The 234,291-nt window shown below is 45.1% G+C and overlaps 2 protein-coding genes across 2 annotated transcripts; one reads left to right on the top strand and one right to left on the bottom strand.

Annotated features, from left to right (window-relative positions):
• The first annotated feature begins 11,654 nt into the window (after positions 1-11,654).
• Positions 11,655-93,881, top strand: LCT (lactase). Its single transcript, XM_033947261.1, has 15 exons — positions 11,655-11,733; positions 24,292-24,397; positions 34,965-35,043; positions 37,687-38,392; positions 43,878-44,523; positions 52,139-53,689; positions 55,781-56,049; positions 58,188-58,478; positions 68,006-68,204; positions 68,717-68,919; positions 73,265-73,374; positions 76,802-76,936; positions 78,136-78,356; positions 80,760-80,996; positions 92,224-93,881. The coding sequence occupies exons 1-15, from the start codon at positions 11,719-11,721 to the stop codon at positions 92,517-92,519; spliced, it is 5,064 nt and encodes a 1,687-aa protein (XP_033803152.1). The 5' UTR covers positions 11,655-11,718; the 3' UTR covers positions 92,520-93,881.
• A 426-nt stretch (positions 93,882-94,307) lies between these two features.
• On the bottom strand, positions 94,308-233,154 carry UBXN4 (UBX domain protein 4). The gene is made up of 13 exons (XM_033944932.1): positions 232,920-233,154; positions 184,203-184,305; positions 179,927-179,955; positions 175,018-175,136; positions 174,044-174,218; positions 173,783-173,879; positions 167,770-167,824; positions 153,317-153,481; positions 146,243-146,370; positions 139,275-139,377; positions 114,185-114,316; positions 112,803-113,002; positions 94,308-95,004 (listed from the first exon to the last, which is right to left on the bottom strand). The coding sequence occupies exons 1-13, from the start codon at positions 232,999-233,001 to the stop codon at positions 94,869-94,871; spliced, it is 1,524 nt and encodes a 507-aa protein (XP_033800823.1). The 5' UTR covers positions 233,002-233,154; the 3' UTR covers positions 94,308-94,868.
• Between the last annotated feature and the right edge of the window lie 1,137 nt (positions 233,155-234,291).

A 234,291-nucleotide genomic window follows, 5' to 3' on the forward strand; every position in this document is an offset into this window, starting at 1 on the left:
TCCAATAATTCTCCTCTTTCTTCTTCTTTTCCCCATGTGCACCATCTCTTTTCCTCTCAGACACCTATGCCCAACATTCCCCCTTTCTATTTCCTCCCCCACCTCAGCATCTCTTTCCCACCCTTCCTCTGTCATTCCATCCTTTGTCCCAAGTTCATGCCCCCTCTCTCCCTCCATTCTGTATCCCAAGTTTGCCCTCTCTCACTCCCTTCTGTGCCCCCAATCCATGGGGTGCACCCATCTCCTGGCCTCCTCTTCCTTCTTTTCAGGCAGCCACACGTGTTTCATCACGAAGCTGTTTCAACATGCTGCCCATGGTTGACGTAGGAGGCCTCCAATATCAGAAGGAAGCCTTCTGAGTCAGCTGTGGGCAGTATGTTAGAACAGCTTCCTACAGCTTTGTGAAGAAACATGTGCAGCTGCCTGAAAGGAAGGAAGAGGAGGCCAGGAGATAGGTACACCCTGCGGGACCTGCAGTCAGGTGGTCATAGAGCTGCACGTGGCTCGTAAGACGCAGGTTGTCGACCCTGGTTTAGGAGAAGGAAGGGGTAAGGATAAGAAAATGACTATAGTGAAAATAGGTATGTCTTTAGTTTCTTCCAGAATTCAAGGTAGTTGTTGTGTTGTCTTAAGCTTAATGGCAGTTTGTTCCAAATGAGAGGTCCTTGGCAGTCGAAGGTAGCTTCAAATGTCTTCATTCGCCATAGTTGTTGAGAAGATGAGGAAGATAGTTTGTAGTGTTGCATAGTATGTCAATTTGGAACTTTAATGCCAGCAGTTAGTCTTTCTGAGTTCTCACCATAGATTGCTTTGTGGACCATGAAAGCTATCTTGAACTGGATCCCTTTTTTCATTGGCAGCAAATGTAGTTGCTCTAATAGTGGACTTGCCCTCTCATATTGGTTCCTTTTTAGAATTAGTTTTGTAGCTGGGTTATGTAGTAGTTGCAGTATCTTGCATTCCTTTTCTGTAATGCCACAATATAGTAAGTTGCAATAGTCTACGTATGGTATTGGGATAGATTGTGCTACTGTCGTGAAGCTGGTTTCAGTCAAGACTGGTCTTATTGTCCTCAGTTCTCTCATCTTAAAGAATAATTTTTTCACTAGTGTTGTACTGTGTGTCTTGAAGGTTAAGTTCGAGTCTAGTTTGACTCCCAGAACTTTGGAGGTATTTTTTATCTTTGGCCTCTCACTATTAGACAGTTCTAAGTCTGTGCTTGGTAACGAGTTGTAGTCTCCGAACCATAATATTCATGTCAGATTTGTTTAGTTTAGGAAGTTCCCCATCGTCCAAGTACTTAGGTCATTTATGGTATTTTTCAGTTATGTTATGGTACTATTGAAGGATTCTTTGGCTGGGCAGAGAATGAAGATATCTGCATAAGAGAAGATATGATAGTGGGTCAAGGAAAGGTTATTCCCCAGTGCTCTTAAATTGTGCAAGCAAGTCAGGAAAGATGGCAGCCAACTTTCAGCCACTCTTGGATCTTTTCAAGTAGACTTAATTTGAGCTTATCATTTTGCTCTTTATTGACCATCATCACTATGTTATTGTGAACTGTTTTAACCTTTGTAACCTGATAATAGATAGATATGAATCAACGATGCTGTGCATTCCAGAAAATAAATGAAAATTTTTTTGCAAAGCTGATAAGATAATCAGTTATTCTCACGGATCATTAAATCAGCTGCTACCCTCTCGTACCCCTCAGTAACCACAAGTAACCCTCTCTGCTTGCAGCTGGAAGAAGAAATTCAAAGCACATGAAATATAATGGGATATTTCCATAGCACTTGTCAAAATAGAAAATAGTAGGAAATGTTACAGAAGCAACGGCAATGATTAATTGTGCTACTGTGCATGCACAAAGCATAGATTTTGCATTTAACCATTTGCAGCAATTCATCTTTTTAAAATATAGTACCCCAAGGATACCTATTCCACTTTGAATCACAAAACAGGGGAAGATTTTCTTCTGCCTGAAAGCCAAACTGTCTTTCATATGACCTTTTTCCAATAAATTGACTATCTCAAGTTGCTAAGATGAAGCAGCCAGATAATACAATGCTCTTTCCCTGCTTACTAATGTTTATATTCTGCCTATTTTATTTATTAAAATATTAAGAAACCACCTTAATGATGGACAAATCAAACAATAAGACTCTGTCCCCCTCTTTTACTAACCCATAGTGTGGGTTTTAGCAGCGGTAACTGCTCCAACACTCATAGGAATTCTATGAGCATCAGAGCAGTTACCATCGCTGCCGGCTCTATAACCCATACTACGCATTAGTAAAAGGGGGGGGTATGGAGGATGACATTCCAATTTTTACATTTATGTTCAAATCTGTTTTATTATTATGAATACAAAACAACAAATAACAAAGACAGCAAAGTCAAAGGAAGGATCTTCCAACAATACAGAAGTTATCGTGTTGTTTTGGTGAAACAAGAGTGGAAAGCCCCCACCTCCCACCATCCCCCGAACCCCACCCAAGCAACAATAACCACCTGTACAGCCCCCCCCCCTAGTCCTACGAAGCAAACAGAAGTCAAGCAACAAAACACCAAAATGCCAAAGGCCTGTGCTCTGGTGGCCCATTGCAGTCACAAGAGGAAAGCCCTCCCCCCCCAACAAACAAATCAACAAAACAAAGGGAAAGAGAGAAAAAAAAAAAAAGGAAGTGCCTGTGGTGACCGATCCTGGGAGTGAGCGCGATGAACCTCAACAAGGCTAAGCAAGAGGATTCAAAAGAAGACCGCGACCTCTAGGAGACAAGGAGTCCAAACAGACTCCCTACACAAGCATAAAGCGACGTCGGCGACGAGGGCGACCAACTGCCTCTCGGACCTCCCACCAATTTTTACATTTAAAGGCCATTTTAGATAAAACACAGAAATCGGAACCAAGACATCCAGGTTGGGAGATGTGTAACTCCAGAAGTATTTTAGACCAGGATTGTCCAGTGCAGGAATATGTACGGGATGGAGTGAATTTATGGGCTACGTGTGGCAAAAGCAATCATTTTACAACTGTTAGCACATAAAACAGACACAGTGCATCAACATACACATGAAAGTAGAGATAGTCAAGACAAGAACGGTATTTGAATTCAAGAAAGCATGGGAGAAGTATGTGGGGGATCTCTTAGAGCAGGCAGAGGTAGAGGATAGTATGATGGGCCTTATGGCTTTGACGGCCATAATTTGTGTAAGGTCAGTGGCATAGCAAGAGAGAGCCGATCTTTTACAAAAATTTGGAATGAACTTCCTTCAGAAGTTAGACTTTTCCCTTTCCTATCAACCATTTGGAAGACCTTGAAAGCTTATCTGTTTCAGAAATTCCTAACTGATTCTTCTATTTTAAACTAGTGATTATAAATGATGAAGCTTGTAATGTAATACTCTTTCCATGTCCTACAATTATTCCTATTGTAGGGATGAATCACTATATAAAACCATGGATTGGATTGGGTGGGGACAGATCACCCCGGGCACCATCTTGGCAGGGGGCATTGGTGCTTATTCTCCTCTCCACCCCACACATACTTCTTGAAATGTTTGCTGGCGTGAGCAGCATCTTCCACCTCCTGCTTGCATGGTCTCGGCTCCCTACTGATGTCGTGAGACCTGGATGTGACATCACAAGGGAACCAAAGCCGGCTTGAGCAGGAGGTAAAAGATGCTGCTCACACTGGCAAACATTTCAAAAGCTGTGAAAGCAGGTTTAGCGACAATTGCTGACTTTGGTGCCACCTATCTCTCCTTAGTTCTCAGACCTTTACGAGAATAAACCAACCAATCCTTTAGACACGGCCATAGAGCCATGGTAGTCATTCCTGCACAATGCATTTAGATCAGTGGTTCATCTTAAGAAGAGCAAACCAAGATGATAAAGGGGATAGAACTCATCTCGTATGAGGAAAGGCTAAAGAGGTTAGGACTCTTCAGCTTGGAAAAGAGACGGCTGAGGGGAGATATGACTGAAATCTACAAAATCCTGAGTGGTGTAGAACGGGTACAAGTGGATCGATTTTTTACTGCATCAAGATTTACAAAGACTAGGGGACTTTAAAAGTTACAGGGAAATACTTTTAAAACCAATAGGCGGAAATATTTTTTCGCTCAGAGAATAATTAAGCTCTGGAACGCATTGCCAGGGGATGTGGTAAGAGCGCTTAATGTAGCTGCTTTTAAAAAAGGTTTGGACAAGTTCCTGGAGGAAAAGTCCATATCTGCTTTTGAGACAGACATGGGGGAAGCCACTGCTTGCCCTGGATCGGTGGCATGGAATGCTGCTACTATTTGGATTTTTGCCAAGTACTTGTGACTTGGATTGGCCTCCGTGAAGACAGGATACTGGACTAGATGGACCATTGGTCTGATCCAGTAAGGCTATTCTTATGTTCTTATAACTTAATCTGGTTTCCCCTTTTCTCTGACTGTAATGTGACCTTCTGGCATGAGCATAAGTAGTCTCACTTTCTAATGTAACCCAGTAGGGAAATAGGTAACCAATACAAGGCAGGGTCTTCTTCATGAGAAAATAATAAACAGTTACCAATAGAGATGTGACACCCACTCCCCACCCCCCTAAAGAATGCCTCGCAGGAGGAGCAGGAGATTCTTCAGGGAGTCACTGAGTGTGTGTGTATGTCAGTGAGTATGACTGTGTGAGAGAGTGTGTGTGAGTGTGAGAGTGAGTGTGAGTGTGAGTGTGGTGTATATGTGTAGAAAATATCAGTGGATGGAGTTGGAGTTAGAGGTCTGCACGGGAACGGGGATCGCGGGAATCCCGCGGTTCCCTTGGGGGTCCCGCGGGAATCCCCCCTAATCCACGGGGACCTCCCTCTAGCCAACGGGACTCCCACGGGGATGGAAGGCTTTGGAAGCAGGGTTCGTCCATATAATATAATGGACACGTCAGCCTTAGTAAAAGAGGGGGGTTTATAAGTTAACTAGCTGATGACCCGGCGTTGCACGGGTATTTAATTATAGCAATAACACAGTAAATGGATTCAAATAAAGATACTTTATAGTGGTGAACGAAATTATATTTTTACAGCTTTATAAAAAGTACAATAATCAAATTATAATGCGAAATATTTGACAAAATGAATGCAATACAACAAACACAAAACTTGATTATAAACAACATTTTTAGTTTCACCTCCAGGAGCAAGAACATATACATTATTGGGTGAACCCACCCTTCCCACGTGTGCAGGTGGGCCGCAAGACCCCCAGAACATATCACCCCAGGTAGTGAGGGATCTGCATACCAAGTTTCGTTCAAATCGGTCAAGCCGTTTTTGCGTGATCGCGGCACATACACACACACACACACATACACACATACATACCTCCGATTTTATATATATAGATTACCTGAACAGAAAACAAAAAAAAGGTTCCACCAAAGAGATTCCACAAGGAAAAGAGCAGCGCAAACACAAAAGAAAGTAGAATTGATGATCCTGTCAGAAGTAATTGCTGCTTTTTATGGGGATGGGCGGGGATGGAGATAATTCCTTGCGGGGATGGGTGGGGACGGAGAGGATCCTGGCGGGAACGGGTGGGGATGGAAAGGATCCTGGCGGGTACGGGCGGGGATGGGTGGGATTTCTGTCCCCGCGCAACTCTCTATTGTGACCCAAGTAGGAGGAGGGAAAGTATATAAGAGGTTTGTGCTAGGGTTTGAGCAGGGTTTTTGGTTTTCCTGATCTCAGGCTACAGCCCTAGCACTTTCCTTTTATATGCCCTGGTCGCAGGTGCCTGACCCAAAGAGCTAGCTCGTGCCCAAAGACTGTGTGAGAGATACCGGGGTTACTGGGAAATCATGGAGTCTGCATATTCATTGGTACTGTTTTTGAGTATTACCTAAGTGTACTTTTGAAAAAAATTGTACAGGACAAGCGCTGGTTGAAGCATCATTTGTTACATTTTGCATACTATCTACCCTGACTGGTGTGACAGCAGCTATTTTGAGCTGATGGATTTTGCAGCTTTTGTTTTTTTGTGAGGTTTATTCTTATATTGTAATTGTATTTGTATTTCATCTATGTTTTGATAGTTCTCTGCTCTTGATAAGGGCAGATTACAAATAATAAATTTTAATCAATTGTTTTGATCTACCTATGTGTATTTCCTCAGGTGGGACATTGTCTATTGCAATTGGATTGGATGACCATTTTGGTGGGCCAGCATCTGAATCACCTCTACAAGCTATTTTTATGGTAGGTTACATTGTCATGTCTGTAAGGTTTTTTGACAGGTCAGCTTCATCCTGCTCCTTTGGGATTCTAGTTCAATCGAAACTGGACTCTACTGTATTTTGCATTACTGTATTGTTTTATTTGCCGATGTTCTGTTTTTGCATACTTTATATTTTGTGTTTTTGGTCTACATATTTTGCTCCATTTTAATTTTTTTAAAAAAATTTTTGCATTGCAACTTGATCTAGTGGTGCACTTGGCGGGGTAACCCGGGGCAGAGTACCCCTCATCTGGCTGGAGTACCTCCTGCACGCAGCCATCGGCTCCCCAGAACAGAAAGTTGACATCAGAGGGGGCGCACCCAGGGCAGACTGACCCCCACCCCCCGGTATGCCACTGACCTGACCTGTATGACCACTGGATGAAAAAGTGGAATATAAATCTTAAATTAAATTATTAGGCTACAGTGCCACGAATCTCCATTTGCTGACCAACTCACTTGGCCCACATTTCTTAACGACCACAAACTGGATCCTTCTAGAATCTAGTTAGTCCAAAACCCGGCTGCTAGATTACTGATTGGTACTTCTAGGAGGGAACATAAATCCCCAGTTTTGAAAGCATTGCATTGGTTGCTGGTTAAGGTCTGGACTGAATACAAAATATTGACTGTGGTTCAGCAGCTGTTGTACCATGATGCTCCAGCCCCTATATCGTCCTAATCGGAGTTTAAGATCAGAGTCAGGAATGATGCTCTCTATAGCAGAATATCACAGGGTGCAGTATCAAAGTACCAAAGTGGGTTCTTTTTTATGTGTAGCACCTTTATGGTGGAATGAGCTTCCGGGATGGCTACTTCTAAGTGTAGTTTTAAGAGACTATTGAAAAAAATATCGGCTTCTGCGAGCGTTTTGAGAGTTTGTGATTCTGTATTGAGTAGGGTTACCATATGGCTCCAGAAAAAGGAGGACATATTCAGTGGCAAAGCGAGGGTGACCGGCGCCCGGGGTGTGGCGCCCCTCTCCCGCCCTCTTCCCCTGCGTGAACAAAGTGCCCACTCTCCTTTCCCTTACCTTTTAAACTTTGGCGCAAGCAGCAACAAACTTTCTGCCCACGTCGACTTCAGAGCTCTCTCTGACATCACTTCCTTCCGGAAGACTGCGCCCGGGGCGGACCGCCCCCCTCGCACCCCCCTTACAATGCCACTGGATGGATTGAGACTATTGAAAGCAATGGAAGTAAGGAGATTGAGACATCTGAGAAAAGAGGGCATTTTTATAGCATATCATCCCTTTAAAACATGACAACTCCAGAATGGGGCCGGCCATCCCAAGCTACTGTGGTTGGGACAGAGTACTGATCCCTATTCTAGTAGCATACACTATTACTGTTATAGTATTTTACTAACCTGCAGAATCAAGTACAGTACTCCCCCGATATTCATAGGGGTTCCGTTACATGAACCCCCGCGAATCTTGAAAAACCGCAAATATGGTTTTTCATGGGGGAGACTGGAGAGGGCAGCAGGAGAGACAGGAGAGAGCAGCCGGAGCACCAGTAAGTGAAGGAAATCACTCGCTGTATGCTCCGACCGCCTCTTCCTGTACTAAAGTCGGGCCTTACCAATCAGGAGTTGCCTGTCAAAGCAGCTCCTGATTGGTGAGGCTCGACTTTAGTACAGGAAGAGGCGGTTGGAGCATACAGCGAGCGATTTCCTTCTCTCGCCGGCACTCCAGGTGCCCTCTCCTGCCTCTCCAGCTGTCCTCTCCTGGTCTGTGGTTCACGGTCGGAAAATACCATGAGTGGCCGGGACCGCGAATTCGCGGGGCAGCACTGTACAGCACATCAAAACAGTATACCAAATTCATAAAGTAAACTTTACTGTGCATTAAAAAGGGAGGTTTTTATTCTTCAGTACATCAAGTTTCAAGTTTAATTCAAACTTAATATACCACCTTGGAGACAGTTATCCTATCTCAAAGTGGTTTACAATCAAAAATGACAAAAAAGGAAACGCAAGGAAAAGAATGACAATAACTCTATATAACAAAATTGTAATTTTTTTTTTTGTTCCTGAGTAATAAGTGTTCTTTCCCAATTGCCTATGCTACAAAAGTATAGAAAATAGGTATCATTCCCCTCAAACTTTGTTTTTGTGACCAAGACATTGATATTTTGAAATTTACCTTGTTTGCACATGGTAGGCACCTGCTGCGTTAATTATGGTCATATGCCTTTGTAAAAGGGCTACTTAGAATAACTTCAAGAACTTTCTAGAACTTTCCATCAATATATAGATATCACTATGTAACACAATTTTTGTTCCTGGGCAGTAATTATAATTTCCTAATTGCTCATGCCTAAGAAGTATGGAAAATGTATTTATTTACATAAAACTTAGCTTTTGTGACCAGATAATCTGGCTATTCTTATGTTCTTATAAAGTCCATAGTCTATTATTGAGAAAGCCATGGGGAAGCCACTGCTTGCCCTGGATCGGTAGCATGGAATGTTTTTACTCTTTGGGGTTCTAGAATCTTGTCACTCTCTGGGATTCCGGAATCTTGCTATTCTTTGAGATTCTGTATGGAATGTTGCTACTCCTTGGGTTTGGGCCAGGTACTAGTAACCTGGATTGGCCACCATGAGAATAGGCTACTGGGCTTGATGGACAATTGGTCTGACCCAGTAAGGCTATTCTTATGTTCTTATAGTCAAATTTTGCAATTTACCAATTTAAAACATGAAAACACAGAATTTTCATCTTTTCATTCTTATAGACATAAAAAAGCAACATATGAATCACAATTAACAACATGTATTTATATTGAAGTTATGCAAAGATAACCACAGAAGATTTAGAAGTGAATAGTTTTATGAGATTTGTGATTATATTGTAAGTCTCTTTCACAAATCATCCCCCAGATGTAGTCTGTCATCATGGTCTTGTTATATTATCCTTGGTAGTGGTGTTCAAAATCTAGTCTAACCTGGTGGAAGTGCTTACCTCTCTCCCCTGAATCTGCTCTCATGTTCTCCTTGAACACCTCAAGATGAGCATCAAGGACATGGACTTTGAGAGATATCCTACAGCCCATTTTACTGTAATTCTTCACCAGTTCTCAAACAACTCCATGTAGTTTTCGGCCTTGTGATTGCCCAGGAAGCTAAAAACCACTGCAAAAAAGCTGTTTCGTGCCACTTTCATCTTCCTTGTTAGCTTCTTGGGAAATTCCTTGCACTCTAGTGTAATTTTTTGAGTTTTGTGCTTTGTGTTTTTGTATTGTCTAATCTATTTTGGGTCCCGGGTTATGGCCTTGGAGGCAGTGTGAAGTAAATTAACAAGAAAGCAGCCAGGGATGGTATGGAAAAGACATAATATAAGAATAAGCTTATTACAAATTACATTACATTACATTACATTAGTGATTTCTATTCCGCTTGTACCTTGCGGTTCAAAGCGGATTACATAAGAAGAAGCTGGACATTTCCAGGAGGGTACATGACATTTAGGGTAAGACATAGTAACAGAATGAGTATAGTCTTAGTAACATTGGATGCATAGAGCATATATTAGTTGCATATATTAGCATATATTAGTTGCAAAACATCCTCAGTGTGTGGGTGTCTATGTCCTGCCTGAATGAATGAGGTTAGGGGTCAGAATGTGTATGTGTCAAAGAGCAGAATGAATGAATGTCCTGGTGTGTCTGAATGATAGCTGTAGAAGTGTGAAAGGCTGAAGGAAGAAGAGAGAAGAGGGGACAGGGGTTTAAATCCTGTCTTTATAGATTTCAGTTTGCTCTAAAAATAGTATCTTCCAGTATCTGGCTGTATTCTTTTTGTTTGTCCAAGCACCAAGCCCAAAAGACTTTTGTTGGCCTTAAGTACTGGTCTTAACATATTTTCCAGTATCTCTCTGTGTCACAATTTGGTATTTGTTTGAAACAATGGCCCTCTATTGACAGGGAGCACCTGACTTTATTATCTTTTGAACATCCAGTGGCATTCTGAGTAAAAAAAATATTTTGTTAGACTGAATGGACAGAAGACATTCAGTCTATCTTCACTAACATTCCCAGGGTTAGCAAGAGTCATATTGTTTTAATATCCCAGAATCCTTTGCTTGTACTCTGGACCTGTCAGCACACGAATGCTGACATCTAGGATCTTCTTTATCTGTGCTCCAATGAAGATACCGGCTTTGGCCTTTGCCTCAGACAGATTAGGAAAGATGTCTTAAAGGTACTTGAAGGCTGCTAATTCCTTATCTAGAGCTCTGAAAAATTGTTTCATTAGGCCCAATTTGATGTGCAGTGGTGGCAAGATCTGAGGCAACATAAATTTTCCAAAGGAAGATAATAATAAAGGTCTGATTGACTCATTTGACCAGAGAACTAGATTGAGGACATATGTTGGTGTCCTCAATCTCAATATGGATGTTGGGACCTTCCACAGCAGTCTCACAAGACTGCCATGGGAAGTCTCAGCAGCTGTTTTAAAGTAGTGGCTGCAATGGCAATGGGCAGAGCAGTGGATAGGAAAGAATGGGGTTCTTTTCTGTCCTCATAGAGGCCATTAGACCACCAGGGCTTGTTAAAGTAGGCCTAAGGAGAGCCTAATGATTCATAGAATGGAATGGGGGTGGAATCTTCTGCCATGGGGTGGGGGTGAGGGGGGAACAGACATGAATTTTCATTTTTGGCTTCAGTTCTGGATGAAACTGAGCCACAGATTTCAACTGCGGAATCAGTTTTGGCCAGAACCAAAACCATCAGTTTTGGTTGTCCTCTAGTTCTGTTTCCCAGCAGGCATTTTTCTGAAATATGGGCCATGCTGGGTCCTTCAGCAAACTTTGCTTCCTCAGTCCTAAGACTCTGCCTGTTTGTCTCATCCAGGATCTACTACACTTCATATTTGGTGTTGCCTGGTTTTGCTGCTGTTTTTTTTCTGGCCTGCTTGCTATGCATAGAAAAAGATCAACAGACAGTATGTGATAGGTGGTTCCTTTCTTTCGAACCAGCTTGTAATTCTATACTTCCTTCATCGGAGCCGTTCAGAATGGATCAGGCACATGCTAACCTGAGGAATGGGGTTATAGCCTTCAAAAGCTTGTCACAAATATATGAAGTGTAATAAAGAGGCATCTTCTACAACTTTATGGTTGACCTTTATTTCTAGGGTAAGAGCCACAAATTGATGGTATTTTCCCTCAAACCATGTCAGATATTTTCAATCACATATCTATCGTCCTTATCCGTGTCAGTGACGAGAAGAGCTATGTCAGATTTCTGTGCCACGCCAGTCTGTCTGCTGCCCAAAACTCCTTATATGCTTCCAGCCCTGTTATCCTTTGATTGTTACTTTTAAGAAAGTAAAAGTTTGAAAAGGTAGCAAAAGAAACTTACATTGTCTGTTTGCATGTTTCCAGGAATCGGTAGATTTTTTAGCACTCAACCTGCATTACAACTGTAAAAACGAAGATGGATTTCAAAGAAAGATGAAGATATTGCAGGTACTCTACTGACTGTGCACTGTTCTATTATGAGTTTTATTAGTTGTGAATTAAAATTTAAATTATGGTATTATATTATAATAGTAGGTGAATACATAGGAAAGGTACAATTGATAAAATGATACCATGGATGTAGAAAGCAATAAAGATCCAAATATTAAACATTTGATACATTACTTGCCATAAATACATTCGAACCACACCAGAGGAAATGGGTTCATAGATAAAACCGCCGAAGACAAAGGCGCGCGCCGACAACTGAGCGCAAGACGGAAGCGTGCGCCAAAGAAAAAGAGTGTTTTTAGAGGCTCCGACGGGGGGTTTTGTTGGGGAACCCCCCCACATTTTACTTAATACAGATCGCGGCGGCGTTGTGGGGGGTTTGGGGGGTTGTAACCCCCCTCATTATACTGGAAACTTAACTGTGTCCCTGTTTTTTAGGGAAAAAGTGAAGTTTTCAGTAAAATGTGGGGGGTTACAACCCCCCAAACCCCCCACAATGCCCCCACAACGCGGCGCGATCTGTATAAAGTAAAGTGGGGGGTTCCTCCCCCACACCCCCCGTCGGAGCCCTTTAAAACAGTCATTTTCTTTGGCGCGCGGCTCCACGTTGCGCTCAGTTGTCTGCGCGCGCCTTTGTCCCGGAGCGCTTTTGACCTGACACCGAGGAAATGTGCTCATTGGCAGACTGGATGGATCATGAGGGTCTTTTTTTCTGCCATCATCTACTGCCTGTGTGTTCTTACGTTCTCTGATGAACAATAAACATTTCCTGGGGGGGCAAATGCATTTGTTACACTCATTGTAGCCAAACATGACCACAACACTTGCATAACTATATAAGACCACAGAGCAGAACTATTAGCAAATTCTGGTAACTTTATTATAAAACTCACTGTCGCACATATGGTAACTTCAACAACTCCACTTAAGGCCTGGATCTAGAAACCAAGAAACAGTGACAAAGTAACTGAAGTGTTGCCTGATAAGCAGCTTTGATTGTATTGTAAAGGAAAGTGTGGTGTACTGGTTGGAGCTACAGCCTCAGCACCCTGAGGTTTCGGGTTCAAATCCTATGCTGCTCCTTGTGACCGTGGGCAAGTCACTTAATCTTCCACTGCCCCAGGTACATTAGATAGATTGTGAACCCACCAGGATTGGTAGGGAAAATGCTTGAAGTACCTGTATGCAGACTGCTTTGAGTAAGGTTATAAAATTACACAAAGGCAGTGTACAAGTCCCAATCCATTTACATTTTGAAACAGCTTTTGTTGGGCAACATGGTATATCAAATTGAATAAATCCAAACCAGTCCGATATATTTACAATTAATAGGATCAGCTGGTCTTCCTTCAAAGTGTGCTGGGAGAGGGACATGCCTAAGAATATTGATATGGTTTCTGCAGCGGTGTACCTAGCATATGTGACACCCGGGGCCCATCATTTTTTGACACCCCCCCCCCCATCTACATCAAAAATATGATTTTTAGTAACAATCCACATATCGCGCAACAAGAGTGTACCTAGGAAAAGGCAGCATCTTAAACACTGCAGTGAGCACTAGAACACCAACACATACATTGTAAAACTAAACAAGCCAGATCCCGCACAGTCAATTGATCCTGTAGTCAATGCCAACTGAAAACTATGTCCTTTTCATATACACAGAACAGAGATACACCCTCACCCAATATGGAATAATCATAAGCTAAAAATAGAAATATGTAAACAAAAGTTAAACTGAACCGCCAAGAAACCAGACTCTGCATACAATGCAACACCACAAAAACAGAGACACATGTCCTCTAATACTGTGCAAAACATAAAGACAGTAGATGTAAATTTGAAAAAACTGATACATAACAATCACCACTTTACAAATTAACAAATAAAAATAAAACAAATAATGAGAAATAAGAAGATACCATTTTATTGGACTAATCCATTTTTCAATTAGCTTTCAGAGGCCAAATCTTTTTTCAGAACAGTACAGTATACTGCTGTTATGGTATCCTGTCCTGAGGAAAGAGGTTTAGTCCAAAAAATTACCTTATTTCCATTTCCTATTTATAAACTTTTATCAATACAGTTACAATACAACTTGATTCTAAGTAAAGCAACAAAAAAATCTTTCTACCTTTTGTCATTTCTGCTTTAACCATCTTCTCTTTGCTCTCTTCTTTCTATACAGCGTTTGTCCTCTCTCCCTTCCATGCAACATCTGCCCTCTCTTTGCCCCTTCCACCCAGCTTCTGCCCTCTCTCTACCCCTTCCATCTACTGCCCACACTCTCTCTGCCCCTTCCATCTACTGTCCACCCTCTCTCTCTTTTCCATATGGCATCTTCCCTCTTTCTATATCCCTTCAATAAACTGTATATCTGGGTCCCTTCTCTCCTTTGCACATGATTCATTTCAGCTTCACCCCCTCTCCATTTTTCTGTCTCCACTCCCTCCCCTATGCTTTGGCATCTCTCTCTTTCTCTTCTCCTTTCCTTCTTCCTTCCCACTCCACACAATGGTGTGGTATCTCTATTTCCTTCCCTTTCCTCATGCCATGGCATCTCTTCCTCCCCCTCCATGGTCTGGTATCTCCTTTCCTTTTTTCCTTTTCCTCCCTTCCATGGACTTGGCATCTCTGGTTCCTCTCCTTTGTCTTCCTTCCCTCTCTCTCCCCAATTGGGTGCTGCAGCAGCAGCATTTCTCTCCTCCCTTCCCTGTGCAGCAGCAGCATTTCTCCTCCCCCTTGCCTATGCAGCATTTCTTCTCCTCCTTGCCTGTGCAGTAGTAGCATTTCTCTCCCCCTTGCCTGTGCAGCATTTCTCCCCCCTTCCCTGTGCAGCAGCAGCATTTCTCCCTCCCCTTGCCTTTGCAGCATTTCTCCCCCCTTGCCTGTGCAGTATTTCTACCCTCCCCCCCTTCCCTGTGCAGCATTTCTATCCTCTTCCCCTTTCCTGCCCAGCATTTCTACCCTTCCCTGCCCAGCATGTCTGGCCGGTTCCCCTGCTGAAAGCCGCGGGCATCTACACCTCACTGATCCGTGGCTGTGTTGGAAGCCTTCTCTCTGATATCAGAGAGAATGCTTCCGACGCAGCCATGGATCGCGTGAGAAGCAGACGCCCGTGGCTTTCAGCAGGGGAGCCGGCCAGAAGCTGAGCAACGCCAGTGAGCACCCGCGGACACCCCTGTTTACTACCACTGCTGCTGGTTAAGGAAAAGGCAGCAGCGGCAGAATAGGGAGGGTGGCCAGCTGTGCACCCCCTTGGGGTGTGCACCCGGGGCGGACCATCCCCCCCACCCTTGGTACGCCACTGGGTTTCTGACGAATGTGTTTCCCAGCCTGCTGGATTCTCCTTCCCCTTGGATCATGAACCAGGAGCTCAGATGTAAGATAAAGGACTGTGCCACTGATCAAAGGCACCTCTCATCACTCAGATGAAGAATCTGGTTTTGCTCCACTGTCCAAGCCTGCAGAATTATTTGCTCAACTGTGGGAGACAGTTCTTGCACTGATCTTGAGATTATATTTATTTTATTATTTATAGACCACTTATAGCCTAAGGGCTCCTTTTACAAAGCAATGCTAGGGCATTAACGCGCGGAATAGCGAGTGCGCTAGCCGCTACTGCCTCCTTTTGAGCAAGCGGTAGATTTTTGGCTAGCGCGCACTATAGCATGTGCTAATCCGGTGCATGCGCACCTTTGTAAAAGGAGCCCTAAGTTTACATTTAGGTACTCAAGTCTATCTCCCTATCTGTCCTGGTGGGCTCACAGTCTGACTAACGTACCTGGGATTAATGGAGTGTTAAGTGACTTGCCCAGGGTCACAAGGAGCAGCGCTAGGCTTGAACCTGCAACCTCAGATTGCTGAGGCTGTAGCCCTAACCACTAGGCCACTCACTCCTCCATGAGACCAGCCTGCCTGCTTTCTGTATTTCATCATCAAATGCACACAAACGGCAACACTTAGTTCAAATAAAATACAATTTTAAAACCTTAAGAATCATCAAGCAAAATCATAAGGAAAAAAAAATAGCTCTTCAAGGCCTTTCTAAACAAGAGAAATGATATATTCTCGTAGTTTATTCTACCCCACAGCAGCAGCCTGCCTTAAGGACTTCTTCCTCCATCTCTTTTTTCCCCCAAACAAATTTATCTGAGATGATAAATAAGTTTCTCTGTGAGGAATATAAACCCCCCCCCCCCCCTGGAGTATAAATCTGTATGAGGGCGCATAATAGCAGGGAAACTCAAAACTCTAACATTGTAAAAGTAAAAAGCAATGTCTTAAAAATATCCCACTTCCTTATAGGCAGCCAATGTAACTGATCCAGAGATCTGTTAAGTAGACTATAAGCTCTTCTGAGCAGGGACCGTGTCTTGAATGTTCTAATGTACAGCACTGCGTACATCTAGCAGCACTAAAGAAATGATGACGATTAGATGCATTTGTTCTCAGCTTGGAAAAGAGACAGCTGAGGGGAGATATAACTGAACGGGTACAAGTGGATCGATTTTTCACTCCGTCAAAAATTACAAAGATTAGGGGACACTCGATGAAAATACTTTTATGTTTAAATATGTTTATTAAGATTTTACAATAAAGAACAGCAAAAATATGAGCAACGTAACCGTACCAACACTCCCCCTCCCCCCCCCACCTCCCACCTCCCACCCTCCCACCCCCAATCCCCAATACACAAATGCGAAACAAAGCAAAACAACCATCTTCCAGAGAAAGATATATCATGGGTTTAGCAAATTACTTCGAGCTCTATGTGATAAAGTAAGCCAAAATGGCTCCCAAATGGAGCAGTAAGTGCGTCCCCTAGGAGAGTCCAGCGTGTGTATAAACAAGCGCTCCATAGATGCCTGCTGAAGCATAAGAATCCGCCAGTGGGATAAGGTTGGTGATTCAGGTACAATCCAGCAATGTAGAATAGTTTTTTTTCCAAGCAACAAGGCCCTCTCCAAAAAACCCCGAAATCCTTTAGGAGATGATCTAGGTAAATGGTCTAAAGTGAAGAGCAGTTCGGGGCCCTGGAGGTAAGTATGATGCCACATGTTGGTGATATGACGTTGTAGTTGAGTCCAAAAGCCCTGAATTCGAGGGCAAGTCCAGTATTGATGTCCTAAAGATGCCTGAGGTTGGTGGCATTTGAGACAAGTATCTGTAGAGCATAGTTTAACTTTATGAAGATAAACCGGAGACCGGTGAAGTCGAAGAAAAAATTTATAGTTCATCTCAATCAAAGCAACAGATGTTGTGAGAACCAATATTCTTTTGAGACCAGTTTGTATTTGTAGTCCAGTAATCGCACAAGATAAATCTCGAGACCAAAGAGCAGCATAATGATCATAAGAGATAGGTCCCAGGCTCTCCCGAAGATATCGAATATGGTACCGCAATGGAATCTGGTCTTGAGCTGACAAACATAAGGCTTCCGATAGAGCCTCTCTACTATGGTTGGTAAGACCTGTCCTCTGAAGAGACCGCACATAGGAAACCATCTGAGAATACGCTAACCAATCTCCAGGCTTCCATTGATAATCCGCTTGCATCACTGGAAATGATGGCACAACACCCTGCGAAGTAACCACCTGAAAAATGTATTGAAGATTAGTAGTTCTCCATATGGAAAGAGGGTATCTAGAAGTTCCCGGAGGAAAGTCCTTATTGTCTAGAAAAGGCAGGTAAGCCGTAGCAGTAGTTGGTATATTCAAAGACTTGCATAACCTCCTCCACACCTGGCGAAGAGGAATAATAAACATACCCCCACCATACCCACTCGGAAGGTGACGAGTATGAAGCAAATAACTGAAGTGGTATGGGTCACAAAGCGTGAGCTCCGTAGCAGTCGCAGAAAAGTAGCGAGTGCCCCGGAACCAGTCATTTAAGTGACGCATTTGACACGCTTGCGAAATCAAGCGCAAGTTCTGCAATCCCAAACCCCCTTGTGATTTGGGAAGCATCAAGACACGTAATGCCAGTCTTGCGCGCTTCCCATTCCACAAGAAAGATGTCAGGCTCTTGTTCACTAATTTATCATGTTTAATAGACAACAAGATCGGAAGCATTTGAAGCACATAAAGCCACTGAGGCACCAAAACCATATTATACAGAGCAATTCTGCCCATCAGAGACAACGGAAATTCCCTCCAAAGTTGCAATTTTTGCTGTGTAAGAGTCAGGAGGGGCAAGACATTCAGTGTGTACAGTCTAGTGAGGTCCATAGGTATCTTAATCCCCAAGTAGGTCAAATGGTCAGTCGCCCACCGTAGGGGAAAGTCTCCCATCCAGGTGCCAGGGACCTCCCCAGACAAAGGCAAAACTATTGATTTTTGGGTATTTAGAATCAGCCCCGAATATAAACTAAACTCATCTAAGATGGCTAAGGCCCTGGTCAAGGACGACTGAGGAGAAGATAAAGTCAACATAATATCATCCGCAAAGGCTAAGACGCGTAACTGAGAGTTCCCCTCCGGGAGGCCACTCAATTCATCATCGTTCAGTAAAGTACGTAAAAATGGATCTAAATACAGCAAAAACAAGAGGGGAGATAGAGGGCTCCCTTGACGCGTACCTCGAAGTATGGGAAAGGACTCCGTCTTAGTGCCATTGACCAAGACGCTCGCCGTTGGAGACGAGTATAACAATCGTATCATTTGTTGGAACCAACCCGTTATCCCCATATGGGTGAGAACCGCGAACAGGTAATGCCAGTTGACCTGGTCGAAAGCCTTGGCGGCGTCTAGGCTAACCAGGATACCGGCAGTGTGTGTAGCTTGGGATCTATGAATAGCCGTCAACAGCCGTCTAACATTCAAAACCGAGTGCCGGTGTTTCACAAAACCCACCTGTTCCGGAGTAATTAGCTGAGGAAGGAAGGTCGCCAACCGATTAGCTAACACTTTGTCTAGAATTTTTATATCCACGTTTATGAGGGATATTGGGCGATAAGATTCTACTTCAAACTCCGGCTTACCGGGTTTCGGAATTAATGTAACATAAGCGTGATTGGAACCCACCGGAAATGCACCCTCAGCCAACGCCTGTGTGTAGTATGCCTCCAATGGGCCACAGATGTGTGGAAACAGAGCCTTGTAGAACTCCGGGGAAAACCCGTCCGGACCTGGGGCCGTGCGGTTCCTCAGCTGTTTAACAGCTGATTGCAATTCTTTCCCCTGTATGGGCCTATTCAGTGCTGCACGCATAGGAGAGGACAGACGCGGCATACCTGCGTCCTCCAAATAGTCCTGCGCCTCAGGCCCCCCCCTCTCCCTCAACAGAAGAGTAGAATTGTTTATAATGACGATAAAAGCAATCAGCTATATCCCCCGTTTTGGTAACCTTTGTGCCATCTGGCAAATGCAAACAGGGGATATAGCGATTAGAACGTTTAGGTTTGGTCAGGGCAGCCAGCAATCTACCAGGCTTATTCCCATGTTTATAATAACTAAATTTGGTGTAGTACAATGATTTCTTTGCGCGGTCATGTAACATCGTATTGAGAGCATTTTGTGCGGATGCTAACTGCTCACCAGAACTAAGCGTAGGTCGACGTAAATGTTGCCGCTTAAGTGTCACACATTCCCGCTCCAGTCGTACTATACCCTGTGCTATTCTTTTCCTGTGGGCAACCACATAGGCAATAACATCCCCCCGGAGAACCGACTTAGCCGCCTCCCAGAATAAGAGTGGCGTCTCTCGATGTTGCGCGTTAAAACAAAGATAGTCTTCCCATTTTCCAGTAATATAGTTAACAAAGTCCGGGTTATCTATTAAATAAGATGGGAAACGCCAACCCCCAAACCAAGGAGAGTCCCCCAAGAGGACATCAATCCACACTGGGCAATGATCCGAAACCGAAAGAGGGCCAATTTCTGAGGCATCAATCAATGAAAAGGAACCCCGAGAAATCAAAATATAATCAAGTCTAGAATAAGTCCGATGAGCTCTGGACTGATGGGTGAAATCCCTCTCTTGAGGATGGAGTAGCCTCCATGGGTCGAGCAACTCCAACGCTTCACATATGTAAGGAATGCCTCTACCCATGGCGGTTCTCTGTATCGATCCCGGGCCTGACCTGTCCTGAGCATTATCCAGTACCTGATTAAAGTCTCCCAGGACCAGCAAAGGATGGGTTTGGTCCCTTTTACCTATTCGAACCAGGGTCTTAAAAAATTTGTGGTCGTATTGGTTCGGACCATATACCATTAATACATTAAACACTTGTTCAGACATAGTCACTCTGCAGTAAAGAATCCGACCCAAAGTATCTGCAAAAAGCTGTTCAATCTTCCCCGGAAATCCCTTCCGAACCAATAGCACCACCCCTGCATGTTTAGTGGAGGAGGACGAGTGAAAGATCTGGCCAACCCATCCCTTCAACAGTTTGGCATGTTCTGTGCTAGACAATCTGGTCTCTTGCAAACAAGCAAGATCCGCCCTGTGGTGCTGTAATCTACTCAGGATCTTGGTACGTTTCACAGGGGACGTAATACCTCCCACGTTCCAAGATAGCAACCGGAATGTCTTACCACACACCAGGGCCACAGAAGCAAACCTGCCACCAATACAATTCCCGTGGGCCCCCGGGTGCCCAGCCTTCACCCAGGAGACAACCGGAAACAATGAACCATGTTAACCCATAGGAAAAAGCAAACAGTCTAAATAAACATCCTCTGGAAGTTAAAACAAAAGCATCTGTGTCCAAAGCCCCCATTCCCTTACCCACCCCCCCTCCCCTCCCACCCTTCCCCCTTCCCCCCAGCATCCCTATATCCCCCCTTACCATCCCCGAAAACCCAAAGTCCTTCCAGCACCCGAAGGAACACTGGAGGATAGAGCACGGTTCTTGTGCCATCGGAACCTGTCCCTCTTTTAAACCAAAACATATTGTACAGTGCAGGAATAATAGTCAGCACTCCAAGTAACCCTGAAAACAGCAAACATGAATAACATACAAAAGGAAATATTGCTCAGGTGGGAGGAGGTGTAGTAGAGCCCAAGCGGTTGACAAAATCCCCAGCCAATGTGTCCGAGTCAAATACATGCCATTTACCATCGAGGTATATTTTCAAAATTGCAGGATACAAGAACAGAAAACGGCATTTAAGATCCGCCAGTTTCTTGCAGATAGGATAGAAAGTTTTTCTCCGTTCAGTCAGGGCCGATGAGTAATCTTGACCAATCCGTATTGGAGCAGAGTCATAATGTAAGGTCTCCCGTTTCAAGCGAAATTCTCGCAAAATCTCAACTTTGTGCCGGTAATTATGCAGTTTCCCTATCACCACCCTGGGCCGCTGATCATTTCCAGCGCGAGGCCCGACTCTGTGGACGCGCTCGAAGCGAGCCGGGCCTAACGCTGCAGGCATAGGCAGTTCACTGGCTAACCAGGATTCCACAACAGATAGCAGCACTGAGTCAGAGACAGTCTCCGGGAAACCCATAAAACGCAAGTTACCCCTTCGGGACCTGTTTTCCAGGTCCTCAAGTTTATCCTGGTGTTGGCGTAATTGCGATTTCATGAGAGCCATTTCCGTGTCCACCCCTCGTGCCCCATCCTCTACTGTGGATACACGCTCCTCCAGAGCCGTAACTCGAGCTGAGTGATCTTCCAGGAGGGACTCCAGCTTGGTAAGTTGAGCAGACAGTTGCTCCATACAAGGTGTGAGGGCCTGGGCAATAAGCTGTTTGAGATCCGCGAGCGTCTCTGTAGAAAATTGCTTGAGCGCGCCACCCGAGGGTTCCGCCATCTTCTCCTCTGCCGGCCTGTTTTTGTCTTTTTCTTTATCTTTCTTTGCCGATTTGGACGACATTGCTTTGGGAGATTTCGCCAAAAATTTGTCCATAGACTGTCCCACCGATTCCTGTCAAAAATCGGCGTGGGTAATCGCTAATTCTCCTGCTATAAAGATTTCAGAGGGGCCAGGCTCCGGAGCAGGCAATGCAAGCTGCTTGCCCGTTCACAGCATCACGTGCTCTCTCCCTGAAAATACTTTTAAAAGCAATAGGAGGAAATATTTTTTCATTCAGAGAATAGTTAAGCACTGGAACGTATTGCCAGAGGTTGTAGTAAGAGCGGATAGCATAGCTTGTTTTAAGAAAGGTTTGGACAAGTTCCTGGAGGAAAAGTCCATAGTCTGTTATTGAGAAAGACATGGGGGAAGCCATTGCTTGCCCTGGATCGGTAGCTACTCTTTGGGTTTGGGCTAGATTCTAGTGAGCTGAATTGGCCATCGTGAGAAACGGCTACTGGGCTTGATGGACCTTTGGTCTGACCCAGTAAGGCTATTCTTATGTTCTCCTTCTGCTCGTTTCTCCAGATTTAGGATTACCATATGGCTCCATAAAAAAGGAGACTGGATTGAGATATTTTCAGTGGAAGTAAAACCCGGGCATCTCAATCAGTCCTCCTGTTTCTGGAGTCACATGGTAACCCTATCCAGATTCCATATAGGGACCCCAAATTGTGCGCTCAACAAAATTAGCTAATAAGCCAATTAGTGCCAATAGTTGGGTGCTAATTGGCACCCAGCACCAATCTGAATTTCCATGCGCGTCTTGCTACACGCCATTGTATAATAATATGTGCCCAAATCCTAGGCACGTAACTCAAAAGGGGGCCTGACCATGGGAAGTACAATTCTGGAGGCCGCACCTTCAAAAAGATATAAAAAGGATGGAGTCGGTCCAGAGGAAGACTACTAAAATGGTATGCGGTCTTCGTCATAAGGCGTATGGGGACAGCCTTAAAGATCTCAATCTGTATACTTTGGAGGAAAAGCGGGAGAGGGGAGATATGATAGTCATTTAAGTACAGTGGTACTTTGGTTTACGAGCATAATTCGTTCCAGAAGCATGCTTGTAAACCAAAATACTCGAATATCAAAGCGAGTTTCCCCACAGGAAATAATGGAAACTCGCTTTGATATGTCCCCCCCCAAGGCCAGCGGCGCTGCTCCCCCCCCCCCCAAGAACCGGCATTACTCCCCCCGCTCATGAAGGCCCCCCTCGCATGATCCACCATTCCCCCCGCTCGTTTCGCCCCCCCCCAACGATCTGGCGGAGCCCCTCCGTTCACGTCGCGCCCCCTCCCCACCGTGATCCGGCATCCCCCAGGCATCCACCCACCCACCTGATCACATCTGCGCATGCTGAGGGCCTTCGGGTTCCCATTCTCTCTGAGATTCTCGGATCTCCAAGAATCTCAGAGAGAATGGGAACCCGAAGGCTTTGAGCATGCGCAGATGCTCAAGGCCCAGCGCGAAGGAGGCAGATCTTCGGGCACTGGCACCGACATGTCCTGTGCTTTGGTGCCGGTGCCGGTGCCAAACGGGAGTAAGAAATGTGATCGGGTGGGTTGGTGAATGCCTGGGGGATGCCGGATCGCGGCGGGGAGGGGGTGCGATGCAAGCGGAGGGTGCCGGATCGTGGGGGGAGGGTGCCGGATCGCGGGGAGGTGCTCGTAAATCGAGGCACACTCAGTTTCCGAGGTGCCGATTTTGCGAATGTTTTGCTCGTCTTGCAAAACAACTCGCAAACCGGTGCACTTGCAAACCGAGGTACCCCTGTACCTACATAATATAAATGTGCATGAGTCGAGTCTCTTTCATTTGAAAGGAAAATCTGCAATGAGAGGGCATAGGATGAAGTTAAAAGGTGATAGGCTCAGGAGTAATCTAAGAAAATACTTAGGTGGTGGAGACAGAGACTGTCTGTTTTAAAGGCAGCTTGGGATAGTCATGTGGGACCTCTTAAAGAGAGGAGGAGATAATGGTTGCTGTGGATGGGCAGACTGGATGGGCCATTTGGCCTTCTAGGTTTCTATTAGAATAATCTAAAGCAGGGGTTCTCAATCCAGTCCTCAGGACCTACCCAGTCAGTCAAGTTTTCAGGATACCCACAGATAAATTTGCAAACACCTTTTCCTCTCTATGCAGATTTATCTCATGCATATTCACTGTGGGTATCCTGAAAACCTAACTGGCTTGGTGTGTCCTGTGGAATGGGTTGAGAGCCACTAATCTAAAGAACAGAGAGGGAGTGCCTACACCTCTGATCTAAATAAATTTGCATCTAAATAGGGCCTCCGTTTCCTTACAAGATGCAATTTATAATACTCTTGTATTAATATCTGTGCTTTAGAACAGTACACCAGGCCAATCGGGTTTTCAGGCTAGCCCTAATGAATATGCATGAGAGAGATTTGCATATGATGGAAGTGATAGGCATGCAAATTTTGCTTCATGCATATTCATTAGGGCTAGCCTGAAAACCCAATTGGCCTGGTGTTCCTCCAGGACAGGGTTGGGAACCACTGCTTTAGAAGCCAAAGTGGAATCTCATATCAAAATATAGTACAAAGAAATAGTGATAGTGAAAGTGAAAGTGAAAATGAAGCAAAAAAAATGGCCCACTATTTAAGATTTGGGAAAACTTTGTAAATGTATGTCGGGGGAAAAAAAACAACTATAAAAAATAGCTGTTGATATTTGTTGGTGAGGTATAAATTTGCTCTGTCTTTATCGTAATGCCATATGTTTTTTTTAATAGGATGTCAACAAAAACCTTAAAGTTTTGGTCTTCAGTTTAAACCTCGAGAACTGTGCCTCCTCTGTGACAGAAAACAGATATATTCCAATATATCATGTTATTTCAGGTATGTGAAGTATTGGGAACATGAATGTGCCCGTGAAGTGAAATGTCAACCTAACCAGCAAACGCTGGAGGAACTACTTGTACTGGACAAAGTGGGGCATGAAGGTTTCGTTATTAGGAAGCGTTTAGTGCTCATTTTCCTTCAGCAACACGTTTACCAGGTGTGGGGGTCCCATTTTAGAAAGAACAAATATGTGAGGACAGGAACATCTACACAAGGAGGCTGTTAAAAGCAGAGATGAACGTGAAAATCAATCTAAAATATTTATTCATCCAATTTTCTATACCGTTCTCTCAGGGGAGCTCAAAACGGTTTACATTAACTTATTCAGGTACTCAAGCATTTTTCCCTGTCTGTCCTCGTAGCCTCACAATCTAGCTAATGTATCTAAACCCCACCCCCTCCCCAACAATGTGGGAGGAAAAATTTTGACAGCAGTGGCATCCACATGTAAATATTTCAAAATGGCAGATTACGCTTATAAGGCTAGATTCAGTAAATGGTGCTCAAAAATTAAAAAAATCGTTGCCAAACAATGGCGTGGCGAGGGTGAATGGTGCCCGGGGCAGCAGCGCCCCTCCCTCGCCCTCTTCTCTGCCCCCTGCTCCTTGCCAACCCCCCTCTGCCATGCGTGTGCTCCCCCTTCCCTTCCCCCTTCGCTTTTTAATTTTCCAGGTGCGAGCAGCCTCACGAACTTGCTGCCCATTTTGTGTCGGCTACCCCCTCTGACGCCACTTCCTAGGTGCGAGGCACAGAAGTGATGTCGGAGAAAGGCTTCGCCGACGTGGGCAGCAAGTTCATAATGCTGCTCGCAGAGGGACAATTAAAGAGGGATGAGGGAAGGGAAGGGACGCATGCATGTGGCGGGGGGGGATGGAGAAAAGGATTGGTGCTGGCGCTGTTAACAAGATTGCGCCCGGAACAGACCCCCCCCACTCCCCTTACTGCACCACTGATGCCAAACTGTGTTCTACAAAGGGCATTCCAAGATGGGGACCCGTTATAAACTAGTGCGTAATGCCGGAATCCATACCCAATTTTAAGCCCAAGCGTAAAGTAAAACTGGTTTTGGGCCCTTTTGACGTCTTGCTTCTGTTATAATGCTTTACCACAGCACATGGCACTGGGTGCCATATACAGAATTCCCTAGAAATTGTGCCTATGTTTAACAGGGTACTAGCGTGTGCAAATCATCAGATCTTCTACCATCCTCGCTACGCTCATGTTAGCCCTCTCCTTAAATCACTTCACTAGCTTCCTATCCACCTTCCTATTACTAATCTACAAGTATATTCATTCTGCTGCTCCTCAATATCTCTCCTTGCTTCTTTCTCCTTCTATACCTCCCAGAGAACTGCGTTCCTCAGATAAGCTGCTCTTAGCTTTACCCTTCTCCTCCACTGCCAATTCCAGACTTCGTTCCTTTCATCTAGCTGCCCCGTATGCCTGGAATAAACTACCTGAGTTTGTCCGCCACGCCCCTTTATCCAATCCAGGTGGTGGTGGTCTAAGGGCCAGATTCGCTAAACTCCCCTACTAATCCGATCTGGGTCCGATCCGTGGCCGGGGGGGGGGGGGGCTGATTCACGACGCGTCCTCATGCAAATGGGGACGATCGGAATCACGCCTCCAACCGACTGCACGGATCGCTGAATAGCGATCTTGACGCATGCGCAGGCCATCTGTAGATGGTCTGCGCATGCTTACAGAGCAGCGACCTTTTTTTTTTTTTAACTTTATTAAAACTTTGCGAGCCCGTGGTTATAACCCATGGGTTAAAACCATGGGCTCGTACTATGGGGAAGGCAAGGAGAAGCAGGGCAGCGATCAGGGCAGCAGCAGGGTGGCGAGACGGGGCAGAGAGCAGGAGATGCAGTCAGAAAGGATGTGAGCGATTGGTCCCCAGCAGTTGCTTGTTTCTTGATCGGCCAGCCCAGTCGGTGTTCTACTTTTTTGCTAGTGACTCGCTGCCTGCCTACTTTACATGCCGTTTCCTTTTTTTTGCCTTCCCTCCACTCAAGGGCACTCAGCGCAAAAAGATGTTTGATAACCTTCTGGTGACGCAAGCAGCAAAACTTAACCACTCCATCTCCAACTTGTTGACGGCAACGGGTGACTTCAAAACTTTTCGAAAATAAATCAAAACCCTACTTTTCAAAAAATGTATCCAGATATCTTAACCCAACCCTTCCCCCCCTCCTAGATAAATTCTCCCTCAAAACCTCCACTTAAATAATCTCTTCCTCCCCAAAACACCAGCCAAGTATTCAGATCCCTGAAATATAACGTAATCTTATTTGTACTCTAACTGTAATCTATTTGTTATATCACACAGTAACATACAGTCAATTTAATATCCAATTTGCAAGTTCTTCCAGAATTAATCCAGGTACCTCTCCTCCCTTGTAACCAAAAAAACCCCAAAAACCCCAAAACTGTTGTAACTTCACTGGAAATGTCCAGTTAGCTCTTTTGTAATCCGCCTTGAACTGCAAGGTATAGGCGGAATAGAAGTCCCTAATGTAATGTAAAGTAATGTAATGTTTCCCCTCATTTGCCTGCGCGGATCGGATCGGAGGATGATCGGCCACGAGGTTAGTGAATTGGGGTGGAGGAAAATCGGGTCGCAAAGTGGTTGGGATGCGATCGGTGTCCTTAGAGAATCTAGCCCCAAGTTATTTGAGGCCCTTTGGAAACTTAATATTAAGGCAGGCGGTTTTCAGTTTCAAGTTACCCAGAATAAGAAACTGAAATGAAAGTTGTATCATGAATCCTTTTCATATTCTGTGAGGGAATTAGCTAAATAGTAAGTTGTGGTGTAGCCTTCAATCCATAACCTTAGTCCCCACTGCCCTAGCCAGCAGATTAACCATTCCCCCTAATGTCTGTTTAGATTGTAAGCTCCTTCAGCAGAGACTGTCTCGTTTGTGACTGTGCACAGCACGGCGTGCATCTGGTAGCGCTATAGAAATATTTCAGAATAGTAGTAAGATTGGTATACATGTAGACATGGCAACAGGAATTATGTGCACATGCAAACATATGGTGAAATCCATGCAAGTTTTGGAACGGATTCCCAATTGTGGTTAAAGGGGGTTGTTACAGTCTCTTCCTCTGTAAACCGCTCCGAACTGCTTGTGGTATTGCGGTATATAAGAATAAAGTTATTATTATTATTACTGCGCCTGCCATAGGCTTTCTTTCACCAAATAAGTGACCACAAATTAGAAACAGAACTATGCAGACAAAACTGAACTGGAAACTCCAAGGAAGAGCCTGTATGTAGTGCAGCACCAGAGTAGCAGAAACACAGGAGAGTCTGGCGTAGTGGTTGGAGCTGCAGCCTGAGCACCCTGAGGTTGTGGGTTTAAATCCCACTCTGCTCCTTGTGACCCTGGGCAAATCACTTAATCCTCCACTGCCCTAGGTACATTAGATAGATTGTAAGCCCACCTGGGCAGGTAGGGAAAACGCTTGAGTACCTGATTTGTAACCCATTCTGATCCTCATTGGGAGGATGGGCTAAAAAATTAACCCCCTTTTTTTTACTAAGGTGAGCTAACTGATTAGCATGCGCTAAATGCTAACGCGTCCATAGACTAACATGCATGCGTTAGCGTTTAGCACGCGCTAATTGGTTAGTGCACCTTAGTAAAAGAGGGCCTAAATAAATAAGAAATGCATTTCTTTCTATACTGTGAAAAAAACAGCAAGATCCCAGCAGTAAAGTACCTTCACATTCTCAAAGCTGATATCATATTCCACACACTGGCTCAGGAGTGAAGTTCATTACTCTTATGGTATGCACTGAGACCAAACATTTTAAATACCTTGTTCTTTCGTTGGGTTGATTTTATGGGCGCCGACATAATAACACCTCCCCACAAAAACAAAAAAATAACGGGGTTCAATTGCCCCAGTAGTCAACTGGATGACTGCCTGAGGCCTAACACTTTACAGCATCCCAGTCAAGTGATTGTTTTTGCAGGGAAGTGGCTCTGCTTGCATTTGAACAACTTATTATTTAGCTAATTCCCTCATAGAATATTAAAAGGATTCATGATACAACTTTCATTTCAGTTTCATATTCTGGGCAACATGAAACTGAAAACTGCCTGACTTAAAATTAAGTTTCAAAGGGGCCTCAAATCACTTAGACCCTTAGACCACCACCACCTGGATTGGACAATTTACCCTGCTAGCACTTCAGTTTCTTTCACGTGTTCTTTTGTCAAATATATTTTATTGCTTTTTATGACAAAAGAAAAATACAAACACACAAGAATGCAATGTGTACAACAAAGCATCCCAACACATCCCAACTTCACCATATACCAGAGCTGCCCCCCCCACCCCCCCCCACCCCCAGTCCCCAATCTCTATACAGGAAAACACAAAATCCAGTCCAGTGCAGTCCCATCATAAGAACTCAAACATTCAATAAATGGCTACGTGCCCTAGGTTTCACAACGTGGAGGGCTATGTACGTCAACGCCCACAGTCTGGGAAATAAGATCCTAGACTTGGAAACAGAAATGAGGGATGCTGACCTGGATGTAGTGGCGATATCTGAGACCTGGCTCACAGACTCCCACGGGTAGGACATGGTCATACCAGGTTACAACTTGCTTCGCAGGGACAGGGAGGGTAAAATGGGAGGTGGTGTAGCATTATATACTAAAGATGACATTAAGGTCACCAGAATCACGGATGTACAGTACACTGGGGAATCCCTTTGGGTAAATTTGGCCAGAGGGAAGGACAAATGCCTGTATCTTGGCGTAGTATACAGACCCCCAAGACATCAAGATGACCTAGATAAGGAATTAATTGGAGATATAGAGAATATCACCTTGCGGGGTGACACAGTATTGGTAGGTGACTTCAACATGCCTGATGTGGATTGGGTCACACTTTCCTCTGCTTCCGGCAACAGCAGGAAGCTATTAAACTCTTTGAATGGAGCAAGACTCAGGCAACTGGTATCTGAACCAACAAGGGATCAGGCAATACTGGACCTAGTACTTACCAATGGGGAAAGTATCACAGAGGTCTCGGTGGGTGAAACTTTGGCCTCCAGTGACCACAATATGATATGGTTCAATCTCAGGAAAGGTTTCACAAAATCTACCTCAATGACCAAGGTTCTCAAATTCAAAGACACAAACTTCCAAGACATGGGAGACTTCGTTCACCAGGCGCTACAAAGCCAAACAGACACTGACAGCGTGGAAGAAATGTGGTCAACTCTGAAAGCCACCATACAGGAAGCAACAACCCGCTATGTTAAATCAGTAAGCAAACGGAACAGGAACAACAAGCCACAGTGGTTCTCTACGGAGATCTCGGACATCATCAAAGAGAAGAAAAAAGCATTCATCTCTTACAAACAATCAGGGACACAGGACTCTAGAGTAAAATATCTGGCCAAGTCAAGGGCCGTCAAAGCAGCAGTTAGGGAGGCCAAATTCCGCATGGAGGAGTCCCTAGCAAAGAACATCCAGAAAGGAGATAAATCTTTTTTTAGGTATATCAGTGACAGAAATAAGAACTCGGGAGGGATAGTACGTCTCAGAAAACCAGACGGAGACTATGTAGAAACGGACTCGGAAAAAGCCCAACTGTTAAATGAATACTTCTGCTCAGTCTTCACCCACGAGGCGCCGGGAATCGGCCCTCAGCCACAAACAAGGGTTAAATCAGTTGACCCGTTTAGTAATTTCAAGTTTACACCCAGCAGCGTCTATTGCGAGCTGTCAAAAATCAAGGTCAACAAGGCAATGGGGCCTGACAACCTACACCCTAGGGTGCTCAGGGAGTTGGGTGATGTCCTAGCGGAACCGCTGTCCGCGCTCTTCAATCTCTCCCTTAGTACAGGTAACATCCCGATGGACTGGAAGACAGCTAACGTCATCCCACTCCACAAGAAAGGCTCCAAGATGGAGATGGCAAATTACAGACCAGTGAGTCTCACATCGATAGTGAGCAAACTAATGGAAACCCTAATCAAACACCAATTGGATAGAATCATGGTAGAGGAGAAACTACGGGATCCCCGCCAACATGGATTTACTAAGGGGAGATCCTGCCAATCCAACCTTATCAGCTTCTTTGACTGGGTGACGAGGAAGCTGGATGCTGGTGAGTCCCTGGACATTGTCTACCTAGATTTCAGCAAGGCATTTGATAGCGTACCACACCGCAGGTTGCTAAGCAAGATGAGTTCTTTAGGTTTGGGCGACACATTGACAAATTGGGTTGGGAACTGGCTTGGAGGTAGGCTTCAGAGGGTGGTGGTGAATGGCACCCCCTCCGAAATGTCGGAGGTGATAAGTGGAGTGCCACAGGGCTCCGTCCTGGGCCCGATCTTGTTCAACATCTACATAAGAGACTTGACAGAAGGGCTCCGAGGAAGAATAACATTATTCGCCGATGATGCCAAGCTAAGCAATGTAGTGAACAAGAGCACAACAGACAACAATTCGATGGTAGATGATATGATGCATGATCTACTTCTACTGGAGCGCTGGTCTAGGTCCTGGCAACTCAGTTTCAATGCCAAAAAATGCAAAGTCATGCACCTGGGAAGCCGAAATCCATGCAAGATTTACACCCTAAATGGCGAGATCTTGACAAAAACTGAAGCAGAAAGAGACTTAGGGGTGATTGTCAGGGATGACATGAAGTCTGCAAACCAAGTTGAACAAGCTTCATCCAAAGCAAGGCAAATCATAGGTTGCATACGCAGGAGTTTCGTCAGCCGTAAACCTGAAGTCATTATGCCACTATATAGATCCATGGTGAGACCGCACCTGGAGTACTGTGTGCAATTTTGGAAGCCACATTACCGCAAGGATGTACTGAGACTGGAATCGGTCCAGAGAATGGCCACCAGGATGGTCTCGGGACTCAAGGAGCTCCCATACGAGGAGCGGTTAGGGAAGTTGCAGCTCTACACACTCGAGGAACGTAGAGAGAGGGGAGATATGATCGAGACTTTCAAGTACCTCACGGGTCGCATCGAAGTGGAAGAGGATATATTCTTTTTCAAGGGTCCCGCGGCAACAAGGGGACATCAGTGGAAAATCAGGGGCGGGAAACTGCACGGTGACACTAGGAAGTTCTTCTTCACCGAAAGGGTGGTTGATCGCTGGAATAGTCTTCCACTTCAGGTTATTGAGGCCAGAAGCGTGCCAGATTTTAAGGCCAAATGGGACAAACATGTGGGATCTATCTGCAAAGATAGATAGGGAGGGTCATTGGAGTGGGCAGACTTGATGGGCCGTGGCCCTTATCTGCCGTCTATTTCTATGTTTCTATTTCTATGTTTCTTTAATGTATTCTTCATATTTTCACTTGTTTTCTTCTTCTTTTTTTCCTTATTAATTTTCTGTCTCCTCTGATTTTTATGAGGCCAATATTTAGCCAGCTGCACTGAGCATTTTTAAACACTGACTACTGTGGGCAGAATTAGGTCCTAATAGTCAATGTCAGGCCATGTCCAACCATCAGCAATGAATATACAGAACTGACCAGCCTGCCTGTTGCCACTGGGATTTATGCAGGTCCCAGCCAATATTCAAGGCAAAACCCTCATAATGATATTCGATATGCAGCCCCTCTTCATCTCTCTCTTCTTTCCATGATGGGCAAAGGCTCAAACCTATCATTTCAGTCCATGGAGGTCAAGTGGTCTTCAGGACAGTGGCAAAGCCAGACAGCCAATTTTTGGCAGACCTGAGCCCAAAGTGGGCAGACATCTCTTTCTCTCTCTCTCTCTTTCCCTCCCTTCCCCTCAGCCTGTGCAACAGATTCTCTCTCTCCCTCCCTTCCCACTCCCTCAGTAAATGCAGCAGATTCTCTCTCTCTTCCCACCTCCCCAGCCCGTTCTTCAGTTTGCCGATGGCTGACCGAGAAGCTTTCCCTCTGATGCAAAATGCAAACGCGTCAGAAGGAAGGCTTCTGGGTCAACCACTGGCAACATGTACAAACTGCTGCCGGTGACCTGTAGCTACTGGGTGGCCAGGCCTGAAACCACACTGAATAGGCAAGGCCTACACAGGCCCGCTCATGGCATAGCCCCTGATTCAGGGCAGAAGTGATTCCCAGGCCAACTTCAGCATCAAAATGGTTTCTGGGATATCTAGTGCCACTAGAGTTCACAGCAGCCTTTTTAATGCTGGAATTGGCCTGGCAGGAGTGAACTGGCCGTTGCTCCTACCTGAAGGCCACTTGACCACCAGGAACAGTAGGCCTTGGAGAGCCAGTTAACAGTGGGAAGCAGGGGCCTACAAGGGGGCCTTGTTCATTAGGGTAGGTTGGGAAGAAGGTGGTGCTTTGTTCTTTGGGGGAGAGGGCAGAAGGAGGGCCACTGTTCTTCAGGTAGGAGGGAGGGCACAAGCTGCTGCCAGCCAATATTCAGTGCTAGCACCTGCATAGCTAACCAAAGTAAGGATTGCTATTTATAGGGTTACCAGACGTTTGGATTCCCCAGACGGCTTTTCAAAATACAGCACGTTGTCCGGGTTTTGAAAAGCTTCTGGCAACGAGTGACTTCGGGAGGGCATTCGCACATGCAACATGTGTTGCATTCGTGCATGCAAAACAGTGACATCATGCACATGCGTGTGACATCATTGCGTCACACCAGCGCATGTGCGAATGCCATCCGACGTTGCTCATGTAGGTTGAGAGGGGACAGGATATGGGGGCAGGGATGGGGGTGGGCCTGGGGGCGAAATGAGCCATGGCCAGCCAGAATGGAGCAGGTCTGGGGGGCGGAGCCATGGGTCCAGATTTTCCATTTGGTAAATCTGGTAACCCTAGCTATTTATGCAGTCCTAGAAGCCAGGTCAGCTATGTGGGTACCGCACTGAATATATCCAGCACAGGCCTAACTTCCGGCTCCTTCCTAATTCCACTCCTGTAACGTCCCTCTCCCGTTTACTTTCCACATGGCCTGTTAAGTGATTCTGAATATCAGCAGCTGGCCAGCTGAGCATGATTTATGTAGGTGGGAATCTATCCTGCCTGCTTAAATCTCTTTTGAATATATCGAACTAGATATTTCCTTTTTTCGTATCCATTCTATTCTCTGGTACATATCTGTATAACTTTACACCTGCTATTTCATCAGCCTGACTTAGATAATTTGTTACAGATAATGTTGAATATCAACCCTACTTGGACAAGGTTTTGTCATGCCCCAGAAATATCCCTGGTAACGTCTTTTCTTAACCAGCCAAATTCTGTGCAGCTGACAACTTAGCAAGACAACACTTAACTGCTTGGCAGTGGAAGTACTCAATCTTGGGCTCTGTCAGCATGACATACGCTATGGGATTCATAATCAAAAAAACATAAAGATGTCCAAAAACCGTCATAAGTTAGGATGTCCAAGTGCCGATTTTCAAAGCCTACTTTCTGGACATCTAGTGAGGCGTTTTGCCCGCTGTGCATCTAGAGGTCTAGGGGGCATCTTGGGAGGCAGGTTAAAGGCGGGTTTTGTGTGAGCTTTGGGCAAGTTAGACTTTGGCATCTTGTAGCGAATCGAACCTTTCCCAGGACATTCTAGATGGAACTTAGACATTATGGGCTAAACCTGTTTTAGTAGTGTCTTAAGTGCCACAAAGGTACCCAAACTTACCAGATGACCACTAGAGGCATTAAGTAATGACCCCTCCCCCATACTCCCCCACTGGTCACTAACCCCCCAAAGATCTGAATGAAACAGTTCATACCTGTCTCTAGAACAGCAGCACTTGGTAAGGGATAGCCTAGTACAGCAGCACACAGGTGTCTTAAGTGGCCAGGTGGGTGGGCTAGTGAACCATAGAGAGGTGGTGCCAGACCCTTAAGGTACTCTAACCACAACATCTATGGTGTTAAGTATGAGCCCACCAAAACCCTACTATACTGACATATAGGTGCCATCTACAGCCATAAGGGCTATTGGGGTGGTAGACAGGTGGGTATAGTAGATTTGGAGAAAGTTTTGGAGGCTCACCAAAAATTATAAGGAGTATATGGTGAGATGTATATTTGGCATCCTTTATGTGAATTTCATAGTAGTGCCCTCTAATATGCCCTACTGCTCTGTTGGAATGTCTATGTGGACAGACCATTACAATGCTGGCCTCTCCCGCATCCAAATGGTCTGGGTTTGAACTTGGACATTTCTTGGGCATAAAGTTAGACGTCCAAGTAGGCAATTTAAAAAAAACAAGATTTTTGGACATCTAATGGTTCGCCTTTTGAAAATGGACATTTCTGAGCCTTCGATTTTTGACATCTTGCGGGAAATGCCCAAATCGTACTTGGATGTCATTTTCAAAAATGGCCCTCCATGAATATTGGACTTCTTAATCGTCTACTTTATGGATACCTGCTAGTAATGAAGAACATCTTTTAAAGTTACGAATCTCCTACAATATGCATTGGGACCTGCAAGTCCCAATATGTGATCAGCCAGGACGGATTTCAATATTTAATTATTTTAAATTTCTACCCCACTCTATCTACCATTCTGTTGACGTTCCTGTTTATTTTCTCATTTTTTGTCTTACAGCCATAATGAAGTACAATCTTTCACCTATGGGATATGATGTTAATGAATTCTTAAATGATTTGCCTACCAACAAAAAAAGGTACTGCACTGTACATATATATAAATATATATGCATACATACAGTATATATGTGTGTGTGTGTGCGCGCGCGTTACATTTGTTTCTTGCAACAGAGGCATTGGAGATGAAAATTTCTGGTTTTCAAACTTGTGAACAATAGCACCCATCCTTAAGGCTTCAACCCTAGCATGGCCAGTAGGAAAAAGGAGGTATTGATGCCCCGGTATAAGACTCTGGCGAGACCTCATTTAGAATATTGAGTACAATTCTAGAGACTGCACCTTTATAAAGATATAAAAAGGATGGAGTCGGTTCAGAAGAAGGCTACTAAAATGGTGCATGGTCTTCTGTAAAAAAGTATTTCCTTTGATTACTCCTGATCACCTCTTAACTTCACCCTGTGCTCTCTCATTCTTGAGCTTCCTTTCAAATGAGAGACTCGACTTATGTGCATTTATGCCACTTTGGTTTTTAAATGTCTCTATTATATTTCCCCTCTCTCACCTTTCCTCCAAAGGATGCATATTGAGATATTTAAGTCTACCCCATATGCCTTATGATGTAGACCACTGACCATTTTAGTAGCCTTCCTCTGGACTGACTCCATTTTGAAAGTATGGTTTCCATTCAGAGGTCTCATTTAGAGGTCTTTATAGACTAGATCACAGTTCTTCAACCGCCGGTCCGTGGACCGGTATCGGTCCGCAGAAAATTTCTGCCGGTCCGCACAGGGCCAGCGAGATCAAGTCGGCAGTTAAATTTCCTGCCGATTGCGGTTCCTCCCAACTGCGGTTCCTGCTGACTAATGTTCCTCCCAGCCTCAGGCGAACAAGACAGGCTGCCGACGTCGGGGCCTTCCCTCTGTGAGTCTCGCCTGTTCGGAAACAGGAAGTTGAAACAAAATAGGCGGGACTCAGAGAGTGAAGGTCCCGACGTCGGCAGCCTGTCTTGATTGCCACCCCTGCTGAATTGCTGAAGAGGGCTGCGGGGAAGTTGTGAGTAGAACGGAGAGAGCTGCAGATTCAGGTGGAGGTGGAGGGAGATGGTCAGCGTGTGCGAGCAAGATCCTGGGGAGCCTTCACAGTGGCTGTCTCCCCTCCCACCAGCTCTCCTATTTGCCAGGGCAGTGATTTACCGGCAACTTCCTGCAGGCAAGTACTGAGAGCTGCTGGAAGGGGAGACAGCCACTGTAGGAGGCAGGGAAGCTGCTGGATAAAGGGAGAGCTGTTACTGGACTTGGAGAGAGTTAGAAGGAGAGATGCTGCTGGGAGGGGAGGAGGGAAAGGGATGGGAAGAGAGTTAATGTTGGATAGAGGGAGGAGGGAAGGGAGAAGAAGGAGAGATGCTGCTGGAAGGGGAGGAGGGAAAGGGATGGGAAGAGAGTTAATGTTGGATAGAGAGAGGAGGGATGGGAGAAGAAGGAGAGATGCTGCTGGAAGGGGAGGAGGGAAAGGGATGGGAAGAGAGTTAATGTTGGATAGAGGGAGGAGGGAAGGGAGAAAGAAAAAAGGAAGGAAACAGCTGGCAGGGAGATTACAGGAGGGGAAGGGGGTCAGGGTGGAATGGAGAGATCAGATGAGGGAAAGGTGAGAGAGAGGAATGAGAAAGTAGAGAGACATTGATGCTGGAAAGGGAGTCAGCAGAGAAATGAGAGAGGGATAAAGATGCTAGATCTGGTGTAGGAGAGATAAAAATGAAGAAGGCAGTGAAGCTGGAATGAATGATGTAAAAAGGAGAGAGGAGGAATAGGCTGGATGGACAGGGAAGAGGGGCATAGAAAGAAGTCAGATACATATGGAAGGGGGAGAGGGCAGACATTAGATGGAACGGGCAGATGCTGGAAGGAAAAGAGTGAAAAGAAGATGAAAGCAGAAACCAGAGACAACAAAAGGTAGAAAAAAATAATTTTATTTCTATTTTGACATTAGAATATATCAGATTTGAAATATATATCCTGCTAGAGACATAACCGGGGACTGCAGTATTCTGTTAGCATGATATTTCTATGTAGCATTCTATAATAACTTGGTTTGTTCAGTTTTCTTGATAGTAGAGGGGATATATGTGAAGGGGAGGGGAGACAGGGGTTTTGTTGGTCCGTGCTCTATATATTTGTATTTATAAAATCACAATTGTTCAGAATATTGTTTCTTTTTATACTTTAATAAAATACGTTCAATATAAAATCATAATTGCGGCTTGTGCAGATGGGATCAGATGGTTTGCGGGGACCGAGCCCGCGGAGATGGGGCGTAAACGGGGTTTTTAAATTTTAGTCCTAGTAGTTTGCCGGTCCACAAAATAATTCTTTTATTTCTGCCGGTCCACGGGTATAAAAAGGTTGAAGAACACTGGACTAGATAATAAGACTATTTAAATGATGTGCGTGCAAAATTATTTTGTGCACAACTGAGAAGGGAATGTGGCTATGGGAGGAGCTTGAGTAGGTCAACGGTGTGTACTAAACATGCATGCAGTATACCTGGTGTAATTCCTTGTGCCCGAAGTTGGGCACAGATCCCAGTGCTATGTGGTATTTTATAAGAAGTGCCCAACTCGGAGTGCCAATGATAGAATAGTGTAATTTTGAGCATGATATACTGAATCTAGTTTTAAATGTATAAAAAAATTATACTACCATTATTTTGCGTTTATATTGTAGTCTTGACATACACTCAGAATATCGAGGCAGCGAAGATGACCAACAAGAATACATTCCAGTTGCCCTTTCATCGTATCAAACTGTGTGGGGAAAATTTTCCAACCAGACAGAAACACAAAGAGATTCTTTCTTGAATGACTCCTTTCCTGGCGGTTTTCTCTGGGGCACGGCTACAGCAGCCTTCCAAGTTGAAGGGGGATGGGCAGAAGATGGAAAAGGAGAAACTATTTGGGACAGGTTTGGGCATCAAGGCAACGCCGTCATGAATACAACCACAGATGTTGCATGTGATAGCTACCACAAAATTGACTATGATGTTTACGTGCTGAGGGGGCTGCAGTCCAACATATACAAGTTCTCCATATCCTGGGCCAGAATTTTTCCAACCGGCTACAAGGACAGCCAGAACCTTCGTGGAATAAATTACTACAAGAAGTTGATAAGCAGCTTGAGAGAGTCAAATATTGAACCAATGGTGACATTATTCCACTGGGACCTCCCACAAGCACTGCAGGATCTCGGAGGATGGAGCAATGACAGCATTATAGAAGCTTTTGCGGCCTATGCGGATTTCTGCTTTGCCACCTTTGGAGATCAGGTTAAGTTATGGCTCACCTTCCATGAGCCGTGGGTGGTGAGTTATGCTGGATATGGCACTGGGCAGCATGCCCCAGGAATCTCAGACCCGGGAGAGGCATCTTTCATGGTATGTACCCTCAGAATGCTAATTCTTCATACTACAAACATGGGCTACACTTATGTTTAGGCTTTGGAATTAATGAAAACAAGGTGCTAGAACTACAAAGGATTCTTATTTTACTGCCAAAATGAAATTAACCTAAATTTAGAGAGAAAAAAAATCTAGATTCTTCTACACTTTTTATATTGTAAATTTTTGCACATTTCAGATATAGCAAAGAAAAATGACGGATAAATTTTCTGTATTATTTAATTTTACATTATTATCAACATTAAGGACTCCTTTTACTAAGGTGCGCTAGCGTTTTTAGTGCACGCAGGATTTTAGTGCGCGCTAAACCCACGCTACGCTTCTAGAACTAACGCCAACTCAATGCTGGTGTTAAGGTCTAGCGCGCGGGGCAATTTTGCGCACGCTATTCCGCGCGTTAAGGCCCTAACGCACCTTTGTAAAAGGAGCTCTAAATATAGCTTTTTTTTTTTTATTTATGAAGACTTTGAAAGATGGAGAAGTAGTAGATTGGACTTTGCTGGACCTATATTTTGGGGATATTCGTGACTAGATATTTACTTAATATAGGTGGTCTTTAGTTATACGAATTGCGCTTTATTCATTTTTATACTTAAACAGTTGGTTAATGCTCTTCGTAATTAACGTAGGAGACAGCGAGTTGCTTAATGAAATCCAGGAGCAAACATGACCATTTTCAAAACAGGAATACTGTTATTTTTTTATGGCTTCAAAAATGGCCATTTCTTAGATGTTTTTGTTCTCAGTGCATCAAATAACTAAATCAATAAAGCTATCATGTTCAAAACATTTTTGGAAAAAAAATAAAAGGAAATAAACATTTAAAAAAAGAAAGCATCCTAAAGAAAAATGCAAACAAGCCATTGGGATGTAAGAGGGGGCCAACATTTCTGGTAGACAGACCACACAGACATCCCAGCAGAACAGTGGGGCACCTTATGAGGCACTGTTTATGTTTATCTTTATTAAAATCTTTCTATACCGCACATATAGCCAAAAAAGGATCAAAGCGGTTTACAGTATAACTTACACCCCCTTTTACAAAACCGCACTAGCTTTTTTTAGCGCCGGGAGCCATGCTAAATGCTGTGCGCTGCTCCCGATGCTTATAGGAACTCTATGAGCATCAGGAGTGGTGCGGCTTCCGGCGCTAAAAACTGCTAGCACAGTTTAATAAAAGGGGGGCCTTAATCACATGAAAAGAACTCAATTTAAAATAGAAAAGAAATAAGAAAAAGTAAAAGAACAACATTTCTAATGTAGTACTCCCCTGAAATTCACGGGGGTTCTGTTCTAGGAACCCCCATGAATTAAAAAAAAAACTGCAGGTTTTTCACCTATCAATTAGCAGGGGAGGCAAGAGAGGGCAGCTGGAGCGCCGGCGGGTGAAGAAAATCACTAGCGGTCTGCTCCGACCGCCTCTTCCTATAGTAAAGTTGGACCACACCAATCAGGAGCTACTTTGACAAACAGCTCCTGATTGGTGTAGCCTGACTTTACTACAGGAAGAGGTGGTCGGTGCAGATCGTGAATGACCGAGTTTGCGATTCGCGAACCACAAATTCGTGGGGGAACACTATACATCATATCTTATAGCATTCAAATTAACAAATAAAATTAAAAATGATTAATACAAATTAAATTGTAAATGCTGACGGCAGTCCCGAAATTCATTTTATCCATTTAAAAAGGCCATTTGAAAAAAATATTCCTTTAGATGTTTTTTAAAATTTGGAAAGGATTCTTCCGTCCTCAATTCCACTGCAGTGAACACCACATAAAAAGGCCCAGGTACACAGCTCAGAGCAAAGAACAGGAGAACCAAATCCACAAAACTCAAAGACACAAGATACGGAGTGGAAATGTCCTATAATAATCGACGAGTTCAATTTGTTCTTAAAAATTCTTTATTCATCAAAAACTCAATGACTCATTGAGTTTTTGATGAATAAAGGATTTTTAAGAACAAATTGAACTCATCGATCATTATAGGACATTTCCACTCTGTATCTTGCGCAAGGTATACATCTCACCATAACCCCCTTACACTGTATGGGAAGCCCTCCAAAATGCACCCAAAACCTACTGTACCCCACTGTACACATTGGTGTAGTAAGGGGGGCAGGGGGGGGAACAGTCTGATAGGGGTGCCAGCACCTGTCTTCTTGCCTCCCCGCTCCTTCCCGTCCTCCCCCACCCACTACCGCAAGCATGCCCCCCCTTTCATTCCTTTGAACCTCTTTAATGTTCAGAGCACGAGCAGCAATCCCAACCTGATGCTCGCGCCACTCTTGGCTCTTCCTGTGACATCACTTCCTGGACCCGCACCTAGGAAGTGACGTTAGAGAAAGAGTAGACGCTGGTGCAAGCAGCAGGTTGGGGTTGCTGCTTACGCCTCGAACGTTAAAGAGGTACTGGGCAAAGGGCACAGGCGAGTGTGGCAAGAAGGGGCGGGGAAGGAGCGGATGGGGGTAGGGGCGGAGAAGAGGGCGGGGAAGGGGCACCACCGTCCGGGTACCTCTCACCCTTCCTACGCCACTGACTGTACTTCACAATAGCCCTTATGCCTGTAGATCAGGGGTAGGGAACCCCGGTCCTCGAGAGCCGTATTCCAGTCGGGTTTTCAGAATTTCCCCAATGAATATGCATGAGATCTGTTTGCATGCACTGCTTTCAATGCATATTCATTGGGGAAATCCTGAAAACCCGGCTGGAATACGGCTCTCGAGGACCGGAGTTCCCTACCCCTGCTGTAGATGTTACCCATAATTAGGCTTAGTAGATTACAGGTGGGTTTTAAAGGGTTCACATTAGAGAATGACACAGAGATAAATTTTTCCCTGTCCCCATAGGAATTAAATTGCCCCATCCTCGCGATTTTTGTTGCTGTCCCTTTCCCTTCCCCATTCCTGTAAGCTCTGCCTTAGCTGCTCAAGCCTCGTACACTTATGATTTTAAAGTGTTTGAGGCTTGTGCAGATGAAGACGGAGCTTAGGCATTGGTGGAATGAGGCATTATGACATCACCATCTGAGCTCTAGAATGTTGCTACTTATGATTTTAAAGTGTTTGAGGCTTGTGCAGATGAGGACGGAGCTTAGGCATTGGTGGAATGAGGCATTATGACATCACAATCTGAGCTCTAGAATGTTGATACTTATGATTTTAAAGTGTTTGAGGCTTGTGCAGAATGAGGACGGAGCTTGCAAGAATGGGGCAGGGACAGGAAAAGAACTTGACAGGACAGGAAAATGAGTTCTCATGGTGATGGGAAAAAATTTGACCCTGTGTCATTCTCTAGTTCACATGTACCACTACAAGTGCACTAGTTAGGCAGGGATATGGGCCTGGATCTCCGCCTCTTTAGTCCACTGCACTGACCAATAGGCTATTCTAGGGGCTTGGTTGCTGCTCTAATAGGACTGGCCATAACATCTGAAGCTGCCATACAGGTTGGTATGTACTTTTTCCTTCATATCTTTTGGGGCTGGGGGTGGGAGGAGGTCAGTGAACACTGGGAAAGTAAGGTGGGGGTCATGCCTTAATCCCTCCAGTGGTCATCTGGTCAGTTTGGCCATCTTTGTCGCACTTATTCATTATTGAAACAGACCTAGCCTCAAACATCTAATTTTTGCCCTGGATATTTTCTACATCCCTCCTGCCGGTGATCTTCGGGGGATGGAGGCAGGAGGAATTGGGCACTCCTCCTGCCACGGATATTCGCGGGGAGGGAGGGCTTTGGGGTTCTGGCAGGAGGGACTGGGCATCCCTCCTGCTGGCTGACTTCGCGGCTGGGGGGGCTTCCTGCTGCGGCCGCTGCGCTGATCGCAGCAGGGAGATACCCTTGCCGCGATCAGCTCAGCGGCAATGCAGTTCTCTAAACAGCGTCTGTGACATGGACGCCGGTTAGAGAATCGGGTTGGTTAGGCGGGGTTAAGCAATTCTATATAGGACGTCCGTGTGCGATTCTCAAAAACCGCTTAGGCGGCTGCTGAGACTGGACATCCTATACAGAATCCGGCCCTTAGTGTTCCAGCCCATGGTAAAAACTTTTATTGCAGCTTTGTAAAAAAGGAAGTAGGGGGGTTAACTATTTTGTTGATGGAAAAACATTTCCCATCTCTCTTTTTTTTGTTTTGTTTTCTCAGTTATATGTATATGATAGCTATTTGCTTTTTAGACGATAGTTCTAATCAAGCATTTATGAATATGAGATCATTCTTTGGAATTATTCTCACCCTGAGGTTGTGGGTTCAAGCCCATGCTGCTCCTCGTGACCCTGGGCAAGTCACTTAATCCCCCCATTGCCCCAGGTACGTTAGATAGATTGTGAGCCCGCCGGGACAGAGAGGGAAAACTGCTTGAGTACCTGAATAAATGCATGTAAACCGTTCTGAGCTCCCCCGGGAGAACGGTATAGAAAATTGAATAAATAAATAAAAATAAAAATAGAGATCTAAACCTTCTGCAAGATTTTCTACTGTTTAGAAAATTAAGTATATGGGATTGCTAAGGATGCTTTCAAAGTTGTGTCTTGAGTGTTAAAATAATAATAATAATAACTTTATTTTTCTATACCGCCATAGTCAAGCGACTTCTAGGCGGTTCACATTGAAAGAAGGCTGGACAGTCAGCGAGATTACAAGAAGCCTATAAAAGAAAAGATACATATTAATTGGGGTTCCATGGGTAAAGAATACATGAAAATTGGAGCTTCCTGAGAGATTGAAATAGCATTTACAGAGGGGAGTATCATAGTGAGAGAGGGGGGTCTGTTTTAGTCAATGAATTTGTCGAATAGGGCGGTTTTAATAGATTTTCGGAATGCATTGTAAGTCAGTTTGGGTTCATTTATGCAGTTTCTCAGCCAGACTTATATAGTTTTATAGTTGTGATTTTAATATGTGCAGGTGACTCTGTGAAGGGCCATAAATTACAAATTACTTGGGAGCCTCTCTGGGCCTCTTTGACCGGGTATGCTCGTAGTAATGTATTGAATGTTTGATTGTGTGGTTCCTTTTAGTATGGTGTGTGCTAAGTACTCTTTTACTGCTTTATGCCTTTCATTATTCTTTTTTTTTATTTTTATTTTTTTATTTTATTTTGTTCTTTTTGGGTGGGGGGGAGGGTTTTATGGTATCAAAATGTGGTCTCTGTTATTTTTTGTGTCTGGTGGTTTTTTGATTGTGCTTTGGACCAATAAAAAAGTTTTTGCAATAATATGTGCAGGTATCTTATTGATCTTCTATACTATGAATGAAGGGTCATTATAATTAGGTTTGTTTAACTAAGCTGTTTGGTATTTTATATTGAATGTTATTGTTTCATGGGGTTTTTTTTAATGTTCATTGTACTGTTTTCAGGAAGATGTGGCAATTTGCAAAACTGAACCACTAAATAACTAAGCAAGTCAGAAACTGAACATTTAAAATTGATATTTTTCATTTTTTTTTATCCTTAAGGTGGCTCACAATATAATCAGGGCACATGCTGAAGCCTGGCATCTGTATGATAGCAAGTATCGTGCTCAACAGTCGGGTAAGGTGGGAATTGCTTTGAATTCTGACTGGGCTGAGCCTCAGACACCCACCAGGCTTGAGGACGTAAACGCTGCGGAACGCTATATGCACTTCATGTTAGGCTGGTTTGCGCACCCCATTTTTGTCAATGGAGATTACCCTGAAATAATGAAAAGTCAAATCACGCAGAAGAACCATGGATGTTCTAGCGCAGTTGCTAAGCTCCCAACATTTACAGAGTCGGAGAAATCACGTATCAGAGGGACTGCAGATTTTTTTGGCCTCTCGCATTATACTACCAAATTGCTAAGTACGGCAGCTAACGAGAGCTGTAGTTCAGGATACGACAGTATCGGAAACTTTTCTCAACATGTTCATCCGTCTTGGCCTGAAACTAACTCCTCGTGGATCAGAGTGGTACCCTGGGGTTTAAGGAGGTTATTGAATTTTGTGTCCGCGGAATATACAAAATCTACCAAGCTGATCTATATAACAGGAAATGGAATGCCAACAGAATACGGAGGAGATTATATTAATGACTCAAAGAGAATTGACTACATTAATTCCTACGCCAATGAGGCACTCAAAGGTATGGTGAAATATATTTTATTGAGCAATCAAGAAAACAACAAGGGAACACAAAATTACAAAACCAGCTCAAAAGTTTGGAATATCCCCCCAAAGAACCACCCCCCCCAAACCCCAACCAAAACACCCTCCCCCCCATGCCCACCCCTGGGTCTTCCTTCCAAACACAAGTGACAAAGAATCAGAATAGCAAACTATACATGAAAAGTCACGAAAAGGTAAATGGCACTCAAAGGTATAACCTTACTCTTTTCTTCAACATTTGTGTGATGGATTTTTTCCTACGATTTTATTCTGCTAATATTTAAGGGTCCTTTTATTAAGGCGCGCTAACCGATTTAGTAAATGCTAAAGCGCCCATAGAATATAATGGATGCCTTAGCATTTAGCGTGAGCAGACTGCTAGGCACGATGGACCACTGGTCTGATCTAGCAGTGGCAAATCTTATGTTCTAGATCGTCTAGCGTGCCTTAATGAAAGGACTCCTTAGTGGGATCATGAAAAGACAATCCTGTAATCTCTAGGTGCCCACATTTAGGCGCATGTTACACACCTGTTGAGATTACTAGAACATTCAGCAACTACCTGCTGAACTTACATCGCATGAATTTGCAAGGGGGTGTACACAGGGGAGGAACATGGACGAGACATAGGTGGATAACTTATAGTTCTATGGCTGGCGTACCCGCAGGAACCTTACGGGGCTGATTCGATACATGGCGCCTAAATCAGCCAGCACCTAAATAAATGGCAGCTCACGGCGCCTATGTAAAAACTTAGGCATCTGAAATGCAGGCGAGGGTTTTAAAGGCCTATATTTCAGGCACCTACGTTTTTGGAGAATTGCGCTTAGTGGTGCCTAAGGCCCTCTTTTACAAAGGCGCGCTAAATCAACGTGTGTGCTAACCGCTAATGCGTCCAAAGGATAACATGCACGCGTTAGCGTTTGGTGCGCGCTAAGAAGCTTAGCACACCTTTGTAAAAGAGGGGGTAAGTCACACCCCACCCCTAGAAACGGATAGGTGCTTATCGTCCAATTCAGTTTTTTGTTTTAGCAATTATTGAACCTATTAAGGGTATTTTGCCAATTAAGTTAGGCACCTTTTATAGAATCAGGTCCTCGATATTAGGCCTGCTGATACTGGGTTAATGCATGTATTTTATTTTACGACGGAACCTAGGCGCCTAGATTCCTTTATTGAAAGGCTTTGTCCACATGGCTTTGGGTCACCTAAATGGAGGCATCCAGTTATACAACTGCCCCCCCCCCCCACGACTGCATAAAGATACCCATATAAATTATATTGATATCTTTATATGAATAATCAGGGAGCTTAGTTAAACCACTGAATATGTAGTTCTAAACTTATGCTCTATTTCTGTGGCCCAGTTACTGGAATAAATTTATTTGGCTAACAGCTGAACATCACCACTTTCTTGATAAATTTAAAACCCCTTGGTTCTTCTGAAATTATACAATATATTTTGACTGAATATTGACTTATAGTGCCAGCGTGTATCCAATTATAAATGCAAGGGTGGGGGGGTTACATGTGCTGGCTCCTAGTTGTGCAAGTAACTTCCAGAACACTATTAGTTACACGTGTCCTTGTTATGTTTATGGAACCGCACTTATGCCAGGCCTATGGCTGTTAGAACTGCAGGCACGTAAATGTGAGGTGCGTCATTACCAGGTGATGTTAGTATTCTATAATGGAATCCGGGGACCCAAATGCCATTAGAGATTAGGCTCTCAACAACAGCATTGGACACCGAAATGGAAACTCTCACTTGGAAAATGGTCCCCTGAATGCATTCGTACAGTGTGGCTGAGAATTCTTTACAGACCATTTCTATGCAGTCTGGATGGCACCAGGGTAGAGTAAGGGTGGAATATGGACATACTGTTTGGATTCTGTATATACTGCCCAAGTTGCACAAGCAACCTAACTGAGTAACAAGTAACTAGTAAGAATTGACTCCAATTAGGATTCCTGTGTGCGTTGTGCTAGGTGCTGTTCTAAATACATCTGAACGCAAAAGGGGGCATGGGTGAGTCGGAGGCATTTATTAAAGTTGCATGCAGTTTTTCTGAATTCCAGGGTTCAGTGACATAACGAGGGTGGGTGGCACCCCCGCGCTGTCCTCCCCCTCCCTCCCCCCCCCGCTGTGTTGTCCCTTCCCACCCTATACCTCTAAATCTTCACCAGCACAAGCAGCTTCTCTGCCTTTAAAGACTTCATTGTTTTTTCGCTGAATGTCCAGCTCTTCTTTATTGTAAACCGCCTCGAACTACTTTGGCTTTGGCGGTATATAAACAATAAATTATTATTATTATTATTATTATGCTCACACTGGCTTTCCCTCTGATGTCACTTCCTGGCCCTGCGACCCAAAAATGATTTCAGAGGGAGCCAAGCCTGCGCAAGCAACAGGCTAGAGTAGTTGCTTACACTGGTGAAGATTTTAAAGAGCTACAGGGGCAAGGAAGGGAAGGTGTGAGTGTGGCATGGGGGGGACGACTGAGAGGCAGCACCCAGGGTGGTCTGCTTCCCCCCCCTACTAAGCCACTGACAGGGATACATGCCTTACATAGATACCAGGATAACACACCAGTTTTCAGCTGGTATAAATCCTAGCATCCCAAAGTTTGGTATGGAAATCTGCTCTAAGCGCTATTCTATAAGTAGCACACAACTCAGAGCGCCCCATATAGATTTATTCCAACACCCAAATTTGAGCTCCATTTACTGAATCTTGTCCATATTGCCTAACTATACAGAGATTCACTGCTATTCAGTCACTATCCATATAGTTAAGCGGCAAAAAAGCTACCATAAGTCAAATCTTTTAGCTATACGTATAGCGGGTGAACATTGCCGGCTATTCATATGATGTGGCATTCGCTGCTCAGTATGTTCCAACATCACCACTTCTATAGATTACATCATTGAATAGTCATGAAATATTTAAATGCATTCAGGGCAGTTTTGTAAATTGGCACCTTAGTTTTACTCCAGGGCTGTGCGTTTAATGTCAGTTCTATAACTGCATCTTGGTGCCAAGATTCTGTTATTATTTAAATATTGGTTATTATAGAGATCCAAAAGCAAGCAAGAACAACGCACATCTGTGCATTATTTGTGCAAAACACATATAAAACAGTACGCCATCAAAAGCAGATGAGTCTAAACAAGATGATAACTGTAGGCATTTATCTTCCCATCTCTCCATCTAATTCCCCCCTCCCTCCACACCCTAATACTCCCAACCAGACCCCTCCTCCCCCTGTCCAAAAAATGGTATATCAGTCTGCCTTACATATTCAAAATCCTACTGCACGCCAGGTGGGCCAGGGAACTCCAAAATAGTTCCCAAATTCGCTGGAACACTAAACCTATTGGTGAATCTAGTGAAGCCAGCCTCAGTTTTTCCAGAGCCAATACAGAGATCGCCAAGCTTCCATTATGGAATGTTAGCAAAATGTTGGCATTGGTTCATCCATGTTTACGTACCCCATCTTATGCCTATGTACACCAACTTATAGGGCTCCTTTTATTAAGCTGTGCTAATGGTTTTAGCACGCGCTAGACGCTAACGCCTCCATTGAGCTGGCGTTAGTTTTTCCATGTAGCGCGGGGGTTAGCACGCGCTAATCTGCAGCATTTGCTAAAAAGTAAAAGGAGCCCATAGCATTCTATAAACTATGCAGTTAGACTCTATGGCACTTACATGCTATTCTATAAATAGGCACCAAACTGTCAATTAATGGTGTCTTTGACAAATGTAAGTGGCACATACCCCTAGGCACCAGTCTAGAGAATTCCCCTCATAGCTGGTGTTTAAAAAAAAAAATGCTGACCATAGAGATTAAATATTCATCCAAATTATTTCTGTAGTTCTTTTTTTCTTAATCTTTATTCATTTTAAAGCTAAAAATAAGTGCAACATATTACACAGACATTTTACACTTTAACAGCACTTAAATTCAATCAAATTATATTTCATAACAAATATTACATTACATTACATTAGTGATTTCTATCCCGCCAATACCTTGCAGTTCAAGGCAGATTACATAAAAGTTTTCAGAGATTACATAAAAGTTTACAGAAATAGCATAAGAGATGTCAAAAGAGTTACATAAGAATTACCAAAGAGTTGTCGAGATCTTAAGGTGATAAATGTTGGGTAATAAGAATTTTCTAAACTTTCTACAAAAAAAGAATTAATATTTTTCAAACAATGCTTTAATTTAAATATTGATTAAAAACATCACAATCAATATAGCATACAAACTCATAAACACAGGATGCCTAGAATTCTCCAGCAGTGCTCCTAAGTTGAAATAAGCAGTCATCTAAAATTTCTAACAGTCCATCACAATGAAGGAGTACTTATCTCTAAAAAGTTCTTATCCAAAATTCTTATTTTCTGACGTCATCAGATCATCCTGGGCTCAGCTGCATCTTCCAAAGTGCTCAGTGCTCTCTCACACAATTGCAAATGAAAAAAACCACAAGTGAAAAAAGTTCATTCAAAAAAGCTCAATTTTAAAACAGTCATAATCCAAAATCATCAATCCAACGCCTCTTAGTCATAAATCCAGGAAGTCAATACAATTCAGAAACCTCAAAACTTCCTCAACACAGTAAGCAGTCTCCGGTAGTTCTTTGACATCATACGTGTTTCCCTTCCAGCTTTTTCAAGAGGAAGATATATGTAACACTTTAGTAAACAACAGACAGCCTCACATTGGGACAGAGTCCCCTGCAGAACTCCACGGCGGCACAGCCATCTCTAAATATTATAGGGTAATAAGAATTACCAAAGAGTTGTCGAGATCCTAAGGTGGTAAGTGTTGGGTAAATAGAGGCATTTTAGCATTAGTTGGTTAGTTAGAAGCATATTAGAGTATAATAAGGGTATAGAGTGGGTAGGTGGGGTTTGGGTGGGAACAGGTGTCCTTCCCCCTCTCCCCACCCCCCCCCCCCCCGTTCTATATACCCAACAATTGCACTCAACCATAATTAAATTAAAAGTATTTCCCTACCCTGGACTTGTATGTTCAAAGGGCAAAATCCATAATCACTCCTTACAGAATTTTGTCAATGGCTCCCAAACATCCTTTAATTTCCTATAATGTCCCTATAAAGATTCCCACCAGAAATTATAATTTAACCGGTCCCAGTTTTTCCAGTTCTGTAGTTAGTTTCTCAGAAATTATATTTGAGAGCTACTGACAGGAAATGAAGGGACCTTACATGGGGAAGCAAATCTCCCAGAACACACTGGGGTACTTTTACTAAGATGTGGTAAACAGGAACGCATGCTTACCACAGGTTAAAATCTAGTACCACGGGGCGTGCTTAGGCATCTTGTGGCAGTTTTAGAATCGGCATGTGCTACCCACACACTAAGATATAGTTTGGGTTTTTTTTGCACAGGGAGTGGGCTCGGAGGCGGAGAGTGGGCATGCCCTGCAGCTATATCACCACATGCAAACCTAGTAGAGTGTAGTTAGCATGGTAATTAATTTTGAAAATGCAGCCATTTTATAGCCACACTAAAAGTAGCCTCAGCATATGGGAAACCCATGAGCAAATGACAGTGCAGGGCACATTTTAGTGCAGCTTAGTAAAAGGGTTCCATGGTTTCCTGCTCAGTCAGATCAAAGGCTACATTGTTATGCCACTTCAAATATGCAGCAAATGCTATTGCAGTTTTCTGTACAACCACTGGGTGGTAGTATATCACAAACAAAGGTCTGGGTGTACTGTGCAAACAGAAGAAATTAGAATATTGTAGGTACAGCTCAATTATAGCTACAGTACAATCAGTTCGATATTTTGGAACCCATCTCTTTAAACTTGCTTTTCCTTGACTGTTTTACTTCCCCGCAGCTACTTTATTATATGTGTAAACCGCAGAGAAACCCTATTGTTGTGGTACCTTGCAGTATATAGCAAGTTAATAGATGATAATGATGATGAAGCTGCTGTTGGTATATGCTTTTTATAAGATAAACCTATTGGACTAGATTCTGTTAATGGCACCCAAATGTGGATGCTGAAAAAATGAGTGCTAAGCACTGTTCTATAAATGGTACTCTGAGTTAAACCAAAAAGAAGAGAGAGAAGACATGCCTTATTAAGAACACAAGAATAGCCTTACGGGTCAGATCATTGGCCCATCAAGCCCAGTAGCCCGTTCTCACGGTGGATAATGCATGCGTGAGGATTTGTACAACTAAAACCTAAATTTGGCAAAGATCTACCATATTCTATAACGCTGCATGCAAATTCCAGGAATGCCCATTCTCCATTAATGCCTCTCCAGTGGTCATGCTCCTTTTCAGATCCTCATGGAAAAATTTACATACACATCATTATAGAGTCCAGACCAAAAAGATGTGTGTGTAAACTCTAACTGTTGTCAATTGGCACCAATAAGCCTGAAACATACACAGCATGCTTTTAAATGTTGAAAGACCACAGAATTCAAGTACGGGCCTCTTATGCTTGTTAAATAGTCAACAATATATCAGAGTACTAAAAATTGAAAGCTTGCTGTCTGTTGGAAGGCGCCAACGCTGTATATGTTTCAGGCTAATTTCTCTTTCAACCATAGAACCGTAACAGAACTGTGTAGGGTCCTACTTACATCTCATCTTCAAATCACTGCCACAGAGTACTTTTGCAGTTGACTTTCTGCACCTCAGCACCATTTTGGGAAACACTGTATAGGCATTATTGCCTTATAGGCCAGCATTGCTTTGGGACTCCTTGGTTGCATCCCGATACTAACTCTGGCAATTTGCCATATGGACCATCATTTATCAGAGACTATGTGGTATTTGTTGTATTGTTTTAATATTTTATGATTGATCTTTAAATAAAGCTGGTAGCATTCATTTCATCAACTTCACTTTTTCTTTCATCTGCGTGTGTAGGAAGGTTTTCATATTCTTAGTACACATACAAAGTATTAGAAAGACACTAAAGCCAAATTATCCTCCATCATAAGGGGCAAGGACAAAGGACTTTGTGAATATGTTTGGGATTTTCTTATGCTGCTTCTCCTGCTGCAAGCTCTTTCAAAGACTGGCCATTTTAATAACAAATAGCAACATGCATTCACCAGCAGACATGCTAATGTAGTCTAATAAATTTCAGTGGGCCGGTCCAGGGCATTGAGAGATGTGCAAGGTATGATATTGGTGTCACTTCGTAGGTACTAAATGCTCTAAAACAGTAATTTGTAGTGGAGAATAGCACGGGGACAAATTTTTTCCCATGCCTGCAGGAACTCATTTTCATATCCCGTCCCGTTGAGTTCTTTTCCCGTCTCTGTCCTCATCTGCACAAGCCTCAAACACTTTCAAAATCATAAGTGTTTGAGGTTTGTGCAATTAAGGCTGAACTTACAGGAATGGGGGAGGGACGGGGACAGTGACAAAACTTGCAGGGACAGGACAGGGAAACAGAGTTCCTGTGGAGATGGGGAAAGATATGTCACCATATCATTCTCTAATTTGTAGTCATTACAATTTACACATGATACCTTAAAAATCGCATCTTAAAGTTTCCTATGTGTCTCTTTTATCTTCTAACAGCTGTCAAAGAAGATGGTGTATCGGTTCAGTCATATATAGTGTGGTCTCTTCTGGATGGCTTTGAGGGCCCAGAGGGTTACAGTGAAAGATTTGGTCTGCATTATGTGAATTTTGAAGATGCTAACAGAGAAAGAACACCCAAAGAATCAGCATATTTCCTTTCCAGCCTAATTAAAAACAATGGCTTTGTAAAAACAAAATCATTGGTTGACCCTCAAACACACAAAAGCTTCACCCCCAAGCTGCCAGGTTTGCCAGCATCGGAAGTTCCCTCAAAGGCAAAGATTGTTTGGGAAAAGTTTTCCATACAAACTAATTTTGAGAGAGATATGTATTACTACGGCACATTCCCTAAAAATTTTCAATGGGGCGTGTCCACCTCTGCCTATCAAATTGAAGGAGGTTGGAATGCAGATGGAAAAGGGCCCAGTACTTGGGATACATTTACTCATGTACCCGGAAACATTGATAACAATGACACTGGAGATATTGCTTGTGACAGTTACAACAAAGTAGAAGCCGATCTTTACATGTTGAGAGCATTAAGGGTAACAAGCTATAGGTTCTCATTGTCATGGCCTCGAATTTTTCCAAATGGAAGAAATGATACCATCAATGCTAAAGGAGTTGATTATTATAACAGGCTTATTGATGGCTTAGTTGCGAACAACATTAGGCCAATGGTAACTCTTCACCACTGGGATCTACCCCAAGCACTCCAAGATTTAGGTGGTTGGGAAAATGATTCATTGACTGAAATCTTTAATAGTTATGCAGATTTCTGTTTCCAAACATTTGGTGACAGGGTAAAATTCTGGATGACTTTTAACCAGCCCCATAGTATTGCAACAGCTGGATATGGTTTAGGACTATTTCCACCCAATGTGAAAGATCCTGGTTTGGCCCCTTACAGAATTGCTCACAGACTCTTAAAAACTCATGCCAAGGTCTATCATACATATGATCAAAAGTATCGAAACAGACAAAGAGGAGTAATCTCCTTAAGCCTCAATACGGAATGGGTTGAACCAAAGACACTTGAAGACCATAGAGATATAGAAGCAGCTGATCGTTTCCTGCAGTTTTCATTAGGTTGGTTTGCACACCCTATTTTCAAAAATGGTGATTACCCTGAGGCTATGAAAGTGCAGCTGGGATTCAAAAGTGACCTAGATGGATCTCCATCCTCCAGACTCCCCAGTTTTACAGAGGAAGAGAAAGCGTACATCAGAGGCACTGCCGATGTCTTTTGCATCAACACGTACACCACCAAAATTGTAAAGCACAAGACCACCAAGTTAAAACCAGCCTCTTTCCTAGAAGATAGGGATCTAGTGGAAGAGGTTAACCAAAATTTCCCAGTAACGGCGATTGCAGGCCAAAGAGCTGCAGCATGGGGCCTGAGGCGACTACTAAACTGGGTGAAAGAGGAATATGGTAATGTTTCTATTTATGTTACTGAGAACGGGGTTGCCACAGACAATCAACCCGACTATGAAGACATCAGCAGAATATTTTACTACAAAACCTACATTGATGAAGCTCTGAAAGGTAATAAGCTAAAACAGCACTATGTAAAGCATGTTACTTTTATTTATCTATACATACTTTTCAGGTGTATGTTTATTTAGAGATATAGAGGGGCATAATTAAAACTTTAAAACATCCAAAAACCTGCTTAAGTCAGCACTTGGACATCCTAATAGCAGGGACGTCCAAATGCCGATAATCAAAACAAATTTGCTGGATGTTCAGAAGCATTTTTAAGCTGCTGTGCATCCAGAGCTCAAAGGAGCATGGTTGGGAGGTGTATTAAGGGTGGGAATTGGGCAGGCTATCACCTGGACGTCCTGAAGCAATAATCAAAGCTTTTCCAGTACATTCTATGTAGAACTTACATGCCGGGACTTAGACCAAAGTTAAACAGGTCTAAGTGCCCCAAAGGTGACCAAACTGACAAGATGACCGCTGGAGGGTTTAAGGCATGACCCCCTCCCTTTTACTCCCCCAGTGGTGAGAATGACGGGCCTTCCCCTCTCAATGCATCTCTTCTCTCCTTTCCCCACCCATAATCCAGCATATCTCCCTCTCTCGCCTCTCTCTTGTTCCCTTTTGCCCAGTTCCAATATCTCTCCCTCCTTCTGTTATCTAGCATCCCTCTCCTCTGCTGTTGGTTCAACATCTCCCACTCTTTATTCACTCCATCCCCTCATCAACAGGGGCAACATCTCCCTCCCTGGTTCTAACATTTCTCCCTCTCTCCTACTGTCCAGTATCTCTCTTTCTCTCCTTCCCCTCCACCCTGGGGTTCCAACATCTCTCCCTCCCACCCTCCCATGTCTGTCCCTATTCAAATCCAGGACAAAAGCCCACTTTTTTTGAAGATGCTTTTAACCCTTAACCCATATTTGTCAGTTTAATATCCATTCTGCCATAAAAAATTTAATCTATTTGTCCTGTTTGACATGAATGGATTGTAAGTTTTATTGATCAGGGATTGTCTCTCACCTATTTGTGCACTATGTATATTTAGAAGCAGGGCATTTTTGTGCTGGTATGTGCCAGTATGATGTACTGGCACCTTTTACCCACCAAATTTCACCTCTTTGCTGGTATCAGCAGTCAAAGTGAACTATCTGGGCTGTCCTGGAGCCTTTCCTCTGCAGCTGTCCCTCCCTTACATAAACAGGACGTTGTATCAGAGGGGGGGGGGGGGGGGGAAGACAGCTGCAAAAGAAAGGCTTTGGGTTGGCCCAAGGCAAAGAAGTGAGGTTTGACCACCAGGGGAGGGAGCCGGAGCTGGGGCTGCGGTCAGTTGAGGCTCTGGATCCTTGGGGGAGACTAAGGTGCTGGAGTAACGGGGCACTCAGGGAAAAAGAGGGTGAGGCGCTAAAGTCACTGGGGGGAGATTCCAAGCAGAAGATGGACTCTGAATCCATAAGGGGGGCTCAAGGCAGAAGAAAGTGAGATGCTGGAGTCGAGGGGGAGCTCAGGGCAGAGGAGCGTGAGGTGCTAGAATCATGGGAAACTGCAGGTAGAAGAAGGGGAAGGCTGTAGGGCTGAGGGAAGAAGAGGTAAAGTGGTTAACTTGGGGTGGAGCTGAGGGAAGGTGAGGGAGAGGTGCTGCCTCATGGTGGGGTATACTATTTTCAGGGATGCCATTTTGTATGCTTCATGGCTGGTAAAATAGGTGTGGCTACTGTAGGGCCAGAGCTATAGATAGTGAGCCATCCTTAAGGTTGCCTCTATATGAGTACTGGTACTTTTATTCCTACCAAAAAAAAACAGTCATCTAGTGCTGGAGAAATACGTAATAGCAGTAGGAGTAGTAATACAAAAGCAGATTTTCAACTGTTCTGTCACATTTTTTTCTCTGAAATTCTACGACAAAAGGTTCCACGTAAGAATACAGTTTTAATACATTTTTTTGCACCAATGAAAAGTCAAATTTTTGCCATTTAAAAACGTCGATGTACTAATGTGTGTTGACCGAGACTCTGCTTTCAAAAAGAAAAGCTTTTACCTGAAATAACCAAGTTTAGCTATATAGGTTCTGCTGGACAGGCAACATCAGAGCATCAGACAGTTAGTTATTCTTGTAAGTCTTCTCTAACGGTATATTGGCACCTCTTTTATTTTCAGCTTATAATCTGGACGGTGTTAACCTTCAAGGATACACAGCGTGGTCTGTAATGGACACTTTTGAGTGGAATAGCGGTTACAGTTACAGGTTTGGGTTGCATCATGTGGATTTTGGAAACCCCAGCAGGCCGAGGACCCCCAAATTCTCCGCTATGTACTTTGCCGACGTCATACGGAACAACGGCATCCCATTACAAAAGGAAGAAGAGTTTTTGTACGGAGAGTTCCGCAAAGATTTTGCATGGAGTGTAGCGACTGCCGCTTACCAGGTCAGGAAATATTTCGTGGCTTTGCTTGGTTCGGCGGTTCTTAAACCTATCCTGGGGGAGCCCCAGCCAGTTGGGTTTTCAAAATAGGTGTCAGGTCAAAAGCGCGCCGGGACAAAAGCGCGCCCAGACAATTGAGCGCAGCGCACACCGCCGCACCGCTCTAAATTACTGTTTTTAGCGCTCCGACGGGGGTGTGTGGGGGGGAACCCCCCCACTTTACTTAATAGACATCGCGCCACTTTGTGGGGGCGTTGTGAGGGGTTGTAACCCCCCACATTTTACTGAAAACTTCACTTTTTCCCTGTTTTTAGGGAAAAAGTTCAGTTTACAGTAAAATGTGGAGGGTTACAACCCCCCCAAACCCCCCATAACGCCGGCGCGATGTCTATTAAGTAAACTGGGGGGGTTCCCCAACAAAGCCCCCCATCGGAGCCCCTAAAAACTGTAATTTAGAGTGGCATGGCGGCGCGCGCTGTGCTCAATTGTCGGCGCGCGCTTTTGTCTTTCACACTGTTGTCTATGAACCTCAAAATATCCCTAATGAATATAGGAGGACACTTAAGTCACTGCTCATGTATCCACTCCAAAAAAAAACACAAGCCCTCTTTGAAATACACTTCTCCCTCCATATTTGCGGTTTCAGCGTTTGCAATTTCGATTATTCACGTTTTTTAGTGTGCTGGCTCCTCCCCCCCGAATTACATCAGCTTGCATAGAGAAATCGCCGATTCCAATATTTACAGAGAAAAATCGCCGATTCCCAGCAAATTCTTCACTGTGTTTTATCCTCTCCTTCAGGAACAGGCCAGGTCTCCCACCATGTTAATTGCCGTTTCACCATATTCACGATGGTTTTCTAATAGAAAACAGCGAATAACATATGAAAAAGTTATTTGTGGTTTTTCTGTATTCGCAGTTCTGTTAATCCCCTATCACGGCGAATATGGAAGGAGAAGTGTATATCATTACATTACATTAGTGATTTCTATTCCGACATTACCTTGCGGTTCAAGGCGGATTACATCCAAACTAAAACAAAAATTACATTCAAAATTTGAAGGAATAGAATAAGCGATGACATAGAATTTTTAAGGTAATATATGTTGGGTAATGAGTTACCAAAGGGAAGTGGAGGTCTTTAGGAGATAAGAATAGGGTGAAATTATGGGTTTTAGATAACGTTTGGTAGATAAAAGAGTATTAGAGAGATCTAAGGGTAAATAGAGTGTTGGATATTGGGTTGGGATTGGTTTTATATATATATTTTGAAAAACTAATTTTTGAATAATATGATGTGCTCAGATCCATAACCAATAGACCACAGGATAGGCAAGGGTTACCATGGGACCATCATAGCCACATCAAGGTCCCTACCGTGCACGCGTGGGTGTCAATGTCTATTTCTCGACTGCTTTTGAATGATCAGTGGGGTAGCATGGGCATATGGGTCGCTGGTTCAGGCTTTGTGAAGCGAAATTCAGTATCTTCTGGAGTGCTTGTGGCTCTCTGAACGACTGGCTCTTTCCTATTTGGACTGTAGTTGTTTTCCTCTCTTCGGTGATTGGAAACCGCCTCGACTTGTTCTGCAACTGAGGCGGCAAAACAAATACTAATAAACCACGACAGCCACTTCATCCCACATCTCTGGAATAAACTCCCCCCCCAACTCAGGCAACAGAACTCTTTATTGACATTCCGTAAAATGGTAAAGACCCTCCTCTTCAACTAAAGATCTCCCTCAGTCTACACCCCCCCTTAAACCCCACCTCTCTCTTCTCTCCCCTTTAACTTCTCCTAAATTTCAGTATAGTCCTCTCTTAGTCTGTACTCTGATAAATTGTCTGTACTCTGAAAAATTGTTTGTACCCTGATAAATATTGCACAATTTTGTATGTCCAAGCACCTAAACCTATTGTACATCTTATTTGCCTAATTACTTCTACTGTGTATGTTTACTTGTAGACCGTTCTGAGCTACTGGGAGAACGGGATATAAATCTAAATAAATAAATAAATAAATAAATAAATAAATAAATAAAACCACACCTGAAATAGTGAAATTAGGCTGCATTACTATGAAAGGTGAAAACTTAAAAAAAAAAAAGGTATTGTCTCTTTCCACTTGCTCGTGAAATTTAGATTGAAGGAGCCTGGAGGGCTGATGGAAAAGGACTCAGCATCTGGGACCAGTTTGCTCACTCAGTCTTGAGGATCTCAAATAGTGAAAACGGAGATGTTGCTTGTGATAGCTATAACAAGATCGAGGAGGATGTGGCTATGCTCAAAAACCTGAAGATGCCTTACTATCGTTTTTCAATCTCTTGGACTCGTATTCTTCCTGATGGGACTCTAAAATCTGTAAATGAAGTTGGATTAAGTTACTACATACGACTCATTGATGCTCTCCTTGAGGCAGGCGTAAAACCTCAGGTAAATATTGCATGCAGGCTGTTATACTATCCTACTAAAGAATGTTTCTTTAGATCAGTGGTTCCCAAACCTGTCCTGGGGGACCCCCAGCCAGTCAGGTTTTCAAGATATCCCTAATGAATATGCATGAGAGAGATTTGCATATAATGGAAGTGACAGGTATGCAAATCTCTCTCATGCATATTCATTAGGGATATCTTGAAAATCTGACTGGCTAGAGGTCCCCCAGGACAGGTTTGGGAACCACTGCTTTAGATTTACCTCATGCCTTTTCACTAGTAATTAACGGTGAGTTATATTCAAGTACGCTAGGTATCAGCGGAACAGACAGACTTCCATTTTGGGTGGGCCGATTGCCAAAATGGTTGGACACAAATATCCTTTTGAAAACTGATCATATGCCAAATTCTAGTGCAGGGGTGGGCAACTCCAGTCCTCAAGGGCCGGAATCCAGTCGAGTTTTCAGGATTTCCCCAATGAATGTGCATGCAAATAGATCTCATGCATATTCATTGGGGAAATCCTGAAAACCCGACTGGATTCCGGCCCTCAAGGACCGGAGTTGCCCACCCCTGTTCTAGTGTCAGGCAGCTCATTAAAACTGCCACCAAATTTATATAGATTTATTTTGTCTGTCCACTGTATAGTTTATTGTCCTTAGTAATTTCATCGCCTTATGACAGGGGTGTCAAAGTCCCTCCTCGAGGGCCGCAATCCAGTCAGGTTTTCAGGATTTCCCCGATGAATATGCATAAGATCTATTTGCATGCACGGCTTTCATTGTATGCTAATAGATCTCATGCATATTCATTGGGGAAATCCTGAAAACTCGACTGGATTGCGGCCCTTGAGGACCGACTTTGACAACTGTGCCTTATGAGGAACAAGATTAGCCCCAACAATGTGAACTAGAATAATGAAATATGAGAAACTTGTTTTGTTTTTTGCTTCTTTACTTTTCCTTTTTATGCCTTGGTTTTGTTATGTTATGTAACAAATGGAAATATCAATTAGAAAACAAACAAAACCTGCCACCAAATTCTGAGCTGCAAAGGAGAAAGAAAGTTCAGGGTTTTGCAATCTCCACCAGCTACAGGAAAAAGTGCGCCACTGATGGGTGGGCCGGACCTCTTAGTGGGTTGGCTGTGGAGCAGCTGAGACTACATCACTGGTAGATATTTCCCTATCCTCAAAAGGCTTGCAGTCTGACTTGTACCTGAAGCAAGGGAGAATGAAGTGATTTGCCTAAGGGCAGTAGAATCAGAGGCATAGCCACAGGTGGGCCTGGGTGTGCTAAGGCTCCTCCAACCGGGAATCCAGATCTAATGGTGGAGAGTGCCAAAAAAACAATCTCCCGTCTGCCTAAAACAGGATATTATATAATCTCCGATGATGTCATACTTAAAATAGTATGCAACCCTCATTCAGAGAGCTGTTATGAACTCTAAAGGTTTCTAGAAGGTGCTGGAACTCAAGGGCTAGATTACTAACTGCCTTGGGGTTCATATTTCATCCACCTGTAACAACACAAAGGCAGCCCTCTAACAAGCTGCACACCTCAACTGACAATCACAGAAGTAGCCCTCTGCAGGCTGCACACATTGCAGATTGCAAATATGACACTTAACCTCTTCACTTAACCCCACATTGAATTTACAGGCAGCCCTAGAACAGGAACTGCTAATAACATAACTTCCTAATAACTGCTGGGAAAATTCATGCACTAACCCTCACTTCTCCTGGTGTATGAATTTACCCCAGGCTAGATGAAATTAACCAAATATTATTACAAAATATAATAATGCAGTAGATAAAGGCAGATCTTGACCAATCAGGTCTGCTCACTTTTTCTGGTCTATAGTGCGAAGGATATATTCTAGTTGCTAACCATAGAAGCTTGATCATTTGTAGGATATTGCAGCTTGTCCAAATCACTGTTTGTTGTCTACCTTTTTTGGTTTTCTGTTTGCAACCATTGTTTGCCTTTGGAGCATCAGGGTAGGTTATTTTTTTTGTAATTGTAATGTTTGCTTGTGGAGTTAGGGACGGGACTGATGAGAGCTGGAGGCGCAATAAATCCACTCAGCACTCTTGTTTGCTCAGATAACTCAGTCCAGGCCAGATGTTGCAGCACTGAACCGAAAAGTTTACATAAATCTAATCTAATCTAATCTAGTCTTCGATTTATATACCGGGTCATCTCCCAACAGAGCTCAACTCGGTTCACATGTAATTAAGATTAGAGTACATAAGAAGTGCATGAGAGAAGTAAGAGCTGTATTGTTATCATTTCGTTGGTACAATAGTTAAGCCGTTTAAATATTGTGTGAACAGCAGAGTTTTCAGGCCTTTACGAAATTGTTGTAGCTGGCCGGTCAGTCTAATAGAGTCAGGAAGTCCATTCCAAATCTCTACTAGCTTGAAGACCAGAGATTGACTAAGGGCTCCTTTTACGAAGCCACGTTAGTGGTTTAATGCACGCTAATTCGCCAGCCACACTAGCCGCTACTGCCTCCTCTTGAGCAGGCGGTAGTTTTTCGGCTAGCATGGGGGTTAGTGCGTGATAAAAAGTTGTTGTGCGATAAAGCTGCTAACGCGACTTCGTAATGAAGTAAAGGCTGCTTTGTTTACCTCATTGGAATAACTACAAGACGGCATTGTATCTTCCAAAACAGACAATATTCGTTTATTGTTAGTATAAAAACTTACAGTATTACAGCAGCAAAGGCATATCAGAAAAAAATATTGTCAGTTCAGAATATGCAATGGAGAGAAGAATTTGCACCCATATGCTTAGCAGGGGGCTAGCAGTTCCCCGTAGCATAAGTAAGTGAATCTCTCTGGCTCTACCTAAAATACACGTGATTTTTATACAGAGCAATTCTTCCTTTGTTCCAAGAAAGTCCATCCCCGAATTCTGGTTATGTAATTCCCTATTGATACATAAAATAATGTATATCTAACTCCTCCTCTCAGTCCACGCCTCTCTCTCACCTCCACCCCCCTCCCTCCCCAGTAAGGGGAGGGGGCTAGCAGAAACAGAGAACTCTTGGTGAACTTTCTTTCTCCCAGCGCTAAGATCTTTATCACTTTGTAGATGCTAATTAGTCTGTGCATTTTCGGGATGGTGTTTTTGTATGCTGAAAGTTGGCAAAGGTAACCTTTCAACAATCCAGCTGCTTGGTTCCCATAACTTGGTTCAGAGACAGGGAGCAAATGTTTTGGTACCAAGTTCTTTCATCTCGCTACACCCACATGAGCAGGGATCCTAGCTCATTATAAAGGTTTTATGGCTTTCCAGGGTGCCTGGCATATGAAGTCATACAGCACTGATAACAGTTCAGCAGAACCTTGGATAGATATCCTCCCAGCAGGGAATGGAAACAAAAACATTGTTAGCATTGCAAAGGCTGCAGATGTTTACAGACAGCAAGGTACAGGCTGGGCCTGGCTATGAGAAAATATAGGTCTGTAGTGTCCAGCATACACAAGTGAGAATATAGGTCTGTAGTGTCCAGTTGAATCATCTGTATGTCCAGGTTATCCAATGTCAGTAAAAGGAGCCCTAGGCTTCCCAGCAGAATTAAATCCTCTTAAAGGAGGGGAAAGATAAAATGGAATGAGGCAGAAAAAAAACAAGGAATAAATGCTCAGCATTAACTATGTACAGTCAGTATGGTTATGTTTATTAGAAACTGCCTTATCTGAAGGAACAGGTCAAGGCAAGGTCAAGGTCAATACAACAAAATATATTTTAAAAAGTCATGAAAAGGAACTCCATAAAATCAATAGGACAGGAACCAATCTAAACAAGAGCAATCGCACTAAACAAAGCCACATTACAACACACAGGCCACCTCAAATTCCAGTAGTAGAATAAAGTTGCTCAAACACTGTTGGCCTGAAATTCAGAATGATCTAAGCAGACAGGAGAGGCTTCTGTCCAAATAAGTCTCTTAGGGCCGGCTAACCGCTGATATTCATAAGAACATAAGACTAACCTTACTGGGTCAGCCCAATGGTCCTTCAAGCCCAGTAGCCCGTTCTCACGGTGGCCAGCCAGGTCCCTAGTACCTGGCCAAAATACCAGGGAGTAGCAACATTCCATACAGAATTTCAAAGAATATCAAGATTCCGGAATCCCAGAAAGTAACAAAATTCTAGAACCCCAAAGAGTAGCAACATTCCATGCTACCGATCCAGGGCAAGCAGAGGCTTCCCCCATGTCTTAATAACAGACTATGGATTTGTCCTCCAGGAATTTGTCCAAACCTTTCTTAAAACCAGCTACACTATACACTTTTACCACAACCTCTGGCAATGCGTTCCAGAACTTAACTATTCTCTGAGTGAAAAAATATTTCCTCCATGCAATGCCACTGACTATCAGCATGGACCTCCTGTTCATTATCCAGGTAGGGCTGAGGCAATCTCAGGGTAAAGTCTGGGTGAAGCTAGCACTTATCCAGTGCCAAAGCCAAATAGCTAACGGGGCATGTAGGAATGCATAAAAAGTAATAATAATAATAATTTTATTCTTATATACTGCCAAAGCCATAATAGTTCGAGGCGGTTTACAATAAGAAGACCTGGACAATCAGCAAAGATATGCACAATGTAAAGTCATCGAATACATGTAAGCAGAATACAGAGATAAGGCTTAAGAGTTCTTAGGTTACAAGTCGGTTAGAGTATAAAGAGATAGGGCTATAATAATAATAATAATAATAATTTTATTCTTATATACCGCCATACCGAAAATGTTCTAGCCGGTTCACAACAAGGTGAGCTAATACATTGGATACAGATAAAATACAAATTAGAATAATGGACTTAAAAACAGATAAAGACAGAAAGCATTTACAATATAATGCAGAAAATACCGGCATGGCAGGGAAAGAAGTAATACATAGAACAGATAAATTCCATCAAGTTGAATATAAGGAACTTGATTGAAAAAATGAGTTCTTAGGTTACAAATCGGTTAAACAAGTTTGTTTTTCTAGTTTTCTAAAACGTAGATAGGATAAGGAGTGTGTAATAATGTTACCCAGCCAATTGTTCAGTTGACCTGCTTGGAAAGCAAGTGTTCTGTCCAGGTATCTTTTGTATCGGCAGGCCTTTATTGTTGGATGGGTAAACATAGGAACTCTGCGTGTAGGCCTAATAGAACAATCTAAGTTAAAATGAGAAACCAAGTACATAGGGGCCGAACCGAGAATAGAGAATAGTAGTCCCAGTGGCATACCTAGGGTATGTGGCACCCGGGGCCCATCATTTTTTGACACCCCCCCCCCCCCCCATGTAAAAAAATATTTTTTGTAATGACCATGAAACGGAATAAATGGTCAGAATAGAAACAGGCAGTGAAAATTTTCTTATATTCCAAACATAACATAACATAAATTATGTCTGAATTGTCATGACATCAGAAGTACATATGGAGTAGTTGCAGGTGATGCTTGGGACAGTTCTGATTGTGTTAGTTCGGTTTTATGTGTTTTTTGAATAGAAGGGTTTTTATTTCTTTTTGAAGGTTTTGCAGTCTGTGGTCGATGTCAATTGGTTGTAGAGTTGGGGGTCGAGTGTTGCAGCTCGAATGGCTAGGAGGTTGTCGAACAGTTTTTTTCCTTTTGACGTTTTTGGTTGGAGGGTGTGTGAATGGTGCGTGAGTTCTCCTATGTCTGTTTGAAGTGGATTGAATTATTTAGCTGAAGAAATTAGCTACCCCCTCATCCCACACACATTAATTCTCTTCCATTTTTGTTCCCATTATAAAACACACTGCTAAGTTCCCAGAAAAAAAATACATTAAAATAAGAGGTGAAAACAAAGGCCCCTACAGATGAGAACATAACATAAGAATAGCCTAACTGGGTCAGACCAATGGTCCATCATGCCCAGTAGCCCATTCTCATGGTAGCCAATCCAGAACACTAATACCTGGTCAAAACCCAAAGAGTAGCAACATTCCATGCTATCGATCCAGGGCAAGCAGACACTTCCCCCATGTCTTAATAACAGATTATGGACTTTTCCTCCAGGAATTTGTCCAAATCTTTCTTAAAACCAGCTACACTATCTGCTTTTACCATAACTTCTGGCCACTTCATTTTTAAGTTTAGATCTTTCCTTTCAAACAGAGACCTTGCTAGATGTCAAATACAGCATAAGGTAACTTCACATGGACTTAGCTGTGCAGGAAATGTGAATCTCCTCATACACCCACCATATAGTGCAAAAATGTGCAAAGGTCTGTTTTTTTCTTTCGATCACTACATAGCCTAATGCCACACAAGCAGCGCTGTTACAAACATATTCTGTAGGTTAATGCTAAGGATAACAAAGTTTCCTTCCTTGGACCAGAAGGAGATACTGATAAACCACTGGAAGAGATCCCAAAACAACACCCAAAGACCCACTCAGTGTGTGAACCAGTTGAGTGGAGTGGACTAACTGGGGGGTGGAAATGGGCCCGGAGTTTGCTCAGCAGAATTCCCAGACCACCTCTTCCTCTCAACACATTGACACGCTGCCACCACCACCACTAGGAACACCTCACTGGGTAGGCCAGCTATGCTATAAACTTTATAAAACACGTTATTATATTTTCTTATAAAGCACATATTTTAACTGAACTCTCTGACATCCTCAGCCTTTCTAGTCACAAAAATAGAAGGACGAAAAGTTCCCATTTCCTGCTGTCTCATGTCCCCGGCCTATACAATATTTTTTTTCTGCAGACCCTTCAAAAGTCTGACCAAATCCTCGTTTCACTTGCATTATAAAGTACTGAGGATGCAATCTCTACCCAATCCCAGGTCCTAAAGTCTAAGACAGTAGCGCAAACTAATGCTGCCAGATTCAGGAAAAAAATTTTTGATTCGATTCAGCCTATTGAATTGGTTTTTCAATTCGATTTTCCTGCCCAGTTGGGTGATTTTTTTCAAAACTCCTGGTGGGTTTTATAGCTTTTTCACGCCCTTTGGCTTCTCCTAACCACACTGGCGCTATGGTGTAAATAAAATAAAGAAACAAAAAGGACTTTTCCTCTCTCTGTTAAATCCTAGCTCACGTTTGCAGTCCAACACCAGCTCTGTCAGGATACACATTTCAAATCTGACATATTATAATCACAAAACAGAAAATAAAATTAATTTTTCTACCTTTTGTTGTCTGGTTATATTTCAAATCTTGTTGGTCCAAGGCTCTGGTTTTCTTCTGATAACTTGCTTGCCAGGGTCTCCTTCTTTCTTCTTTCTGCATGCTAACCATCCATCTGCCAACTCTGTCCTTCCTTTCCATTTCCCTTCCCTCCCCAGGAAGTCTGGTATCTTTCCTTTTTTTCATCTCCCTCCACAGATCCACCTTTTCTTAACTACCCTTTCATCCGGCATCTCTCCTTCCTTCCCCACCACCCCAGAGTCCACCATCTCTCCCTTTCTTTTCCCAATTACCCTCCTATCCAGTATCTCTATCACTCCTCCACACCATCCCTTGTGTCCAATTTCCCTCCCTTTCTGTTCCTTCCCTCCCTAAATCCCATGGTCCATCATCTCTCTCCCTCTCCTCTATTTTCAGACCCATTATTTCTTCGTCCCCCCCCCCCAAAGTTTGGCATATGCACGTCTCTTTGAACACCCCCTTCCCGCCGTGTACTTCTAAACCAGGGTCCCCCCAAAGGCCTGTTCCCCCTTAAAGGCCTGCACCCCCCTTGAAGGCCTGTCCCACCCCCTTGTAGGCCTGTCCCCCCCCCTTGAAGGCCTGCCTGCCTGTATCCCCCTTATAGGCCTGTCCCCCTTGTAGGCCTGCCTGCCTGTCCCCCCCTTGAAGGCCTGTCCCCCCCCTTGAAGGTCTGCACCCCCCAAAGGCCTGCACCCCCCCCGAAGGCCTGCACCTCCCCTAAAGGCCTGCACCTCCCTTGTAGGCCTGTTCCACCCCCTTGTAGGCCTGTCCCCCCCTTGAAGGCCTGTCCCCCCCTTGAAGGCCTGCACCCCCTTGAAGGTCTGCACCCCCCGAAGTCCTGCACCCCCCGAAGGCCTGCACCCCCCTGAAGGCCTGCACCCCCCCCTGAAGGCCTGTCCCACCCCCTTGTAGGCCTGTCCCACCCCCTTGTAGGCCTGTCCCTCCCTTGAAGGCTGCCTGCCCTCCCTTGAAGGCCTGCCTGCCCCCCCCTTGAAGGCCTGCCTCCCCCCTTGAAGGCCTGCCTGTCCCCCCCCCTTGAAGGCCTATCGCCCCTTGAAGGCCTGCCTGCCTGTCACCCCCCTCCCCCTTGAAAGCCTGCCTGCCTGCCCGCCTGCCCCACCTCGAAGGACCGCTCGCCCCCCCTGGCCTCCCCGCACTACCTATGCTCCCGGCCTTGCAGTTCAGTCCCCCCCCACCACCCCCGAAGGACCGTTCGCCCCACTGACCTTCCTGCACCACCTATGAAGCAGCCGCAGCAGGATCGCGACGCGATCCCTGCACTGCTTAGGCGCTGCTTCCTGCGCCGCGGTCCCGCTCCTCCTCTGACATCAGAGGAGGGGCGGGACCGCGGCGCAGGAAGCAGCGCCCAAGCAGTTCAGGGATCGCTGACGCTGCGGGCTGCTTCACAGGTGGTGCAGGAAGGTCAGTGGGGCGAGCGGTCCTTCGGGGGTGGGAGGGACTGAACGGCAAGGCCGGGAGCACCCCCTCAGGGCTGGCACCCGGGGCGGACCGCCCCTCCCGTCCCCCCTTGGTACGCCACTGAGTAGTCCTATCTTTGTCTGGTTAGCTATCGGGTCACCAGCACTAAATAATGGTTAGTGACCAGATAACTTTTGGATGACAATCTGAAATGTCCCATTATCCCCCTTCCTTCTAACACCCCCCACATGATTAAAGCCCCCCCCATCCAACTTCCCTCTCCAAGAGCAAAAGCACCCTGATCTTATCCCCCTTTCTCCGCAATGAGAAAAGGGCATCCTGATTCACTCTCCCTCCTCAAGAGCATTGAGAAGGTCAGAGAGTGGAGACACCAAAACTTCCCCGAGTTCATTCAATACCCTAGAATGCATCCTATCCAGTCCCATTGCTTTGTCTACCTTTAGTTTAGCAAGCTTCTCATGAACCCAGTCCTTTGAAAATCATTCAAGGTCCATCCATTCCTAATGCTTGTCTTCTGCAGTCCTAGTTCTGGGTCTTCATCTCTGAATGCACAGAAATATTTGTTAAGCAATTCCGTTTATTTCCAAATATGGAAATTGTTTACCCATTGACCTCAGATGACAGCATAATATAACACAAAATCAATTTCTAGACTGCATAACCTTTAAGTTCTATGTGGTTTACAAAAGATTAGCTAAGAATACATAATTAGAGATAGTTAGGAATCTAAGAACGCAAGAACTTTGAAAATAAATAAGTCTTCAACTGTCTCCTAAAATGCAAATATGAGACAGACATCAAAAGCAAAAGTTAAACTCTTATCCCAAATTGCATTGTTGCACCACCTAGAGCAGTCGTAAAAAAAAAGAATCTGACATATGCAACTCTTTCTCTCTTGGTAGGTAACGATATATCACTGGGACCTTCCTCAAGCTTTGCAGGACATTGGAGGATGGGAGAATGAGACCATAGTGCAGAGATTTAAAGAATATGCTGACTTGCTCTTCACGAGATTGGGAGACAAAGTGAAGTTTTGGATAACTCTTAATGAACCATACATTATAGCAAATTTGGGATATGGCTATGGTACATCGGCACCAGGTAGGTACATTGTATTAAGCTACATCTTAGATTGCAAGTATTATATCCTAGGTACTCTGTAAATTATCTGAAGCCCTCTTCCCCTTCAATTCATATGGAATTTGGATTTTATCAGAAGTAATTTTCCTATTCCAACTCTAAAAAGGCTTATGTGACCTGAATAGATCTCAGAGACAAAGTGAAATCAAGCTACCTTGGATTTGTGAAAAACAAATCTCCTTTTTGCATAGCAGTTATTATTGGTGCTAGCTCTGTGGCTGCAATGGATACTTGAGCGTACCAGATTATCAGATCTGCTGTTCATGTCACCTTTTCAACCTCCTGCACCCAGAGAAGCTGAGATTCAAGAGGAGACATAGGAGGCACCCACAGAACTGATGCCTATGGCAAATATAATGGCCCAAATAGTTAATTGATGATTTTGATTCAAATGTTGAATGACACATGGAGAGTTGCTAGTAAACTGACCATCATGTCTAATATGGTATGTGCTTCTATGTTTTTACTTTAAGGAATCTCCTCAAGACCAGGTCAGGCCCCCTATAATGCGGGCCACAATTTATTAAAGGCCCATGCCGAAGCCTGGCACTTGTACAATGATACCTACAGAGCAAAACAGGGGGGACAAATCTCCATTACTATCAATTCTGATTGGGCAGAACCAAGAAATCCTTACAAGCAGGAGGATATCGATGCTGCCAGAAGATATGTGCAGGTAATCGATGCCATGTGCAAAATCGTGCTCCGATATCCATTACCTATCATCCTGTCACCTTTATAATAGGCAGTACTTTTTTTTTCCTAGGTGCCAGTTCTCATACAGAGCTGATCTTAGGGGACAGGGTGACTATCCATAGCTCCACCCTCACAGCAATCACACCCCCTGTACCATCACACATTGAAAAGGGCTATATACTACATCAAATAAAAACTTTGCATGCTGGATATACTCAGCAAGATTGTTTTTTCAGTTCAATCATGTAGCCTGGAAAATAAAGGCCCCCGACCCAGTACATTGGACCATCAAGGTGCTAAATAAACCCATATTCAGCATCCACAGAAGCCTTCCTCACACAGCAGTGGGTACAGAGCAAACTAGGACATTTACCCCAAGAGTTAGCCATACATAATACCTGCCTCATTCTAGTGTCATCTCAATAACAGCAACATCAACCCTCTCCAACACTAGGCTGCTTGTGAAGTATTACAGAGCCCTGCAGAATAAACCTACCATTCCATAAGGATGTCAACTTCCAAAACTCACACAGAGACCTACCAAGGAAAAGGCAGCATCATAAATATTGCAATGAGCTCTAGAACATTAATACCTCTATTAGAAAAAGCGGTCATGGATTAGATATAGAAACATAGAAACATAGAAAAATGACGGCAGAAAAGGGCCATAGCCCATCGAGTCTGCCCATACCAATGACCCACTCCCTGATTCTTACTCTTCTAGAAATCCCACATGAATATCCCATTTTTTCTTGAAATCTAATACGCTGCTGGCCTCAATCACCCGCTGAGGCAGCTCGTTCCAATGATCGACCACCCTTTCGGTGAAGAAGTACTTCCTAGTATCACCCCGAAATTTCTCACCCCTGATTTTCAGCGAGTGTCCTCTGGTTACCGAGGGCCCTGTAAGACTGAAGATATCGTCTTTCACCTCTATACGCCCAGTAATATACTTAAAGGTCTCAATCATGTCCCCTCTCTCTCTTCGCTCCTCCAGCGAGTACATCCGCAGTTTTTTTAACCTTTCTTCATACGTGAGATCCCTGAGCCCCAAGACCATCCTGGTAGCCATTCGCTGAACCGACTCAATTCTCAACACATCTTTTCGGTAGTGTGGTCTCCAGAATTGAACACAATATTCGAGATGAGGTCTCACCATGGATCTGTACAGTGGCATTATGACTTCAGGTTTTCTGCTGACAAAACCCCTACGGATACAGCCCATCATTTGTCTTGCCTTGGACGAGGCCTTCTCTACTTGATTGGCAGCCTTCATATCGTCGCTAATGATCACTCCTAAATCACGTTCCACCTTGGTCCTGGACAAGGTTTCACCATTTAGTGTGTAAGTTCTGTGTGGATTTTTTTTGCCTAGGTGCATTACTTTACATTTTTTAGCATTGAAGCCTAGCTGCCAAGTTGATGACCACTGTTCAAGCTGTCTTAGGTCCTGCGTCATAAAGTCAGGCACACTGTTTTTGCCAACTATGTTGCATAGTTTGGCATCGTCTGCAAACAGTGATACTTTTCCTCTCAGTCCTTGGGTTAAATCTCCTATGAATAAATTGAATAGAATCGGCCCTAAGACGGAGCCTTGAGGTACTCCACTCATCACTGCTGACGTTTTCGAGGGGGTACCGTTTACCATCACCCTTTGAAGCCTACCATCTAGCCAATCCCTTACCCATGTAGTGAATGTATCCCCTAATCCCATCGATTTTAGTTTGTTCAACAGCCTGCGGTGTGGGACGCTATCAAAAGCTTTGCTGAAGTCCAAATATATCACGTCAAGGGACTCACCGGCATCCAGATGACTGGTCACCCAATCAAAGAAGTCAATCAGATTAGATTGGCAGGACCTTCCCCTGGTAAATCCGTGTTGATGTGGATCACGTAAATTTTCTTCGTCTAGAATTTTGTCAAGTTCCTGTTTGATCATTGTTTCCATGAGTTTGCACACTATGGATGTAAGACTCACCGGTCTGTAATTTCCTGTCTCTGTTCTGCAGCCCTTTTTATGGAGTGGAATTACGTTAGCTGTTTTCCAGTCTAGGGGTACTTTTCCCGTGCGCATGGAAAGATTGAAGAGTACGGATAGTGGTTCAGCCAGGACTTCACTCAGTTCTCTGAGTACCCTGGGGTGTAGATTGTCTGGCCCCATGGCTTTGTCTACTTTGAGTCTTGAAAGTTCGTGGTAGACGCTACTAGGTGTAAACTCGTAATCACGAAACAGGTCGTTTTGGCTGTCTCTTATTTGTAGTTGTGGACCATCTCCCGGTGCTTCACAGGTGAATACTGAGCAGAAGTATTCGTTTAGCAGTTCTGCCTTGGTAGTATCAGATTCTGCGTAGTTTCCATCTGATTGCCTAAGGCGTTCTATTCCATTTTTGTTTCTCTTCTTTCTTTCTTTCTGTGGGTACAATAAAAGCATTTTTAATTTTTTTAAATGTATTTATATACCAGTTATAGCCCAAGTCAGGGCAGGATTAATTCATCGAGGGCCCCTAGGCACACAAGTACACTGGGACCCCCCTGCCCCGCCCCACCCCACCATGCCCCCAGGCGTCAGAGGGAAGCTTTGGGCACCGCTTGCACAATTACAGTTCCCGTTGCCTTTCTTACCTGCATTGCTTCCTTGTCTTACTTTCCGTCTATTGGGGTGGGGGCCGTGTTGCAAATCAGGGGGGAGGGGGGCCTGCGTTGCCGATCGATGCTGGAGGGGTCCATCACCGTTTGGAAAAAAACAATGTTGATGCCCTCCTTCATCAGGCCCCCCTGACCATTTCGGGCCCTAGGCACGTGCCTACTTGGCCTATTGGTTAATCCTGCCCTGGCCTAAGTTGTTTACTTTCAGGTACTCAAGCATTTTTTCCTATTTGTCCCGGTGAGCTCACAGTCTTATCTAATGTACGTAGGGCAATGGGGGATTAAGTGACTTGCCCAGGGTCACAAGGAGCAGTATGGGGTTCGATCCCACAACCTCAGGGTGCTGAGTCTGTAGCTCTAACCACTGCATCACACACTCCCCAGTTACCAGCCAGACTAATACAGATCTCTACTCAACACCTGCCCTTAGTCACACATGCAGAATGCAGATAAACCTTCTTCAAATATAGGATGTGACCACAAACCAAAGTACTAACCTAGACAAAAAAAAATTAACCTAAAACCCAAGACGTCAGACCTTACATGCAGTACAGTACCAGAAAATAGAAAGCGGTGCATTTCTTCCTGTACTGTGCAAAATATAAAGATATCAGTTACGAATTCTCAAAACTGGCATTTTCTCTCACCCCACTAAGGGATCTGGCCAATCAGAATCTTAATCCACTCCCAGTGCATCCCAGAATGCACTGGGAGAGAGGCCTAAGACTCTGGTTGGCCCAGGTGCCTAAGGTGCATCCCAGGATGCACCGGGAAGGCCTGCCATTCTGTGGAGGCAGGACTGCCAGCAGGAGGAAGTGGGCATCCCTCTTGCTGGCCATCAGAGAAAGGTACGGGGTGCATACAGGGGTTGGCAGGGGGATCTTGGGAGGCATTCAGGGGATGATGGGGCCAGCAGCAGGAGGGAGTGGACATCCCTCCTGCCTGGAGATGTCTCAAGGTGGCAGCAGGAGGGAGTGGGTATCCCTCCAGCCCAGGGATGTCTTTGGGGGTGGCGGCAGGAAGGAGTGGGCATCCCTCCTGCTGAGTGATGTTTCAGTTGTAGCAGGAGGAATTGGGCACTCTTCCTGCCTTGGACAGTTGGGCGGGGCTTCAGGGGTTCCAGTGGCAGGGAGTAGGCATCCCTCCTGCTGGCCAAGTTCGCGGGGGGAGACGAGTTCCCTGCTGTGGCCACGGCTGCTAAATTAATCAGCTCAGCGGTAACGCGATTCTCTAACTGGCGCCTGTGACATGGACGCTGGTCAGAGAATTGGGGTGGTTAGGTGGGGGTTAGGCGTTTGTCTGTTAGGACAGACGTGTTTCTATATAGGACGCCCAGGTGCGATTCTCAAAAGCTGCTTAGGCGGCTGCTTGGGTATCTTATACAGCATCCGGACCTTAATGTGTACTAAGCTTTCGTAAAAGGGCTCCTAAGGTACACAATAGTTTGAAAGGATTCAACAACTGAAAGTTCCAAGGTGGATGAGTTGACCCAATCTGATTGGTTCAGCCTTTGAGGGAGCACAACTCTCTGTAGGATGTAGTTGCTACTTCAGAAGGTTTAAAGAGGTCTAAGGAAGTCATCAGCGGCTGATAAGTACAAAATGTAGAAATAAAACCTGGTGTTGTGACACTGTATGAATTAAAATTATATACGACGTTCTTGTTCATTAATCAAATAGTTTTATGGCGGTTGGTTTGCACATCCTGTTTTCAAAAATGGTGACTACAATGAGGTCATGAAAACAAGAATACGAGAGAGAAGCCTGGCCCAAGGACTACCCAAATCCCGGTAAAAATTTGTTACATCTTAAATATTTCAATTTCTATCTAATGTCCCATTCCTTTTAACATATATCGGTAGAACAATAATAAATTGTCAATTTAATTTAGAGGTGACTAGCAATGATCCTCAAGGGCTCTCACCAGGTGTAATTTGTAAAATGTTCAAAATATGCAAACTAATCTGGTATATATAGATGTTCAAAAGTTTGTTAGTTCGTTATGCAGTTGTAAAAGTAAATACAGCCATGCTTGGCAAGGATTACTTTTTCATTAAGAGGATGGTAACAGGCTTTATCCAAAGGGGTTTTTTTTTTAAATTTTAGGAGCTCTAGCCATGTTTTGGATATCTGAGATTGGTAGAAAAGACCTGATGCGGTGATAAACTCTGGTGAACTTTTGAAAAATACTAAAAAAAAAAGTTCCCATGAACTGATTGAACACCTTGTACTTTAAAAATCAGTGTTTAAGTATGACGCCTAGTGACGTCTAAGTCTGCTTAGGCACCATTAGATATGATTCTACAAATGGTGTCTAGTGGTTGATTGACAACCTACAATGTAGGTACACTTAGACGCTGTTTATAGAATCTGGATCTTAACGGCCATATTTTATAAATAACACTGCTAGGCACCCTAATTGTGGCCGCCTAGTGACACCTAAGCTTGGGACCCACCATGAACTTAATTTTTTAATTGGCTTTATTGGCGTGGTAATTGACCGTGCTGGTTATAATTCAATAAAAATAAATAAATAAGCAATTTAATTGTTTTGTGACAAACTCTTAGGATACCTAGTGATGTCTAAGTGGAGGTCCCCTCCCAAGCCTAACGACACCGAATGATGCCTAGATTGAAAAGTAGGTGTGGTTATGGGCAGAGAATAGGTGTGGCTGAGTTAGCCTTCTGACATAGGCACTGTCAAATTAGGCGAGTGAAAAGCTGCCGTAATGGAGCGGTGCCTATGTCTAGGACACCTAGCGATGCCTAAGTCCATTTAGGCACGATTCTATAAATGTTGCCTAGCGGGTGATTGACAACTGTGCCGAGCGGCATCTTTAATTATAGAATTGGCCCTATATGTGCATGTTTCGGTAAATATGCCTGCATCAGAGATAAAACAAACTTAAAAATAATAATTTTCTAAAAGCTAGATAGGATGAGGTTTTAGAAAATTAGTAAAAACAAAACTGTTCAACTGATGTGTCACCTAGAATTTGTTGTTCATTATCTCTCATATTCTGTATACTGAATTCATTGCTTCTACACTGTAACTATGTCGCTGACTGTCCAGCCTTTCTTATTTGTTCTTGCATTCAATGTACAGTGGTACCTTGGATTACGAGCATAATCCGTTCCAGGAGCATGCTCGTAATCCAAAATGCTCGTATATCAAAGCAAGTTTCCCCATAGGAAGTAAGGGAAACTTGCTTTGATATGTTCCCCCCCCCCTCCACAAGGCCAGCAGCGCTGCTCCCCCCCCCCCCGAGAAACAGCATTGCTCCCCCCGAAGGCCCCCCCCGTGAATCGGCACCCTCCCCCCCCGCTATCTGGCACCCCCCCGCTGCCATCGGGCCCCCCCTTCGCCATCGGGCCCCCCCCCCGATGCGACCTGAGGTCCCCCCAACCCACCCGAACCCTCTTCTTACTTTTCTGTAGCCTCCCCAGCGGCACCGGCACTAGCATGTCCTGTGTGTAGTGCCGGTGCTGAAGATATGCTTCCTGTGCTGGGCCTTGAGAGTTCACGTTCGACGTGAGAGTTCACAGGAAGCACATCTTCAGGCACCGGCACCACGCACAGGACATGCTGGTGCCAGTGCCGCTGCGGAGGCTACAGAAAAGTAAGAAGAGGGTTTGGGTGGGTTGGGGGGACCTCAGGTCGCGGCGGGGGGGGGGTGCCCGATGGCGGTGGGGGGGTGCCGGATCGCAGGGGGGTGCTCGCAAATCGAAGCACGCTCGGTTTCCGAGGCGCCGATTTTGCAAATGTTTTGCTCGTCTTGCAAAACACTCGCAAACCGGTGCACTCGTAAACCGAGGTACCACTGTACTTGTATTCATTAATTCTATATTGTAACTATATCGCTGACTGTCCAGCTCCTCTTATTGTAAACCGCCTTGAACTACCATGGCTTTGGCGGTATATAAGAAATAAATTATTATTATTATTATAAGAACTAAACCAAACAAGTCAGAAAATATACAAATCATATGTCCAAGAGTACCAATTTCTGATTGGCAAGACCAGCACAAGTTCGTAGTCGATTTCGGCAATTTGCTGAGTTTGTATGGCGTCCAAAAGGCCCTGTGTAAAAGAAAGAATGCCGATTGGGATATGCTGGCAGAATGAAGAGAATGCGTGGATTCGTAGCAAATCTGTTGCCATTCCTTTCTTCCAATTGTCTTACCCGTATCTAATGACCAGATTTCTCTTAAAGTCGAGGAGCTTTGAAACTTAGTATCAATAAGGTACCGGTACCAAAAAGCAGCTTTGCCCCTCATCCTGGCCTCTACTATATAATTCAAGGCCGCCATCGTTGATTGGGAATCCTGTATCTTTGACACATCTATAGCAGCTTTTATAGAATGGCATAACTGGAGCCATCGAAAGTATTGAGCTCCAGGAAGACGGAATTGCTCTTGTAGTTTATCAAAAGGAATCCATTTATTGTCACAGTAAAGTTGGCCCAGACGCCATATACCTGAAATTTGCCATAAGGACCAGTTTACAGGTTTCCCTTGGATAGTTATATTGGCGTTATTCCAAAGGCAGATGTGTGAAGAATCTTTCCATCTAATAGTCGCAGCTCCATCAGCCTCCTTGAAAACTAGTTTAGCAGAGTTAGTGGGTTCTCTGCGTTTATCTGCTCTCCGTTCACGAGCAAAACTGGCTGAGCGTGTATCAGTTATGTCTAAAGCAGTATTTTCCAAATTAGACCATGTACGGAAGTGGGGAGTCTGAAGGTTGGAAAACCAGGAGGCATTACTTCTTAGGATAAACGCAGTGTGGTATTCGAAGAAGCTAGGATATATTATACTCCTTTGCAGTTCAGTATACATATGTGCATGGACACACAGTACATGTATTTTTTATTCACTGTTATTATAAAACTAATAAAAATATTAAACTTGAGAAAATATACAAATCTACAAATCAATTAATAGAAGGAAATAGGATTATTTCACATTTTTTCTTATTTTTTTATTTTTTTCATATAAATGTATAGTTACGTTTTGGGTTCAGTGAAGACTGTTACTACTTGTTAATTTTTTTTATTGCCTTTTTAAGTTTGTTACCTTTTGATACAAGTGTATTTGCTGAAACATGGCTCTGTTGGGTTTTACTTGAATTGCATTTTGTATCCTCTGACTTATTTTAATTTAAAGTTCTTGCCAGTTTGACAGCCTTTTCTCCTTCCCCTTTCTTTGTTGTAACTTTAGACTGCCTGAATTTACAGAGAGTGAAAAGCTGAGAATAAAAGGCACATTTGACTACTTTGGCTTCAATCATTATACTACGATATTGGCCTCCAAGCTCAATTTTCCTCGTGGGGTTCAATCCTTTGATGCTGACAGGTAAGACTAGTTCAGCTGTTCTGTCAGCACGTACCTGCCCTTTCTTGAGATGCCCAGGGATTTTCTAATAATACATGTTCATTTAATCTTTCCTGTTATCTCTTTCTATAACACCCTATCTCTGGTCATCACTTGCCTTTCCCTCCATTCTATGTTAAGGAGATCTCCCTGCTGATACCTGGAGAAGCTTGACTGCCTGGAGAAAGGCAATTTTTTTTTTTTTTTTTACTAGCTGAGGAATATACAGTAAATAAAATCCACTCAAAAGGATAAAAAATATATAACACTACAGTGCTAGAGATAAACTGGGTATATTCAGTTAAGTGATCAAATAAATCATAAATAGGTCACAGGGAGCTATAAACATTTCAAGCCAATAAGGCTAAACAAATTTGCTTATATCACTTCACATTACTTATAATCTCAATGTGATTGAAAAAAACACTCACACATTGTAGTGAATGTTTGAAAATAGTATAAGGATCTGTAATGCTTATTGGTGCCATCTATTGGGGTGTGTGGAAGTATAGAACTTTGGTTTTAATTGTGTTTAATTTTAGTTTGTAGGTAGTCGCCCAGATTTGGATTCTTTCAATATTATGTGAGACTTTGTTGATGATGTCCAGATGATTGTTGGTTATGGGAATAAGGAGAAAGATGCCATCTGCGTAGGATAATATACTCTATTCAATTTTTTAAAAACCCAGAAAATAAAATGTGTATGTTTCCAGAAAAAAAAGTACCCACACTTGTGCTTGCCCTCTTCTAGTCTGTGGACAGTGGTTTCAAAGGCGGGACTCGGGGGCCACATGCGGCCCGCCACGTGCTATTTTGAGGCCCTCGGTATGTTTATCATAATCACAAAAGTAAAATAAGAGTTTCTTGCTCAGTATAATTGACAATATTATTATTAAGACTTAGCCAAAAGGAAAGATTTATAAACTATAAAGAGTTTTTTTCCTCATGCAAAATTGTCATTTCTTTAATAAGACATTAACTATTTTTTTCTGAGGCTCTCCAAGTGCCTACAAATCCAAAAGGCCCTGCAAAGGGTTTGAATTTGAGACCACTGTCTGTGGATTACAATGGCAACCCAATTATTTAATATTCTATGTAGCTCTTAAGCATTTTAGTTGTGAATGGAAGGGGAGATGATCAATATAGCACATACAATGATAATTTTTTTCTGATATTTTCAGGGGAGTGGCTTCTGTGACAGACCGCAGTTGGCTGGGCTCAGGCTCCATTTGGTTAAAAGTGACTCCTTTTGGCTTTAGAAGAATATTGAATTGGATAAAGGAAGAATACAATAACCCTCCTATTTATGTAACAGAGAATGGTATTTCCGAACGTGGAACAGAACTCAATGATCCTTGGAGAACACATTACTATCGCAGTTATATTGATGAAGCATTAAAAGGTATGAAATTCTGTCAATGAAGGATAATTTTTTTAAATTGTATAGATAGGATTAAAAATACTGCCCAAATATTGAAAAATAAATGAGGAGAATCTAGAATAAGGGTCTAATTTTTCTATACAGACTTTAAAAGGTAAAATTACATGACACTTAGAGATTATAGGGCTCATAAAAGTTTAAAATGTCCAAAAACCAGCCTGTTAGCACTTGGACTTCCTCATAGCAGGGACGTCCAAGTGCCAATCATCAAAATCAACTTTCTGGACTTACAGCAGCACTTCTAAGCTGCTGTGCGTCCAAAGAGCAAAAGGGTGTGTTATGGGCAGGAATCAAAACTTTCCTAGAGTGAACTTAGACGCTGGCAGTTAGACTTTTTTGAGTTGTGTCTAAGTTCCACAAAGGTGCCCAAACTGACAAGATCACTGGAGGATTTAAGGCATGACCTCCCGCCCCTTACTCCCTCAGTGGTCACAACCCCCTCCCATCACCCAGAGTGAACCCCCCCCCCTAGGCTTCCCATCGGTTTTCGGGGGATTCCTGGCAGTTCAGCTGATGGGGATTTCCCCTGCCAGGATTAGCTGAGCCACGGAGCCCTACACCCCTTCCCCTGACATCCCATCTCCCTGATATCCTGTACCTCCCCTATTTCCGCCCCCCACATCCACCCAACACTTCTGTACCTCCCCTATTTCTGCCCCCCCCACATCCACCCAACACTCCTGCCCCCCCCACATCCCCCCAACACTCCTGCCCCCCCCCCCCCCGGTACATTTGGAAGAGCAAACTGCAGGAGGGAAGCTCATCTTGGGATGCAGTGGGAGAGGCCAAAGATACTGATTAGCTAAAAATGGTGATTGGGCACCCCTCCTGCCATTTTTGGGGTTCATGGGGGGATAGTGGCTCGGGGATGCCTGGCACAGGGTGGGGCCATGGCATGGGGGCGGGCTTTTTTCTTTTTAATGGGACAGAATGTGTGTAACACACATCTGTGCCATTAAAAAAAGAAGCCATAACAACAGTAACACTGTCCCTGCTCTTAGGGCTCTGCGCATGTGTCAATCGCACAGAGCGATTGATCGGTCACATTTGGGTGCACATCATTTGCGTGCAAACTAGAAAGTCAGTATCTTTAGTGTATCTAGCCCTAACTTTCCACACTTACTTAGCAGGTAAGCAAACTGAAAAATCACTCCTAAAAACAAGACAAGCAATTAAAAATGGCCAGGAGCCTCTGTCCTTGCCATTTTAGTTGCTTTGAATATCAACTCTGCAGATTTCAGGATTACTAAAAAAGAACATAAGTATTGCCACTGCTGGGTTAGACCAGTGGCCCATTGCGCCTAGCAGTCCGCTCCCGCGGCAGCCCCTAAGTCAAAGACCAGTGCCCTGAGACAACTCTACCTGCATACGTTCCTGTTCAACAGGAACTTGTCTAACTTTGTCTTGAATCCCTGGAGGGGATAAATTTTATATAGCCCAAAGCCCATCTTTTCTATTTTACATTATTTTACATACTTAGGAGGATGTGAAGGCATAAGCAAATTTTATTTTAAAATTACAATTTATAATGCATCTCTCACAATCAGAAAGGGAATGGACTCTGATCTACTGCCTTTCTGTGGTAACATAGAAACATGAGGGCAGATAAAGGCCAAATGGCCCATCCAGTCTGCCCATCTGCAGTAACCATTATCTCGTCCTCTCTCTAAGAGATCCCACACCTTCTTGAATTCAGACACAGTCTCTGTTTCTATCACTTCTTCCGGGAGACTGTTCCACGCATCTACCACCCTTTCAGTAAAAAAGTATTTCCTTAGATTACTCCTAAGCCTATCACCTCTTAACTTCATCCTATGCCCTCTCATGCCAGAGCTTCCTTTCAAATGACTTTCCTTAAAAGTATTTTGTTCCCCATCTTGAGCTGTGATTTAAAAAATAAATAAATTATATACAGATACTTATTTTGTACCTGGGACACTAGAAGCCCAGTCACAAGGAGCTACAATGGGAATCAAATCTGATTTCCATGGTTTTCAGGCCTCTGCACTAACCATTAGGTCCATCCAAGCCTCTGCTTACAACTGAATATGGAATTGGGGTTAGATAAAAGCCAATCAATGGTAGATATAAAAGATATCCAAAATGGCAGTTTTACCCCAATGATCTTATGGACAAGCTTTGAATATCACATAAATTCAATTTTCAAGTGCATAGATTTGTCCATCACACCATGAATGTTATCATAATTCAAAACTGAAATAAAACTCATAACTTACAGCATTAAAACTATTTGCTCAACAATGCAAGGATGGTTGTTAGTGAGATAAATCTAGCATTTGTTAAAGAAAAAATATAGTATTTGCAATTGTTTAGTAACGTGTAGATAATTTTTGAATTTAACAGCGGTGAAATATGATGGTGTGGATGTGCGAGGCTATACAGCTTGGTCACTGATGGACAATTTTGAATGGGCACCAGGATATGCAGAAAGATTTGGCTTGTATCACACAAACTACTCAGACCCATCTCTCGCTCGCATTCCCAAAGAATCTTCAAAATTTTACACAACTGTCATTCAGTGCAACGGTTTTCCTGACCCAGCAGCTGGCCCACATCCCTGCCTTCAGCTACAACCAGAAAGTATGTATAGTATAAAATACAACTCTCTCATATCTGCCAAACACATAATAAATGCATTATTGATCACTAGATTCTGCAGTCATGTATGAAACTACATTACAAAAATATATTACTTGTAGATATATTTAATGCTAATTGAACAGTATATACTGAGATCTCTCGTTATGTAGCAAGATTCAAGGTGGCTAAGATGGATCCACTAATCAACTAATTAATACCTCTGAGGCAGTTAATGTAGGACTATTTGCTTACTTTGTTATTGCTTCCTCTTTCAATATACAGTATGACTATTTCATGGTATGTTCACTGAGCTGATCCTTTTGGGATATGAGGGTTGTCTGTTATGTAATCTGGTACTGTGGTGTTTGAACCTTGAAAAAAAATTGTTGGACTAGATAGTCAAAGGATGTGTGCTTCTAATTTTGAGAGTTACGGTCCTAAATTGTTTTTGGCTTTTTTTTTTTTTTAGACTTATTAGGGCTGAGTTCCTAAATTTATACTTCAACTTTTACTAAACTCTTAAATTTAGAAGCATAAAAAATGGGTGTCAACAAGAACAGATTAAGGGCCTCTTACAAAGCCATGGTAGCGATGCTACCACGGTAAATGCATCCAAGCCCATTGGGATTGAATGGGCTTCAGTGCGAACAACGTCAAGAGAGGAATAGAAAGCACAGTTACTTACCGTAACAGGTGTTATCCAGGGACAGCATGCATATATTCTCACATGTGGGTGACGTCATCTACGGAGCCCCAGCGCGGACAGCTTTTCAAGCAAACTTGATTGAAGTTTCAAGTTTGCACACTGCACCACGCATGTGCTAGCCTTCCTGCCCACTAGAGGGCGCATCTCCACCTCGTGGTCCTCAGTTCCATATCAAGCAAAGAAGCCATCCCCGGGGAGGTGGGCGGGTTGTGAGAATATATGCCTGCTGTCCCTGGATAACACCTGTTACGGTAAGTAACTGTGCTTTATCCCAGGACAAGCAGGCATGATATTCTCACATGTGGGTGACCTCCAAGCCAACCAAAAATGGGCAGGTGGGAGGATGGCAATTTAGGAAAACAGATTACGTAACACCGACTGGCCAAAGCGGCCGTCGTTCCTGGACAAAGTGTCCAGACAATAGTGGGAGGTGAACGTATGAACCGAAGACCAAGTGGCAGCTTTACATATGTCCTCCACAGGAGTAGAACGGAGGAACGCAACAGAAGCTGCCATCGCCCGGACCTTATGCCCCGTGACTCGACCCGGAAGCGTAAGACCAGCCTGAGCGTAGCAAAAAGAAATACAAGCGGCCAGCCAGTTTGACAAGGTGCGCTTGGAAACAAGGTGTCCTAGACGATTAGGATCAAAGGACAAAAACAATTGAGCAACCTTCCGGTGAGATTTGGTGCGTTGGAGATAAAAGGCCAACGCCCTCTTACAGTCAAGCGTGTGAAGTGCCGCCTCACCTGGATGAGAGTGGGGCTTCGGGAAGAACACCGGAAGAACAATAGACTGATTGAGGTGGAAATCAGAAACAATCTTAGGTAAAAATTTAGGATGGGTGCGTAGAACCACCTTGTCATGATGAAACACAGTAAAAGGCGGGTCCGCAACCAGAGCCTGCAGCTCACTAATCCTACGAGCGGACGTGAGCGCAATCAAAAAGATCACCTTCCAAGTGAAAAACTTAAGAAGGGACTTGTCAATAGGCTCAAAAGGAGGTTTCATCAGCTGAGCCAAGACCACATTAAGATCCCAAACCACAGGAGGGGGCTTCAGAGGAGGATTAACATTCACTAGGCCCCTCATGAACCGAACCACCAGAGGATGAAGAGAGAGGGATCGCCCCTCTAGTCGCCGGTGGAAAGCAGCAATCGCACTAAGATGCACCCTAATAGAAGACGTCTTCAGCCCAGACTTGGACAAATGCAACAAATATTCCAGAACCGAGGACACCTGAACCGAACTCGGATCCAGACTGTGCGAGGAACACCAGGATGAAAATCTGGTCCACTTCTGGGAGTAACAAAGCCGAGTCGAGACCTTGCGCGAGGCTTCCAACACCTCCCTGACCGCCGAAGTCAGGGGGAAAGGAACCAAGCCGTCAGATGTAAGGACTGAAGATTGGGATGCAGCAGCGAACCCCGACTCTGAGACAGCAGAGAGGGAAAAACAGGCAGAAGTAGAGGTTCCCTGACACTGAGTTGAAGGAGCAGGGAAAACCAGTGCTGACGAGGCCAACGAGGCGCAATGAGAATCATAGTGGCTCTGGACGATTTCAGATGAACCAGGGTCCTCAAGATCAGAGGGAAAGGAGGAAACGCATAGAGAAACCTCTCTCCCCAGTCGAGAAGAAAGGCATCGGCCTCGAGACGGTCCGGGGAGTACATCCGTGAACAAAACAGGGGCAGTTTGTGAGTCTCTGGAGAAACAAACAGATCCACCTGAGGAGTCCCCCAGCGGTCGAAGACTTCGCGCAGCACTCGGGAGTTGAGCGACCACTCGTGCGGCTGAAGGAGACGACTGAGTTTGTCGGCCAGACAATTGTCCTTTCCCTGAATATAAACCGCCCGCAGGAAGATGTTCTGGGAGACCGCCCATTCCCAAAGGCGCAGTGCTTCCTGACATAGGGTCCAAGAGCCCGTCCCCCCTTGCTTGTTTACATAATACATCGCCACCTGGTTGTCTGTCCGCACGAGCACTACTTGATCGTGCAGTAGGTGGCAGAAAGCTCGAGCAGCCAGAAAAATGGCACGAAGCTCCAACACATTGATGTGACAAAGACGGTCCTCGGCCGACCATAGACCCTGCGTTCGCAGATCGTCGAGATGTGCCCCCCACGCGTACTCCGAGGAGTCCGTGGTCAGGACCTTGCGACACGGAGGCACGAGAAACAGCAAACCCCCTGAAAGACTGGAAGAGTTGGTCCACCAACGGAGCGAGTGTCTCAAAGAAGGAGTCACTTATCGGACAAGAGACTGGGTCTCGATCCTGCCGCCATTGAGAGGCCAGAGTCCACTGAGGAAGCCTCAGATGCAAGCGGGCGAAGGGAGTGACGTGGACCGTCGATGCCATGTGGCCCAGAAGGATTATCATCCGCTGAGCCGACACCACGGATCGCCTCAAAACTTGGCGACTTAACCGCAGCAAGGCCTCCCGCCGAGGAGGAGGGAGGAAAGAGCGGAGGCGAACCGTGTCCAGCACGGCTCCTATAAACTGGAGAGACTGAGCCGGGCACAACTGAGACTTGGGAAAGTTCACTTCGAACCCTAGACGTTGAAGTAAGATGATAGTCTGTTGGGTCGCTAAGATAACTCCCTCCTTGGTCGGGGCCTTGATCAGCCAATCGTCCAGGTAGGGAAAGACCTGTAGCCCCCGAGAGCGCAGGGCCGCCGCGACTACCACCATACACTTCGTGAATACCCGAGGGGACGATGCCATACCAAAGGGAAGGACCCGATACTGAAGGTGCAAATCCCCCACTTGGAACCGTAAGAACTTGCGGAAAGCGGGATGCACCGGAACATGGGTATATGCTTCCTTCAAGTCCAGGGAGCACATCCAATCCCCTTCCTCCAACAGGGGGTACAAAACCGGAAGCGATAACATACGGAACTTCTCCCGGACCAGGAACCTGTTGAGCTTCCGGAGGTCCAAAATGGGGCACAAATCCCCGGTCTTTTTCGGGACCAAAAAGTAACGGGAGTAAAAACCCCGACCCCGCTGGTCGAGAGGGACAAGCTCCACTGCCCGTAGGCTCAACAAGGCCCTGGCCTCGGCCAGGAGAAGGGCCAACTGGCTCCGATTGGACGGACAAGCGCTGGGTGGCATGTCTGGAGGCTGCGCTAAGAAGTTGAGCGAATAGCCCTCGGAGATGGTCCGGAGCACCCATGCGTCGGATGTAATCTCGGTCCAAGCCCCGTAAAAGGACCTGAGTCGACCCCCGATGGGGAGGGGGTCCGGCGATACTGCGGAGGGGGCCCGCCCCCAACCGCACATCCCGTCAAAAGGACGGCGCCGGCTTGGACGCTCCCTGCGCTGGGGGTTTTGACTGACCTCCCCTACCCTGTTGGGGTGTGCGTCGGGGCGGAGGTCTCGAGAAGGCCGGCGTAGATTTCTGCGGGTATCTTCTCGGGGGTTGCCGAAAAGGTTTTTGCGGCGGGGCCCTAGGTTTAGGGCGGACCAGGGAGGCAAGAGAGCGCTCCTGCTCCGACAGACGTTTGGTCGCCGCCTCCAAGGAGTCGTCAAACAACTCAGAACCCACGCAGGGCAAATTCGCCAAACGCTCCTGCAGGTTGGGGTCCATCTCGAGGGTACGGAGCCACGCCAGCCGGCGCATAGCCACCGCACACGCCGATACCCTCGAGGCGAGTTCAAAGGCGTCGTACACAGCATGGAATAGGTACAGGCGTAGTTGAGAGAGATTTGACATAAAGGTGACGAACCTTTCCCTATGGGAATCAGGTATGACGTCCCGATAACTGGGGAGGTCCTTCACCATGTTACGCAAGTACGAAGAAAATGCAAAGGCGTAATTTAGGACCCTCGTCGCCATCAGAGAGTTAGCGTAGAGGCGACGACCAAATTTGTCGAGGGTCCGCCCTTCCCTCCCAGGCGGGACCGCTGCAGACACCCTGGAAGGTTGCGTCCTCTTGAGCGCCGACTCCACCAGGAGCGATTGGTGAGAGAGTTGTGCCCTCTCGAACCCCTTAGGAGGAATGGTCCGGTATTTCAACTCCATCTTAGACGGCACCACCGTGACCGTAAGAGGGGCTTCCAAATTTCTGAGGAAGGTCTGATGAAGGACCTTATTCAGCGGAAGGCGAGGGGATTCCCTTGGGGGAGTAGGAAGATCCTGCTCCTCCAAAAACTCTTTGGTGTAATGGGAACCTGCCAACAAGTCCAAGCCCAAAGCACCCGCCATATCCTGCACAAACCTGGAGAATGACGAAGGTCTGGCAGGCGGAGAAGGGGTCCGAGATCTCCCCGCCGAGCAGAAGGGAGAGGCCTCGCGGGAGTACCTCGGCTCTCTACCCAACCCCGATGCCCATGAGGCTCGCTCCCGGGACCTCGAGGGGGTCGGGGACCGGTCATGCCTGTAGGAACCCTTGGGGGAACCCCCGGGGTACGAGGTACCGAGGCCCGTCCCTTCCGCCCCGGCGAGGAGGCACGGGAACTCTCTCTGACAGGGGAGCGAAAAAGACTAGGGTTATCCAGGCGGAGCTCCGAGACCTGTAAGGTCTCGCCCCCGAGCGGCGACGAGCGACCGCGCCTCCGAGGCGAGGCCCGAGATCGCTTGGCCTTCCTTGGACGGCGCCTCGCCCGAGGCCTGCTCGAAGGCGAGGAGCCTCGCGAGGACCTCGAGGAAGAAGTGGACGAGATCCTCCGCACCCGGCGCATCTTGTCACGGGGCCGCACGCTACGCTCAGGCTGGGCCACCGATGCCGGGTCCGAGGGCAAAGCCGGGGTCGAGGTAGTACGAGCCTCGGGGCCCGAAGCCACAGTACCCGAGACCAAGGTCGCCAACTGTGGGGTAGCCGAGACCGATGCAGTCGAGGCCGAAGCCTGCTGCAGGTGCTCAATGGCCCCGGACAGCTCCGAGGCGATCAAAGCCCGGAGCAAGTCCTGGAAAGCCGGGATCCCCATCGTAGGCGGCAGCACCGAGTCCGGTCGATGCTCCCTGGAGGGCGACCTCGGTCTTGAGTATTCCCTCGGGGCAATCGATGTGGACACCTTAGGCTGGGCGGAGGAAGACCCTCCCGCCGTCGAGGAGCCCGAGGATGGCTTCTTGGTCGATCCCGGAGCTGAGGAGGGAAGTGAAGACTTACCTGAGGCAGGCTTGGACGAGGCAACAGGCTTCGATGGGACCGAAGGAAGTGGCGAAGTCGAGGGGCCCGAGGCCGAGGTCAAGGCCGGGGCCGAAGCCGAGGCCGAACTCGAGGCCTTCCCGGCCGGGGAATCAACGGCGAAAAGTTCCGCCATGCGGGCCCGGCGGCGTTTGAGAGCCCTTTTCTAAAAAGTGGCACACCGGGAACAAGAGTCAGTCGGGTGCTGAGGGCCCAAGCACCGCAAACAGCACCGGTGATGGTCTGTGATGGACAAGAGTCGGTCGCACCGACTGCACTTTTTAAAGCCCGTCACAGGACGGGACATGGGCCCAAAAAGCGGCCGGGAACAGACGAGGTCCCACGGCCGTGGCTACCGGGATCCCCCGGAGCGACGGAAGAAAAACAAAATTTTTTTTTTTTTTTTTTGACGAAAACGGAAAGAAATCAACAAAAGAACAAAGAAAAACGCAGCGACCGCGTCGAAAACAGGACACAGCCGCGGCGACAGAAGGCAAATTGAAGAGCACAATTTTCCACAGGGCTTCTGGCTCCGCGGATGAAATTGAACTGAGGACCACGAGGTGGAGATGCGCCTTCTAGTGGGCAGGAAGGCTAGCACATGCGTGGTGCAGTGTGCAAACTTGAAACTTCAATCAAGTTTGCTTGAAAAGCTGTCCGCGCTGGGGCTCCGTAGATGACGTCACCCACATGTGAGAATATCATGCCTGCTTGTCCTGGGATAACAGGCTTTAAACTAAGAAGAAGGGGAAAGCCGACAGTCGACCAAGCGTCGATGATTCGGAAGACGGTATCCCGTGAAGATACCGAGGGGAAAAAAGGCTGGGAAGAAACAATGGACAAATCACAGGAGTTGACAAACCCAGAAGAGGAGGTTATAAGGATTGTAACAACAGAGAAGAAACTAAAGATCGAAGCACAGGGAAAGGAAATAAAGACAAGGATATACAAGGATCTAAATTGCATATATACAAATGCAAGGAGCCTAAGAAACAAAATGGGGGAATTAGAAGCCATGGCCAATGCAGAGGACATAGACATCATTGGAGTCTCTGAAACATGGTGGAATGAAGAAAACAAATGGGATACAGCACTGCCGGGGTACAAGCTCTATCGCCAGGACAGGTCAGGACAAAAAGGAGGTGGAATAGCCCTTTACATAAAAGAAAGCATACAATCGACAAAAATGGACACAGCAGAAACGACCAACAAGCTAGAATCGCTATGGGTTAAAATACCTGGAAGGAAAGGGCCTGAAATAAAGATGGGCTTATACTATCGTCCGCCCGGGCAATCAGGAGATATTGATGAAGAAATGGAAGCCGAGATGAAGCGAGAATCCAAAAGCGGTAACGTGGTTATTATGGGAGACTTCAACTACCCCGGAATAGACTGAAGTCTTGGAAGCTCAAATTGCACTAGGGAGACAGAATTCTTAGAGGTTATACAAGATTGTTTCATGGAGCAGCTTGTCAGAGAACCGACGAGAGGAAATGCCACTCTGGATCTAATCCTAAATGGGTTAAGGGGACCTGCTAAAGAAGTAGAGGTAGTGGGACCGTTGGGAAACAGCGATCATAATGTGATCAAGTTCAAGGTTGAGGTAGGAATACCGAAAGGAAAGAGAACCATAGCGACAACTTTAAACTTCAGGAAAGGAAACTACGAAGCAATGAGGGAAATGGTAAGGAAGAAACTTAGGAACACTTCAAAAAAATGGCAAAAGGTAGAACTTGCCTGGTCTTTTCTCAAGAACACGGTGAGCGAGGCGCAAAATCTATATATCCCCAGATTCAGAAAGGGGTGCAAAAAGAGTCGAAATCAGTGAAGGAAGCAATAGGCAATAAGAAAAATTCATTCAGGAAATGGAAAAAGGACAAAACTGAGGGGAAACTGGAAAGAGAACAGGAAGTATCAAAAAGAATGTCACCGAGTGGTTCGAAAAGCCAAAAGAGAGTATGAAGAGAGGCTAGCCAGGGAAGCAAAAAATTTCAAACCGTTCTTTAGATATGTTAAAGGGAAGCAACCGGCTAGGGAGGATGTGGGACCGCTGGACGATGGTGACAAGAAGGGAGTGGTGAAGGAGGAGAAAGAAGTGGCAGAAAGACTTAACGCGTTCTTTTCATCTGTATTTACAAACGAAGACACATCCAACATTCCGGAACCTGAACAATTCTTCAATGGAAATCAGGCAGAAAAATTAACAACCATGGAAGTGAGCCTTGAAGATGTACACAGGCAGATAGATAAATTAAAAACAGACAAATCCCCTGGTCCGGACGGAATCCATCCAAGGGTTCTGAAGGAATTAAAGGAGGAGATAGCGGAACTACTGCAGCAAATTTGCAATCTATCCCTGAAAACAGGCGTGATCCAGGAGGACTGGAAGATAGCCAATGTTACGCCCATCTTTAAAAAGGGATCAAAAGGTGACCCAGGAAATTACAGACCGGTGAGTCTGACCTCGGTACCAGGGAAAATGGCAGAAACACTGATAAAAGAAAAAATTGATGAACATTTTGAAAAAAACGAACTTCTGATAACCAGCCAACACGGTTTCTGCAAGGGAAGATCTTGCCTAACTAACTTATTGCACTTCTTCGAAGGAATTAACAAACGGATGGACAATGGAGACCCCATAGACATCATATATCTTGATTTCCAAAAAGCCTTTGACAAGGTGCCCCATGAACGCCTACTCCGGAAACTGAAGAACCATGGGGTGGAAGGAGATGTACATAGATGGATCAGAAGCTGGTTGGCGGGTAGGAGACAGAGGGTGGGAGTGAAGGGCCACTACTCGGACTGGAGAAAGGTCACGAGTGGGGTCCCGCAGGGCCCAGTACTAGGGCCGCTGCTATTTAATGTATTCATAAATGATCTGGAAACAGGGACGAAGTGTGAGATAATAAAATTTGCAGATGACACTAAACTATTTAGTAGAGCTCGGACTAAAGACTGTGAAAAACTGCAAAGGGACTTGAACAAACTAGGGGAATGGGCAACGAGATGGCAGATGAAGTTTAATGTTGAGAAATGTAAAGTATTACATGTGGGAAACAGAAACCCGAGGTACAACTATACGATGGGAGGGATGTTTTTAAATGAGAGTACCCAAGAAAGGGACCTGGGGGTGATGGTGGACTTGACAATGAAGCCGTCGGCACAGTGCGCAGCGGCTAAGAAGGCAAATAGAATGCTAGGCATCATCAAAAAGGGTATTACAACCAGAACGAAAGAAGTTATCTTGCCATTGTATCGAGCGATGGTGCGTCCGCATCTGGAGTACTGCGTCCAATATTGGTCGCCGTACCTTAAGAAGGATATGGCGATACTCGAGAGGGTTCAGAGGAGAGCGACACGTCTGATAAAAGGGATGGAAAACCTTTCATACGCTGAGAGATTGGAAAAACTGGGACTTTTTTTCCTGGAGAAGAGAAGACTTAGAGGGGATATGATAGAGACTTACAAGATCATGAAGGGCATAGAGAGAGTAGAGAGGGACAGATTCTTCACACTTTCAAAAAATAAAAGAACAAGAGGGCATTCAGAAAAGTTGAAAGGGGACAGATTCAGAACAAATGCTAGGAAGTTCTTCTTTACCCAGCGTGTGGTGGACACCTGGAATGCGCTTCCAGAGGGCGTGATAGGGCAGAGTACGGTACTGGGGTTCAAGAGGGAATTGGACAACTTTCTGCTGGAAAAGGGAATAGAGGGGTATAGATAGAGGATTACTGCACAGGGAATAGAGGGGTATAGATAGAGGATTACTGCACAGGTCCTAGACCTGTTGGGCCACCGCGTGAGCGGACTGCTGGGCACGATGGACCTCAGGTCTGACCCAGTAGAGGCATTTCTTATGTTCTTAGTGCATTTACCGCAGCAGCATCGCTACCACAGCTTAAAAGTCCCTAAGGATAGAAAAACAAAGTTCTGGTTTTCAGCTCTATTTGGCTGCTATCAGGAGTTTATGGCTTCAAAAAGATTGTTAAGCACTGGCATAAGGCTTAAGCAACCCTAGTTACTGTAATTACTGTCCTGGATAATCAGGTCTCTCTGTCTACTATGACTATGGGGCTTAATTGGCTAGTGCTTTTTTCCTGGATATCCTGGATGTTCTAACAGTAAGGGCTTTGGCCAAGAAACAGAACCAAAAGTCAAGTCAGACAAGACCAGAGTTGGTCACTACCCTGTTAGTAATGCTGGACAATGGAATCCTCCTGTTCTGAAATTGGTTCAGCCCTGGATTAACCATTAAGCAAAATAAGCACATTCTTATGGCACCAAGGGAAAGGGGGTACCACAGGGTTTTGCTTTTTTTTTTAACCCTATCATGCCCTTAACTCTTTCACTATTGTCTGCCTCACCTATTACCAACAGGAATCTCAGTGTTTTTCTAGTTATTATATGATATTTTGTTTCTTACAATAATGCATTTCTCAGCAATTGAGTCTTATCATCTTGTCAGTTAAGCAAGGGAAGGGCCAAGGGGCACCATTGTTGGGCTATGCTTAGGGCATCAGTTGGCTTTAATCCAACCCTGAATTGGCTGGACCTTTTACTGAACTCTAACACTTTAGTCTGACATTATTGGTCACTGGGTAGAGTAAAACCCTTATTGTTCTAATAAATGATTTCACTTATTTTCCCAGCTATAAGTGATATCACTACAAAGTTCAACTTATGTGGTTTATGATAGGGTCTTAAGAATTAATAGCATGCATCCCTACTAATAACAAGAGGAAAAAAACTGAGGCTGAAGTAGTAGCTATGTCACAAAAAAAGTGCTAAGAAAGATAGGGACCAGAAAGAACTAATTAACATGGCTAGTGTCTGGTTTCACAAAAATGCTCTGATGACTATTTCAATCATGCTAGTAGTATATCTGTTTATCATCATAGTTAAAATCTGATTCATTCTGAGATGTACCTTCCCAGATATCTCTGAAAGACATTTCACATTAGCATCAGAACCTTACCCCACTCTAAGACAGCCCAGCCTTGTGCAATGGTTCTTCCCAAGAACATTAAGGCAAGACTATAGACAAGTTTGTCCACGTACATAATTTGCTCTAAAGAGCAGCTGAGGACCATTTACTTAAATTGTAGGATGCAAATAAGACTTCTGATGCATGTCTAGGAGCCAAACAGCCATATTAAATCATCTGGGTGTCCAGTTGTTCTCCTTGGTCATCTCCACTGTTTGCTGTGTCACCTGCCATCTAGACTATCTTTTGATAACTTAATACAGTTTGGTACTTTTCCATAAAATGGCACCTGCAAACTTAAGTAATGACTGTTCTTAGCATAAAACAAGCTACAGCAAACTTTTAAACATATTTTTTCTTGGATTAAGAAAACCAAAATCTTATGTTGATGTCTTACTTTTCCAGATAGTACCATACTTCCAACTGCCCACACCTCATCTACGCCTGCCCAAACCTCATCTACGCCTGCTCAAACCTCATCTACGCCTGCCCAAACCTCATCTACGCCTGCCCAAACCTCATCTACGCCTGCCCATGACAGCAATGGGAGTGTGCAGTTTTTGGGTCTACAATTATCCCCGTCGAATGCAGAGACTGCGCTGTATGTGCTATTTTCTTTAGGAATCTGTTTTGTATTAGCAGTTGGTCTCTTTTTGTGGCGATATATCAAATTATCTAAAAAATTAAGAGGATGCAATTAAACATTTGTTATTAACATGTATGTATCCATTGGTATCTGACTTCCTATAATGCTAAATTGAAAGAAAGATTAGGTTCTTACCTTGATAATCTTCCTTGTACATACACATGTCTAGAAGTCCTGAATGCTAGGGCTATGCATCTGAACCTGAAAGTTGCTTGCAGAATGCTGTCATTCATCTTCCTTCCTAGGGAGCTGCTCCTGCCCCCTCAGTTTGTAAAAAAGCATTCAAGCAGCACTGTAATGGAAGAAATAACTGGAAGGAGGGAAACGGGGAAATAAAATCCTAGATACTACAATTCTGTTTTCCTCTGTAACAAACATAAATTATTATTATAACATTCAGGTAACTGATCAAAACAGATTTAAAAAACTGTGCGCAACCAGAACTAATATCAAATAGAGCTCGTAGCTACTTGCATGTCCTGCTATCAAGCAGAGACTTTGACCAAACTTTACTTTCTTGAGTGTTTTGAGAGACAGAGAATTCTCCAAATCCATACTGATTTTAAAGGCGGCAGGTGAAGCCCATTTTCAGGGCAGGGCTTCAGGACTACTAGACATATCTTCAAGAAAGAAGATTTCCAAGGAAGAACCTAATCTTTCTTTTTAGTGTAATATGTCTAAAAGTCCTGAACGCTAGGAACATACCAAAGCAGTCTCGAGACTAGGGCAGGCCCACTGAGCCTGCCTTTAATATGGAGGACCCGAAAGCAGCGTCTTTCCTGACTGCTACGTCTATTCTATAGAACCTGGTAAAGGTATGAAGGATAGACTATGAAGATGCTCTACAGATTTCCTCAGATGAAACCTCCCAAGTCTCTGCCCATGAGGTAGCAACTCCTTTGATGGTGTGGATCTTCAATGGAATCAGTGGCTGCTAACAAGTGGGAACGTCTGGGAACCAAGCCTCCAACCAAATATTAAGAAAACCCTCTGTAAAAAACATAACTGCAAAGCAGAGCAAAAACACTTCTGAGCAACTTGCTTACAGAAAAAAAACCAACTGAGGGGGCAGGACCAGCTCCCTGGGAAGGAGGCAGAGTTGAAAGATGACTGACAGCATTCTGAAAGCAACTTGCAGGATCAGATGCATAGCTCTAGCATTCAGGACTACTTGATACATTGCAATAGAAACCTGCGTTACTGTAACAATTAAAGTTTGATGCACTATTTTATTTAAAAAAAAAAAAAAAAAATTCTAGAAACTCTTCTTTGTGGCTGTATAACCAACTTATTAAAAAAAATAAAATTACACTTCCTGATCAAAGTCAAGGATGTAAAATGCAAATGAAACAAGTACTGTAAGACTTTTTTGTTTACATAATCTGTGATATTTTATGACTGATATTTTAACACTTACTAGGCCCTCATTCAACAGATTTAGAAATTGATTATTTTAACAAAATTGGATGGAACAGTTGTGCAAGTCTTTCTTGCCCAGAATCAATGACTAGCACAAAGCTTCCCATGCTTAAATCCTAGATTGCTCATATCAAAATTGTAGTTGGTTTACCAAGTCAAATATTAGCAATTAAAATATTAAGTGCATTGGTTATTTCATTATGAATCACCAAAACTAATTACAAATTATTATTTTGCATAATAAATTGCTTGAAAACAAAAATATACCAAGAAAAGCAAAATAAAAACTGAAAAAGAACCTTGGCTAGAAATATTTGGTTTTCTCAGCACACTAGTGATAAACCCATTTTTCTTTCTATTACACTTGTTGTTTATAGAATTAAGGGGGTTTCCATAAGTCAAGAAATGAAGTCAAAACAAAAGATTTGTTGAAAAATTTTTTATTGAGAGCTTTTAAGACCAAGGAATGAAAACCTACAAGGTGTTGCTTGTAGCTGCAGAAGCAATGAGAAGAAACAAAAGTTTATTATATAAATTAGTTTTCAGATTTGCTAACAATAGTGTTCCTGATCCTCAAAAAGAGATAAAAATTCTTAACCTCTGGTTGCCCAAAAGCAACAAGTTTTCAGTAAGCCCAGGCCCCTGATTTATGTAGCAAAACATTCAAACTGAAAAAAAAAAAAGACAGTACGGCTACTGAATATATGAGATGATGAACTGAGAGACTCCCAGGAGGTGAAACAACTCTTTAATCCCAAGCATTCATAGTACAGTTACTGGTACCGTATCATGCCATAATAATTAGATATAGCAGATCATGTTTTGACCTTCTCTGGGGCTGGATTCTCATACCACAACAGAATTAAATGACATTGATAGATCAGGGCACAAGATGCAAGACTTGCTCCTCCCACCCTATCCTGCAGAAATTTAGTTGAATTAAATCAATTAAGAAAGTTATTGCACATCCACTACTTGAGAGAAGCTACATTTGCTGAGTAGAGTTCCCATTCCAAGTGTTATTTTCATCGTCATCATCCTGAGTCCTCAATCTATAAATTTTGCCTTCTTTTTTGAACTCCTCTCCACGATTCTCTGACATTCGCTTCTTGACTGTTTCCCTGCATATATAAATAAAAGTTCAGGTGAAAAATTACTATTGTGCATCTCTTACCTTTCTTCTATGCAGTCATTTTTGTAATTACTATAAAAAGTATCAACACCAAGAAAGATTCCCACAAACTAAAATAACCTACTTTGTACAGCTCTAGGGTTGAAAGCACAGGGTTGAAAAACTTTAACCTTCATTCCTCCTTTTCAGAGGTAGATTTTGTATTTCCTAGAAGATACTAGAGCATATACTATATAGCTACAATCTAAAAACTTAAGGGTTGACTGAAAATATACAACACAAGCAATGCAAGGTCCACTACACCAAACAAAATGTGTCATGCAAAAATCCATCTTTCCATAACTTGTATATTTAAAGAGGGAGGGGAGGGAAGAGAGTGGAAGAGGGTGGCCATGGAAGGGTAGGGGATGATGGTACCCGTGAATGGAGGGGTTAGGAAGGGACAGAAACTAGACAGATTTGAAAATGAGGAAGAAAAATGGAAGAAAAGTTGATTGTGAAAAATGAATATAGGGCAGGAAGTGAAGAGACGAGAAAAAAAAAGAAAAAGAAAGCGTGGATAGGAGGCTGTGGAAATAGAGTTCTAAGCCCAGAAATACAGAATGAGATGATCAGAAAGAAAATCACCAGATATCAAGGATAAGATAAATGATTTTATTTTTCATTTAGTAAAGGGGGGGGGGGGGGGTTAATGGGATTTGATATATACCATTTTTCTCTGGGACAATCAAATTGAAATGTGTCAGTTTAGCAAAACTTAACCACTCCATCTCCAACCTGTTGACGGCAACGGGCAACTTCAAAACTTTTTGAAAAAAAATCAAAACTCTACTTTTCAAAAAATTTATCCAGATATCTTAACCCAACCCTTCCCCCTCCTCCTAGATAAATTCTCCCCCAAAACCTCCACTTAAATAATCTCTTCCTCCCAAAACACCAACCAAGTATTCAGATCCCTGAAATGTAATGTAATCTTATTTGTATTCTAACTGTAATCTATTTGTTATATCACACAGTAACGTACAGTCAATTTAACATCCAATTTGCAAGTTCTTCCGGAATTAATCCAGCTACTTCTCCTCCCTTGTAACCAAAAAAAACCCCCAACCAATACTGCTGTAACTTCACTGGAAATGTCCAGTTAGCTCTTTTGTAATCCGCCTTGAACTGCAAAGTATAGGCGGAATAGAAGTCCCTAATGTAATGTAAAATATACATCTGTTGTATATAAATTGCACTACACTTCTCCCTCCGTATTCGCTATGATAGGGGATTAACAGAACCGCAAATACTATGTTAATATCTTCCGAAGTATTAATTTGAAAAAATTCAATTATTTTTAATTTAAATTCTTCCAAGAAAATTTGAATCCACAATCAATGTATTATCGAATCTCCATACAGACCTGCTATAATCTTGCTCATCAAACTGAAATTCAATCCATACACCACCATGATCAGATAAAATGATAGGATCTATGGTGGCTTTTGTTACTTGTACCATTTGATTTGAGACAAAAATATAATCTATTCTTGAAAAGGATTTATGAACTTGTGAGCAAAATGAAAATTCCCGATCATCAAAATGAAGTATCCGCCATATATCTTTCAAATCACAAGAATTCACCAAATTATCTAATCCTAACGACTTCATAATCCTACATGGTTTTTTGTCCATTATTGTATCCATAACAACATTAAAATCTCCTGCCACTACTAAATTAGAAGCAGCCAGTGGTAATAGTAACTGTTGTAACTTCTTAAAAAATTCAATTTGATTCGTATTCGGGGTATACATATTAAACAATTCCAGGGTATTATTTCCCATGCTTCATTTCCACATTATGGGATGCATTTAAAGCTATATTAGAAAACAAATTAAAAAACAATTTTCTAGTTTGGAAGAAGAAATTAAATATTTGGAAGCTAAATTACCGTATTTTCACGCATATAACGCGTGCGTTATACGCGTTTTTACCTACCGCGCATACCCCTCGCGCGTTATACGCGTGAGCGCGGTATACAAAATTTTTTTTACATAGTTCCCACCCCGCCCGACGCCCGATTCACCCCCCCCAGCAGGACCGCTCGCACCCCCACCCCGAACGACCGCTCGCACGCGCTCCCACCCGCACCCGCATCCACGATCGGAGCAAGAGGGAGCCCAAGCCCTCTTGCCCGGCCGACTCCCCAACTCCCCGACAATATCGGGCCAGGAGGGAGCCCAAACCCTCCTGGCCACGGCGACCCCCTACCCCCACCCCGCACTACATTACGGGCAGGAGGGATCCCAGGCCCTCCTGCCCTCGACGCACACCCCCCTCCCTCCAACGACCGCCCCCTCCCCCAAGAACCTCCGACCGCCCCCCCGGCCGACCCGCGACCCCCCTGGCCGACCCCCACCCCCCTTCCCCGTACCTTTGGTAGTTGGCCGGACAGACGGGAGCCAAACCCGCCTGTCCAGCAGGCAGCCAACGACGGAATGAGGCCGGATTGGCCCATCCGTCCCAAAGCTCCGCCTACTGGTGGGGCCTAAGGCGCGTGGGCCAATCAGAATAGGCCCTGGAGCCTTAGGTCCCACCTGGGGGCGCGGCCTGAGGCACATGGGCCAACCATGTGCCTCAGGCCGCGCCCCCAGGTGGGACCTAAGGCTCCAGGGCCTATTCTGATTGACCCACGCGCCTTAGGCCCCACCAGTAGGCGGAGCTTTGGGCCGGACGGGCCACTCCGGCCTCATTCCGTCGTTGGCTGCCTGCTGGACAGGCGGGTTTGGCTCCCGTCTGTCCGGCCAACTACCAAAGGTACGGGGAAGGGGGGTGGGGGTCGGCCAGGGGGGGCGCGGGTCGGCTGGGGGGGCGGTCGGAGGTTCTTGGGGGAGGGGGCGGTCGTTGGAGGGAGGGGGGTTTGCGTCGAGGGCAGGAGGGCCTGGGATCCCTCCTGCCCGTAATGTAGTGCGGGGTGGGGGTAGGGGGTCACCGTGGCCAGGAGGGTTTGGGCTCCCTTCTGGCCCGATATTGTCGGGGAGTCGGCGGTCCTTCGGGGTGGGGGTGCGAGTGGTCCTGCCGGGGGGGGGGGGATGTATCAGATGTCGGGGGGGGGGGCATCAGGCTTTCAGGATGGGGACAGACCTTCAAGGGGGACAGGCAGACCTTCAAGGGGGGACAGGACTTCAAGGGGGACAGGCAGACCGAAGGGAGTGAAAAAGCTATAAAATAAACCCACTAGCGTGTCAATGTGTTGAGAGGAAGAGGTGGTCTGGGAAATTCTGCTGAGAAAACTCCGGGTCCATTTCCACCCCCCAGTTACCCTAGTCCACTCCACTCAACTGGTTCACATACTGAGTGGGTCTTTGGGTGTTGTTCCTGGGATCTCTTTCAGTGGTTTGTCAGTATCTCCTTGTGGTCCAAGGAAGGAAACTTTGTTAACCTTAGCATTGACCTTCAGAATATATTTGTAACAGCGCTGCTTGTGTGGCATTACCGTAGACTATGTAGTGATGGAAAGAAAAAAACAGACCTTTGCACATTTTTGCACTAGGTATATGGTATAGGTATATAGGTATAGGTATTCCTGCACAGCTAAGTCCTTGTGAAGTTACGGTACCTTGTTCTTTCTGTATTTGACATCTAGCAAGGTCTCTGTTTGGAAGGAATGATTTAAGTTATGGTAAAAGCAGATAGCGTTGCTGGTTTTAAAAAGGTTTGGACAAATTCCTGGAGGAAAAGTCCATAGTCTGTTATTAAGACATGGGGGAAGCGTCTGCTTGCCCTGGATCGGTAGCATGGAATGTTGTTATTCTTTGGGTTTTGACCAGGTATTTAGTGACTTGGATTGGCTACCATGAGAATGGGCTACAGGGCATGATGGACCATTGGACTGACCCAGTTAGGCTATTCTTATGTTCTCATCTGTAGGGGCCTTTGTTTTCACTTCTTATTTTAATGTATTTTTTCTGGAAACTTATCAGTGTTTTTTATAATGGGAACAAAAATGGAAGAGAATTACCGTAATGTGTGTGGAATGGGGGGGGGGGTGTTTAACTACCATAATTTCTTCAGCTAAATACCGGTAATTCAATCCACCTCAACCAGACATAGGAGAACTCACGCACCATTGACACAACCTCCAACCAAACACGTGAAAAGAAAAAAACTGTTCATTCTTATAATCAACCTTATAACTTTTAATCTAGAGTTAGTGAGTATGAATTCAGCAACAAGAACAGAAACATGTTAATTCTTATAAACTATAACATTAACCGGTAGATCAAACGAAGTATGGAGGACAAAATAATCTAAATACAGTTACCGTAATTACGGTAAAGTTGTAAATAAACAAAGTTTACAGGTTTATTCAGTCATCATCATCACAGTCATCTGAATCCTTGAATCCATCAAAATCCGAATTGTCATCATCGTCATTAAATAAACTGAGCACGGCCTGCAGACGATCCTCGTTTATTTCCGAAGTGATATCGTCATCATCGTCATCATCATCATCGCTGATATCCATGTTGTTGCCTCCTTCCGCTGCACTGGTAGTACCCGTAGTGTCATTGGTTTCATAAACAATGCCCGCTTTTCTAAATCCGTTTCGAATGGTATCTGGTGTTATTTTGTCCCATGCTGAAGCCACCCACTTGCAGACTTCTGTGAAAGTTGCCCGCTTCTGCCGCCCCGCGGGTGTGTACTCGTGCGTGCCGCTCTGCATCCACTCCTCCCACTCCTTTCTAATAAAAGTCTTGAATGGATGATTCACTGCGATGTCAAGTGGTTGCAGCTTACACGTCAGGCCTCCAGGTATCACAGCGATGTGGGCACGAGTAGAATTAATGTAGGCCTGAACATTTTTTTCTTTGTGGGCAGCCATGGCATCCAAAATTAACAAGGATTTTTTTGCAAAGAATCTACCCGGTCTTGCCCTAAAGCATTTATCTACCCACAATCTCATTACGTCGCAGTCCATCCATCCCTTCTTGTTGCAGTGCACAACCACACTGGTGGGCAGCTTTTCACGGGGCATAGTGACCCTTTTGAAAATGAGCATGGGCTTTAACTTAACCCCGCTAGCTGAGCAACCAAGAACGACTGTAAAACACGTTCTTTCATGCCCAGTTGTGGTGATGGCAACAGATTTAGTACCTGTGGGGGCTATGGTTCTTGTTGCTGGAATGTCGAATGCCATTGGAATTTCATCCATGTTGATGACGTCCTTTGCAGTGATGCCAAGTTCAGATATTTCTTTGGCGACAAAGTCACGGAAATCAATCAATTTTTGCTGCCAGTCATCTGGAAGTCGCTGGCCAACAGTTGTTCTCAATCTAACTGATAGTCCGTTCCTTTTCATAAATTTTGAGATCCATGTGAAGCCAGCTTTGAAGTCGGGTATTCCTCTTCCATTGGCAAGTAGTTTTGCCTTCATCTGAATCGCAACAGTAGAGACTGATTGATTTTGCTCCCTTCTCGCCAGAATCCACTGCTTCAAGTCATCCTCCAGCTGAGGCCATTTTGGTTTGGCCCCACGACGTGCCCGTTTGCGCGGATTGCATTTCTCCAGTTCCTTCTTATCTTTTCTCCATTCACGCACCGATGTTTCTCCAACATCGAACTCTCTCGCTGCGGCCCGGTTGCCTATTTCCTCAGCTTTCGCAACGACTTGAAGCTTAAAATCCACTGTATATGACTTTCGTCTTATTCCTGCCATTATGGCGGTACATTTAAATTTAATTGATAAACTCTACTACCGGGTAAATAAATGCAGAATACCAATCTGAAGAGATCAAATTAAAATGTGGGCTCTACATGCAGCATTAATCTTTTATAGGCTTACCCAAAGGCTGAGATGCTGTTGTATAGTCAAAATAGTATTCACTGGGCAAATTACAAGGCCAGATAGAGGGGGGCCACAGCCACGTGGTGAAAAGCACACCACCAGAAAAACAGCCTTGGTGAAAACTAAGCGGCAAGCATGCTCAGACCATTGCGCATGCTTACAGAGCTGGGAGCAGGGCAGGGCGGGCGAAAGGAGAGTCGGGACAGCGTACGGAGAGGCGGGGCAGTGCACGGAAAGTCAGGGCGGGTGAACGGAGAGTCGGGACAGCGCACGGAGAGTCGGGGCAGTGCACGGAAAGTCAGGGAGGGTGAACGGAGAGTCGGGACAGCGCACGGAGAGTCGGGGCAGTGCACGGAAAGTCAGGGCGGGTGAACGGAGAGACGGGACAGCGCACGGAGAGTCGGGGCAGTGCACGGAAAGTCAGGGCGGGTGAACGGAGAGACGGGACAGCGCACGGAGAGTCGGGGCAGTGCACGGAAAGTCAGGGCGGGTGAACGGAGAGACGGGACAGCGCACGGAGAGTCGGGGCAGTGCACGGAAAGTCAGGGCGGGTGAACGGAGAGTCGGGACAGCGCACGGAGAGGCGGGGCAGTGCACGGAAAGTCAGGGAGGGTGAACGGAGAGTCGGGACAGCGCACGGAGAGTCGGGGCAGTGCACGGAAAGTCAGGGAGGGTGAACGGAGAGTCGGGACAGCGCACGGAGAGTCGGGGAGGGCGAAAGGAGAGTCGGGGTGGCCAGAGGAGAATTGGGGCGGTATACCCGTGAGCGCGGTATACAAAAGTTTTTGTACATAAAATCGTGGTTTCTGCGCGCTATACCCGTGTGCGCGTTTTACACGGGTGCGCGTTATCTGCGTGAAAATACGGTAGTTGATAAGTGGGAGCAAAGTACCCTACAGGCTTTATTAAAAGCAAAAGGTAAATATAATGAGATATCTTCAAAATTGGTAAGGAAGGATTTGTTTTCTCATCAAACTTTGTATTATGGAAGCTCAAATAAGGCAGGAAGATTATTGGCAAATTATCTTAAAGCAAAGAAAAGAAGAACAAAAATTATTGCTATAAAGGATGAGAAAGGAGATACACATACTAAAATTGAAAATATTTAAAATCAATTTCTAAAATTTTATAAAGACCTATATTCTTTTTTTTCCCATTATATTTTTATTTTCAAATTTCATAAAAAGTGTACAGAATAATAAAATACATTTGATATATGCATGGTATCACTTTTATATCTAATACAATGTATGTCTGAATTTGATTTTCCCCTACACCCTCCCCCCACCCCTTCACCACTTTAATATAATATTTTCAAATTTTATAAAAGTATATAACATATTAGGATACAATTGATAATTATTCAATAACATATTTATATCTAAAATAATATATTCTGGATAAATTTTATTCATTTTCCCTCCCCCCACCCTTCTATTATCTCTTAATCATTTGTTACATTTTGTATCATATATTATAATATATTATATATAAATTGTTTTCCTTACCCCCCCTATATGTGTGTCATAAGAAAATCTCTAAAAGAAGAAAGGAAGAAAAAGTATTCTATTATTTAATCATTACAGTATTTTGTCAATGGCCCCCATATTTTTATAAAATTATTATATGTCCCCTTTTGTATTGATATTGTTCTTTCCATTTTAAAAACATGGCATATTGTATTCCACCAAAATGTGTAGTTTAGGTTGTTATAATTTTTCCAATTGTTAGTTATATGTTGAATGGCAACCCCTGTCATAATTAATAAAAGTTTATTATTTTCTGGTGAAATTTGACTTTTTTTTCTCATCATTGTTCCAAATAAAATTGTATCATATGATATTGCAATATGATTTTCCATTAATTTATTAATTTGTGGCCAAATTGAATTCCAAAATATTTTAATATAAGGACAGTAGTATAATAAATGATCTAATGTTCCTGGTTCTAAATTACAGTGCCAGCATCTATTAGACTTAGAACTGTCTAGTTTTTGTAAACGAGTAGGGGTCCAAAAAGCTCTATGTAATAAAAAGAACCATGTTTGTCTCATAGATGCTGACACTGTACATCCCATTCTCCAAGACCAAATTAGTGGCCATTGAGATGCATTAATTTGATGTCCAATCTCAATGCTCCAAATGTCTCTTAGACCATTTTTTGGTTTTTTAATTAAATATCCAGATATTAATTTATACCACAATGCGGCTTGATGTCCTAGGAAGTCTGCTTTAAAGCATAAGAACTTTAAACTATATTGATTGTTTAATGATTTCCATTCAGGGAACCCAACCTGAATGGCCTGCTTCAATTGCAACCATTTAAAACTTTGTGTTTTATTAAGACCAAATCTATGTTGCAATTGTGAAAAATCCAGCAGTTTACCTTCTGAAATAATATCATCTAGAGATCTAATTCCTGCATTAATCCAGTTCTTCCAAAGGATTTGGGCTCCGCCTACTTTGATCTTGGAGTTTATCCATATGGATTGATTAGTTGATTTATATATTGGGATGGATGTTAATTTATCAATAAATCTCAATGTTTTCCAAGTATCCATTATTATTTTATTTTCTCTGTATCTTTTAGGTATATTAATACTTGGTAAATGAACTAAATTTAGGGGAAACATAAGGCGCCATTCCAAATATAACCAATCTGGTGCATTATCTATAAGTTCTGGGAGGATCCAATACATACCCTGACGTAGAATATAGGCTTGATGGTACCTATAGAAATTTGGAAAATTTACCCCTCCCTCCTTAATTGATTTTTGTAAGGTTACTAAAGCTATTCTAGGTGTTTTACCAAGCCAAAGAAATTTTGTTAAAATTTTATTAAGTTTCTTATAAAAGGACCCCTGAAAATAAATAGGTATCATACTCATTTGGTAGCAAACCACAGGCAACATCATCATTTTAATAGTTTGAACTCTGCCCCACCAAGATATATGTAATGGGTTCCATTGTTCACATAACTCCGTTACTTTTTTTAATACATATTTTTCATTTTCTTTTACAGTATCTTCAATTGTTTTTTTAACTTGAATGCCTAGATATTTAAATCCTTCTTCTTTCCATATGAATGGAAAAGTATCAAATAATCCTTTTACACAGTAAACATTCAAGGGTATAATTTCAGATTTATTCCAATTAATTTTATAACCTGAAAATTTGCCAAACTTATCAATTAATTCCAATAAAGAAGATAAGGTAGACTCTGGATTTCTCAAATAAAGTAAAATATCATCAGCATAAGCCGAAATTTTATATTCCATATCTGAATATGGAATTCCTTGTATCTCCCTCGTTTGCTGTATTGCTAACAATAAGGGTTCTAATACAACATCAAATAACAAAGGAGATAAAGGACAACCTTGTCTAACTCCCCTCTGCAATTGAAAACCATCAGATATCTTATTATTAATATTTAATCTTGCAATCGGGAAGCTATACAATGTTTTTACCATTTGTATAAATCCAGAACCTATACCAAACCATTCTAAAGCCTGATACATAAAGTTCCATTCTACCCTATCAAATGCTTTCTCGGCATCTAAAGAAACTGTAAATGCCGGTTCATCCATTTTTTTTGATAAGTTTAGCATGTGAAATAATAGTCTAGAGTTATTGGAGGAATGTCTTTTAGCAACGAAACCCGTTTGATGCATATCTATAATATGTGGGAGAGCTTTGGCTAATCTCAAAGCCAAAATTTTCGCCAAAAGTTTATTATCAACGTTTATCAAAGATATAGGCCTGTAGTTTGAAACCAAAGTAGGATCTTTATTTGGCTTAGGTAAAACAATTATTATTGATTCAGCCATAGTACCTTTTATATTACCTTTTATAAGTTGTGTCTGATATAATTTTAATAAATGTGGGGAGAGGATATTTTGAAATGTTTTATAAAATTCTACTGTGTAACCATCACCACCTGGAGCGGATCCAACTCTAAGAGATCTCAATGCTGTTTCTAATTCTTTTAATGATATAGGTTCTTCTAAACTTCGTTTTATATGATCAGGAATTTTAGGTCCATTTATTAAATCTAAAAATTTTTTTCCATCTTTTTGTTTCCCCAAATAAGGTTCGGAAGAATATAGATCCTTATAAAAATTTAAAAATTGTTTTAATATTATATTTGTTTGATTTGTTATTATACCATTATCATCTTTTATTCCATTAATATTAGTTCTTCTTTTTTTTGCCTTAAGATAATTTGCTAATAATTTTCCCGCCTTATTAGAATTTCCATAATACACCGTTTGTTTGGAAAACAAATCTTTTCTTATCATTTTTGAAGTTAATTCATTATATTTACCTTTTACTTTCAAAAGAGCTTGCAAAACTTCATATTCCCATTTACTTATCAATTTAGCTTCTAATATTTTTATTTCTTTTTCTAATTCTATATATTGTTTTTTAATTTGTTTCCTAATAAAAGCTGAATATGATATGATATTACCCCTCATAGTTGCTTTAAATGCATCCCATACATTCTCTATAGATGTATCTTCCACTAAATTTATTTGAAAAAATTCATTAATTTGTGTTTTAAAATTTTCTAAAAATTTGTCATCCACAAGCAATGCATTATCAAATCTCCAAAGAGGTCTATTATTTTCTAATTGATCTAATTGTAATTCTATCCATATTCCCGCATGATCCGAAATGATAATAGGATCAATGGAGGCTTTAATCACTTGTTGCACTTTATTTGTTGAAACAAAAATATAATCTATTCTTGAAAATGATTTATGAACCTGTGAACAAAATGAATATTCCCGATCATTAAAATGAAGAATACGCCATATATCTTTCAAATCACATGATTGAACCAAATTATCTAGACCTAAAGATTTAATATTTTTACCTGGTTTTTTATCCAATAATGGATCCATTACAGCATTAAAATCTCCAGCCACCACTAAATTAGAGGCAGCCAGTGGTAATAACATATTTTGTAGCTTTTTGAAAAATTCTGATTGATTCGAATTAGGGGCATATATATTAAATAACGTCAGGGTATCATTTCCCATACCTATATCGATATGTATCCATCTTCCATGTGGATCTGAATTTTTTACTTTTATATTGGCCATACATTTTTTATTTATAAGGATTGCAACCCCTGCTTTTTTACCCACTGCTGGAGCAAAAAAACATTCTTTTATCCATCCACCTGATAATTTCTGTGATTCCTTCTTATTAAGATGGGTCTCTTGCAGACAGTAAATATCTGCTTTTTGTTTTTTTAAAAATGTTAATATTTTTTCCCTTTTAATTACGTGATTCAGGCCATTGACATTAATAGAATATATTTTAAGAGACATTATATATTTTAATACTTTTCATTATCTTATTCCTCCCTTCCTCCTTCATATTTAATATCCAAAAAATTTTCTTCATGACACACATATTTAACCCTAATGTATCTCCCTTAATTATTCTAATAAATATTCTACTTATCCCTCCCTTTCCCACCCAATACATTGGCTGCTTAAGGATACACATTGGAGTTGTAATCCCAACAATCTCCCCATTCCAGGCAATCAATATTCAATTGTTTAAACAAATTTCCCTTCTATCTATCTATATTGATCTTTTATATTTATTTAAATATTTTCCATAACATTTTATCAATGTATCATTTTCCATTTAACAATATATTAATTTGTATTTCCTTAGTATTATGATTTCAACATATATTTATTTTAAACATATATGCAGTGTATTATTTAATAATTTTCCTGTATTCTGTTCTTTCTTTCATATAATTATTATTGTCTTTTCTTTGTATTGTTTTCTTCCATTTCTTCAAATATTTCGATATGTTATATTTTCTGTTTTTTCATAAATTCTTCAAAACCATCTTAGTATATTATGTTAATATATCATAGGTTCTGGTTTAGAGAGAAACTCTTTTAGTTTTTCGGGATCCTCAAAATATAATGACTTGTCTCCAGATGACACTCTCATTTTCGCCGGGTAGTATAGACCATATTTAAATCCTTTTTCTTTAAGTAGAGGTCTCATGTCTAGAAGTCTTTTCCTTTTAGTTGCTGTGTTTTTGGCGAAGTCTGGTAAAAACCATAATCTTGAACCTTTATAATTTAAGTTTTTATCTTTTTTTGCGGCATTTAGTATCTCTAGTGCTTGTTGGTATCTCAACATTTTGAAAATGATTGGTCTTGGTCTGTTTTTATTTTCTAAATTTTTAATTGGGATTCTATGCGCCCTTTCAATTTCAATTGGTTGTTTCAAGTCTAATTGTAGAATTTTTGGAATTAAATTTTCAAGGAAAAGGATAGTATTTTTTCCCTCTAGATTTTCTTGTATTCCAAAGAGTTTGATGTTCTTTCTTCTTCCTCTATTCTCGTAATCCTCCAGTTGATCTTTTAATTTATTTAATTCCAGGCTGTCGTCTTTACATCTTTTTGATTCACATTCTATAGTTTCCATTTTTGATTCTAGTTCAGTTGTTCTTTTGTTGTTAACTTCCATTTGTCTATGTATATTTAAAATTTCTTCTTTCATTTCAGACATATTAGTGATAGTTTCTTTAAGCATTTGTTTGATTTGTTTTAATTCTTCCATGACTTCAGCTTTGCTTAATATGTCTGGTTCATCAATAGGAAGTGGTATCTTGCTAGGTGTTATTTGATCTTGTTTCTGTCTTTTTGCAGATGTTCCAGCCTCATTTTTGTTTTGTCTTGTGCTTGCCATATTGTTGTTTTTTAATCCCTTTTCTTCCAAATTTATTTTTATCTTTTAAAGTAAAAATTTTCTTTTCCTTTTTTGCCTTTTTTTTCCCTTTCCTTTTCTCTTTCTCAGTTATCTGTCTCAATCTTATATACTCCTTTTTTAGTGTCTTTATCTCTTTAATATTGGTAAAAAGGTTTCTTTTAAGCCCCTTCACTGTTTCAATGAAAGAGGGGGATATTCAATCCAACAGAATTTCCTTCCTTAAATTTTTCGCAGACTTGTCGGGTTCTTCCACAGATTTAATTCAACGAGCGTCTCTCAACTGCCTCAATGTCTTGCCACATCAGCTTTTTTCCAAAAGTTCCTTTATCCCCTTCCTCTGTCTCCTCTCATACAAGCCCAATCGCAGCTTTATAATGGAAAAGCAATTTCAATTCAGTTTTTTGTTTATTTAGTAAGTTTATATTCTTTCTCTGTCTTCAGCGTCTCAGTGTTCAATCACTGAGAGAAAACGCCTATATTCCTTTCACTCAGTTTTCTTCAATCAATCCCCCTTTTCAGCGTCGTCACCGAAGGGCTTTCACATATATTGTCAGCTCTTTTCCCCTCTAGTTCCGTTCAGCTTTACTCTCTCCCAATATCTATTCGTTTTAGCACAGAGGGAAAAAATTTTTTATCAGCCTTTTTCAGCGCTGGCAGGATAAGGCTGTATTAAACTGTCGCAGTTTCACAATCAACCGTCAGCAGCCTCACAATCCTCCTGCAGCTCCCCTCTCACAAGCCCAATCGCAGCTGTGAAAGAGGAGAGCGAAATTCACTCAAGTAATCAATTATTTCAATTAATTTTGAGTTATTTTAAATTGTCTCAATTGATAAATGAATCCTCCTTTTTTTTTTTTTTTTTTTGTCATCCACCTCAATGCCGATCCAGCACTAAGGGAAAACAAACAAGTATATTAGCCTCAGACAAAAGATCAATCAATCACTCAGGGCTCAGTCTCTTCACCGAACTGGAAATGGCTGCCTCAAACCGTCACATTTAAGAATTCTACTGACAACGTCCATACATCAGGAGTCAATCTTATTCAGCAATTTATATTTCCTTAGCCCCTCTTCTTCTTAATGTCAGTTATCTTTTTTAGTGCCTCGTCGTTTCAGTACCAAAGAAAGAAATCAGCAATCTTTGTCTCTGTTTTTTTTTTTTTTTTCCTCTACAAACACGCTCTCAGCCTCAGTGTAGGAAGACAACTTGCAATCCTTTATTCTCTTCACTTAAGTTCAATCACGGCAACACAAATCTCTTTCAGATCAATTCTCTCGGTTCTGTCAGTTACTCACCCCCGGTGCCTTGCCGTTTCAGTATTGAGAAATCCGACAAATTTTTTTTTTCTTTGATTTCACTTTCACGGGTCTTCTCACAACTTCGAAGAATGAAAAATCAAATCTGTCAGTTCTCAAATACTTCTCACTGCTTGTCACTCTCAATACTATGTAGATTTTCCGTTATTAGATTTTTTTTTTCCTGTCAGTTATTAGCCCGATGCTGTGCCAATCTAACACTGAGAGAAAAAAAACCGGCAAACTCACTTCGGCTCTCTCCTCTCAGAATCTGCACCGATTTCAGTCGAGAATGTCAATTTCAGTTACCACATTTTCAATTTTCATTAGATTTGGTTTTTTTTTTCTTTTCCAGCAGTAAAGGGATTAATTATCTTTAAATCATTGCCTGTTTGAAGAGGAGCGTTTCGATCACACCTCCATCCTGTGTTCGCGTTAAGCCACGCCCCTAAAGACCTATATTCTTATGAAGATAGAGGAAAAGATGGTTTAGAATTTCTGAATCTATTAGTTGGGCCGAAAATTCCTGAGCATATAAAAAAAAGTTTAGAAGAGCCTATATCATTAAAAGAAATAGAAACAGCGTTGAAATCTCATAGAGTTGGATCCGCTCCAGGTGGTGATGGCTTCACTGTAGAATTTTACAAATCATTTCAAATTACCCTATTACCCATTTATTACATTTATATCAGTATCAACTAACTAAGGGTTGCATCACAGGTACTATGGCAGAATCATTAACAGTCATTAACAATCAATAAAGATTTAACTTTGGTTTCAAACTACAGGCCTATTTCACTAATTAATGTCGATGGAAAACTTTTAGCTAGAACATTGGCTTTACGTTTGGCTAAGGCTCTCCCTTTTATTATTGATATGCACCAAACTGGATTTGTTGCTAAGAGACATTCATCTAATAATACCAGATTGGCTTTTCATACGTTAAATTTAACAAAAGCCATGAATGAACCAGCTTTCTCTGTGTCTTTGGATGCAGAGAAAGCTTTTGATCGGGTGGAATGGACCTTTATGTATCAAGCATTAGAATGGTTTGGTATAGGTTCTGGATTTATACAAATGATTCAAACATTGTATAGCTCCTCAACCACAAGATTGTATATTAATAATAATTTATCAGAGCGTTTTAACTTGCAGAGGGGGGTTAGACAAGGCTGTCCATTATCTCCTTTGCTCTTTGATATTGCTTTAGAACCCTTGTTATTAGTTATTCAACAAGCAAAGGGGATACAGGGTATTCTTTGCACAGACTGGGAATATAAAGTCTCTGCATATGCAGATGATATACTGCTTTATTTGAGAAACCCAGGGACTTCCATTCCATGCTTGCTTGAGTTGATAGAGAAATTTGGAAAATTTTCAGGATATAAGATAAATTGGAGTAAATCATAAATTCTGCCACTTAACGTACGTTGTACTAAAGGACTATGACTCTTTTTTCTTTGTATGGAAGGAAGAAAAGAGAATGAAAAACTTTTATTAAAGAAAGTAACAGAAATTTGTGAGCAATGGAATCCTTTACATCTTTCTTGGTGGGGGAGAGTTCAAACTATTAAAATGATGATATTGCCTGTGGTTTGTTACCAAATGAGTATGATACCAGTTTTTTTTCAAGGGTCCTTTTATAAAAAATTAAATGATGATGACATCATCAGAGACGCGGCAGAGCAAATCAGGGCAGTAGAAGGGCCCGAAGCAGCGTGTGAAGACTGTTGCACACGCTGCTGGAATTGCCACCGGGCGGCGGGGTCAGTTAAAGAGCCCGGGCGGAAAGTTGCTGGGCTCCTCGGTGGGGGCGCTGAGCGGCCGCGATCCCTCTCCTCTGATACCCCGCCCGCTGGAGATCGGCGGCTTGCTGCCCAACTGGTGGAGGCGATTGGCGCCGCAGCTCTGTCCCGGTGGCCTCTGAGCGGCGGCGCTGGGCGCGTGAGGAGCCTGCTGCCCGAAGAGGAGGAGCGGCGTGTCTGAAGAGGCTGAGCTGCGTCATAGACCTCAGCTGGCTGCAGCGGTGGTAAGCCCGATGCGTGATAAGCGCGCATGCGCACTCTCATGTCCGCGACGGATCAGGGAACACGACTTTAGAGTGCACATGCGCGACTAACATTTTATTATTATAGATGACAGGAGTCGCCATTCAACATATCACAAGTAATTGGAAAAACTGCAGTAGATTAAATTATACCTTCTGGTGGAATTCGTTATGTCACATTTATAAAATGGAAAGCATAATTGCTATTCAAAAAGGGAATTATAATAAATTAAAAAAGATCTGGGGGCCATTGACAACTTACTGTAATGAATAGATACCATTTTCTATTGAAAGTTTATTTGCAAATGGGGGGAGGAGGGTGGTTTAAAGTTTACTGTAGGTTTAATCAATAGAAAAGAATATTTATATTTGTATATTTTTGATTCAATTGTTAAAGGAAAGGGTGGGTGGGAAGGGAATAAATTTATATATTTGATGTTATACAAGAAAGAAATTCAAGTGATGTATTTAATTTCAAATGTTTTATTATTTGTACACTTGATGTATGATTACAAAATGAAGAATTTTTTTTAAAAAGCGGCAAATACTGAAAAACCGCAAATAACTTTTTGATATGTTTTTTGCTGTTTTCTATTTAAAACCATCGTGAATATGGTGAAACCGCAAATAACATGGTGGGAGACCTGGCCTGTTTCTGAAGGAGAAGCAAAACACGGTGAACAAAGTGCTTGGAATCAGCGATTTCTCTTATGTAAGCTGATGTAATTTGGGGGGGGGAGAGGAGCCGGCAAACTAAAAACCATGAATAATCGAAACTGCGAATACGGAGGGAGAAGTGTATACAATAGGAAAAGTGAGGGGGCACTTTATGCAATTAAAAATTTTAATTGATGTACAGATCTATTTAGAAACATAATGTCAGATAAAGGACAAATGGCCCATCCGCAGTAACCATTAACCATTAACCATCCCTTTCTCTGAGAGATCCTACGTGCCTATCCCACGCCTTCTTTAATTCTGGATGTACCTAGATCCACTCAGCTGTGTCGAAAGGAATTTCTTAAATTGAAAAACAGGAAATCTGTAATAGGAGATACGTTCTTCCTGCAGTTTCCCTGTAAATGCTTGTATTTGTTAATTCTATTTGATAGGTTTACTTTGATCCTACCCAGTTAGAAAGATTACTGATTGAAAAAGAAAGTTTTGGTGAAGGATGAGTTATGGGGCATTAGCTTGATATGCAGAAAAATAGTAGATTTAGTGTTATTAACTAAATTCTGTTTTCTTGTTGGTTTCATTTGAATATGTATAGCAGCCTCTCATTAATGTGGACTGATATTTCTTGTATTTCATTTTTTAATGAAATCTGTATTTAAAATTATTGAAATAAAAAAGAAAACTTCAAAGTGGGCAAAACATTAGGGGAAATATACTAGGAAGGATACTTGTAAAGAGGGCAAATATTTAAAGTGAACACACACACACAAAAACCCCCCATGAGGGAGGATACCCAAAAACACAAGAACAAACGCACTAAAGAGAACCACAATGAAACATGTCCTCACATTATCATGGATAAGAAAATACTGAGTTCTACGTTCGTGAGTCAGGTGAGAAGGCACCCATGCAGCTCAAGCTCTTAAAAAAAAAAAAAATAGTAAGCTGGGCTCTGTGGATGACATCACCCAAATATGAGAATGTCTGTTAGGTTGTTTTGTGTGCAGAGGTTGCATGTTTCTAACTTTACAACTCAATTATAGCAGAGACAGGGAGCGACACACACACACACAGAAGACTTCATGACTCAAAGGTCCTTAACAGAGAAAGTTTAGTATTCCAATACCAACAAATCCTCTATGGTGAGTATTAATACAAAGTGCTAGAACTTGTAACAGCTGTTTACCTCTTTGGTTCTGAAGCACTGGATGCCGATGTTTGAGGATTTTCTTGCTTATGTGTTTTGGTTTGTGTAGGACGAGGACTGCCAAATAAGAAGTTGCTAAGGAACCTCCAAACTGCTAAGAAGGGATAGAATATTGTGCCCAACAGTGCCAAAAGCCCTCCTTCTGAGGATTGTACTATAGTCATAGACGGTCTTCCTGCCTAGTTGCAAATAAATGACTGGTTAATATACATAAACATACACATTACATCAATTCAATTCAATACATATATTACCTCTGTTAAACATTTTCAGCAAAACCATAAATAAATGAAACATAACAATGCTGTACTTGCATGCAAAGCCTTTACCCTAAAGCACAACAGTGGCAGCAAACAAGTTTTTTTAAATCCAGTAAACCATCACCGATATGAATTACCACCATAAAACGGCCAAGGGGAGCTACACTAGGGTCCAAAAACTAGTGATTTGGGGATTTTAGAAGTGGAGGAACCTGACTCTAACCACAGTCAGCCTATCGCTCACTGTGCATGCTGTGAACTGGCAGCTGCAAGTGCTGAAGCTGCAAACTGCTTACAGGGAGAACCTCTGCCTCAACAAGCCTGGAATCTGGACTACTTGTGCCTTCAGACTACTTCTCGGGCCTAACGAACTGGCCAGAGATCTCAACCACCAACAGACCTTGCACACAAAAGCAGTCAGACCCAATCCTGGAAAAACCACCAAGAAGCCACTCAGCCAGCACTCAAGCCCACTGATGACAAACCTGGGACGCTGCTCCCAAGAGAACAGTTCCCAAGCCCCCAAACTGGTAGTGCAGGCTGTCCAAATAGGTGCACTTTCTTTTATATTGAGGTACACAACACTGATGTTGTAATGAAGAGCAGTATACTAATACACATAAACAAACAAACACTGCAAAGCAATCTGCTCCTTGGAAGCAGACCCTTGATCTCAGAGTCTGTGCTCTCCCACAGCCAGAGATGTACCAGATTGGGATCCTCTGCAGCACCGAAAAGCCTTGCAAACAGTCCAAAAAACCAAATATAATTGAAAAATAAACGAGCAGAAAATACCGGCTCCTACCATCTCGCTATAGAGAAACTGAGGAACTGGGAAGACAGCCCAGAGGGATGGGAGGCATAACAAAAAGAATGCTAATGAGGCTCTCTACAAAGTTTCTCCTGAGAAGGGATCGACTACCCACAGATTCAGGAATAGAGTCTGTCACACTAGAACTTACATTTTACAAAGTAACTTGTCCTAGAGAGCAGAAGGTAATAATATTCACTTCTAAGTCATACCTTCATTGTTTACATTAAATATTAAAAGCTCAGTATCTAACACCCATTCTAACTAAGTACAAAATCAAATGTACTTACTGGCAACAGTACTATTGATGCACTTGGTGCAAGCTCTAAGGACTGTAATGTCATCCCGTAGTCATCCTCAGTAAACTCTCTTCTGGGGAACATCGTGGCCAGTGTAAAGTTGCCATAAGTGTTACCAACTGTCTGTAGAAATATAAAACCAAATGCATTTTTTTAACTACACCATTTAGGATTTACTTATAAAAAAAATAAAATAAAAGTGTTTTACTTTCTCTTGTTATTTGTGAACAATTTGGGTAAGCATAAATTATTTTTTGTTTTGTTTTTATACATGCTCTAACAAAGTTTCTGTCATAGAGAATATTTAACTACATCTGCATTAACTTGTATAAATGTGCCAGTCTTGTTGAAAATTTATTTTTATTTTGTTTTTTAGTTCGTCTTCCCCAGGAGCCCAGAATGGGTTACAGCGTTACATTCACAGTGTTTTCAAAGCATATGAATAAAGGAACATTCACATTATATTGGCATAGTAACATAACATAGTAGATGATGGCAGATAAAGACCCAAATGGTCCATCCAGTCTGTCCAACCTGATTCAATTTAATTTTTTTTCTTCTTAGCTATTTCTGGGCAAGAATCCAAAGCTCTACTTGGTACTGTGCTTGGGTTCCAACTGCCGAAGTCTCCGTCAAATCTCACTCCAGCCCATCTACACCCTCCCAGCCATTGAAGCCCTCCCCTGCCCATCCTTCACCAAACGGCCATACACCGACACAGACCGTGCAAGTCTGCCCAGTAACTGGCCTAGTTCAATATTTAATATTATTTTCTGATTCTAAATCTTCTGTGTTCATCCCACGCTTCTTTGAACTCAGTCACAGTTTTACTCTCCACCACCTCTCTCGGGAGCGCATTCCAGGCATCCACCACCCTCTCTGTAAAATAGAATTTCCTAACATTGCTCTTGAATCTACCACCCCTCAACCTCAAATTATGTCCTCTGGTTTTACCATTTTCCTTTCTCTGGAAAGATTTTGTTCTACGTTAATACCCTTCAAGTATTTGAACATCTGAATCATATCTCCCCTGTCCCTCCTTTCCTCTAGGGCACACATGGGCAAACTATGGCACGCGGGCCATATTCAGCTCGTTCAGTGTTTTAATACGGCCTGTGGTGTATGTTATGTGACAGCAAATAGATGAGTAGATTCTTTTTTTTTTGTTTTTATTGCATTTTATCTTTTGTTTTTACTGCATTTTATTGTTTGTAATTTTGACTGATTTTGAATGTGTGTATTGTTCCCCACCTAGATTTGTAGACAGACAGGTTATAAATAATTTTAAATAAATAAATAAATAATGAAGTAATTCCAACTGACCATTCATGATTGATTATGCAGACTGGCGAATTAAAAGACAGTTGTGCCTTCCCATCCAATACCCTTAGTAAGCCAAGACAATAAAACAAACTGATTCATAATTTTAACATACATCAAACCCATACTCCAAAAGGAAAAATTTCTTTTAGACACAGCAGATGAATCCAGAGACCAATGAGATAGCACACATCTACCAGCAGGCGGAGATAGAGAAACTGATTAACAGGTGGTCCTATTGGCTGGCACTCCTCCTGTATCTTCAGTATAGCTCCTTGCCCAAGCATCCGTAACCATCAATAGGCATAGCATGTAAAAAACTTCTCTCTCATAACAAATCTCAAAAGGCAATAATACAGAATACAACCATCAATAAAGCACAGTTACTTACCGTAATAGGTATTATCGAGGGACAGCAGGCAGATATTCTCTACATGTGGGTGACGTCACCGACGGAGCCCCCTAGCGGACGTTTTCGCAAGCAGACTTGCTCGAAGACCTTCAAGCTTGCGATTGGCATGCACGCGTGCCCCTCTAGCCCGACCTAGGGCATGTGTCTCCTCAGAGTGGCCTCAGTTCAGATAGCCAGCAAAAAAGCCAACCACGGGGTGGTGGGTGGGTTGCGAGAATATTTGCCTGCTGTCCCTGGATAACACCTGTTAAGGTAAGTAATTGTGCTTTATCCCAGGACAAGCAGGCAGCATATTCTCAACATAGTAACATATAGTAACATAGTAGATGACGGCAGATAAAGACCTGAATGGTCCATCCAGTCTGCCCAATCTGATTCAATTTAAATTTTTTTCTTCTTAGCTATTTCTGGGCAAGAATCCAAAGCTCTACCCGGTACTGTGCTTGGGTTCCTACTGCCGAAATCTCCAAACATGTGGGAGATCTCCAAGCTAACCAGAATGGGATGGAGGGCGAGTTGGCAATTTAGGAGAACAGATTTTGCAAAACAGACTGGCCAAAGCGGTCATCACGCCTGGAGAAAGCATCCAGACAGTAGTGCGAGGTAAACGTATGAACCGAGGACCAAGTGGCAGCCTTACAGATTTCCTTAATCGGAGTCGAGTGGAGGAAAGCAACAGACGCCGCCATCGCTCTGAACTTGTGGCCTGTGACTCGACCCGGCAGGGAGAGACCAGCCTGAGCGTAACAGGAAGAGATACAAGCGGCCAACCAGTTAGAAATGGTCCGCTTAGAAACAGAGCGACCCAAGTGATTTGGATCGAAAGAGAGGAACAGCTGGGGAGCAGAACAATGAGGAGCGGTACACTTCAAGTAGAAGGCCAGTGCACGCTTACAATCAAGAGAATGCAGAGCCATTTCTCCAGGGTGAGAATGGGGCTTCGGAAAAAACACAGGAAGAACAATGGATTGGTTGATGTGAAACTCAGAAACAACCTTAGGCAAGAACTTAGGATGGGTACGGAGAACCACCTTATCATTATGGAAGACAGTGAAAGGTGGGTCCGCAACCAAGGCTTGAAGCTCACTGACCCAACGGGCAGATGTGAGAGCAATCAGAAACACAACCTTCCAGATAAGATACTTCAAGTAAGCCCGCGCTAGCGGCTCGAATGGGGGTTTCATCAAGCCAGTAAGGACTACGTTAAGATCTCAAACAACAGGAGGAGGTTTAAGGGATGGATGAACATAGAAAAGGCCTTTCATGAAGCGGGAAATCACAGGATGAACACAGATAGGCTTCCTGTCAATCGGCTGATGAAAAGCAGCAATGGCACTAAGGTGGACTCGAACCGAAGAGGACTTGAGTCCAGCACCAGACAAGTGTAACAGATAATACAGAACAGCAGATAAGGGGGCTGACATCGGCTCCTGCTGTCGAGTAGCACACAAGGAAGAAAATTGGGTCCACTTCTGATAGTAACATTGGCGAGTGGACTCCTTCCGAGACGCCTCCAGGACATCCAGCACAGGCTGAGAGAACTGGAACGAGGGCATTAAGTCTTGAGGAACCAAACCGTTAAGTGCAGAGACTGAAGGTTGGGATGAAGAAGAGAACCTCGACTCTGCGTAAGCAGAGAAGGAAAAACAGGCAGAAGAGGCGGCTCCCTGGAACTGAGATGCAACAGAAGGGAGAACCACAGCTGTCGAGGCCACCGAGGAGCTATCAGAATCAGAGGGAATGGAGGGAACGCATACAGAAACAGGTTCGTCCAGTCCAGCAGGAAAGCATCCGCCTCGAGTCTGAAAGGAGTGTAAACCCTGGAGCAGAAGCGGGGCAACTTGTGATTGAAGGGGGATGCGAACAGGAGACATCTGGAGTCGCCGAACGAGCAAACACTTGACACAGGGTCAAGGAATGGATGGACCACTCGTGAGGCTGCAGAAGATGACTAAACCTGTCCACCAGACAATTGTGCTGGCCCTGAATGTAGACCGCTCGAAGGAATATGTTGCAGCGAATGGCCCAATCCCAGAGCCACATCATCTCTTGGTACAGGGACAGGGACCCCGTGCCCCCTTGTTGATATAATACATGGTGACCTGGTTGTCCGTGCGGATCAGCACCACTTGGTCGCGAAGCAGGTAACAAAAAGCCTTCAGGGCGAGGAAAATCGCTCGAAGCTCCAGCAGATTGATGTGACAAAGGCAGTTGGCACTGGACCAAAGACCCTGAGTGCGAAGACCCTCCAGATGTGCCTCCCAAGCATAGGCCGACAAATCCGTTGTGAGGATCTTCTGCGGAGGAGGAGCATGAAACAGAAAACCTCTGGAGAGATTGGAAGAGAGCATCCACCAACGGAGAGACTGCTTCAACAAAGGAGTCACGAGAATGAGTCGAGAGACAGGGTCCTGATCCTGGTTCCATTGAGACGCTAGAGTCCATTGAGGAATGCGTAGGTGAAGTCTGACAAAAGGAGTCATGTGAACTGTGGATGCCATGTGCCCTAGGAGGACCATCAGGAGCCAAGCCGGGGCCGAAGACAGATGGGTCACCCTCTGGCATAAACGAACAAGGGCCTCTTGACGAGGCCGAGGCAAGAAGGAACGGAGACGAACCATGTCCAGGACTGCTCCGATAAATTCCAGAGACTGGGATGGACAGAGGTGGGACTTGGGGAAGTTCACCTCGAAGCCGAGACTCTGAAAGATCAAGATGGTCCGATTCTGGGCCTTAGCTTGTCGCTGCTGTTGCGGCCGTTTCGAAGGAGGCCAAGAGAATGCAGGAGTAGATTTCTGCGGATACCTCTGGAGAGGAATTTTGTATTGCCGAGCCGGAGGGGGTCTTCGGCTTAAGTTTCACCAGAGAAGCGAAGGACCGTTCGTGTTCCGAGAGACGCTTGGTGAGCTGCCTCTATGGAATCCTCAAATAGCTCATTACCCACGCAAGGGAGATTGGCAAGACGATCCTGGAGATTCGGATCAATGTTCATAATCTTGAGCCAAGCGAGGCAACGCATGGCGATTGCAAACGCCATTACCCTCGAGGACAACTCGAAGGCATCATAGGCCACCTGAAACATATAGAGGTGGAGCTGGGAGAGGGTCTCCTCGAGGAGATGAAATTCCTGACGCCGAGAATCCGGCACCTCCTCCCGGAACGAGCGGAGGGCGTCCACACAGAACCGGAGATAGGATGTGAAGATAAAGTTATAGTTGAGGACATGGTTCGCCATCATTGAGTTTTGATAAAGACAGTGACCAGTGACAGTGATCGTACGACCCTCCCTGCCCAGAGGGACGGCAGCGTAAACCTTCGAGAGGTTGGACTCAACCACCAAGGATTGGTGAGAAAGCTGAGAACTCTCAAACCCCTTAACCGGGATCGTCTGGTAACGGGATTCCAACTTGGAGGGAATGGCTGTGACTGCGTAGGGGGTCTCCAGGTTCCAGAGAAATGTTTGCCGGAGAACCTGGTGCAATGGCAAGCGCAGCGCCTCACGGGGCTGATGATCAACACCCATTTCCGCCAGGAATTTCTGGGTATAACGGGACTCAGACTGGAGGTCCAGGTTCAAGGTCCTACCCATGTCAGAGATGAAACAAGTAAAGGAGGAGTTTAGAGAAGAAGACTCATCCCCCTGAGGAGACCCCGAGCAAGATCTGGGGGCAGCCGAGAAAGAGGGAGAAATTTCCCTCGAATAGTAAGCCAGGGCCTTGGAGTCCCGCGAATGGGAGATAGAAGAAGCTCGACTAAAGTGTCTGGGGGGTGTCGAGGAACGACCCCGTGCAAGGTGGATCGGTGAGGACCCCGGAGTCTGAGGAATCAGCTGGCGGAGCCTCGGAGAAGACGGGGCAAAGGAAAATTCCTCCATTAGTTTCGAAGAAGACCCCTTAGAGGCTGGCAGCTGCCTCGATGGGGAACACAAACTAGTGTCCAACTTGAGGACAAGAGTGTATCTGGAAGGCTTTGCGGTCGGAGACCTGCCCCGAAGGAGCGGAGCAGACCAGAGATTTTAGGAGGGGCAAGTAGCGGGCGAAAAGCGGCCCCCTGGCCTGGATCCTTGAAAAGTCACAGGTGATTCGGAGGATGAAGAATCGCTCGAGGGAACCCGACGAGTCTTGCGGGCATGGCCCCGAGACACGAAAGAAGGACGCTCAGGATGGTCAGACCGAGGCTGGTCGAGACCGAGGTCAGAGACATCGAGGTCGGGACCAGTTGGCTCACCACCAAGGAAAGCTGCGTGGTAAGTATAGCCTTAAGTATGTCCTCGAACATAGGCACCGAGACCAAAGGCTGTTGGATCGTATGTGCAGCAGTGCGCTCCTTCGGGGGCAATCTCAAGGAAGAGTATTCCCTACGTGAGGAGGCACGCTTAGAATGATGTCTCGAAGATCCCGACGAGGCGGCACTGACATGAGACAGGCTTCTTTGCCGGCACACCTGAGGAGGAAAGAGGAGACTTACCCGAGACAGGAGTAGCAGGAGGAGCCGAGGCCGGAGCCTTTGCGGCGAGGGGGACTTCGAAGCTGAGGACTTTGAGGCCGAGGCACCCAACGAGGGCGCCGAGACTGAGCTTGAGGCCTGCCCTGCAGGATCCATGGGGCCAAATAGTTGAAGAATCTTGGCCACCGTCTGACGAAGAACCCGCGGTTGCAAAGTCGCACAACATGGACATGACTCAGCACGGTGCTCTGCACTCAGGCACTCCACACACCAACGATGAGGGTCAGTGATGGAGATAACCCAGTTGCACTGAGTACAGTTTTTAAACCTGGAACGAGGCTGGGACATAAGAAAAAGGACGGCCGCGGCCCCGCGAGGCGGCCAGAACAAGACCGGTGAACCCGGTCAAAAATATACGAACGGAAAAAAGACAAAAAAAAATAAAGACGCGGGTACAGCGACTTAACTAAAAGTAACCAAATAAGCCGTGGTGCAAGAGGGACAACTAGATCGCGTGAAGCAAGGGAGCAGTGCTTCTGGCTCTGCGGAAAACATAGAACTGAGGCCACGCTGAGAAGACCCATGCCCTAGGTCGGGCAGGAAGGGCATGCGCGCATTCGCGGGCCAATCGCAAGCTTGAAGGTCTTCAAGCAAGTCTGCTTGCAAAAACGTCCACTAGAGGGCTCCGTCGGTGATGTCACCCACATATTGAGAATATCCTGCCTGCTTGTCCAGGGATAATAACAAACTCTGAAAGTTGCAAAAGAAAAAACCAACAGACAATATCCAGAAAGGGTGGGGATCTGGATTCATCTGCTGCGTCTAAAGGAAAGAAAATTAACACGTAAGAACATAATTTTTCCTTCCTTAGCAACAGCAGCAGATGAATCCAGAGACCAATGGAATGTAACAAAGCAATCCTCAATCTGGGTGGGAAGCAAACGCCGCCTCCGCAACAACCGAAGCACTAAACACATCTACCCCATGCGCCCCCACATCCAACCGGTAATGCTGAGATAAAGCACTCTCGGAAGACCAAGTAGCCGTGAGACAAAACTCCTCCAAGGAAAAAACCTCTGGACCGAGTCCAAGAAGTAGCCATCGCTCTGATGGAATGGTCATGAAGTTCTTCCGCCAACCGCTTCCCTGCCATCAAGCAAGCGTAAAGAATGTCCTCCTGGACCCATCGAGCGATGGAGGCTTTGGATGCCGCCATACGTTTGAGGCGTCCCTTGAAGAATACAAAAAGGTGATCTAAACAACTAAAAGTCGTTAGAAACCTAGCTTGCGGAGAACGCTACGCACGTGCAAAAAATGCAGTGAATAAAAGCATGTCTCCCCATTTCTCCTCCCAGGAAGAAGGAAGGAAAAGTGAGTGTCATAAAAGAAAGGATGACACCTCCTTAGAAAGAAATTGTGGTACCATCCGAACTGACATCCCAGATTTTGTAAATCAGAAATAGGAATCCCCGCCGAACAAGGCCGGCAACTCAGAAAACCGCCGAGCTGAAGCCATTGCCACAAGAAATCCCGTGCTCAACGGCACAACCTTTTAGAGTCTCAAAAGACAAGGATGAAATGAAGCCTTTGGTAAACTGCGAAGAAGTATCTTAAGACTGTACTCCGGACAGGGCTTTCTAAGAGGTGTATGAATATACCGTACTCCGTTTAGGAACTGAACTACATGAAGCTGAGAAGTAAGCGAAGAGCAATATACCTAGCCCTTGTAACAAGCTAAGAATGGCACTTGAAGCTGAAGGGAATTGAAAGCTAAGCCCTTGGCAATACACTTGTGCCAAAAAAGAACTCTGAAAGGGTGCAAATGTTGAGAAGTACCCAAGAAAGGAAAGGAAAAAAGCCTCCAAAAGGAAGCAGAAGCCACAGGTGAAGACGTCTATTTCGCCTGAATAAGAGAAGAAACAACCTGCTTCGCATAACCGTTACACATCAGCCATGACTTTTCAAAAGCTAGGTCGTAATACCACAGTAGTACGAATATCCATGTTGATCGGACCCAAGGTGAGCAAATCCGGAGATACCAGGAAACTCAACAGTCCGGCTGTCGAAAGATTCATCAGATCCGGATAGCAAGGATGGCGCAGCCAATACAGAGATTCTACAAATACTGTGCCCTGAAAGCGAGCTTGACTTGGCAAATCCAAGCCATCATCAGCCAGAGGAAAACACTGAAAAAAGAGAAGCCAGAGGCGAGAAAGAAGCCACGCTGCAACCCCCTCTGACTCCCACTCCCTGTGTCCGCCGAAGAAGCTAGGAAGCTTAGAATTTCAAGACAAGGCCATGAGGTCTAGTTCCAGGAGATCTCACTTCCATAAAAAGAGCTGGAATGCCTGAGCCAAAATTCTCAATATCCAGGATGTAGAAGATTTCACTATTACTAACATTTACACTTTCTAGAGCGTACACAGGGCTGTACACTGTAACATACAATAAATGGGCCATGCTCAGATTTTGCAGAGAGAAAGTCTATCCAAACTCTTTTCCTGACCCGTAAAATGATCTGCCAACAGAAGAGGAAGATGAGGGCCCATCCATTGAAGTAGAACCACAACTTTACCCGCCAAATGATTACATCACCTACTGCCCAGGCTGTAGAGAAATACCCCCATCATAATACTGACTGAAAAGACCTTCAGCGTCATTCCAGAACAATGGTCTGAAGCTCCAGAAACGGTAGCCTGACCATGTTCCAGAGTAGAAGAATGAACAAGTACTGAGTTGCCTTTTAAGACCAGAGTCCTGGAGCTGAGGATGGAAGGCACCAAGCCCCCCAACCCGACAGCCCGGGATGTTTGGTGACCATGAGCTAGTCCAGCAAAGACCGAGGCATGCCTTTGAAAAGAGAAATCTCGCTGAGCCACCAAATTATACAGAGCGATGCTTGAGGAGCCTACCAAATAATTGGAGCCCCGAGATACCGGGAACCACTGGAACAAAAGCAACTGCTGTAGCGTTATAATGGCAAAGCAAGCTGAAGTTCCCAGTGGAGTCAGCAACATGAATCCTAGAACCTGTACAGAATCCCATACTCTTTGTCATGGTGACCAAAGAAGAATGCAAACCTGAGACTGTGACCCATCGCCCTAGTCTCTGGGAAGAAACACATTTCTCTCCTATATTAATAAAAACATCTCCCCGATATATCTATAAATAGTACAGAAGAAAAGAGCGCTGTGCAAATTTGAAGATTCACGTCCAAAGAACTGAGGAAAAGAAACCACCCTTTTCGTGTCAGTCAAATGGTCCGTCTGGAAGACATCCGAATCAAGCAGTCAGTCAAGAAGAAAGTAGGTGAATCGCCTGGTAGTGCCAAAACGGTACCACTGCCCACATTTTCTAAAATGTTCATGAAGCCTTGGGTAGGCGAAATGGCATGTGCCAAAACCGAAAGCACTGCTCCAAGAGAGGCAAGCAAACCTAATGCCGATTCTAAGTCCATAGTGAAAATGTAAATATTCTCCCAGTTTTTCTGCAGAAATGTGTAACCCTGAGATGGGATCCAGCCTGCTTAATGCCCCCGTCTTGGGCACCATGCAGTAAGTGGAACAATGTCCCCTTAGTTCCTGAAGAACTACAAGAATTGCCCTGAGGACCAGTAACACTTAAAAGGGAAACACAAAACATAGAGAATCCAAGAACGAACCGGAAACCTGAGGAGGATGCAAAGTTGCAAGCATCCTGAAAAATGTTCACAGTCCCCTGACCTGACATTATAGCATCTTCCCCCTCATGAGAAAGCCTGAAGAGTCATTGGAAGAAGTCAAGATCCCCTCAGAATGAAGTGCAGAAGGTCAGGGAATGGCAGGATGAGAACTGTAGGATCTGTAAGAACAAAGAAACTCTCCTAGGAAAAATCAAGTTTCGCAAAGTAAAGAGGAGTATACTGGAACCATGAAAACAGTACTAACTCCATGCAACATGAGCGAAATACGTATGTCCTTTAAAGTGAATACGTACTAGATGCAATCAAGATGCTGCATCTACCGCCCCGTGGAAAACAGCATCCTAACAGGTATAAGAAAAAGCTCACATCGCTAATGGGATCATCAGGGATGAGGCTAACAGCCACATAGTGCGTGCTCCTCCGCAGGTTTGATAGAATAGGTAATGGACTCCTGGTTAGAAGGAGCTGTACAGCCCTTCTTGTCTAGTCAGGGGGTCCATCTAGCATGTGCCATGAGAAAATGGCAACAGGAGAAACCAGCATGATAAGCATGGAAATCTGAAATCCAGGCCCCCTCAGAAAAAGCAGGAAGATGCGAAGTATCATTAATCCCATAGAGACAGCCCGAACTTGGAAACTGTTTGTACTACCTTTAGGCATATATATCCTATGCCACTACTAGACACATGCAGCGCAGCACAGAGGCCCAAATAAGAAGGACAGTTACCAACAGACAAAGGCTCAGTCTGCAGGGACCCCAAGAGAGACAGTGAGATACTCGTGTGAAATACAGGGCACTATTTTACTGTTGATCTCACTGTGCCGTGATTTGCCGTATGTTGACCCAGTCCGGAGACAAACCATGACTGGATGACCTAACACAGGTCAGAGTCTCTCTGGTAATCCCCTTGAGTGCTAACCACAGAGTCCAATTAAACTAGCAGCTTCCTTCAAGTGAATACAGCAGGAACACAGACACAGACTTATTAAATCTGCCCAAGCTTGTCCCAAAGCTCGTGAAACACATACAACTTGTCTGAATCGGAAATAAGAGAAGCCGCTGCAAACCCTGACCAAAGTCAGCTGGAAATAAACTACTGGAACGCTGCAGCTCTCCCGCCATCGCCGGAGACCCAAGTGCGCCGACACATGGCCGCTGCATCAACGCTCCTAGAAACAAAGTCCCGCAAGCCCCGCAAAATTTACTCTGCTGCAGCCTGCATAGAAAGAAAATCAGACTCGGGAAATAACTAGAAGAACGGTATGGTGCGTCCCACAGCGCCGGAAAGCACAGTTACTTACCGTAACAGGTGTTATCCAGGGACAGCAGGCAGCTATTCTCCATATGGGTGTCGTCATCCGACAGAGCCTCGATGCGGACGCCTCACAAGCAGACTTGCTTGAAGAAACTAGAAGTTTCGAGTCACCCGCACCGCGCATGTGCGAGTGCCTTCCTGCCCAGTACACAGGGCGCGTCTCCTCAGTTCAGATAGCTAGCAGAGAAGCCAACCAGGGGAGGTGGGTGGGTTGTGAGAATAGCTGCCTGCTGTCCCTGGATAACACCTGTTACGGTAAGTAACTGTGCTTTATCCCAGGACAAGCAGGCAGGTATTCTCACATATGGGCGACCTCCAAGCTAACCAGAATGGGATGGTGGGAGAGCTGGCAACTTAGGAGAATAAATTTTGTAATACTGTTTGGCCAAACCATCCATCCCGTCTGGAGAAAGCATCCAGACAATAGTGAGAAGTGAAGGTATGAACCGAGGACCAAGTAGCAGCCTTGCAAATCTCCTCAATCGGTGTCGATCTGAGGAAAGCTACAGAAGCTGCCATTGCTCTGACTTTATGAGCTGTGACTTTACTGTGAAGTGGTAATCCAGCCTGGGCATAGGAGAAAGAGATACAAGCCGCCATCCAATTGGAGATGGTACATTTAGAAATTGTATGTCCCAACTTATTTGGATCGAAAGAGACAAAAAGTTGAGGAGCAGTTCTGTGTGGTTTGGTGCGTTCCAAGTAGAAGGCCAAAGCACGTTTACAGTCCAGAGTATGAAGAGCTGATTCTCCAGGGTGAGAATGAGGCTTTGGAAAAAACACTGGAAGTACGATAGATTGGTTGAGATGAAATTCTGAGACCACTTTAGGCAGGAATTTCGGATGAGTACGAAGAACCACCTTGTCATGATGGAACACAGTGAATGGTGGATCAGTAACCAAAGCTTGCAGCTCACTGACTCGTCGAGCAGAAGAGAGGGCAATGAGAAACACTACTTTCCAAGTGAGATACTTCAAAAGAGCCTTATCAATTGGTTCAAAAGGAGGTTTCATGATTGAGAAAGGACAACATTGAGGTCTCAAACCACAGGAGGAGGTTTGAGAGGAGGTTTGACATTGAAAAGTCCTTTCATGAATCTGGAAACCACCGGATGAGCAGAAAGAGGTTTCCCTTCAATAGGCTGATGAAAAGCTGCAATTGCACTGAGATGGACTTGAATGGATGTAGATTTGAGTCCAGAGTTGGATAGGTGCAAAAGATAGTCCAGCAGCAGGCAGATATTCTTGACTGATGGGTGACGGCACCGACGGAGCCCCGGTACGGACAATTTTAGAGTGATTGCACTCTAAGAACTTAGAAAGTTCTAGTTAGGCTGCACCGCGCGTGCGCGAGTGCCTTCCCGCCCGACGAAGGCGCGCGGTCCCCAGTTAGGATAAGCCAGCTAAGAAGCCAACCCGGGGAAGTGGGAGGGACGCAAGAATATCTGCCTGCTGTCCCTGGATAACACCTGTTACGGTAAGTAACTGTGCTTTATCCCAGGACAAGCAGGCAGCATATTCTTGACTGATGGGTGACCTCCAAGCTAACAAAAAGAGGGATGGAGGGAAGGTTGGCCATTAGGAAAACAAATTTTGTAAAACAGATTGGCCGAAGTGTCCATCCCATCTGGAGAATGCATCCAGACAATAGTGAGATGTAAAAGTATGAACTGAGGACCAAGTAGCAGCCTTGCAGATTTCCTCAATGGAAGTGGAACGGAGGAAAGCTACAGACGCTGCCATAGCTCTAATCTTGTGGCCTATGACAGAACCTTCCAGTGTAAGGCCCGACTGAGCATAACAGAATGAAACGCAAGCACAAGCCAATTGGACAGGGTGCGTTTAGATACAGGATGACCCAACTTGTTAGGATCAAAGGACAAAAACAGTTGAGGAGATGATCTGTGAGGTTTGGTGCGTTCAAGATAGTAAGCCAGAGCACGTTTACAGTCCAAGGTATGCAAAGCCTGTTCACCTGGATTAGAATGAGGCTTCGGAAAAAATACAGGTAGGACAATGGATTGATTAAGATGAAAGTCAGACACAATCTTAAGGAGAAATTTTGGATGTGTACGGAGGACCACCTTATCATGGTGAAAAACAGTGAAAGGTGGATCGGCCACTAGTGCATGCAGCTCACTGACCCTCCTGGCAGAAGTGAGAGCTATAAGGAAGACCACTTTCCAAGTAAGAAATTTGAAATGCGCTGTGGCCAAAGGTTTGAAAGGAGGCTTCATTAAAGCAGAAAGAACTACATTGAGATCCCAGACTACAGGAGGGGACCTAAGAGGTGGTTTCACATTGAAAAGGCCCCTCATGAACCTAGAAACCAAAGGATGAGCTGAGAGGGGTTTTCCATGGACCGGCTCATGAAAAGCAGCAATTGCACTAAGATGAACTCTGATAGAAGTAGATTTAAGGCCAGAGTCAGACAAGGAAAGAAGATAGTCCAACACCAGTCCCACTGCTAGAGACATGGGATTATGGTGATGTAAGAGGCACCAGGAAGAAAACCGAGACCACTTCTGTTGATAACACTGAAGAGTGGCCGGTTTCCTGGAAGCATCAATGATAGAACGGACAGGCTGAGAAAGGAGTGAATGAGCCGAAGTCAGCCCGAGAGAAACCAAGCTGTCATGTGCAGAGACTGCAGGTTGGGATGCAGAAGGGACTGTTGATGCTGAGTAAGCAGAGAAGGAAACAGTGGAAGAGGTATGGGTTCCCTGGAACTGAGTTGAAGTAGAAGGGAGAACCAATGTTGCCTGGGCCACCGTGGAGCGATGAGAATCATGGTGGCCCGTTCCCTCTTGAGCTTGAACAATGTCCGCAGCATGAGCGGTAGAGGGGGAAATGCATATAGGAAGAGACTGGTCCAATCCAGGAGAAATGCATCGGGCGCCAGACGGTGAGGAGAGTAGAGTCTGGAGCAAAACAGGGGCAGCTGATGGTTGTGGGGAGCTGCAAAAAGGTCCACTTGAGGAATGCCCCATTGAGCGAAAATGGACTGAAGAGTCGTGGGATCGAGAGACCATTCGTGAGGTTGAAGAATTCTGCTGAGATTGTCTGCTAAGGAATTCTGTTCCCCTTGAATGTAGACAGCCTTCAGGAATAAGTGACGAGCTATCGCCCAAGACCAAATCCTTTGGGCTTCCTGACACAACAGGCAGGAGCCCGTCCCTCCCTGTTTGTTGATGTAGTACATTGCAACTTGATTGTCTGTGCAAATGAGTAGTACTTGAGGAAAGAGAAGATGTTGAAATGCCTTGAGGGCATAAAACATCGCTCGGAGTTCCAGGAAATTGATGTGGTGTTTCTTTTCCTGGGTAGTCCAAAACCCCTGAGTTTGGAACTCGTTCAAGTGAGCTCCCCAGGCATAGGGGGAGGAATCCGTGGTGATGACTAGTTGATGAGGAGGTAGATGGAACAGCAGACCTCTGGATAGATTTGAAGATGTCAACCACCAAAGAAGCGACTGTCGAAGAGACGAGGTCACAGATATGTGTTGTGAACAAGGATCCGTCGCTTGGGACCACTGGGTCGCTAAGATCCATTGAGGAGTACGCAGGTGGAGACGTGCGAAGGGTGTGACATGTACTGTGGAGGCCATGTGTCCCAAGAGCACCATCATGTGATTTGCAGAGATGGAAGTTTGCTGAAACACCTGCTGACAGAGATAAAGGATGGTGTGAAGGCGGTTTGGTGGAAGAAATGCCCTCATCCGAATAGTGTCCAGAATGGCTCCAATGAATTGAAGTCGCTGAGTTGGAATGAGGTGTGACTTGGGTAGATTGATTTCGAACCCCAACAGTCGAAGGAAGTGAATGGTTTGATTGGTGGCAAGCTGAACCGCCTGAGGAGAATGAGCCTTGATCAGCCAGTCGTCCAGATAAGGGAAGACTTGAAAGTTGTGAGAGCGGAGATAGGCCGCAACCACAATCAGACATTTGGTGAACACCCTGGGAGAGGAGGCCAGGCCGAAGGGTAACACCTTGTACTGATAATGATGTTGGTTGATGAGAAAGCGTAGATATTGCCTGGATGTCAGATGGATAGGAATGTGTGTGTATGCCTCCTTGAGATCGAGGGAGCATAGCCAGTCGCCCTGAGAGAGAAGAGGGTGTAGGGTGGCAAGAGATAGCATTTTGAACTTCTCCTTGACCAAACATTTGTTGAGATCTCTGAGATCTAATATTGGTCTGAGGTCTCCGGTCTTTTTGGGTACTAGAAAGTACCGGGAGTAAAATCCCTGGCCTCGCTGATCTTGAGGAACTTCTTCGATGGCATTGAGAAGAAGGAGGGATTGAACCTCTTGAGCGAGAAGGAGGGACTGAGATTTGTTGGAAGCAGACTCTTTTGGTAGGCCTAAGGGCGGAGGAGTCTGGAAGTTGAGGGAGTAGCCGTGGGCTATGATCGAGAGCACCCACTGGTCGGTGGTGATTACTTCCCATCGAGAGTGAAAAACGTGAAGTCGACCTCCTATGGGCTGTGGAAGAGGACAGGAGGGAGGAAGACTGGCAATGCCCTGGAGAAGGGAGTCAAAAGGGCTGCATTGGCTTAGTTTGAGGGGCAGGCTTCACGGTAGGCGGCTGTTGCTGACGAGCCTGTTGGTGCTGTTGGCGTTGCCTCCGAGGTTGAGGAGAATGAGGCTGAACCGGCCGAGCAGAAAACCTCCTCTGATACGATGGTTGTTGTCTAAATGGACGAGGAGGAGGAGGCTTCTTCTTATTTTTCAACAAGGTGTCCAACCGTGTCTCATGGGCAGAAAGCTTTTGCGTGGTGGTATCCATGGACTCCCCAAACAGCTCATCCCCTAGGCAGGGCGCATTGGCAAGCCGGTCCTGGTGGTTCACATCCAGGTCTGAGACTCGAAGCCATGCCAATCGTCTCATCGCTACAGACATAGCAGTGGCCCGTGATGTCAGTTCAAAAGTATCATAAATTGAACGGACCATAAACTTCCTGAGTTGCAACAGGCTGGAGGTGCATTGTTGAAATGCAGGAAGTTTTCGGTCCGGAATATACTTTTGAAAAGAGGCTACCTGTTGGATGAGATGTTTCAGGTAAAAAGAGAAGTGAAACGCGTAATTACCTGAACGGTTGGCCAACATCGCATTTTGGTAAAGACGTTTCCCAAATTTATCCATGGCCTTGCCCTCTCTGCCAGGAGGGACAGAGGCATATACACTAGCTCCCGTAGATTTCTTCAGGGTCGACTCCACCAGCAGAGACTCATGGGGAAGTTGGTGTTTGTCAAACCCTGGAATAGGAATCACTTTATAAAGTGATTCCAGTTTCCTAAGGGCTCCTGGAATAGTTAGAGGAGTTTCCAAATTCTTGTAAAAAGATTCCCTCAAGATGTCATGGAGGGGTAACTTCAAAAACTCTTTGGGAGGTTGGTCAAAATCCAAAGCATCGAGAAATGCCTTGGATTTTTTTAGAGTCAGACTCTAGAGGGATTGAAAGGGTGTCTGACATCTCCTTTAGGAACTTGGTGAAGGAGTGCTCTGGCTTACTAGCAGGATCTGCACCGATGGATCATCCTCATCAGACAAATAATCTTCCTCGGTACCGAGGGGATCGTCAGAGTCATCCCACAAGTCAGGGCCCCGTACCGATTGAAGACGGCCCTGAGAAAGGGGAGTGGAGGATTCGGTATGCTTGGTCTTGCATACCGATTTCCCTGAACGTGTCGATACCGTACCTGGTGACTGTACAGCGGTACGGGTGTCAGAGAACAGTACCGGATCAGAAGCCGAGTAAGCAGTACGCCGAAGAGACTTCGGCTCTGCTGACAGAACAGGCATAGATATAGATTTTTGCAGTGCCGATAACGTCGATGCCGATAATAGAGGCTGGTCGACAATCGGCACCGAAGGCTCAGTAGGTACCGACACTGGAAGGTTCGGAGTCAGCAGAGCCGGGAGCAATTGTTGCAGTTGCTCCTTAAGTTGGACCTGTAGGATGGAGGCAATACGCTCATCCAGAGTCGGTCCCGATGGCACCGGTACCGCTTTTTTCTTTCTCGGTACCTGCGGTGCAGCTCAACGCTCAGGCGAAGTCGATGCCAATGAAGAGGCAGTAACTTCAATGGGAGCGGAGCGCTTACGGGGCCGGCGCGCAGTCTGCAGGACTTGGCTCACTGCATGCTCGACTGGCGGCCTGAGAACAGTAGGGGAAGGCTTCTTAGCCGGCTTACCTACGGGGTGCGACACCGGTGATGGATCTTGCGGTGCCGACACTACCGGTGTCGACTTGGAGGAAGTTGCAGGAGTCGATACCGGTGGAACTTCCATAGCGGTACCGAAAAGGATCCGCTGCTGTATTTGACGATTTTATAAAGTTCTCTTTTGAAGAGAACTACAGCGGGTGCACGTTTCTGCCCTATGGTCCGGACCCAGACACTGCAGGTACCACTTGTGCGGGTCGGATAATGATATAGGGCGCGCACACCGCTGACACTTTTTAAAACCTGGTGAAGGGGGCATGAAGGGAAAAACGGCCGTAGCAAAATCGAAGCCCGAGGCTTCGATGGTGCCAACAGGCCCCGCTGGGGCCGACCGAAAAAAATCGAAAAAAATTGATTTTTTTTTTTTTTGAACACAAACGAAATAAAATAAGAAAGAGAACAATTCTCGAAGAAAAATAACGCGCAAGCAGGAAGGCGAGTAACAATGAAAAAAATTTCCAACAGCCGTTGGAAACACGCGTCTTCTTAGCTCCGCGGAAACTAAAAAACTGGGGACCGCGTGCCTTCGTCGGGCGGGAAGGCACTTGCGCACGCGCGGTGCGTCCTAACTAGAACTTTCTAAGTTCTTAGAGTGCAATCACTCTAAAATTGTCCGTACTGGGGCTCCGTTGGTGCCGTCACCCATCAGTCAAGAATATGCCGCCTGCTTGTCCTGGGATAACAGATGATAAGGAGGAATGTTGAGGCTCCTTATGATAAGAGGAACACCATGTAGAAAATCTAGTCCATTTTTGGTGATAGCATTGTCTAGTTGTAAGCTTTCTAGAAGCTTCTAAAACATCTCTGACTGATTGAGAAAACTGAAGAGGGGCTATGTTGAGAGGTACCAGGCTGTCAGGTGTAGAGACTGCAGGTTGGGATGAAGCAGAGATCCTTGACTCTGTGCAGAGAAGGAAAAACTGGTAGAAGGTATGGCTCCCTGCTCCTGAGCTGAAGTAGAAGGGAGTACCATGGTTGTCTCGGCCACCGAGGAGCGATTAGAATCATGGTGGCATGATCGTTCTTCAATTTGACTAGTCTTGAGAATGAGAGGGAATGGAGGAAATGCACAGAAGAAAAGATTCGTCCGTTCCAGAAGAAAAGCATCTGCCTCGAGGCAGTGAGGAGAGTATATCCTGGAGCAGAACTAAGGCAGTTTGTAGATTTGGGGAGCTGCAAAGAGGTCTATCTGAAGCGTGCCCCACTGTGAGAAAATGTGATGAAGAGAGTCCATTTGTGAGGTTGCAGAAGACGACTCAAGTTGTCCTCCAAGCAATTCTGAGCCCCTTGAATGTAGACAGCTTTGAGGAAGGTGTTGTGACGGATTGCCCAGTCCCAAACTTCCAGAGCTTCTTGACAAAGGGAGGCAGACCCCGTCCCTCCCTGTTTGTTGACATAATACACGGCGACTTGGTTGTCCGTGCGGACGAGGACTACTGTGTCGTGAAGGAGATGTTGAAAAGCATGGAGAGCTTTGAGGATTGCTCTGAGTTCCAACTGATTGATATGACACTGACGATCTGTACTGGTCCAGAGGCCTTGAGTACGGAGACTATCGAGATGAGCGCTCCAAGCGTAGGTCGACGAGACTTTCGTGAGGACCTTCTGATGAAGGGGCATTTGAAAAAGCAAGCCTCTGGAAAGATTGGAAGAGAGCATCCACCAATGGAGAGCCTTGTTCAAAGAAGGAGTGACTGTGTCGAGAAAGAGGATCACAAACCTGCGTCCATTGAGATGCCAGGGTCCACTGAGGAATATTGAGGTGAAATCTGGCAAAAGGAGTCACGTGTACTGTGGAGGCCATGTGACCCAGATGCATCATCATGTGTCTCGCCAAGATGGAAGAGCGAGAAGATACTGTGTGACAGAGGTGAAGCAGACCTTCCAGACATTGTTGTGGAAGGAATGCTCTGAGTTGGACAGTGTCCAGAACAGCTCCAATGAATTGCAGATTCTGAGAGGGTTGAAGTTGAGATTTGGGAAAGTTGATTTTGAATCCCAAACTTTATAGGAACCAGGTAGTCCTTTGGGTCACTACAATAACCCCTTGAGATGTGGAATCTTTGATGAGCCAGTCGCCGAGGTAGGGAAATACCTGAAGACCATAATTTCTTAGAGCTCTGCTACCACAACCAGGCACTTGGTGAACACTCTGGGAGACGAGGCCAGGCCGAAGGGTAGTACTTTGTATTGAAAATGCAGATTCCCCACCCAAAATCTGAGGTATTGACGGGAGGCTGGATGAATGGGAATATGAGTATAGGCCTTCTTGAGATCCAGAGAGCATAACCAATCGTTCTGCTCGAGAAGGGGATAGAGAGATGCCAGGGACAACATTCGAAACTTTTCTTTGACCAAAAACTTGTTGAGAGCCCTGAGATCCAAAATGGGTTGCAGATCGCCCGTCTTCTTTGATACAAGAAAGTAACGGGAGTAAAACCCCTTGCTCTGCTGTTCCAAGGAAACTGGTTCGATGGCATGGAGACGAAGCAGAGCGTGAGCTTCCTAAAAAGAAGGGCGGTCTGGGATGGATTGGAAGGATACTCTCTTGGAGGAAGCTCTGGTGGAACCTGAGTGAAATGAAGAGAGTATCCTTCCCTTATGATGGTAAGTACCCAGAGGTCGGATGTAATTATCGTCCATCTGTTGTAAAAATAACGGAGACGACCTCCTATTGGTGGAAAAGGAGTCAGAGACAGAACGAGGGAGGTTATGCTCTGTTGTAAACAGTCAAAAAGGCTGAGAAGCCTTAGGTGCAGCAGAAGGTTGAGGCTTCTGAGGTGGCTGTTTCTTCAAAGGAGAGCGAGTGTAAGGCGCCGGTTTTGGAGGAAAACATTACATTACATTACTGGCTTATATTCCGCCTGTACCTTTCAGTTCTAAGCGGATTACATCAGAACGATAACTGAACATTTCCAGGAAGAGAAATACAAATTACAATTAAGGCGTAAGGACTAAAGCAATTTTGATGAGTGGGTTCTAAGAGGGGGATTGAGGGGAAAAGGAAGGGATTAGGACATTTGGGTGAATTTCTTGAATAGTAGGGTCTTGATTTCTTTGCGGAAAGCCTTGAGGTAAGTTGATGCTGTCAGTAGGTTGGTGATGGAGGGGTCCAATTTAGCTGCATGTGTTGCAAGTAAGTTGTCATACATCTTTTTGCGTTTAGTTCCTTTAAAAGGGGGGAAGGAGAAAGGGGATTGGGTTCTCCTCTATCTGGTTGAGAGGTTCCTGTTTAGACGGTTGTTTAGGTGGGTGGGTGCCGTTCCGTTTAAGGTTTTGAATAACATACAGTATAGTTTGAATTGGATGCGGGCTTGTATTGGAAGCCAGTGTGAGTCTAGGAAGGCGTTGGTGATGTGGTCAAATTTTCCAAGGGAATAGATCATTCTGAGGGCAGTGTTCTGCACGGTCTGTAGTTGTTTTATTAGGTAGGTAGGACAAGAAAGGTAGAGGATATTGCAGTAATCCAATATACTTAGGACTAGGTATTGAACTATGAGTCTGAATTGTTCTTTTTCAAAGAATTTTCTGATTTTGCGAAGGTTGCGCATGGTGAAGAAAGCTTTTTGTGTGATTTTGTTGATTTGCACCTGAAGAGTGCAACCTCTGTCTACTGTTACTCCAAGGAGTTTGAGAGTGGGTTGTAGGGGATATTTGGTGGTTTTTATTTCTAGCTCAGTTATAGAAGGGGTTTTGTCCTTTTCAAGCAGTAGAAATATAGTTTTATCAGGGTTGAGCTTCAGTTTATGTTCTGTCATCCATTTTTCCACTGCTTCTAGAGTTTTTTCCAGGATGCCTGATTTGGTGGGGTCTTGTGTGTCAAAGGGGAGGAGTATGGTGATATCGTCTGCATAGCTGAATGAAGTTACTTTGAGTTTGTCTAACAGGGTACCGAGGGAGGAAATGTAAAGATTGAAGAGCATGGGTGACAGTGGGGAACCTTGGGGTACTCCGCAGGGGTTGGTCCAAGGCTCCGATATAAAATCCTCTGGTAGATAACAGGAGGGAGTGCAGGCCTAGAAGGAGCTGGCTTAGGCTTAGGTCTGACTATGGAGGCAAAAGATTTGGCATGATCAGACAACTTCTTGGTGGCTGCCTCAATGGACTCATCGAAAAGGTCATTGCCCTCACAAGGGATGTTGGCTAGACGGTCTTGAAGATTAGAGTTCATGTCAATGATGCGAAGCCAGGCTAGACGATGCATGGCCACAGAGCAAGCTGCTGCTCGGGCAGAGAGCTCAAAGGCATCATAAGAGGATTGCAGAAGATGGATACGTATCTGAGAGAAAGAAGCAATGACTTCTTGGAACTCAAAATGCATGGTAGCATCCAAGTAATTCAAAAATTTTGGCAAAAGAGACAAAAGAAATTTAAAATAAGTGATGAAATGAAAATTATAATTATAATTAAGGACTCTAGAAGACATCATTGCATTCTGGTAGATACGACATGGCCACCAGGATGATTTTGGGGCTCAAAGGTTTCTCATAAGTGGACAGGCTTTACAAATTGCGGCTATACTCTCTCGAAGAGCGCAGGGAGAGGGGAGACATGAATGAGACATTTAAATACATCACTGGTCGCATAGATGTGGAAGATGACATGTTCCTTCTCAATGGTCCCTCAGCCACAAGAGGACATCCATTGAAAATCAGGGGTGGGAAATTTCATGGGAATACCAGGAAGTACTTTTTCACAGAAAGAGTGGTGGACCATTGGAGCAGGTGATCGTGGCCAGCAGCATATAAGATTTTAAGAAGAAATGGGATGTCCACGTCGGATCTCTATGAGGGTAGTGTAGAGGTGATGCCACCTGTGAGTGACCCCATGGAGGGTAGTTTGGGGAGGGTTAATAGAGTGGGCAGACTTGATGGGCTATGGCCCTTTTCTGCATCATCTTCTATGTTTCTATGACATCCAAATTTGTCCATAGTTTTTCCTTCCCGGCCAGGAGGAACTGGCATAAACTCTGGAAAAATGGGATCTCTTTAAAGAGGATTCCACCAGCAGGGATTGATGAGACAACTGGGAATTGTCAAAGCCTTTATGATGGACCGTTTTATATCTGGAGTCCAATTTGTCTGGAACTGCTGGAATGGAAAAAGTTTACATCTAGTAAAAAGTTTGCATCTAGTAAAAGTTTGGTCCAAAAGCTTATGAAGTGGAAGCTTAAGGGATTCAGCCGGAGGTTGAGGAAGATGCATGACCTCGAGGTATTCTTTAGAATATTTAGAGCCAGTGTCCAATGGAACGCTCAAGTCCACAGCCATCTGTCTCAAAAAAAGAGGAGAAAGATAACTGATCTGCAGATGCACGGCTTCAAGAAGGACTCGAGGTCGTCGAGGCAGCTGGAGTCGAAGAAGTAGAAGCCTCAGCTGGAAACCATGGTGCAAAGGAATCCAGAGACTTGGACGAGGCACTGGAAATCGGAATATCCTCGAGGGCCGGCATCGGAGACCTGGAATGAGGAGTTGGTGGTCTTGTCGAGGCTGGAGGGGATCGAGGCATGCCTCGAGTGGTGTCTCAAACTGGATATCGAGGACCGAGCAGAGGTCGCCTTGGAAGCAGAAGACTGAAGATCTATAGGCGTGGAAGAGGAGCCTCGAAGCACTTTGGAAGACTGACTAGCCTTTGTAGAGTGTGAGGTATCCTGTCGACACACTCGCACAGAATCTGCTCCATGCGTTTCGTGCTTGGAAGCCAGATCAGACACTCGCAGAGATTCCGCTCCCTGCATCGAGTGTGGAGGATCAGATCGAGGCAAAGGTGGCTTGACCTCACGGGAGACTGCTGCATGCCCAGGCTGAAGAAGAGTGAGCAGAGTGGGTCCCATGTTAGTAAGGACCTTAATAATCTGCTCCTCCAAAGAGGTCTGGGACGAAGCCGGGAAGGAGGGTACCGCGTCTGAAACCAGCCCACCTGCCTTGGCTGAAGGGTCCCGCACAGTGGTGTGAGAGTGTTTCGATTTGGGAGGCTTCAACACTTTAATCACCACTGGCGGAACCGAGTGCTGAGCTATCTGACCTGAGGAGACAGGAGAAGATATCGCAGCAGAGGGTGTCGAAGCAAGAGCCGCTCCAAACGACGAAGGTCTGATGAGGCTTGAGGTGAAAGCATTAGAGGCAGAGGCCGAAGACACCTTCGATGTCGAGGGATTAGTAGACTCCACCTCGAAAAGGCTATCCACCAAGATGCAACGACGCTTGAAAGCACGAGGCTTAAGTGTTTGGCAAGGCAGGCACGAGGTAGGATGATACTTCGGCCCAAGGCACTTGAGGCAGCGTCTGTGAGGGTCCGTGAGAGATATCATGCACTTGCAACACCGTTTGAAACCGGTAACAGGCTGGGGCACAGACAAAAATACAGCCGACGCAAAGTCGAAGCCCAAGGGCTGCGGCTGAGCGGCCCGTACCGGATGAACGAACGGAAGCAAAAAAAATTTTTTTTTTTTTTTAATGAAAGAAAAATAAGAACACAGCGATTCGTGACAAAAATAAACACAAACCGCAGTGAGAGAAGGCACGAACGACGAAGTTACCGGAGAGAGCCAAAGACGGACTTCTCGGCTCCGCGGAAAACTAAGAACTGAGGAGACGCACCCTGTGTACTGGGCGGGAAGGCACTCGCGCATGTGCGGTGCAGGCAACTCAAAACTTCTAGTTTCTTCAAGCAAGTCTGCTTGTGAGGTGTCCGCATCGAGGCTCCGTCGGATGACGTCACCCATATGTGAGAATACCTGCCTGCTTGTCCTGGGATAAAAAACATGTTCCATCTCATGTGCGCACCTGCGCAATCAGCTGCACATGGCCACGACAAACACCGACGAAAGAGAGCCTCATAATAAACAGGACTACTACTGCTGCACTGAAACCCAACGAGGAGAACAAGTGCGAGCATGAAATCGCACCGCTACTGCCGCGCTGTAACCAACAAGGAAACCAAGCGCGTGCATGCAAAGGGCGGGAGAATCCCGGCTCCCTCAACGGATTTCTAGTCATAAAATTTAGCCTCAATAAAATATCCATTCCTTAAACGTACATTGACCGAACACACAGTACTAAGACTCTCAAACAGAACCTGAAGTTCAAGCAACAATAAAAAACACATACATACTCACAAGCTTGTTGTTAGGGCCGGTTGAAGCCAATAAGAGCTGGTTGTGCAGCACTAACAGGGCAGAATGTAGCAACTGTGGTCTCCCTTTTTTTGTTTTTGTTTTAAACAGAGAAGGGAAAGAAGAAAAAAAAAAATCGAGACCCAGTCAGACACTCTAGCAATGGAGGGAGGGTGAGGCAGGGACCTGGGGGGGCCCAGGTGTATCCCCTAAAGCCAGCACCGTTCAGCCGGAAACCCCTGTCTCACTGAAGAGGAACCTCAACAGGAGAATAAAATTGCCATCTCACTGAAGAGAAACTTCAACAGGAGAAATAGAATGGCAGTCTCACTAAAGAGAAACCTCAACAGGAGAAAATAATTTTCCAGTCACAGCCAGAATTCAGGAGCTATTTGAATAGCGACCATCACCTGCTGGGAGATAGAGCATACTGAAGATACAGGAGGAGTGCCAGCCAATAGGACCACCTGTTAATCAGTTTCTCTGTCTCCGCCTGCTGGTAGATGTGTGCTATCCCATGGGTCTCTGGATTCATCTGCTGCTGTAGCTAAGGAAACATGCATACCTTTGCAGCAAACTGTCTAGCTTCTTCTAATAGCGACTCCGACGGAAATTGGTTTGTAAAAGATGATCCATCTGGAAGGCGGAACTGAATTCTGGCTATTGCACTGCAAAAACAATTCATATTTTATGTCACAGTCTCCAACACTGAAAGGCAATGATCTATATTATAAGGTAGTGTTTGTGGTTTCATGGGATTAAGGGTCAATGGCTTCTCCACCATTTTTAATAACATGCTTCTGAATCACTATCAACAACTGAGATTCTGGGGTCAGTGGTACTACAGGTGTTTTAGAAGATACTCCTAGGAATATTTGTTAAACAACTTCATAAAATAATGCCTGTCTAATTGCACAAGCCAACAGCCAACATAGGATGACAGCGAGTTCCAATATATCACCATGAAATGCCATATAGCTGAAAACACAGTATGGCAGCATTTCATCCATGGTTCTGGACTCTATGCATCTCTTGGGAAACATGATCTGTATTGTATCTATATTCTGTGCTCTGCTTACACCTTGGGAGTACAGGGACTGCAACTCAATCTGAAGGCAATGCAGAGCCAGACAGGAGTTCACATAAACACTATGATAGGGAGGGAGAGGGGGTGGGCTTCTTACCAGCCGCTATGTAAGCAGAGGAAATGGCCATATGGATCCATCTGGAAATAGTGGCCTTGGAAACTAGCCTACCTGCCAGTACAAAGAGATGGTCGGAGAGATGAAACTCATTTGTAATCTCCAGGTACTGCAACAGGATCTTGTGCACATCCAGAGCAGTGGTCTCAAACTCAAACCCTTTGCAGGGCCACATTTCAGATTTGTAGGTACTTGAGGGCCGCAGAAAAAATAGTTAATGTCTTATTAAAGAAATGGCATCTTTGCATGAGGTAAGTACAGTGGTGCCTCACACAACGGACGCCTCGCACAGCGCACGCTGCGCACAACGAACTTTATGTCTTGATTCGTACAACGAACTTCGTTTCACACAACGAAGTCGCCCGAGCTGCATCCTTCCGCGCAGGCACTGCGCTTAACTGCCCTCTCTCCGCCTGGCTCCCTCTTGCCCCCCCCGACTCCCCGACACGATCGGGGCAAAAAGGAGCCCAAGCCCTCTTGCCCCGCCGATTCCCCAACTCCCCGACAATATCGGGCCAGGAGGGAGCCCAAGTCCTCCTGGCCACGGCGACCCCCTAACCCCACCCTGCACTACATTACGGGCAGGAGGGATCCCAGGCCCTCCTGCCCTCGACGCAAACCCCCCTCCCCCCAACGACCGCCCCCCCAGCCGACCCGCGACCCCCCTGGCCGACCCCCACGACACCCCCAACCCCCTTCCCCGTACCTTTCTGTAGTTGGCCGGACAGACGGGAGCCAAACCCGCCTGTCCGGCAGGCAGCCAACGACGGAATGAGGCCGGATTGGCCCATCCGTCCCAAAGCTCCGCCTACTGGTGGGGCCTAAGGCGCCTGGGCCAATCAGAATAGGCCCGGGAGCCTTAGGTCCCTCCTGGGGGCGGGGCCTGAGGCACATGGGTCCAACCCGACCATGTGCCTCAGGCCCTGCCCCCAGGAGGGACCTAAGGCTCCCGGGCCTATTCTGATTGGCCCAGGCGCCTTAGGCCCCACCAGTAGGCGGAGCTTTGGGACGGATGGGCCAATCCGGCCTCATTCCGTCGTTGGCTGCCTGCCGGACAGGCGGGTTTGGCTCCCGTCTGTCCGGCCAACTACAGAAAGGTACGGGGAAGGGGGTTGGGGGTGTCGTGGGGGTCGGCCAGGGGGGTCGCGGGTCGGCTGGGGGGGCGGTCGGAGGTTCTTGGGGGGGGCGGTCGTTGGGGGGAGGGGGGGTTTGCGTCGAGGGCAGGAGGGCCTGGGATCCCTCCTGCCCGTAATGTAGTGCAGGGTGGGGTTAGGGGGTCGCCGTGGCCAGGACTTGGGCTCCCTCCTGGCCCGATATTGTCGGGGAGTTGGGGAATCGGCGGGGCAAGAGGGCTTGGGCTCCCTTTTGCCCCGATCGTGTCGGGGAGTCGGGGGGGCAAGAGGGCTTGAGCTCCCTCTTGCCCCGATCGTGTCGGGGAGTCGGGGGGGCAAGAGGGCTTGAGCTCCCTCTTGCCCCGATCGTGTCGGGGAGTCGGGGGGGCAAGAGGGCTTGAGCTCCCTCTTGCCCCGATCGTGTCGGGGAGTCGGGGGGGGCAAGAGGGCTTGAGCTCCCTCTTGCCCCGATCGTGTCGGGTGTGCCAGGGACCACACGGAGTCACCCACCGTACCACCCGATTCGGGTAAGCGCAGGTATCGGTGGGTGGCTTATTTGCGGGGGGGGGTGCCTTATTTTACATTTTTTTCTAAAAAGGGGGGGCTGTCTTATTTGATGGCCCTGCCTTATCATCGGGGAAACACGGTAGAAAAAAAAAAAAAAAATGAACAGTTAAGTCCCAGTTTTTGCCGCTGAGACTCTGCCCTCTCTCACTGTAAAATTAGACTCTACTTAGTCTGTCTTTAAATTTAAAAAATGTGTGTTGTTTTAAAAAACAATTATGTTTTTAGATGTATCTAAATAAAAATAATAACCAAAAATTTATCTTTTTTTAATGTCATCTTAGCATATTTTATGCTACAGAACGAATTATTTTTTTTAACATGTATTGTTATGGGAAAACGCGTTTCACATAACGAACTTTTCGCATAACAAACTTGCTCCTGGAACGAATTAAGTTCGTTGTGTGAGGCACCACTGTACTTACAAATCCAAAATGTGGATTATCTGAAATTATCAGAAGCAATTAAGGAAATATTTATAAACTATAGTTCAGAAATCTTTCCTTAATTGCTTCTAATAATTTCAGCTATACATAGCTGAAAGCAGTGCAATATGCAGAAAGTGAAAATCTATCAAATTATCAACTGCAAGAAACAAGATTTTGGACCAACTATTTTGGAACCCTCTGTATTATAAAGAATGATTCTTTATGGAAAACTTGTGCCTAAAGTGTCCGGTGGTCGTGTCCGCAACCACCTTCAGCTCTCACCTCCTCCAGCACCGGACACACGCACAAGCTGCACTGCCTCCAATGGTTACCTTACATTCTGGAATATTGCCCACATCACTGCTGTAACCGCACGCAAGTGCTTTCCTGCATCTGTTCATGAGGTGGAGTAGAGAGGACAATTGTGTACAGACGCAGGAAAGCGCTTGCGTGAGGTTACAGCAGTGAGGCAGGCAACGTTCCAGAACGTGACCGCCAGACACTTAAGGCACAAGTTTTCCATAATGAATCATTCTTTATAATACTGAGGGCCTCAAAATAGTACCTGGCGAGCTGCGAGTTTGAGACCACTGAACCAGAGGAAGCAAAAAGCAGAAAGTTGGACTTCCTGGTTAACGAGGAAAGAAGAGACCACTTTCAGAAGAAAGAACAGTGCACAGCACCACGCCAGAATCCGTAATATGCATAAAAGGATCCGGCAGCAAAGACCCTGAAGCTCAGAATCCCTGCGGGTGGAGGTAATGGCCATCAGAAAAACAGTCTTGATTGTAAGATCTATTAAGGAAGCTTGCTCCAGAGGCTCATATGGCGGAAGAGCCAGAAACCGGAGAATTAGTTTGAGATTCCAAGTAGGGCAGGGGAGTTGCAGTGGGGGTGAAGCCTCAGAGCACCCGGCAGAAAACAAATGACATCTGGATGAGTGGCCAGGGAGTCCTTCAGGGATTTAAGGCCCAGCCAAGAGAGACCAGCAATCTAGACTTGGAGAGAAGCCACAGCTAGGCCCTTTGTCAGGCTATACTGAAGGAACTCCAGAATCCATGGAGCCAACGAGATATATGATCTTCGTACTTCTGGATGCACCACGTCTGATAACATCTCCAAGCCTTAACATAGGTAGCCCCTTGGACTTCTTACTGTGGAGAAAAATGGTAACAATGGCTGATGAATAACCACTGCTAACTAAGGCCCTGCACTCAAAAATGGTCCAGATCTGATCCTGCTGCAGCTGAACCAGGTCGGCATACCATGGGCACCTTGGCTAGTTGAGTGCAACAAGGATCACCCGATGTGGGTTGCTATCCTTCTCAACAGACACTCAATCATGGGCCATGGAGGAAGACATACAGGGCTGGGCTGAATAAGAGCATTCAAGCCCGCAGCCAGGGCTGAACTAGAGCATCTAAGCCTTCGCCACTGGCCTCACGTTGACTGAAGAACTGAGTCGCTTTCTTGTTGGCTGCTGATGCCCTGAGGTCGAACGTGGGACGCCCCCAGCATTCCACTATGCAGTAGAACGCTCTTTGGAACAGAGACAACTCCCCAGGGACTCAGTCTGATGACTGAGATAATCTGTGTGGATATTGTCCACTGCAGCCACATGCGCAGCTGAAAGCATCACGAGGTGTCTTTCCACCCACCGGAAGAGAAGCTGGGCCTCCATGCTCAGGGTCGATGTAAGCCACTGCTGTGTGTGGCATTGTCCAAGAAGACACAGATGGCTCAATGCCAGAGATGATCTTAGAAGTGGAGGAGAACCAGTCGAATCGAACAAAGCTCCAGGTGACTGATCAACCACTTCCTCTCGGAGAGGGCCCACCTGCTGGGAACAGGACACACCCAAGGAGACAGCACCCCAGTCTCAGACTGGCATCTGTCATCAGGAAAATCCACTCAGAAATCTGGAGGGGAAGACCCCTCAACAGAGAGAGAGGGTGTAGCCACCAGGCTAAACTGCTCCGAACCACCATCGTCCACATTAGTGGGGCATGCAGAGCGTCCCTATGCAGACTCCAGCACAAAAAGATGCTGCACATGGTCTGGAGGTGAGAGAGGGATAAATGCTGGACCATGGTAGGAGGAACAAATGGACAGCGATAGAAGAATTTACGGAAGATAGGAAAGCAGAAAAAAGAAACTGGGACCAACTTGATGGAAAAATAAGTCTCCAGACAACAAAGGTAAAAAACGAAATTTACTGACTAAAATATGTTAGCTTTGGGAAATGTATATAGCAGATGTCTTTGTATTGTGTTCAAAAGAAAAGGAAATGCATTTCTGGTTTTATTTTTACAGTGCTGAAGTATTTGCTGACCCTTGCTGTGGCTGGTGGGGATCCCCAAGCACCGCCAGCAGAGGACCTCCTCTAGAGACAGCCAGAATTCCCCTCCACCAAGTGCAGCAGTCGCTGGCAGCATCCATAAGCCACTGAAGTGCCAGCATCTGTGACTCAGGGACGCTATTGCTGCCTGCCAAACTTGGCAAAAGGACCCCTGGCCAACTGCGGAGGAAGTCCTTAGCTGACAGCTTGGGGGTCCTCATCAGCTAAGTATTTCTATTTTATATTTTCATTAGAGGCTCTGGTAGAAACCCATTTACAAAGTATATATTCTTCCCAATTAATATTTCCAAATTAATAAAGTGTCTTTTGCTTATTTGTAAATGGGTCTCTACCAGAGTCTTTAATTCAGTAGCATAATTAAATGAAATAACTACTTCTAAAGTTTATATGGATGGGAGGGATAGATTTGATTCAATATTGAATATCTTGCTCCGGAATGGGCTCTATGGATGCAATGACCAGCAACCTGCAGACCATGGCTTCCACCCGAACCTTTTCTGGCCTTCCTGCAGGCAATGAAATTCTAGCTTGTAGTAGTCCCGGAGGACCTCCAGGACCCAACAGTCTGAGGTGATGGTCTGCCATTCCACCAGGAAGGCTGAGAGCCACTCTCCAATCTGCGAGGGGGGTTGGGAGGAGCGGCCCAAGGCCTAGTGTCAGAATTGCTTCTTAGTGGGTGCCACTGAACAACTCCCCGTGGACGGCTGATGTCAGAAGCCTCCGATCCTCAACCTGGCAGCCTGAGAAGAGTGCTGTCCAGAGGAGGCACCAAAGTACTGATGGGAATGCTTGAAGGGACAAAATGTAGGGGGCCCCAAACCCTTGGAGGGTCAAGGCCTGTTGACAGGCAAAGATTTGGTCCTGAACACTAGCCATGAGGTCATCCAGACCTTTGCCAAACAGGAGTTGTCCCTAGAAAGACAACCTACTCAATGTTGCCTTTGAGGACAAGTCGCCAGGCCACTGCCGGATCCACAGCATCCTACGCACTGAAATGGAATGGGCCAAAAGCTTGAAGACCTTCAACATGTCATACAGGGCATCCGCCATGTAGTCCACCCCCGAAACCAGGAAGTCGAGATTCCAGATCACGATAGTGTCAGGATCATGGTGTAGCTTAGAATGGCAAGCCCTGGCCACAAAGGAGGAGGCCATCGCCACCTTAATTCCTACAGCTGCCAAGTAAAAAGGCGCTAGGAGATAAAATCCATTCTACTGTCCTGAACATCCTTCAGGACCTCCCCTCCCCCCATCACTGGGGAGAGAACTACATTTAGCAACCTGTCTGTGCCACCGAAGAATCCAACTTCAGGGACGCAAAGCACTGGTTAAAAGCATCTGCCGAGACATGGCTCCCATTGCATTTTAAGGAGCCTCAGGTGTCTCCCAAATGTCTGTATCTTAACTAAGTCAGGATGATCAGGAAAGGTAGTGGACTGCAGCCTACGATCACTCATGAGGGAACATTCTGCAGACAGGCCGCCCAGCCTTCACCTTCAACTCCTGGAGGGACTCAAGGATCAAATCCACCAAATGGATGGGCTTAAAAAAATCTCTGTCCCGCAGAATCCTCCCCCAAATCTGGGGGTCCACCCAGATCTTGGTCCTGAGATCTGCATGGGCCCAACCCCCAACTCTCCCTCCCCGGAATCAATCAACTACAGTCCACAGGTAATGATTTAATTTAACATGATGGCATTACTAAGAGCTCCTGGGGGTAAAACAATGGATTATCTGCATGAGACTACATCTTTTTAATATCTATATTAATACCATTACATTTTGTAAAAAGCTACAATCCTTTTTAGGGCTTGTTTAAAAAACAACAACCAAAAAACCAACAAAAAACAACCAGAATACTACTGTACCTTCTTTCCTTCAGAGCTGCTTCTTTCCTGGCTTCAATCTCAGCTTGTTGTGCCTGCAAAGCTGCTGCTTTTAAAGCTTCAGCTTCTTCCTGTGATTTTGCAAATCGAGCAGCTCTCTCAGCACGATCCTTTGAATATAATCACATAATAAGCATTACAGGTTTTTAGTGCTTATGCTACAAAAGCAATGTTACTTACCGTAACAGTTGTTATCCAGGGACAGCAGGCAGCTATTCTCACTAGTGGGTGATGTCATCCGACAGAGCCCCGATACGGACGTCTCGCAAGCATGTCTTGCTTGAAGAAACTCAGAAGTTTCGAGATGCCCGCACCGCGCATGCGCCAGTGCCTTCCCGACCGATGGTCCGGGCGTGTCTCCTCAGTTCAGGTAGCTAGCAGAGAAGCCAACCCAGGGGAGGTGGGTGGGATGTGAGAATAGCTGCCTGCTGTCCCTGGATAACAACTGTTACGGTAAGTAACATTGCTTTATCCCAGGACAAGCAGGCAGGTATTCTCACTAGTGGGTGACCTCCAAGCTAACCTCAATGGGATGGTGGGAGAGTTGGCAACTTAGGAGAATAAATTTTGTAACACAGTTTGGCCAAACTGTCCATCCCTTCTGGAGAAAGTATCCAGACAATAATGAGAGGTGAACGTATGAACTGAGGACCAAGTGGCAGCCCTACAAATCTCCTCAATTGGTGTCGATCTGAGGAAGGCTACAGAGGTCGCCATTGCTCTGACCTTATGGGCTGTGACCTTACAGGGAAGGGGTAATCCAGCCTGGGCATAGCAGAAAGAGATACAAGCAGCCATCCAGTTGGAGATGGTGCGCTTCGATACAGGTCGTCCCAACTTGTTTGGATCAAAGGAGACGAAAAGTTGAGGAGCAGTTCTGTGTGGTTTGGAACGATCCAAGTAGAAAGCCAAAGCACGTTTACAGTCCAGAGTATGAAGAGCTGATTCTTCAGGGTGATGAGGCTTTGGAAAAAACACTGGAAGTACAATGGATTGGTTGAGATGAAATTCAGAGACCACTTTAGGGAGGAATTTCGGATGAGTGCGGAGTACCACCTTGTCATGATGGAAAACTGTGAAAGGTGGGTCCGCCACCAAGGCCTGAAGCTCGTTGACCCTGCGAGCAGATGTGAGGGCCACCAGAAAAACCACTTTCCAAGTGAGAAACTTTAGTGGAGCCTTTCCAAGAGGCTCAAAAGGAGGTTTCATAAGCTGAGAAGGACAACATTGAGATCCCAAACCACTGGAGGCGGTTTGAGAGGAGGATTGACATGAAAAAGTCCTTTCATAAATCTGGAAACCACAGGATGAGCAGAGAGGTTTCCCTTGTAGAGGCTGATGGAAAGCCGCAATAGCACTCAGGTGGACTCGAATAGATGTCGACTTGAGACCAGACTGAGACAGATGTAGAAGATAGTCCAAAACAGAGGATAGGGAGGCTCGCTGAGGCTCCTTATAATTGGAAACACACCATGAAGAAAACCTAGTCCATTTCTGGGAGTAGCATTGACGAGTAGCAGGCTTCCTGGAAGCCTCCAAGACATCCCTCACCGCTTGGGAAAACTGGTGAGGAGCTACGTTGAGAGGAACCAAGCTGTCAGGTGGAGAGACTGCAGGTTGGGATGAAGTAGAGATCCCTGATGCTGAGTTAGCAGTGAAGGAAACACTGGAAGGAGGAATGGCTCCCTGCTGCTGAGTTGAAGTAGAAGGGAGAACCAAGCCTGTCTGGGCCACCGAGGAGCTATTAGAATCATGGTGGCATGTTCGGACTTCAGCTTGACCAGAGTCTTTTGAATGAGAGGAAATGGAGGAAACGCATACAGAAAGCGATTCCCCCAATCCAGCAGAAAAGCATCTGCCTCGAGACGATGAGGAGTGTAGATCCTGGAACAGAATTGAGGCAGTTTGAAGTTGTGGGGAGCCGCAAAGAGGTCTATCTGAGGCGTCCCCCACTGAGAGAAGATCTGATGAAGGGGCTCGGAATGGAGTGTCCATTCGTGAGGCTGGAGAAGATGACTTAAGTTGTCCGCCAAGACATTGTCCTTCCCCTGAATGTAGAAAGCTTTGAGGAAGGCGTTGTGGCGAACCGCCCAATCCCAGACTCTGAGAGCTTCCTGGCAGAGGGAGGCCGAGCCCGTGCCCCCCTGCTTGTTGACATAATACATGGCGACCTGATTGTCGGTGCGAATGAGGACCACCATGTCGTGAAGCAGATGTTGAAAAGCTTGAAGAGCATTGAAGATGGCTCTGAGCTCCAGAAGATTGATTTGATGGAGCCGGTCCGCACTGGTCCAGAATCCCTGAGTGCGAAGCCCATCCAGATGAGCCCCCCAGGCATAGGTCGAGGAATCGGTCGTGAGAACCTTCTGGTGGGGAGGAGTGTGAAACAGCAAACCTCTGGATAGATTCGAAGAGGTCATCCACCAAATTAAAGACTGCCGAAGAGCAGGAGTGACGAAAATGTGTCGATTCAACGGATCCGACACCTGATTCCACTGAGATGCCAGGGTCCACTGAGGAATTCTGAGATGGAGTCTGGCCAACGGCGTCACATGAACTGTAGAGGCCATGTGGCCCAGGAGGACCATCATGTGTCTCGTCGAGACGGACTGGCGAGAAGATACAGACTGGCAGAGATGAAGAAGAGCATCCATGCGCTGAGGGGGAAGGAATGCTCTGAGAAGTATGGTATCCAGGATCGACCCGATGAAGGGGAGCGACTGGTAGGTTGTAGATGAGATTTGGGAAAGTTGATCTCGAATCCCAAGCTCTGCAGGAACAGAATCGTGGACAGGGTCGCCGAGATGACCCCTGAGGCCGAGGGAGCCTTGATCAGCCAGTCGTCGAGGTAGGGAAACACCTGAAGACCCTGGCTCCGGAGTGCAGCGGCCACCACTACCAGACATTTCGTAAATACTCTGGGAGACGAGGACAGGCCGAAAGGAAGCATTCGATACTACAGATGCAGATGTCCCACCCGAAATCTGAGGAATTTGCGTGAGGCCGGATGAATGGGAATGTGAGTGTAGGCCTCCTTGAGATCCAGAGAGCATAACCAGTCGTTCTGCTCGAGGAGGGGGTAAAGAGAAGCAAGGGTCAGCATGCGAAACCTCTCTTCGACTAGGAATTTGTTGAGGACCCTGAGGTCCAAAATGGGTCGCAGGTCGCCCGTCTTCTTCGGAACAAGGAAGTACCGGGAGTAAAACCCCTGGTTCAGTTGGTCCGACGGGACCGGCTCTACGGCACGAAGCCGGAGCAAAGCCTGAGCTTCCTGAAGAAGAAGGGCGGTCTGTGTCAAGTTGGAAGGATACTCTCTTGGAGGGTGGTCTGGAGGGACCCGATGGAAATGAAGAGAGTATCCCTCCCTGACGATAGTAAGAACCCAGCGGTCGGTGGTTATGGCCTCCCAGCGAGGATAAAAATGATGGAGGCGCCCTCCGATGGGGAAAAACAGGGGGAGGCAGAACGAGGTTGGCTATGCCCTTGACGAATCAGTCAAAAAGGCTGAGTGGCCTTAGGGACAGCAGGCGACTGAGACTTTGGCTGACCCTTCTGAGGAGGCTGTCGCTTCGCCGGTTGCCTCGCAGGCGGAGTTTGTCTCGGTTGATAACGCCGCTGATAAATCAATGGTGGACGAGAGGGTCGAGACTGTTGAGGCTTAGGCTTCGGCCTAAGAATGGACTGGAAGGACTTTTCATGATCAGACAATTTCTTCGTGACTGTCTCGATGGATTCGTCAAAAAGATCCGCCCCAGCACACGGGACGTTCGCCAGGCGGTCCTGAAGATTCGGGTCCATGTCAATGGTCCGCAACCAGGCCAACCGGCGCATCACCACAGAGCAGGCTGCTGCTCGGGCCGAGAGCTCGAAAGCATCATAGGCAGATTGCATCAACTGAAGACGAAGCTGGGACAGCGAAGCAACCACTTCCTCAAACTCAAACCGAGCCTGGGACTCGATGTATGGTGTGAATTTCCGAAGCACAGGCAGAAAAAATTCCAAGTAGGCGGCAAAGTGGAAATTGTAATTCAGGACTCGGGACGTCATCATCGAATTCTGATAGATGCGTCGACCAAACTTATCCATGGTTCTGCCCTCGTGTCCCGGAGGCACTGAAGCATAGACCTGGCCAGGATGAGACCACTTGAGCGAGGATTCGACCAGGAGGGACTGGTGAGAAAGCTGAGGACCCTCGAAACCCTTATGATGCACCGTGCGGTACCGAGCATCCAATTTTCCAGTGACCGCAGGGATAGAGTAAGGCGACTCAAAGCACCTCATGAAGGTCTGGTCGAGGAGCTTGTGCAGAGGGAGGCGCAAGGACTCGGCTGGAGGACGAGGCAAGTGCATGGTGTCGAGGTACTCCTTGGAGTATCTAGATCCAGCATCGAAGAGTAATGTCCATGTCATCTGCCATCTGTCTGAGAAATGAGGAAAAAGACAGTTGGTCCGCCGTTGCCGGTTTACGAGAAGGGCTAGAAGAAGACGAGGCTTCGGGCTCCATAGAGGCCTGTGAGCCACAGGGTGAGTAGAAAACCTCGGGGTCCTCGAACTCCGGGCCCGGAGGGAGAGACCAAGCCGAAGCAGCATACCCCAACCGAGGCAATTTCTTCTGGGGCGAGACATTCGAGTGTCGACAGGAATGCCTCGAAGAGTCTCTGGATCGATGCCCCTCACGATGCCTGGAAGGGGATCGAGCCCGTCTGTGAGAAATCTGGTCAGAAGCCTCCAAGGAGATCGGACTCGAGGCCGTCGATCGAAGAGGCGGAAGAGCTGGTGCCTCCCCCGACGCCACCCATGCTTGATAGGGGGTTCGGAAGAACTCGTCCTGCTTTCTGCTATGCCCAGGACTGGGAGGCCTCTAAGGTGGACGCCACACAGTATCATAGGGCGGGGTAACAGGTTCCAAGGGAGGCAAGTCACTAAGGGAAGCTTTCCTCGAGGGGTTAGGCTCCAAGGGAGGCATATCACTAAGGGAGGCCTTCCTCGAGGGAATCGGTTCCAAAGGAGGCATAGCACTAACCGAGGACCGCCTCGAGGACCCGGACACCGCTCGCCGCTCCTCCTCGCCGAGCAACGAGGTCGTGTGGCGCGGCGGAGGAGGAGGGGGCGGGCCGCCCCTCGGAACCGGAACTGGGAGGTCACCCTGGATCGAGGCAATCAGCCGGGGTCCCATGGTGGTCATGAGTTCCACAAACTGAGCCTCCAGTATGGACCGCAACGAAGCCGATATGGAGGGATCCGCACCAAAAGGGGGCTCTTCCGCACGGTCTTCGCGCTCTTTCGGTGCCGCGTGCTTCTGCTTGCCAGCCTTCGGCACTTTGAGCACCACCGGTGGAACTGTAGGGGCCGATACCTGCTCCGAGGAGACGGAGGAAGGCACTGGCGCCGAAGTCGAGGCCGAAACCGGCGTGAACGATGCCGGTTTCAGAAGGCCTGAAGCAGCCTGGGAGGCAGAGGGCTTCGCCGATGAAGTCGAAGCACCAGTCGATGTCGAAGCTGACGGATCCAACGAAGCTTCCATCTTGAACATGGACTCCCACAGCAGACAGCGGCGCTTAAACGCTCTCGCTGTCAATGTGGAGCAAGGCTGGCACGATTTCGGGAAGTGATCCGGTCCCAGACACTGTAAGCAGCGTCGATGAGGGTCCGTGAGCGAAATCGCGCGCTGGCACTTGCTACACTTTTTAAAACTGGTGATCGGCCGGGACATAGGCCGGAAAAGCTCCGCCGCAAAGTCGAAGGCGCGGGGCCCCAGCCACGCGGCCGACCCGGTGTCGGAAGAAAAATTAAAAAAAAAAAAAAAAAAAAGATATCAAAGAAATAAACAAATGCACAGGAGAGCCAAAAGAACTCAACCCGCGGCAAAACAGAAGGCAAAAAAGAGATTCAATGGGCGCAAAATTGAAGACAGACTTCTCAGCTCCGCGGAAGAAAAAGAACTGAGGAGACACGCCCGGACCATCGGGCGGGAAGGCACTGGCGCATGCGCGGTGCGGGCATCTCGAAACTTCTGAGTTTCTTCAAGCAAGACATGCTTGCGAGACGTCCATATCGGGGCTCTGTCGGATGACATCACCCACTAGTGAGAATACCTGCCTGCTTGTCCTGGGATAATGAAGAAATACTAACACACTCTAGCTGAAATTAGCTAATATAAACATAATTTATTCTTCCCAACCCCTTATGATTAAACGGATCATGTCATTTTTTTATCTGCTCAAAAAAAAGAGAGAAGACTGAAAGTGGGAACAAACAAGGCATGTGAATGGGATACAATAGAACAAGCTCTTTATGGAATAGAAATAGGACTCAACACTGGGAGTGTTTTGGTAAAAGCCTTCATCAGGAGTCCAAACACAATTAATAAATCTTCTTACAGGGTTCAAGACTGGAAATAAGAGTTACTGTATTTTTTCGCTCCATAAGAAGCACCTGACCATAAGACGCACCCTGAGTACAAAAGCTGTCTAGCGAGGGAGGAATATCGCTGGACCACCAGGCTGTTTAAAAAAAGTACCGACGGCGACGGGCGTTTGTTTTAAACAGGTGTGGCGGCGGTGCTGAGAGGCCGGGGTGTGTGTGTGTGTCTAGAAAAAGTGCGGCGGCAGCACTGAGAGGCGGAGGTGTTTTGTTTTGAAAAGGTACGGCGGCGGCGGGTGTTTTACAATGCTATGGGTGGTACAAATTTTGTATCTTCACTACATAAGAAGCACTGAGATTTCCACCTACTTTTGGGTGGAAAAAAGGTGCGTATTATGGAGCGCAAAATACGGTATGTATGAAAACTAAGCTCATTCAGAGCAGAAAAATAGCATATACTCAAACTGCATCCCAATCGCATGCTTTGTTTAACATAGTTTTATCTGCCGCCATTTACCAGGTTATCAAGGTGTCTCTTTAAAGGTACTAAGAGCAGAATCTAGGTGCTGGTCAGCCAGTGGCAACTATTTCTTAGTACATCTGATCAGAAGTAATTTGATAGAGTACATGTAGTGAAATGCTAAAACATCTGTGATGATCAAGTTTGGATAGGAAGCTAAATGAAGACATTACCAATGCAATCTGCTGCCTGATACGCTCCCGGGCTGCTTTTTCTTCTGCCTTTTCTCTGTTCCTTTCCTCTAGCATTCGCTTTGCAAGATCTTCCTCCTGTCTTCTTTTGAAATCTAACATATCTTTCCCAGTTTTTCTACGATCAATTTCCTTTTTAATTTCTCTCTGTAGAAGGGAAATAAAAGCACTACATACTTAAGATGCATAGTCATACACATTCATTTAAGCATGAAAAAGATGATCAATAATTTGAGGCCCAATCTAATGATAAGAAGAGTTTCATTTAGTCTGTACCTTGCAGAAAAAAAAGCTTGAAATAAAAAAAATAAAAAAAGCGCCACCAAAATTAAAATTTGTTCATCCTGTTACCTTCCTTTCCTTGATTCCTGTTAGACCAGTACAAACTAGTGGATAGTGACTCCTTCCTACCAAAAGATGGAGGTAGAGAAAACTGAAGACCACCAATGATAGCAGTGTAAGTGCTAGTGCAGCCTAGAACTCTTCTCCATGTCAATGAAAAAAGCAGAAGGACACTGACCAAGATTATTTTTTAACCAAGTTCCCTATTTCTTCTCATCCCTACCTTTTTTAATGCACCTCAGCATAGCACTTAAACCAAAAATATGGACTACACACAAAACTGCAGGATTTCAGCACACAGTACCTGAGACTGCTTTCCACATCAGTGTCTTCCAGGGTAGCAAGACCAAGGGAAAGGAAACTAATAGGTATAAACAAATTTCACATGCTTTATTATCTCTTCTAGATTGCTCCAAACTAGTGGGATGTACCAGAGCTATACCTATTGAAAGGGGGATGATAAGGCCCTGTGAATCACAGCATTTTTTTTTAATATATTTTATTTATAAATTTTTCATTCTTACAATAATTTAATTTTACATAAACTTCAATTAATACATGAAAAATTGTGATTACAAGTAATTCATCTTATCACATAAAATATAACCCTCCCCTTTCTTCATTTCTTAAATCCATATAATATACATTCCCACCCTTCCCCAATCTAATATATCCATTACTAATGTGCTATGAAGTGCTATGAAGTGATGGGAATCTCTGGAAAAGCAAAGAACTGGTTCAAAGAATTCCTAACAAACAGATCCTATCAAGTAATCAGCAATGGTAATTATTCCAAACCATGGAAAAACCCTTCAGGCGTGCCTCAAGGTTCCCCACTATCTCCCACCCTTTTCAATATTTATATCGCCTCCTTAAGTCACCTCCTACAAAAACTAAATTTAATACACTACATTTACGCAGATGACATATCCATTCTAATCCCCTTAAATGACATCACAAAAGAAATTGTAGACAAGCTCTCAAACGTAATGACCGAAATCGATAAATGGACCATTAATTTCAAACTAAAACTAAACGCAGAAAAAACAAAGGTCTTTCTGGCTAGCCCTAATGACAAAATTACAAGAACATCGATAAAAATAAACAATCACGAGTACCCAATTTCCAAAAACATAAAAATACTCGGTATCACTCTAGACACACACCTAACTATGATTGACCACACAAACGCACTAGTGAAAAAATGCTTCTACACGCTATGGAAACTAAGGACCATAAAAAAATACTTTGACCCAACATCATTCAGGTTGTTGGTACAGGCACTGATATTATCCATCCTTGACTACTGCAACATCATCTACCTGGGCATACCACAAAAAACAATAAAAAAACTGAGATTATTACAAAACACCGCCGTTCGACTAATCTTCGGACTAAGAAAAAACGACCACATCAGCCCCTACTATAAAAAGTTGCATTGGCTTCCAATTGAAGCACGAATACTATTCAAATTTGCCTGCACCTGTTTCAGACAAGCCTGGGGACTAGCACCTTCATACCTACAAACTCACTTCACCCTTCACAACCCCACACGAGCGACCAGAAACAAAAACATCTTTGCATACCCAAAGATTACTGGCTGCAGATACAAATCATTCCTGGATAGAACCTTTAAGTTCCAAGCAAACAGACAGCAAGTCTGGCTGAAAAACTACATAAACAAACCCAATCTGTCTTACAGTGCATTCCGCAAATCAATCAAAACCGCCCTATTCGCAAAATTCACTGACTAAAATTATCCCCTCCCTCTTTAGGACTCCCCTCCCTGAAAATGCCTTTCTTTCTCTCCCGCAAGAAGCTCCTCATGTACTCATATATTCGCTGTTCCTAGAACTCCAATTCAAATGGAAATTAAAAAAAAAAAAAAAAAAAAAAAAAAAAAAAATTCTCAGATATTCTTTACCCTCTGAACACCAATCTGTACAGGACTTTCCTTCTACACTATTGTATTATATTTAGACCCATTGTACGGTATTGTATTAAGACTTATCAAGACTTAAGTATTGTATTGTATTTAGATCTATTATATTGTATTGTATCTAGACATGTTGCATTACATTGTACTGTATTGTACATAGACTCATTGTACTGTATTATATGTTGACCTATTGTATTGTATTGAGACCTCTTGTTATTCGCTGAATGTCCAGCCTTCTTGCAATGTAAACCGCCTAGAAGTCGCCTGACTATGGCGGTATAGAAAAATAAAGTTATTATTATTATTATTATTATGAAACCTGATCATTGGAATATCGAGTCAATGGTTCCCAAATTTTCTTAAAATTATGAATATTTCCCTGTTGTAATGCTATTGTTTTTTCCATTTTGTATATATTACAGACTGAATTCCACCAAAATGTAAAATTTAATTTGGTGTAGTCCTTCCAATTTTGAGTTATTTGTTGCATGGCGACCCCTGTCAATATTAGTAATAGTTTGTTATTGTTTGCTGAAATCGGACTCGAGTTCTCATTGCTGTACCAAATAGTATAGTATCATATGAGAGTCCTACATGATTTTCTAGTAGTTCATTAATTTGGGGCCAAATTAGTTTCCAAAATGCATTTATACAGGGACAAAAAAAAAATTAAGTGATCTAATGTCCCGACTTCTACTCTGCAATGCCAGCATCTATTAGATCTAGTACTATCTATTTTTTGTAAACGCGTAGGGGTCCATAAAGTTCTATGTAACAAAAATAACCAAGTTTGACTCATAGATGCTGACTTTGTAGATCTTAATCTCCAGGACCAAAATCGTGGCCATTGAGATTCAGAAATTGTCTGACCAATCTCAATACTCCAAATATCCCTAAGTCCAGTTTTCTTTTTTTTGTTTAAAAATCCATTTAACAATTTATACCATTTTGCGGCTTGGTGACCCAAAAAATCTGCCTGGAAACATAGAACCTGCAGACTATATTGAGTATTAAGAGCTTTCCATTCAGGGAACCCTGCCTGAATAGCTTGCTTCAATTGCAACCATTTAAAATATTGTGTTTTATTTAATCCAAATTTATGTTGCAATTGTGAAAAACTAAGCATTGCTCCTTCTGAAATAACATCATTCAATGTTCGTATACCTGCAATTATCCATTGTTTCCAGACGATTTTGTATCCGCCAATCTTGATCCTGGAGTTTACCCAAATTGATTGATTTAATGATTTAGCAATTGGTTCTGGTGATAGATTACTAACATATCTTAACGTCTTCCAAGTATCCAATAAAATTCTGTTATCCTTATATCTTCTTGGCATGTTTATACTAATTAGATGTTCTGGATGTAGTGGGAACAGGAGCCGCCATTCTAGATATAGCCAATCTGGTACATTCTCCATGAGATCTGGGAGGATCCAATACATACCCTGTCTTAGAATATAGGCTTGATGGTACTTATAAAAATTTTGAAAATTTACCCCTCCCTCCACAATTGGTCTTTGTAAAGATACTAAAGCAATTCTGGGTCTTTTCCCAAACCAAACAAATTTTGTAAGAATATTGTTTAACTTTTTATAAAATGACCCCTGAAAAAATATTGGTATCATACTCATTTGATAACAAACCACAGGCAATATCATCATTTTAATTGTTTGGACTCTTCCCCACCAAGAAAGATGTAAAGGATTCAATTGCTCACACATTTCTATTATTTTTTTTAATAAAAGTTTTTCATTTTCTTTTACTGTATCTTCAATTGTATTTTTGATAATAATACCTAAATATTTTAATCCTTCTTCTTTCCAAATAAATGAATATGAATCAAATAATCCTTTGGTACAGTGAACATTAATTGGAAGAATTTCCGATTTACTCCAATTAATTTTATATCCAGAAAATTTCCCAAATTTCTCTAGAAGATTAAGTAAACTTGGAACAGTATTCCCCGGTTCTCTTAAATATAATAATATATCATCTGCATATGCAGAAAGTTTAAATTCCCAGTAAGAAAGTGGGATTCCCTTTATCTCCTTAGTTTGATTAATTGCAATTAATAAGGGTTCTAAAACAATATCAAAAAGTAAGGGGGACAAAGGACATCCTTGTCTAACTCCCCTACGCAAGTTAAATCTATCTGATAAATTGTTATTAATATATAATCTTGCACCAGGAGAGCTATACAATGTCTGAATCATTTTAATAAAACCGGGGCCTATTCCAAACCATTCCAGAGCTTGATACATATAACTCCATTCCACTCTATCAAATGCTTTTTCTGCATCTAAAGATAGCATAAAAGCTGGATCATTCATATTTTTCACTAAATTTAAAGAGTGGAATGCTAATCTAGTATTGTTTGATGAGTGTCTTTTAGCAATAAATCCTGTTTGGTGTAAATCAATAATAAAAGGAAGAGCTTTTGCCAATCTTATTGCTAATACTTTAGCAATCAACTTACCATCTACATTTAATAAAGAGATAGGCCTGTAGTTTGAAACCAAGGTAGGATCCTTGTTTGGTTTTGGTAAGACAATAATTACCGAATCAGCCATAGTACCTGATATATTCCCATTATTTATTTGATATTGATACAAATTTAATAAATATGGTAAGATGATATTTTGAAATGTTTTATAGAATTCAACAGTATATCCATCACCACCCGGAGCGGATCCAACTCTAAGAGACTTCAATGCTGATTCTATTTCTTTTAAAGATATAGGCTCTTCTAAACTTCGTTTTATATGATCCGGAACATTTGGTCCAATAAATGAGTTTAAGAAATTTAATCCCTCTTGTTCTTTATTTTCATAAGATTCAGAAGAATATAAATCTTTATAAAAATCAAGAAATTGTATTAAAATATCTTTGGTGTTAGTGTGTGTGTTGCCTTGTATCTTTAATTGCAATAATCTTAGATTTCCTTTTTTTTGCTTTAAGAAAATTAGCTAATAATCTTCCAGCTTTGTTTGAATTACCATAGTACTGAACTTGCTTATAGAAGATATCTTTCCTCACAAATTGAGAAGAAATCTCATTATATTTCGCTTTTATTTTTAATAAACTTTGTAATGTATTATGTACCCAGTTCTTAATTAATTTATTTTCTAATACTTTAATTTGGTTTTCCAGATCAACATATTGTTTTTTAAGTTGTTTTTTGATAAATGCTGAATATGAAATAATATTTCCTCTTATTGTTGCTTTAAATGCGTCCCACAAAATCTCAGCATTAATATTGTCCGAATTATTTATTTGAAAAAATTCATTCATCTTTAATTTAAAATCTTCCAGAAAGTTCGAGTCCGCAAGTAAAGCATTATCAAATCTCCAAATTGGATCAAAATGTACTATATCATTATTCTTAAAGTCAATCCACACACCAGCATGGTCTGAAATTATAATGGGATCAATAACTGCATTCATCACTCGCTGCACTATATTATTAGACACGAATATATAATCAATTCGTGAGAAAGATTTATGGACCTGAGAACAAAAAGAGAATTCCTGATCATTAAAATGAAGAATACGCCATATATCAACTAAATTACAAGATTGAACCAAATTATTTAAACCTAACGATTTCATAATTCTACTTGGTCTCTTATCCAAAATTGGATCCATTACAGCATTGAAATCCCCTGCTACGATTAAATTAGAAGTAGCCAGTGGTAACAGTAATTGTTGAACTTGTTTGAAAAACTCCATTTGATTCGAATTAGGAGCATATAAATTTAATAAATCCAGGGTTGTATTTCCCAGAACCATTTTGATATGCACCCATCTTCCTAAAGGATCATAGTTTATTAATTTGAAATCAGCATTGCACTTCCTATTTATCAGGACAGCAACCCCAGCTTTTTTCCCCATTGCAGGTGCAAAGAAGCATTTAGAAATCCAACCCCCAGATAACTTTTTAGATTCAATATCAGAAAGGTGCGACTCTTGAATAAAATATATGTCCGCATTTTGCTTTTTAAGGAACGTTAGTACTTTCTTTCTCTTAATAGGATGATTTAAACCATTGACGTTAATAGAATAAATTTTTATATCCATCTATTTTATAATTAAATTTTGGCAAATATTTCTAAAATAAAAAAGATGACCAGACCTCAGCACATTAAGTAAATATAATTCATTCATCCAATTCCCCCATCCCTTTCCCCCCCCTAAAATAAGATTATAAAAGAAAAATTCAAATTTTACATTTATCCCATTTTCAATCCTCATCAATATATTATTACTGTGAACCCCCCTCCCTCTCTCTATGCTCCCTCCCCTCCCCCCCATAATCATTGTCTGATCTGGAACACACATTGGTATAGCAGACCCTAAACCCCCTCCCCCAGACAACTAATATCCCTCCATATTGAATTAATATCTCTCAAAAATTCAACTATTCTTTTTTTCCCCACATATTTAATATTTCATTATTTCTATCCATACATATTCAATCATTCAATTAATAATTATTATCATTAATATTAATATTTCATTGTAGCAAATAACATAAAATTATCTATAATGAATTCAAATATAACTATTCAAGTAAATTTTCATTCATATAAGTTATTCATATAAATAATAGTATCTTAAAAATCTTTATCTCCTTAGTAATTATCTCTTCTTTAAAAAACCCAATTCCCAGACTTAACCCTTTAATTAATAATTTTTGTATTTCATATCAATTATTATCTAATTAAAATATATAATTATATTAAGAATCATACTTAATTAATTCATATAAATTATAAATATATCTTCCTTTCAAAGTAATATATATCCTATCTTAATATTTTGTTAACATTTTCAATTTTAACTATAATTCCATGTATATTAAATATTCATTGTTAATTTAAATATATTCATTCATAGTGTTAATATATTACTAATATTAGCATCTAACCAATTTATTTATAACATTCTCATTTAAAATCAATCATAATATATTCAATATAAATAAATATTTGAATAAAATATATATTTTCATATTTATTAATAAAAGTCTAAAATTATTTCCTATTTTATTAATAATCCCTTTTGAAATATGTAATATCCTATATTTATTTCCTCATATTAATCAATTATTGTTATTCAGGATGGTTAGTAAAGCAATGTTACTTACCGTAACAGTTGTTATCCAGGGACAGCAGGCAGCTATTCTCACTAGTGGGTGATGTCATCCGACAGAGCCCCGATACGGACATCTTGCAAGCATGTCTTGCTTGAAGAAACTCAGAAGTTTCGAGATGCCCGCACCGCGCATGCGCCAGTGCCTTCCCGCCTGATGGTCCGGGCGTGTCTCCTCAGTTCAGGTAGCTAGCAGAGAAGCCAACCCAGGGGAGGTAGGTGGGACGTGAGAATAGCTGCCTGCTGTCCCTGGATAACAACTGTTACGGTAAGTAACATTGCTTTATCCCAGGACAAGCAGGCAGGTATTCTCACTAGTGGGTGACCTCCAAGCTAACCTCAATGGGATGGAGGGAGAATTGGCAACTTAGGAGAACAAATTTTGTAACACAGTTTGGCCAAACTGCCCATCCCGTCTGGAGAAAGTATCCAGACAATAATGAGAGGTGAACGTATGAACCGAGGACCAAGTGCCAGCCCTACAAATCTCCTCAATCGGTGTCGATCTGAGGAAGGCTACAGAGGCTGCCATTGCTCTGACCTTATGGGCTGTGACCTTACAGGGAAGGGGTAATCCAGCCTGGGCATAGCAGAAAGAGATACAAGCCGCCATCCAGTTGGAGATGGTGCGCTTCGATACAGGTCGTCCCAACTTGTTTGGATCAAAGGAGACGAAAAGTTGAGGAGCAGTTCTATGTGGTTTGGTGCGATCCAAGTAGAAAGCCAAAACACGTTTACAGTCCAGAGTGTGAAGAGCTGATTCTCCAGGATGAGAATGAGGCTTTGGAAAGAACACTGGAAGCACAATGGATTGGTTGAGGTGAAATTCAGAGACCACTTTAGGCAGGAATTTCGGGTGAGTGCGGAGGACCACCTTGTCATGATGGAATACTGTGAAAGGTGGGTCCGCCACCAAGGCCTGAAGCTCACTGACCCTGCGAGCAGATGTGAGGGCCACCAGAAAAACCACTTTCCAAGTGAGAAACATTAGTGGAGCCTTGCTCAGAGGCTCGAAAGGAGGTTTCATAAGCTGAGAAAGGACAACATTTAGATCCCAAACCACTGGAGGCGGTTTGAGAGGAGGATTGACATGAAAAAGTCCTTTCATAAATCTGGAAACCACAGGATGAGAAGAGAGAGGTTTCCCTTGTAGAGGCTGATGGAAAGCCGCAATAGCACTCAGGTGGACTCGTATAGATGTCGACTTGAGACCAGACTGAGACAGATGTAAAAGATAGTCCAAAACAGAGGATAGGGAGGCTCGCTGAGGCTCCTTAGAATTGGAAATACACCATGAAGAAAATCTAGTCCATTTTTGGGAGTAGCATTGACGAGTAGCAGGCTTCCTGGAAGCCTCCAAGACATCCCTCACCGCCTGGGAAAACTGGTGCGGAGTTACGTTGAAAGTAACCAAGCTGTCAGGTGGAGAGACTGCAGGTTGGGATGAAGCAGAGACCCCTGATGCTGAGTAAGCAGTGAAGGAAACACTGGAAGTAGGTACGGTTCCCTGCTGCTGAGTTGAAGTAGAAGGGAGAACCAAGGTTGCCTGGGCCACAGAGGAGCTATCAGAATCATGGTGGCATGGTCGGACTTCAGCTTGACCAGAGTCTTTTGAATGAGAGGGAATGGCGGAAACGCATACAGAAAGCGATTCCCCCAATCCAGCAGAAAAGCATCTGCCTCGAGACGATGAGGAGCGTAGATCCTGGAGCAAAACTGAGGCAGCTTGAAATTGTGGGGAGCCGCAAAGAGTTCTATCTGTGGCGTTCCCCACTGAGCAAAGATCTGATGAAGGGGCTTGGAATGGAGTGTCCATTCGTGAGGCTGGAGAAGACGACTCAGTTTGTCCGCCAAGACATTGTCCCTCCCCTGAATGTAGACAGCTTTGAGGAAGGCGTTGTGGCGAACCGCCCAATCCCAGACTCTGAGAGCTTCCTGGCAGAGGGAGGCCGAGCCCGTGCCCCCCTGCTTGTTGACATAATACATGGCGACCTGATTGTCGGTGCGAATGAGGACCACCATGTCGTGAAGCAGATGTTGAAAAGCTTGAAGAGCATTGAAGATGGCTATGAGCTCCAGAAGATTGATTTGATGGAGTCGGTCCGCACTGGTCCAGAATCCCCGAGTGCGAAGCCCATCCAGATGCGCTCCCCAGGCATAGGTCGAGGAATCGGTTGTGAGAACCTTCTGGTGGGGAGGAGAATGAAACAGCAAACCTCTGGATAGATTCGAAGAGGTCATCCACCAGAGTAGAGACTGCCGAAGAGCAGGAGTGACTGTGATGTGTCGAGTCAACGGATCCGACACCTGAGTCCACTGAGATGCCAGGGTCCACTGAGGAATTCTGAGATGAAGCCTGGCAAAGGGTGTCACATGAACTGTAGAGGCCATGTGGCCCAGGAGGACCATCTTGTGTCTCGCTGAGATGGTCTGGCGAGAAGACACAGACTGGCAGAGATGAAGAAGAGCATCCATGCACTGAGGAGGAAGGAATGCTCTGAGACGTACGGCATCCAGGATAGCCCCGATGAAGGGAAGAGACTGGGTCGGCTGTAGATGAGACTTGGGAAAGTTGATCTCGAATCCCAAACTCTGCAGGAACAGAATCGTTGACAGGGTCGCTGAGATGACCCCTGAGGCTGAGGGAGCCTTGATCAGCCAGTCGTCGAGGTAGGGGAATACCTGAAGACCTTGGTTCCAGAGGGCCGCGGCCACCACCACCAGACATTTGGTGAAGACTCGGGGGGACAAAGACAGGCCGAATGGAAGCACTCGATACTGCAGATGGAGATGTCCCACCCGAAATCTGAGGAACTTGTGAGAGGCCGGATGAATGGGAATATGAGTGTAGGCCTCCTTGAGATCCAGAGAGCATAACCAGTCGTTCTGCTCGAGGAGGGGGTAGAGAGAAGCAAGTGTCAGCATGCGAAACCTCTCTTTGACTAGGAATTTGTTGAGGACCCTGAGGTCCAAAATGGGTCGCAGGTCGCCCGTCTTCTTCGTAACAAGGAAGTACCGGGAGTAAAACCCCTGGTTCAGTTGGTCCGTTGGGACCGGCTCCACGGCACGAAGCCGGAGCAAAGCCTGAGCTTCCTGAAGAAGAAGGGCGGTCTGAGTCAAGTTGGAAGGATACTCTCTTGGAGGGTGGTCCGGAGGGACCCGATGGAAATGAAGAGAGTATCCTTCCTTGATGATAGTAAGGACCCAGAGGTCGGTTGTTATGGCCTCCCAGCGATGATAAAAATGATGGAGGCGCCCTCTGATGGGAAAAACAGGGGGAGGCAGAACGAGGTTGGTTATGCCCTCGATGAGACAGTCAAAAAGGCTGAGTGGTCTTAGGGACAGCAGGCGACTGAGACTTAGGCTGACCCTTCTGAGGAGGCTGTCGCTTCGCCGGTTGCCTCGCAGGTGGAGTTTGCCTCGGCTGATAACGCCGCTGATAAATCAACGGCGGGCGAGAAGGTCGAGACTGCTGAGGCTTAGGCTTTGGCCGAAGGATAGATTGGAAGGACTTTTCGTGGTCAGACAACTTCTTCGTGACAGTCTCGATGGATTCGTCAAAAAGATCCGCCCCAGCACACGGGACGTTCGCCAGGCGGTCCTGAAGATTCGGGTCCATATCAATGGTCCGCAACCAGGCCAACCGGCGGATCGCCACCGAGCAGGCCGCCGCTCGGGCTGAGAGCTCGAACGCATCATAGGCAGATTGCATCAACTGAAGCCGAAGTTGGGACAGCGAAGCAACCACTTCCTCAAACTCAAACCTAGCCTGGGACTCGATGTATGGTGTGAACTTCCAAAGCACAGGTAGAAAAAATTCCAAGTAGGCTGCAAAGTGGAAATTGTAATTCAGGACTCGAGACGTCATCATCGAATTCTGATAGATGCGTCGACCAAACTTATCCATGGTTCTGCCCTTGCGTCCCGGAGGCACTAAAGCATAGACCTGGCCAGGATGAGACCACTTGAGCGAAGATTCGACCAGGAGGTGAGAAAGCTGAGGACCCTCGAAGCCTTTATGATGCACCGTGCGGTACCGCGCATCCAATTTGCCAGGGACCGCAGGGATAGAGTAAGGAGACTCGAAGCATCGCATGAAGGTCTGGTCGAGGAGCTTGTGCAGGGGAAGCCACAAGGACTCTGCCGGAGGACGAGGCAAGTGCATGGTATCGAGGTACTCTTTGGAATATCGAGACCCATCGAGAGTAATGTCCATGTCATCTGCCATCTGCCTGAGGAACGATGAAAAGGACAGTTGGTCCACCGTCGCCGGTCTGCGAGACGGACTAGAAGAAGAAGAGGCTTCAGGCTCCAGAGAGGCCTGCGAGCAACAGGACGAGTAGAAAACCTCGGGGTCCTCGAACTCTGGGCCCGGAGGAGGAGACCCAGTCGAAGCAGCATACCCCAACCGAGGCAATTTCTTCTGAGGCGAGACGGTCGAGTGCCGAGAGGAATGCTTCGAAGAATGTCTAGATCGATGCCCCTCTCGATGCCTGGAAGGGGATCGAGCCCGTCTGTGAGAAACTGGGTCAGACCCCTTCAAGGAGCAGATCGGACTCGATGCCGTCGATCGCAGAGGCGGAAGAGTTGGCGCCTCCCCCGACGACGCCCAGGCTTGATAGGGGGTTCGGAAGAACTCGTCCTGCTTCCTGCTATGCCCAGGACTGGGTGGCCCCGAAGGTGGACGCCACACTGAGTCATGGGGCGGAGTAACCGGTTCCAAGAAAGGCAGGTCACTAAACGAGGCTTTCCTCGAGGGGATGGGCTCCAAGGGAGGCATATCACTAAGGGAGGCCCTCCTCGAGGGAATCGGTTCCAAAGGAGGCACAGCACTAACGGAGGACCTCCTCGAGGACCGGACACCGCTCGCCGCTCCTCCTCGCCGAGCAACGAGGTCGTGCGGCGAGGAGGAGGAGGAGGGGGCGGTCCGCCCCTCGAAGCCGAAGCTGGGAGGTCACCCTGGATGGTGGCAATCAGCCGAGGCCCCATGGTCTGCATGAGCTCCACGAACTGAGCCTCCAGAAGGGACCGCAACGAAGCCGATATGGAGGGATCCGCACCAAAAGGGGGCCCTTCCGCACGGTCTCCGCGCTCCTTCGGTGCTGCTTGCTTCTGCTTGCCAGTCTTCGGCACCTTGAGCACCACCGGTGGAACTGTAGGGGTCGATACCTGCTCCGAGGAGACGGAGGAAGGCACCGGCGCCGAAGCCGGGGCCGAAACCGGTGTGAATGATGCCGGTTTCAGGAGTCCCGAAGCAGCCGGGGAGGCAGAAGGCTTCGCTGAAGGAGTCGAAGCACCCGTCGATGTCGATGTCAAAGCTGCAGGATCCGATGAAGCTTCCATCTTGAACATGGACTCCCACAGTAGACAGCGGCGCTTAAACGCTCTCGCCGTCAGAGTGGAGCAAGGCCGGCACGATTTCGGGAAGTGATCCGGTCCCAGACACTGTAAGCAGCGTCGATGAGGGTCCGTGAGCGAAATCGCGCACTGGCACTTGCTACACTTTTTAAAACCGGTAATCGGCCGGGACATAGGCCGGAATAGCTCCGCCGCAAGGTCGATGGCGCGGGGCCCCAGCCACGCGGCCGACCCGGTATCGGAAGGAAAAATTTTTTTTTTTTTTTTTTTGAAAATAGAAATCAAAGAAAGAAATAAATGCACAGGAGAGCCAAAAGAACTCAACCCGCGGCAAAACAGAAGGCAAAAAAAGAGATTCAATGGGCACAAATTGAAGATAGACTTCTCAGCTCCGCGAAAGAAAAAGAACTGAGGAGACACGCCCGGACCATCGGGCGGGAAGGCACTGGCGCATGCGCGGTGCGGGCATCTTGAAACTTCTGAGTTTCTTCAAGCAAGACATGCTTGCAAGATGTCTGTATTGGGGCTCTGTCGGATGACATCACCCACTAGTGAGAATACCTGCCTGCTTGTCCTGGGATAATTAGTAGTTAGGTAAATATATATATTATATTTATATCTCTCATAGATAATTAATTTCTTGTTAAATTAAAAAAGTATCAGTAAATTCACAATATTGAAAAATTAGTCAAAAGCTCTTCATCTGCAATAAAATGCAGTAAAAATAACTTGGACCAGTATCAATCCACTTCTTTTTTTTTTTTTCCTTCTGTCTTCCTTTTTTTTTTCCCCCCCTCTTTTCTTCTCTTCAAAATGAGTCTTCTCCATTTTCTCTTTTTCCTTTAATCAATTTTCCTTTATGTAGACATCGGTTCCTCTTGTGATAGAAATTCTTTAAGTTTTGCAGGGTCTTGAAAATACCAGGACTTATTTCCAGTAGATATTCGCATTGTAGATGGATAGTACAAGCCATACATGTAAACTTTTTCTTTCAACTGGTGCCTCAGCATAAGAAACTGCTTTCTGATGTTTGCAGTATGTTTTGCAAAGTCTGGAACCAATAACAATTTAGACCCAGCACCTCCTCCTTTACCTCCGAAATTTTGCCAGCGTTGTCTGTCAGCATTAATTTAATTTTAAATAGCTCTGCCATTATATCTGCTTTATCTGAGAATTCCTCTGTTTCCAATGGGATCGGGACACTCGACGGCGACACCGGAGTCACTTTAGATCTTTTTGCCGATACACCGGAAGTGCACGGCTTCTCCGATTTGCCTTGCCTTGTGGTAGCCATTTCAGAAGTTATTTTTTGTTTTTATAACGCAGGTGAGCGATTCTTAGCAGCTGTTTCCTTTCCTTTAGTTGTCTGAGTTCAGGGAGCTCTGTTGCTATGCGACCATTTTGCGTGCTCCAAGCCACGCCCCCCCCATGAATCACAGCATTATCAATTTCATAGTACTTCACAAATAGCAATACTTTGAAAATTAAGATCTATCAGAAATGCCCACTTGAAATGGGACTCAGAGGGGGAAGTGTACTGAATAATCCTAATTGATGATTGATCATTTTCACAAAGAAAATTTAACATTCACAATCATAACAGGAAATTAATGGGGTAGAATACAGCTCAAATTTCACTTTACCTGTTCCTCATCTCTTTTTTTTTGCTCTCGTCTTTCTTCAAGCTTTTTTGTTATCCTGAACAAAAAAAAAAAAAATCAAGAAAAACAAGAAATATGATTTTTTTAAAATACTCAACTAGCTCAGCTACTTATTTCTGTATGTTTTGTATTAGAGGGAAGCAGCGTGGGCTTTGGGGAAGGCTTGGATGGGTTGTTGGGAATGTGATGCTACTGATACTTGGTTTGTAATTTGAAATATTTCAACAAAAAAGATTTTACAACCCCCCAAAAAAAACCCTCAGTTACTACTAAATGGTGCACACAACCATCAACATATGGCTTCCAGCTTACAGGGTTGGACCTGGGACCAAGAGCCTTCGAGGTTACCTAATAAGAGTTTTCTTCTTATTTTATCTATTCCCACCCAATTTAAGTTAGCACAGCTATTAAAAGTGACAGTCCTTGGCCAGGGACTATTTGCAATCATGCAATTATGGGTCCTAAATGGAACCATCAGCTTTCACCACTGCATGATAACCATGACTCCCACCCCTCAAGAGTCTTTGAATAAAGGGTAAAAAAGGGGGTAAAAGGTCATGGATTTGATATTCTGCCTTTCTGCGAGTACAATCAAAGCAGTTTACAAATGCGATATCCAGCAGTGTTCTCCCTAGTGCTTTTTAGTTGGGCGCTCTGCCTGGCTAATTTAGGTGAGCGCCCAGCTGTCATCTCGGTCATAAATCCTGCTGTTGCTGCTGCCGCCCGCTCAAACCTTTTTAAAAAAACAAACAATCTCACCGGCTTGGGGATTCCCCGGCCTGACTTGGCACAGCTTGAAGAGCCGCTGGAAGTTCTGTGTTCGACTCCGGCCTCAGCATGATTTTTTTTTTTTGCTTGTGTATTAAATTTTAAAATTAATAAAGTAAAAAAGAACCCCCCACCCCCGAAAAACCAGGCGATTTTTCAAACCCTCCCTGTAACACTAGTCTGCAATTTGTATTTTGTGGGTGTATGCGATAGGTGGCTCCCATTCCCGATCAGGAAGACGGGCCTGGGGAGGTAGAAAATTGCTTTGGGGAAACTTGTTTCAAGGGAAAAAGAATGTGAAAACGTCACTTAACTCAAGGCTACTTCTGTAATTAAATGTTTCCAGTGTGGTGCCAAGGTGATTTGGATACCAGTAGGTGTTCCTCAATTGCTTCTCCTTGCTGCTTTTACTCTGGCACACGCCTCCCTCCTCCCCCAATAACATAGTTCTTCTTCACCCTGCTTCCCGGTTTACATGTCTTGAGTGGCCAAAAGTTTCTCACCCGCCCTGGCTTTCTTGCATTTACCTGAATGTGAAGTAAATCTTAAAAGTAGAGTCCCTTGCTTTCCCAAGCAGGGGAAAAAGTTAAAAACCACTGATGAGGAATGACTATATTTGTATGTTCATGTTCGGTTCCCAATACGTGATATGTGTGTACCCAGGGAATAAGCAGCACCGGCATGCTTCTTGTTGCCGCTGTCATTTTCTATTCTCTATACCCTGGACTAGCAGCAGCACCTCTTCCTCCCCTCCCCACTAGTAGGCTCTTTCTCCTTATTGTAATTTGCCTGACAGCTGCAGTTGTGTTATGTAATCAATTCCCTTCTGTAGCCTCGGGGATTTTGCTAGGCCGGCCCACCTCCATTGATGCAACTTCCTTCTTCCTCAGAGGCGGGATGGCCTAGCAGAGGCCCCAAGGCTACTGGAGGGAACTGATTCGCTACAGCTACGGCAGCAGTCAGGCAAGTTACAATAGACAGCCCTGTTAATCGGGAGGGGGGGGTGCCGATGGACCTGGGAGATAAGAGGGAGGGGTGCTGCTGCTAGTCGGGGGGGGGGAGGGGCACTGATAGGAGGCGAGGAACAGAGGTGCTGCAGGTCGTCAGAGAAGAGGAGAGAGTGGTGCTGCTAGACCTGGGAGGTGAGTGGGTAAGGTACTGCTTCTAGTCAGAGGGGAGGGAAAGGGAAGGGATAGGAGCCCTGCTAGTCAGAGAGGAGAGGTGTTGCTGGACCAGGGGGTGGAAAGGAGAGGTGCTGCAGATAGTCGGTGCGGGAAACGGAAGTAGAGAGGAGGGGAGGGAAAGGTGCTGTTGGAGCTGAGTGGTGGAGGGAGGTGAGAGGGAGAGGTGCAACTGGATTGGGAACAGAGGAGAGTGCCGCTTGACTTAAAATGGAAGAGGGAAAGCTGTAGCTGGACTGAATGGAGAGCAGTGCAGAAGGAGAGTGAGAGTAGATGGGGGAAAGGGGAGAGAAATGCTGCTGCCATACCCAATCGGAGAGAGAGAGAGAAGGAAGACCAGGAAGGGAGAGGAGAGGAAAGATAGATGCCTAGACCATGGGAGGGAGGGAAAGGAAAGGAGATATCAGACCATGGAGGGGGAGGGAGAGATGTCAGGGCATGGGGGGGGGGGAGATGACAGATACCAGACTAGGGGAAAGGAAGGAGGGAGGGAAGGAGGGAGAGAAAATGCCAGATAATGGAGGGGGAGGGAGAGATGCCAGGGCAAGGGGGAGAGAAGGGAAATTAAGGAGACAAATGCCAGACCAGAGGGAAAGGAAGGAGAGGAGGTGCCAGAGCAAGGAGGGAGAGGGAGAGATAGGAGAGGAGAGAGATGCACGGCATGGGGGGAGAGAAGGAAAGGAGATAGAACATAAGAACTGCCGCTGTTGGGTCAGACCAGTGGTCCATCGTGCCCAACAGTCCGCTCACGTGGCGGCCCCCAGGTCAAAGACCAGTGCCCCAACCGAGACCAGTCTCACCTGCGTACATTCCAGTTCAGCAGAAATTTGTCTAGCCTTGTCTTGAATCCCTGGAGAGTGTTTTCCCCTATAACTGACTCCGGAAGAGCAGTCCAGTTCTCCACCATTCTCTGGGTGAAGAAGAACTTCCTTACGTTTGAACTGAATCTATCCCCTTTTAACTTTAGAGAGTACCCTCTTGTTCTCCTCACCTTGGAGAGAGTGAACAACCTGTCCTCATCTACTGAGTCTATTCCCTTTATTATCTTGAATGTCTCGATCATGTCTCCTTTTTTCAGGAAGAAGAGGCCCAGTTTCTCTAATCTCTCAGACCATGGGGTGGAGTGGGAAGGAAGGAAGGAAAGGAGGAGAGAGAGATGCCAGAGCATAGGGGAGGGGGTGGAGACAGAAAAATGGAGGGGGGGATGAAGCTGAAATGAATCATGTACAAAGGAAAGAAAGGGCACAAGATTTACAGTTTATTGAAGGGACATAAAAAGAGGGAAGATGCTGTATGGAAGAGAGAGAAGGCGGACACTGGATAGAAAGGGCAGAGTGACTGTGGACAATGGATGGAAGGGGTAGGGATAGAGCAGAGGCTGGATGGAAGGGGCAAAGAGAGGGCAGATGCATGGGAGAGAGGACAAACGCTGTATAGAAAGAAGAGAGTGAAGAGAAAATGATTAAAGCAGAAATAACGAAAGGTAGAAATAAATTTTTTTTTGTTGCTTTACATGGAATCAAGTAGTATTATAAACTTTATAAATAGGAATTGGAAATAAGGCGATTTCTTTTTGACTAAACCTCTTTCCTCAGGTGAGGACAGGATACCATAAGAGCTGTATATTTTACTGTCTTGAAGAAAGATTTGGCAGGACCGGCCAGAGAGGAAGGCCTGAAGTCGGCAACAGCAGTGAATTGTAAACGCTGCTGCTGCCTGAAGCAGCCGAGGCAGACGCTTTTCTCCCCTCCCAGTCCAACCCCCGCTGACTCTGCGACCCTCCCAGCAAAATGACTTTAAGATCAAACCTCCCTCAAGCGTTGGCAACCGCAGCACGCTAAACAGGCTGCTTTGGCTTTCTTCTGCCGTTGAGTCTATTTGTTGCGTCATTGATAACGCATTGATGATGTCATTGATGACGTCAACTGCAGAAGAAAGCCTGAAGCAGCCTGTTTAACTTGCAGCGACTGCCAACGCTGGAGGGATGTTTGTACCGGTGCAGAAGCGATATGTCTCTCCCCCTCCAGTACCTGAGCAGCACTTTGCTGCGGCGCATCCTCCCATGGGGGGGGGGGGGTGTTTTGCACAGTGGGAGCCGGGTGAGAGCGGCGATCTCCAGTTGGGGGGGGGGGGGGGTTGCACAGTGGGAGCCGGGTGAGAGCGTTGGGGGGGGGTTTGCACAGTGGGAGCCGGTTGAGAGCGGCGATCTCAAGTTGGGGGGGGGGGGAGTTTGCACAGTGGGAGCTGGGTGAGAGCGGCGATCTCAAGTTGGGGGGGGGGGAGTTTGCACAGTGGGAGCTGGGTGAGAGCGGCGATCTCCAGTTGGTTTTTTTTGTTTGTTTGTTTTTAGTTGAAAGCCAGTGCTGCAGCTCCTCTCTCGATCCTGGTGCAGTTCGAGAGAGGAGCCAGTACCATTCACAGTGAGAGGCGGGGTTGAGGAAGGCCGCCGCAGCTGTGTAATTTTTTTTTTATTTGAAAGCCACCGCGAGCAAGTGGTGATGTAAAACCCGCGCATGCGCAGTCGTGTTTCCGCGACGGGATTAGGGAACACGTTTTTTTAGTGCGCTTGCGTGGCCTATCATTTTATTATATTAGATTTATGATATGCTTTAATGAGTATATTGGTAGGGGGAGGGAAATTAATTAATTAATATATTTATGAATTTATTGAAGGAATTTCAAGTGTTGTATGATTGTCTTTCATGGTGTTCTTTTGTGCACTTGTTGTAAGTTTGAAAATGAATAAAGATTAAAAAAAAAAGAAAAAAGAAAAATGGATTACAGTAGTCCAGTAAAATGGTATTTTCTTATTTCTCATTATTTGTTTTATTTCTATTTGTTAATTTGTAAAGTGGTGATTGTTATGTAGCAGTTTTTTTCAAATTTACATCTATTGTCTTTATATTTTGCACAGTATTAGAGGACGTGTCACTGTTTCTGTGGTGTTGCATTGTATGCAGTCTGGTTTCTTGGTTCAGTTTAACTTTTGTCTACATAGTTCTATTTTTAGTTTGCGATTATTCCATATTGGGCGAGGGTGTTATCTGTCTGTGTGTATGAAAAGAACATGGCTTTCTGTTAGCATTGACTGTACAAGATCAACTGACTGTGCAAGATCTGGCTTGTCTAGTTTTACAATGGGTGTATTGATGTTCTAGTGCTCATTGCAGTGTTTGTTGTGTGACTCATGGATTATTACTAAAAATAACTTTTTTATATATAGAGGAGGGGGTTGTTAAAAAATGATCTGCACTGGCTGTCATATATACTAGGTACGCCACTGGATTTAATGACCCTATTCTAACCACCAAATTTCTCTGTCCCGCCCTACCCGGCTACTTTTTTATGCCACCCGGCTGGAAAAAATTTCTGGGGAGAACACTGTCCAGGAACTTTTTTCTTCCCCTAGTGGGCTCATAATCTTAAATTCTATACCTGGGGCAATGGTGGGTTCAGTGACTTGAACAGGGTCACAAGATGCTGTGGTGGGAATTGAACTTAGCTCCCCAGGGTTTTCAGCCCACTGCACTAACCATTAGATTATAGCCTCCACAGTATTCCTTCCCTACTGAAAGTGAGGTATGGAAGATCTTAGCTGAAAATCAAATCTAAGCTGCACTGCAGGGCAGCATGCAATACTGTGACCGTCTCACCTGGTTGCCCAAAAATGACTAGTTTATATATTTTGCCAGTTATTGAAATAGAGAATCTACTGGTATTTATCCCCTCTTCTACTAAACCCCGCTAGTGGCCCCGAAGCCCATAGAGATTTAAAGGGCTTCAGGGCTTTGTAGAAGAAGGGGTTAGTTTTTGTTTTTGAGAAACAATGTAAATTTGATCAGAAAGTTGAAAAAACATATTTTTGGTCAACCAGGTGAGACGGTCACTTTCTGATCAAATTTACATTGTTACTCAAAAACGAAATAACAGTAGATTCTCTATTTTAATAACTCTGGCAAAATATATAAACTAGTCATATTCCTTCTATAAACTAATCCCAGAAGCAAAGCCCTTCTAACACAGACAAGTTCTTAATGAGAACAGACCTTTCCACTTTGTCCTGGAAGCCCTCTTCCGACTGAGACTCTGTAACACTTCCATCTAAAGAAACATTGGTGGCATCCTGGCCAGAATGTTCTTCATCTTCATCAAGCAATAATGAGATAGCAAAAAACAAAAACAGGAATATACTTATAACTAAACCAAAATAGTTACGTTGTCAACATAATGTATTCCATTATTTTTGTTCCTTATGAATTATGTCTCAAAATAAAAGTATGTGGAAAAATGTTGCCATTCAGACTTACCTACTGGAGCATCTGTCTCATTTTCATAAATTGCAGAGTGTATTTCACAGAGTTGCTCTACTGTAGGCTGAGAAGATTCTGAAGTTCTGGCAGACTCAGGGGAAGGACATGGTACTGAAGGAAGACTTGAATGGTTTTGGTTATGTACAGATACTTCATTCTTCAATGTGCGCATCTTAGGGAAAAAATCTCTGATCAGCAATATGTTAAATGTAATATGAAAATCTTGAATGTGTCTGGCCACACATTTTTTTTTTTTTGGGGGGGGGAGCATTGATAAGGAGTTGAGTAAAGGGATTAGGTAGAACGTTGTTTTAGGGCTGAAAAAGTCCAAATCCCTTCTGATTTATGAAATCAACTTATTTGTCCTCCTGATTATTGTATTTACATTGGCTGGTATTATAGAGTGATGGGTGCATGGAGGGGGGGTGAAAGGCTGGGGGTAATATGGCATTTAAGAGAGAAAGTATGCTTTATCTATTTAGTTTTATCATTGTTTCTACATGAAGCTGGTGTATTATCGTATAGTGACTACTGATAACATTCTGGTGGATTATATATCTGAACGTGGTCATTGTTTAGTTTAGTGGAAATCTGTACCATCTGTTATATCTAATAATAATTTAAAAAGAAAAAAACATTGTACATAAAATTATGAAAGTCTTTACAAATCAAAATAAGTCTGGGCATGGGTAACAGAAATACAGAACATGATGGCAGATTAAGAACAGTAAAGATTATCTAGTCTATCCTACTTACTTTTTTCCATCACTATCACAGGGAAGAATCCAAGGAATACAAATCCACCAGAGATGGCCTCTAAACTAAGTCTGACTGCAGAAGAGGTATGCATTAAGAATGCTCAAGTTTGAACCCACTAGACTGAGCCAATGTGGAGGTTAAGTGAGAAAGAGAGTCTTGGTTCATATTAACTTAAGTGCTATAAATCAGAAGTTGATTCTTCAGTATTTTACCTGTGTGACTTTGTGGATTCTTGCTATAAGATCTTCAGCAGAAACACTCCCAGCGATAACTTCCAATGGAATGCCACTGTCCCCTATGAAGAAACTGGATGGAATGCACACTACAGGATCTATGTGGTAACCAGTAAAGGACAAGAAATTCAAGTAATAAAAAGGTTGAGTGTGAAAAGGAAAGATTAGATTCTTACCTCAATCTTCTTTCTAGTAGAAAGGCATATGAGTCTTGAACCAGTGGGTTATTCACTTCTAGTCATGAGTTGTACAGAAGGAATCATCTACATTTTTTTCTTTCTTGGCTCCGCCTCCTGCTCCACTGAGCTGTGTTGTATTTTCTCAGTTCGTACCAAAGAACTTGGCCTTCACTGTAAAAGGAAAAATAATGAGGCGGTGCACGAACTCCCTGACCAACCACTTCTATTCTGCTCTGCAATCATTAGAAAGCAACAAATCAATGCAAATAGGAACAAACTAAACAAGGTGGAAACCACCTATCTGATTGCAACCCACATTAACACTTATGTAGCCCTTAAAGTCTCTCATTTGCCTCTTCTCAATAGAGAAGACATCGCAATCTGCTCCGGGACCTTCCTCCGGCTGAGAGTCTCCTTCCGATGTAACTTCCCTCTGCCATGTCATCTATCTACAGGAAGTGATGCAGCAGAGGGAGGGCCCTGTTGGGGCTAGCCACAAGCAGCCTACTTACAGCGCTGCATCTGCCAGCCAGCTGTTGCTTCCTTGGGGAGGGGGGTGTCAGTCAGAGGGAGGGAAAGAGGCCAGATCCGCACAGGGGAGAAGGAGGGGATGGGGACAGAGGCAGAATGGAAGATTTGCGCAGAATTCTGCATAGCATGTGCGGAATTCTGCGCAAATTCTGCGCTGCAGTTGTGTAGAATTCCACCAGCAGTAAACAGATCTCCTGCTCCCTAGAAATAGCTGAGGGCATGTCCAAATGCTGTCTAAATGACTGATAGGACGTCACTTCATTTGTATCATGGCACAAGTCCCAAGCATTTTTGAGCCTTGTAACTCTATCCAGTGCAACAGGCTGCATTGCTGCATGCTACTGGGGTGGGGGGTGAGGGGGAGAAGCCTGAACTTACATTGATTAAATGTTTTAGTCATATGCAGAGAGAATCAATTGTTCAAGCTACACTGCAAGCCTGGCAGGCATGGAAAAGCAGGCACAGAAATGTCAGGTTTGTGATCTTAAATCAGAAGCTACAACAAAAACAAATTAAAAAGAGATGAATGCTGGAGCAATGACCAAAAGATAAATATAGTCAGGGAGTTGCAGGATTTAATGCAGTAATTTTTGTGTGGCAGCAAAGAAAATTGCAGCCACTTACTTAATTTTCAGACACAGGTCCCTGCTGCTTCTCTAAGCCTAAAAATAGCTGAAATGTCGGCACACACTGACACTGCAGCCACTTTCAGTACGGAGAAGCAGTAAAGCAATGTAATCACGTTAATCACGATTAAAATTTCACACATATTAAATCACGTTATTAATGTGCTAAATATGCAGTCCTATATACATACACACAATGTGATTTTGTATTTGTGATTAGTTATTCTCTTGCATTTCTTAATAAAAAGATTTTCACATAAATGTTGTAAACTACAGCTGAAGAAAAACTGTTTTGGAGAGGGTGGTGACAAGGAAATACAGATGAGTTGCTCCCTTCCAGCAAGGTTTGCGCTTTAAGTGAGTGCCAAAAATTACCTCAGGCACCGAGTCCAAGCCAATATGAAAGACCAGTGTTTCAGCCCAAGTGTTCTGAAACCACTGCCACCAGCCTGTACACTCTGCTTCTAAACCCAAGCTCCCACAGGACTACCGTATTTTCATGCATATAACGCGCGCGTTATACACGGGTTTACAAACCAAGTATAACCATGCATGAGCGCGTTGTACAAATTTTTTTTTTACATAGTTTCTCCCCCCCTGACGTCCGATTCATCACCCCGAAGGACCGCTCGCACCCCCACCCCGAAGGACCGCTCGCACCCCCACAGCCTTCCCCCCTCCCCCTCGGAGAAGCTGCCTACCGTTGTTTCCGGATGCCAGTGAGCCCTGCTGCTTCCTTTTCTGGTGGGCCCGCCCCTTCTCTGAGCCCTGCGCTGCTTCCTCTTCCGGCGGTCCCGCCCTTTCTCTGACGTCAGAGAAAGGGCGGGACTGCCGGAAGAGGAAGCAGCGCAGCGCAGGGCTCAGAGAAGGGGTGGGACCGCCGGCAGAGGAAGCAGCTGGACTCACTGGCATCCGGAAACAATGGTAGGCAGCTTCTCCATGCGGGGGGGAGGCTGTGGGGGGTGCAAGCGGTCCTTCGGGTGGGGGTGCGAGCAGTCCTTCGGGGTGATGAATCGGACGTTGGGGGGGGCATCAGGCTTTCAGGGTGGGGACAGGCAGACCTTCAGGAGAGTCGGGGCGGCGAACGGAGAGTCAGGGCGGCATGCACGGTATACGCGTGTGCGCGCTATAGTAAAAAATTTTTTACATAAATTTCTGTTCCCCGCGCGCTATGCCCATGTGCGCGTTTTACATGGGTGCGCGGTATATGAGTGAAAATACGGTAGTTCAACAAAAGAAGTCATCCCTTCTCATAGCATGGTGCATATTTTTACTGTTTCTGCTAATCGCTAAGATAGTTGGAACAAATACTGTAAAGTTCTTCTTGCTGTCTTGAGATGAGGAAGCAACTTTCAGTCCAATTATTTAAACCCATTTCAAGGGAAGGAAGAAAACAGCCATACGAGAGGGAGAGGAAGGGGATGTAGGGGCTTAGGCCCCTGCCTGCATAGCTTCAAACAGAGAGGTTGGTTAATAGTCTCCCACAATTCATACTTAAAAAACTGAGACAAAAAGTCCATGCTGTTTGAAGGCACGTCAGTTTATAATCCACTTTAGCCAGTGCTGTAACCTTGTAACTATTTCATCGTGGACTTGTACAGAGATATTTATTTATTTATTCAATTTTCTATACCATTCTCCCAGGGGAGCTCAGAACGGTTTACATGCATTTATTCAGGTACTCAAGTAGTTTTCCCTCTCTGTCCCAGCGGGCTCACAATCTATCTAACGTACCTGGGGCAATGGGGGGATTAAGTGACTTGCCCAGGGTCACAAGGACCAGTGTGGGTTTGAACCCACAACCTCAGGTTGCTGAGGTTGTAGCTTTAACCACTGTGCCACACTCTCCATTGGTCAAGTTACCCCTGTCACACTGGAACCTGGATTGAGAGACTTTCCTGAATTCCAAGAACTGCTTCTTTGATGAGATAAAATGGACATTTTTGTGGTTTTTGAAGTCAAAATGTCCAGAACAAAATGTATTGTTTACCTTATCTTTGGGTAGTGCCCCTTCTCAGAACCATAAAAAAGAGGCATTCTCGGGATAAAAAGTGACCTGGCGCTCCCATCAGATTTGAGCTGTCAAAGCGGGCCCTGGAAACCATGATGATTCCACTGAACTGGAGAAAAACATTGCTTCACTACCAGGCTGTATCCAAGCTCTGTTGTGTTAGTGGGTATGAAGCAGATGTTTCATTTGGGCCTAGGAAGTATGTGTTTACTCAGTAGCAGTGCCTGTAAGGATTCACACAGACATTTAAATAACGTTTGCTGCTTCTCTCTGAGTTACCCAGCATTTGTACATAATTCTTACATTATAATTGCCTCTGTATATTTGATTGCATATAAGCAAATTTGCTTTTATTTTAATACTTCTTTGGACCTTGTGTCAGGAGCTAAGAACTCAGATTCACAAAGGTTTTTTTTTTTTTTTTTGGGGGGGGGGGGGGGGGTAGGACCTACAAATACCGATACCAGAGGGTTACCATCACCTAACTGGCATGCCTCTTTTATACAGTGGTCACCAAAGAGGTGCACTGTTTTGCTCATTTCAAGAATTCTGATTATTACAAGTATCATTCCTGTTGCACATCAAAATTCCTATTGCTCTCTCTCTCTGTCTATGTTTTTTGTTTTATTTTTAATTTAACCCTTTAACTGGAAGATGGTGAAAACAGCTGCTTTACGTAACTTGATGTTAAACAAGAGCAAAAGTGCTAAGTAACAGGCATTTGGAGATGCAGATCTCCTATAAGAGCCCATAGAAACATGTATTGCTTCTGAGCAACAATGTCAAATAAAGGGTTAAAATTTGGGTCAACAGCTGCTTCAACCAGTCCAGAAGCTGCACAGTGCATCACTGGAGGCTGCACTGTGTCCTTATTGGGTGAAGCATGCAGGAGGTTTTTTTTTTTTCTTTTCAGTCTCCCTCTGCTGGCCAATAGGAACAAAACACAGATCCTGGATTGGTCTGTTGAAGACACCAAGGAAATGGAATTTCTTTCTAACCTTAAGCCTATTCATATTTATTTCTGGCTTATCATGGAAATAACTTTAATATAGGATGCTGTGTTTACCTATACAGAAAATCTGACATCGGCAATTAAAGTGCCCTCTTACTTTTGTTTAGATCACAGCTATTAAAATCATGCTATTACAGAGACTGACTTCTGTCTAAAGGCCTTCATCGGCCAACCAGACTGGTGCTACTATTCACATTTTAACTTGTACTACTTCAAAACCCCCTTTCTTTGTCTTATGAGAGCTGGAAAAATCCAAGCATTGTGTCACTTGCCCTGGCCCCAAAAGAAAAAAAAAACTGCCAATGTAGATGGAAGACAGCTGTATCTTGTCACACAAAATGAGAGAAACTAGGGGAAGGAGCTCAGATATATTTTTAGCAATACAGACTGAAGTGGGGTGACTTGATAACCCAAATGGTTTGATATCATTAAATATGTTACTATGTAATTATGCATATACAAATATTCAATACTCCTGAAAACTACTACTATATGATTAAGTAAAATGGGCAAAATCTTAAAAGGATACAGATCTGTGAAAACTGCATGCAAGCTTCACTGCAGAAAAAGAGAAGAAAAAAAATTATTGCTATCATCTTTCAAACGACAGTACATTATATCTACAAATGTATTAATGATTTCATGCCTTCTTGTCCAATATGCTTCACTGCACTCTTTTGTCATACCAAACCATCATTCTCAAAACCAATTTCCAAACAGACACCATCTAAAAGTACAATGGGTAGAGAAAAAAATAAATCCAAACAACTAATTCTTTGGCTGGGTCAATAGCGTACCATACAAGAAATCTGGATTTAATTCTAGTGCCTAGCTTCCTTTCTAGGCCTCGGATATTCAAGGAGCAGCATTCACAATCATTGAAGGGTAAAGTCTTAATCACTGTTCCCTCTAAGTTGTTGGAATCCTCCAACTGCTTTGCTACCAAGTATGGAGTGATGTTTCAGTATTATATGTTCAATTGCTGAGGGAAGGCAAGTTCCCCGGAGTCCTGGAGCTTTCAATTAACTGACATGCATATTTCACCCCACTGGGGCTGAAATAAAAAAAGAACAGTGACTATCTACCGTAATTGTAAACACAGCACACTTTTCAAGTCAGCAGCAGTCTACTTGTGAACACAGGCCCCCGATTCACTAAAGTCAGTGATCGTCGCTAAACCTGCTTTCACAGCCATTTCACCAGCATTCACAGCCATTTCACAACCAACCGATTCACTAAAAGGCCCACTGCGGGAAATCAAGATGGCGTCAGGGACAGACGTATTGTAAGAGGCTCCCCCCTTCCATCGGCGTTCTTAGCTTAATTTTGGAGGAAAGGAATGCCGAAGCGTAGGGGGAAACAGAGGAGTGATCTCCCGGCTTCTTCTGCTTCGTTGACAACACGCCAGACAGCAACAACAGCTTTTGCTGTTCCTTTTGGTCCGGGCGAATCCACTTTCCGAGAGGGGCAGACCTCGGAACTGGACAGTGATTTTTCGCTGAGCCCGCTGGGTCCTGTAATCCCTCCCCGTCCCGGGATGATGTCGGGCAGTCCTGCGGGTCAGCGGGAGACGTCGGGGAGTGAATCCCTGTTGGACCCGATAATGCTGCCTTTGACCCCGGAGGTGGAACAAGCTATGCCGGCAAAGGGAGGAGGAGGTGTTCAGGGAGCAACGAGTGTGGGAAATGGAGCTCTTTCTCCACTTCAACCTCTGAAACCCCTGATTAAGCCGAAAGTGGTGGATATGGAGGCGTTGTGGGGAGCCATGGAGAGCCTTCACCAGGTATGCTCCCAATTTATTTCCTCAACTCAACAAACTGCAGTTCAAATTAATAATTGTGAAGAGAAAATTCAACAACAAGCAACTAGAATGGATAATATTGAGAAAACTGTCTCTGAAATAAAACTTGTATCAAACTCTCAAATGAAGGAGAAAAATTTAATGATCAGGAAAATTGAAAATTTAGAAAATGCAAATAGAAATTTAAATTTGAGACTTTTAAATTTTCCTGTATCAAGAATATTATCACCGAGAGAACTTTTTCATTCTTTCTTGACTTCAGTTTTGAAATTTTCAGAGACAAATATGCCACCATTGCAAAAATTATATTATCTTAATATAGTTGAAGAGGATAAGGACAAGACAACTACCCATCCCGGAGAATTAGATCTCACTGGGATGTTAGAATCTTCACGGATTGAGATTTCAGCGAGAGCTACTTTGTTAGTAACGTTTGTTTTCTTACAAAATAAAGAAGCTCTTCTTCGTCTTTACTACAGAACTGAGAATGTTGAATTTTACAATCACAAAATTGCAATTTTTCCTGATGTTTCAAAGTGGACACAGCTTAGACGTAAAAAATTTCTGACATTTCGTCAGTCAGTTTTGGTTTTGGGAGCAACCTTTCAACTTAGGTTTCCTTGTAAATGTTGTATTACCTACCAAACAAATAAGTATATCTTTTATGATCCAGAACAATTGCAATTTTTCTTGGAAGGTAAGCCTGCCATTAGGGCTCCTGACCCCTCTATAATTATAACTACTTAGGCCCTAATGTAATTAACCAAAGAACCCTGTATATTTGAGGCATATGCAAATATGACCGAGTTTAGTTTTTCTTTAATTCAACTACCCTTGACTGTGTATGATTTCACTCTCCCCTAATGTGGACTATGATCATTGTACTGGAATTTATGTCTTGATAATAATTTCCTGAAAGTATTTTGTTGCCTGTATCAAAGTTTTCTCTTTTTGATCTTTGATGTGAAAATGAATAAAATATAAAATTATAAAAGGCCCACTGCGTATTTTCTGATCCAACCCATGCAAATGAGTAAAACCCCATGCAAAACAGCCACATGATTGATATACTAACATTTGCTTGGTTATTTTGCATTGGGTTTTACGATCCTAAAACCTGACTGCTGTAAACCTGTCAGTAACAGGTCTGCCTGTTTATTTTTATTCATTTTTTTATTTTACTATAACAAAATAACACGAACACGCACAGCGACTCCGAACAAAATAACAAAGCTGCAGTGCTAGAAGGCAATTCAAACGGAGAAACACAAGATCAGGGCTTCTGGCTCCGTGGAAACTTTAGAACTGAGGACCACGAGGTGGGGATGAGCCCTCTAGTGGAGCGGGAAGGCATGCACATCCGTGGTGCAATAGCAAGCTTGAATCTTCTTTCAAGTTTGCTTGAAAAACTGTCCGCGTCAGGGCTCCGTGGATGACGTCACCCACATGTGAGAATATGCTGCCTGCTTGTCCTGGGATAAATTTTATGTATATCACACACACAAAATATCTGCCCCATAAAAAAAAGAATAAAACACAGGCAGACCTGTCAAACTCCACCCCCCCAACAAAATGCGCCTCCCCAGCATGCAGCGACCCACAAATGGCAGAAGGGATGTCCACTCCCTCCTGCTGGTCGGGTCTTGTCACTGCCCCCCCTCCTTCTCCCCCTCCCCTTAGTTGGGAGGTGGGGTGCTCAGACCCCCCTGCTCCTCCGCTGGCTGCCTGTCAGCAATGCAGGTCCTAGGCCCCACCCCAGTGCATTATGTGATGCACGGGGAGGGACCTAAGGCCCTGATTGGCTCAGGCGTCTCAGGCTCTTCCCTTGGGAGGGGCCTGAGGTGCCTGAGCCAATCAGGGACTTCCTTAGGAATGAGTCTAAGAAGTCCCTGACTGGCTCAGGCGCCTCAGGCCCCCTCCCAAGGGAAGAGCCCAAGACACCTGAGAACCCGAAGCACCTGAGCCAATCAGGGTCTTAGGCCCCTCCCCATGATGCACCGTGGCGGGGCCTAGGACGCCTGAGAGCCTGAGGCACTTTGAGTCAATCAGGGCCTTAGGCCCTGCCCAATGATGCACCAGGGCGGGGCCTAAGGCCCACATTGCTGACAGGTGGCTGGGGGAGAAGGGACTGAGCACCCCTCCTTCTTCCAACTAAAGGTACGGGGAAGGGATGGCTGCGATAAGACTCGACCGGTAGGAGTGAGTGAGAATTCCTCCTGCCATTTTGGCGCGATGGTGTTCGGTGAAGGGGTGTTCGGCCGGGAGGCTGGAGGAGCCAATGGCGCCGATGGCAGGAGGGACTAAATATTCTTTGTTTATAATTATTGGTAATATGTGTGTAGTAATTTTGTTTCGTGGTTAAGAATAACATTTAGCGATCTGACATCAAAAGGTAAACAATCGGTCGTGTTTCTTTTGATATATATTGCTTGAGTTGTCAGGTTTATTTTTTTTTAAATGGCAGGAGGGATGCCGAGTCCCTCCTGCCATTTAAAAAAAACCCAAAAACAACCTGGCAGAAGTCCTGACAACAGTGACAGGAGGCTGCTTCTCTTGCCATTACTGTCAGGGCTCTGCCCCGACTCAAACGCTAACTGAGCAATTGAGTCGGTGAGTTTGCGTGCAAATCATTTGCATGCAAATTTAATAGTGAATCAATCACTGTTTAAAAATCATCCAACAGCAATTGAGTTGCTATCTTTAGTGAGTCTGGGCCTCAGTTCGCTGTTCAGGTTGATGGCAGTCTAGTTGTGGGCACAGCACACTGCATAAAGACAACAGTTAATGGCTAGACCCTGGCTGTATAACACTTGCTTACGGAGTGAATCAGTTGATGGCTCTTTCCAAGAGAAAGGAAAAGTAAACACCAAGTCACAGCAACCAAAGACAATAGCACAGCAACCATAGTACAAACAAGAAATAAATGAGCTGAAAGCCCAAAGGGCCAGGAGAAAACTAATAAAGGACCCTCCCCCCCCACACACAAAAAAAAAACCTAACAAACCTTTTGGTATCGATTTTAATAGCGACAAACCCCTCAGAAACAGCTTCTGCAACTTTTTCATTCTCCCAGCTTGCTGCCATCTGAGAAGACTGTTCATCATCTCCTGCAAGAAAAAAGTTTTAATATAAACCTAACAGCCCGCCATTTGTAAGTTTTATTGCAACAGAACTCAAGCTTTTTAAAACTGAAAAGGCAGAAAGGACCAAAGTCTGCCCAAAAGCTCAACAAAAATCTAAGAGCCTGTATACTAACCAAAATACTTATATCATGCTCTGTGAAAACAATGAACAAAAACAAAACTCCCCAGTGTAAAAAGATCGCTCCTGCCCCAAAGACCGCTAGACTTGGTCGGTGGGGGTGAATCTAGTTTTAGGAAATCGCAAATAATGGAAATTGTGAGTCCTAAAACCGCAAATCGGGAGGGGGAAGTGTAGGATAGGGGGCGAAGAACTTTTGTGTGTGGAAGAAGAACGGGTCTTAGAGGTGATTGTGTCTGATGATCTCAGGGTGGCAAAACAGGTAGAAATGGTGACAGTCAAAGCCAGAAAGATGCTTGGGTACATAAGGAATGGCTAGTAGGTAAAGGGAAGTGATAATGCCGTTGTATAAGTCTCTGGTGAGATCCCATTTGGAATACTGTGTGCAATTTTGGAGATTGCACCTTCAAAAAGATATAAATAGGATGGAGTCAGTTTAGAGGGCTGATACAAAATTAGTTAGTATCCTTTATAAATTATAAATTACTTATGTGAAGACATCCATTTGGAGAGATTTTTCTGTCATAAACCGCACTTCTGCTTTTTAAAAGTGTTCATTTCTTACATGTGGCAAACCTACACACAAAAACACCATATAAAAACAGCTGCCTCAGGCCCTTTTATTTTCTCTTGTCTGTGGTATTTCTTTTTTTTTTTTTTTTTTCAACTCAAAGCCCACAGCTACAAGACCCTACTGGCTCTCTAAACTGTAGTCTGTGCCTAAAGGGTGGCCAGGCATACATTTGAGGCTCCTCTAGAGAAATAAAACTGGGGGATATGGAAGAAATGAGGGGAGGGACTTGATCCTTTCAAGTGTGGCACCCCTGAGGTTGGTAGGACCTCCGAGAGGGTCCCTCAAGCTCTGTCCGGACAGCAAAAAGGGACATGAGAACGGTTACTAATCAGATCCAACAGGCCCTATCTAACCAAAGGAAAGTCTGCACTAGCTTACCACTTCACCTACTGGAGACTGAGAACAGACTGATTGTAGATGGGACCACACAGCCTACTTGTATTGCAGCCAAAAGTCAATGTCTCAGTCTCCACCTGCTGGCAAAGGAGAATAAATCCATCCTTTCTGTGCTGGTCTGGAGGGACACTAATGAATTATAAATATTCTTTGTTTATAATTATTGGTAATATGTGTGTAGTAATTTTGTTTCGTGGTTAAGAATAACTTTTAGCAATCTGATATCAAAAGGCAAACAATCGGTCGTGCTTTTTTAAATATATATTGCTTGAGTGCATACAGTTGTTGATGTGTTTTGTTTTAATGATCTGATGTCACAGCTTGTGGGTACTGTCTAAATATGACAATATTTGAATTTCTATTTTTCATTAATTGCGATTTAATTGACTTAGGTGCATATTAATTGTCTAAACACACTAAAATCACAGCTTTATGCTAAATTTTGCAGAAGAAACCTAAAAAGAGAGCGACAGCCATACCCTTCTCCTCCACCTCTAACTCCCGACTACATCCATTCTGCCTTGCTGCACCATATGCCTGGAATAACTTGTCTGACATGGTATGTCAAGCTCTGTCTCTGGCAATATTCAAATCCAGGCTGAAAGCCTACTTTTTTGAAGCTGCATTTAAGTCCTAACCTTACCAACTGTAAAACATCATATTATCATTTCCTCGCTAGTCCTATATCCTCTTTGCTTCGGTCTTTACGGAAGAAGATGTAAGAGATCTACCATAACTGTTCAGTGGTACCTCGATTTACGAATGCACCGGTTTGCGAGTGTTTAGCAAGACAAGCAAAACATTTGCAAAATCGGCGCCTCAGAAACCGAGCGCGCCATGATTTGCGAGCGCCCCCCCCCCCCCGCGATCCGGCATCCCCCCACCATCGGAGAGAACGTGATCTCGCAGGCCTTGAGCATGCGCACATGCTGAAGGCCAGCACAGAAGAGGAGGCCGACATGCCGGTGCTACATTAAAGTAAGAAAAGGGCTCTGGGGGACATCTGGGGTGCCCGATGGGGGCGGGAGTGCCCTATGGACATGGGGGGGTGCAGGATCGCGGGGGGGAAGGGTGTCGGATCGCGGGGCCTTTGGGGGAGCAAAGCTGGTTCTCGTGGGGTGGGGAGGGGGAGCAGTGCTGCTGGCCTCGGTAGGGGGGTGGGAACGTATCAAAGCGAGTTTCAATTATTTCCTATGGGGAAACTCGCTTTGATAAACGAGCATTTTGGATTACGAGCATGCTCCTGGATTATGCTCGTAATCCAAGGTACCACTGTATATCTGGTCGACATTGTATATCTGTATATCTGCATTTTCAGAAGGCGTTCGACAAGGTTCCATATGAACGACTACTTTGGAAACTTGCTAGCAATGGAATCGAGGGTGAAATACTCACGTGGATTAAAAACTGGCTGGAGCATAGGAAACAGAGAGTGGGGGTAAATGGACACTACTTGAACTGGAAGAGCATCACCAGCGGGGTGCCGCAGGGCTCGGTGCTTGGACCCGTGCTCTTCAATATCTTTATTGGTACAATGAGTGAGGTGATTAAACTTACAGACGATACAGCACAGTTACTTACCGTAACAGGTGTTATCCAGGGACAGCAGGCAGATATTCTTGACTGATGGGTGACGGCACCGACGGAGCCCCGGTACGGACAATTTTAGAGTGATTGCACTCTAAGAACTTGGAAAGTTCTAGCAGGCCGCACCGCGCACGCGCGAGTGCCTTCCCGCCCGACGGAGGCGCGCAGTCCCCAGTTAGGATAAGCCAACTAAGAAGCCAACCCGGGGAGGTGGGTGGGACGCAAAAATATCTGCCTGCTGTCCCTGGATAACACTTGTTACGGTAAGTAACTGTGCTTTATCCTAGGACAAGCAGGCAGCATATTCTTGACTGATGGGTGACCTCCAAGCTAACAAAAAGAGGGATGGAGGGAAGGTTGGCCATTAGGAAAATAAATGTTGCAAAACAGACTGGCTGAAGTGTCCATCCCGTCTGGAGAAAGCATCCAGACAATAATGAGATGTGAAAGTATGAACTGAGGACCAAGTAGCAGCCTTGCAGATTTCCTCAATAGGAGTGGAACGGAGGAAAGCTACAGATGCTGCCATAGCTCGAACCCTATGGGCCGTGACAGAACCTTCCAGTGCCAGTCCGGACTGAGCATAACAGAATGAAATGCACGCTGCAAGCCAATTTGACAATGTACGTTTAGAAACGGGATCAAAGGACAGAAAGAGTTGGGGAGTTGATCTGTGGGGCTTAGTACGCTCTAAATAGTAAGCTAAAGCCCGCTTACAGTCCAAAGTATGTAAAGCCTGTTCTCCAGGATGAGAATGAGGTTTCGGGAAGAATACAGGCAGGACAATCGATTGGTTGAGATGAAATTCAGAGACAACCTTAGGGAGAAACTTTGGATGTGTACGCAGAACCACCTTGTCATGATGAAAGACTGTAAAAGGTGGATCAGCAACTAGTGCATGCAACTCACTGACCCTCCTGGCAGAGGTGAGAGCAATAAGGAAGACCACTTTCCAAGTGAGAAACTTGAAAGGAGCTGTAGCCAAAGGTTCAAACGGAGGCTTCATTAAGGCGGAAAGAACCACATTGAGATCCCAGACTACAGGAGGGGGCTTAAGAGGTGGTTTCACATTGAAAAGTCCCCGCATGAATCTGGAAACCAAAGGATGAGCTGAGAGAAGTTTCCCATGAACTGGCTCATGAAAAGCAGCAATAGCACTGAGGTGGACTCTGATGGAAGTAGACTTGAGACCAGAGTCAGACAAAGAAAGAAGATAATCTAACAAGGTCTCCACTGCAAACGAAATGGGATCATGATGATGAAGAAGACACCAGGAAGAAAACCGGGACCACTTCTGTTGGTAGCACTGAAGAGTGGCCGGTTTCCTGGAAGCATCCAGAATAGAACGAACGGGCTGAGACAGAAGAGAATAAGCTGAGGTCAGCCCGAGAGATACCAAGCTGTCAGGTGCAGAGACTGGAGGTTGGGATGCAGAAGGGTCTGCTGAAGCTGGGTAAGCAGAGAAGGAAACAGTGGAAGAAGAATGGGCTCCCTGGAACTGAGTTGAAGTAGAAGGGAGAACCAATGTTGCCTGGGCCACCGTGGAGCGATGAGAATCATGGTGGCTTGTTCCCTCTTGAGCTTGAACAAGGTTCGTAACATGAGAGGCAGAGGAGGGAAAGCATACAGGAACAGATTGGACCAATCCAGGAGAAATGCATCCGCTGCCAGACGGTGAGGAGAGTAGAGTTTGGAGCAGAAGTGGGGCAGCTGATGATTGTGAGGAGCTGCAAAGAGGTCTATCTGAGGAGTGCCCCATTGAGCGAAAATGGACTGGAGTCAAAGGATCGAGAGTCCATTCGTGGGGCTGGAGAATTCTGCTGAGATTGTCTGCTAAGGAATTCTGCTCTCCCTGAATGTAGACAGCCTTCAGGAATAATTGGTGATCTGTCGCCCAAGACCAAATCTTTTGGGCCTCCTGACACAAGAGGCGAGAGCCTGTCCCACCCTGTATGTTGATGTAGTACATTGCAACTTGATTGTCTGTGCAAAGTAGTAGAACTTGAGGAAAGAGAAGATGTTGGAAAGCCTTGAGGGCATAAAACATCACCTGGAGTTCCAGGAAATTGATGTGATGTTTCTTTTCCTGAGCCGTCCAAAAGCCCTGAGTTTGAAACTCATTCAAGTGAGCCCCCCAGGCATAAGGAGAGGCGTCGGTGGTGATGACTAGTTGATGAGGAGGTAGATGGAACAGAAGACCTCTGGAGAGATTGTAAGATATCAACCACCATTGTAGAGATTGACGAAGAGATGTCACAAATATGTGTCGTGAACAAGGATCCATCGCTTGGGACCACTGGGTAGCTAGGGTCCATTGAGGAGTGCGCAGGTGAAGACGTGCGAAGGGGGGTGACATGAACTGTCGAGGCCATGTGACCCAAGAGTATCATCATTTGTTTGGCAGAGATGGAGCGTTGTGGAAGCACCTGCTGACATAGATATTGAAGAGTCTGAAGACGGTTGGACGGCAGGAACAATCTCATGAGGACTGTGTCCAGGACCGCTCCTATGAACTGAAGTCTCTGAGTAGGGATGAGATGTGATTTGGATAGATTGATCTCGAATCCCAGAAGTTGGAGAAAAAGGATGGTCTGGTTGGTGGCAAGTAGCACTGCCTGAGAGGAAGTGGCTTTTGATTAACCAGTCGTCCAGGTAAGGGAAGACCTGAAGATGATGAGAGCGGAGAAAAGCGGCCACCACAATGAGACATTTGGTGAACACCCTGGGAGAGGAGGCAAGACCGAAGGGTAACACCTTGTACTGGTAATGACAGTGATTGATCATGAAGCGGAGTTACTGTCTGGAGGCCAGATTGACCGGAATGTGAGTGTATGCTTCTTTGAGATCGAGGGAGCGTAGCCAGTCGCCCTGATTGAGAAGAGGGTAAAGAGTGGCCAGAGAAAGCATTTTGAATTTTTCTTTGACCAAGCATTTGTTGAGATCGCGAAGATCTAATATGGGTCTGAGATCTCCTGTTTTTTTGGGAACCAGAAAATAACGGGAGTAGAATCCCTGCCCCTTCTGATCGAGAGGAACTTCCTCTATGGCGTTCAGAAGAAGGAGGGATTGGACCGCTTGAAGAAGGAGGGAGGCCTGAGGAGTGTTCAAAGCAGACTCTTTTGGCGGACTTTGGGCAGGAAGAGTCTGAAAGTTGAGAGAGTAGCCGTGGCGGATGATGCCAAGAACCCACTGGTCCGAAGTGATGATCTCCCAACGGCTGATGTACAGAGAAAGACGTCCTCCTATGGGTTGAGGCAGATGGGCGGATGGTAGAATATTGGCTATGCCCTGGAGAACGAAGTCAAAAGGGTTGAGTAGACTTCTGCTGTGGAGGTTTCACCTGTTGCTGCTGCTGCGCACGAGGTGGTTGACGTTGTTGCTGACGCTGGCGTCTAGGTTGCTGAGGAACCGGTGGTAAGGGCCTAGCAACATAACGGCGTTGATAGGCTGATTGCTGCCGAAAAGGTCGGGCAGGTGGAGTCGTCTTCTTGTTTTTGAGAAGAGTGTCCCAGCGAGTCTCATGTGCCGACAATTTTTGTGTGGTGGAGTCAAGAGTCACCAAAAAGCTCATCCCCTAGGCACGGAGCATTAGCTAGGCGATCTTGATGGTTGACATCAAGCTCTGATATTCTCAGCCAAGCCAGGCGACGCATGGCAACAGACATGGCCGTGGCTCTTGAGGTAAGTTCAAATGTGTCATAGATAGAACGTACCATGAACTTCCGAAGCTGGAGAAGAGAGGAAGAACAATGACGAAAAGCAGATCTCTTGCGGTCAGGTAGGTATTTCTCAAAAGAAGCTAAATTCTGAATGAGGTGCTTCAAATAAAAAGAGAAATGAAAGGCATAATTACCAGATCGATTTGCCAACATAGCATTTTGGTATAACCTTTTCCCAAATTTGTCCATGGCCTTCCCTTCTCTGCCAGGAGGGACTGAGGCGTATACACTAGCTCCCGCAGACTTTTTGAGAGTAGATTCCACCAATAAAGATTCGTGCGGGAGCTGGGGTTTATCAAACCCAGGGATGGGGATGACTTTGTACAAGGAGTCTAACTTACGAGGAGCCCCTGGAATAGTCAAAGGAGTTTCTAGATTTTTATAGAAAGTCTCCCTTAAAATATCATGGAGGGGCAACTTCAGAAATTCCCTTGGAGGCTGGTCGAAGTCCAATGCATCAAGGAACGCTTTGGATTTTTTGGACTCAGCCTCCAAGGGAATTGAAAGAGACTCACACATCTCCTTCAGAAAAGTCGTGAAGGAGGAATTGTCTGGTTTAGAGGATGGATCTTGAATAGAAGGATCCTCCTCACCAGAGGAACACTCACCCTCAGAGAGTAGTGGCTCTTCAGAGTCGCCCCAGAGGTCAGGATCCCTGACTTGAAAACTTCGATCCCGGGAATCCAGTGTCGAGGGCTCAAGGTGTCGGGATTTACGCACCGACTTACCCGACCGCAAAGAAGCGGTACCGGGAGAGGTTAAAGGCTGCAATGGTGCCGAAGTTTGGACAGCCTGATGAAGAGCTCTCGGTTCCGGTGCCAGTACCGCCGGTGCATGGAAGTTGAGGAGGCCGAATGGACCGGTACCGACAAAGTGGAAGCGGACAATAGGGGCTGCTCCACCGTCGGTACCGGTGGCTCAGACCGGACCGGGACTGGAAGGTTCGGTGCCAAGAAAGCAGGGAGGAGTTGCTGCAACTGCTCTTTAAGCTGCACCTGGAGGACGGCTGCAATTCGCTCGTCCAGAGAAGGCACCGGTACCGCTTTCTTTTTCTGCGGTACCTGTGGTGCCGCTCGACGCCCAGAGGATGAGGAGGCCGATGACGATGCACTCACCTCTATGGGGGCGGAGCGTTTGCGCGGGCGCCTCGTGATCGGCAGGACTGGACTCGCTGCCACAGCGACCGGAGGGCGCTCGAGCGGGGAAGGCTTCTTAGCCGGCTTACCTGACTGGTGCGACGCCGGCGCGGTGTTACACGGCGTCGAAGAAGTAGGTGCGGATTGCGAAGGAGCCGATGCCGGTGTCGATGCCGCAGAGTCAGCCATCTCGGCACCGAAAAGTAATTTCTGTTGAATTTGACGATTTTTCAATGTTCTCTTTTTCAAAGTAGCACAACGGGTGCAGGTGGAAGCCCTATGATCCGGACCCAAGCACTGTAAACACCAGTTGTGCGGGTCGGTCAAAGAAATGGGCCGTGCACACCGTTGGCACTTTTTGAACCCTGGCTGAGGGGGCATGAAATTAAAGACGGCCTCTGCCAAATCGAAAGCCAAGGCTTTGATGATGGCAACAGGCCCCGCCGGGGCAAACCCGAGATTAAAAAATGTAGTTTTGGGGTTTTTTTTTTACTCAAAAAACTAATAAAAAATAAAATAAAAGGAAGATACTCTTCCTATACAAAATTTATGCGAGCGGGAAGGCGAAAAAAGAGCTTTTCAACAGCCGTTGAAAAGAACGCGTCTTCTTAGCTCCGCGGAAACTAAGAAACTGGGGACCGCGCGCCTCCGTCGGGCGGGAAGGCACTCGCGCGTGCGCGGTGCAGCCTGCTAGAACTTTCCAAGTTCTTAGAGTGCAATCACTCTAAAATTGTCCGTACTTGGGCTCTGTCGGTGCCGTCACCCATCAATCAAGAATATGCTGCCTGCTTGTCCTGGGATAATAAGTTATTCCGAGTAGTAAAGAGACAGGGGGATTCCGAAAATCTGCAACATGACATAATGAAGCTCGAGAAATGGGCATCGACATGGCAAATGAGGTTCAACGTGGATAAGTGTAAAGTTATGCATGTCGGTGGTAAAAATTTCATGCAAGAATACAGGATGTCCGGGGTGGTACTTGGAAAGACCTCCCAGGAAAAAGACTTGGGAGTTCTGATCGACAAGTCAATGAAACCATCCGTGCAATGTGCGGCGGCAGTGAAGAGGGCGAACAGAATGCTAGGAATGATTAAAAAGGGGATTACGAACAGATCGAAGAAGGTTATCATGCCGCTGTACCGGGCCATGGTGCGCCCTCACATGGTCCAGCACTATTCACCATACATGAAGAAGGACACGGTACTACTCGAAAGGGTCCAGAGAAGAGCGACTAAAATGGTTAGGGGGCTGGAGGAGTTGCCGTATAGTGAGAGATTGGAGAAACTGGGCTTCTTCTCCCTTGAAATGAGGAGACAGAGGGGACATGATCGAAATATTCAAAATACTGAAGGGAATAGACTTAGCAGATAAAGACAGATTGTTCACCCTCTCCAAGATAAGGAGAACGAAAGGGCACTCTCTAAAGTTGAAAGGGGATAGATTCTGTACAAATGTAAGGAAGTTCTTCTTCACCCAGAGAGTGGCAGAAAACTGGAACGCTCTTCTGGAGTCTGTTATAAGGGAAAACACCCTCCAGGGATTCAAGACAAAGTTGGACAAGTTCCTGCTAAACTGGAATGTATGCAGGTGAAGCTGGACTCATTTAGAGCACTGGTCTTTGACCTGGGGGCCGCCGCGTGAGTGGGCTGCTGGCACGATGGACCACTGGTTTGATCCAGCAGCGGCAATTCTTATGTTCTTATGGGTGATGATGTGGAGGAACTGAAAGAAATCTCTGTGGATCTGGAAGATTTACTAAGCCAAATCGACAAGTTAAAAAGTGATAAATCACCTGGACCAGATGGTATACATCCCAGGGTACTAAAGGAACTCAAATATTAAATCATCTGTAGTACCTGAATATTGGAGGGTGGCCAATGTTACATCAGTTTTTAAAAAGGGTTCCAGGGGAGATCCAGGAAACTAAAGACTGGTAAGCCCGACTTCAGTACTGGGCAAAAAGGTGGAAACAATTATAAAAAATAAAATTGTGGAACAAGTAGACAAATTTAATGAGAAAGAGTCGAGAAAGATCTTGCCTCACCAATTTGCTTGACCTCTTTGAAGGTGTGAATACACATGTGGATAAAAGGTGATCCAGTTGATATAGTGCATTTAGATGTTCAGAAAGCTTTTGATAAAGTTCCTCATGAGAAGCTCCTGAGAAAATTAAAGAGTCAAAGTTCAGTTGTGGATTAGGAATTGGTTATTGAATAGAAAACAGAGGGTAAGGTTAAATGGTCATTTTCTCAATGGAGGAGAGTAAACAGTGGAATGCCGCAGGGATCTGTACTTGGACCAGTGCTATTTAACTTATTTATAAATGATCTGGAAATTGGGACGACGAGTGAGGTGATTAAATTTGCAGATAACACTAAAATGTTCAAAGTTGTTAAAACACATGCAGATTGTGAACATTGAAGGCAGACCTTAGGAAATTGGAAGATTGGGCGTCAAAGTGACAGATAAAATTTAATGTGGACAAATGCAAAGTGATGCTTATTGGGAAGTGTTATGCCTATGGCCAGGACATGACGTATGTGACACAACTTATATATGAATCTTCATGTCTACTTCAATTCTTGTTTTAACTCTCTGTATCTGTTCCAACTTTCAACGTGTTTTAATGAGAGCATTATGGGAGTTTCCTGTGCTGTTTCATGTCTGCTTTTAACTTTGTTACCAAGGAAGGATTCTCATGGAACTGTGATAAGGAATAGAGTTCGAGCAGCGGTTAACATTCCAGCTATGAGAGCTGTGAGATAAGTGAGACACCTGTTGTTTACTGCAGGAACAGCAGTGTGTGTGTGTGAAAACAACTTAATTCAGCATTTTTTATGCTATATAAGACTGAGAGTCACATCCTAGAATTTAGAATCCAGCTGCAGCCAAGGGGAAGTCCCGTATACTGTACTGACCCATCAATTGAAAGGGTTCCCGATTGTGAGGGACAGACGGCAGACATGGTGATGTTTATATTTTTATATATATATATATATATATATATATATATACACACACAGTGTCTCCCCAGAAATTTTTTCCAGCCGGGTGGCATGAAAAAGTAGCCGGGCAGGGTGGGGAAATTTGGTAGTGGAGAAAATTAAGGGCTCCTTTTACAAAGGTGCGTTAGGGCTGACATGTATATCCTGGACATCTGGATGATTCAACTTGTCTCTACAGACCTAGATTTTCACTTGTGTATGCTGGACACTACAGACATAAAGGCCCAGCCTGTACCTTGCTGTCTGTAAACATTCAGCTTTGCAATGCTAACAATAATGTTCTTGTTTCCCTGCTGGGAGGATATCCCTTCAAGGTTATGCTGAACTGTTATCACTGCTGTATGACTTCATAGACTTCATATGCCAGACACCCTAGAAAGCCATAAAACTTTTATAATGAGCAAGGAGCTCTGTTCATGTGGGTGTAACGAGATGAAAGAACTTGGTACCAAACCATGGGTTTCCTGTCTCCCAACCAAGCTATGGGAACCAGACAGCTGGATTGTTGAAAGGTCATCTTTGCCAACTTTTCATCTTACAAGGACACCAACTCGAATATGCACAGAATTGTAACACCTTTAATTAGCAGCTGCATGTCTCAATGCTGAAAGAAGAAAGTTCAACAACAGTTCTCTGTTTCTGTAAGGCCCCCCTTTTACTGGGGGGGGGGGTGGAGGTGAGAGAGAGGCGTGGACGAAAGGGAGGAGTTAGCTATACAATATTTTTTGTACCAATAGGGAATTACATAACCAGAATTCGGGGATGGACTTTCTTGGGACAAAGGAAGAATTGCTCTGTATAAAAAACACGTGCATTCTAGAAAAAGCCAGAGAGATTCACTTACTTATGCTACGGGGAACTGCTAGCCCCCTGCTAAGCATATGGGTGCAAATTCTTCTCTCCATTGCATATTCTGAACTGACAATATATTTTTTTTTCCAATGTCTTTGCTGCTGTAATAATGTAAGTTTTTTATACTAACAATAAACAAATATTGTCTGTTTTGGAAGATACAATGCCGTCTTGTAGTTATTCCAATGAGGTAAACAAAGCAGCCTTTTACTTCAGGGCCTTAACGTGCGGAATAGTATGCACTAAAATGCTCCGTATGCTAGTCACTACCGCCTCCTCTTGAGCAGGTGGTAGTTTTTTGGGTAGCGCGCGCTATTCCGGTGCATGCACTAAAAAAGCTAGCATATCTTTGTAAAATGAGCCCTAAATGTGTACTATTTTTATTAGTTAATTATTATTGTTTTCCATTGCTCAATATAATTTCCTTTTTTAAGGTTTGACACTTGTGCCAGAATATTTTTACTAAATTTAAGAAGTATCCAATTCTAGAAGTGAATAATTAGATATGCGCCCTCTTTCAAATGGTATAGAGGTTTAAAAAAGGGAAATGCGTTAATGAAGTCATTGGGTTCAATCTAGCCATTTATTTCTGCATGAATTTAAACAACTAAGTAAAAAAAGATATAGCTCATCCAGTCATACAAGAAACGGCTCTACAGCACCTCTAATAATGTTTTGATCACTAGGTTCCTTCCTGAGGTCTCACTGAGGATATGAAATACAGTAGATGCAATCCCCACTTCCAGACCTCTTCCACATAATTTATGGAGAGGTGTTACTGAGCCTTGAAGGAGACCTGTGTGATTGCACTACAGCAAAATAATAAAGTAGCAGATTAAGATCAAAGTGAGAGCTAGAGCAAAACAGTTTAGGTAAAGATGCAGGTAATAATTAGCAATGTATTAAAAATATTTTATTTTTATTTGCTTATAATGTCATTTGAAAGCTGCTTGATGTTAATACAACTTTAATTTAATTCTTTTTAGTGAGTGTGTGTGTGGTGGTAGTGGGGGGACAACGCCTACGAAAACAGTAAAGTAAGAATAGGGTCATTAAATCCTGTGGCGTACCTAGTATATGACAGCCAGTGCTGATCATTTTTTTAAAACCCTTCTCTATATAAAAAAAGATATTTTTAGTAATAATCCATGAGTGACACAACAAGGATGAACCTAGGAAAAAGCAGCATCTTAAACACTGCAGTGAGTATTAGAACACCAACACACACATTGTAAAATTAAAGCCAGATCCTGCACAGTCAATTGATCCTGTACATTGCTAACAGAAAGCCATGTCCTTTTTATACACATAGTACATAGAAACACCCTCGCCCAATATGGAATAATCACAAACTAAAAATAGAAATATGTAGACAAAAGTTAAACTGAACCGCCAAGAAACCAGGCTCTGCATACAATGCAACACCACAGAAACAGTGACACATGTCTCCTATTACTGTGCAAAATATAAAGACAGTAGATGTAAATTTGAAAAAACTGATATATAACAATCACCACTTTACAAATTAACAAATAGAATAAAACAAATAATGAGAAATAAGAAAATACCATTTTATTGGACTAATCCATTTTTCAATTTGCTTTCAGAGACCAAATCTTTCTTTAAGACAGTACAGTATACAGCTGTTATGGTATCCTGTCCTGAGGAAAGGGGTTTAGTCCCAAAAAACTGCCTTATTTCTATTTCCTATGTATAAACTTTAATCAATAGTTACAATACTACTTGATTCTATGTAAAGCAACAAAATTTTTTTTCTACCTTTTGTTGTTTCTTCTTTAATCATCTTCTCTTCACTCTCTTCTTTCTATTCAGCGTTTGTCCTCACTCCCTTTCATGCAGCATCTATCATCTTTCTTTGCCCCTTCCACCCAGCCTCTGCCCTCTCTCGCTCTCTACCCCTTCCATCTACTGTCCACCCTCTCTGACCCTTGCATCCACTGTCCACCCTCTCTCTGATCCTTGCATCTCCCTGACCCTTGCATCCACTGTCCACCCTCTCTGTCCTTCCTTTCCTATGACAGTCCATCCCTAGTGTTTCCATCTAGGGCAAGAACATGTACAGGAAAAAGATCCTTAAGGAACAACTTTGTTTGATACCAAAAAGAGACCCAAGAAAAGTATAATTACCGTATTTTCGCGGATATAACGCGCGCGTTATACGCGTTTTTACCTACCGCGCATACCCCTCGCGTGTTATATGCCTGAGCGCGGTATACAAAAGTTTTTAAACATAGTTCCCACCCCGCCCGACGCCCGATTCACCCCCCCAGCAGGACCGCTCGCACCCCCACCCCGAACGACCGCTCGCACGCGCTCCCACCCGCACCCGCATCCACGATCGGAGCAAGAGGGAGCCCAAGCCCTCTTGCCCGGCCGACTCCCCGACGTCCGATACATCCCCCCCCCGGCAGGACCACTCGCACCCCCACCCCGAAGGACCGCCGACTTCCCGACAATATCGGGCCAGAAGGGAGCCCAAACCCTCCTGGCCACGGCGACCCCCTCACCCCACCCCGCACTACATTACGGGCAGGAGGGATCCCAGGCCCTCCTGCCCTCGACGCAAACCCCCCTCCCCCAACGACCGCCCCCCCCAAGAACCTCCGACCGCCCCCCCAGCCGACCCGCGACCCCCCTGGCCGACCCCCACGATCCCCCCACCCCCCTTCCCCGTACCTTTGGTAGTTGGCCGGACAGACGGGAGCCAAACCCGCCTGTCCGGCAGGCAGCCAACGAAGGAATGAGGCCAGATTGGCCCATCCGTCCTAAAGCTCCGCCTACTGGTGGGGCCTAAGGCGCGTGGGCCAATCAGAATAGGCCCTGGAGCCTTAGGTCCCACCTGGGGGCGCGGCCTGAGGCACATGGGCCCAACCCGACCATGTGTCTCAGGCCGCGCCCCCAGGTGGGACCTAAGGCTCCAGGGCTTATTCTGATTGGCCCACGCGCCTTAGGCCCCACCAGTAGGCGGAGCTTTAGGACGGATGGGCCAATCCGGCCTCATTCCTTCGTTGGCTGCCTGCCGGACAGGCGGGTTTGGCTCCCGTCTGTCCGGCCAACTACCAAAGGTACGGGGGAGGGGGGTGGGGGGGTCGTGGGGGTCGGCCAGGGGGGTCGCGGGTCAGCTGGGGGGGCGGTCGGAGGTTCTTGGGGGGGGCGGTCATTGGGGGGGGGGGGGGGGTTTGCGTCGAGGGCAGGAGGGCCTGGGATCCCTCCTGCCCGTAATGTAGTGCGGGGTGGGGTTAGGGGGTCGCCGTGGCCAGGAGGGTTTGGGCTCCCTTCTGGCCCAACTACACAAAGGTACGGGGAAGGCGGGTGGGGGTGTCGTGGGGGTCGGCCAGGGGGGTCGCGGGTCGGCTGGGGGACGGGCGGAGGTTCTTGGGGGGGGCGGTCGTTGGGGGGGGGGGGGTTTGCGTCGAGGGCAGGGGGGCCTGGGATCCCTCCTGCCCGTAATGTGGTGCGGGGTGGGGTTAGGGGGTCGCCGTGGCCAGGAGGGTTTGGGCTCCCTCCTGGCCCGATATTGTTGGGGAGTCGGCGGTCCTTCGGGGTGAGGGTGCGAGTGGTCCTGCCGGGGGGGGGGGGGTGTATCGGACGTCGGGGGGGGGCATCAGGCTTTCAGGATGGGGACAGACCTTCAAGGGGGGACAGGACTTCAAGGGGGGGACAGTGCACGGAAAGTCAGGGGGGGTGAACGGAGAGTCGGGACAGCGCACGGAAAGTCAGGGCAGTGCACGGAAGTCAGGGGGGGTGAACGGAGAGTCGGGACAGCGCACGGAAAGTCAGGGCAGTGCACGGAAGTCAGGGGGGGTGAACGGAGAGTCGGGACAGCGCACGGAAAGTCAGGGCGGGTGAAAGGAGCGTCGGGCATCATGCGCGGTATACCCGTGAGCGCGGTATACAAAAGTTTTTGTACATGTCATTGTGATTTCTGCGCGCTATACCCGTGTGCGCGTTTTACACGGGTGCGCGTTATATCCGCGAAAATACGGTAGTCACTCGTGTCCCCCAAAACACCACAAAAATAATATGTATTTTGTGCATGACATGCATAGTGACAACACACAAACCTAGAGGACTGGGTAAAACGAGGATCTTGCAGGCCCCATGAACCGCGCGGATCTCTATCTCACATCCTTTAAAATTTGCTTACCTCAAGGGTGAGCAGGAACCGTGAGGTCTATGGGTGTTAAAATACCCTGCAGACCCCATGCCACAGAGATGTGCGAGGTCTGTGGGATCCGGGCGATCCTTATTTAACCAGTCCCCAAACTTAGGAAAGTCTATGCATTGAGAGCAATTTTTTAAGCTATTTACCCAGATGCTGTTTCCAGAAAAGGAAGGTTTAAATCTATGGGAATACTTATTTTCTTGGATAACTTTTTCAAAGAGAAAGAGTGCTCAATGCTCTTAGTTTCATGATGGATGTGGTGTACCAGTTATCAAAGAGAAAGCATCCACAAACTTTTCATTGGCCTGAAGTTTTGAAAATAGCCCAGAGAAAACTCGATTTCTGTTATGGAACTACAACTCTACCTTCTTGAAAGACTTGGAAACAGCAGCCATGCACATAGCCCAGTTTGCACAATCATTAACTCATACCAACATCTGTGCACAATGCACAGCATGAAAATTCCTACACTTCAAATCATACCATCGTAGGAGCTTCAAGTAGCAGCTCTCATCTGATGATTTGCCAAGAATTTTCACTGTATTGTAAGGGATAGGATTTTTTTTTAACACACAAAAAAACCATCTCTCTTCTGAGCTGCACATCTTAAGCACTGCAGTTCAAATAGCAAACAGCACTGGAACCCAGTGAGAAAACTCTCTTGGCTACCCATAGATACATACAACTGATTAATAATGACTTGCCGTCCTGCCTCCTTTGGGGGTCGATGGGCATTTGCTGTGACTTAGTAAATTCAAGTGGCAGAGGCACAACTCAGATTCTGCTCCCTCTCAAGAAAAAAATGACATTACAAACCGAGTAACAATCCAAGAGACCGAAAACTAAACTTTCCCGAGGCAGAAACCCCCCACGTGGTCTGGATCACCCTGCTTGCCGGAACTGAAGGGAACCTGAAACTTTTTTTTTCTCCCAGACTCGCTGCAGCCACACATCTGAGCAGAGGCATTATTAGCAGCTTTGTGGGAGGTGTTGTTTACACTCAACGATTGGAGACAGGGAAACATACCCAATCAGAGGACAGAGCCTGGTTAAAGAAACAGCAAAATAGCTCAGTAACCCTCCCGAGCAAAACTGGAGGCAACCTGAGGAGTGCCCTTCAGTTCGGCTTTTGATGTGCTTATAAATCGGCAGTGATTTGTATTTATTTCACAGGCAGCTGCCTTAGCCCGTAGCAAACTCATGCTTCGGGGCTCTAAGGTGTGCGTGCCGGCTTCCCTTCTCTCCCCCCCCAGGACGTAACTTCCGGTTTCGGAGGGAAGAGAAAGGAAGCCGGCATGCACACCTTAGAGCCCCGAAGCATGAGTTCGCTACGGGCTAAGGCAGATGCCTGTGAAATAAATACAAATCACTGAGTTCGCATCTCCAAGCCGGTGAGAGGTGTTTTTTTTTGTTTTGTTTGTTTTTTATGTTGAGCAGCGGCGGCAGCAACAGGATTTGCATAGATGACAGCCAGGCGGTCATCTAAATTAGCCGGGCGTAGCGCCCGGCTGAAAGGCCCTGGGGAGAACAATGTATATGTGTGTGTATATATATATATATATATATACACACACACACACACACACACACACACACACACAGTGGTACCTTGGTTTACGAGCATAATTCGTTCCAGAAGCATGCTCGTAAACCAAAAAGCACAGTTACTTACCGTAACAGGTGTTATCCAGGGACAGCAGGCAGCTATTCTCACATATAGGTGATGTCATTGACGGAGCCCGGATGCGGACGCCTCGCAAGCAGACTTGCTTGAAGAAACTCAAAGTTTTGAGTCGCCCGCACCGCGCATGCGTAATGTAATGTAATGTAATGTAATTTATTTCTTATATACCGCTACATCCGTTAGGTTCTAAGCGGTTTACAGAAAATATACATTAAGATTAGAAATAAGAAAGGTACTTGAAAAATTCCCTTACTGTCCCGAAGGCTCACAATCTAACTAAAGTACCTGGAGGGTAATAGAGAAGTGAAAAGTAGAGTTAGAGGAAAAATAAAAATAAAATAAACATTTTAACAAGACAGCATTGATCTAAATACTTTGGAAGGTAGAAGAGAGGAGAGAAAGGAATAGAAGCAGAAGGGGGAGCCGTTGAACAGTAGAATTCTGGAGAAATTTAAATGATAGAAATAGAACAAAACAAAGACAAAAGGCAAAACAAATCATAAGCTGGAAAGAAAAATAAAATAAAACTTTGTCTTCAATCCACGGTTTCAGCGTGAGTGCCTTTCCGCCCAGCACAGGGCGCGTCTCCTCAGTTCAGATAGCTAGAAGAGAAGCCAACCAGAGGAGGTGGTGGGTTGTGAGAAAAGCTGCCTGCTGTCCCTGGATAACACCTGTTACGGTAAGTAACTGTGCTTTATCCCAGAACAAGCAGGCAGGTATTCTCACATATGGGTGACCTACAAGCTAACCAGAATGGGATGGTGGGAGTGTTGGCAATTTAGGAGAATAAATTTTGTAATACTGTTTGGCCAAACTGTCCATCCCGTCTGGAGAAAGTATCCAGACAATAGTGAGAAGTGAAGGTATGAACCGAGGACCAAGTAGCAGCTCTACAAATTTCCTCAACAGGTGTAGATCTGAGGAAAGCTACTGAAGCTGCCATTGCTCTGACTTTATGGGCTGTGACTTTACTGTGAAGGTGTAATCCAGCCTGGGCATAGCAGAAAGAGATACAAGCCACTATCCAGTTGGAGATGGTATGCTTAGAAATAGGATGTCCCAACTTATTTGGATCGAAGGAAACAAAAAGTAGAGGAGCAGTTCTGTGTGGTTTGATGCATTCCAAGTAGAAGGCTAAAAAGCACGTTTACAGTCCAAAGTATGAAGAGCTGATTCTCCAGGATGGGAATGAGGCTTTGGAAAAAACACTGGAAGTATGATGGATTGATTGAGATGAAATTCCGAGACCACTTTAGGTAGGAATTTAGGATGAGTACGAAGAACCACCTTGTTACGATGGAACACAGTGAATGGTGGGTCAGTAACTAAAGCTTGCAGTTAACAGATTCTTCGAGCGGAAGTGAGGGCTATGAGAAACACCACTTTCCAAGTGAGATATTTCAGATGAGCCTTATAAATTGGTTCAAATGGAGGCTTCATGAGTTCAGAAAAAACAACATTGAGGTCCCAAACCACAGGAGGTGGTTTGAGAGGAGGTTTAACATTGAAGAGTCCTTTCATGAATTTGGAAACCACCGGATGAGCAGATAGGGGTTTCCCTTCAATAGGCTGATGGAAATCCGCAATTGCACTGAGATGGACTCGGATAGATGTAGACTTGAGGCCAGAATTGGATATATGCAACAGGTAGTCCAAAACAGAAGATAAGGAGGAATGCTGAGGCTCCTTATGATGAGAAAAACACCACGTAGAAAATCTAGTCCATTTTTGGTAATAGCATTGTCTAGTGGTAGGCTTTCCAGAAGCTTCTAAGACATCTCTTACAGACTGAGAAAACTGGAGAGGAGTTACATTGAAAGGTACCAAGCTGTCAGGTGCAGAGACTGCAGGTTGGGACCCTTGACTCTGTGTAAGCAGAGAAGGAAAAACTGGTAGAAGGTGTGGTTCCCTGGTGCTGAGTTTAAGTAGAAGGGAGTACCAAGGTTGTCTGAGCCACCGAGGAGCGATTAGAATCATGGTGGCATGATCGTTGTTTAACTTGACTAGAGTTTTGAGAATTAGAGGGAATGGAGGGAATGCGTAGAGGAAGAGATTCGTCCATTCCAGAAGAAAAGCATCTGCTTCGAGGCGGTGAGTAGAGTATATCCTGGAGCAGAACTGAGGCATTTTGAAGTTGTGGGAAGCCGCAAAGAGGTCTATTTGAGGGGTTCCTCATTGAGAAAAAAAATGTGATGAAGAGGCGAGGAATGGAGAGTCCATTCGTGAGGTTGCAGAAGACGACTCAAGTTGTCCGCCAAGCAATTGTTTGCCCCTTGAATGTAGACAGCTTTGAGGAAGGTGTTGTGACGGATTGCCCAGTCTCAAACTTTCAGAGCTTCTTGACAAAGGGAGGCAGATCCCATCCCTTCTTGTTTGTTGACATAATACATGGCAACTTGGTTGTCCGTCCAGATGAGGACTACCTGGCCGTAAAGAAGATTTTGAAAAGCATTGAGAGCCTTGAAAATCGCTCTGAATTCCAACAGATTAATGTGACATTGACGATCCGTACTGGTCTAGTGGCCTTGAGTACAGAGACCATCGAGATGAGCACTCCAGTGTAGGTCGAAGAGTATGTCGTGAGGACCTTTTGATGAGGGGGCGTTTGAAAAAGTAAGCCTCTGGAAAAATTGGAAGAGAGCATCCACCAATGGAGACTCTTCTACAAGGAAGAATTGACTGAAATGTGTCGAGGAGGAGGGTCGCAAACTTGCGTCCATTGAGATGCCAGGGTCCACTGAGGAATTCTGAGGTGAAGTCTTGCAAAAGGAGTCATGTGTACTGTGGAGGTCATGTGACCCAGAAGTACCATCATGTGTCTCGCTGAGATGGAAGAACAGGAAGACACTGTGTGACAGAGTTGTAGAAGAGCCTCCAGACGTTGTTGTGGAAGGAATGCTCCGAGTTGGACAGTGTCCAGAACAGCTCCAATGAATTGTAGATTCTGTGAGGGCTGAAGTTGAGATTTGGGAAAGTTGATTTCGAATCCCAAACTTTGTAGGAACCAGGTAGTCCGTTGGGTCGCTACAATAACCCCTTGAGATGTGGAATCTTTGATGAGCCAGTTGTTGAGGTAGGGAAATACCTGAAGACCATGGTTCTGTAGAGCTGCTGCCATCACTACTAGGCACTTGGTGAACACTCTGGGAGATAAAGCTATGCCGAAGGGCAGCACTCTCCATTGATAATGCAGATTCCCCACCCGAAATCTGAGATATTGACAGGAGGTCGGATGTATGGGAACATGAGTGTAGGCCTCCTTGAGATCCAGAGAGCATAACCAGTCGTTCTGCTCGAGAAGGGGATAAAGGGATGCCAGGGACAACATGCAAAACTTTTCTTTGACTAGAAAGTGGTTGAGAGCCCTGAGATCCATAATGGGTCGCAAATCGCCCGTCTTCTTTGGAACAAGGAAGTAACGGGAGTAAATCTCCCTGTTCTGCTGTTCCAAAGGAACTGGCTCGATAGCATGGAGGCGAAGCAGAGCTTGAGCTTCCTGAAGAAGAAGGGCGGTCTGAGATAGACTGGAAGGATACTCTCTTGGAGGAAGGTCCGGAGGAATCTGATTGAAATGAAGAGAGTATCCTTCCTTGATGATGGTAAGTACCCAGAGGTCTGATGGAATTGTTGTCCATTGGTGGTAAAAAAGATGGAGACGACCTCCAATAGGGAAAAAAGAAGGTAGAGGCAGAACGATGGAGGTTATGCTCTGTTCTAAGCAGTCAAAAAAGCTGAGTAGGCTTAGGTGGAGCAGAAGGTTGAGGTTTATGCTGCTGTTTTTGAGGCTGCTGCTTCTTAAGAGGACGACGAGTATAAGGATCCTGCCTTGGAGCAAACCGCCGCTGATAAATAGGAGGAGGGCGTGCAGGTTTAGCAGGAGTTGACTTTGGCTTAGGTCTGACAATAGAAGCAAAGGACTTTTCATGGTCAGACAATTTCTTGGTGGCTGCCTCGATAGATTCATCAAAGAGGTCATTGCCCTCACAAGGAATATTGGCTAGGCGGTCCTGAAGGTTAGGGTCCATGCCGATGGTACGAAGCCAGGCAAGATGACGCACGGCCACTGAAAAAGCATTTGCTCTAGCAGATAACTTGAAGGCATCATAAGATGACTGGAGAAGATATAAACGAAGTTGAGATAAAGAAGAAATAACTTCTTGAAACTCAAAGTGCTTTTGAGAATCCAAATAACTCATGAACTGTGGAAGTAGAGAAATAAGGAACTCAAAATAAGTAATAAAATGAAAATTAAAATTAAGGACTTTAGAAGACATCATGGCATTTTGATAGATGCGACGTCCACATTTATCTATAGTTTTCCCTTCTCTTCCAGGGGGTACGGTGGCATAGACCTTGGAAGGATGGGATCTCTTCAAAGAGGACTGAACAAGCAGGGATTGATGAGATAACTGAGTGTTGTCAAACCCTTTGCGGTGTACAGTTTTATAGCGAGAATCCAATTTTCCTGGAACAGCTGGTAAGGAAAAAGGAGTCTCCATGCACCGACCAAAAGTCTGATTTAAAAACTTATGAAGAGGAAGCTTAAGTGACTCAGCAGGAGGTTGAGGAAGATGCATGACTTCGAGATACTCCTTGGAGTATTTGGAGCCAGTATCTAATTTAAGATCCAAGTCTACAGCCATTTGACGGAGAAAAGATGAAAATGAGAGTTGATCTGCCAGGGCTTTGCCTCGAGGACGTCGAGGCAGCCTGTGTCGAAGATGAAGCTTCAGCACCTGGAAGCAGATCTCGAAGAGCGATGAGACCTCGTCGAAGAATGGAGAGAGGTAGAGGAACCTTGATGCACTCTCAAAGACTCTGCTACTTGTATACAGTGTGAGGAATCCTGTTGAGGCACTTGCAAAGATTCTGCTCCTTGCTGAACGTGCTTAGATGCCAGATCAGATACTCGCAGAGACTCTGCTCCCTGCAAAGAGTGTGGAGGATCAGACTGAGGTAAGGAAAGAGGCTCGACCTCACGGGAGTCTGCTACATGCCCAGGCTGGATAAGAGGGAGAAGCTTCAGTCCCATGTTAGTAAGGAACTGAACGATGTACTTCTCCAACAAGGTCTGGAAGGAAGCCGGCACAAAAGGACCGCGTCTGAAACCGGTCCACTTACCTTGGCTGGAGGTTCCTTCGGGGTAGTGTGATTGTGCTTCAACTTGGTAGTCTTAGGCACTTTAATCACTACCGCTGGAACAGTCTGCTGAGCTATCTGATCTGAGGAAACAGGGGAAGATACAGCAGATGTCGATGAAGTAAGAGCCGCTGCAAAAGACGAAGGTCTGATGAGACTCGAGGTGGAAGCAGTAGAAGCTGGAGGACCATCGGCCGAAGTCGAAGCCGAAGTCGTCTTCGAAGTCGAGGGTTCAGAAGAATCCATGTCGAAAAGCTTGTCCACCAGGATACAACGACGCTTAAAAGCACAAGGCTGAAGTGTTTGGCAAGGCAGGCACAATTTAGGATGATGCTTAGGCCCAAGGCACTTGAGGCAGCGACGGTGAGGGTCCGTAATAAAGATCGCGCGCTGACACCTGCTACACTTCTTGAAGCCCGTAGCAGGCCGGGACATAGAAATGAAAACAGCCGCCACAAGATCGAAGCCGTCGGGCCGTGGCTGAGCGGCCGGGTCCGAAAAACGGACGGAAGAAAAAAAAATTTTTTTTTTTTAACCAAAAATAAAATAAAGTCAAAAACAGCGATTTGTGAAGAAAATAAACACAAACCGCGGTTAGAGAAGGCACAAGTAACAAAGTTAACGCAGAGAGTCAAAGACGGACTTCTCGGCTCCGCAGAAAACTAAGAACTGAGGCACTCGCACATGTGCGGTGTGGGCGACTCGAAACTTCGAGTTTCTTCAAGCAAGTCAGCTTGTGAGGCGCCCGAATCCGGGCTCCGTCGGATGACGTCACCCATATGTGAGAATACCTGCCTGCTTGTCCTGGGATAAAAAGGTGTTTCCATGCATTGACCAAAATCTGGTTCAAAAGCTTATGAAGTGGAAGCTTAAGACACTCTGCCGGAGGTTGAGGAAGATGCATGACTTCTAGATACTCCTTAGAATACTTGGAGCCAGTATCCAATTGAATATCCAAGTCTACAGCCATCTGTCACAGGAAAGACGAGAAAGATAGCTGATCTGCCAATGCTTTGCCTCGAGAAGGACTTGAGGACGTCGAGGCAGCCTGTGTCGAAGAAGCAGGGAAAAAGGCATCAAAGGAACCTGGTGACTTGAACAAGGCAATCGAGACCGGAATATCCTCGAGGTCCGGCATCGGAGACCTCGAATGAGGAGTAGGTAGTCTGATCGAGGTTGGAGTAGATCGAGGCTTCGAGGAAGATGGTCTGTCATTAGAAGAAGGATGCCTCGATGAAGGCCTCGAATATTGGTGAGAACTGTGTCTGGAACCAGATCTCGAGGATCGAGGAGATTTCGCCTCGGAGACGTGGCAGCCGATGCCGATGTATGAATAGGACTAGAGGCTGTAGATCGAAGCTCCAGAGGCTTGGTGGAGGATCCTCGATGCACTCTCAAAGACTCTGCTCCTTGTTTAGAGTGTGAGGATTCTCGTCGAGGCACTCACAAATAATTTACTACTTGCTTTTCGTGCTTGGATGGCAGGCCAGACACTCGCAGAGACTCTGCTCCCTGCAAAGAGTGAGTAAGTTCAGACTGGGGCAAAGGAAGCGGCTCGACCTTGCAGGAGTCTACTGAATGTCCAGGCTGGATAAGAGGAAGCAGTTTGGGTCCCATATTAGTAAAGAACTGAATAAACTGCTTCTCTAACATGGTCTGGAAAGAAGCCAGCAAGGATGGATCCGCGTCTGAAACCGGACCACCTGCTTTGGCTGGAAGTTCCTTCCAGGTAGTGTGAGTGTGTTTCGACTTAGGAGTCTTGGACAATTTAATCACCACCGGCGGAACCGACTGCTGAGCTATCTGACCTGAGGAAACAGGGGAAGATACAGCAGATGACGTCGAAGCAAGAGCCGCTGCAAATGACAAAGGTCTGATGAGGCTCGATATGGAAGCAGTAGGCGCAGAAGGAGGCTCGATGGACGTCCGAGGCTGAAGTGTTTGGCAAAGCAGGCATGACCTAGGATGGTGTTTCGGCCCAAGGCACTTGAGACAGCATCCATAAGAGAGATCGCGCGCTGACACTTGCTACACCTCTTGAAGCATGTAGCAGGCAGGGACATAAACGGAAAAATAGCCGCCGCAAAGTCGAACCCCTAGGGCTGCGGCTGAGCAGCCTGTCCCGGAAAACGAACAGAAGAAGAAAATTTTTTTTTTTTTACTAAAATAAAAGAAATAAAACAGCGATTCGTGAAGAAAAAAAACACAAACCGCGGTTGAGAGAAGGCACAAAGTGAACAAAGTTAAACGCAGAGAGTCAAAGACGGACTTCTCGGCTCCGCAGAAAACTGCGAACTGAGGAGATGCGCCCTAAGCTGGGCGGGAAGGCACTCACGCATGCGCGTTGCGGGTGACTCGAAACTTTGAGTTTCTTCAAGCAAGTCTGCTTGCGAGGCGTCCGCAATCGGGCTCCGTCGATGATGTCACCCATATGTGAGAATACCTGCCTGCTTGTCCTGGGATAATACTCATATATCAAAGCGAGTTTTCCCATAGGAACTAAGGGAAACTCGCTTGATTCGTTCCCACCCACCCCCATCCCCCGAGGCCAGCAGCGTTGCTCTATCCCCCCCACGAGAACCGGCATTGCTCCCCCCAAAGGTCCCCCCCCGTGTGATCCGGCACCCTCCCCCCGCCACAATCTGAAGTCCCCCAGACCCATCTCGAGAATCTCGGAGAGAGCGTGAACTTGCAGGCCTTGAGCATGCGCAGATGCTCAAGGCCCAGCAAAGAAGAGGAGGCCGATCTTCGGGCACAGGACATGCCGGTGCCGAGATGGAAGTAAGAAGCCTGTTCGAGTGGGTCTGAGAGACTTCAGATCACGGTGGGGGGGTGCCAGATCGTGGCAGGAGGGGGTGCCCGATCGTGGGGGGCGCCGCTCGTAAATCGAGACACTCTCGGTTTCCGATGCGCCGATTTTGCGAATGTTTTGCTCATCTTGCACAGTTACTTACCGTAACAGGTGTTATCCAGGGACAGCAGGCAGATATTCTTAACTGATGGGTGACGGCACCGACGGAGCCCTAGTACGGACAATTTTAGAGTGATTGCACTCCAAGAACTTAGAAAGTTCTAGTTAAGCCGCACCGCGCATGCGCGAGTGCCTTCCCGCCCGACGGAGGCACGCGGTCCCCAGTTAAGATAAGCCAGCTAAGAAGCCAACCCAGGGAGGAGGGTGGGACGTAAGAATATCTGCCTGCTGTCCCTGGATAACACCTTTTACGGTAAGTAACTGTGCTTTATCCCAGGACAAGCAGGCAGCATATTCTTAACTGATGGGTGACCTCCAAGCTAACAAAAAGAGGGATGGAGGGAAGGTTGGCCATTAGGAAAATAAATTTGTAAAACAGATTGGCCGAAGTGTCCATCCCGTCTGGAGAATGCATCCAGACAATAATGTGATGTGAAAGTATGAACTGAGGACCAAGTAGCAGCCTTGCAGATTTCCTCAATAGGAGTGGATCTGAGGAAAGCCACAGATGCTGCTATAGCTCGAACTCTATGGGCCGTGACAGAACCTTCCAGTGTCAGTCCGATCTGAGCATAACAGAATGATATGCAAGCAGCCAGCCAATTGGATATCGTGTGTTTAGAAACAGGATGACCCAGCTTGTTAGGATCAAAAGACAGGAATAGTTGAGGAGAAGATCTGTGAGGCTTTGTGCGTTCTAAATAGTAAGCCAAAGCATGCTTACAGTCCAAAGTATGCAAAGCCTGTTCCCCTGGATGAGAATTAGGCTTCGGAAAGAAAACAGGTAAGACAATGGACTGGTTAAGGTGAAAGTCAAAGACAAGGAAGAAACTTTGGATGCATACGCAGAACCACCTTGTCATGATGAAAAACAGTGAAAGGCGGATCTGCAACTAGTGCATGTAACTCACTGACCCTCCTGGCAGAGGTGAGAGCAATAAGGAAGACCACTTTCCAAGTGAGAAATTTGAAATGAGTTGTGGCCAACGGTTCAAAAGGAGGCTTCATCAAAGCGGAAAGAAACACATTAAGATCCCAGACCACAGGAGGGGGCTTGAGAGGTGGTTTCACATTGAAAAGTCCCCGCATGAATCTGGAAACCAAAGGATGAGCAGTAAGAGGTTTTCCGTGAACTGGCTCATGAAAAGCAGTAATGGCACTGAGGTGGACTCTGATAGAAGTAGATTTGAGACCAGAGTTAAACAATGAAAGGAGATAATCCAACACTAGTTCTACTGCTAGCGAAGTTGGATCATGATGATGCAGAAGGCACCATGAGGAAAACCGGGTCCACTTCTGTTGATAGCATTGAAGAGTGGCCGGCTTCCTGGAAGCATCAAGAATAGAACGGACAGGCTGAGAAAGAAGTGAGTGGGTCGAGCTCAACCCGAGAGATATCAAGCTGTCAGGTTGGGATGTAGAAGGGACTGCTGATGCTGAGTAAGCAGAGTAGGAAATACTGGAAGAAGAATGGGCTCCCTGGAACTGAGATGAAGAAGAAGGGAGAACCAATGTTGCCTGGGCCACCGTGGAGCAATGAGAATCATGGTGGCTCAATCCCTCTGGAGTTTGAACAAGGTCCGCAACATGAGAGGTAGAGGAGGAAAGGCATAAAGGAGCCGACTGGTCCAATCCAGAAGAAACGCATCTGGTGCCAGACGATGAGGGGAGTAGAGTCTGGAGCAAAAGAGAGGCATTTGATGATTATGAGGAACGCAAAGAGGTCCACTTGAGGAGTTCTCCATTGAGCGAAAACGGACTGGAGAGTCATGGGTTCGAGAGTCCATTCGTGAGGTTGGAGAATTCTGCTGAGATTGTCGGCCAAGGAATTCTGCTCTCCCTGGATGTAGACGGCTTTCAGGAATAATTGACGAGCTATTGCCCAAGACTAAATCTTTTGGGCCTCCTGACACAACAGGCGAGAGCCCGTCCCACCCTGTTTGTTGATGTAGTACATTGCAACTTGATTGTTTGTGCAAAGCATTAGGACTTGAGGAAAGAGGAGATACTGAAAAGCCTTGAGGGCGTAAAACATCGCTCTGAGTTCCAGGAAATTGATGTGATATCTCTTTTCCTGGGCAGTCCAAAGACCTTGAGTTTGGAGATCGTTCAAGTGAGCTCCCCAGGCATACGGGGAGGCATCTGTGGTGATGACGAGATGATGAGGAGGCAGATGGAATAGAAGACCTCCGGAGAGATTTGAAGATTTCAACCACCATTGCAGAGACTGTCGAAGAGACGATGTCACAGATATGTGTCGTAAACAAGGATCCGTTGCCTGGGACCATTGGGTAGCCAGGGTCCATTGAGGAGTGCGCAGGTGAAGACGTGCAAAGGGGGTGACATGAACTGTCGACGCCATGTGGCCCAAGAGTACCATCATTTGTTTGGCAGAGATGGAAAGCTGTGGGAGCACCTGTTGACAGAGATGAAGAAGGGTCTGAAGGTAGCTGGATGGAAGAAACGCCCTCATTAGAACAGTGTCCAATATCGCTCCAATAAATTGAAGTCGCTGAGTTGGAATGAGATGCGACTTGGGTAGGTTGATCTCGAAACCCAGGATTCGGAGAAACTGGAGGTCTGGTTGGTGGCAAGAAGCACTGCCTGAGGTGAAGGAGTCTTGATTAACCAGTCATCCAGGTAAGGGAAGACTTGGAAATTGTGAGAGCGTAGAAAGGCGGCTACCACAATGAGACATTTTGTGAGGCCAGACCGAAGGGTAACACCTTGTACTGGTAATGGGAATGATTGATGAGAAATCGAAGGTACTGTCTGGAGGCCAGATTGATCGGTATGTGGGTGTAGGCTTTCTTGAGATCCAGGGAGCACAGCCAGTCGCCTTGAGTGAGAAGAGGGTAAAGTGTGGCAAGAGAGAGCATTTTGAACTTCTCCTTGACCAAACATTTGTTGAGATCTCTGAGATCTAATATGGGTCTGAGATCTCCGGTCTTTTTGGGGACTAGAAAGTATCTTGAGTAAAATCCCTGACCTCTCTGCTCTGGAGGAACTTCTTCGATGGCATTGAGGAAAAGGAGGGACTGAACTTCTTGACCGAGAAAGAGAGACTGAGATTTGTTGGAAGCAGACTCTTTTGGAGGACTTGGTGGTGGAAGAGTCTGAAAGTTGAGGGAGTATCCGTGACGGATGATGGACAGAACCCACTGATCTGTGGTGATTACTTCCCAACGGCTCAGAAAAAATTGGAGACGTCCCCCAATGGGTTGCAGTAGAGGAGAAGAAGAGGGAAGACTGGCTATGTCCTGGAGGAGGAAGTCAAAAGGGCTGAGTGGGCTTAGGATGAGTAACAGGTTTTACTGTTGGTTGCTGCTGTTGACGAGCCTGCTGGTGCTGTTGCTGCCGTTGCCTCCGAGGCTGGGGAGGATGAGGATGAAGTGGCCGAGCTGAGAAACAATGCTGGTAAGACGTCTGCTGTCTAAAAGGACGAGCAGGTGGGGGTTTCTTTTTAGTTTTCAATAAGGTATCCCATCTAGTCTCGTGAAAATTTCTGGGTGGTGGTATCCAGAGATTCACCAAACAGCTCGTCACCCAGGCAGGGAGCGTTGGCAAGGCGGTCCTGGTGGTTCACATCAAGTTCTGAGACATGGAGCCAAGCTAACCGTCTCATAGCGACAGCCATTGTTGTAGCTCGAGATGTGAGCTCAAACGTGTCGTAGATAGAGCGGACCATAAACTTCCGGAGTTGGAAAAGACTGGAAGTACATTGTTGAAAAGCAGGCAGCTTGCATTCCGGGAGGTACTTCTGAAAAGTGGTAAGCTGCTGAATGAGATGTTTAAGGTAGAAAGAAAAATGGAATGCATAGTTACCTGAACGATTGGCCAACATAGCATTCTGATATAACCGCTTGCCAAATTTATCCATGGCCTTCCCCTCTCTGCCAGGAGGGACAGAAGCGTACACACTAGTGCCCGCAGTTTTCTTCAGGGTCGACTCTACAAGTAAAGAGTCATGTGGAAGCTGAGGCTTGTCAAACCCTGGAATAGGAATAACCTTATAAAGAGACTCTAACTTTCTAGGAGCTCCTGGAATGGTGAGAGGAGTCTCAAGATTTTTATAAAAGGTTTCCCTCAAGATGTCATGCTTTGGACTGTTTGGAATCAGACTCCAATGGAATAGAAAGGGTGTCCGACATTTCTTTAAGAAATTTAGTGAAGGAAGGCTCCTGAACAGAGGGATCAGCCTCATCCGAGGAAAGGTCGTCATCGGTACCGAGAGTATCCTCGGAATCATCCCATAAATCAGGGTCCCGCACTGAAGGGAGTCGTCCCTGGGAGAGAGGAGTAGAGACCTCTGCATGTCGGGTTTTGCGTACCGATTTGCCTGATCGCATCGATATCGTACCTGGGGAAGTATGGAAAGTGGTACGGAGGTTCTGGTCAGAGAGCGGTACCGGCTCAGAGACCGAGTGAACCGCCCTAAGCAAGGTTTTCGGTTCCGCTGATAGAATAGGCATGGATACCGAAGAGGTAGAATGCAGCAGTGCCGATAAACTCGATGCCGACAAAAAGCACAGTTACTTACCGTAACAGGTGTTATCCAGGGACAGCAGGCATATATTCTCACATGTGGGTGACGTCATCTACGGAGCCCCAGCGCGGACAGCTTTTCAAGCAAACTTGATTGAAGTTTCAAGTTTGCACACTGCACCACGCATGTGCATGCCTTCTGCCCACTAGAGGGCGCATCCCACCTCGTGGTCCTCAGTTCCATAACTAGCATAGAAACCATCCCCGGGGAGGCGGGCGGGTTGTGAGAATATATGCCTGCTGTCCCTGGATAACACCTGTTACGGTAAGTAACTGTGCTTTATCCCAGGACAAGCAGGCATGATATTCTCACATGTGGGTGACCTCCAAGCTAACCAAAAAAGGGTAGGTGGGAGGATGGCAATTTAGGAAAACAGATTTTGCAAAACTGACTGGCCAAACCGGCCGTCACTCCTGGATAAAGTGTCCAGACAGTAATGAGAGGTGAATGTATGAACCGAAGACCAAGTGGCAGCCTTACATATGTCCTCCATCGGAGTGGAACGGAGGAAAGCTATCGAAGCTGCCATCGCTCGGACCTTGTGCCCCGTGACTCGACCCGGGGGAGGAAGGCCAGCCTGAGCATAGCAAAAGGAAATGCAAGCAGCCAACCAGTTAGACAGAGTGCGCTTGGAAACTGGATGCCCTAATCGATTGGGATCGAAGGACAAAAACAATTGAGGGACCTTCCGATGAGACCTGGTGCGTTGAAGGTAATACGCCAACGCCCTCTTACAGTCAAGCGTGTGAAGCGCCGCCTCGCCAGGATGGGAGTGGGGCTTAGGAAAGAACACAGGAAGGACAATGGACTGATTGAGGTGGAAATCAGAAACAACCTTAGGGACAAACTTAGGATGGGTGCGGAGAACCACCTTGTCATGATGGAAGACGGTGAAAGGGGGATCCGCAACCAAGGCTTGCAACTCCCCAATCCGCCTAGCGGAGGTGAGGGCAATCAGAAACACCACCTTCCAAGTCAGAAATTTCAAGAGGGACTTGTTGAGTGGCTCAAAAGGGGGTTTCATCAGTTGAGCTAAAACCACATTCAAATTCCACACGACAGAAGGAGGCTTAAGAGGGGGACAAACCCTGAGTAACCCTTTCATGAAGCGTGTCACCAAGGGATGGAGTGACAGAGGGCGTCCATCCAGATGTTGGTGGAAAGCAGAAATCGCACTAAGATGAACACGCACCGAAGTGGTTTTCAAGCCAGAGCGCGACAAATGGAATAAATAGTCCAAAACCGAGGATACCGGAACCGATACCGGATCCAGGTGAAAAGACGAACACCAGGTGGAAAACCTGGTCCATTTCTGCGAATAGCAAAGCCTCGTCGAGATCTTGCGGGAGGCTTCCAACACCTCCCTCACCGATTGAGACAGATCCGGAGGAGTCAGGGAACAAGAAACCAAGCTGTCAGGTGCAATGACTGCAGATTGGGATGTAACATGGATCCTTGACTCTGAGACAGCAGAGAAGGAAAGACAGGCAGAAGAAGAGGCTCCCTGGCACTGAGCTGAAGCAGCAGGGATAACCAGTGCTGACGCGGCCACCGAGGTGCTATGAGAATCATCGTGGCCGTGGACGATTTTAGATGTACTAACGTTCGCATGATCAGAGGGAAAGGAGGGAATGCATACAGGAACCTCCCTTCCCAATCGAGAAGGAAGGCATCCGCCTCCAGACGATCCCGCGAGTACATCCGAGAACAATACAGTGGTAGTTTGTGTGTCTCCGGAGAGGCAAACAGATCCACCTGTGGCGTTCCCCAGCGAGCGAAAACCTCACGCAGAACTGCTGAGTGTAGAGTCCACTCGTGCGGTTGCAGAAGTCGACTGAGTTTGTCCGCCAGACAATTCAGTTCTCCTTGGATGTAGACCGCCCGGAGGAAGATGTTCCGGGAGACCGCCCACTCCCAAAGGCGAAGAGCCTCGGAACAGAGGGGCCAAGACCCCGTTCCCCCCTGCTTGTTCACATAGTACATTGCCACCTGATTGTCCGTGCGGACGAGGACCACCTGGTCCTGCAATATGTGAACGAAGGCTCGAAGTGCTAGGAAGATGGCCCGAAGCTCTAGCACGTTGATATGACACCGACGGTCTTCTGCCGACCACAGGCCCTGCGTGCGAAGACCGTCGAGGTGGGCTCCCCACGCGTACTCCGAGGAGTCCGTGGTCAGGACCTTGCGAAAAGGAGGAGTGCGAAACAGTAGCCCCATGGACAGATTTGAAGAGTCTGTCCACCAACGCAGCGATTTCCGCAAAAGCGGAGTCACCGAAATGAGGCGAGACACCGGATCGCACTCCTGACGCCACTGGGACGCGAGGGTCCACTGAGGGATCCTCAGATGCAGCCTCGCAAACGGCGTGACGTGTACCGTCGAGGCCATATGACCGAGCAGCATCATCATGCGCTTGGCCGACACCATCGATAGTTGAGAGACCTGGCGGCCCATCCGTACCAAGGCTTCCAACCGCTGGGTCGGAAGGTAGGAGCGCAGGCGCACCGTGTCCAGCACCGCACCTATGAATTGAAGAGACTGAGCCGGCCTCAACTGAGACTTTGGAAAGTTTATCTCGAACCCGAGAGTTTGCAGGAAGGCAATAGACTGTCGGGTCGCTGAGATAACCCCCTCCCTGGTCGGGGCTTTGATGAGCCAATCGTCCAGGTAAGGGAACACATGGAGCCCACGAGACCTCAGGGCTGCCGCAACCACCACCATGCACTTCGTGAATACTCGTGGGGACGCGGCCAGGCCGAAGGGCAGTACCCTGTACTGGAGGTGGAGGTCCCCCACCTGGAATCGTAAAAATCTTCGGCAGGCGGGGTGCACCGGAACATGGGTATATGCTTCCTTCAAGTCGAGGGAGCACATCCAGTCCCCTTCCTCCAAGAGAGGATACAGAACCGGGAGAGATAGCATTCGAAACTTCTCCCGGACCAGGAATTTGTTGAGCTTCCTGAGGTCCAGTATGGGGCGCAGGTCCCCGGTCTTTTTTGGGACCAAAAAGTAACGGGAGTAAAACCCCGTACCCCACTGGTCCTTGGGGACCGGCTCGACCGCCCGAAGCTTCAAGAGGGCTTTGGCTTCGGTCAGAAGGGTCGGTAGCTGCGAACGGTTGCAAGAGACTAAACTTGGGGGACTGTCCGGCGGCGAGGACACAAAGTTGAGCGAGTAGCCCTCGGAGACGATCCGGAGCACCCAAGCGTCTGAGGTAATCCCGGTCCATGCCTCCCGGAAGGACCGAAGATGCCCCCCGATAGGAAGGGGTTCCTGTGAAAGTGCGGAGGGGAACCCGCCCCGTCCGCTCAGCCCGTCAAAAGGAAGGCGCGGGCTTAGAAGGGCCCTGCGCCGGGGCTTGGGTTTGTCCCCCTCTGCCTCGCTGAGACGGACGTCTCGGAGGCGGTCTCGAGAAAGCCGGGGTCGACTTCTGAGGGTATCGGCGCGGCGGAGGCCGGAAAGGTTTCTGCGGCGGGGGCCTAGGTTTGGGGCGGACCAGGGATGCTAGAGAGCGCTCCTGCTCCGACAACCGCTTGGTCGCCGCATCCAATGACTCGTCAAATAACTCGGACCCCACACAAGGCAAGTCTGCAAGACGTTCCTGCAGGTTTGGGTCCATGTCGAGGGTGCGAAGCCAGGCCAAGCGGCGCATGGCCACTGCGAAGGCCGACACCCTCGAAACCAGCTCAAAGGCGTCGTACACTGCATGGAATAGGTACAACCGCAATTGAGACAGGTTGGACATAAACTTATCGAATCCTGCTCTTTGGGAGTCCGGTAACGAGTTTCGATATTGAGGAAGGTCCTTCACCATACCACGCAAATAGGAGGAAAAGGTGAAGGCGTAATTTAGAACCCTGGTGGCCATCAGGGAATTTGAATAGAGGCGACGGCCAAACTTGTCCAGGGTCCGCCCCTCCCTGCCGGGTGGAACCGCCGCAGAAACCCGTGAGGGCTGTGATTTTTTAAGAGCAGACTCCACCAGAAGAGACTGGTGGGAGAGCTGCGCCTTATCGAACCCTTTAGGGGGAATCGTCCTATACTTCGATTCCATTTTTGAAGGCACAGACGTGACTGTAAGAGGGTTTGACAAGTTCTTCAGCCAGGTCTGCAGAAGGACACTGTTGAGAGGGAGTCTAGGCACCTCTCTAGGAGGAGTGGGAAGGTCCTGTTCCTCCAAAAATTCTTTGGAATACTGAGAACCTACCATCAGGTCAATCCCCAGGGCTCGGGCCATGTCCTGAACAAAAGATGAAAATGAGGACGGCCTAGCCTGGGGAGACGGGGTTCTCGACCGCCCCACCGAGGAGAGGGGGGAGGCCTCATGAGAATAATGAGGATCCCTAACAGATCCCGAATCCCAGGATCCCCTCTCCAAGGCCCTCGAGGGGGAAGGGGAAATTATCCTCCTCGCAGAACCCTTGGGCGAGGACCCCGGGGTCCGTGGAACACTCTCCCATTTCCTCGGCGAGGCGGCACGGGAAGACTTCCCACGAGGTGAGCGGAGGAGCCTCGGGTTGTCGAGGCGCAACTCCGACACCTGCAGCGCCTCGCCCCCGAACGACGAGGAACGATCGCGCCGAGGCGAGCCTCGGGGCCGCTTAGACTTCCTCGATCGGCGCCTCGTCCGAGGTCGCGTCGAGGGCGAGGCGTCCCGGGAAGACCCGGAGGAAGAGGAGGAAAGACGGCGCACTCTGCGCAACTTTTCTTTGGGCCTCACACTCCGCTCAGGAGGCTCCCCCGAGGTCGAGGTCAGGGGCGGGGCCGAGACCGAGGTGAACGGGGCCACAGTACCCGAGACCGAGGTCGCCGAGGCCGGGGCTCCCGAGGTCGAGGGAGCCGAGGCCGGGGCCTCCGAGACCGAAGGCGCCCCGGCCGAGGTCGAGGCCGCCGGAACCGCAGCACGCTGCAACACTTCCAGGGCTCCCGACAGCTCCGATGAGATCAGGGCTCGAAGGAGATCCTGGAAGGCCGGAATCCCCACGAAGGTGGGGAGTTCCGAGTCCGGGGCACACTCCCTGGAGGGCGACCTCGGTCTCGAGTATTCCCTCGGGGTGTGCGAAGTCGAGGTCCGATGCGGGGCCGGGGTCGACCCACCCGCCTTAGCCTGAGTCGAGGATGGCTTCTTCGCTGAAGGGGATGGAACAGAGGACTTACCCGAAGCTGGCTTCGCTGACGACGCCTTCGAAGACGAGGGCCGAGGCCGAGGTCAAGGCCGGGGCCGAAGCCGAGGCCGACGTCGAGGCCTTAGGCGGCGCGTCGACGGCGAACAATTCAGCCATTCTGGCCTTACGGCGACGGAGGGCTCTGTTTTGGAAAGTTGCACAGCGATCACACGACGCTGTCGGATGTTCGGGCCCAAGACAGACAATGCACCACCGGTGAGGGTCAGTGATGGAAAGTAACCTCTCACACCGGCTGCACTTTTTGAATCCCGTAACAGGACGGGACATCAACGAAGAAAAAGAAGAAGGCCGGGAACGACCGACGTCCCGCGACCACGGCTTCCGGGAGCCCCCGGAGCCCAACGAAAAACAAAATATTTTTTTTTTTTTTTTTAAAGAAAAGAACAGAAAAGAAAGCAGCACCGCGAACTAATTCGATGAAAGAACAAACTAAACGCGGCAGCTAGAAGGCAAAACACTGGAGCTCAGATCCACAGGGCTTTCTGCTCCGCGGAAAAAATTGAACTGAGGACCACGAGGTGGTATGCGCCCTCTAGTGGGCAGAAGGCATGCACATGCGTGGTGCAGTGTGCAAACTTGAAACTTCTAGCAAGTTTGCTTGAAAAGCTGTCCGCGCTGGGGCTCCGTAGATGACGTCACCCACATGTGAGAATATCATGCCTGCTTGTCCTGGGATAATAGGCTGGTCGACAACCGGCACCGAAGGCTCAGAGGGTACCGACACTGGAAGGTTCAAGTTTCAAGTTTATTTACATTTGATGGATCGCCTATTACAATATCTAAGCGATGTACATATTAAAAACCAACAGTTTTTGGTAATACATATAATATTGTAGGACATGACATTAGACAAAGGGAATGGACATACATGAATGAGTAGGTAAGAGGGGAAAAAGTTACAATTGTAATGTTTAGTGAAATTACATAAATGGGAAATACATTAGGTAAGAATGGGATAGGAATGTAAAAAAAAAAAAAAAAAAAAATTTTTATTGTTATAAAAATGCAGAAAATTAGAATAAGTTTGTTATAAATCAAATGCATCTTGAAATAAATATGTTTTTAAAATTTTTTTAAAAGAAGTGATGTCTTTTTCAAGTTTAATAAAATTTGGGAGGGCATTCCACAAGGAAGGTGCTACGACTGAAAACATATCATTTCGTCTTGTGCCGATAACCCTCAAAGACGGGATCGAAAGTAGATTCATTGAAGACGATCGTAGGGAACGAGAGGAATTATAAGGGACAATCATTTTTGATATGAATAGAGGTTCATTGAAGATTAATGTTTTATAAACCAAAAATATAACTTTAAAGGTGATTCGATGAGAGATAGGGAGCCAGTGTGATTTAATAAAAAGTGGGGTTACGTGATCATATTTTCTTGCTTTATGAATTAATTTGAATTAAGGTTCGGTGTCAAAAGAGCCGGGAGGAGTTGTTGTAACTGCTCTTTAAGTTGGACCTGGAGAATGGACGCTATGCGGTCATCCAATGATGGTCCCGATGGCATCGGTACCACTTTTCTCTTTTTCGGTACCTGTGGTGCAGCTCTACGCTCAGGAGAAGTAGATGCCGATGACGAGGCAGTGACTTCAATAGGAGCGGAGCAGAGCGTTTACGGGGCCGGTGTGCGGTCTGCAGGACTTGGCTCAGTGCTTGGTCGACCGGCGGGCCTAGAACAGTAGGGAATGGCTTCTTAGCTGGCTTATCTGGGGGATGCGACACCGAAGACACTTCCTGCGGTGTCGAAAGGGCCAGCACCGATTTTGAGGACGCCGCCGATGCCGGTGGACCCTCCATAGCAGTACCGAAAAGAAGCTGTTGTTGAATTTGGCGATTTTTTAAAGTTCTTTTTTAAAGAGAAGCGCAACAGGTGCACGTCGAAGCCCTATGATCCGGACCCAAGCACTGAAGACACCAATTGTGCGGGTCGGATAAAGATATAGGGGTGCACACCGCTGACACTTCTTAAAGCCCAGTGAAGGGGGCATGAAGGGAAAAATGGCAGTTGCAAAATCGAAGGTCGAGGCTTCGATGTTGCCAACAGGCCCCGCCGGGGCCGACCGAAAAATAAAGAAAAAAATTTTTCTTTTTTTTGGAAAACAAGAAAAGGAAAAAATGTGAACATTTCACACAAAAAAACACGCGAGCGGGAAGGCGAAGAAAAACTTTTCAACAGCCGTTGAAAAAAACGCATCTTCTTAGCTCCGCGGAAACTAAGAAACTGGGGACCGCGCACCTCCGTCGGGCGGGAAGGCACTCGCGCATGCGCGGTGCGGCCTAACTAGAACTTTATAAGTTCTTAGATTGCAATCACTCTAAAATTGTCCATACCGGGGCTCCGTCGGTGCCGTCACCCATCAGTTAAGAATATGCTGCCTGCTTGTCTTGGGATAATAACCCAAATCACAGTTACCGGATGCTAGGGTCCACCTTGCGGGTTAGCACCCAAGAAAAGGGATCTGGGTGTCATTATAGACAATACAATGAAACCTTCTGCCCAATGTGCAGCGGTGACCAAAAAAGCAAACAAGATGCTAGGAATTATTAAAAAAGGGATGGTTAACAAGACTAAAGATATTATAATGCCTCTGTATTACTCCATGGTGCAACCTCACCTGGAGTTATTGGGTTTAATTCTGGTCTCCTTATCTCAAGAAAGATATTGCGGCACTAGAAAAGGTTCAAAGAAGAGCAACCAAGATGATAAAGGGGATGGAACTCCTCTTGTATGAGGAAAGACCAAAAAAATTAGGGCTCTTCAGTTTGGAAAAGAGAAGGCTGAGGGGAGATTTGATTGACGTCTACAAAATCCTGAGTGGAATAGAACGGGTTCAAGTGGATCGATTTTTCACTCCATCAAAAATTACAAAGACTAGGGGATACTCGATAAAACAGCAGGGAAATACTTTTAAAAGCAATAGGCTATACATCAGGTACATTATAAACGGTTTTTGAAGATTTGGGAGCCATTGACAAAATTTTACAAAGAGTGATTGGCGATTAAGCCCTTTGGTCATACACTTCAAGGGTGGGTGGGTAGGTTGGAATGTATTTTTCAATTTCTGTTATATGATTGTATTATATTTTGCACTTACTCATGGCTTTAAAATGAATAAAGAAATTTTATAAAAAGCAAAAAAGCAATAGGAGGAAATATTTTTTCACTCAGAGAATAGTTAAGCCAGAGGTTGTGGTAAAAGCAAATAGCGTAGCTGGTTTTAAGAAAGGTTTGGACAAATTCCTGGAGGAAAAGTCCGTAGTCTGTTATTAAGACATGGGGGAAGGCTCTGCTTGCCCTGTATCTGGAGTATGGAATGCTGCTACTCTTTGAGTTCTGGCCACCGTGAGAACGGGCTACTGGGCTTGTTGGACCATTGGTCTGACCCAGTAAGGCTATTCTTATGTTCTTATTCATTTTTCAACAAGATGGTGCCCCATGCCACACATCCAAGAAATGCTTCATCTGGTTCAAAGAAAACAAGGTTGAGTTGTTGGATTAGCCAGGAAACAGCCCAGATCTCAACTCCATTGAGAACCTCTTGGCCAGATTAAAGAGAGCAGTAGCGGCAAAGCGACCGTCCAACAAACATGAGTTGATAGCAGATAGATGTGAGGCAGTAATGAAGACTAAGGAATATAAAACGCCCTACTAGCGAGACTGATAAAGTCATCGGATAACTGGACAAATTATTATTATTAGCTTGGGTAGCTTATGAACAGCATTATTTTTGCAAAATGTGCCAAATATTATGCTGGTCTTGTTAAGTGATTTCAGATTTTCTGTTATTAGTTGAAAATTTATGCATTAAATACAATTATGATGTTACTGTGTAATGCCTAAAATGCTAGGCGTTTCCACAATTTTGACCACTAGTGTAGTTGTGCTGTGGAATTTATTTTAAATAAACTGGAAGCTGGTACAGTACCTTTGTGGTCAATCCAATCTAGAATTTCTCTCAGTTCTCCAGCCTTAACTATAAAGGTGTGAAGCACCTTGACAAGACTTGCCTTCTAAACATAGAGGCCCCAATGCTAATGCAAACTGTCAACTCCATACCACAAGAACAGCATAGAAACATGGCTCTCCAATGCTCAGAGCTACTGGATTTCAAATTATATGTGTGCCATGAGACTGAAAATAAGGAGGAGGAATGTGCCTGGAACATGCCATTCTTTTGCACCTTTACATACAAGTTTTCCACATTTTTTCACTTGAAAAGTTTATATTTAAGTGCAGAAAACAATGCGTGCTTTCACTTTTCAGTTTTAATAATAATAATCTATAATAATAAAACGCTAAGCACGCATGCGCACTCTTAACACTGTGTTGCCTGATCTGTAGTTCTGTGGCCGGCAGAGTGCGCATGCGTGCTTACCATGCATCTCTCTGTCTCGCAGCGGGCTTGCCGGCTCCGGACAGACAAAGTTCTCCAGAGTCGGAGAAGACTTCTGACTCTGGCGGGGATCGAGAGAGGAGACGCAGTGTCGGCTTTGAACTAAAAAATGAACTTTGGCTGGCTGGAGCCGGCAAGCCTTTACTGCCCCTCCCCTTCCCGCGGTCCCGACTACAAACCTGCCGATTCCAGCAGCGTGTGCAGCACTCTACACACGCTGCTTTGGGGCCTTCTACTGCCCTGATTTGCTCTGCCGTGTCTCTGATGATGTCATCAGGGACGTGCCAGAGTAAATCAGGGCAGTAGAAGGCCCCGAAGCAGCGTGTGTAGAGTGCTGCACACGCTGCTGGAATCGGCAGTTTTGTCGGATCTGCGGGAAGGGAGGAGGGCAGTAAGGGAGCCGGCCAGACCGCGGGAAGAGAAAGGGGAGGTAGGGGAAACGCTGCTGCTGCACAGGGAAGTGGTGTGGGGGGGAGGGAAATGGAGGGGTAGGGAATGCTGCTGCTGTACAGGGAAATGGAGGGGGAGGGAATACTGCTGTGGCTGCTGCACAGGGAAGTGGGGGGAGAGAAATGCTGCTGCAAAGGAGGCAGGGAGAGAAACAGATAGATAGAAAGAAAGACAGACAGCGGGAGGAAGGGAGACAGAAAGAAAAGAAGAAAGACACAGGGGCAGGGAGAGACACAGAAAGACAGACAGACAAAGGGGGCCAGGGAGAGAGAGACAGAAAGAAAGACAGCGGGAGGGAAAGAGAGAGACAGAAATAAAGACAGACATATATTCTAGCACCCATTAATGTAACGGGCTAAAATACTAGTAATAATAACAACAGTTTATATACCGCAGGGCCATATACAATGATTCGAAATATGTTACAAATTGAGTGGAACATACATAGTTAGAGATTAGTGGCTAACAGTTTAAGGGATCAGTTGTTATGGGAGAGATTGTACAGATTCGTTACCTAGGTACTTCAAGAACAGGTATGTTTTTAGGTGTTTCCTAAATTCACCATAGTAATTTGCTTGTATGATTAGTTTTTCCAGGTCTTCAGATTCACACAATTTGTTTCTTGCTACCAGCATTTAAGAGACTTGCACAGGCTTCCCTCAGATTCCAAAAAAGCTAAACTGGCAGATAAAAGGGAAAAATCCAAAATAAACTAAATCCCTCAACACCTCCTCCAAGCTGGCAATAAGTTTCCAGCAATAAGGGTATCTTTGTGTGCTATTCTCTAAGCACTGGAGAGGTAATACCAAACGACCTTAACATCCTTTTGACTACAATTAAATACAATTTGCGGTCATCTTTGGTGTGCACATTGTTTCCTGCGCTAGTGTCCTCTGAACATTCTGCACACATTAATGCAAGCACCAGCATTAGGTTCTGGACATCAGGGCCAGAAGACAGAATCATCACTAGCTGGTAGTTCTCCTGTCTAAACTGTGTGCATATGAGTTTTTTAAAAATCCTTTTTAGTCTTTAATTTATTTCTAGCCCGCCTTTAAAGCGGTTTACAAATGTAAACATACACAATAAAAACAATTAAAATACATACCAGACAATATTAACAGTTAACAAAATTCTGCTGACTTATAAGACCCAACAAAATACCAAATAACATTTTATTTGTTGGCAACTACCCAGTAAGGATAGACTATCTTTATGAATAGGGCTTGAGGGAATAGAACATTTGATACGGACTAGGGTTGTACTGAATATCTGCAACAGATTCGATTCAGCCCTGAATAATGCCTCAAATATATTATTCATTTTCTGCTGAATAATGACTAAATTCTAATACAAATAATTTGGGGCTCTACTGTGCTAAATTCTACTGAAATAAACACTTTATCTCCAATTTCACATTGCTTTTTTGTTATTTGGTATGTTAAAACTCAATGCCCACTACAATGGAACCTTGGTTTACGAGCATAATTCACTGAGCATGCTCATAAACCAAATTGCTTGTATATCAAAGCGAGTTTCCCCCATAGGAAGTAAGGGAAACTTGCTTGATAGGTGGCCACCCCCGAGGCCACCGGCGCTGCTCCACCACCACCCCGAGAACCGGCATCAACCCCCCCTCCATGAACCGGCATCCCCTGCCAGCCCAAACAGAAGCCTTACCCCATCTGCCACCGGCAAGCAGCCCACAGGATGTGCCGGTGCACGAAGATCCTTCCTCTTGCCTGGGCCTTGAGCATCTGTGCATGCTCAAAGCCTTCTGGCTCTTGTGCTCTCCGAGATTTGTTCTGGAGAAAAGCCAGATTTTCAGATGCTTTCAGAATAATTGGAATGAGCCTAGGTTCCGCAGCAGGGCAGGGAGGTTATTCTTAAGCTCAGTGAATTTGAAGAAAATTCACCTGCATACATAATTTACCTGTATACATGACACCTTTTAACGTGGGGAAAGATAGTTTGAGTATCTAATTTAATAGAAGAGAAAATTTTATTGAAATGTCAGCTTTATAATGCGGATGAAACTAGTTTGTTTTGGCATTCACTGCCAGAAAATACAGAAGTCTCTAAAACAGAAAGATCTGTTTCCGGCAGAAAATTATGCAAAAAGCGAAGCTCTACGCTACTTTGTGCGAACACTAATGGTTCTCATAAAATTAGAATCAGTAGTTGTTGACAAATCATGACATTCAAGAGCTTTGAAAGATAGCATGAATAAATTACCTGCAATTTATTTTAATTCTAAAAAAAACTTGGTTTACCTCAAGTATATTTAAAACATGGTTTTTTGAACATTTTGTGCCAGAAGAGGTTTCAAGTGGAAAAATTATCCAAACCAGCACAAAATATCAAAGCACCGTTAAAACTTGACAATGCACCTGTACATCCATTTGAAAACATTTTATGCAGGCAAGATGGGAATATTAAGGGGTCCTTTTACTAAGGTGCGATAGCCGTTTTAGTGAGTGCTAAATGCTAACGCGCCCATAGACTATAATGGATGCATTAGAGTTTAGCACACGCTAAAACGGCTAGCGCGCCTTAGTAAAAGGACCCCTAAATGTATGTTTCTTCCCAAAAATACATCTATTCTCTAGCCTATGGACCAGGGAGTTATTCTGGCAACCAAGAGGATATACCGTATATACTTGAATATAAGTTGAGACCCCCATTTTTCCCTCCAAAAAGGAGGAAAAATAGTTGACTCGAATATAAGACAGAGGCTTAATTTTCAAGTGCCATACCCTGCCAGGATCTGCACCCAGTGTCCCCTTCCTCACACCCTCCCCTGCCAGGCTCTGCATCCAGCCCTCTTCCCTTCTTTACCAGGCTGTGCACCCAGCCCCCTCACTCCCTGACAGGCTCTGCACCCAGCCCTCTTTCCTCCCTGCCCTACCAGGCTTTGTACCCAGCCCCCCTCACTCCCTGCCAAGCTCTCCACCCAGCCCTCTTCCCTCCCTGCCCTACCAGGCTCTGTACCCAGCCTCCTCACTCCTTGTCAGGCTCTGTACCTAGCCCCTTCACTGCTTGCCAGGCTTTGCACCCTGTCTCACCTTCCTCCCTGTACCCCTTCTGGTGGTCTAATGGTAGACTGGGACAGGAGGAATGCCTCCTGTCTCCCATCCAACTAACTGAGAACTGTCAGCAGCCATTCAGAAGTCATCTTGATGACTTGGTTTCGTTTATTGACTCGTCATCAGATCCCGAGTTGCACCAATATTACTCTCATTTTTGAAATTTTAGAGGAATTATAATTAACTAGTATTTTAGCCCGTCACATTAACGGGTGCTAGAATATATGTCTATTTGTCTTTCCTTATTTCTGTCTCTCTCTCCCTCCCGCTGTCTTTCTTTCTGTCTGTCTCTCTCCCTGACCCCCTTTGTCTGTCTGTCTTTCTGTGTCTCTCCCTGCCCGTGTCTTTCTTCTTTTCTTTTTGTCTCCCTTCCTCCAACTGTCTGTCTTTCTTTCTATCTATCGGTCTCTCTTCCTGTCTTCTATGCAGCAGCATTTCTATCCCTCCCACTTCCCTGTGCAGCAGCCACAGCAGCATTCCCTCCCCCTCCCCCCACACTACTTCCCTGTGTAGCAACAGCATTTCCCCTACCCCCCCCTTAGTTCCTTTCTGCCCCCCCTTCCCTTCCCGCAGTCCCGACAAACCTGCGACTCCAGCAGCGTCTGCAGCACTCTTCATATGCTGCTTTGGGGCCTTCTACTGCCCTGATTTGCTCTGCCGCGTCTCTGATGATGTCATCGGGGACGTGCCAGAGTAAATCAGGGTAGTAGAAGGCCACGAAGCAGCATGTGTAGAGTGCTGCAGAAGTTGCTGGAGTCGCAGGTTTGTAGTCGCGACCGCGGGAAGGGAAGGGGGAGCGGGAAGGGACTAAGTGAGCCGGTCGGATCGCAGGAAGGGGGGGGGGGGGGCGGGAAGGGACTAAGTGAGCCGGTCGGATCGCGGGAAGGGGGTGCAGCAAGGGAGTAAGTGAGCCTTACCGATCGTGTGGAGAGCAGGGAGTCCAGCGCTGGCGGTCAGTCCTGCGAGTGTAGGTAGGGGCTGGGGACTCACACATGCGCACTCCTGAGGCCACGGACTTACATCTCACGGATCAGGGAAAATGGAACACACAAGTAGGAGTGTGCATACGCGGCTAGGGTTTTATTATATTGGATAAACAACAATGTTCCAAAAGGCAAGTAATGTTAGAAACTTTTTTTAGGCCAATACGAGAAAAATCACCCCAACTTGACTCATTGTCAACTGCAATACAGTGAAATTTTTTTCTTATGATGTGTTTATAAATAAATTTTACTTTTACAATATGTATTGGCTTTGTTATTTTTATAGTATTTTAGTATTAAAAATGCATCCATTTCACTGCCATTTTAGGAACATTTGTGTTTACGGACACCCCTCTCCCCCCCGAACTGTCCATTAAATTGAGGGTTTACTGTATTTGGCACAGCTCTCGTACAGACCTCTCAAATACAGTAAAACTAATGGAGAGGTGAAAATTGTGCTCAAAAAAGGACTACAGAATTCTAAACTGCCTCTGTATGTAAAGTTAAATATAAACTATTTTGTATATGATATAGTAAATGACAGCAGATAAGGACCTGTATAGTCTATTCTGTCTATATACCTGTAGATCCATGCAGATGATATCCCTCTATGCCCTGAATAAAGTACTAAGGCTATTTGAATTTTGCTTTGATGCTATCCTATTTCTATATAGGAATCCTCTTACCCCAAGCATCTCTGAATTCTGTCACAGTTTTTGTCTCTACCATCTCCACCAAGTATTTCAGATATCCAGAATCATGCTACTGTTAATCATTATCTCATTTTAGAGCTTTATTAAACAAGATTTCTGTACATAGGAACAGTATTGGAAAAGTCTTTCTTGGGTAGTCAATTCTAATACGAGGGTGAATCAAAAATTAAAGGCAATTATTAAATTACGTGAAAACCAGAACAGAGCTAGTGAAATGCAACATATGTACTCGTACATTGTTGGATAGTTCGTCCACGCACAGTGCAGCGCTTGGTATTTAGTCATGTGGCGGCCACGAGGTCAGAAACATGGACACTCCAATGCAAGATTGAACCATCAAAAAACAATGTGCAGTAGTGCACTTTCTTTGGGCAGAGGAAGTGAAACCTGTGGAAATTCACCGTCGGGACATAGCACCATGAATCAATGAAAGGTTTATGAGTGGGTAAAAAGGTTTAAAGCAGGAAGAACAGGTGTAACTGATGAAAGTTGTTTTGGTTGCCTATCAACACTGTACACACAAGAGCACATTAACAGGCCGCTGCCTTAATTAGAGAAAATCGATGGATAACGGTGGCTGCAACAGATCTGCATTTGGCATAATGCATGATGACTTGGGGTACAGGAAAGTGTGCACATGATGGGTTCACAAACAATTTACTGATCTGCACAAGCAACAGCGAGTGGAAGTTGCAACCCAGTTCCTGAGACAATATGAAGAAGATCCAAGTATTCTGGAAAGAATTGTCACTGAAGACGACACATTGGTGCATCACTCCGATCCAGAGAGCAAATTACAAAGCATGATGAAGTAAAGGAAGTAGTGCTCACCTGGCTTTGGGAGCAGCCGAAAAACTTCTCTGCAAGAATGCAGAAGCTAGTTGAACATTACAACAAATGTGTCGTTGTGCATTGGGACTATGTAGAAAACAGATATGTTCAATTGCTCTCAGTTACTTCTATTAAAACTACTAAATGTATTTTGCCTTTACTTTTTGATTTACCCTTGTATAAACTGGAGTCTTTGCAGTTTGAGATAAATACTTTAAAACCACATTTATTTTGTCAAGGACAAATCAAAGGGACACTGTTACCAGGGTACAAAATATATCACAAGGACAGAGTAGATCAAATTTGAGGAGGGATGTGCGCTATATGTTAAAAAAGGAATTGAATCAAACAAAATAAACATTTTGCATTATATAGTGTGGGATCCATATGGATAGAAATTCCATATGTGAAGGAAAGGAATATACAGGTAGGGTTATAATACCATCTCCTGGGACAGAATGAGTAGACAGATTAAGAAATGTTTTCAGAGATAAGGAAAGCTGGCAAATTGAGCAACAGTATAATAATGGGTGATTTCAATTACCGAAAATGCTAGGGAGAGAGCACAGTTCAAAGTCAAAGTACATGATCCAATAATATTATTATGGAGATTTTTCTCTCCTTCTCATTCACTAATATAAATGAACAATTTTTTTTTTTTACTGAAACAGTGAAAGTGAACTCCTGACATAGCCACACCCTGTCAGGTTGGAAAGAGACTGCTCTGTTCCTGTAAGAGAGTTTGAAGTTGTGGCTGTCTGGCAAGCAAAGTAAAATATGGAATGCAGTTAAGTCCTCCTTTTTTCTTTCCCTTTTCACTTTGTCAATGTTATGAATACGCATTTTTTTCAGTGCCCAATATGGAGCCGCTGTTCTCTATAAAAGTTGCTGTCTCTTTTACACAATAATCAGCAGAAGTGTTGGATTGATGCATGTGGAAGAGTGGCAATTTTGGACTCAGTAAATGGAATACAGGTTTTTTTAACCCATGAAGACTGAGGTTTTTCTCTCCACTTCATAACATTTTGGGGTGTGTTCTTTTTCTGTTGATTTATATTAGTGATTGAGACGGGCTGGTGAGAAGCCACTCCATAAAATTATTGGAGAATGTACTTTGAATGATTTTGATTTCAATTACTCCAACATTGACTGAATAAATGTTACAGCAGGGAGTACCAGGGAAGTAAAATTCCTAAATGTAATAAATTACTGACTTCTTGGAGCAACTAGTCCAGGAACTAACAAGAAGAGGAGCTATTTTAGATTTGGCTCTTAGTGAAATGCAGGGCAATACAGGAAATAACTGTGTTAGGTTCATTTGGGGAAACAGTGATCATAACGTGATCAAATCTGAGCTATTTGGAGTGACGTCGCTAAAGAAATCTACTGTAGCAGCATTTAATTTTCAAAAGGGCGACTACGACAAAGTGAGGAAAATGGTTAAAAAGAAGCTTAAAGGATCCGCAACATTATTCTGGTCCACAGCCCTGACACAGCCTGAGGGCGAAACGGACAGCTAGCTTAACGTTGGTGAAGGAACTAGCAGAGACAGCAGGAAAGATTGAGTAACAACGACTTTCACTGCCTATTTTCAACAAACCCTGCCCGGGATCTAAAAGTTAAGTCCCTGTTTTAAGAACTATAAGTGTTTTTGATTAACAACAGGGCAGGAGCGGAGCATGAGCCAGTGAGGTTAATTCCCTTTCTAGTGTGATTGTAAAACACATACAACACACGGGGGGATCTGAGGCTCAGCCCCTTTGATAGTAACTAAAAAGGATTTAAGTTCAGGAGCTATTCATAGTGGATTTACACCGCTGGATAGCTTGAACTAAGAAAACTGAAATGACATTTGAGAAGGGTATTTTTTGAAATGAATATATGTTCTTTCTCATCCTGTATATAATTTTGGTGAAAGAAAATATAGCCCCCGACTCAAATGCTTTAGCACACATCCAAGTCTTAAAAGAGGCCTCAAATCTCCTGAAAGAGGGGTCAAAGAGAGTTCCAAATGGCAGAAGCCTAACAACTAAAGGCCCTTTCTATATGAAGTATCCATTCTAATTTTTGCAGGAGTGCAAATCACCAAACGGTTAGTATTGAAAGATCTGAGAATGCAAGGAATATGGAAGTGAAAGGGATGTTTATACAGTAAGTGTGAGAATAAATATTTTATAGTAACTGTTACTTTCTAAATCTTACTTTACTGTGCACTGCTTTGCAATAATTAGAAAAGTGGTAACCCATAAATAAATAAAAAGAAAACTCTTCCTTCCCAAAATACTATCATGCTCATAAGCAGTCCTTTTAAACCAAACTCACAATTTTTTGCAAAGCAAAATATAAAAACCATTAACACCATTCCAGCTTTTCCTTAAACAATACGTCAACAGTAGTAACCTCTCAATGTCTTCCAAGAAATAAAAAGTATCCCAAAATACCACTCTTATTAACCCTCGAGATTAAGTAATAGCGCAGACCAGATGGGCCATTTGGCCTTTATCTGCCGTCATGTTTCTATCAGTCCCGTGCTCCCGCGCCAACATAATAAATTAACTACTGACTTGTTGATGTAACTACTGTAGCCCAGCGATTTTATATCTACTAGTACGTAACTGCCCCCAAGTTCAGAAGACACCTTTAGGAAGCTCCAAAACTCCGGCGGTTTACTCAGCATCAGCCCCCTCCCCCCACACGTCCCAAGCAAAACGAAGCTTCCTTACCCGCCCTCCCCCCCTCCCTTCAAAACCAACAGGCAAAGAAAACAAGCTCCGTCTAAACACTTCAGCCGACGCCGGTAGCCAGTGACCGAGTAGTTGATTTCCCTTTATTAACATCCTTAAGCTAGAACATATACTGTGGTAAGAGAGCAGGGTAACGAGGCGTTGGGAAAAGGCCTCCCCTCCCGTGCACAACAAATGACGGCCGGGGCCGCTACGGAAGAACCGAATTCCCAAACCCCAGCCTCCTCCCGTCGCCCCCTGGTTGTTTGTTGTTGTTTTTTTTTTTTTTTTTACCTGCCACGAACACGACGAAGACCGAGCTGCGCCGCTTGGCCAAAGCGATAGCCTCCGGGATGGCGCCTTCGAACCAGAGCATCTTCACGGCTCCCCCCTCCCCCACAGGCCCGTGTGCGCTCGCTCGCGCTCGCCTCTCAACCCTCGGCCGGCCGCAGCGGTCACCCGAAACCCCTCTGCGCCGGCTCTACTCCGGCCGCTCACGCATAGCGTCCACGCTCGCGGCCTCGCCAAAGATGACTAACCACTACGTGCTGCGCCTGCGTTCCCCGGTAGCCGCTGGGGCAGGCTGGGAGTCGAAGTCCAATCATACCCAGCGTGATAGGCTAGGGCTAACGGTGACGTTTAATTCGACAGAATGTCAACGGAGCCCTGGTTAAGAAGTCGAGTAAACTGAGCTGGACCTATACTTCGAAAGCTGGTTTCCTTAAGATTTTTTTTTTAATTAACTAGTCCAACTAAGTATTTTGGGAACCCTGCCCTTTGAATAGAGCTCCCACACCTGTTTCGTTTAAGTGTGCTGGGAGAGAAAATACTTTCTACAGTAGAATCTCAGTTAATCCTCACGCATGGGGATTGATACCGGATAAATTTAGTTTCTGGTTGCTTGAAAATTACTATTTAAAACAGGCAATACTAGGGTTACCAGATTTTACAATCGTAAAATCTGGACCCATGGCCCCGCTTCCCAACCCTCTTGTGCTCGGAGCTACAAAAACACGGGGAAAAAATGTGTCCCTGTCACCGCCTCGTCCCTATCACCACTGTCCCAGCCCCGTACCTGCAGCATCCATACAAGCCTCATTACTGCAATATAACAGTTACTTACTGTAACAGGTGTTATCCAGGGACAGCAGGCAGATATTCTCTACATTGTAACGTCACCGATGGAGCCCCCTAGCGGACGTTTTCGCAAGCTGACTTGCTCAAAGACCTTCAAGCTTGCAATTGGCCCGTGCATGGGCGCATGCCCCTCCCACCCTGCCTAGGGCATGCGTCTCCTCAGCGTGTCCTCAGTTCAGAAAGCAAGCAAAGAAGCCAACCACGGGGAGGTGGGTGGGTTACGAGAATATCTGCCTGCTGTCCATGGCTAACACCTGTTACGATAAGTAACTGTGCTTTATCCCAGGACAAGCAGGCAGCATATTCTCTACCTGTGGGTGACCTCCAAGCTAACTAGAATGGGATGGAGGGAAAGTTGGCAATTTAGGAGAACAGATTCTGCAAAACAGACTGGCAAAAGCGGCCATCACACCTGGAGAAAGCATCCAAACAGTAATGCGAGGTAAACGTATGAACCGAGGGCCAAGTGAGAGCTTTACAGATTTCCTCGATGGGAGTTGAGTGGAGGAAAGCAACAGATGCCGCCATC

This window comes from Geotrypetes seraphini, chromosome 5, assembly GCF_902459505.1.
Source record: "Geotrypetes seraphini chromosome 5, aGeoSer1.1, whole genome shotgun sequence".
Lineage (NCBI taxonomy): Eukaryota > Metazoa > Chordata > Amphibia > Gymnophiona > Dermophiidae > Geotrypetes > Geotrypetes seraphini.

Coding starts and splice junctions, on each gene's coding strand:
- LCT (XM_033947261.1), top strand. Junction 24,398..34,964: donor AATATATCATGTTATTTCAG/GTATGTGAAGTA, acceptor TTTGTCTTACAG/CCATAATGAAGTACAATCTT. Junction 78,357..80,759: donor TATTGATGAAGCATTAAAAG/GTATGAAATTCT, acceptor TGAATTTAACAG/CGGTGAAATATGATGGTGTG.
- UBXN4 (XM_033944932.1), bottom strand. CDS start 233,001: ATGCTCTGGTTCGAAGGCGCCATCCCGGAGGCTATCGCTTTGGCCAAG. Junction 179,956..184,202: donor ATTAAAATCGATACCAAAAG/GTTTGTTAGGTT, acceptor CTTTTTCTGCAG/TGAAGCTTGCATGCAGTTTT. Junction 114,317..139,274: donor CTAGACAGTTTGCTGCAAAG/GTATGCATGTTT, acceptor ATATTTCTACAG/ACAGTTGGTAACACTTATGG.